At 44.6% G+C, this 288,358-nt stretch overlaps 1 protein-coding gene across 3 annotated transcripts; it reads left to right on the top strand.

Moving 5' to 3' along the window:
- Positions 1-106,714: 106,714 nt before the first annotated feature.
- LOC121285965 (apoptosis-inducing factor 3) lies at positions 106,715-242,866 on the top strand. 3 transcript variants are annotated; one of them, XM_041202954.1, is made up of 21 exons: positions 106,715-106,989; positions 139,915-140,188; positions 175,971-176,187; positions 177,633-177,742; positions 178,767-178,876; positions 180,983-181,027; positions 182,478-182,574; positions 190,776-190,888; positions 193,384-193,470; positions 194,895-194,986; positions 197,522-197,652; positions 200,404-200,519; positions 201,531-201,602; positions 202,296-202,359; positions 208,158-208,234; positions 209,587-209,704; positions 223,398-223,496; positions 228,120-228,195; positions 231,077-231,115; positions 237,134-237,238; positions 242,095-242,866. In XM_041202954.1, exons 2-21 carry the CDS (start codon positions 140,158-140,160, stop codon positions 242,132-242,134), a joined length of 1,839 nt encoding a protein of 612 aa, XP_041058888.1. In that variant the 5' UTR covers positions 106,715-106,989; positions 139,915-140,157; the 3' UTR covers positions 242,135-242,866. The 3 variants fall into 3 exon arrangements, with proteins under 3 accessions (XP_041058888.1, XP_041058889.1, XP_041058890.1); XM_041202955.1 differs by lacking the exon at positions 231,077-231,115; XM_041202956.1 differs by lacking the exons at positions 223,398-223,496; positions 228,120-228,195; positions 231,077-231,115; positions 237,134-237,238; positions 242,095-242,866 and adding an exon at positions 212,180-212,223.
- The last annotated feature ends 45,492 nt before the right edge of the window (positions 242,867-288,358 follow it).

Below are 288,358 nucleotides of genomic sequence, written 5' to 3'. Positions count from 1 at the left end.
CTATTAACCAAGTGACATGCTAGGAGTGTCTTACTAAGCTGCATGTCACTGTTTACACTGTCAGACAACAAAGCATTTGGAGGGTGAGATCTAATCTTGATAATGACACCCTCAGGACAGAGCACACACGATAAAACTGGAATATCTGGATCACTACAAACTGCAACTGTCATCACTATGTAAAATCTTCAAATAAGGAAAAATATGCATTGGTTCTTTCATTCAAGCCTGCTTTTATTGTCAATCTTGGGATTTTTTTTCACCCCTACTCTTTTGAACCTTAGTGATGTCTTACTGGAGAATTTCAGTTACAAACTTATTTCAAAAAAAGCTGTAAAGATAAGCCCAGCAACTATAGGCCAGTCAGTTTAACTTCGGTGGTGGGGAAACTTCTAGAAACAATAATTAGGGACAAAATTAATAGTCACATGGACAAATGTGGGATAATTAAGGAAAGCTAGCATGGACTTCTTAAAAGATAATTGTGTTCAACTTGCTGGAGATTTTTGAAGAGGTAACAGAGAGGGTTGAGGGGGGCAATGCTGTTGATATGGTAAACATTGACTTCAAAAAGGCATTTGATACAGTGCTACACAATTCACTTGTGAGCAAAGTTATAGCTCATGATATAAAAGGGAAAGTAGCAACATGGCTATGAAATTGGCTGAGTGACATGAAAGTGAGTAATGCTTGATAGAAGTTTAGCAGACTGGAGGAAGATTTGCATTGGCATTCCCCTGGAGTCAGTATATATTAATGAGCTGGATCTTGGTGTACAGGGCACCATTTCAAAATTTGTGGATCATATAAAACTTGGAAGCATTGCAAACTGTGTAGAGGATAATGTAGAAATTCAACAGACATTTGTTGAAATGGGCAGACAGATGGCTGATGAAGTTCAGAACGGAGAAGTGTGAAGTGATTCATTTTGGCAGGAAGAACATGGAGAGACAATGTATAATAAAGGGGGGAGCAGAAACAGAGGGATCTGGGTATATATGCGCATAAGTCACTGAAGGTGGCAGGACAAGTTGAGAGAGCAATTAACAAAGCATACAGTATCCCAGGCTTTATTAATAGGGGCATAGAATATAAGAGCAGGGGAACTATGTTGAACTTGCATAAGACACTAGCTCAACCTCAGCTGGAGTATTGTTTCGAGTTCTGGAAGCCGCACTTTAGGAAAGATGGGAAGGCATTGGAGAGAGTAAAGAAAAGATTCACAGTAATGGTTCAGGGATGAAGAACTTCAATTATGAAGATAGGTTAGAGAGTGTATAACTATTTTCCTTAGAGAAGTGAAGACTGAGAGGAGATTTGATGGAGGTATGCAAAATCATGAGAGGCCTGGGCAGAGTAGACAGAGAGAAACTGCAAAACAAAAATAGAATTACCTGGAAAAACTCAGCAGGTCTGGCAGCATCGGCGGAGAAGAAAAGAGTTGACGTTTCGAGTCCTCATGACCCTTCGACGGAACTTGAGTTCGAGTCCAAGAGAGAAATTGCTCCCACTTATGAAAGGATCAAGAGTGAGGGTGCACAGATTTAAAGCAATTGGCAAAAGAAGAAAAAGCAACATGAGAAAAAACTTTTTCACACAGGGAGTGGTTCAGGTCTGGAATGCACTGCCTGAGAATTTGGTGGAGGCAGGTTCAATCAAGGCATTCAAAAGGGAATTAGAGTGTTATTTGGAAAGGAAGAATGTGCAGAGCTATCAGGAAAAGGTGAGAGAATAGCATGAAGTAAATTGCTCATTCAGAGAGACGGTGCAGACATTATAGGCCGATTGGCCTCCTTCTAAACTGTAACAATCATGTGAAACGCTGTGAAAATGAAATGATTTTGTTTTTTCTTGATGATTGACCTAGCCTATTTTGATTCACACAAGCATTGCTCCAAAAGGATTTGTGTTTAAATAGAGCGATCCCTTTCCTCTCACTCCTCGTATGCAGAGATATGTCAGAAGGATTATTTTTCATCCACAATACTGTTATCTGACTACTTGGGTTAGGGGGAAATGTGGTTGAGATTATGACCACGCATAAACATATTTATTTGCAAATAGCCCCAAAACATGTGCTATAGTTACCTAAATGATAGATCTTTATGAAGGAGAGGAGCACCTTAGGATCTAACAGATCTGATGCATCACAGGGAAATGACAAAGTGATGTTTTTGCATCACAGTTACATTTTCATTCTGAATTTGGTGGCATGAAAAACATAAACTTTTCATAAAGTTCAACTGCTTTACTTAACTCAAAATTAACTGCCAGGACAAAGCAGCCCAGTTGATTGGCACCCCATCCACAAACATTCGCTCCCTCCAACACCGATGCTGAGTAGCAGCAGTGTGTATCATCTACATGATGCACTGCAGGAATTCACCAAGGCTCCTTAGACAGCAGCTTCCAAACCCACAACCACTGCCACCTAGAAGGACAAGGGCAGCAGATAGATGGGAACACCACCACCTGGAAGTTCCCCTCCAAGTCACTCACCATTCTGACTTGGAAATATATCACCATTCCTTCACTGTCGCTGGGTCAAAATCCTGGAACTCCCTTCCCAACAGCACTGTGGGTGTACCTGCAACACATGGACTGCAGTTGTTCAAGAAGGCAGTTCGCCACCACCTTCTTAAAGGTAATTAGGGATGGGCAATATGTGCTGGCCCAGCTAGTGAAGCCCACATCCTGCGAATGAATTTTAATAAAGCCCTTTCTCATTGCACTTTTTAACTTGTTCTTATGAGCCAAAAATGATCAGTGTTGAATTTCGAGACTTGAGTAATTGCAGATCACAGGTATTGCAATGTGTCTTTCAGCCCCTCAAGCATGTTACTCCATCCAGTTAAGTCATGTCTAATCTGTATTCTAACTCTGTCTATTTGCCTTGGTTCCATAATTCTTAGTCCCCTTGCCTAACTAAAACCCATGACTCTCAGTTTTGAAATTTTCAGTTGCAATTTGGTAAGTGGTAAACATCAGACTAAACATGAGACAAGAAAAAGGATATTATTGCCTTGCTTCCTGTGCTCCTATATTTATCATGTTTGATGCAAGAACTATCTCTGGCCATAAACTCACATTCATCCCACTAACTCTACATTTTAAACCAAGGCAAAATGTTTGTGGAACAGACTGAAATCATTTCTCCATCCACTATCATCTATCCCCAACTCCTGAAGCTTCATTATTAGTCATTATTTGCTTGCCCATGTCACGGTAAGCATTCAGCTCCTGCAGCAATTCTTACACTGTCATCAGATTTATAAATAAAGACTTGCACCTTTCATGACCTCAGAACATTTCAAAATGCTTTACAGTTAATGCAATACTTTTGTAATGTGGTAACCTTTGGAATCATCCATCACCATCAGTAAAATCTGATCCTGACTCATCAATAAGTGAGTTAAATCATCGGCACAAGCTTCGTATGTACTTCTGTTAATAAATGGCAATGGAGGGGGTTAAAATACTAACACACCCAGAGTTCAGATAAATTTGACAATGTTTGTTGTGGCCTGTCTCAGCCAGTCTGACATGTGGCCCTTTGCTTTAGTCCACCAGCGCTCTGGCTCATAGAAAAACTCATCACTATGTTTAAATGTCTCCAATTCAAACTACAAAGAAATTCATATAAGTTGAATGGTATGGAGACATCAACCAACAAAGCCCACTTATCTGAGTCCAGGCAACAGACAAGGTTCCCCTAACTGTGTTTAGTAACACAGCTAGAATTTTGCTAGCTAAAACCACCATTTGGTATTAGAAATCTTCCTGCATTTTGCCCAGAATGCAAAGCACATTAACAGGCTATTTGACCCAATTTGTCTGTATCGGTGTTTACACTTCATAGTAGCTTCCTCCCACTCTACTTCAGCTAACATTATCAGCATAACCTTTTACTGCTTTTCCCCCCATATACTTAACTTGCTTCTCCTTAACTGCACCTATGCTGTTCATCTCAACTATACCATGTGGTAGCAAGTTTCCCATTATAACCACTCTCCGGATAAAAGAGCTTTTCCTGCATTATCTATAGGATTTATTAGTGACTATCTTAAATTTATGACCCCCTAGATTTGGACTTGCAGGGCTATCCAACATTGATCAGGAAGAACCTCAACCCACCAAGCCTGGTCAAACAACAACAGCTCCCTGGTGTACTGCAGGTCGGCTTGGCTCAGTATCAGATTATTAAAACTGTCCTAGAGGTTCAATTCAGGCCCAGTCTCCCATGGCCAGGCATGTCATCGAGGAGCCAACTTGATTTAAAAGAACAGAAATGCAAAATAATCCAGATGCTGGAAATCTGAAATAAAAAAAGAAAATGCTGGAAATGTTCAGCAGGTCAGGCAGCATCCATGGAGAGAAACAGAGTTTAACATTTCAACTTGATGTCTTTTGTATTAGTATTTAATTCGCTGCCACTTCTTTTCTAGGAATGTCTACCTGAAGGAAGTTCTGCCCTTCTCTCTGATGGCATTTCTGTTTTTCTCTCCTATCTTGTTCACTTTCATTGTTTTCTATCCTCTTCTTCTGTTTAATCAGGTGTCCACCGAAACTCGCTTCCATCGGCACAGCTCTTTCCTTAGTAACTGTCTCGAATTCCAACTTATTCCACCTGAAATTCCACCCTTTGTGTTCCGAATCCACCCACAATTAAAGGTGTCTATGAGACATTCAGGATTCCTCAAATTACAGCAACAGAAGCTTATATTTATATAGCACCTTTAACACAATGAAATGACCCAAGGCGCTTCACAGGAGTATTATAAAGCAAAGTATGACACTGAGCCACATAAGGAGATATTAGGCCAAATGACCTAAAGCTTGGTCAAAGAGGAATGTTTTAAGGAGTGCCTCAAAGAAGGAAAGTGAGATAGGGAGGTGGAGAGCCGTGGGGAGGGAATTCCAGAGCTTGGGTCAAGGCAATTGAAGGCACCGGCACCAAGGTTGGAGTGATAATGATTGAAATTACGGCCAGAATTTTTACCTCTTCAGGCAGGCTCGACAGGGGAGTAGTCGGGAAGCCGATCGCTGCCCGCAATCGGGGCTGGACTGCGATTTCATGCTAGTGGCCAATTAAGGCCCGCCCAGTGTGAAACGCACATGGCAGTGCTCAGCACAGCCTGTGTGGGGGGAGCAGAGAGGAGGACTAGCATGCAAGTTCGCGCATGCACACAGCTGCACGCTGGAAAAACTCTCTGAGGCACGGAGCTGCTTCAGGGAGCTGAAGATATAAATATATATATAAAACTAAAGAATTATAAAATAGTAAAAATGCATATCTCTTCATGTGACTCTTTCACATGAGCAGGCACGCGATCTTAATGAAATGTTAACATTTTTATTTTATTTTTATTTGCTGTTGGAAGCCTCACCCTGCCTGTGGATGAGGTTTCCTAAAAAGTGCCATGGCCGCTTGGCATTTTCGCCTGCCCGCCAACTGTGAAAAATAACATTTAATTGGGACTTTGATGGCCTCAAGAGACTCGTTAATTGTTGTTGGGCGCGCTGACGACTCCCACTCTGTCTGAAATATCGTGCGAGTGCGCAATGACATCGACGTCATCCCGCGTCATTTTACGATCGTTCGGGTCAGGCACTCACCCACCCGACGAGCGTAATATTCTGGCCTATGATTAGTTAGGGAAAATAACAAGTGAATGCGTTATGGCATTGTTAAAGGTCATGAGTGAGCAACTAGCAAAATATTCTGCAACTATGCAAGCATAATGAAAGGCAAATGTTTTATTGAAGTTCAGACCTCGCACTGTGAACCCTACAGTAGAGTTTGAGTTACTGGGTGGTAGTAATTAGCAATGGTACCTGTAAGCTGTTTGGCTGCACAGAAACCCAGATGCTCCCATGCAGGCCAAGATCACATTGGGCCCTTGAAGTTACCATATGTGTGAAACTGCACAAAAAAATTAAAGGGCCAATGCAGTTACACAAAAAGGCTGCACACATTGCTGATTAGTACTGCAGCTTTCTGATTTGCATAGCTCATTGTTGCAGTAGCTATTGCTTGTGTAATGTGGTAGGGGAGTGTGGGATATGTGGTCGTGCTGAGGACATGGGCTGTGACAAGCACGACCTGCATCAGCAGGCTTACTGCAACAGAGTCAGCTACTAGGCACAAGAAGGCTCAGGATCACCAAGAAGATCCTGGCTGAGTTATGCCAGCTGGTGCCAACTAGGACCTTCAGAGTCAGTCAGCCATTTGCAACAGTTGTGAAGGTCACCATATTCTCAGCGGCAAAGCTCTAGGGAGTTGGAGGACAAGACACCTGAGCTCCAGAACATTGGAGACAATGAGGAAACCAGCGCATCCCAACTTTGCCCACAACCCGAAGAGACCAGCACACCCCAGCCCCAGGAATCTGGGAGCAGTGAAGCGCTCAGCGCACCCCAGCTCCGTGAAGCCGGGAGCAGCAACGCCCCTGAGGGGGAGAGGATTGGAGAAGCTTCTCCAACAGAGGACATTTCAAATCCCGTTCTCTGCACGAACCCCCAGATGCCACCTGAGCAGAACATTGTCAATGGGGAGGTTCTGGACAGTTTCCCCAGCCCATCCAAACTGAGGCAATTTGTGAACACTATGGGTATGCAGGAGCAGACCAAAGGTCTGGGACTCTCAGAGACAACAGGTTTGGTAAGAGACTAACTGCTTTAAAATGGGTGTAAAGATTGTATCCATAAATGTGCGTAGCATTAAATCTACTACGCGATGTGCTGTGACCTTGGATTACCTTGCCAAGGTCAAAGCTGACCTGTTGTTTCTGCAGGAGTGTGCGATACCGCATCTCAGCTCCTACAGGCAATGGTCACGATGGTGGTCCCATGGGCCATCGATCTGGTCGGGAGGAAATGACTCTCGTTCCTCCGGCCTGGGTATTCTGCTGCGGGGAGGCAGCTTCACCATCTCCCAGGTTAAGGAGGTGGTGGGTGGGCGCCTCCTCGTAGCAGACGTAATGTACAAGAATGCTCCACTCTGGTTAATTAACATGTATGCCCCGGCACAAAAGGGTGAGCGGCTGGTGGTTTTTCAGCAGCTCCCACTGCTGCTGGCGAACTCCAGGCCGCTCATTCTGGGCGGTGACTTCAACGGCATCATCAATGAGGCTGGACGATTCGGTACGGCTGAAAGCAGATTGGACGCTATGTCCAGATCCCTGATGGAAACAGTTAAGGATGCCAAGCTGCACAACATCTTCATCAACCCTGCAGACGGAGCACAGCGTAGATACACCTGGTCGCGACCAGACGGGTCCATCCGATCCAAGATAGACTTCCTGTTTGTGTCCTGTGTGTTCGCGGTCAGATTCACCGACGTCAAGCCTGTGTTCTTCTCTGACCACTACCTCCTACTGGCTGACTGTCACTTAGAGGATGACCAGAGGGTGGGCAGGGGGGCATGGAAGCTAAACGTGCAACTGCTGACCCCAGAGTACATTGAGGAGCTCAAGAGGGATCACAAAGGTTGGAGAACCATGAAGCCCCTCTTTGAGTCCCTGACACACTGGTGAGAAGCGATCAAGGGAAACATCAAGAGGTTTTTCATCCTCAAAGGCATCCAGAAAGCTAGAAAGGAACAGAGGGAAATGTCCCGACTCCAGAAAAACATGTAGAATCTGCTCTGGCTGCAGTCAATGGGGGTCGATGTCAAGGAGGAACTCTAAGAGGTGAAGAGCCAGCAAGCCTTGCTGTTTACCTCGGAGGCCTCCAAGATCATCTTCCGTTCCAGAGTCCGCTCCGTGGAGCAGGATGAGATGTGCTCACCTTTCTTCTTCTAAAAGGTACACAGAGAGAGCTCTGTGATCAGCAGCCTGAAGGAAGAAGACGGCTCAGTAAAGTCATCGCAGTCCGACATTTTGAGGATCAGCAAATCCTTTTATGCCAGATTTTATGACGTGAAGCCCACAGACAGCACGGCCTCCCAGTCCTTCCTGTCCTCTATCACGGAGGTCTTAGATGACAGTACACGGGAGAGTCAGGACAAACTGCTAACTCCTGACAAACTGACTAAAGCCTTTGAGTCCTTCAAGAAGACTAAAACTCCCGGAAGCGACGGCTTGCCAGCGGTGTTGTATTCAGCTCTGTGGGACTGGATTGGGGTCCTAGACCTGCTAGAAGTGTACGAGAGTATGCTTCTGGCCGGCAGCATGTCAGAATCCATGAGGAAAGGCATCATCACCCTGATCTACAAGCACAAGGGGGAAAGGGAGGAAATTAGAAATTAGCGGCCCATTTCACTGTTGAATGTGGACTATAAGATTCTGTCCAAGGTCATCGCCAATCGGGTCAAATCCGCTCTGGAATTGGTGATTCACCCTGACTAGACCTGCACTGTGCCGGGCAGGAAGATCTCTGACAGCCTTGTGCTGCTCAGGGATATGATTGCCTATGTGCAGGACAGGGGTGTGGATACCTGCTTCAGCAGCCTGGATCAGGAGAAGGTCTTTGACAGAATATCACACACCTACATGGTGGATATGCTCTCAAAATGGGGTTTGGGGAGGGAATTTGCAATTGGATCCAACTGCTCTGCACTAACATCAGTAGCGCAGTCTCAATCAATGGGTGGGAATCAAATAGCTTTCCTATTAAATCTGGAGTCAGGCAGGGCTGTCCTCTCTCCCCTGTCCTTTTTGTGTGTTGCATAGAACCCTTTGCTGAGCCTATCAGGAAGGATCTGGGCATAAGAGGATTGACAATCCTAGGCAGTAGAGGCACTCAGGTCAAAGCCAGTTCGATCTGGCCTTGGGAGCCAAGGTAAATCATGGGAAGAGCGAGGCCATGTTCTCTGGGAACTGGGCTGACCAATGCTTTGTCCCCTTCATCGTCAGCGCTGACGGCCTGAAGGTGCTGGGGATATGGTTTGGAGGGACCAGGGCATGTGTTAGAAACTGGAAGGAACGAGTGTCTATGGTGAAAAGAAAACTGGGCATGTGGGAGCGACGCTCCCTCTCCATTGCAGGTAAGAACCCGGTCATCAAGTGTGAGGCACTCTCGCTGTTGCTGTACGTGGCGCAGTTCTGGCCCATTCCAGAATCCTGCATGATGGCGATCCCCCGAGCCATCTTTTGCTTTATCTGGAGGTCGAAAATAGATCATGTCCGTAGGGACACGATGTACAAGCGTCTAGATAAAGGGGGAAAAAATGTGCCCAACATCGCCTTCATACTGATGGCCACCTTTTGTGTGGCTGCATCAAGCTGTGCGTAGACCCTCGGTACGCAAACACCAATTGTCACTACGTGCTGAGGTTCTACCTGTCCCCGATGTTGCGAAGGATGGGTCTGGCCATTCTGTTGTGGAACGCTCCAAGTAGTTGGACTGTGCCGTACCATCTGTCCCTCGTGGAAAATTTTATGCAGAGAAACACCTTTGACCACAAGTCAATCAGGCAGTGGTCAGCAAGTAACGTCTTAGAGGCCTTGCGGGAGAAGGAGAGGGTGGATCCTGTGGGATGGGTCCCCGAGCAGACTGTCAAAGTCATTTGGCAGAATGCTTTATCGTCAGAACTTTCCAACAAGCACCAAGACGTAGCTTGGCTGGTGGTGAGAAAGGTCCTCCCCGTCAGATCCTTCCAATACGCCAGTAGTCTCACCCCCTCTGCACATTGCCCTCAAGGTGGGGACGAGACCGTTGTTCACCTCCATGTGGATTGTACCTTTGCAAAGAAGGTCTGGAGAGAGATGCAATGGTTTCTGTCGCGGTTCATCCCGAGCAGTTCTGTGACACAGGGCTCTGTGTTCTACGGGCTGTTCCCAGGGACACAGACCGAGACAAACATCAACTGCAGTTGGAGGATCATCAACTAGGTGAAAGACGTTCTTTGGTCTGCCCGAAACTTGTTGGTCTTCCAGCGCAAAGAATTGTCCCCAACCGAGTGTTGCAGACTGGCACATTCCAAGGTCCAGGACTACGTGCTGAGGGACGCACTAAAGCTTGGGGCAGCCGCCGCAAAGGCGCAATGGGGAAAGGTCGCTGTCCAAGACCTTTCTGCCACAGTGCACCAAGGGGCTGGGAACTGTTGAGAGCCCCTCGGGCTGTACAGCTCAAAATGAATGCCTGCATTGAATACTAATGGTATTGTAAATGTATTGAAGCACCTCAGAGTGCAACATGATGTATGTTGATAACTCCAATACCATTGTCTGATTGTCTGCATTGACCATATTGAAATGATTGTAATATTCATTGATTGTATTGATGCACCTTGTGATACATGTGTAAAAGTTGAATCTGATTGTACTTTTGTGATGGTGATTTTGAAATGTTTTGGAATGGTCTTCCTGATATTTTATGAATAAAGTATATTTTTTAAAAAACCCCAAAAAAACCATATTCTCAACTTTCAATCTGCATGTTTGCCCTTAATGAGTTGTGAAACTTTCTCTCTTTGTTTTTGATGTGTCCTATTGTTAAATGCTCCATAGCTGAGGGAATAGGAATTTTGTGTGGATATAAAGCCAAATGAAGGGGATAAGGCGGACTTGATACATGTGACACTGGCTAGCCTTTAAACACACATATCAGTAGGATCCCATGTGCTGTGGGCATTGTGCTTTCTGAGGTTCCATTAATAAAAAGGCACCAAAGGGTTGCCAACTGTGATTAAATGTATTCCTGGAGGTTTCATCACATGACTTGCCCCCATGCCACAGCCATTAGTCGGCCAACACATCCATCCTTGTGAGGTACTGCCTTCCTACACCAATTGGAAAGTAAAAAAAAACACATTACCCAATTGGATGATGCTGACTGTCAGCCAATCAGCCATTTTTTTCCCGTTTTCAATACTACATCTGGTAAAGAGAAATGCTCAAAGAAAATGACAAAGCACAACAATCTTTTTAAATAAAAACAAAAAAACTGCGGATGCTGGAAATCCAAAACAAAAACAGAATTACCTGGAAAAACTCAGCAGGTCTGGCAGCATCGGTGGAGAAGAAAAGAGTTGACGCTTCGAGTCCTCATGACCCTTTGACAGAACTTGAGTTCGAGTCCAGGAAAGAGCTGAAATATAAGCTGGTTTAAGGTGTGTGTGTGGGGGACGGAGAGATAGAGAGACAGAGAGGTGGAGTGGGGGGGGGTGTGTGGTTGTAGGGACAAACAAGCAGTGATAGAAGCAGATCATCAAAAGATGTCAACGACAATAGTACAATAGAACACATAGGTGTTAAAGTTAAAGTTGGTGATATTATCTAAACGAATGTGCTAATTAAGAATGGATGGTAGGGCACTCAAGGTATAGCTCTAGTGGGGTTGTTTTTTATATAATGGAAATAGGTGGGAAAAGGAAAATCTTTTATAATTTATTGGAAAAAAAAAGGAAGGGGGAAACAGAAAGGGGGTGGGGATGGGGGAGGGAGCGCAAGACCTAAAGTTGTTGAATTCGATATTCAGTCCGGAAGGCTGTAAAGTCCCTAGTCGGAAGATGAGGTGTTGTACCTCCAGTTTGCGTTGGGCTTCACTGGAACAATGCATCAAGCCAAGGACAGACATGTGGGCAAGAGAGCAGGGTGGAGTGTTAAAATGGCAAGCGACAGGGAGGTTTGGGTCATTCTTGCGGACAGACCGCAGGTGTTCTGCAAAAGCGGTCGCCCAGTTTACGTTTGGTCTCTCCAATGTAGAGGAGACCACATTGGGAGCAACGAATGCAGTAGACTAAGTTGGGGGAAATGCAAGTGAAATGCTGCTTCACTTGAAAGGAGTGTTTGGGTCCTTGGACGGTGAGGAGAGAGGAAGTGAAGGGGCAGGTGTTGCATCTTTTGCGTGGGCATGGGGTTGTGCCATAGGAGGGGGTTGAGGAGTAGGGGGTGATGGAGGAGTGGACCAAGGTGTCCCGGAGGGAGCGATCCCTTAAATATCCTGATGATTTTTCTCCAGGATTGCACACAACAGTGTCCTGGAGATTGATCTTCATTTCCTGGAGACTCCAGGCCAATTTTTGGGGGCTTGGCAACCTTAAGGCATCAATGTTCAGCAGTGTCCTCACTGAAATGTGTGCTGTGCCATAATTGAAGCATAATCGATCAACATTATAGATTCTCTGACATTTAGAAACTTGCAGGTTAAGTCTTGCCTCTGTGCATCAGAAATGTGAACTTAACTTTATTGCAGATACATCACACTGGCTGTTGTAATGATTTTTGTGCAGTTCACCAATTCACAATTCACACAGTCTGCATGTAGAAATACATGTGTTACAGTAATTTTAGTGGTGTATCTGTGAAAAGCTCAAGAAACATGCCTTTCTTTTAAAAACTAAAACATATAAGCCCCTATGTGTCTTGCTATATCCCACTTTGTGTTGGTGTAGGTGAGAAGGTGATTATGTAGTGTTATTGTTGCTGGGCTAGTAATCCAGAGATCCAGGGTAATGCTCTGGGGACCTGGGTTTGAAGCCTGCCACAGCAGATGGTGGAATTTGAATTCAATAAAAAAGATCTGGAATTAAAAGTCTAATGATGACTGTGAAACATTTTTGTTGATTGTTGTAAAAACCCATCTGGTTTACTTAGGTCCTTTAGGGAAGGAAATCTGCCATCCTTACCTGGTCTGGCCTACATGTGACTCCAGACCCACAGCAATGTGGTTGACTCTTAAATGCCCTCTGATCAAGGGCAATTAGGGATGGATAATAAATGTTGGCCTAGCCGGTGATGCCCACATCTCATGAATGAATTTTTAAAAATTATGAACAATGGCTGTTGCTTTTGTACAGAATAGCAAGGATATTCCAGAAGGCTACTGAACTACTGCTCTTGATTCCCTACTCGAGTGCTTTGGATGGGGATACAAGGGTTAAGAGGATTTGAGCTCCAGGAACGTAGTAATTTTTTTCCTTCCAAAGCCACTGTTTCTGAACAAGATAAACTGGTCGATGAGGACAGTGTAATTGATACCCTGCATGCAATGGCACAACAAAACAGCCAATATTGTGTGGAATGTGACATTAACATAAGGGAACATTTATCAAAGGTTCAACAGGGCTGTTGCTCAATATAAAAATAGCAACAACTGTCAGCAGAATTTTATGATGCTGCAAAAAGAGTGATTGCCTATTAATATTTCTTCAGGTTGCTGAGTTCTTTAACCCTTATATCCAGGACCTCCTGTTTGACAGTCTTGTGGTGAAACAGTGTTGATTATAATAGCCAGGAGTATTGGACAATTCAATTAGGAGTAAATGAGAGTGGATATTATCTGTTATTCCAACGCTAGACAAGGGTGATTGTGAAAGTGTTGGATGGAGTGCTGTACAGTGGGAGAGAATTAAAAAGGGTTAGTTGAAATGCCACAGTGGGGGAGAGTAGGAAGTGACTGGGTAGAATTCTATGCTTTCATCAGAATCATATTCAAATTTGGAATGTTTTAAATTGAGACTCTACTGACAATTACTGGAAAGGATAACTTTGTCTCCATGTATCAGAAAAATAGGGGAGCTTGAAAAGCAAGCCGTCATAATAATTGCATTGTTATTCATTGCTTCATTTCATGCCCAATTGAAAAAAATCCACTCACAATTCCTCCCTATGATGTTAGGAAATCTTTTCTCAAGAAAAATATCCTTCCTTTTATGGAATGTACATTGTACGAGCATTGGATGTCCCAGAGACCTATTGAGATAATGAAGTACTTTTGAAGTGCGCTTACTATTATCCTGTAGGAAGCATAGCAACCAACTTGCGCACAGCAAGCTCTCACAAACAATAATGTGATAAAGGTCAAATAATCTGTTTTCGTGATGTTGGTTAAGGCATAAATATTAGCCATGACAATAATGGCCAATGATAACTTCCCTGTTCTTCTTCAAAATAGTGCAGTAGAATCTTTTATGTCTACCTGAGAAGGCAGACAAAAATGGCACCTCCAAAGGTTTAGCAGCCCCTCAGTGCTTCTCTGGAGTGCCAGTTTTGATTTTTGTTTGTAAGTGCTGAGGTAGGATTCAAACCTACAACCTTCATACCTCAAAAGCAAGAGCTCTAAATGAACTACAGCTGACCAAACTCCTTTGATCACGAGATGGAAAGGTATCTCCTGGACAAGTGGTGGCACACACTTTTGTACCGTAATACATTCTGGAATGCTTTGATGCAAATTATTTAAACTTTTATTTACAATAAATTAATACAATTAGCAGAAGAGTGCTTGCAGGTGTACCTGCTGTAGTATAAAGGTATCTGGCATAGCAAGAGTTAATGTAGGACTGTGAAACAGTTCCGCCCAGTGTGATGTGAAGATACACATGACCTGAGACTAGAGTCAGTTGTGGACTGGACAGACACCTGTGTAGAAGGAAGCATGGAGTTAGTCCATGACTTTGGGTACACCCTGTATGTATGAACACAGCTATGTGTTATCAATAAACACTTAATATTTAACCATACAAGATTCAGAAGTCTTCGTGAGACTTACTGAACATATGACACCTGCAAGAGATAGTTTCTTGAAAGAATTCAAATTGCTGAATAAGATATATATTCTCATTTGCATTATTTTCTTAAAGAATGAAAGACTTAGACTTACAGAGCACCTTTCACAATGTAAGAATGTCCCAAGATGTTTTACAGTCAATTAAGTGTTTTTGAAGTGTAGTCACAGTTGTAATGTAGTAAATGCAGCAGACAATTACGTGATCAGCAGGGTTCCACAAACTGCAGTGTGATAATGACCAGATGATCTGATTTTTGAGGTATTGTTTCAAGCCTAAATATTGGCCAGGACACCAGGGATAACTCCCCTGCTTTTCTTTAAAATAGTGCCTTGAGATCTTTTAGATCCACCTGAGAGGGAAGATGGGGCTTTGGTTTAACACCTCATCAGTGAATGTAGTACTCTCTCAGTACTAGTGTCAGCCTAGGTTTTGCATTCAAGTCCCTGGAGTGGGACCTTAACCCAAATTATCATTATGGCTGATTCTTGACAGAAACGGATACAACAGAAAAGTCCAAGATTGAAATATGTGTTCACAGGGAACTCTGACCACAAGAATACCAGTCAGCAAAGAAGATTAAACATGCCCGGCCCACCAATCATTTCTTGACATTTTGACATAATTGTAGCATAATTAAAATGACTAACACATCTCTTGTCTGATACTCAAACTTTTAGAAAACAATCACAGTTTACTTACAGTATTCTTACTCTCTCACTAATGTGCCCATGGCAACTATTTTGGAATTAATGATCAGGCTATCCCATCATGCATTTAGTTCACCATTGTATTAACCTGTGCTTCTATTTTAGAAATAATTAATATTTGTTAAAATGGCAGAATGGCAGACATGCTGTTGAAGCTTTTCATCTTTCACTCATCAGGACAGATGCAAGAATCCCAAATTTCAAAGGAAGCAACAATATATACTGCATGACAAAATGGTGCTGATTAGTTGGCATGTTGACTCTGATTGGTTGAGATGTTGCCATGGAGAATGCACCAGGGAACTATTATTTTCCCATGCTTTTGTTTAATTCAAAAAGGCGCAGTTGGCCTGGACATGTTCTTTCTGTTTGTAGAGGACAGGTCCCTGCATATGAATATATGTAGCATCTAGCAAGTGTAACTGAGCCACATTGTGAGCCTGAATGATAATCTTAAATTGATAGATTAGTAACTTTGTCATGTTTTTGTCTGTCTGCCCTCATCAAAATGAATAGTCAAGTTGAAAAAAATGAAACCTTTAGAAGCTGCGTAGTTAATGACATTTTTCAACATTCACAAATGGAAGGATCACCATAATTTTGCAGAGCAGTGCCTTTGATCCTCTATTCCCCTCATCTCCTGAGCTCACCTGACCCAAAGTCACTCAGCTGCCAACTTTACAATCGTTCATCTCTTCATTTCCCACAGATCCTTATCTTTTCAGATTTCCAGACCCGTACTCCAGTAATTTAAATCCCTGAATCCCTGAGTGCTCCACAGGGAACATATCGCCCAACATTTACAATGTCATAAATGAGCCACAGAAATGTATGAAGTCAAAAGGAAAAGGGCCACCATATTGTTCACGGTCTGTAAGTTGATCCACAAACATAAGGAAATATTTGTGTAAGCATTGATGCAGATCCTATGGATCAAAGGACCATCTCAGAGATGGTCACAATTCTCAGTGGGGAGGGCAGGGTGGGCATTGTGGGTGGGGGAGGTGGGAGAGATCTGATTTAAAAACAGAGAACTCTGGGAAAACTCAGCAGGTCTGGCAGCATCCATGGAGAGAGAAACAGAGTTAATGTTTCGAGTTAACATTTCGGGTCCAACATGACTCTTCTTCAGGACTGGAGTTCAGGGCTCTGAAGAAAAGACATACTGGACTCAAAACGTTAACTCTGTTGTTGCCACAGATGTTGTCAAGCCTGCTAAGTTTTTCCAGCATTTTCTGGTTTTATTTCAAAGCTAGATACAAATCGCTCATTGCCAGATGCTTGCCATTGCCATTATTGTGAGTTGAGATTTGCTGTGGCTTTGTGATCCATTGACTGTGACGGTTAAGTGAATGTTAATTCCCTGCACCCATATGCCCACATGTTGCCATCTCAGATGAGCTTATTCAAACTGCTGTCTGCATAAGATTTTAAGCATTCCTGAAAGCTGATATATCAATTGCATCAGAGGCAAACATTTATGTGAGTGTGAAGATCCGTTGTTTGGTAACAGCACCCAGCCTTGCCTGGCACAGCGCAGAGAGAAAACCACTCACACTCCATTTTTAAAGGCGGGGGAGGGGGGGTGGTGTGGGGTGAGGTATACTGTCATACCTGCATTGAAGATTTGTCATTGGATGCTTTATGGGAATGAAGAGCCTCAGCATGAGAACCTCTTGTAAAGGAAAATCCTCACCAGCACCCTTTGTAAAAATACAATGGGGTCCTGAAATCCTATAGGGTTTCCCAATCTTCTCCTGTCACCCACAGGGAACTGGTGATAATGGTTAAAAGTAATCACTTACACCAACCTACAGGTTTTGCCAGGGACTTGGGAGAACTGCCACATAATTTCATGCCTCACCATCAGCACCTTTTTTAAATCTTGAGTGAACGGGGAGGTGGGCGACATTAATGCTGGGGAGTGGAATCCTTCACACTTCATTCATTTTTGGCCAGCATTAAACATTCCCAACAACTGGCTTTGGAGAAAAGATATAGGCGGGCAGAAGAACGATAGGTGAAATTAAATGCCGACAAGTAAAGTGCGCTACCCATGGGATGGGAAATTACACAACATGCTTACTCCATGAATGGTATTGAAATAACTAAGAGTGGAAGTGAAGTAGATCTAGGAGTCTTAGTAGATCAACGAAAGTACATCCAACCAATGCAGAGCAAAGATCAACAAAGCTAATAGGATATTGAACTACACAGCCCAAACAGTACAATATAATTTAGAAGAGTTAATGATCAGAGTAGGTGGTGCTTTGGTCAGATTGCATCTTGAATATTACTTCCAGTTCTGGTCACCAAGAAGCAAAAGAGGCATGCAAGCACTTGGTTCAGTGCCAAGAAGAGCCAGGAGGCTGATCCCTAATCTCAGGGCTCTGGGTTGCAAGGAAAGACTGGAAAGGACTTGGGCTTGAATTCTACCCTCAAGGTGCACCCGAAGTCAGCACGGCCGGAAGCCGATGTAAAACCTGCTCCCGGCCAAATTCGTGCTATGAATGCGATCTTATTCTAGGTGGCCAATTAAGGCCCGCCCAGCGTGAGACACGACTGCCGGGTATGTTTTCTGTGCACACGACAGATGCCAGGTCCAATGGGGACCTTCCGGGCTGTTCAAAAACAGAAGAGGCCGCTCCCTGAAGGCTGCCAGGAGTTTTGCAGGAGGCTGAGGGAGCTGTTTTCAAGCTATCCAAGAAGTGTCCTGGTGTGCAGTCATGGCCTTAGCACCTGGTGGTCATGGGAGGGCAAGTCAGGTGGGCACACTGCGCCCACCCCTCCCCCCCCCCGTTTCTCAGGTGAGTGCCTGGGAATGCTGGTCGAGGAGGTCAGTGCCAGGCGGCTTATCTTAATGCCCAAGTACGGCAAGAGAAGGCCACCCCACCTGACCAAGAAGGCCTGGGCAGAGGTCGCTGCCACGGTCAGTGGGCATGACGTGGTGCGCTGCATGTGGCTTCAGTGGTGCAGAAGGTTCAATGATCTGCTGCGATCAGCAAGGATAAGTGCAGAGTTGGAATGGACCAGTGTGGAGAACTTTAGTTGGGTGCCCATTGCTCGGAATGTTTAGGGGTTTAAGAGTGTGTCTGTCAAATGGCACTGAAACCTGCCCTGCAAGGCTGGGATGTCAGCACAACTGACCTCAGTGCATAGCAGGGTGAGATGTGCCACAGTGATACTATTGCCAAATGGGAGGCCAGTGGTGGGGGAGGGGGCAGTGAACCAGGAAAGGACCTTCAGGGAGATGGAGCAATAATGAGGCTATTTTTCCCTGTCAGGAGAAGAGCTGTCGTAACACTGTGGAGCGCCGCAGAACAGGTGGAGGAGTGCCGAATCTGTGCATCCTAATGAAGCATGAAAGCGATGCACTGGGACCGGCCAGCTCGATCCTCCGGTAACAGTGAGGTGGGTGTCTCAGATGAAGGTAAGAGTGCAGGTGACAGATGTGTATGGAGTGGGTACTGGAAACATAATGGGCTCTGCTCATCAGAAACTGAACTGTCATAGCCAGAGAGCCCATTGAAGCTCCAATGCAGGTGACACCATGCAGCAGGTCTCCACTGTCTCCTCAGCCCACCCAGCAGGCAAAGTGACTTTGATGATTGAAGGTATTGATCATTTGCCTTCCCCCTCTCAGATGCACCATCCGCAGGAGATGCTGGTGACCATGAGGACCTCTCATTGAGCTCTGGGGAAAACAGCACACCTGCACCAGTGTCACACTGTCTCTCTGAACCAGGCACCAGTGCAGATACCCACACGTTGGTGGGCATTAGGTATTCGGCTCCGCGGGTAATGCACAGGGGTGAGAGCACATCACACTCACATGAGGAGGTGGCAGAGGCAGAGGGCTCTCAGAGAGCTGACAGTAGGATCACAGCTGGAGACCAGGACCATGCTGCATCCGAGGAAGATGACAAGTCTCTGGAGTCGTCCATCAGGCGGCAGATGTTGGAAGTCCAGCGGGATGAGCGGGAAGAACTGGCAGAGATCCATGAGGGTCTGCGTGCCATGGTCTCCATCATGGAGGTCTCCATGCGGAGCATGGGTTAACACCAAGCATGCAGCCTCCTCCATTGAGAGAGTAGCGACTCTCATCAAGTGGCAGCTTCAGGAGCAGATCCAGGGGTTCCTGGGGTTGCACTCGGACCTGCAAACCCTCACACAGGCAGCGAACTCTGGAGGTCACTGGCTGTGTGAGAAATGGACAAGGCATCTAGTCTCCCTGCTAGGCCCCCATCCATCATTGTTGAGCAGGGAGGTGCAAACATACCTCAGGCTGGCAGACGAGCTGCCTGTCGTCTCTATGGGCTTCTCTCCAGGTGCACTGGACGAGGGCACCAGCTCCTCTGCCCCTCTGCCAGTGTCTGCTGCATCTGATGATGCCACAATGACTGAGGAGTGCCAGCAGTGGGGCTGGATGCACCCTCCCAGGAGATGGGTGAGGGGGGTGGAGGGGGATGTTCTACCAGCGGAATACACTATACCCATTAGATGGGATACAGCAGACCATTGCCTTGAAAATGAAGGCATGCCATGCTGCAATACACAGGGGAACCTTCCAGGGAAGATGAGGACCTGAGATGCTGAAAGGCAAGCTTGACAATCAAACAAGATGTCAAGAAACTCTGGGACAGCTCTGTACTCACACGGCAAAGAACCAGCAATGACAGAGAAAGTGCTGCTGCTCCGGGGCTTTTTATCCCGCCAGTAGATCAGGAAATGATTAAAACGTGAATTCCACCCAGCCATTTTGCCTGTGCAACAAGCTAAAAATCGCATGAGTAATGTAGAATCACAGTCAATAGGCTTTTTAATGACCTGAATTGGCCCTTTAATTGTTGGCAGGTGCTGCTCTGACTCCTGCACACACCCACCGACCTCAATATTGCACACGTGCGCGTCATTTCACAGAATTACATGTGCGTTTGGGTTGGGCAAACACCCAACCTCGGAACACATGATTCAGCAAGAGTGTTCCTGCTGGAATGGAGGCATGGGAAGGGTGATCCTCTAGAGGTATCCAGCACTGTTCGGGTATCGAAAAAATATCACTTTGCATTCAAATGTAGAAGCTGAAGTATGAGATACTGGTTCAAGCTCGTAAAAGTTAGGGTCAGGGATGATATCAAGAAATTCTTCTCGTATTGAATGATCAGAATGTAGAATAATACAGAAAGAGTAGTGGAGGTAAAAACACTGGAATTATTTGGGATGTAATTGAATGGTACAATGGGGTTATGTTACAATCTCTCTGGATGGATGAATTAAAATGGGCTCAATTGCCTTCCTCATCTGTGGTTATACAGTGATCTTGATATTGGGTCAGTTGAAAGCATATGTTGACATCACATGGTATGCATTTTGCTTATTCAGGTGATCTCTGCTTACTATTAATCTTATGTCCCCTGCAGGAATTGGGTAATGCACAGGGACTTTGACATGAAGCTGCTGATAAGCCTTAAAGAGGAACTGATGATTATGTAGTAGGGTCAAACCATTCATCAGACAAGCATGGAAAAAGATGGCCATGTCTGAAGGTAATATAAATAGGAAGAGAGAAAATGGCTCATTTTACAGAGTGGGATTTGGAGGCATAACAAAGGAACGGTTATCAGCTGAGAGGCGGCCCTTTGGAAAAGACATACATGGGACAAGGTCACGGAATGTGTCAACATTAAAGAAGGTTAAAGAATAAAACAATATAGATGCAGAAGAAATTTTCCACCCTCAAGGAGTTTGCCAATGTGGGTGTACCCAACATTTAAGTGCTGGAATGGCACGCTTACACAATATATTTCCACCTCAAACAAGCGCACCATGTCTTTGTATGTATACATTGCTCACTTCGGAAAACCTTGCCATATTAGAGGCACAGCATGAATTTCGCTTCTGGGTTCATCCATTGCGGCCTTCGTACCATCCAGAGCGGTCCTCAATTGAATCCATGAACTTACACGGAATCAACATTCTTTTGTGTCCAGATGGCACCCATTCCCACAGGTTAGGGAGCAGTATAGCTGGTCCGACAGCTACCACCTCTTCTATTGCCGACAACTTCCAGGGAGATCTTGTACTCATCAAAACCTTAGGCAGACTAACGTTTCCAACATCAATGTTTATTGCATGCTTCTCAGCAACAGACACTCTGGGAGGCAGGATATCCTCATGCTTTGCTCTGTCAGGGCTCTTCAACCATGCAACACTTCATCAAATTGATTTCGATTGCAGGGGGGAAAAGAAGACCAGAGCAGATGAGAGATGCAAGTCCTGGGAGTGGTCCAATCAACCTGAAACTCCAAGTAGGCTCAAAGAAAATGACACTGAAATCAATGGGGCTAGGGTGTGTGGAGATAACAAGTGAAGATCATACAAGGAGAAATTGAATGCTTGCAAGTAATACCCTTTAATGACATTACATACGAACATATGTGTGGACATACAAATTAGGAGCAGGAGTAGGCCATTCAGCTTCTCAAGACTGCTCTGCCATTCAATAAGATCATGGCTGATCTGATTGTGGCCTCAACTCCACATTCTCCCTCCATCTGATAACCTTTGGCTCTCTTGTTAGTCAAGGATCTATCTACTTCTGCATTAAAAATATTCAATGACCCTGTCTCCACCGCTCTCCAGGGAAGGGAGTTCCAAAGACTCACAACCCCCTGAGAGAAAAAAAAATTCCCTACCTCCACCTTAAATGGGAGACCTCTTATTTTTAAGCTGTGTCCCCTAGTTCTAGTCTCTCCCACAAGGGGAAACATCCTTATAGCAGCCATTCTGTCAAGTCCCCTCTGGATCTTATATGTTCCGATAGTAATGCTACCTGCCCCTAATCGTTCACATACAGAGGCACTCTGCTGTTCACTAACTTGGCACGCATCCCAGCATCATGTGTTGATAAGTTACTTTTATTTCAATGACCGTGTTTCTGATTTTGTTGTAATATTTGTACCTCTTCTGTTTCATTAGATATCTACAAGGTTCCTGAAACAGTTGCCATTAAGAGACAGAGTCTCTTAGCACATAATGTTGCTCATGCCACCTGCAGCAGACACCAGCACTGGTAAGTGGTACATCCACTCCAGGAGAATAACACTGAGACTCTGGGAAACCACTGGAGAATGGAGCTCAAGTGAATACAAATATGTAGAGGCAGTAAGTATAAAGCCAACTAAAGTCCACCCTAATCTGTCGAAGTCTGGAATGGGTACCAGCCAGGTACAGAAGAATATTGCTCCATGGATTCCATTGAGAAGCATTTTGGATCGTGTAAAGGCCGTGATGGATGGACCCACTGGTGACATTTATGCTGTGATATTTGCCCCTCTTCTCAGAACTGCAATCCAAATATGGAGTGCATAGCACTTTGTAAACTGCAGCGGAGCATTCATTGACAGGCATCCAAAGCACAGTCTTAGCTGTTCTCAGAAATGTTCCAGCTGATGCTGGAGGCAGTTAAGGCTCTAACATTTCTCTCAGGATTGACCTCACTAGATTGGACATGACACATGACACAAAGCATTAACTACCTCGTTGAAGCCTCTGGGCTGCTGCCAGATGGATCACAAGACATGGCATAGAAGAACACGGCAGAAGTACAGAAACGTGATTGACTCTTAGAATTTACCCAACATCCTGCTGCCCTATAGTAACCTATGTTGAACCAGAGGACAGTGAGCTTAGGTGGCCACTGCCAACATCAACAATGGTACCAGCAGCTTCTGGGTCATCTTATGGTCCATCAGAAACAGGTAAAGAGCTACCTGGATTGTAGGAGCCATTGAGCCAAATCAGTTAGCCAACCACCTTTACTCCTTCCTGGCACTATTGTAGCATTTAGAAGGAGGACTAGATTAGTTAGCAAAAGACACCATGTGCAGTCACAAAGCACTGAGTGAGAAAATATTCATTTACAGTGCGATAATCACTGCTAGTTCACCTGCAATTCCACTTTGTTCTGAAAGCTTGGCTCTGAAATTCTCCAGGTAGAGTTCTCTCAGTTTCCTGCTTTGGGCAAAGGTCAGTAAAACCCCTATGGAAATGGAGTAAACAGCTAAAAATGGCAAATTTTATGCCATTTCTCTGGGGCATCCACTGAACTTTTGCCAATATAACAGTGCAGGATTATGAGAACCTCGCAGAGCATCAGGATCTTCATGTTTACTGGGGTAGATTTCTGCACAAGGAGATGGAAAGTTGGGTATGGTTACATGTGGCTAAATAAAGAATAATGAAGAACATGATGCTCAGAAGGTCACTTTGCTCGTACAGTTCTTCAGCAGTGTTCTGGGATGACTTTGAATTTGACCAAGATTTTATGGTTGAGATACGGTGAAACCAATAGCATTCGCCATTATGAGTCTGTAAAACTGGCAGCAACTTCTAGCATCGGCACATGTGCAGTTCAACTAGGAGATTCAGAAGTTGCTTTCAGCATTACCCTGCTCTTCCACAGGGAGCGCTTTCAGTCTTTGCAGATACAATCAGCACAGAAATCAGTGACAAAAACAGAATTACCTGGAAAAACTCAGCAGGTCTGGTAGCATCGGTGGAGAAGAAAAGAGTTGATGTTTCAAGTCCTCATGACCCTTCGACAGAACTTGAGTTCGAGTCCAAGAAAGAGTTGAAATATAAGCTGGTTTAAGGTGTGGGGGTGGGGTGGGGGGGAAAAGAGAGAGAGAGAGAGAGAGAGAAGTGGAGGGGGGGTGTGGTTGTAGGCAAAAGCAGTGATAGAAGCAGATCATCAAAAGATGTCACAAACAACAGGACAAAAGAACACATAGGTGTTAAAGTTGGTGATATTATCTAAACGAATGTGCTAATTAAGAATGGATGGTAGGACACTCAAGGTATAGCTCTAGTGGGGGTGGGGAGAGCATAAAAGATTTAAAATATTTAAAAATAATGGAAATAGGTGGGAAAAGAAAAATCTATATAATTTATTGGAAAAAAAACAAAAGGAAGGGGGAAACAGAAAGGGGGTGGGGATGGAGGGGGGAGCTCAAGACCTAAAGTTGTTGAATTCAATATTCAGTCCGGAAGGCTGTAAAGTGCCTAGTCGGAAGATGAGGTGTTGTTCCTCCAGTTTGCGTTGGGCTTCACTGGAACAATGCAGCAAGCCAAGGACAGACATGTGGGCAAGAGAGCAGGCTGGAGTGTTAAAATGGCAAGCAACAGGGAGGTTTGGGTCATTCTTGCGGACAGACCGCAGGTGTTCTGCAAAGCGGTTGCTCAGTTTACGTTTGGTCTCTCCAATGTAGAGGAGACCACATTGGGAGCAACGAATACAGTAGACTAAGTTGGGGGAAATGCAAGTGAAATACTGCTTCACTTGAAAGGAGCGTTTGGGTCCTTGGACGGTGAGGAGAGAGGAAGTGAAGGGGCAGGTGTTGCATCTTTTGCGTGGGCATGGTGTTGTGCCATAGGAGGGGATTGAGGAGTAGGGGGTGATGGAGGAGTGGACCAGGGTGTCCCGGAGGGAGCGATCCCTACGGAATGCCGATAGGGGGGGTGAAGGGAAGATGTGTTTGGTGGTGGCATCGTGCTGGAGTTGGCGGAAGTGGCGGAGGATGATCCTTTGAATGCGGAGGCGGTGGGGTGATAAGTGAGGACAAGGGGGACCCTCTCATGTTTCTGGGAGGGAGGAGAAGGCGTAAGGGCGGATGCGCAGGAGATGGGCCGGACACGGTTGAGGGCCCTGTCAACGACCGTGGGTGGAAAACCTCGGTTAAGGAAGAAGGAGGACATGTCAGAGGAACTGTTTTTGAAGGTAGCATCATCGGAACAGATGCGACGGAGGCGAAGGAACTGAGAGAATGGGATGCAGTCCTTACAGGAGGCGAGGTGTGAGGAGCTGTAGTCGAGGTAGCTGTGGGAGTCGGTGGGTTTGTAATGGATATTGGTGGACAGTCTATCACCAGAGATTGAGACAGAGAGGTCAAGGAAGGGAAGGGAAGTGTCAGAGATGGACCACGTGAAAATGATGGAGGGGTAGAGATTGGAAGCAAAATTAATAAATTTTTCCAAGTCCTGACGAGAGCATGAAGCTGCACCGAAGTAATCATCGATGTACCGGAGAAAGAGTTGTGAATTTGACGTGAACTTCCACTTTTTAATTGCTATTCTCCCTGCAAAACCACCGAAAACGATGTGTAACTGAGTTTTAACAGTCTACTGGGCCATAATTACCTTTGAACAACCTTGCTGGCCCTGAAAAACTAATTTTAGAATTCTGGAATGTCATTCCCTTGATTTCATGAAAGAAATTCAACAGATTTTTTAAATGAAGAAAATTAATTTTTATTTCATTGTCCTAGGAGTTTGTTCATAATATCTATGGTTCTACCTTAATTCTGTGATGATTTCCCAAACTTCATTTTGCTTTTCATTAAATGATTGAATGGTGAATGATAATCAATGCCTTTTTCCGGGTTTGTGATTTGTGAGAATTCTTCAATCTGATCAACCTGTTTGATGACACCACTCATTTTGGCTGCCAGAGATCCTCTAGTAATGGCGTTCAAATGAAATTGGCATCTTAGTATGGGGAAATTGATGCCGCACAGCTCACTAGGTCTTTGTCGACAGATTTCTTCCACGTCAACAGCAACAAATGTCCCTTTGCTGCAGATCTCAAAATCCGGGCCAGTTAATTGAAATTATCTGTAGGCATTTCAGTTGTAGGGTTAGCAGCATAACAGCACTAGAAGGGAAATATGTCATGTGATCCAGTCTTCGTTTCACTTTTGCTTTGAGCAGAGCGCACACACTCAGCTCTGATGTCTCTAAGCTTCATAGCTATGTAAAACTGTTCTCATGCGCCTAGTTTTAATGAATAAACCCACAACATATTTACCAAATCCCTTATGAGTGATTGGTGCCCATTATGTTATTATAATAACAAAGCAAGTTCTGATGAAAGATTATTTACCTGAAACGTCAACAGTTTCTCTCTCCACTGATGTTGCCTGACCTTCTAAGTATTTCCAGCATTTTTAAAAAACTTTCAGATCTGCATCACCTGCGGTAGTGCTTTTGCCCAATTGGTTTCAGTTCTGATGAAAGGTCACTGAGCTGAAACATTGCTGGAATTTTATTTTCACAGCGGGTGCCTTGACAAAGGGCTCAAAAGTTGAAGGTGATCCTGCCTCAGTCCTCTACGGGGCTTTGAGCCATATTTTAGGGGAGGGGGTAGGCAACTTATTGGTTGCCACCAGGGCTCTCATCCCTATTAAGGATGGCTTTAAGAACTCCCACCACTAGGAGTTGCCAGCCAATCAGAGGGCTAGTAGCTTAGCAGCCTCAGAAGCACCACCAAGAATGGTGGTCATTGTTGGGACTGCACTTGAAAGAAAAGGATGTAGTGGAAGGACACCACCCTCCCAACCAGGTAAGTGGGGTCTGGGGGTGCTGGGACCATCAGGCTGACCCCAGCATTGAGGAGGTGGTTGTTGAGGGAAGGCAGTGTGTCATTGCTGGGGCATCAATTGCTGTAGGGTGCTCCTCTTTGGGCCAAAGACTGCTCAAATAGGAGGGCACTCCCATGTCAAGTCAACTGGGAGGCTGCCAGAGTTTACCTCGGAGTCTGCCCATGCAGAAGAGGGTCCGCCCTCTGCTGGTAAAATCCCAGCGGTGGTGGAAAGAGGCCCTTAGTTGGCCATTTGGTGATACAATTGGTCCCTGGGTGAGAGCCATTTTCCACCTTCCCCATTGCTGACAAAATGTTGGCGTTGGGGAGGCGGTGGTGTGGTGGCATTGTTACTGGGCTGGTAATCCAGACACTCTGGGGACCTGGGTTCAAATCCCACTACAACAGATGGTGGAATTTTAATTTAAAAAAATCCGGAATTAAATGATGACCATGAAACTATCGTCGAAACCATCTGGTTCACTAATATCCTTTAGGGAAGGAAATGTGCCATCCTCACCTGGTCTACATGTGACTCCAGATCCACTGCAATGTGGTTGTCTCTTAAATGCACTCAGAAGTGGCCTCGCAATCTACTCAATTGTATAAAACTGCTAACATGTCAATAAAAAGGAATGAAACTGGACGGACCACCCGGCATCAATCTAGGCACTGGAAACGACAATGACCCTCCTTACTAATGGCTGGGGGCTTGCCTCACAGATGAGTCAAGCAACAGCCTGACATAGTCATACTCATGGACTCATATGTTACAAATCACCATCCCTGGGTATTTCCTGTCCCACCAGCAAGACAGACCCAGCAAAGGTGGTGGCACAGTGGTTTACATTTGGGAGGGGGTTGCCCTGGGAGACCACACCATCAACTCCAGCCCCCATGAAGTCTCATGGCATCAAACATGGGCAAAGAGACCTCTTGTTGATTATCACGTATGGCAGCCACACCTCCCCACGCATACCCCCACCCCACCCCCCTCCGCAGCAGATGAATCAGTGCTCCTCCATTTTGAACACCACCTTGAGGAAGCACTGAGGGTGCAAGGGCGCAGAATATACTCTGGATGGGGGCGTTCAATCTCCGTCAACAAAAGTGGATCCAAAGCACCACCACAGACCGAGCTGGCCAAGTCCTAAAGAACATAGCTGCTAGACTGGGTCTGTGGTAGGTGGTGATGGAACCAACAAGAGGGAAGAACATACTTAACCTCAGCCTCACCAACCTGCCTGCTGCAGATGCATCTGTCCATGACAGTATCGGTAGGAGTGACCATTGCACAGTCCTTGTGGAGACGAAGACCCATCTTCACATTGAGGATATCCTCTGTCATGTTGTGTGGCACTGCCACCATAATAAATGTGATAAATTTTGAACCAGATCTAGACTGGACATCCATGAGAAGCTGTGGGCCAACAGCAACAGCACTATTGTACTCGAACACAATCTGTAACCTCATGGCCTGGCATATCCCCCACTCTACCATTACCATTAAGCCAGGGATCAACCCTGGTTCAATGAAGAGTGCAGGAGGGCATGCCAGAAGCAGCACCAGGCATACCTAAAAATGAGGTGTCAACCTGGTGAAGCTGTAACACAGGACTACTTGCGTGCCAAACAGCATAAGTAGCAAGTGATAGAGCTAAATGATTCCACAACCAACAGATCAGAGTTAGGCTCTGCAGTCCTGCCACATCCAGTCATGAATGGTGGTGGACAATTAAACAACTCAATGGGGGAGGACTTTCCACAAATATCCCCATCCTCAATGATGGAGGAGCCCGGCACATCAGTGCAAACGATAAGGCTGAAGCATTCGCCGCAATCTTCAGCCAGAAGTGCCAAGTGGATGATCCATCTTGGATTCCTCCGGAGGTCCCCAGCATCACAGATGCCTGTCTCCAGCCAATTCGATTCACTACATGTGATACCAAGAAATGGCCGAAGGCACTGGATACTGCAAAGGCTATGGGCCCTGACAATATTCCAGCAATAGTACTGAAGGCATGTGCTCCAGAACATGCGCCCCTAGTCAAGCCAGTACAGCATAGCTACAACACTGGCATCTACCCGACATTCTGGAAAATTACCCATGTCCTGTACACAAAAATCAGGACAAATCCCAACCCAGCCAATTACCACCCCGAGTCTACTCTCGATCATCAGTAAAGTGATGGAAGTGGTCATCGACAATGTTATTAAATAGCACTTGCTCAGCAATACCCTGCTCACCAACGCTTAGTTTGGGCTCTGTCAGAGTCACTCAGCTTCTGAACTCAGTACAGACTTGGTTCAAACATGGACAAAAGAGCTGAACTCCTGAGGTGAGGTGAGAGTGACTGCTCTTGACATCAAAGCAGCATTTGACTGAGTGTGGCATCAAGGAGCCCTAGCAAAATTGGAGTCAATGGAAATCAGGGGGAAAACTCTCCACAGGCTGGAGTCATATTTAGCACAAAGGAAGATGGTTCTGGTTGTTAGAAATCAGTCATCTCAGCTCCAGGACATCACTGCAGGAGTTCCTCAGGGTACTGTCCTAGGCCCAACCATCTTCAGCTGCTTCATCAATGAGCTTCCTTCCATCATAAGGTCAGAGATGGGGATGTTCACTGATGATTGCACAATGTTCAGCACCATTCGTGGTTCCTCAGATACTGAAGCAGTCCATGTCCAAATTCAGCAGCCTTGGACAATATTTAGGATTGGGTTTACAAATGGCACATAACATGAAAGCCACACAAGTGCCAGGCAATGACCATCTCCAACAAAGGAGAATCTAATCATCACCCCTTGACATTCAAAGGCATTACCATTGCTGAATCCCCCACTATCAACATCCTGGAGGTTACCATTGACAAGAAACTGAACTGGACTAGCCATGTAAATACTGTGGCTACAAGAGCAGGCCAGAGACTAGAAATCCTGCAGTGAGTAACTCACCTCCTGACTCTCTAAAGCCTGTCCAATGCACAAGTCAGGAATGTGATGGAACATTCTCCACTTGCCTGAATGACTGCAGCTCCAACAATACTCAAGAAGGTGGATACAATCCAAGACAAAGTAGCCAGATTGATTGGCACCCCATCCACAAACATTCACTCCCTCCACCACCGACTCACATTGGCAGCAGTGTGTACCATCTACAAGATGTACTGCAGGAACTTTCTAAGGCTCCTTAGGCAGCACCTTCCAAAACCCATGACCACCTAGAAGGACAAGGGCAGCAGATAGATAGGAACTCTCCAAGTCACCTAACAATCTGACTTGGAAATATATCGCCGTTCCTTCACTGTCACTGGGTCAAAATCCTGAAACTCCCTCCCTAACAGCACTGTGGGTCACCTAGACAGCAGGGACTACAGCTGTTCAAGGAGGCAACTCGCCACCACATTCCCAAGGGCAATTAGAGATGGGCAATATATGCTGGCCTAGCCAGCAAAGCCATGTGAATGAATAAAAATGGCAACAGACACTCCATTCCCTTCCTTCCCTTGGCTGTTTACATACCCTCATCTCCCAGCCAAACTGTTATTCTCTCCACAGACACTGCATTTTCCATACCTCCTATATTTGCTGCATTTTCGGTTTTTATTTCAGATTTTCAGAAACAGCAGTATTTTGTTTTGTCCTGAATGGTCTTCCTGGCTGCTGCTTTAGTGTTTTAGACTGATGAGAATGTAAACTGGGACAACATAGACTGACATAGGATAGATAAATACACATTTACAAAAGGTAAGGTGCCTGGCATCCACCTGCAAATGCTTACCTAGAGCTTGTATTTTGATTGAAGGAAGTGCCTTCTTATTCATAACACTGGTGAAAAATTTGCTCTCATGGATTCCATCAATGAGGCCTTGAGGTTTTGAAAACTCTGTATGTTCCCAGAATGTCATCTGATCTTTCAGACTGTGTGATCCCAGCACTGAGTAATCGCTTGGGCCAGATTTTCACTTCCCGATACAGACGTGAATTGGATTGCGAAATGCTGAACTTAGTTTCTCTTTTACAACAAAAACAGAAAATGATGGAAAAACTCAGCAGGTCTACCAGCATCTGTGGAGAGAAAGACAGAGTTAATGTTTTGAATCCGTATGACTCTTCTTCAGAATAAGAAGGGACTTCCTTCAATAAAACTACAGGTTTTTTGCAACACTCCATGCAGGTGGATGCCAGGTACCTTGCCTTTTGCAAGTGTGCATTTACCTATCCTATCTCAGTCTATGTTGTCCCAGTCTACATTCTCATCAGTCTAAAACGCTAAAGCAGCTGCCAGGGAGTATTTCCAGCATCCGCAATATTTTGCTTTTATCTTAGTTTTTCTTTTGCTGGAAAAACAATTTTTCTCTACCTTCCTGTGCCCCATGCCATTTTTGTGTGGCATTTTCATGGACCGGGAAGGTCTTGAGTGCAAAATGCACACACACACCTCTCCTGAGGTCAGGGTCTCCATTATGAGGACCACAGGAAAATTGTATTCATTCCCACATACTATTTTCATGTACTGGTGCATGCAGGTTTTGGAAGCCCCAAATAACACACCTCTTTGGAGAGTGTGTGACCACTGGGAACGAGGAACATTTTGAAAGGTAAGTATAAGATGTTTCCACACCTTCAAATGTCAGTGTTAGATGCTGTATTGTAATGTAGATGTGTTTTTGATGCATAGATTCTCTGTCCTGCAAAGGTAAGCAATTCATTACATTGGCCACTATTGTGTAAGTGTTGACATTCATTATAGTACTTTTCCCAATGGAGAAAGTGCCATAATACATTCAAAAATGTAGAAAAATGTGTTGGTAAACTTTCCTTGTTATCCTTAGCACTGGAATTTAAATGTATAGACAGCTCTTCCTGCAATAAAACCCCCCGCTTTTGTAAGTTAAAAAAAATCTGAGCATTTGATTCCCTCCATTGATTTACAGGAAATCTGTTTTGAAATGCAGAAGACACTATTTGTTCCTTCAATTTCAGGCTCTGGTAGTTGCAGTAACATTCTGATAGCTGTGGCCATTATCGATGCTCAGCTGAGTTCTAAAAGCTACTGATCTGTTGACACAGCTGTTCAGGGGAATGACTGAAAGTTTTTCAAGCTTGAAATAACATACTCACTCACATATTTTAAGAATACATGGCTCTTTGTTTAAACTATTTAATGGCCACTTAAAGGATAAAATTTCTTTTCAAAGGAGAAATTTTTTTGCAATATCAATGACAGAGCTTTAAATGGGGGTTTTATTACATGGGCCCAGGTTTATTTTTTTAACACCTGCATTTAAAATCATTCTCATTACTATTGCATGACTCCTGTACATAGTACATACTGGGTGAGTGGCTATGGAGGATACATGAGGGCATGGAGGTGGCATGGGCATATGAGGGGCCATCGGGTAGCATGGGGGATCTGAGAGAGCATTGGATGGCATTGGGTTCTGAGGGGTCATGGGGTAGCATGGGGGTGGGTGGCGGGGTGAGGGGGGTTTAGGGGTCTTTAAACAATGCTGAGAACTGGGTTGCTACAGAATAGAGGTGGGCCTTTTAACAAGCCCATCTCTGCGCTCTCACTCCTCACACATTCAATCGCGACTCAAAAACTCCACAGCAAACCTTGCGTAAATAAACAAAAATCCCGGGCAAAGTCACACATGGGTTGGGTGCGCAGTTCGGAATCTTCAAAAGTGCAAACGTTGTGTTTTCCCGAATTGAAAATCCAGGCTGAGGATCACTATTAGGAATTTATGACGCTCCCCATTTCCCCTATCCAATTGTACACATGTGAAAGCAAAAAACAGTATTGCAAAAATGTCCCTAATATGCAGTCTCAGAAAACAGCGCTGATGGAGCAGGTCCCTGGATCCGTCATCCTTATGGAATCTCTTAATAAGGAAATGCTAGATACGGTTCCAAGTTGGCACAGTTTCATTCTGTGGACTCATGCCCAGTAAGAACTGGCACATTGACCTTTACAACCAACATAGAGAGCTTTCATAAATTTTTTTGATATCTCATTCAATGCAATTCTTCCAAAGGCCCCTTTAAAGAGAATATTCTGACAAAAGACTCTTTTGAAAGAGACAGAATTAATGTCCTTGTGCAGGATGCCAGCAGAGTAACCATTCGAGTTTTCGCTGTGTGATAGGAGTTTACTGCCGAGTCACAAGTGGCTGGAGAGGAGAGATTTAGAGCAGAGTTTCCAGACACTGTGCCCAACCTATTGAGTCAGCTGAGCCCAGCAAATACAGGAACATCAGAGGGGCTGAATGGCCTACTCCTGCTTATGTTTTTATGTTCTTAAATACTGGGACTTGGAGAACAAGAGGAAAACAGTGAGCAGTAAAGAACTTCAGAAATCATGAGTGGGTGAAGTAACAGGGAGTTCAGATAGCAGATTCAAGTCATTAGACAATAGATTGCTGACCTTAGATAATGTTAAAACATTGAATGATTTTTTATTTCATAGAATTGTTAATCTATATTATCCATTAATGTTTGGCCATTAGACTCATGAAAATAATCCAATTAATTCCTGCTATATTCCTGTGTATATTTACATGACTACATGACCTGCCAGGTAGGATAAAGAAATGGATGCCACTCTTCTGAATGCTCCCTTCTTTCTTCAAATACATATCTATTTTACAAAGAGGTTTTCCCCTACCTAGAACAGGGAAAGAACTTGCAATTAACAGCGCCTTATCACAACTTTATTATTACATAAAAGATCCCCTGACCTATTTGAATAGGAGGAAGGGAGATCCTCTTGGTATCCTGGCCAATATTTATCCCTTAACCAAAATCAGTAAAAGCAGATGATGTCATTATTCCATTGCTGTCTGTGGGATGTTGCTGTACGTAAATTGGTTGCCATGTTTTCTATATTTCAACAATGACTACACTTTAGAAGTACTTCATTGGCTATAAGGTGCCTTAGGTCTTCCTGAAGTTTAAAAAGGCACGAGATACATGGGAGTCTTTCCTTAACTTAGGATGCCCCGAAACCCTCCACAGCCAATGAAAGGGATGGCAGCAACAGATGTGGAGAGTGGTTTTTCACCCAAAGGGTTGTTTGTGTGTGGAATTCTCTTCTCCGGAAAGTAGTGGAGGCTGGATCTTTGAATTTATTCAAGACAGAGTTAGATGGATTTTTGATAGGCAAGGGAGTCAAGGGTTATGGGGGTGGGGGGGGGGTGGGGGTGTGGCGGGGGGAGGGCGGTGGGCAGACAGGAAAGTGGAGCTGAGGCCATAACCAGATGAGCCATGATCTTATCAAATGGTGGAGCAGGCTCAAAGGGTCAAAATGGCTACTCCAGCTCCAATCTTCCTATATTCCTATGGTGATTGTATTTTTATGCGCACCAGATTCAGGTGCATTGTCTTTAGTCTGCTCTGTGTATATAACTCTGAATTGATCTGGTTTAAGGTGATTCTGTCCCAAGAGGTTAACAGCCAATTGCACAGATGTTGTTTTCTTGAGTTTCTATATGACTGCAATATTTCTTCTATAAACCAAGTGTTAGAGCTATGCCTGTTTCATCCCAATGCACTGTTATCCACTTGGTTGGCAGTAGCTTGACACCACAGGTCAGATTTTTCTGTTCCTTTATCTCAGGCAATTGGATTGCCCAAATGCAGGAGAAATGAACACCCATAATGGAGCCCCACAATTTACCATCCATTTAAATCAATGGATATAAAATGAGGTAGGCTCTGTTAGGGTGCTCCTGCCCCTCTGATGTCCAAGTAATTGGAAGGAAAGCCAGCCGATAGTTGAATAACAAGATTGAGGTATATAACCACTGGTTCTTAAGTGAGTATTTGTTCCAGTGCAGTCACAGTTGTCAATGGGTGATGATGCAGCCAATGCAGCAGAAGGTAAGAGCATCAACTGTGGTGGACAATGATGGCAGAGGTCAGAAGAAAACAGCAGTTAGCCTGCAGGCAAATTCTAGGAGATTGACATGAGACTTCCATCATGAAATACATCAATTTACTGTCCTATGAGGGAAGGTTAAATAGACTCGGTCTTTATTCTCTGGAGTTTAAAAGAATGAAGAGTGCTGTCATCCAAACATACAAAATTCTTACAGGGTTCAACAGGGTAGATGCAGGAAGGATGTATCCCCTGGCTGGGTGGTCTAGAACCAGGGGGAACAGCCTCAGAATAAGGGCAGGCCATTTAGGACTGAGATGAGGAGGAATTTCTTCACTCAGAGGGCAGTGAATCTCTGCCCCAGAAGGCTGTGGAGGCTCAATGGTTGAGTATGTTCAAAACTAAGATCGATATATTCCTACATATTAAAAACATCAAGGGATATGGGGATGGTGCAGAAAAATGGTGTTGATCTTATTTAATGGTGCAGTGGGCTTGAAGGGCTGAATGGCCTACTCCTGCTCCTATTTCTTATGCACTTATGTTCTTAAATACTGGGACTTGGAGTACAAGAGGAAGACAGTAAGCAGTGAAGAACTCCAGAAATCATTAGTGGGCGAAGTAACAGGGAGCTCATATAGCAGATCCAAGTCGTTAGATGACAGATTACTGATCTTAGATAATATTAAAACATTGAATGAGCTTTTATTTCATAGAATTGTAAATCTATAACTCCATACATTTGTTAAAGAGTAAACTATCAGTGTGAGTGTGTAGCAATGCACAGGCCAGAATTTGACTGGGATGGGCTGGGAGGCTGGAAGGCTGGCAAGATGTAGTGGGAAGGGGTCAGCAGGGGTGCCCTGACCCCATTTAGCTCACTTAAAAGGTCATTGTGGTGCCCTTTCCATGCAATGCTATCTCAGCAGTGGCACTGCGAGTCGCTGAGGGTGCTCTGTTTCGATCTGTTTCAGCTGGCAGCCTGGGCCATTGGGCCTTCAGACAGAACATGAACTAGTCTAATTTACTGACCTTTGTTTTTATTCATTCATGGGATGTGGGCTTCACTGGCTGGGCCAGAAATTATTGCCCATCCCTAGCTGTCCTTGAGAAAGTGGCGGTGAGCTGCCCTCTTGAACCGCTGCAGTTCATGTGGTGTAGGTACACTCACAGTCCTGTTAGGAGGGGAGTTCCAGGATTTTGACCCAGTGACAGTGAAGGAATGGTGATATATTTCCAAATCAGGATGGTGACTGACTTGGAGGGGAATTTCTAGGTGGTGGTTTTCCCATCTATCTGCTGCCCTTGTCCTTCTTGGTGGTAGTGGTCGTGGGTTTGGAAGGTGCTGTCTAAGGAGCCTTGGGGAGTTCCTGCAGTGCATCTTGTAGATGGTACACACTGCTTGCTACTGTGCATTGGTGGTGGAGTGAGTGAATGTTTGTGGAATGTGATGCTAATCAAGTGGGCTGCTTTGTCCTGGACAGTTTCAAGCTTCTTGAGTGTTGTAGGAGCTTCATTCATCCAGGCAAGTGGGGAGTATTCCATCACACTTCTGACTTGTGCCTTGTAGATGATGGACAGGATTTGAGGAGTCAGGAGGTGAGTTATTCGTCACAAGAGTCCTAGTCTCTGACCTGCTCTTGTAGCCACAATGTTAATATGGTTAGTCAAGTTCAGTTTCTGGTCAATGGTAACCCCCAGGAGGTTGATAATGGGGGATTCAGTGATGGTAATGCCATTGAATGTCAAGGGGCAATAGATTCTCTCTTGTTAGAGATGGTCATTGCCTAGCACTTGTGTGGAGTGAATGCTACTTGTCACTTGTCAGCCCAAGCCTGGATATTGTTCAAGTCTTGCTGTATTTGGACATGGACTTCTTCAGTATCTGAGGAGTCGCAAATGGTACTGAACATTGTGCAATCATCAACAAACATCCATTGTTCTGACCTTATGATGGAAGGAAGGTCATTGATGAAGCAGCTGAAGATGGTTGGGCCTAGGACACTACCCTGAGGAACTCCTGTAGTGTATGTTCTGGAGTTGAGATGACTGACCTCCAACAACCACAACCATCTTCCTTTGTGCTAGGTATGAATCCAACCAGTGGAGACTTTTTCCCCCATTCCCATTGACTCCAGTTTTGCTAGGGCTCCTTGATGCTACACTCGGTCAAATGCAGCCTTGATGTCAAGGGCAGTTACTCTCACCTCACCTCGGGAGTTGAACTCTTTTGCCCATGTTTGAACCAAGGCTGTAATGAGGTCAGGAGCTGAGTGGCCCTGACAGAACCCAAACTGAGCATCAGTGAGCAGGTTATTGCTAAGCAAGTGCCGTCTGATAGCACTGTTGATGACCCCTTCCATTACTTTAATGATGATGGAGTGTAGACTGATGGGGTGGTAATTAGCCGGGTTGGATTTGTCCTGCTTTTTATGTACAGGACATACTTGGGCAATTTTCCACATAGCCAGGTAGATGCCAGTGATGTAGCTGTACTGGAACAGCTTGGCTCGGGGCTTGGCAAGTTCTGGAGGACAGTCTTCAGTACTATTGCCAGAATATTGTCAGGGCCCAAAGCCTTTGCAGTATCCAGTGCCTTCAGTTGTTTCTTAATATCACGTGGAGTGAATCAAATTGGCTGAAGACTGGCACCCGTGATGCTGGGGACCTCTGGAGGAAGCCAAGATGGATCATGTGCTTGGCACTTCTGGCTGAAGATTGTACCAAATGCTTCAGCCTTATCTTTTGCACTGATGTGTTGGGCTCCCCCATCATTGAGGATGGGGATATTTGTGGTGCATCCTCCTCCAGTTAGTTGTTTAAATGTTCACCACCATGCACGACTGGATGTGGCAGGACTGCAGGTCTGATCTGTTGGTTGTGGGATCGCTTAGCTCTGTTTATCACTTGCTGTTTATGCTGCTTGGCATGCAAGTAGTTCTGTGTTATAGCTTCACCAGGTTGACACCTCATTTTTAGGTATGCCTGATGCCGCTCTTGGCATGCCCTCCTGCACTCTTCATTGAACCAAGGTTGATCCCCTGGCTTGATGGTAATTGTAGAGTGGGGGATATGCCCGGCCATGAGATTAAGATTGTGCTCAAGTACAATTCTGCTGCTGCTGATGGCCCACAGCATCTCATGGATGCCCAGTCTTGAGTTGCTAGAGCTGTTCGAACTCTATCCCATTTAACACAGTGGTAGTGCCACACAACATGATATAGGGTATCCTCAATGTAATGGCAGGACTTCTCTCCACATTGACTGTGTGGTGGTCATTCCTACCGATACTGTCAAGGACAGATGCATCTGCGGCAGACAGGTTGGTGAGGCCGAGGTCAAGTATGTTTTTCCTTCTTGTTGGTTCCCTCACCACCTGCCACAGACCCAGTCTAGCAGCTATGCCCTTTAGGACTCAGCCGGCTCGGTCAGTAATAGTGTTACTGAGTCATTCTTGGTGATGGACATTGAAGTCCCCCACCCACAGCACATACTGCCACCCTCAGTGCTTCCTCCAGTTGGTGTCCAACATGGAGGAGTACTGATGCAGCTGAGGGAGGACAGTACGTGGTAATCAGCAGGAGGTTTCTTTGCCCGTGTTTGACCTGATGCCATGAGACTTCCATGGGTCCGGAGTTGATGTTAAGGATTCCCAGGGCAACTCCTGTGCCAGTAGGAGAGGACATTCCCAGGGATGGTGATGGTGGAGTCTGGACATTATCTATAAAGTATGATTCGGTGAGGATAACTATGTCAGGCTCTCCTAATCTTGGCACAAGCCCCCAGATTTTAGTAAGGAGGACTTTGCAGGGTTGGCAAGGCTGAATTTGCCTTTGTCGTTTCCAGTGCCGAGGTTGATATCAGGTGGTTTGCCCCATTTCATCCTTTTTATTTGATACAACTGAGTGGCTTGCTAGGCCTTTCTGAGGGCGTTTAAGTGTCAACCACATTGCTGTGGGTCTGGAGTCACATGTAGGCCAGACCAGATAAGGATGACAGATTTCCTTCCCTAAAAGGCATTAGTAGTTTAATTTCAGATTTTTTTTTACTGAATTCAAATTCCACCATCTGCCATGGTGGGATTCAAACCCAGGTTTCCTGGACCATTAGCCCTGGGTCTCAGGATTACTAGTCCAGCGACAATACCACTATGCCATCACCTCCCCGTGCTGCATTTAAGCTTCTACGTTGGTTTCTGCTTTTGCTTATTTTTTTATTCTTTCATGGGATGTGGGTTTGCTGGCAAAGCCAGCATTTGTTGCCCACCCCTAATTGCTTTTGAGGAGGTGGTGGTGAGTCGCCTTCTTGAACCTCTCAGTATATCAGTTGGTTCAACTTTTCTGTAGTGGTTTGGTACAATTGAGTGTCTTGCTCGGCCATTTCAGAGTACAGCTAAGAGTCAACCATATTGCTGTGGATCTGGAGTCACGTGTAGTCCAGACCAGGTAAGAAAGGCAGATTTCCTTCCCTAAAGGACATTGTTTGAGCCACTTTTCTCAGAGTTAAATGCTGGGAAAATCAAAGCCACTGTCTTTCATCCTTGCTACAAACTTTGTATCACTGCCACTGATTCCATCCCCTACATGGTCACTGTCTCAGGTAGATGCACACTGTTTGAAACCTTACTAGCCTATTCGATCCTGAACTCTGCGTCTAACCCCTTACTCCCTGCATTGCAAAGGCTGCTTACTTTCAACTTCATGCCAAATGCCACTCATCCATCATCTCTATTCTTTCTGACTTACATTGGTTCCTGCTCGCCAAAGCCTACAGCTTTAAATTCTCACTCTCATATTTAAATCCCTTCATGCATTGCCCTTCCCTATCTCTAAAAACCCTCCTCTCACCCAACATTCTCCCAGGACCCTCTGTTAATTTGACTGTGGCTCATTGTGCATTCTTTCCGCTCTTTGCCCCACCATTCCTGACTCTACCTTCAGCCACCTGGTCTCAACACATTGGAATTCCCTCACTAACCCTCTTCTCTTCCTTTAAGACTTGGGCTGGAATTTTCCAGCCCTGTTGGCATCGGGGGAGGGGGAACAATATGGCGAAAAGGCCAAAAATCGGTTTCACGCCAGCACAGCACATCTGATGGTGTCCGCTATAGAGGAATGTGAAGCCTGTTGGAGGCCAGTGTGAACCTGATTTGCATGCTGGTAGTGAGATTCAAAGTAAGGCCTGACCGGAATCATCCAGCCACACCAGATTTACTGTTATGACGGCAGGAAAACACATTGACCCAGAACATGTCTGGACAAGTGTGACGTTCAGAAGTCGGGACTTACCATTAGGGCCTTATCAGATAGCGGACATCCGAGGCGAAGAAGATGCTGGAGCCCAACAGCTACCGGACCCTGGAGGAACACGTGCATTGCATTCTGGGTGGATTCTCTTGGACATGGCTCCACCACGAAGCAGCTCATAAAACTTGGGAGGTCTCCGTTGATGTCTCCGGTCTGATTTGGAAAATCATGATCTTGGCCGTGGACTGTTACAGATGATCAGCAGGCCAGGGGTAGAAGAAGGTCCAGCTGTGAGTGGGGGAGGAAGTTGTACTGGTGGAGTGGGGGGGGGGGGGGTGGGTGGTGTGTGTGGAGCGGGGGGGATGGTGGCTGAGATTAAGAGTGGTGGACAAATGTGTCAGGGGATTGAGGTTGAGGGGGGGCCGAAGAAAGTGTTGGGGGGGATGAGGTTGGGAGGGGGGGAATGGAGGTATCGGAGGGGTTTTGGGGGGGGGAACGAAGGTGTCGTGGGAGTGAGGTTGGGGGGAACGAAGGTGTCGGGGGAGTGAGGTTTTGGGGAGCAAAGGTGTCGGGGGGGTGAGGTTGGGAGAAGGAGGAGGGAGTATGGGGGAGGAGGGTGTAACACGGAGAATGTGGACTGGGGAGGTAGGTGTAAGGGGGGAGAAAGGTGTAAGGGAGGGATTTCGGAGAGGGGAAGGAGTTCGGAGGCAGGAAGGAGTTTGGATGAAGGGAAGAAGTTTGGAGGGGGAAGATGTCCAGGGGGAGGAGGGAGTAATGGGTGGGGGATATCCAGGTGAATGTGCAAGGGAGTGGTCTGTGGAATCGATGATTGCCTCCTGGAGGGGGAACTAGGGGTGGGCATGGGTAGAAGGGAATGGTGAGAATGAGAGGGGGCAGAGGGAACTGGAAGGGTGGGAGGCTGAGGGTGCATCAGTAGTGATAGAATGGATGGCGAGGGTGGTTGATGGGGACTCGGAGGCAGACACGGACCCTGGGAGTGGAAAGGAGGAGGCGGGGAGGTCAATGTGGATGGGGGTGGGATTCTCAGGAAGGCAGGGAATGTGGACATTCACCTGGACATCCTGGAAAGACAAGGGTTCGTGTTGTTACTTGTGGTCCAGCTGCATGCAGCTAGTCGGGGGGGGTGGCGGTTGGGTGATGCAGTGGGAGGACTTGCAAAGCCCATCAATGAAACTGAAAAACAACATTGCACATTATTCAGCGAAAATGAACATATTTTCAAATTATACAGTTACAAAATGTGTTCACCCCTGCAACGACTTGAGATCAGGATTTCTTAACTTTTCTAGGCCTACCACTTCTTCTAGATGCTACCCTGACATCTGCAGCAGGGGTGGAGATAGCCTGTGCCATGGTTGACCCTATTGCCTCTGATGATTTTTGAGTGCGTCCTCTGGAGAGCCAAGGCCTTGAGGATCCCAGCTTGCTTTGGCTGTCCTTCTGCGGGCCAGCTGCTCCCTCTGCGATGCCAGAGGACAGGGTTGAGGAGGTCACAGGCAAAGGGGGCTCAGAGGGAGAGGACAGCCTCTGAGATTCCTGAGTGGATGACCTGGGGTGTCCAGCTTCCGCTTCTCCTCCCTTCATGGGCCCTAGCCTGACTCCTTGAGGGCAAGGAGCATCTGCAGAGATGTCAGAGTGCCCTGTTTCCTTCTTGCGTTGTCATTGCAGGAGCTTACCCATGGCTACAATGATGGAGTGCAGGTCTGCATGCATCCCACATTCTGCTGGACCTGGGTCTCCATGGTATCCGCCATCCTTCCCATGCAGAGCTCCATGCGCACACATGTGGGCACCATTTGATCAGAGAGCAGGCGGACACACTCCTCCAACTCACATACCACTCTACTGAGGGCTTCCAACAGTTCTGTGTAATGTTCCCACGCCTTCTGCTGACTCTGCACGATGAGTTGGAATGCTGAATCCAGAGACTCAGCATCTGACTCGGACCTCACAGATGCCTCTTCCCCAGCAATTCTCTGAGTGCTGGGGAGCTCTGTTGAACCTTCCTCCCCCTGCTGTGGACACGTGTCTGTGCAGTGACCACCAGATTGTGAACCTGAGCCTGCTCTAGATCTAGGTCCCACCAAGGTGTGTGTCTCTGCACTGGTGCAGGGTGTGGGTAAGCGCTGTTTTGGGTCGCTCAGACTGCTTATTTCCTTAGTTCTGTTGAAGAGTCATACAGACTCGAAACGTTAACTGTGTTCCTCTCCACAGATGCTTTCAGACCTGCTGAGTTTTTCCAGGTATTTTTGTTTTTGTTTTGGATTTCCAACATCCGCAGTTTTTTGCTTTTATTTTTGCTTATTTCCAACTCTTCAATGGAGGAGGTGTCCTCTTTGCTGCAGATGAGGACGTGGATGGAGCTGAGGGACTGGCTGGCTGAGAGTGTTGGTCCCTTGGCAGAGCTCCCTGTGAACCAAAGTAGCGATAATCAGTACATGGCAGCAGAGCCAAAGCACGAGAGAGGGGACTCACAGTTGCTTTGAGGGAGGGATGATGTGGTGCAGCATCCTCACGAGGGTGTTTGCCTCCGACCTCACAGTCACCACAGGCATGGTCGACATCCTCACCAGTCAGTGCGATGGCCGCTACTCAAAGTGAGTGAGGGGCCTAATGTGAGCCATTCCACTCCCAGTTTTGGACCTCTCCCTGCTGACCTGAGACAGCTTCTCCTGCATGAAAACAGATGGAGAGAGTGTGAGCAGGACACATGGCACTGCACTGCACAAAATGTTTGTGTGGTGAGTGGAGCCATGGATGGGATGAGGATGCAAGCTGGAGAGGATATGAGCCTGATGGAGATGCGAGGGTATGTGTGAGAGTTAGTGGTGTTGTCCCTTGAGGTGTGAGGTCCCTGTGGATGTGTGATAGGTTTGGGAGTGTGTGAGCTGAGAGTGCTGAGGTGGTTGCCTTACCCTTGTGGAACGAATGAGATCATTTATCCTCTTTCTTGGTTGACCTTCTCTGTGCTCTGTTGGCAGTGACTGCCATTGCCACCGCCTCCCAGGCTGGACTGGTGACTCTGGTGGACCTCGTGAGGCCAGAACATGGCTAGAGGGCATCGCCTTCCACTACTTCCAGCAGGTGCCCGGAGAGGCATCACTAAATTTGGGTCTGTCATCTTTCGGGGCCATCTATCACCTGGAGCAGTCCTGTAGACATGAAGTAGGTGCGCTTTAAATATGGCACCCAGAACAAGGAAGCACTGAGGTCATGGCATGGCGGGCAAATATGAGCCTGCCCACCAGTGATCCAGAGTGTTACCCATGAATGCATGATTAATGAGGCAGGACTTGCCGGGAATGGGACGATATGGCTCGAAAAACTGCCATTGCGGACAGCGGGTAAAATGACTTTATTCCCGCCTGGTATCACAATTAGTGCAAATCTGGGATGCTTCTGTCCTTAGCCTACATTTACCTGTCATTCATGGGGTGTTGGCATCGCTGGCTAGGCCAGCATTCTTTGGCCATCTCTAGTTGCCCTTGAGAAGGTGGTGGTGAGCTGCCTTCTTGAACCGCTGCAGTCCATGTCGTGTAGGTACACCCACAGTGCTGTTAGGGCAGGGCACTTCCAGGATTTTGACCAAGCGACAGTGAAGGAACGACGATGTATTTCCAAGTCAGGCGTGCCTGGGAGCCCCAGCCGTCCTTCTTCTTGAGGGTGCTGCTTCTCCCTCTGCCCAGTCAGACGCCTCTGCGCTGTCTTTTCTTCCAAGCCTGCATTGTTAGCTTGAGCCTTGGGGGAACTTGGTCTAAACTGGGATGCTGACATTGCAAAGGGCTGTGAGTGCCTCCACCAGTGACTGCTCCATGGCCGCTTTAGCAAGGAGTTTGTACAACTTGCCCAGTTGTGCAACTGTTCTGCAGTCCGCTAAAATGCTCATTAGTTTGCAGTCTGTGCCCAAGCTCCGGAGCACTTGTGGTATTTTGATGCCTCTGCTTTGCTCGAGTGGGCAGATAAGCTAGAGGCCCAACTCCAAGCATGTCACTGGTTGGCACCTAGCTAGATCCAGGGTTTATAGACGGCACTTATCATTCCTGCAGATGACCGACAACCAGTATCGCCAACGCCAAAGACTGCGCATGTCCAGGGAACTATTTGATCACATCTGCCGCCTGCTGCAGGATTTGGTGCCATGGGGACATGGAGGGCATCCACTGCCAGTGGCTGTGAAAGTGACCGTGGTGCTCAATTTCTAATCCAGTGGCTCCTTTCAGGGCTCCACAGGTGACCTCTGTGGGATATCACAAGCCTCTACCCACAATGCATCTATAAGGTCAGGACTCCACCTTCGCAAGGGCACACAACTTTCCGCATCTCGCTCGGGATCAGGAAAGCCAGGATACAAGAGCACTGGGATTTGCCCAGGTCTCAGGTTTCCCACAGATGCAGGGTGCCATCGACTGCACTCACATGGCATTCAGATCTCCGTGGCAGCAAGCGGTCAGCTATATCAACCACAAGGACTTTCACTCACTAAGTGTTCAGCTGGTGTACGACCACCACAGACACATCCTGCAGGTCTGCGCATGGTTCCCATGTAGTGTCCATTACTTCTACATTCTCAATAGGCCTCAGATTCTTGACATCTTCCAGGGCCCACAGAGGCCTCACGGTTGGCCTCTTGGGGACAACGGCTACTGCAGAGAACGTGGCTGATGACACCTGTGTGGCAGCCTCAGACAGCAGCAGAAAGAAGGTACAACAAGACTTATGCTGCAACTCGCACTTTGGTCCGATCTGTCTGCAAGCATGACCCAGACCTTCCTGTAACTTGCCATTTCAACACACTCTCCTGCTCTCGTGCCCACATGTCCGTCCATGGCCTGCTGCATTGTTCCAGTGAAGCCCAACGCAAACAGGAGGAACAGCACCTCATCTTCCGACTAGACGCTTTACAGCCTTCTGGACTTAACATTGAGTTCGACAACTTCAGACCATGAACTCTCCCCTCCATTCTCAACCCCTTTTTATCCCCTTGTTTTTACATTCATTTTTATCCTTTTATCCATTTTTATTTTCATTTTTATTCACTTATCAGTGGCCTTATCCCCTTCTATCCCCCCTTCTATCCCATTTTCTATCTTTTTTCCCCACCACTTCCCTCTCCCCCACCCCATCCCCTACAGAGCTGTTACTTGTTCCATGTTGTTCTTTCACACAACACTACCCTTGTTCTGCTACTATCACATTCTGCTTTCTTACCCTTATGCCATTATGAGCACCTTTTTTTAGCACTAACCATTTCCCTTAACACTCCCTTTGTCCTTCAGTTCATGACATCTTTGTCAATCCCTCCTTTGTCCCCACCTATCGCTGGCCTTCTATCCAGCTCCACCAGCCCCACTCCCCTTTAACAGTATAAATTTCATCACATTTCCACTTCTCTTCAGCTCTGAAGAAGGGTCATACAGACTCGAAACGTTAACTCTGTTTCTCTCTCCACAGATGCTGCCAGACCTGCTGAGTTTTTCCAGCATTTTCTGTTTTTGTTTCAGATTTCCAGCATCCGCAATATTTTGCTTTTATCTAAGGAAAATTTGAAGTTTCTTTAAAATGTCTGTAGAATCTGTAATTGTTTTTAAGAATGTTTGAATAGGACTTTTAAGAGTTTGCATCAATTGTAAAGGGATCAATTATCATTTTCTTGGATAATAAGAAATACCGGTCCATGTGACCTGGCATCCCCTGACCCGGAAGCAGTACCAACAGGAAGGAAGTTAAGATGGAAGCCATGTGGCCAGAGACAACAAAGCTGCAGCAGCGGAATAACAGAGGAGAGTTCCGTTTGGGGTCTAGATGGCGATTCTTTAGGGTTTTCATGTTATCCTAAGAATGCTACCAGAGGTTGTTATTTGTAAAAAAAAAATCATCTTTATTCACAGATCTATGTACATCTCAGTACCCTACATGAGGTTGTACTTCTGCTTCTCACCATATCTCAGTTATTTAATCATGCTACATTGCATCACAATTACATCACTATTAGGTGCTCCCTTTATTCTACATCTCTCCCCAAGTCTTTATCCCAACTATATACATCCCCCTACATTTCCCCATAAAGTGTCAGATTTCACAGGGTTAGTCTCTGTGGTGCCTTGGCCAATCTCCCTGATCTGGTCCTGATTCTTTTGTTCTTCTGTATGCAAACCTGAAACTGTTCTGTATCTGGAGAATCTCTTCCTCCAATTGTCCCAGCAGGGAGCCTGTTGTGAGCCTTCAGTGATTCGGAAAGGTTCTGGGAATGGCAATGTAGACTCAATGTTTGTCCTAAATTCTAGATCTTTTGCTGCTTCAGTAGTTTGACTTGTAGATTGTTATCTTTACTCACTGCTGTCTGGACTCCCAGTCTGTGTGTCTGCTTGTATCTGCTGCATTCACAATGCCCCATTATCAGGCAAGTCTTCAATCTTTTTCTTTTTATCTTTTTTCCAAGTGTTTGTAGGTTTTTCAGATGTACAGTCTTCACTTGGAGTTTTTCTTGGTCTTTTCCACTCTGTCCACCATGTTTTGTCTTGTGTTCAGGGTCTAGATGGGTTTTCTTTAGGGTTTGCCTGTTACCTTAAGAATGCTACCACAGACCGTTATTCATAAAAACCATTCTTGTTTATTTACAGTCCATGTACATCTCAGTGTTTTACATGAGGTTGTACTTCTGCTTCGCACCAGAGCTCAGTTATTTAATCATATAAAGTTATCTGATCATGTGACATTGCATCATAGATACATCAGTATCAGGTGCTTCTGTTGTTAACACTTTTACAAGGAGGGACTTTACAAGGAGATAAGGGACAGAAAGCTGAAGACAGCGTTAGAGCAAGGATTGTGAATTGGACAATTCCACTCTTATGCTTCAGTTTTGCCAGAGCCAACCAGACCATTTAGTGCGGTTTATTAAAGGAGTCAGATAAAGGAGCCTCGAGGGAGTCTGTGCCATCAAGACTGTCATGAGCCTAGCTGAGGAGACTCTGCAGGAGTGTTCTGTTTGGGTGATGATTGTCTCCAGGGAACTTGGAAGGAATGAAGCTACTGTTGCAGCTGACTAGTGTAATTTATAGTTCAGACTGGCCATAATTTACCTGTGAATTCAAGTTTAATTGACATTGATCTTGATTCATGTTAAAGTAAAAGTTACAAAAAGTGAAAGCTTGTTGGTAATTTCTTCATTTAGGGATCATTTAATAAATTTAGTTATTTTGGTTTACAGTTAACCCATGGGGTCATTGAAAGAATATTTTTTAAATAGTGAGAGCTGGGGAAATGTTAGTATTCAGAGGGATTTTGGTGTCTTTGTACATGAATCACAGAAAGATAACATGCAGGTACAGCAAGCAGTTAGAAAAGTAATAGGCATCCTAGCCCTTATTACAGTACAAGTGGAGTATTTGAGTAAATTAATCTTGCTGCAATTGTATAGGACCTTGGTGAAACCATACGTGGAGTTCTGTGCACAGTTTTAGTCTCCTTACCTGAGGGACGACATACTTGCCTTAGAGAGAATGCAACAAAACTTCACTCGACTGATTCCTGGGATGAGTGGACTGTCCAAGAAGAAAGATTGAGCACACTAGACGTATGTTCCCTAGAGTTTAGAAGAATGAAAGGGGTTCTCATTTCAACATATAAAATTCTTAAGGGGTTTGGCAAATTAGATGCTGGAAATGTATTTCTTCTGGCTGGGGATTTTAAAACTAGAGGGGAAAGAACTTGGAGCAGAATCATCCCAGATTTGCACTAAGTGAGAGCTGGGGAAATGTTAGTATTCAGAGAGTTTTTGGTGTCTTTGTACATGAATCACAGAAAAAAGGAGGTTTTACTTGCTGGCCACGGTGGCAGGTTTTTGCGCCGTATTGTCCCAATCCCACCTCATTAATCATGCATTCCTGGGAAACACGCCATTTTGCTGGCAGGCAGCCTCCGATTTGCCCACCATGCCATCACCTCACTGCTTCCTCACGCTCTGTACCATATTTAAGATGCAGCCACGTGCACACCTCTCAGCGCTTCCAGCCCAGTACTGCTCCACAGAAGACATGGCCCCGAAAGGCAAGAAAACTGCAGCCCCCTGATTCAGTGAAGCGTCCCTGGAATGCCTTTTAGATGCCATGGAGGCCCGCTGTGATGTCCTCTACCCTAACTCTGGCCGCAGGTGGGGCAGCAATCCGGCTTGGGAGGTAGAGGTGGTCAGTGCCAATGCTGCAAAAAAGACGTCGACCATTCAGTACAGAAAGAGGATGATTGATCTCATTTGTGCAGCCAGGGCAAGTCAGCCGTCTCATCACTCTAAACTCACACACTCACAAGGCCATCACACATTCACTGGCATCTCACTCACTGCCAGCTCAAGGGACATTACCACTCACTCTCTCACACACACCCTCACATGTCCACCAAGGTCGCTGGTGCTTATACGACTGCTGGAGGCAAGGGATCTGTTGAGTCCAAGTCAGATGATGAGCCTCTGGACTTGGTCCTCCATAAGTTGTTGGAGCTGTAGCGACAATCATGGTAACAGCAGGAAGCGACGACAGCTGCACTCCTCAGATTGCAAAGCATGATGGAGGAGTCTGTCCACCTTCAGTCTGAGGTGATGGCGCTGTCCTGCCAACTCACTGAGGTCAACATTGGCAGGATGGTGGCCACCATGGAGACCTTGGTTCAGGACATCGATCCCGCACTGCTGCGCAGGCTGAACTCCATCATAGTTAGCCTCCAACAGTGTCAATGCAAGAGGGATAATGGGCAGCTTGATTTCACTGCAGCTTCCCCTCCACCACAAGGAGTCAGCCAGGGATCCTCAGGCGCCCGTAGGGAGGAAGATCAGCAGGTGCACACCTCGGAGTCATCCACCCAGGTGACTCTGGGAGTGTGCGGCCCATCCAAATCCCCTCCTCCTGAGACTCCAGCAGCTCCAGTTCCACAGGCCGAGGTGGGTGCCACCACCACACAGAATGACCCTGAAAGCAGGTTGGAGCCCTCCAGGTCTTGGCCCTCCAGAGGATGCCCACCAAGTTCATCACAGGCAGGGCGTCACAGTCAGCAGGTTGCCTCCGCCTCCACTGTGGATGTTGGAGGAGCACCAAGATGTAGCAGCCATCTAGAAGGTTAAGAGGATATAGTTGCACAGCGTGGTACAGGTGTTAATAACTTGTACACAATGTTCACCATTATAAATAAACTCCCAAGAATGTCTCTCTGCCTGTGGCTCCTTGTTCTGATGAGCAGTGTTCATGTCACTCAGATGTGAAACCTTGGTTCCTGCACAAGATAAAGGCAGGTGCCTCAGTCCCTGTACTTTGTGTAACCTTCCCAGCACACTGATGGTGTGCCATCACTGTCACTGGACACATCAGTCATCCCTGAATCTTGATGGGGCTCATCATTGCTGCCAGAATGTCCTGGGCCTGCAGCACAGAGTTCCCTCATTCTCTCTATGCTCTCTGCAACCTTTGAGGTCCGGCTGGCCCCATCCTATCAGCCTCTGTGCCCAGTGACAGTGTGATCCTTAAGGGCTCGGCTCGCGAAGGATGCCACAGGATCAGGAGAAGTTAAAGTTTCCCCACCGCATCTCCATGATATGACCCTGTTCGCAGAGCGCAAGCAATCTGTCATCAGCCAGACAGGAGTCATACATCCACATAAGCTATGTGAGGATCTGTGAAGTGTCCTCACTGCATGTCATCGCCATCATCCTGGAATGTAGGGACTATGGGCATCCACTGTGTCTCCATGACAGTAGCCTTATCACAGAGGGTATGTGCACTGCCATCAGCCAGACAGGAGTCAAACACTCACAAATGTAATGTGAGGATCTATGGTGTCTCCTCACAGCATGTTGTCATCATTCTATATGAATCTAGCAGCTATGAGGGCCTCCCTAATATGCCTGCCTCATCTGGCCAGTGTGAGGGCCTCATCACTTTCATCTTCGCCTTTGAAGACCTCCTCACCCTCATTCCCATTGACGACCTCTTCATCGGAGGAGATGTGCAGCTCCTCCATCCCCTCCTCAGCCCGCTTCAGCACCTGGTTGTGAAGGGTGCATGATAATCTCTGTGAACTCTGGTCCATGGACCATGTGAAGGTGAGAGAGGGGTGGAAATTGGAAGGAAAATTGATAAAAATTTTCCATGTCAAGACGCGATGCTGAAGCAGCACCGAAGCAGTCATCGATGTACTAGAAAAATAGTTGTGGGAGGGGGCCTGAGTAGCACTGGAACAAGGAATGTTCCACATACTTCATGAAGAGACAGGTATTAGTGGGAACTATGCAGGTACCCATAACCACACCTGGTCCACACCTCCATGACCCCCAACACCTCATCCCCTTCCCACGGCACCTTCCCATGCAATCGCAGAAGGTGCAACATCTGCCCGTTTACCTCCTCCCTCTTCACCGTCCAAGGTGAAGCAGCACTTCACTTGCACCTCCTTCAATCTATTCTACTGCATTTGCTGCTCCCAATGCAGTCTCCTCTACATCAGGGAGACCAAACACAGACTGGGTGACCGCTTTGCGGAACACCTTTGCTCTGTCCGCAAGCATGACCCAGACCTCCCTGTCACTTGCCATTTCAGTATCACATCCTGCTCTCTTGCCCACATTTCCGTCCTTGGCCTGCTGCAATGTTCCAGTGAAGCCCAACACAAACTGGAGGAACAGCACCTCATCTTCTGACTAGGCACTTCACAGCCTTCCGGACTGAACATTGAGTTCAACAACTTCAGACCATGAACTCTCTCCTCCATCCCCACCCCCCTTTTTTAAATCCCTTTTCTGTACATTCACTTTTATTTTTTACCCATTTTTACTTTCATTTTTATTCATTTATCAGTGGTTTTATCCCCTTTTTTTATCCCCTTCTATCCCATTTTCTATCCTTTTTTTCCCCAACCACTTCCCCCTCCCCCCACCCCATCCCCTACAGGGCCATCTATTACTTGTTCCATGTTGTTCTTTCACACAATGCTACCATTGTTCTGCCATTATCACATTCTGCTTTCTTACCTTTATGTCATTATCAGCACCTTTTTTAGCCCTTACCACTACCATTAACATTCCCTTTGTCCTTTAGTTCATGACATCTTTGTAAATCTCTGCTTTGTCCCCACTTATCGCTGGCCTTCTATCCAGCTCCACCTGCCCCACCCTCCTATAACAGTATAAATATCATCACATTTCCACTTCTCTTCAGCTCTGAAGAAGGGTCATATGGACTCAAAATGTCAACTCTTTTCTCTCTCTCCACAGATGCTGCTTGGCCTGCTGAGATTTTCCAGCATTCTCCATTTTTGTTACAAATTTTCCTCGCTGTACCATTTGGAGTCAAAGGTCATCACATTCTGCTTTTTTTTCCTATTTTTTCTGCTGAAGTGGATAAGTTTGTATCTCTCTTCCACTGTCTCAAGCTTGTTTACTGATCTAACCTGCCTAAATCCTTCTGCAGCCTCTGTATCCTCCTCACAGTTTACTTTCCAGCTAGCTTTGTCAGCAAACTTGGATACATTATACTTCCTCTCTCGTCTAAGTCATTGATTGTAAATACATAAGGCCCAAGCACTGATCTCTGTGATACCCCACTGTCCATTTACCAGCACTCAATCCATGCTAACATACTGCCCCCAGTCCCATGAACCCTAATTTTGCGTAATACCCTATTGTGCAACACCTTATCTAATGCTTTTTGAAAATCCAAGTGCATGATGTCCACTGGTTCTCTCTTGTCAATCCTGCCAGTTACAACCTCAGAAACCTCTAACAGATTGGCAAACACAATTTCCCTTTCACAAATTGGTGTTGATTCTGCCCATTTGTATTGTGATTTTCTAAGTGCTCTGTTAACTCAGGCTCCTTGGTAGGGCCGATTGGCTCAGTTGGCTGGGTGGCTGGTGTGGATCAGATTGGCACCACCAGCCCGGGGCTTGAAGCCCATTCCAGCTGGGGTGGATTCAGGACCTGTCTCCTTGCCTTACTGCGATGGCAATCACAGGGCTGTGTTTCGGACCCTATGGCTTTGGGCACATAACTGAAGAAAGGGAAGTGACCCTGTTACCACATCCCTAATTATAGATTACAACTCTTTCCTGCCAACTGACTGGCTAACTGGTCTACAGATCCATGTTTTCTCTCTCCCTCCTTTCTGGAATAGTGGGGTTATGTTTTCTATCTTCCAATTTACAGAGACTGTTCTAGAATCTAGAGAACTCTGGAAGATCAAGCCCAATGCATCTGCAGTCTCTGTAGCTACCTTTTTTTAAAATCCTAGGCTGCAGTCCATCAGGTCCAGGGGAATTTGTCAATTTTTAATTAGATTAATTTCTCCAGTACTCTTTCTTAGTCAACAATAATATCCTTAAGCCCCTTATTTTCACTAGGCCTTTGGTCCCCAGGATTGTTTTGATTCTCCTACCATGAAGACAGATACAAAGTAATAGTTTCATATTTCTGCCAATTCCTTATTCTGAAGCATAGGGCAGAGTTTTCCCCTCGGTGTGCGGGATCTGCAGGGGTGGACGGGAAGCCGACTGCTGCCCATGATCAGCAGCGCTCTGCGATTTTATTTCAATTAAGGCCCACCCAGCATGATACGCGAGCAGCAGCGCTGAGCGCTGCCCCGTGCAGGCGAGAGGAGGAGTGCGAGCAGGCCTAGCGCGAACTTCTCACTTGTGTGTGAGAGAGCACAGAATATTCTCCCTGAGGCACAGAGCTGCCTCAGGGAGATGAAGAATTTTCAACAAAAAGAAATACAGAGCAGAGAAATGAAATGAAACATGTCCTGTTATGTGACTCTGTCACATGAGCAGGGACATGTTTTTAATTTAAAAATAAAGTTTTTATTTTATTTGTATTTGTATTACACCCACAGTGCTGTCAGGAGAGAGTTCCAGGATTTTGACCCAGCAACAGTGAAGGAATGGCGATATATTTCCAAGTCAGGATGGTGTGTGGTTTGGAGGGGAACTTGCAGGTGGTGGTGCTCCCATATATCTGCTGCCCCTATCCTGCTAAGTGGTAGAGGTTGCAGGTTTGGAAGGTTCTGTAGAAGGAGCCTCAGTGAGTTGCTCACTCACTCTCCTATTGCCTCTCTATCCTTCCCGTTAACAACAAGTGTGAAGAGTTCATGATTTCTTCCTCAACAAGATAGAGACCATTCAGCTGCCTCTGTTACTTTCCCTCTTCTACCTGCCCATGAAGTCAAACCACCCACAGCTTCGACCCTCCTGCCCCATCCTAGCTCCGAGTTCCCCAGTCTTTCTCTAGCCTCTGCATCTTCCTAATGTCCCTTCCAAGCTCATCGTGTTCATGGCACCGATTTCCTGCCCCCTCAACCCCATTCCCATCACCTAACTTCCTTTCCCAACTCATGTGGTGGTTGGGAATTCCAGTGAAGGAATGCTGTATAGGAACAGAACTTCAGAATATAATCTTCCACCTCTGCGATCTGGAACCAGACTAAACCCAAAGAGGAGAAATAAAGATTTCTTTTCTTTAACATATCATCATAAAATCTGCCAAACACCAAGTGTGACTTTCAGACAGATGTGATCAGAACATCAGGTTATAGTACCTGAAATGAACACAGGCAGATCCATTGGACATGAGTCCGCAACATAAAAGAGCCCTCAACGCTGATGTTAAAAACAGCATTTTGTCTCTTTAAATATTGATAGCGGAAAAAACCCACGGATTATTCAATGATGAAAACAGAGACTTCATTCTGCACCTGCTGTTATTTCACACTTCTCTGCTGTCATAGGTCGTGTTGGGTTATCTGAACAGAGGCTCAGCTCCCTAGTAATGGCCATTGCAGCTGTTGATCAGCACCTCAGAATACCCAGGTAAGTGTATGCTCATCAATCAGGCAGCAGTACAAGTAATTCTGTAATCCTAGTCTGTCTATTAAAGGCCTAATATTAAATTGGCTGATTCTATTATTAGCCCAGTTACTGATTGCATGGCCGGAGCCTTCCTATCAAATTCACCTGGAAAAGGAGAATCAGAAGTGCCTCTTACAAAGCAGCCACATTTCTAAGGATGTTCTTCTAGCCTCGCAGTCGTATGGATGAATCACAGCACTCATCCGAGTGCTTTCAAATCTAGCTCATTCAGCTAGATTATTTCCCCTTCCATTTTGAAGGTGCTGACTCGTGCCAGCCACACCCTGTACCTTGCTCAAGTGAGCTTTGTTCAAAAAGCACGACATTGACTCTCAACAGGCTACTCAACTACTGAGGACACTGTAGCCGAGTATGATATTGTCTTTGTCCACTGTCTACGCACATTAACAATCCCAACACTACACAGCACCCAAAAGCAGTGACCTTGGCTAAGCTGGTCCTTCCCTGGTTTAAGCACAATGATACTCATTAGAGCACCTTTTGCGCGGCTGCATCTGAGATCACCTAACTCCATACGGACCTGTTAAAACTGGGATTAAAGACAGAAAGTGCTGGAAAAACTCACCAGACCTGGCAGCGTCTACGGAGAGAGAAACAGAGATAACGTTTCCCTGTTAAAGCTGGGGCCTTTCTGGCTTCATGGTTCATTTCCACATTAGGCCATTCGGGGAGCTTCTAAGATAGATTTTATTAACCTACCCTATTTGAAAAGGGCATTTTCCTTGTATTCTGAAGGCCTCCGCATATCCATAAGGCACTGAAAGGGCTCGTATGTATTCCTAGAACAGTCATGGACAGCTTGTGTTAAAAAAAGAGATATCGAGGAAGGTGTCTTTGAGACATTTGTTGATTTTACTTTGTGTCAATAAGAGACACTGTACAAATTTATGGCTGTCAGCACTTCAATGACGAGAGACAACTCCTATTTATATAGAGTCTATCATAACCTCAGGACATCCCAAATTTTGAAGTATAGTTACTGTTGTAATGCAGGGATCACAGCAGGTCAATCAAAGCAAGACCCCACAAACTGCAATGGTGTAATAACCACATAATCTGATTTTTTTTCCTGATTTCAGTTGAAAGACAAATATTGGCCAGTACACTGTTGAGAACTCTAATGCTCTTCTTCAGAATAGTACCATGCAATTTTTTTATGTCCAGAAAGGAACTCTGATTAAAACCTCACCTCAAAGACTGCACCTCTGACAGTGCGATTACTCAATACTGTAGAATAAGGGGTTAATTCTAATTGTGTGATATGCTAACGATACACAGTATACAATTTCACAAGAAGTAATGCATGACCTTTCTCTCCCTTGCTGATCTCATGGCAAGGAAGACACAATAAGAGATGCTCCAATAAAGTTAATATTTTCCTTACCTCAGCAGACTCTGTAAATATTCTGTGTTAGCACAACAAGACCAAGAATAGTATATGGTGGCAGCGAGTAAAAGAACAAGCATAGAAAAGTCTCTGCCATTATCAGAGTGCTTCAAAAGGTCAGAGGCCTCAACCAAGAAGAAGTATGGCTGAACTGGCGCCAAAGATTTACCAGATATCGGGCCACATCAGGCCTTGTGGCGAAGCTGAGCAGCCAGTAGGTCAGTATGCTATTTTATGGGATAGGTGGCTGAGCAGACAATATTCTAGTCAGGCAATGACTCGACAAAGAAAAAACTACGTACAATGAAGTAATAAAAGCACTTGATGTCCACTTCAATCTGCAAAAGAATACCATTGTCCAGCAGGCTAAATTTAGCAAGCATACCCAATGACAAAGGGAGAGTATTGATACATTTATCAACGATCTGTAAATATTTTCAGATAACTGCGAATATGGCAGCTTAAAAGATGGACTAATAAAGGACAGAATTGTTGTTGAAGTCTTAGACAAAGCATTGTCTGACCACTTGCAGTTGAGAGATGATCTAACCTAAATAAAGTCTGTTCTACAGAGCAGACAAGCTGAGGTCAGGAGGCAAAATTGATCAGTGATTCAGAATGACAGGGAGAACCATATCCCAAATACGACTGACTCAGCGGAGTATGTTAAATTTAAAGGCAGAGAGGTGGCTGTACAAAAGCAAGGTAGGCAGGAAGATCATCCATCTAACACTCCAGTTAAATGTAATTGGTGTGGCTGGAAAAGTTGTCCTGTCAAAGAGGCCGAATGTCATTTTTGCAAAAAGAAGGGTCACTTCAGGCTGGTGTCAGAGGAAGAATCTTGTACAGATTGAGGAAAAAGAGAAGCCTTCAAAAGGTCGAAACATTGATGAAGTAGCGATATCGATGATGTTGAGGTGCCTTTTCTTGGAGAGATCCAGGGACCATGTGGAAACTAATAGAGTGCTGATATCCTAGTAGAGGGAAACAAGAGATGCTTTAAGTTAGGCACAAAGTGCAGCAGTTTTGGTCTTTCTGATGCTGAACTGAGGTTGAGAAAAATTCTCTTCAGCCATCATGTGGTAAACTACACAGGCGAGGAGGTATTGAACTCAAGGTCATAGGACTTTGGTCATATAGAGAGGTCATATTGAGAGAGAAAAATCACTAAAACCTTCTATGTGAGCCTGACCCAGAGTTATTCACTCTTAAGCAGGAAAGCCTGTACTGACTTACATCGGATTTGCAGAGTAGAGGATCTGGAAAGCCCAGAAGATCAGCCTAAAAAATTCAGAGCTGAATTTCCACAGCCATTCACAGGACTGGGAAAGCTGAAGACAGTGTACCACATCACTCTACATCCTGAAACAAAGCCAGTGTGTCCCAGAAAAATTCCTTATCCATTCTTACCAAAGGTAGAAAAGGAAATTGACTCTATGTTGAAGCAAGGGGTTATTTCGCCTGTGACAGAAAACAACAAGCTGGTGTTCGGGGATGGTCTCAGCGCCAAAATCCAACAGACCAATCAGGGTTTGTGTAGATCTTACACAGCTGAACAAAGCAGTTGAATGCAAATTCATCCTATGTCGCCTGTGGATGACAGCTTGGCAAAATTGGGAAAGAGTTCAAACTTCATGAAGCTACATGTAAATAGTGGTTTTAGACAACTACCCCTTGATGAAGAGTCTAAGTTACTGTGAGGGGAGTAAGACCTCACACTGTATTTTTATAAAATATATATAGATATCCTCATGGCTATTTCTAAAGTATTAAAACTGGACAAAGGCCTTTTAAAATGGCAGAATCTATATCTGTCTGTGACCCCCAAACTAAAGGAGCTACCTGGCAGTATCGAAGAAACTTGTACCTCATTATTCCCTGAAGATACACTAACAATCCCCCTGTGGGCTGCGCAGACCAAATTCAAAGAGAGCTATCCAAAGGCCATCCGCATTTCATAACCCAGATTGGCCAGCTGGAGTCTATTCATTTGCTAAGACAAAGACCTCCGGAACCTTCCTTTCAATTCTTAGTGGTTGAGACATTTAACCATCTCGGGGACCCAGATGAGAGATACATATCCTTTGCCAAAGACAGTCTGGAGAGTTGGGAATCATCTGACATGAATTGCTAAGTGGTGGAACCAGTAATATTGCTTTGCTGTATTTTAAACTCAGTCTGCCATTTACCATCTAAAGAGCACCATCACTGAGAAGGAGCTGTTTACACTCTGCTGGAACCACTGTACCATCATCTATAAAACTGATTCATCTCTGTGTGCCTATATCATCATGTGAAGTCAATACCAATGGAAAAGTGAATTATATAGCATTGGTTTTCAACCTGCTGACCTCTGGGAAGGAATACCTCATTGAACTTTGATTCTGGACAGTAGAATCTATGTGAAACAATATTTCTTTTCTCTGTGGCCTCTGTACTGTAAACCTTTTTTTTCTCTATCCCTCATTCACTCTATGAATGCAAAGGAGGAAATGTTCCGACCCTCCACCTGCGTTTGAGTGTGTGCAAATAAACTAACCCTTTCAGTCCATCCTGTCTCGAGTTTGCTGTGGGGTTATTAATAGAAATTGGATCACAACAAAACTGAGGGGTTGGGAAATATGCCACTGCTTGTAAAGGGAGAAGCAATTCAAAAACACCTTTCTGTTTACGGATGGATGGTGAGAGGAGAAATTAGTGCTGGTTAAATTAACACCCGCCCCCACCCCCCCCAACCTCCCCACCTCCCACTAATCTGTAACAGTTGCCCACAACTTTCTTTACACCATTTGGGAGGTTTTATTTCAACAGACTACCCTTAGGCATCACATCAGCACCAGAAATCTTCTGGAGGACAATGTCAAGTATCCTAGAAGGACTGAATGGAGTCGTATGTCACATAACACAGCTGGCTAACAAGTTCCTTGGGCATATTGTAGATGCATCCAGTGTCAGAGTTGATCCACAGAGGACAAGAGCAATCAAAGAGTTTCCTGCTCCTCAGAGCGTGACTGAGCTCCAGAGATTCATGGGTATGGTAAACCAAGTCGGCAAGTTCTTGTCCAGCCTAGATATGGTCAATGAGCCACTACATCAGCTGTTGTTACAGAGTAATACATGGCGCTGGGAGGATGCACAACAGAGGTCTTTTGTGAAAATAAAAAAGATGCTGATATCACTTGATATTTAAGCTCACTATGACCCAGAGCTACCCACTATCATTGCTGCAGATGCATCTTCTACAGGGCTGGGAACTGTACACTTTCATGTCCAAACAGGTGATGAGCGTAGACCAGATTACTAAATATCCTGTTCACTGACAAAGACTGAACAGAGATAAGCAGTGATAGAGAAAGAAGCATTAGCTGCAACATGGGCTTGTGAAAAGTTTGCAGAGTATTTTCTTCGTCTCCACTTCAAGATAGAGACAGACCACAAACCCTTAGTAGCTGTCTTAAGTTCTAAGAAGTTAGCAAAAATGCTTCTATGAGTACAACAATTCAGACTGAGATTGATAAAGTTGGAGTTGCTTCAGCTTGGAGTCACCTGAGTGGATGGGTTCGGGATGTTGAGCTGTTTGTCCTTCTCCCTATAGGTGTCCAATGGCCCCTGGCTGACTCCTCGAGGAGAAGGGGAAGCTGGTGTAAGATCGAGCTAGCCTGCACCCCTCTCCGGTTGACACTGTGGAGGCCAACTATGGTGTCAGCGATGGAGTTCAGCCTGTGCAGCTGTACAGGAGCAATGTCCTAGACAAGGAAGTCTGTGCTGGCACTGCCATCCCAAAATTGTTAAATAAAATTGTTGGCATGCCAATGTTATCACCTCAAACTGAAGGCAGACGGACTCCTCCATCATGCCTTGCAATCTGAGGAGTGCAGCGGACATCCCTTCCTGCTGTTCCCGAGCTTGCCTTTGCAGTTCCAGCAACTGAGACATGACCGAGTCCAGAGGCTCGTCACCTGACTCGGACTCAGCAGTCTGGGAAGTCCCAGCCACCACCCACTATGGATCAGACAGTACGATGTGCTCACCAACTTGTGATTCTGAGGCTACTCTAGAACTAGGTCCCACCGAAGTGTGTGTCTCTGCGCTGGTGGAGGATGTGGGTGAGCGTTGAGACAGGTCTCCAATGAGGGTGCCTTCAGATTCTTCTTCCAAGGTGTCTTTAGGGCTTGATTGGAGGCCCTGGATCATGGGCTCTGTCGGTTGTTTCCCAGCTATGCCTGCGAAAGCTAGGCAAGATAATTAGTGCATGGCTGTGGCCTGTGAAAGAGGACACATAACTCACAGTATCTTAGCCTGATGGATGTTGCACTGCTGTATCTTCACTTAGCGCCAACCTCACCGTCAGCACAGGACTGGTCCCAGTCATCACTAGCCAGCTGGATGACTATTTTCAAAGTCTTTGAGGACCTTGATGTCAGACATTCCTCCACCAGTCTGTGACCCCTCCCTTTTGTTATGTGCCAGCTTGTCCTGCATGAATACAGATGGAGATAATGTAAGCAGGACGCTTGCCAGGCCAGTTGAGAAAGATGCCTGGCACGTGTGGGTGGTGAGTGATGCCATGGACAGGATGAGTACACGATCTGCAGGGCAGATGCAAGTGTGTGTGAGAGAGTGAATGGTGATGTCCCTTGAACTGGCAGTGAGTGAGATCCCTGTGGATGTGTGATGGGTTTGTGAGTGTGTGAGTTCAGAGCGATGAGAAGAGTGACTTGCCCTGGCAGAATAGAGGAGATGATTCATCCTCTTTCGTTACTGGTTGGCTGTCCTATTTTGCAGGGCATTGGCTCTAACCACTGTCACCACTGCCTCCCATGCTGGATTGGTGGCCTCGCTTGCTGGTCTTCGCCCAGGCCGGGGGTAGAGGACTTCGCAGTGAGCCTCCACTGCATCCAGTAGGCACCCGAGGGAGGTGTTGTTAAATTTGGGGGCAGCATGTTTCCTCCCTTTGGCAGCCATGATTTTCCAGCAGTTTCTTATCCCTTAAAGAAAGCTAGCTCTGTGCAGCGGCGCCCTTTAAACATGGCGCCCGGATTATTGAAGGCCTGAAGTGATGGCAGGGTGGGCGAATCAGAGGCCGCCCTGCCAGCAATCCAGCGTGTTTCCCATGAATGCATTATTAATGAGGTGGGATTTGCCGGGAATAGGACGATATGGCGCCAAAGCCCACCATAGCAGCTGGAGGGTAAAATGACTTTTTCACACCCACTACCGCACTTAGTGCAAACCTGGGACGATTCCGCCCATAGTGTCTGATATTAGATGTGATTCTGCGATTACAACATTTGCTAAACAATCCTGAGTTTTCTAAGAATTACACTGACAACCAATTTAAATTATCTGTAGGGGTTGCAGTGTGGCTCACTTTACACATGCTAGAAGTTACATATCTTAATACACAAGGCTCTGTCCTTTGCAGACACAAAGAACATGTAAATACATTGCGCCTTTTTTAACTAAACAAAATAGGTGACAGCCATTCTCTGGTTTATTGCCATGACCAAGAATTATCCAAGAATTATCCTGCCTGGTTTGAATTTTAAACAAAGTTTGGCAGTTAATTGTCAGTCATCAGTTAACTGATGCATTCTCCATGGCAATGCCTCTATTAATCAGAGTCCACTTGCCAATCAATCAGCACTCTCTTCTCATGCAGTGTAAATTGTTGTTCTCTTTATATTTTGTATTCTTGTGAATTGTCCTGTGGAGTGCAAGATGAAAAGCTTCAACAACATGTATCTTTTCAGCAATACACAAGTTCTGTACAACCAAATGACTATTTCTGAGTTATTGTTTAACTCCACTCCAAAATGGTTTGGCACCATGTGAACTCCTAATGGGGAGAAGACTGAACACTCAACTTCCTACTCTCCTACACACACTCATGCTGTGTACACAAGCTGATGACTTGGACAATGTGAGGGAGAAAGAGGATGAGTATTATTCCAGCCAGAGGTAAACTATGACAAAAGTAACATGCGTCCCGAAGTCATTGCGCGTCATTTAGATATTTTGTTTGGCGGGCGTGTGCCGGAGGGGGCTGTGCACCCACTGAACTGTCGACGGCCTATTAAGGCCATTAAAAAACTAATTAGAGTTGTTACCGAGGCTGCCCATCCAACCTTAAGGTTGGCGGGCAGGAGAAGAGCCAAGCGGCCTTCGCATTTTTCAGGAAACCTCAGGATGGGGTTTCCTGAAGTTTTAATAAAATAATTAAATACATTTTGCCAACTGTACAAACATGTCCCAATTCATGTGACACTGTCACATGAGGGGACATGTTCAAATAATTTCTCAGATCCTTTATTGAAGATTTCCATTATCAACTTAATCTCCCTAAGGCACCGAGCTGCCTCAGGGAGATTTCTGCGCTCTTTCATGCGCATGTGCGAAAGAGAGCTGGCCCCGGCTCTCCGTCCTCCCCCCCCCGCCCGCACAGGTAGAGCACTACTGGCCATGTGTCATGCTGGGCTTGCCTTAATTGGCCCGCCCACGTAAAATGATGGTGCGCAGCTAATGGCGGGCAGCAATCGGCTCTTCACCCGGTTCCGCCCACTCCCTCCCAGCCCGCCCGTCATAGATAAGTTTCTGGCCATAGCATTAGGGGTTAATTCTAACTGTGTGATATGCCAGTGAGACACAGTATATGACATCGCAGGAAATGTTGCAACTCTCATGATCTTGTTCTTTCTTGTAGACCTCAAGGCAAAGACACAGTAAAGCTGTTCCAATAAAGTTAATGTTTTCCTTGCCCTAGCAGACCCTAAATATTCTGTGTTAGCACAATGAGACCAAGAGTATTATAAATACTACACAGGAATTATATATTATAAACACTACACTAGAATTATATAAATCCTACCCTGGAATTATACATTATAAACATTACACCGGAACTATATAAATACTACCATGGAATTATATAAATACGACACTGGAATTATATAAATACTACACTGGAATTATTTATTATAAACACTACACTGGAATTATATATTATAAATACTACACTGAAATTATATAACAACACACCGGAATTATACATTATAAACATTACACTGGAATTATATATTATAAATACTACACTGAAATTATATAAATACTACACAGGAATTATTTATTATAAACACTACACTGGAACTATATAAACAACACACTGGAATTACATATTATAAACACTACACTGGATCTATATAAACAACACACTGGAATTATATATATTATAAACACTACACTGGAATTATTTATTATAAACACTACACTAGAATTTAAGGTTAGACTTTGTACCTAAGTCAATGGAGGATGAGGGGATGGGTTATTGAAGAGGAGATAAAAACAAAAAACTGCAGATGCTGGAAATCCAAAACAAAAACAGAAATACCTGGAAAAACTCAGCAGGTCTGGCAGCATCGGAGGATTTTTGTGCAAGATAATCATTATTTTCACATTAAGATTTTACAAATAAAAAGCTGCAACATCTGAAGGTCACCCTACTCATCTTCTTACTTCATTAGGAAATAACTCTTAAGATTTTTAGATTTTCATGACCTAAATTTATTTACAGAACAATCAGGCTGAGTGGTAAATAAAGACATTTAATCAGCATTAATGTGAATCTCAATTGCTCAGTTAATTCCTGTCCTGGGGGTTTGACTGGATGAATGGTGGTTTGGACCACCAGAGATTAGTCACATATACAAAACATTCCTTTTTCCCCCTTTTTCTGTTCTTATTGTCCCAGGCACTAATCCCTCTCCTGCATGTTTAATTCAAACTGAAAATGAATGCAGAGTGAAACTTAGTTTCTGATATTAGTGCTATTGCCAAGCCAATAAATGTCACAATCAGTCAAGACGCTCCATGCTGCTTAGCTAATAGTACTATCAAGGCTTTTCCTTTGACTATTCATTGTGCGTGTCTACACCTCAGGCAGAAGGATCCTGATATGTTTCCTTACTCAGCAACAAGCGTAAAATATTTAAATGCTTTCATTATCATTTTCAATAGTTCTGCTGCATGCCTCGGGCTCCAATGGAGGAACACAATAGTTTTTGGCACACATTTCAGCAGCATCCTTATAAATTCTGTGCCCAGACGCACCTCTGAATTCCTTCAGTTCCACTTGGACCCAGGAAAGTAGAGAGAAAAGAATGGGAGCTATCAACCCCTTCCAAATGGCTGGCTTGCCACAGTTGTAAGGTGCGGTTGATATCATCTGTGTGACTATAAAGACATCAGCTGGAAGGTCCATCAGCTCCAGGAACAGAGGTTTAATTCCATCAGTGTTCAGATATTGAGTGATGCCAGTCACCTCGTTATGCATGTGACCTAGTTAGTAGACGTGATTGATTTATTCTCAGCCAATCCAGACCACCCACACAGCCACAGCATTGTGAGGTGTGGATGAATGGAGAGAAGAGACATCTGCTTATGCCTTGGTCTCTGGCACCTTTAAGAAATCCAAGGTTCAAGATCAAAAACATAGTGGTTCGGTGAAACCACATTCGGAGTACTGTGTACAGTGTTGGTCTCTGGTAGAGAAAATTGAATAGCAATAATAGTCAATCAGCTTACAGAGCAGACAATGCTGGGATATTTGACATATATATTTTAGCGGAGGAAAAGATCACTGCAAAACTTAAAATTGACCAGCTGAGGAGCCATTAGCAATGGCAGCAAAGCAGAAAGGTGAGAACTCAGCAGTCACCCTAACTTTGATAGGTATCAGTCAATAGAGCAGCTAATGCACAGTAAACAAGCCATTGTGATTCATGTGGCTTTGCTTTGCAGTAGCACCCGTAACTAACAGCAGGTAGAATATAAATTATTGGTGAAACTTGTACCGCTGGATCTTTGGCTCTGACTTGTGAAGGGTCACTGTCACTGATCTTCTGCATGTGCAGAAATAAAGATTCTTGAACGTAAGATGCAGACTCTGGATGTTGATTCCACTGAGCCATGGTTCCAGTATAGTATTTATACAATTCCAGTGCAGTACTTATAAAATATAATGCCAGTGTAGTGTTTATAATATATAATCCCAGTGTAGCATTTAGGATATATAGTTCCAATGTAGTGGTTATAATATATAATTCCAGTGTAGTATTTATAATATATAATTCCAGTGTATTGGTTATAATATATAATTCCAGTGTAGTATTTATATAATTCCAGTGTAGTGCTTATAATATATAATTTCAGTGTAGTTTTTATATAATTCCAATGTAGTGATTATAATATATAATTCCAGTGTAATATTTATATACTTCCAGTGTAGTGGTTATAATATATAATTCCAGTGTAGTTTTTATATAATTCCAGGGTAGTGGTTATAATATATAATTCCAGTGTAATATTTATATACTTCCAGTGTAGTGGTTATAATATATAATTCCAGTGTAGTTTTTATATAATTCCAGTGTAGTGGTTATAATGTATAACAGCACCCTCATTCTTTAAGGAAGGGTGTAAATGCATTGGAAGCAGTTCAGAAAAGATTTACTAGACTAATACCTGGAATGGGCGGGTTGTCTTATGAGGAAAGGTTGGACAGGTTAGGCTTGTATCCACTGGAGTTTAGAAGAGTAAGAGGCAACTTGATTGAAACATATAAGATCCCAAGGGGGCTTGACAGGGTCAATGTGGAAGTTACGTTTCCTCTTGTGGGAGAATCTGGCACTGGGGCTACGTTTGAAAATTAGTGGTTGGTTATTTAAGACAGATGAGGAGAAAATATTTCTCTCAGAGGATTGTGAGTCTTTGGAACTCTCTTCCTCAAAAGGCGGTGGAAGCAGAGTCTGAATATTTTTAAGGCAGAGGAAGATAGATTCTTGATATGCAATGGGTTGAAAGGTTATCAAGGGTAGGTGAGAATGTGGAGCTGAGGTTACAATCAGATTAGCCATGATCTTATTGAATGGCAGAGCTGACTCGAAGGGCTGAGTGACCTACTCCTGCTCCTAATTCCTATGTTCATATGTATTTTCTTCTGCCACCAGCAGAAAGCTTGAGTCGTTTCGCCACTGTTGCATGTTAGGTCCCTTAGGAAGTCTCCACCCGTGCGATATTTGGGTCAAGCCCCTTGAGAATGCCTCTGACAGTGAACTTAGTGTCAGGGACTTGGGCTTGAAGCGTAGAACTTGCCCCAGAAATTGACCCCAGAATACTCCCACTTGATCACAACATAGGACCTGGGTTGACAGCAGGAGCTGCGTCAGAAACTCTGAAAAATTTCTTTGAAACTAAACCTGAGCAACTAACTCTCATGCCCCCACCTACCCAGCCACCCACCAGCCTTCTCCACCCACATCCTCCATATCACCCACTCATCCACCAATCCACCCAGCACCCGATGCACCCAGCAGCCACGCCACCCATGCACCCTCCACTCATCCCATGCCCAAATCCCATCCACCCATACCCACACCCCAACCTCCCCACCCACCTACACCCAACCACCCACCCATCCTATTCACCCATCCTCCCAAGCCCTGCCAACCCATCCACACCCACACTCCCACACACAGCAACCCCATGCATATCCCACCCAGCCATCAAACACGCAGCAACCACCCATGTACCCAGCACCCACCTCACACACCCACCCCACCACCCACACCACAATTACCCTCTACCCACCCCACAGCCCCATCTATCCAATGCCCATCACCACCCTCCATCCACCCTCCAAACCACACCTCAGTCCTACCCACATTTACATCTGTTCAAACTCAAAACATATAAAAACAATCAAAAGCATTTGAAAATTTTGAAATTGTCACTTAGCACAAGTCCATAACAGCAATTAAAAGCCTTTGAAAGATTAAAAATAGTTTTTAAAAAAACACCCTTGAGAACCTGCATAAAATTCACCATAACATTGCAAGTCCTTAAGGGGGAGTCAATTGAGTTGGTGACATCAAAAAGGATGTGGCCTCCTTGTTCCTTCTCCTCGCTAATCCTCCAAGTGAATCTCTGTGTATATAGCTCGCTCCTCGCTCCAGGATAGGAAATCCCAGCTGAAACAGTAAGAAAACCCTAACCCTAACCCTAACCCTAACCCTAACCCTAACCCTAACCCTAACCCTCCTGACCAGAAGATCTGGGCCATTTATTTTCAGGCTTTAGATGTTACTTGGATCATTGGAGAGCGAACCAGTGTGACTCCCAAATCCTGTTTCCAGTTACCTGATAGGTTAGGGAAACACTGTAAAATAATCCTGTACGTTTTCCACATGCTTCAGAATTTTTATATTCACTCGTGGAATGTGGGCATCACTGACAATGCTGGCTTTCATTGCCCATCCCTAATTGCCCCTGAGAAGGTGGTGGTGAACCATCTTCTTGAACCAGTGCTGTCCATTTAGTATAGGGAGGGAGTTCCAGGCTTTCGATCCAGCAAAAATGAAAAAATGGCAATATAGTTCCAAGTCAGGATGGTGTGTGTCTTGGAAAGAAATTAGGAAGTGGTGATTTTAGAGATTTTAGAGAAAGCACTCAACCAACAGCCGTGTCTCCCGAAGAGCAGGTCGATCATCCATCTGCAGTTTTAAACCACCCCAATGGTGAAAACAGTAAGTCCACCACATTCAGCCTGAATAAAAACAAAAAAACTGGGAATGCTGGAAATCCAAAACAAAAACAGAATTACCTGGAAAAACTCAGCAGGTCTGGCAGCATCGGCAGAGAATAAAAGAGTTGATGTTTCGAGTCCTCATGACCCTTCAACAGAGTTCTGTTGAAGGGTCATGAGGACTCGTAACGTCAACTCTTTTCTTCTCCACCGATGCTGCCAGACCTGCTGAGTTTTTCCAGGTAATTCTGTTTTTGTTTTCATTCAGCCTGAAGCCAGCTGAGTTGCCAAACTAGACCGTGAAATCCTTTCCACTTCTATGGACTCTAATTTGACCAACCTATCCTTCCCCACACTGTAGTCTGTATTTGTGCATGTGGACTAAGTGTTTGTGTGTGCGTGTGTATGCACACAAATGTCGGTTTTACTTAGATCGGTTTACGTATAATAAGCTAACCTCTTTCTTTGTTAAACTCAAGAAAACTTGTCTGATTATACCTGTCCGTAATATAAACACACTGGGTTATGCTAAGATTTTATGGTGCATTTCTCAGATCACAGGCTGCATTGTGCTCCATTTGGGTCAAGACAGTAAGATAATACTCACACTAGGATGAATACAATAAAGAGCAACAGGATGGATACAGAACTGATTCCATGTGTGATGGCAATGACCCTTGAGCATAGATTAGCAAATTTAAGTTTTACAACCCAGAAGGAAGGGAGTTAAGGGAGGGCATCATCGAAATATTTAAAATATAAGTAGGATGGTTAAAAGTAACTCAGTTACTGTCAGGAAAGTAAGACAAGAGAGCATAAAATGGAAATTAGTGAAATGCAAATTCATTGGAAAACAACTTATGGGACAGAATATTTCGCTCGTTGCGTGGGCATACGCCTGACCCGAACAAGTGTAAAATGATGCGTGATGACATTGGGCGAGCATCCCAACGTTATCACACACTCATGTGATATTTCATTCGATGGGCGCATTTGGGACAGAATCACATGAGGGGACATGTTTTTTGACTTCTTACAATGCTTTATTTATAATTTTTTATAACTTCATCTCCCTGAGGCAGCTCTGTGCCTCAGGGAGCTTTTCCTGCGTGCACTTGCGCACATATGTGGAAGTTCGTGCTCGGCCTCCTCCCACTACCCCAAACAGGCAGCGCTGGGCGCTGCAGCACATGTTTCACACTGGGCGGGCCTTAATTGGCCACCAGCATGAATTTGAGGTCCGGCCCCGATCGTGGGCGGCTTTCCAACGACTCCCACCTGCTCCCGCTGAGCGCACCTGATAAGGGCAAAATTCTGCCCATAAAGTCAAAGAAAGAACTTGCATTTATTTTGCACCTTACTCATCCTTAGATCGGATCGGAAGAACAAAATGTGGAACCTATTTGGGTGGAGCTAAGAAACAGCAAGGGACAGCAAAATTGGTAGGCGTTGTTCATAGGCCATCAAAAAGTAGCGGTAGTGTGGGGCATGGTATTAATCAGGAGATTAGAGAAGCATGAAGCATGGGTAATACAGTAATCATGGGTGACTTCAATCTATATACAGACTGGGTGAACCTAATGAGCACTAATACTGTGGAGGAGAATTTCTGGAGTGTGTAAGTGATAGTTTCCTACAGCAGTATGTTGAGGAACCGACTAGAGAACAGGCTATTTTGGATCTACTATTATGTAACAAGAAAGGGCTAATTAATACCCTTGTTGTAAATGAACCTTTATGGAGGAGTGACCATGATATGATAAAATTTTGCATTATGTTTGAAAGTGAGGTCATTCAAGCTGAAGACAGGGTGTTAAATTTAAACAAAGGAAATTATGTAAGTATGAAGGGAAAATTGACTGAGGTGGATTGGGAAAATGCATTAAAAAGGTATGATGGTACATAGGCTATCTCTAAAGAATTATTACATAGTTTGCAGCAATTGTACATTCCTTCAAAGCGCAAAAACTCAAAAAGAAGTCAGTCAACTGTGGCTAACAAAGGAAGCTAAGGATTGTATAAGATTAAAAGAAAAGACTGATAAAGTTACCAGAGATAGTAGAAAACCTGAGGAGGACTTTAGAATGCAGCAAAGGAGGATCAAGAAACTGACATGAAAGGGAGAATAGAATATGAATGTAAACTAGCAAAAAATGTAAATACACTTTAAAAGCTTTTACAGGTACGTAAAAAGGAAATGTTTGGCTAAGACAAATATGGATTTGTTGCAGGCAGTGTCAGGAGAATTTATAATGGAAAATAAAGAAATGGCAGAGAAGCTAAATGATTACTTTGTGTCTGTCTTCACTAAGGAAAATACAAGAAATTTCCCAGAATTAGAGATCCAAGGGACTAGGGTGAACGAGGAATTGAAGGAAATTAGTATTAGTAAGAAGGTGTATTGGAGAAGTTAATGGGACTGAAAGTTCATATTCCTGGGACCTGATGATCTACATCCCAGAGTGTTGAGGAAGGTAGATATGGACAGTGGATACATTGGTGATCATCTTCCAAAATTCTATAGATTCTGGAATGGTTCCTGAAGATTGGAAGAATGCAAATGTCAGCCCACGATTTAAGAAGGGAGGGAGAGGGAAAACAGGGAACTACAGGCCTGTTAACCTTATATCAGTAGTAGGGAAAATGCTAGAATCTATTCTAAAGTATGTGACAAATGGACACTTGGTTAATAATGATCTAATTGGGCATAGTCAACATGGATTTATGAATGGGAAATCATGTATGACAAATTTGAGGATGCTACTAACAGGATTGATAAAGGGGAATCAGTGGACATAGTATATTTCGATTTTCAGAAGGCTTTTGACAAAGTGCCCCACAGGAGGTCGGTTAGCAAAATTAAAGCACATGGGATGGGAGGTAATATACTGGCCTGGATTAAGAATTAGTTAACAGGCAGAAAACAGAGAGTAGGAATAAATGGGTCATTCTCGTATTGTCAGGCTGTGGCTAGCATGGTATCACAAGGACTTGAACACCAGCTGTTCACAAAATATATCAATGATTTGGATGTGGAGACCAAATGTAATATTTCCAAGTTCACAATTGACACAAAGCTCGGTGGAAATATGTGTATGGGCAAGATCATGGCAGATGGAATATAATGTGGAAAAATGTGAGGTTATCCACTTTGGTAGAAGGAACAGATGTGCAGAGTATTTCTTAAATGGTAAGAGATTAGAAAGTGTAGATGTGCAAGTCAATAAGTCACTGAAAGCTAACATGCAGGTGCAGCAAGCAATTGGGAAGGCTAATGATATGTTAACTTTTATCACAAAAGGATTTGAGTACAGGAGTCTTGCTTTGGTTGTATAGAACCTTGTTTAGACTGCACCTGGATACTGTGTGTAGTTTTGGTCCTTTTACCTTAGGAAGGACATTATTGCCATTGAGGCAGTGCAACGAAGGTTCACCAGACTTGATGGTGAGACTGGAATGGTGGGACTGTCGTATGAAGAGAGATTAGGGAAATTGGGCCTGTATTTCTAGACTTTTGAAGAATGAGAGGTGATCTCATTGAAATCTACAAAATACTTCAAGGGATAGACAGTGTAGATGCAGGTAAGATGTTTCCCCTGGTTGGGGAGTCTAGGACCATTGGACTCAATTTTGAAATAAGGGGGAAGCCACTTAGGACCAAGATGAGGAGACATTTCTTTACTCAGAGGGTTGTGAATCTTTGGAATTCTGTACCCCAGAGGGCTGTGGAAACTCAGTCATTGACATGTTTAAAGCAGAAATTGACAGATTTCTAAATACCAATAACATAAAGGGATATGGGGATAGTGTGGGGAAAAAGACATTGAAGTGGATGATCAGCTATGATCGTATTAGACCTCCATGCCACCCCGGCCTCTCCTAAGCACCTCAATCGCCCACTTTCCATCTCCCCAGGCCTTCCCTGCCCTCCCCACCCTGGGACCCCCAAAACTTATCTTGCGTCCAGTCCAGGGATTTAGGCTCAGGGATGTTGAATTACTTCCACTTCTGTCCAATGCAGCTCCTGTCACCAAAGGGACTAGCAAGCTGCCGGCCAAACCAGAGTGAGGGGCACAAGTCCCACCTGCAGCCAATTAACATTCATTGGAGCGTGAAATGGCTGTGGGGCAGTCAGAGTCGCAGGGATGTGTTCTCCACTGGCTCTTCGGATGGCGGGATGGGAATCCCCGCCATTTGAAATATTCAGGCCTATGTTCCGAGAACATCCTAAGAGTGCTTCATGACCAAGAATTTGCTTTCGAAGCATATTTGTTATTTATTTAATAGCTGAACATGGCAACAATTAGCAGACAGCAGGATCCCACAGGCAACAATGGGATAAGTGACCAATGGCAGAAAGAATTGAGGTTAAATGCCTTGATGGTCAGATTAATTTATTAGTAGGCTAATTTTAATGGGCCAAGCAACCGTTTTCTCATTCCTGACTTTTAGCATATAGTAATTGTAATAAACTTGGGGTGCAAGGCAGGTTTCTTGTAAGCAACAGTAAACTTTATATACAGAGCGCATGATGAAACTACACGTTTGTTCTGAGACCAAGGCTAGAAAGTTCCACCCCTAAGATTATCCAAGCTTAGGGCTGATTCGTCTATATATCAAAGTCAAACCTTTGATCCCTGAGGTGCCGGATCAACATAGGACAGACACACCTGATGTCTCTGTTGAAGTAAATAATTCTGAACTAAGGATTGTCTAAGGATGTCCCTGGTGCTGCAGTTCCTGATCAAGTTGTTATGATTACCATAACAGTATGAAACATTTAACTTACAATTACTACATTCCTCCCCCTTTAATTTTGTTTTACCACTCTTATTTACAAAAATATCTTAACCCATATCGCATACTATTATATAAAGTTCATGCAATTTTAAATTAACTCTTTGAGGTGTAGATTTTCTGATTCAGGTAGAGTGACATAACGCTACTATTTGAGATTTTTTCCACTGGATCAACTTGATCAGGAACTGCAGCACCAGGGACATCCTTAGACAATCCTTAGTTCAGAATTATTTACTTAAACAGAGACATCAGGTGTGTCTCTCCTATGTTGATCCGGCACCTCAGGGATCAAAGGTTTGACTTTGATTTCAGGTGGAGTAACTGGTTGTTGGAATGTGTCCTGACTTCTGAGATGATCTATGTGTTTCATAACAATCCTGTTTTCCACTTCCACTTGATATGGTAAAGCTCCTGTTTCAGAGACAATTGTACCAGGAACCCATCTCGGTCCAGTTGCAAATTTTATACAAAAACTTTCTCCCCAACAGTAAATTCTTGACTTTTACTGTGAACATCATGATTCACTTTCTGTCTACTCTAGTTCTTTTCCACATTCCCCTCTAAATTAGGGAATGCTAGACTCAATCTTGTATGATGTCAATGCCCCATTAACAATTCAGAAAGTGTTGAATCCATGGTCGCATGAAGAGACGTGTGTTAGCTGAACAGAAATCTTGAAATTTGTGTTTCTAAAGTTCCCTTGGATAGTTTCTTCAAGTCTGTTTCAAAGGTTTGTACTGCTCTTTCTTCTAACCCATGGGATGAGAGATGATAAGGTGCTGCTCTGACATGTTTAATCCCATTTAGGTTCACGAATCTCTGGAATTCTGCACTAGTGAAAGGAGTACCATTATCCAACACAATGACTTCTGGTAGGTCATGTGCACTAAAACATTGGCTCAGCTTTTCAATAATTGCACATGAAGTAGGTGACCTAACTTCATACACGTCCATCCACTTAGAATGTGCATCGATGTTCACTAAAAGCATGATATCTAAACATGGACCTACATAGTCTATTTATGATCTAATCCAGGGTTGACCAGGCCACTCCAATGGATACAATAGAGCTGAAATGGGCAACTTCTGCTGTTGCTAACACTGGAGACAGTGTTTCACCATTTTTTCTATATCACTGTCTATACCTGGTCGCCAGATATAACTTTGTGCGAGTATCTTTATTTTCGAAATACCGGGATGCGCGCTATGAAACTCTGTCAATGGTGGTTCTCTTCCTTGCAAAGAGATGACAAAGAAGATACCATCTTGACAACTCACTTCAGATTTACAGTATGGAATGGTTTTAATGCTTCAGAGACTTGTGCATTTGACCATCCTTCCAATACCTGTTCTCTGACTCTTGATAAAATTGGATCCTGATTTGTTTACTTCTTTATCTGCTTCGCATAAACCAGTGAGGAGTCCAGGAAATTCAGCACAAGTAAAAACTCTTGTGGCACTGGAGCATGTGTAATGGGATCTGGTAAAGGAAGACGACTGAGGGTGTTTGTATTTGTTATATGCACACCTGGATGGTGCATAAAAGTGTACTCATATGCTGACAAAATCAAAGCCCATCGTTGAATTCTGGCAGAGGCTATGGGCAGAATTGTTTTATCTTCACTAAACAAACCCAGTAGTGGCTTGTAATCTGACTCTGTGATGAAATGTCGACCATGCAGATACGGATGGAACTTCTTTACTCCAAATATGACAGATAAGCCTTCTTTTCAATTTGTGAGTAACCTTTCTCAGCTGCAGAGAGTGTTCTGGAGACATATCCCATTGGTCTTTCAGATCCATCCTCCATGTTGTGTGACCAAATCGCACCAATTCTGTAAGGAGATGCATCACATGTGAGTATTAATTCCTTTGGTGGGTCATAGTGTAATAACAGAAATGACAAGTGGAAAAGCTTCTCGACTTTCAGGGAGGCTTCCTTTTGCTGCTCCTTTCAGAACCATCTGTGGCTCATTTTCAATAATAATTGTAAAGGTGTTAACACTGTCGATAAAAAAGGCAAAAAACGACTATAATAATTTACCATGCCCAAAAAACCTCAACGATGTTGGTAGGAGAGAGTGCTTCCTTGATTGCCCTGACTTTCTCCTCTACTGGATGCAACCCTTGGGCATCCACTCGATGATCCAAATAAGTGACTTCAGTCACTTGGAAAGTACACTTCTCTTTTTTCAAACGTACACCAGCCTCTAAAAATCTCCTTAAAACCTCTTCTAGGTTGGCCAAATGTTCGGCTTCCATTGATCCTGTGATCAGGATGTCATCCAGTTACACTACAACTCGGGGAAGTTCTTTTAGTAGGCTTCCCATGGTTCTTTGGAAAATCACACAGGTTGATGACACACCAAAGTGTAGGGGTGTATATTGGTACAGGTCCTTGTGCATGTTGATGGTTACATATCCTATGGGTGTGCTGTCCAGCTATATCTGTTGGTATGCACGGCTCATGTCCAGTTTGGTGTAGGATCTTCCTCCTGCAAGCTTGGCATACAGATCTTCAATCCTCAGGATTGGATATTTATCTAATTTAGCAGCCTTGTTCACAGTTAATTTGTAATCTCCGCAAATGCGAATGGTTTGATCTGATTTAATCACAGGGACTATTTTGGCGCTGGCCATTCTGAAAATTGGACTGGCTGGATTATTCCTAGCTTCTCTAAGTGGCACTCGTCTGAAAAACATGGGGCCGACCGCGCTGCCAACCTGTCCTCCCGCCTGGCGTGTCCAGCTGCTATGGTATCCATGCACAGACTTCCGAGCCCTTCAGTGGCAGCTGGGCAGTGTGAAGTGGTATTGTCACTGGACTGGTATTCCAGGGACCCAGAGTAATTCTCTGGGGACATGGGTTTGAATCTCACCACGGCAGATGGTGAAATTTGAATTCAATAAAAATCTGGAATTGAAATTCCAATGATGTCCATGAAACTGTTGCCGATTGTTTTAAAAACCCATCTGGTTCACTAATGTCCTTTAGGGAAGGAAATCTGGCCTACATGTGACTCCAGGCCCACAGCTATGTGGTTGACTCTTTAAAAAAATGCTGTCTGAACAAGGGTCTGATCAATAAATGCTGGTCTAGTCAGCTACGCCCACATCCCATGAGCCAATAAAAAAAAATCCTGCACCCACCTTCTCCTTTAGTGCGTAAGGCAGAGGTATTGCTTTAATAAGCTGGGATGTTGCTTCAGAATCCACATGTTTTTTGGTTTGTAGACCTTTTATTTTCCCCAACTCATCTTGGAATATGCTGTCATACTTTTTAACAGCTCAGGAACTCCTCCCTTTCTGAGTTGAAAAATTTCTAACCAGTTGAGTTTAATTTCTTTCAACCAATCACAGCCCAGAAGGCTATGTCTTTCACCTGTTATAAAAGTCACTGGAAGCTGGGCTGTCTGTTGCCTGTATGAAACGGGTATAGAGGTGATGACTTTTACCTGTATCACCTCTCCAGCGTATGTCTTCAGCTGAGCCATGGTTTGCTCTAGATTCAGGGGCTGGGTACCTTTGCTGAGGTATTTAAAGATGTGTTCTTCCATCACTGTACTCGATGCTCCTGTGTCAACTTCCATGACCAGAGGCTTCCCATTTACTTGAAGGATGACGGTGATTAGTTCAGTTTTCCTGATCTTCAGATTGTAAAGGGAATAGGTATCAGTATCAACAGCTTCTGGTTCATTTGTATTGTGCACGTTAACTTAACCTGCTGTCCGAATGGCTGTCTTGATCTTGTCCTGAATTGTTTTATAACATGCCCTTTTTTGTGACAGTAGTGGCATTCTGCCTCTTTAAATCTGCAGGTTTTGGTACTTGATTATCCCCACATCAGGAACACTTTACTTTCGGAATTACTAGTGAGCTGCTTCCAGTATTTCTTTTTGTTTTTCTAGTGGTAGGGACCGTGTCTCACTTCGCAGTTGTCTCCCTGGTTTTCATGCCATGCCTGGTAGTAGGCTCCTGCCCTAACAGCAGAACGAAGCCATGTTGCACACTCTGCAAAGCCTGTGAGTCCATCTCAGCACTCTCCATTACTAGTTCTACCCCCATAGCGTGCTTCAGGCCGATCTCAACTTCTGCAAGTAAATGGTGCTGAATAGCATCATCTTTTATGCCGCAAATTAAACAGTCTTGCAACATCACTTAGAGTATCACCGAAGTCACAGTGCTCTGTTATCTGTTTTAACTTCATAACGTACATTGCAATTGACTCACTGGGGGCCTTTACTCTAGAGTTGAACTTGAATCTTTACATGATCACCGATGGTTTGGGCTGAAAACGTGCCTTCATAAGGCCTACTAGCTTGGTGGAGGATCTGGAATTTGGCGGCTTTGGAGCCATCAGACTATGGATTATAAGTTTTACTCCCTCAGACACTTAAGAGAATTGCCTTATGTTTCTCCTCTGCCATTATTTCGATTGCCACAAAGCAGAAACCTCGGCGCTCTATGTACTGACTCCAGTTCTCAACGGATGAGTCGTATGGGTCAATTCTGCTAGAGAGTGGCATTGCTGGTGAGTATGCTTCCCTTTCTTCCCTTAAAAATCGAAATACTCACATTCAAGAGTCGAGGTGCAGTGTTGGAGCTTTTTATCCTCATTGCCAATTGTAATAAACTTAGAGTGCAGGGAAGGTTTCTTGCAAGAATCAATAAACTTTATTTACAGGGCTCCTGATGAAACTAAATGCTTGTACCAAGACCAAGGCTAGCAAGTTCCGGCCCTAAAATTACCCGCACTTAGTGCTAATTTGTCTGTAGTCACATGATCCCCATAACAGTACGAAAGGTTTAACTTTTAATTACTACAGTAATGATGCTGAGCAATGGTTACTGTCTCCTTTCGCCATCACAGTACTGACTTCCTAGATAACCATCTTGCTTAAAAGGCCACCTTTTTCATGACAAAGATAATATAAATCACATAACTCACATGTAAATCATTGCAGACAAGGTACACGACTCCGCTGAGCCTCCTCACTCAGAGGACGGGGCCAGAATTTTACCCTTGGCAGGGGTGCTTGGCGGGGGCAGTTGGGAAGCTGACCGCTTCCTGTGATTGGCAGCGCACTGCGATTTTACGTGGGCAGACCAATTAAGGCCTGCCCAGCGTGAGACGCGGCCTTTGAGTGAGCGTGAAGGGACAGGCAGGGGTGGACAGGGGCGGGGGCTTAATGTCCACAGGGTCCAATGGTGACCTGGCGGCCAATTCAAATGCGGCCTCAGCAGCTCCTGGAAGGCTGCCACCGAAGGAAGTGGAAGTCCTGTGCATGGACACGGCAGGCAAGAGGACAGGTCAGAGGGCAGTTGGCCCCATGTTTTTCAGAGGAGTGCCTCAGTGCCCTCCTGGAGGAGGTGGCAATGAGGAGAGAAATACTTGTCCCAGGGACAGGAGGAGGAGGACCTCTCACCTCACCAAAAAGGCCTGGGAGGAGGTCCATCCACGGTCAGCAGACATGATGTGGTGAGGCGCAAAGGGTCAAGTGCCGGAAGTGTTTTAATGACCTCCTGCGAGCGGGAAGGGTGATTTGGCATGGGTCACTTTGCAGAACAGGTAAGAGCTGCCCATCCCCCTGTGGACCTCGGAGGCGTTAAAGTGTGAGTGGCAAATGTCAATGATCTGGCCAAGGGGGCGAGCCCTGGCTACTTGGATTGAGTGCCTTGTCTCTCCAGGATCACAAATCGGCTGAGCCCTGCGAGGTGTTCCTCAGGTGGGGTTGGCCAGGCCGCAATGGTGCTGGGTGTTGAGGGTGGACTAATCAATGCTTCTCTGTCCTTTCAGGAGACAACATCCCATAATAATGCTGAGAGGCCACAGACTGGTGGGGGACCGCCACACCTCCTCATCCTCAGTGGATATGAGCAGGAGGTGCTGGAGCTGGGGAGGCACCATGCACCTCGGTCAAGCAGCCGCATTGAGGTTGGGTGTCAGAGAGAGGTTAGAGTGCAGTGCACTGAGGTGAGAATATCAGTATTGCAAACATTCCAGTGCAGTCTCTATATTGATGCGAGCCTTGAATCTGGAATCCCCATTGATAATCGAACAACGGGGCCACCATGATGCATATTTCTGTTTCACCAGGGTGCCAGGCCTACATACTGACAGTGTCATGACTTAAACTAATGACATGTCCTTCTTCTCCCTTTTAGGCTCACCAGCAGCCCCCTGTTGTGAGGAGCCTGATGGCCCACCCCTGGCCCCAGAGGACCAGCATGCTCAGCACGCACCAGCATCACACCCTCTCTGTCAAGCAGGCACCAGCACAGATACCAACACATCGGTGGGCATAAGATCGGTGTCTAGTATCCCAGTCCACATTGGTCAGGGCATTTCACACTCGCTTGAAGTGCAGACGGAGGCAGAGTGTTCCCAGGATGTTAGCAGTCAGAGAACTGCTGGGGACCAGTCACATGCTCAGTCGCTAGCTGATGATGGGCCTCTGGAGTTGTCCCTGAGGCAGCAGATGCTGGATGTCCAGCAGCGTGTGTGGGAGGATCTGGCGGAGATACACAAGGGTCTGCGTGCCATGGTCTCTGTTGTGAAGGAGTCCATGCGGAGCAGAAGCACTGCGTTGACCCTCATGGCTGAGTGCAATGCCTCCTCCATGGCGAGAATGGTGACTCTCATGGAATGGCTCCTCCAGGGACTCAATCAGGAGTTCCTGGGGATACGCTCGGACCTGCAAGCCCTCACACCACCAATGACCTTAGCTGGTCAGTGTCAGTGTAGGAGATGGATTGGGCACCCAGTATCCCAGCTAGGTGCCCGTCCATCAATGGTGAGCACCATTGGGAAGTCCAAAGCGACCTGACATTGGTGTCTGTCATCTCTGAGGGCTCCTCTCAGGGCACTCGGGATAACGGCAGCAGCTCCTCTGCCGCTCTGCCAGTGACCGTGGCATCTGGTAAGGCTGCGATGACTGGGGAAATGCCAGCCGTGGAACTGGCCGCTCCCTCCCAGGTGGGGCCAGCACAGGCTCTATAGGCCAGAGGACGCCCGCCAAGGTCATCGAGGCCAACAGGACAGCAGAGTCAGCAGGCTGCCTCCAATGCCGGTGCCAGCGAGGGGGAGCACCTGGACGTAGCACCCGCAAATGTAAATTTAAAGCACCTTAAACACAACATAGCCTGATCACGGGTGATATTGGTTTCCTCCATTTTTCTGGTTTTTTATAATGGTGTGATGTAAAACATTGGTGAATGTTAATTTTTGCAATGTTTGTCACTCGGCAGTAAATTAGATTTTTTTTTGAACTGGCACATAATGTATGTTGTTGACCAAGGAACTAGTCCTGTCAGGGATCGAATATGGAGTCTGCAGCCTGGCATATGGTGATGGCTCTTATTTGGTAGGCTAGCTGAAGGAGCGTTGGATCAAAGCTTCCTGGGTGTTCCTGCCTCCCTCCAGGTCTGCGTCTATGCTCTCAGCATTCTCCTGACCATGCTTGTCCTCGGACTCACTACTGGACTCATTGTCTGTGGCTTGTGCAGCTGTGCCAAGATCTTCTTCCTCCACTGCATCTCTCTTTCCAGTGCCAGATTGTGGAGAGTGCAGCATGTAACCACTATTAGTGATACACTGTCTGGGAGGTACTGGAGTTTGCCCCCTGAATGGTCCAAACATCGGAAGCGCAACTTGAGAAGACCGATGGTTCTCTCTACAACAGCCCTTGTGGGGGCATGGCTCCTATTGTACCGCTGCTCAGCTTCTGCTCTTAGGTGGCAGAGGGGCATCATGAGCCACCTTTTGAGGGGATAGCCCTGGTCATCCAGCAACCATCCATCCAGCCGCCCAATGCAGCTCTGCGGGGGGGGGGGGTACCTGTGGGAGGAGAGGCGCAAGCACAAGGGTTGCAGGGCCAACAGGTAGTCCAAGGCAGAAGGGGCTGCAGAGGACGCCACTATCCTGCTACCAGGATTTACAGGCAGCGATGCAGCTACCTCAATATGTCCGAGGTGCAATGCCAAAGGAGGCTCTGTCTCTCAAACAGTGACCTCCATCTGTCAGAGGATCGGCCCTGAGATCAGCTCCGACTGAAGAATCCCAGCACCTGGAAGTGTCTGAGGATGTAAGCGTCATGGGAGCTGCCTGGGTACCTTGCACAGACTTGTAGAATCACCATCCTGTGATCACACACTATCTGCACGTTCATGGAATGGAATCCCTTCCTGTTGATGAAGGCACCCGGTTGACCCACTGGCGCCTTGATAGCCACGTGTGCAGTCGATGGCACCCTGGATGCGGGGGATCCCAGTAATCGCTGCAAAGCCTCTCACTCTCTCTGGCTGGCCTCATCTGTACAGAAATAATTGAAAGTCAATGCACACCTGAACAGAGCTTCTGTCACCAGCTTGACACAACTGTGGACAGCTGATTTTGAGACTCCACACAGATCCCCCATTGAGCCCTGGAAAGAGCTGGAGGCATAGAAATTGAGGGCCACTGTGACCTTCAGAGCCACTGGCATGGGGTTTCCACCCACACAGTGCGGATTGATCTCAGGGCCAATGCTCTGACAGATGGAGGTCACTGTTTGAGAGACAGAGCCTCCTTTGACATTGCAGCTCAGACATATTGAGGTAGCTGCATCACCGCCTGTAAACCCTGGCAGCAGGATAGTGGCAGCTTCTGCAGCCCCTTCCGCCTTGGACTACCTGCTGGCCCTGCGTCCCTTGTGCCTGCACCTCTCCTCCCAAAGGTCACTCCCCTGGAAGCTGAATAGGGACACCTGGCCTCCCCCCAACTTCTGGCCCTCTCTTCCTCCTCAGCGGAGGTGCCTCCAGCGGAGACTACAATCCCCATTCCCAGGGTAAGGGAAGGCTGTCTGATACCTGGAAGACCCCAGGCATTGTGAATCCTGAGTCCTGAATTGAAGCCTCTAAATGCTCTGAATGCAGCTCTGAAGCAAAATGAAGCTGTCCTGTTCACAAAAGCAACCAGCAGCAAGTGATGCCCTGCACTCCTCAGTAATCGCTTTGTTAAGCCCACTGACCCCTCTTATCCAGCCCGTGGATGAGGTCTTGATAATTGTGGCCTGCCCACCTGCCCATTTCGCCTGTGCGATGGCCTGAAAATCGCACGGGCTACGTAAACTCAGTCAATTTGTCTCTCAAGGGCCTTAACTGGCCACTTAATTAATGGCGGGTGCACCTCTGTTTTCATTGCACGCCTGCCTAGCAAAATATCGTGAGAGTGCCTGTAGTTGTTGGGATGCTTGTCCGACGTCAATGTGCTTTATTTCACGCAAACCAAGGGTAAAATTCTGTCACATTTTGTCCAAATCCTGTACAATGTTACGTTTTTATACCTTTTCTACTCTCTTTGCAGTTTCTGCATTTTAGGTTATCCTGATAGTTGACTCTCAATTTCCTATGACCTTTTACAGTATGTCCACTAATCCTGATATCCAGGTATGTTTACACTAACATACCAAGGATAACATTCAGAAAAGCCTTTCTGACAATTATTTTAGTTACTGGATCAATTCTATGTCTCCATGGAGATCTACTCACGTCTCTGTGAGGTGATGGCGTAATATATCACATCCTTATTTTAGGCTTTTAACAATTAAAACTGAATTTATTGAATAAAAGATGAATGAGCAATGTAATGATGGTGATAAAACAGATATACTTACAGTAGACGTTATACTGTCAATGTCTTCAGAAGGAAAACAATAAACATTCGTGATTTTCATATTCAATTATTATTTTTTAAATTACGATTTTAATTGACATTTTCTCCTTTTGGCTCTCACTATTATGGAGATTACTGAGGTATGACCTAACCCTACAGAGTTCCAAATGGAATATCTCAGAATTGAACAATTCAGCTAACCTAAATGCCCCTGAAACTGTTGCTGAAGTTCCTTGGACTTAAACGACTGACAACATCAAAAAAAAAGGGCGCTGTCAGTTATACAAGTAACTGAACTGGACTTTTTATGTTCGAATTATAAGGTTCCTCAGCAAACCCCATAATCTTGGACACAACTGACTAAACCACATAACATTTGTACCGTCCAGGCCAGAGCCAAGCCAGAATATCAGCTGATGCACTGAAATGGTTCAACATGAGATTCCCTTGCATTATGAGTATAGACTGTCACAGGGCCAGCACAATTAAAGGAACTGTGAACACAAGGAGCAGTAAGTTTCTGGTTTGAGACTTAATTCAGGCTAGACAGGTTAATTGTGTAAAATGCTGGAAAGCAGCAAAAGTAGGTTAGTGTCAAAAGACTTCAACGTAGATATGGACAGCATCGTAAGTGGCATTGGTAGAGATCTGGGATCAGGTAGAACCATGGAGAAGTTACAGACCAACCATGATCTAATTGAATGCTGGAACAGGCTGGAGGGGCTGAATCACCCAATCCCTGCTCCCATGTTCTGGTATGTTCACTACTTGCTCACAGATGGTGTGTGTGAATCTGAGGAGACCAGGTGGCTGAGCAGAAATCTTACCATGAACTTCCAAAAAAATTACCTGAGCCAAGCTAGATTAAAACAATACATTTAGTTTTGCAATGAGAAAACTGCACATCTGACCTGATTCGATTGAAATTTAAAATAAGTCTATGCAGCCTGGTCTTTTTCTCTTTAGTACATAAACTTTTATAAGCCTTGCTGCAGCAATGAATAAAAGTGTAACTGGGCTGGTGAAGCATAGTAGCCAAGGAAAGCTGTGTGCCCTGCACTGTACGGGAACATTGCCCCTCAACAGAGAACACTGAGGGATAAGGGCGAGAGCTGCAGGTTGTTGGAATGTCGGAGCTATCACATTTCACGGGGGTGGGGGGGGGGGGGGGGGGGGGGGGGGGGGTGGTGGGGGTGGGGGTGGTGGTGGTGGTGGTGGTGGTGGTTGGTGGTGTCACCTCAAGTTATAGTTTTTCAAGGCAGACTCCCTTTTTTTGTCAGCCCATTTTGAACATGTTGCTGATACGCTGCTCTTCTGGCTGCAGTTACTGCCAAAGCAGAGGTCTTATCTGCCATGGTGCACACTTCTCAAGTCATGGTGACCTTCTGCACTGGAAAACCCTTTGGGGGATTCAGTTTCCAGTTGGCAGGGGATGACCAAAGCATTTTGGACAGATTTAGATAATTTCTGGAGGAAAGCTGCATCCAGCATCTCTCACGAGCATGTTCTGGTCTGGTCTCATATTACAAAAATAGATATAGAAGCACTGGGGAAAGAGCAAAAAATAGTGACAAGATTAATACCAGAACGGAGAGGTTGTAAATGGAAAGATTGAACTGGCTAGAACTCTTTTCTCTAGAAAAGTCAAGGTTAAAGGATAATAGAGGTCTTTAAAACGCTGAAGGGTTTTGACACAAGGAAGGTGTCGCCACCTGCCATGGAGACAATAAATATAAGGCAGTCCCCAACAAAGCCAATAGAAAATACAGGAAAATGTTCTCTACCCAAAGAGTGGTAAGAATGTGGAACTCTCTAAAAAGGGTAGTTGAGGCGAGTAGCATAGGTGCATTTAAGGAAAACCTTGATAAACACTTTGGCCTGAATTTTTCCCTTGTCAGGCGGGTGTGATCAGTGGGCCCAGGAGTGGTCAAGAAACTGACCCCCTGACTGCGATTTCATGTCAGCTGGTCAGTTAACGGGCAGCCAGCGTGCAACACGTGCTGAAAAGTTCAGCGCTGCCGGGGTGGGGGTAGGAAGAGGGCAGATGATGATGTCACTGTGGCGGTGCGGGTGAGCGCTTCGAGAGAGCTCCCTGAAGGCAGACAGCTGCCTCAGGGAGCTGCAGACCTGCAAATGGTAAAAGAAAGCACAAAAAAGCTGCAAAAATTGTCCATGCAGCACAATCAAGCACCTGAGAGCAGACCTCATAAAAATGCTGTCCCCAGATATTTCTTTTTATTTTATTTACTAACGGAGATTTCAGCCCACCTTTGGCTGAGGTTTGATGAAAAATGTATAGGCCGCCTGGCTGATTCGCCTGTCCACTAACCGTAAGGTTGGATGGACCCAAAAAATCGTGTTCAATTGCGCCAATAATGGGCTTAATTGCCCACTTAATTGTTGGCAAACCTGCTTTCGACTGCTGCAAATGCCCACCGAGCGATGACGCTCGCCCAACTTCACCTTGCGCGATTTTACACCCAATCAGGTTGGGCGCTTATCCGTCCATGGAACATAACATTCTGCCCTTGAAGAAGAAAGGAATAGAAGGATATACTTTTCCAAAGCCACTTTATCCAATTCAGGGTCACGGGGAGTCGGAGCCAATCCCACCAGAGGATGGGCTCTAGGCAGGATACACCCAGGACGGGACACCACTCCATCAAAGGACACACGCTCGCAGAAGGACAATTTTACTGTAGCCAATCCACCTAACCACATGGGAGAAAACCACAGCACCCGGTGGAAACCCACAGGTACACAGGGAAAAACATGCAAACTCCACACAGAAAGACACCCAAATCGAGCACAGGTCCCTGGAGCTATGAGGCAGTAGTGTGTACCATGTGTACCATGCACCCATAGATGGGTATACTGATTGGGTAAAATGAGGAAGGAGAGGAACCTCATGTGGAGCTTAACTGCCAAAAAGAGCTGGGCTGAATGTAAGACCAAAGCTGGAGCTCTGCTACAGCAAAAGCAAAAAACTGCTGATGCTGGAAATCTGAAATAAAAACAGAAATGATGGGAATGTTCAACTGAAATTCGTCCAGTTCTTACGGAAGGTCATCAACACTTCCCATTCTTATTATTGGAGTTATACTGCACACAGTACAAATTCAGGCCGATGGAGGACAGGCTGCTGGAGAGGGCTCCCCTCTCACAACTTCACTGCTCTTAGTAATTTCCTACATGCTACTGCCCATTTTGTATTGTTGTACAGACCAAAACCACACTAGTCGGGATTTTCCATGCCTGCTGGCTTCAGGCGTGTTCGGCCGTGTGAGAGGACAATATCGCAAGGTCAAAAATTGGTTTCACTATGTTGTGAGACCAGTTTGCAATCGTCTGCTCCGTCTGCCGATGGCAGGCCGCGTTTCCTTCCATCAGGTGTCCAGGAACCTCATTGTAATACATCTGCCTATCATTATAAGCCCAGCCCACCAGAATCGTCCCCCACTCCCTGCCAGTTGGGGTGATTGCATGCTGGCGTGTTTCAAAACGTCATATAAAAGGTGTGCATTTGATGGGCTGCTCTTCAAGGGGAACTCGGATGTGAGTGCACAGTAACATTGCGGAGCATTCGCCAGGTCACCTGTTGGATTTAAAGGTTGAGGTGCATGGGGGCGGTGGTGAAAGGTAGACAAGGGCTGCCCTGCAGTTGAGGCAAATTTGAGGGGGGCAATGGCTGCCTTGTGGTTGGAAGTAGTGCACAAACACATGCGGGGTGGGGGGGAGGGAAGCGGCCACGCATCAGGGAAACCTTGGAAAAAATGACTATTCCTCTGCAGCTGAGACAGTTCAGACACAGCCACATTGACATGTTTGGAGTCGGGCCTCTAGCTTATCTGCCCACTCAAGCAATGCAGAAGCATCAAAGTACTACCAGTGCTCCAGAGCTTTTCACCCCTCAGGCACAGACTGCAAACTAATGAGCATTTTAATGGACTGCAGAACAGTTGCACAACTGTGCATGTTGTACAATCTCCTCGCTAAAGCTGGCCATGGAGCAGTCACTGGTGGAGGCACTCACGGCCCTTTGCAATGTCAGCATCCTGGTTTGGACCAGACTTCCCCATAGTTCAAGCTAACAGTGCAGTCTTGCAGTGTGGGTTAGGAGAATGCCTGTGCCTGAGCTGAGAGCAGTCTAATTGGCAAAGCTGCCACCAATTGGTCAGGTGGAGTGGGGTGGAGGGGGGTGGGGTTTTGGGCAGCCATGCAGCGCTTTAAACTCTGGATATCCAAGTGGTGGCCAACACTCCATGGGATGTGTTAAAGGGCCTTCAGACTTAACCAAGTCAGGCTCTTAGTGCACACTTGCTAACCCACGTGTCTCTCTCTTTTGTTCTGCAGGAGGAATGCATCAGAGACATGAAGCCTCGTGACCTAGCTGTATGTTTCATGGCTTACAGAGAGTGAAGGTGACAGAGAAAAGAGCAACTGAGGCACTTGGCTGCACAGAGGGAGGAGCAGCACTCTCTGGAAGAAGGGGCGACTGTGGCTCCCACACACACTGCTGAAGAGCCACGGCGAGCCAAAGATGGACGGTGCCTAGTGACACCCAGGGTCTATAGCACCGCCTGTCATTCCTGCAGATGTCAGTGAACCAGTGTCACTGAAGACTGCACATGTCCAGGGAACTGGTCGGTTATATCTGCCAGCTACTGCAGGATTTGGTGCCACAGGGACATGGAAGGCATCCACTGCCAGCGGCTGTAAAAGTGACCGTGGTGCTCAATTTCTGTTCTAATGGCTCTTTTCAGGGCTCCACAGGTGACCTCTGTGGGGTTTCACAAGCCTCCACCCACAAATACATCCATGAGGTCACAGATGCCATCTTCACAAGGGCACACAACTTTGTGCATTTCACCCAGGGCCAGCACAGGGTGCAAAAGTGATTGGATTTGCCCAGATCTCAGGTTGCCCACAAGTGCAGGGTGCCCTTGCTGCACTCATGTGGCGCTCAGATCTCCATCGCAAAGCGCAGTCAACTACATCAACCACAAGGGATTCCATTTGCTGAATGTTCAGCTGGTGTGCAACCACCACAAACGCATCCTGCAGGTCTGCGCACAGTTTCCAGGGAGTGCATGACTCCTACATCCTCAGCAGGTCTTAGATCCCTGAAGTCTTCCAGGGTCCACAGAAACTGCAGGGTTGGCTCCTTGGGGGAAAAGGGCTACCCGCAGAGGAAGTGGCTGATGACACCCCTGTGGCAGCCTCAGACTGCAGCAGAGCGACACTATAATGAGACTCATGCTGCAACTCGCAACTTAGTGGAACAAACCATCGGGATGCTGAAAATGAGGTTCCGGTGCCTGGGCCGGTCTGATGGAGCCCTGCAATACAGTCCGCAGAGGGTGTCACGCATCGTTGTCATCTGCTGCACCCTTTACAACCTGGTGCTGCAATGAGGAGAGGAGCTGGCTGAGGAGGAGATGGAGGAGCTGGAGGTCTCCTCCAATGAGGAGGACGCTGATGGGGATGAGGGTGAGGAGATCCTCGAAAGCGACAATGACGGGAATGAGGCCCTCACACTGGCCAGTCGAGGCAGACATGTTCGGAAGGACTTCATAGCTGTTACATTTGTGGAGGATGATGATTACATGTGGTAAGGAGTCACCATAGATCCTCAAATTGCATCTATGAACGCTTGACTCCAGTCTGGCTTATAGTAGCACGCATACCCTCTGTGATAATGCTCTTGTCATGGGGATGCAGTAGAGGCCCTAATAGTCATTCGATTGCAGGAGGATGCTGATGACATGCAGTGAGGACACTCCATAGATCTTCACATAGCCTCTGACTCCTGTCTAGCCGAGGGAAGCTCACTTGCACTCTGTGATTAGGGTCATATCATAGAGAAGCAGCCATGAAACTTCAAATGCATCTGATCCTTTGTCAGCCTTCAGCACCTGACGCCTTGAGGAGCCCAGTGTTACCGGTCACAGATGCTGAAGAGCTGAACAGATAGGGGCCCAACACACCTTAAAGGTGCTGAGAGCACAAAGAAAGAATGACGGAACTCTGTGGCGCCTGCCCACTACATTCTGGCAGCAATAACAATCACTCTCAAGGTGCAGGCATCACTAATGTGTCCAGTGAGTGTGAGGCCAGACCATCACTGTGATCTGAAGGCTGGATGGAACACAGGGAAGAGGCCCTGGACTGAGACACCTGCCTTTTATCTTCTGCAGAAAGACTTCACACCTGAGTGACAAGAACACTGTTCATCAGAACAAGGAGCCATAGGCAGGGAGACATTCTTGGGAGTTTATTTACAATAGTGAACAGTATGTACAAGTGATTAACACCTGCGCCCAGGCTGTGCAACTACCCCTTCTTAACTTGCCTCTGCGTCTTGGTGCTCCCAGGCCATCCACAGCGGAGGCGGAGGCAGCCTGCTGACTGCAATGCCCTGTCTGCGATGACCTTGGCGAGCGTCCTCTGGAGGGTGAGACCTGGAGGCCCCTGGCCTGCTGTGTGGCAGTGGCATCCTCCTCGGTCTGTGGAGCTGGAGCATCGGAGGTCACAGGAAGAGGGGATCCGGATGGTATGTGTGACCTCTCTTCCCTAGACAGACTGTAGTCTTACTCTGGGGCTTGCTTTAAACTAGTTTATTAACAAAGTAGCTAGTTACAGGATAGGCATGTCTCTCCTGAGTACAGTGCATTCCAGCCTCTCTGTCTCAAGTCCAGCACAAGAAAGCTGTTGCCACTGATACATCATCATCTACATTACTCATTAGCATATCTATTCTATTAACCCATTACACTCAGATGGACTGCCAGCAGTTCAGGAAAGTGGCTCACCACCATATTCTCAAGGGCAATTAGGGATGGGCAATAAATGCTGGTCTTGTCAGCAATGCTCCATCAAATAAACAAAATGTCTAAGAATTGATGGGTATTCCTGCTGGACCTCTCTTCATTTGCAGTAATTCTGTTGATGCTCCAGACAAAAAGGCGTGTTCCTGTCTTTTGTTTTGGGGACATACAAACAGAAGTATGCCATTTAGCTCCTTGAGCCTGTTCCACCACCATCACCGAGATTGTGGCTGATCTATGACTGACCTAAGTCTTTGTCCATTTTTAAAAGTTCATTCATGCGATGTGGGTGTCACTAGCTAGGCCAACAATTATTGCTCATCCCTAATTGCCCTTGAGAAGGTGATTTAAGAGTCACCCTCATTGCTGTGGGCCTGGAGTCACAATTGACAATGGTTTCATGGTCATCATTAAATTTTTAATTCCTGATTTTTATTGGATTCAAACCCAGGTTCCCAGAGCATTACTTTGGGTCTCTGGGTTACTAGTTTAGTGACAATACCATTATGCCACCGCCTTCACTATATCACATGATACCTTTTGGTGAATAAAAATCTATCAATCTCAGATTTAACATTAACAACTAGAATCAGCTGCCATTTGTGAAAGAGAGTTCCAAACTGCTCCAGTGCCTTTGTGTGCGAAAAGGTATTTATAGCTCTGACACTGAAGTTAGGACAGACAAGCAGGAAAATCACACACAGACCCCATCCCAACAGGACAAACTGAATGGATTGGACTTTCATCCTCCGTCCCTATTATCTCATGGGACAGAACTCTTGACCTTCACTGAATGAAATGAAAACTAGGCAAATTCTGTCATGGTTGCACAATCTGTTAAATCAGGTTTACAACCAGTCAATAAGATGAAGATTGTCACCAAGGCTTTGTTGATGCACTGAAAGCATTTTCAAACACTTAATGAAAATTCAATGTTTATTCTGCTCCGAACAGGTTTACAAACCGTGCCTAAAAAAACGGGAACCAATGTCCCAATATTTATTTGGAGCTGGAAAGAGAGTGGCCGGGTGGGAGTGGGGGAGGGTTTCCCATATGAGCTGCTAATTTTAATAGCAGGACTTGTTCCGACCTGTTGGGTCGCAAGATGGCTGGGGTTGAGGGGGAGTATGATAGGTTAGCCTGGCACTCTTGGGCATGGTTGGTGATCAGAAGAGGGGTAGGTGGGGGGATTGGACATTGTCAGAGTTACGAACATCATAGGGAGGTGAAATGTAGTGACAGAAGGTTTTAAAACTTTAAAAAATTAGGAAAACACTGAACAACTTCGTTAAAATCGCAAAGAAAAAAAGGGGGAAGAGAAGAAAAGTTACTTCACAAATCAGCAACAGGACTCGCTCTCCCCGAGACTGAACCAGGCAGCTTAAAAATATGGAGAAGGCTATTGCAGTGGGTGCAGACATCATAGAACTTACAGACATCATAAGGGGTGTGGATATCACGATGGTTAGGCATAGTAGAAGATACAGATATCATTGGAAGTGTATGGACATTGTGTGTGGTACACACATCCTAATGGCTATATTCAACACTGGGAGGGCAGATGTCATCATGCTGATGTGCAAATCTTAAGGGGTATGGATATTGTGGGGTTCCGGACATCATGGGTACAGACATCAGGGATGCGGTCATTGTATCAGATGCGGGCATCACAGGGAGTGCAGACATTTTAGAATTTACAGACATCAGTATTTGGGAACATTGGTGGGGTTTATCGGCTATCAGAGGTGGATCTGACATGGGGAGGGGGGGTTTGGTTGCTTGGGGCAGAAATTTACCTTGGCATACAGGCTCCACGGGGGCACGTGGGGCACCACCGCCACCCACGATCGGACCCAGAAGGCAATTTCATGCTGCGGTGCCAATTAAGGACCGTCCAGCATGAAACGCGAGGCAGTGTTCAGCACTGTCTGTGTGGGTGGGGGGAAGAGGGGACATGAACTCATTTCAAAAAAATTTAACGATTTTATAAATGTTATGAAACATGTCCCCCCACATGACTCTGTCACATGAGCAGGGACATGTTATTAATGAAAAAATAAAGTTTTTCTTTGGTTTTTATTTGCTTTTGGAAACCTCATCCCATCCATGGATGAGGTTTCCAAAAAAAGTGCAAAGCCCGCTTGGCCTTTTCGCCTTCCCGCCAACTTGTAAGGTTGGACAGGCAGCAAAAAATTTCTTTTAATTAACTTTGTAATGGCCTTAATAGACCTTTTAATTGTTGGTGGGCGCGCACCGGAGTTGGTAGCACGCCCGCCGACCGAAATATCACATGAGTACGTGATGATATTGAGACACACACCCAACATCATTGTGCCTCATTTTACGCTAGGTCGGGTTGGGCACTTGGCCTCCCACCGAGCTCAAAATTTTACCCTGGGGAATCCATTCAAGTAGAGGTAAGCTTGTTGATACTTGGAAAGCTCTCCTGCTCCTCCTGGTCCACAAGCAGTGCAATAAAAATGTTTAACCTTTGGACCTATTTGCCTCCTTTTACCTGACAGATTTCCCACAGCCCAGGATGCTGAGCCTCCATGTATCAAGAATAAAAATTCAGTTAAAGATTTTAGTGGTAACTCACCTCCTGAGAGAAAGCTGCTCATCCTCCCAGCAATCCACCTCTCTTAAAATCAGAAGTGAAACTGGAGATGGGATTTGAAATTTTACATTTTTTCAACTTCTCACCCATCTGTGATCCAGCTGTCCTTGAGCATGAAAATCCAAAGGACCAAAAGCAATCTATCACAAGTTCAACAATTTTACAGAAAGAAAGAAGATCTTGTACTTGGGACAACCTGAGCACTGAAGAGCTAATGAAGTGCATTTTGCAGCGTAATCAATGTGATGAAGCCAATCCTCACACAGCAGGGTCCTACAAACAGCAATGTGATAACGGCCCAATAATCTTCTTTTGGTGATGCTGGCTGGTTGATTGTTACACGAGTGAGAGCTCTCCAATGCCCCCACCACAATGGCGAGCTCCTAAGTGCGAACACTAATACTGAAAGGAATTGGCAAAAAGCATTTAAATAAGAAGGAGCACAGAAATTTCACCAGCATTACTGGCAGATCCAATAGGGGGGTGGTGGGGTGGTGGTGGAAGTTCCCATCAAACTTGTGCTGGCAATTGCAAGGAAGAGAAAACTAGAAAAGGAAGATTTGTATTAACATAGCACCTTATGACAATGTAATCTATCTTAGAGATTTTGTTTGAAGGATAAACATTAGCCAGGACACCTGCTCAGCACTTTTTCAAATTTTGCCATGGATCTTCTAAATCTATTTGAGAGGGCAAACAAAGTCATGGTTTACCGCCTCGTCTGAAAGACACCACCTCAGATAGTGCAGCACACCCTCAGTGCTGTACTGGAATGTTAGCCTAGATTTTGTGCTCAAGTCTCTGGAGTGAGACTTGAATCCAAAATCTGCTGACTCAGAGAACAAGCATGCTACGCTGAACCACAATTGAGAGGAAATAGGGGATGAAGAATGGGGTGTTAATTTTCAGGGACAAAGGAGTCAAGGGTGAACAAAACTTTATATCATTGGTGCTCCCCAGTTCTGTAAGGTTTAAACTGATAATGAATTAACTCCTTGTCACCTGCCCTAAAGCTATTTTGTGGGCACGCTCTCAGATACATACAAGGTTTTCATGGGAAGTCCACCTGGAATATGTCAACTAGCCTGACCCTAGAACATTGACTGCTACATCTATCCCAGTTTCCCAGGGTTTATGCCAAAGCAGAATTTCCCAGCCACAATATACACTAACAAAAGAGAACAATACATTCCTTTTTGCTTCTTATCTATCACACCACATAATGTGTGTCAGAATCAAAATATTTTAAGAGCATTAAAATTATAAAGTTATCAGGCACTAGAGATTTGCAGAACAAATAGTGATGATTTTTTTTCCAGTGGGTTCAGGAGGATGTTTGCGTGGGGGTGATGGTTTCAAAGGCCAATTCTTCAGTGGAAACTCCATGAAAGATCTAACGTCTTTTCATTTGTCCAATAAGCCCATGTTTTCTCCATGTTGGGATAATGAAAATCTCCTGTTGATTTACCGACAAAAGGAGCCATATGTTGTTCCAATAGCATTAACTTTCTTCCCTATCATGATCTGTGAGACATGCCTTGGCAAATCTTGGGAAAGATGACATCGGAGAGTGCAGTGAACCTGAATATTTACAGGGGCTGTTAAGAGTGAATGGTTAACTCCCAACGCTGTAAAACAGTCTGTAATAATTAGGAAAGTACCTGAACTTCGCTCGAAGCTAAGAAAGTGGTTTGTATCTTTCTTCATTATCACAGCTGAATGAAGCCTATGCTGGTATGTGGTTCCATAAAGCAAAAAACTATATGTAAATATAATGACTCCTTGTGCCAACAATTATTGTTGTCTGTTGTACCAACTGGAGAGTGATGGATTCGAAGTGAGAATCAGAACTGGTTTCCTCATTGGCCACAGCGTAGGATGGTCTGATTGGAATTGATCCCTTGCTACACCCACTTTGTGGATTTCAGGTTGTCTTGCTGTCTGCTCCATTGGAACAGGTATTTGTTCTTAATGTACATTGTCACAGGACACATGGTTTTACTTTAACTTGCATGAACTGAGTGAAACAAACGTGATTGGAATAAATTGGAGTAGTTTAGATACACTGGAAAGGAAATTTGACTTAATTTAGATGAATTTGTGATTTCTATGCCCTGACCCCATGGGAAGACAAGTTATTGCACTGCATTCTGTTACCCATTCTGTTCACTTTCAATGCCACTTTATCTGAATGGATAAAAGGACAACATAAGTCGGGCGCTCGATCATGACATCAACTTTCTACGTTCAGCTGTAGACCATGTTGAAACTCAATGAACGTTGCAGCTGAATTCTTCATCCTGATTGGAGTTGTGGCACCAGTAATAGCAAGTCTCAGTGATGCTCCTGGTGGTCTCAGGCAGGCTCAGGGCTTCACCATCTTGTCCAGCTTGAACAAGCTGGGCGACTGAATGATCACAGGGATTCAATCAGATGCTAGGTATCCCACAGGCTACCCTCCTACAGATCTGCTGGGTTGCTGATCCTCAGTCTGGTAACAGGGGGTTGTACTGCAATGGGATAGAAGAATAGGTCATTGTCAGGATGACAGCCTGTCTATCATGCCTCATGTTACTTAGGATCAATGTCCACTCTGGCACTAGGAAGTGAGCTGGGCTAGCCTGTTCCAGCAGCCAGGCCCTTTTGGGATCAGCTCCTACAGTTCTCTGACCATGCGTATCTCAAAAACCTTTGAATGACCATATAGCAGCTTCCTTTCTCACATGCTGTAGCCATTGAGGGAGCACCTCATAATGATACCAGGTTAGGAAAGAGCTTATTTAAGAAAGGCTCAATGACCTGGGTAATAATTAAAGTGTAAGCATTTGAGTGAGCCATAAAAATTAGAATTCATTTTGAAATCTTTGCTTGCGAGAGTGTTCCTGTGGTAGATGATGATCCTGCAATATCAAGTGATATGAATATTAGTGTTGATCTTTGGGCAGGTATACTTTGTTTGAGGACAGAAGGATTGGGATTGATATTGGACGTGCACAGATAAGGCATGGGAGCCTGGATTGTTCAAGAGAAGTGCCCAAGAGCTGTTACTGAGAAGCTTTGGCTGCCGACTGGTGTTCAATTCCTTTGTTCTCCTCTATGAGATCAGTGTCCTTTCCCTCATCATGCTGAAGATCCATATCGAATGGTGGATCCATGTGTAGTCTCCAATGCAGAATGTTATGCAGCATACAGCAAAGCACTGTTATATGGGACAGCCCTTTTTGTTGTATTGCAGGAAGTCACCAGACCTATCCAGGCACTGGAATCATTGCTTAAACATGTGATAGTCCGATTGATGAGGGCTTAACTGACCCCCTAATCAGATTGCAGTGCAGTTCAGTTGACGTGTTCAGGTTCTTGAGACCTATCATGATCCCAGATTGCAAGGACTCCTACCCTCTAACACTGACAACACTTCAAAAGTACTTAATTGGCAATAAAACACTTTGTAACATCCAGAGGTTGTGACCGGTGCTAAATAAATGCAAGTTCTTCCTTTCTTCTTTTCAAAGATCCTGTACTTTTGCTTTTGCTGAGCCATGTTACCACCTCACAATGTTGAGAACATCCTTAATGGCATAAGCCACTTAACTAATGAATATTTTGCACTTCTCAAACATGAGTGAGGAGAAAATGAATGCTTTTGGAAGGAAACCGGAAATCAAATGTTGCTGTTGGCTTTTAGCAGCTACTTGGAGAGCAGGCAACCTCTGAAAATGGTCACAGCCATATAAAATGTGTCTTAGCAAATAGTACACCGGTTGTTCATAATGGAATGAGATATACAGGAATATACAGGGTAAAAGCAAAATACTGCGGATGCTGGAAATCTGAAACAAAAACAGAAAACGCTGGAAAAACTCAGCAGGTCTGACAGCATCTGTGGAGAGAGAAACAGAGTTAACGTTTTGAGTCGGTAGGACTTCTTCTGAACTAAAGAGAAGTAGAAAGTGATGGAATTTATACTGTTTAAGGGGGGATGGAGCAGGTGAAGCTGGATGGAAGGCCAGCAATAGGTGGAGGCAAAGAAGAGATTGACAAAGATGTCATGGACACAGTGACAAAGGGAGTGTTAATGGTAGTGGTACTGGCTAAAAAAGATGCTGATAGTGGCAAAGGTAAGAAAGCAGAATGTGATAATAGCAGAACAATGGTAACATTGTGTGAAAGAACAATATGGAACAAGTAACAGATGGCCCTGTAGGGGATGGGGTGGGGGGAGGGGGCAGTGGTGGGGGAAAAAAAGATAGAAAATAGGATAGGAGGTGGGATAAACAAGGGGCTCAAAGCAAACTGGAGGAACAGCGCCTCATCTTCTGATTAGGCACTTTACAGCCTTCCGGACTTAACAGCCTTCTGCACTAAAACAAAATGGTAGAGGCCTGGGGCTCAGAGGGAATAGGGAGGCTAAGATCTATTATTTTGGTAAAGGAATTAGCCTCATTTACTTTAAACTGATTAATGATGAAATGACAAATGATGGGATGCTCTGTGAAAGGGTTAATTGCTGTTCCGCCAATATTTTTGACAATAATTGCTGGTATGTAAGTTTGTTTTTGAGTTTTTGCTGACGGGGGATCTTCAGAAATGGATGGAAGATCAGAAACAGCGTGCCTGCAATTTCCCAGTATGTACCTCTCCACCATCTAACTTTGCATATGAAAAAAAGAGTTTGTATTAAGACAGTGTTTTCATGATCTCAGGACATCTCAAAACACCGAACAACCAATTGAGTACTTCTAACGTGTATTCACTGTTTAATGAAGGTATCATGGTAGCCAATTTATGCACAACAAGCTGCCACAAGTAGCAATGTCAATATGACCCGATAATCTGTTTCAGTGATATTAGTCAAGGGATAAAAATTGCCCAAGACACCGGGGAGCGCTCCCCTGCTTTACTTCAAGTAGTGTCACGGGATCTTAGGTTCATCTCAGAAGATAGAAGGTTTCACACCTCATTCAAAGGACAGTGCCTCTGAGTGTCAGGTTGCAATTTGCGCTCAAGTTTCTGATCTAGAGGTGAGAGTGCTATCAACTGAGCCGTAGCCGACTGCTGAAATCCCCCACAGATGTTGCATCATCTCAGATGCTCCCACCTGACCGCTGTGTGTATAGAATTCCTCAGATTCAAAGGAAACATTCCCAGCAGCTAAGCCCCTTCAACAAAAGGAAAATACAGCAGGATCTGCAAATCTGAAATTAAAACTGTCCAAGCTGGAAATACACAACGTGTCAGACAGCATCTATGCAGAGATGAAACAGAGTGAACATTTCTAGTGAATGATCTTTCATCAGAACTGGAAGAAGGTAGAGATTTGATACAGAACCAAGGAAAATGTGAGATGAAAGGTGTGTAATAGGGTCAAGGGCAGCTATGATTAAGTAACAAAACAGAATGATGGTGCAAGGTGGATGAAGAGGAGGTGCAAATAATTACAAAGTCCCTATAATGGCTGTTGGAGTCCTTAACCATTTCACAGTTAGTGTACTTGCATGGTCCTCACTTCTTGGGCTACAGGCTACAAAGGTTTCCTCTGAACAGCAAGGAGCCCAAGACAATGCTGCTGGGTGCACCAAACTCAAAAAATCTTGACTCAGTTTGAAAACTTTAATCAACTCCATCAAGGTGCACTGCAGAAATCATCTGCGATTGGGCCAGTTCTTTTTGCCAATGGAATCCCATTCCAGGTTAACAGGACTGAGCATGAAGTCCACCCCATAGCCTCAACATGAATGGTACAACCCAAAGCAACACTTGATCCCAGTTCCAGAAGTCAGTGCGCTTGACAGCACTTCACAAATCAAATCAACGCCAATACCCATCCCACCCAGCCTAACCAACTCAGACTACCTTAGGCTGGTTGCTGTTCTCAGGTTCAGAGCCTTGAGTGCAGCTGTATCATCAATTTGGCAAATTGCTCCCAATATTTACAATACTTTTCACAATCTCGTAGTTAACCAAATACCCTTCCAGAGGGTACCCTCTGGAACCCCTCCTAAAGCCACAGTAACAAGCACAGTTATCAACCCAATCATAAATTATCCCAAGATAAAGGCAGCTCTAAAGAAGAGTTATACGGACTCGAAACATTAACTCTGTTTCTCTCTCCACAGATGCTGCCAGACTTGCTGAGCTTTTCAAGCATTTTCTGTTCTTGTTTCATAATTTGCCCCAAGATGAGTTTTTGATCACATATCCACGCCACTGCTAAGACTGCCTATTTCAACCTCTGTAATATCACTTGGCTCAGCCCCTATCTCAGCTCATCTGCTGCTCAAACCCTCATCTATGCTTTTATTACCTCTGGACTTGATTATTTGAACACATTCCTGGCTGGTCTCCCACCTACTACCCTTCGTGAACATGGGGTCATCTAGTACTCTGCTGCCTGTGCCCTACCTTGCCCCAAGTTCCATTCATCCATCAGCCCTGTGCCCACTGACATCCATTGGCTCCTGGTGAAGCAATACCTCAATTTAAAAATTCTTATCCTTGTTTTCAAATCTCTCCATGGCCCCACCCCTCCCTATTTCAGTCACCACATCTTGTCCTATGACCTTCTGAGGTATCAGCGTTCCTCCAAATTTGGCCTCTTGTGATTTCCCGATTTTAATCACCCCAGTATTGGTGGCTGCCCCATACAACTGCCTCAGTCAGAAGTTCTGAAATTCCTTCAATAGACCGCTCCACACCACCCCCCACCCCCGCTCTCTTTTCTCCTTTAAGATGTTCCTTAAAACAAGCCTCTTTGACCAAGTTCGGCCCTAATAGCTCCTTATGCCGCTTGGTGTCATATTTTGTAGAAAATGCTCCAGTGAAGCACCTTGGGATGGTTCACCATGTTGAAGGTGCTATATAAATGCAAGTTGTTGTTGGTTCAGCTTAGCATTTTACTGTATGGATAAGCATTAGTCACTAGTTACAGAACTCTGGACATAGTGTATGGTTAATACACAGGCTGTTGCATATCGGACTGGAGAGAATGCATAACACACAAGCTGAAATCTGTTAAATGTAGTTTGTAATCAAGAGGTTGGAGTGTTATCACAAACTGCAGTGTTGTCCCAACTGTGAGATGCCTTGCAATTGCTCTATGCTATACAATATTTACAACTAAAATTTATGGGAGGGGGTTCATTCATCATGGGAGGTTTTGCAACAAACAAGTATCTGACAAGAAAGATCAAGATAAGCTTTTGTGGTTAAATCACATGATTTGATAAGGTTTATTTCAATGCAAGCTTTGGGACGCATTCTAATCCAAAAAGAGACAAGATGCTGAGAGGAGATTGAAACAATAGTATGGTTTGAGAGTGGGCTTTTTTGAATAATTCAAACATTCTGGGCTGTTTCTAAAACACAGCGTTGCTGAAGTGTGTGGGTGCCAAAGCACCTCTGATGCAGACAGAATTCTTAGCTCTCAGGGGGAAGAAGATGAAGAAAAGAAACTCTCTGAAGGTTTCAGCTGTATTTCCCAGGCTCTGTTTTGCCATTTCTGTCAGCTGCTTGTTGCTCTGCTCACCCTCTCTTTCTACAGTCTCAGTTTTATTCACTGTGTCTGGCTCAGTGGGTACCTCTCTCACCTCTGAGCCTGAAGGTTGTGGGTCCAAAGGACCACACCTAGGGCGGAATCATCCCAGATATGCACTACTTGCGCTGGCAGGCAGGAAAAAGAGCGTTTTACCCTTTGGCCGCAGCAGCGGCTTTTCACACCATATCATCCCAATCCCGCCTCATTAATCATGCATTCCTGGGAAACAAGCCGCTCAATGGCAGGTGGGCTCTTGTTTGCCCGCCAAGCCATCACTTCAACACTGCCTCACGCTGGGCACATTATTTAAAGTGCAGCCATGCGCACACCTCTCAGAGCTTCCAGCCCAGGACGGCTGCACAGAATGACATGGCCCCGAGAGGCAAGAAGACTGCAGTCCCCCACCGCCTCCCCAATTTAGTGACGTGTACCTGGAATGTCTTTTGGACACGGTGGAGGCCCGCCTTGATGTCCTCTACCCCGCTCCGGCTGCAGGAGGGGCAGCCACATCACCAATCCAGCTTGGGAGGTGGTGGCAGCGGTGGTCAGTGCCAATGCCCTGCCAAAGAGGACAGCCAGCCAGTGCTGAAAGTGGATGAATGATCTCCTCTATTCTGCCAGGGTAAGTCACTCTTCCTATCACTGGCAACTCACACACTCACAAATCCATCACACAACTATAGGGGTTTCACTCACTGCCAGTTCAAGGGACATCACCATTCACTCTCTCACACACACCTTCATTTGCCCTGCAGATCGTGTCCTCATCCTGTCCATGGCACCATACACCACCCACACATGTCAGGCATCCTTCTCACCTGGCCTGGCAGGCGTCCTGCTTACACTTTATCTTTATTCATGCAGGACAAGTTGGCACACAGCAAGAGGGAGAGTTCGCAGACTGATGGAGGAATGCTTGAACATCAAGGTTCTAACCTCGCGGAGGCTGAGCGTCAACTCGCAGACACTTCCTCCTACCTCTCCCTGGACCATGACCCCACCACTGAACATCAAGCCATTGTTTCCAGGACTGTCAGTGACCTCATCTTCTCTGGGGATCTCCCTCCCACAGCTTCCAACCTGATAGTCGCCCAACCTCGGACGGCCCGCTTCTATCTCCTACCCAAAATCCACAAACAGAACTGCCCCGGTAGACCGATCGTCTCAGCTTGCTCCTGCCCCACAGAACTCATTTCTCGTTATCTTGACTCCCTTCTCTCTCCCCTTGTCCAGTCCCTTCCCACCTACATCCGTGATTCCTCTGACACCTTACGTCACATCAACAATTTCCAGTTCCCTGGCCCCAACCGCTTACTCTTCACCATGGACGTCCAATCCCTCTACACCTCCATCCCCCACCAGGATGGTCTGAGGGCCCTTAGCTTCTTCCTCGAACAGAGGCCCGAACAATCCCCATCCACCACTACTCTCCTCCGTCTGGCTGAACTTGTTCTCACACTGAACAATTTCTCCTTCAACTCCTCTCACTTCCTCCAAATAAAAGGTGTGGCTATTGGTACCCGCATGGGCCCCAGCTATGCCTGTCTCTTTATGGGGTATGTGGAACATTCCTTGTTGCAGTGCTACTCCGGCCCCCTTCCACAACTCTTTCTCCGGTACATCGATGATTACTTCGGTGCCGCTTCATGCTCTCGTCAGGACTTGGAAAAATTTATTAATTTTGCTTCCAATCTCCACCCCTCCATCATTTTCACGTGGTCCATCTCTGACACTTCCCTTCCCTTCCTTGACCTCTCTGTCTCAATCTCTGGTGATAGACTGTCCACCAATATCCATTACAAACCCACCGACTCCCACAGCTATCTCGAATACAGCTCCTCACACCCCGCTTCCTGTAAGGACTCCATCCCATTCTCTCAGTTCCTTCGCCTCCGTCGCATCTGTTCCGATGATGCTACATTCAAAAACAGTTCCTCTGACATGTCCTCCTTCTTCCTTAACCGAGGTTTTCCACCCACGGTCGTTGACAGGGCCCTCAACCGTGTCCGGCCCATCTCCCGCGCATCCGCCCTCACGCCTTCTCCTCCCTCCCAGAAACATGATAGGGTCCCCCTTGTCCTCACTTATCACCCCACCAGCCTCCACATTCAAAGGATCATCCTCCGCCATTTCCGCCAACTCCAGCATGATGCCACCACCAAACACATCTTCCCTTCACCCCCCTTATCGGCATTCCGTAGGGATCAGTCCCTCCGGGACACCCTGGTCCACTCCTCCATCACCCCCTACTCCTCAACCCCCTCCTATGGCACCACCCCATGCCCACGCAAAAAATGCAACACCTGCCCCTTCACTTCCTCTCTCCTCACCGTCCAAGGACCCAAACACTCCTTTCAAGTGAAGCAGCATTTCATTTGCATTTCCCCCAACTTAGTCTACTGCATCCGTTGCTCCCAATGTGATCTCCTCTGCATTGGAGAGACCAAACGTAAACTGGGCGACCGCTTTGCAGAACACCTGTGGTCTGTCCGCAAAAATGACCCAAACCTCCCTGTCGCTTGCCATTTCAACACTCCACCCTGCTCTCTTGCCCACATGTCTGTCCTTGGCTTGCTGCATTGTTCCAGTCAAGCCCAATGCAAACTGGAGGAACAACACCTCATCTTCCGACTAGGGACTGTACAGCCTTCTGGACTGAATATTGAATTCAACAACTTTAGGTCGTAAGCTCCCTCCCCCATCCCCACCCCCTTTCTGTTTCCCCCTTACCTTTTTTTTTCCAATAAATTATAAAGATTTTCCTTTTCCCACCTATTTCCATTATATAATAAAAAAAAACCCACTAGAGCTATACCTTGAGTGCCCTACCATCCATTCTTAATTAGTACATTCGTTTAGATAATATCACCAACTTTAATTTTAACACCTATGTGTTCTATTGTACTATTGTCGTTGACATCTTTTGATGATCTGCTTCTATCACTGCTTGTTTGTCCCTACAACCACACCCCCCCTCCCCCCTCTCCACCTCTTTGTCTCTCTATCTCTCCGCCCCCCACACACACACCTTAAACCAGCTTATATTTCAACTCTTTCTTGGACTCGAACGCAAGTTCTGTCGAAGGGTCATGAGGACTCGAAACGTCAACTCTTTTCTTCTCCGCCGATGCTGCCAGACCTGCTGAGTTTTTCCAGGTAATTCTGTTTTTGTTAAGGTTCTAACATACTTTGAAAATAGAGTCATACAACTGGCCGGCGATAATCTGGACCAGTCCTGTGCTGACAGTGAGGTTGGTTCTGCTCTGCCAAATGAGATCCAGCAGTGCAACATCCATCAGATAACCATGCTCTGAGTGATGTGTCCTGTTTCACAGGCCACTGCCATGTACAAATTATCTCCCCTTGCTTCCAAAGGCACATCTAGGGAACTGTTGCGGGGGTCTGTGACCCAGGGCCTCAACTCAAGCCCCAGACACCTTGGAAGAGGAATCTGCTGAAACCCAAACTGAAGACCCATCACAGTGCTCACCTACACCCTCCATCAGTGCAGAGACACACGCCTCGGTGGGACCTACTTCTCGAGTAGCCTCAGGCTCACAATCTGGTGAGCACATCGCACTGTCTGATCCACAGCAGGCGGTGGCAGGGACCTCCCAGGTTTCTGGGACTCAGAGGACTGCAGGAGGCTAGAAATCTGCTGAATCCGAGTCAGATAAGGAGCCTCTGGACTCAATCAAACCTCAGTTGCTGCAGCTGCAAAGGTAAGCTCAGGAACATCTGGTAGGGATCTCCACTGCATTCCTCAGATTGCTAGGCACAACGGAGGAATCCGTCTGCCTTCAGTCCCAGGTGATAGTGCCGGTATGCCAATGCACTGCGGTCAACGCTGGTAGGATGGCAGCCGCCATGGAGATCTTGGTCCAGGACATCGGTCCTGCATTGCCATGCGGGCTCAGCCCCATCACTGATGCCATAGTTGTCAACGTGAGAGGGGTACGGGGAAGATCAATCTCACTCCAGCTTTTCCTTCTCCTCAGGGGCCCCCGGGCACCCATAGGGAAGAGGGTCAGCAAGTGCACACCCTGGGGCCATTAACCCAGGTGACTCCGGGAGTGTCTGGCCCATCGAAATCCCCTCTTCCTGTGACCCCAGCAGCTCCAGCTCCACAGGCCGAGGAGGGTGCCACTGCCACACAGCAGGACCCTAAAAGCAGCTCATAGCCTTCCAGGTCTTGGCCCTCCCGAAGACGTCCATCAAAGTCATCATAGACAGAGAGTAGCAGTCAGCAGGCTGCCTCCACCTCCACTGCGGATGTCAGGGGTGCATCAAGATGCAGAGGCAGGATTAGGAATGTTAAGAAAGCATAGTTTTATAGACTGGGCACGGGTGTTAGTCACATGCACATAATGTTCACTGTTGTAAATAAAGTCCCAATAATGTCTCCTTGCCTTTGGATCCTTGTTCTGATAAGCAGTGTTTGTGTCACTCAGATGTGAAGCCTTTCTGCACAAGACAAAGGTGGGTGTCTTAGTCCAGGGCCTCTTCTCTATGCTTTGTGAAGCCTTCAGACCAAAGTGATGGTCCAGCCTCACATTCACTGGATACATTACTGATGCTTGCACCTTGATGGTGCTTGTCATTGTTGCCAGAATGTTGTGGGCAGGCACCACAGAGTTCCATCATTCTCTCTGTGTGTTCTCAGCACCTTTGAGATGGGGCTGGCCCCTCATCTCTTCAGCATCTGTGACCAGTGACAGTGAAGGGGACAGGTGCTGAGGGCTGACAATGGGTCAGGTGCATTTAAAGTTTCACAGTCTCCATGATATGACCCTGATCACAGAGCACAAGCGAGCTGTTATCACTCAGACAGGAGTCAGACATTCAGGGGCAATGTGAAGATCTATGGAGTGTCCTCACTGCATGTCATCATCATCCTCCTGGAATCTAGCGAGTATTAGGGCCTCTGCTGCGTCTCCATGACATGAACCTGAGCACTGAGGGCATGTGCACTTCCCTCAGCCAGACAGGAGTCAAACATTCACAGATATGATGTGAGGATCTATAGTGTCTCCTTGCTGCATGTTGTCATCATCTTCCATAAATCTAGCAGCCATCAGGGCCTCCTGAAAGGAGGCCAGTGCGAGGGCCTCATCTCCAATATCTTTGCCTTCGAGGACCTCCTCACCCTCACCCTCAACCCCGTTGATGTCTTCCTCACTGGAGGAGATGTCCATCTCCTCCGCAGCCAGCTCCTCTCCCTGTTGCAGAGCCAGGTTGTAAAGGGCACAGCAGATGCGTGTGAACTGTATTGCTGGGCTCCACCAGAATGGTCCAGGCACTGGAACCTCATTTTCAACACTCCGATGGTTTGCTCCACCAAAGTCTGGGTTGCTGCATGAGCCTCGTTATACCTTCTCTCTGCTGCAGTCTGAGGCCGCTGCATGGGTGTCATCAGCCACATCCTCTGCTAATAGCTCTGGTCGCCACAGATCCAACTCTGCAGCCTCTCTGCTCCCTGGAAGATGTCAGGGGTCTGAGACCCCCTAAGGATGTCGAAGTTGTGGACGCTTCCTGGGGACTGTGCACAGACCTGTAGGATGCATTTGTAGCAGTTGCACACCAGCTGAATATTCAGCAAGTGGAAGCCCTTGTGGTTGATGCAGTTGATTGCTTGTTGCCATGGAGATCTGAGCACCACGTGAGTGCAGTCGATAGCACCCTGCACCTGTGGGAAACCTGAGATCTGGGCAAATCCCAGCGATTTTGTATCCTGGCTTTCCTGATCCCAGGCGAAATACACAAAGTTGTGTGCCCTTACGTAGATGGCATCTGTGACCTCCTCGGTACATTTGTGGGTGGAGGTTTGCGAGATCCCTCACAGGTCGCCTGTGGAGCCCTGGAAGGAGCTACTGACATAATATTTGAGCGCCATGGTCACTTTCATGGCCACTGGCAGTGGATACCCTCCATGTCCTGGTGGCACCAAATCCTGCAGCAGGTGGCAAATGTGACTGACCAGTTCCCTGGACATGTGCAGTCTTCAGCAACACTGGTTCTCGGTCATCTTCAGGAATGAAAAGCAGCGTCTATAGACCCTGGATGTCACTAGGTGTTGACCAGTGCTGCCTCACTGTGGCTCTTCAGTGGCATGTGTGGGAGCCCCAGCCGCCCATTCTTCCTGAAGGTGCTGCTCCTCCCTCTGCCCAGCCAGGCGCCTCTGTTGCTCTCTTCTCCTTTGTCTTCAGTCTCTGTACGCCACAAGGCTTACAGCTAGTTCACCAGGCTCCATGCTTCTGATGTACTCCTCCTACAGGGTGAAAGAGAGAGATGCGTGGGTTAGCTTGGGTGTACTAAGAACCTCTCATGGTTAAGTCTGAAGGCTGCTTACTGGATCCAAGAGAGTGTTGGCCACCCCTTGGATGGTCAGAGTTTGGTGCGCTGCATGGCTGCCCGAAACCCCACCCACCTCCACACCACTCCACCTGACCGATTGGTGGCAGCTTTGCCCATTGGACTGCATGCTGTGCTCTCAGCTTAGGAATAGGCATTCTCCTAACCCACACTCAAGGCTGCACCGTTAGCTTGAACAATGGGGGAGACTGATCCAAACCAGGATGATGACATTGCAAGGAGCTGTGAGCGCCTCCATCAGTGATTGCTACATGGCCAGGTTTAGCAAGGAAATTGTACAATGTGTCCAGCCGTCCAACTATTCTGCAGTCCACTAAAACGCTCATTAGTTTGCAGTCTGTGCCCAAGGGGTGAAAAGCTCTGGAGCACTTGGTGGTACTTTAAGGCCTCTGCATTGCTTGAATGAGCAGATAAGCTTGGGGCCCAAGTCCAAGCATGTCAATGTGGCTGCTTCTGAACTGTATCCGCAGTAAAGCAATGGTCTCTTTACACAAGGTTTCCCTAATGTGTGGCTGCTTCTCTCATCCACTCCCCCACATGTGCTTGTGCACTACCATCAACCGGAGGGCTGCCCTGGCACACCCCCACCTCAACACGCCTCAACTGGAGTGCTGCCTTGGCACACCCCCACCACCCACCTTTCCTAAACTGCAGGGCAGCAATTACCCCGGGCACCACACTGCCAGTCAGTCAGGAAAAAGCGACTTGCCTGTCCCCTCGCTTGAATGTGTGGCGCCTCAACCTTGAGGCCCAGCAGGTGACCCTCACTAGCGCTGTGCAATGTTACTGTGCATTCACCTCCGAGTTGCCCTTGAAGTGCAGCTTGCCAGGTGCACCCCTTATAAATGCTGTTGTGATGGCACGCCGATGTGCTCAGATGATCCAGCACAGGGGATGATTCCGACATGCTGAACTTCTAATGATATGCTGACACTGCCCAACGTACAGCTATGGGAAATGAGGCCAGTCATTGACGGGTGGAGCGGAAGGTCGCAAACGACAATGTGAAACAGATTTTTGGCCTTCCCGCCATATTGTCAACTCAGGCTCACCATGACACCCACCACCAACAGGAAAGGACAATTCCATCCCTGGACTTGAGCACAAAAATGTGGGCTGACACTCCAGTATGATACTGAAGGAGTGTTGCACCACTGAAGCTGAGAGGTTAAACCCAAGGTCTGCCCACTGTAGGGGGACAGGGTGGCATAGTGGTCATGTTGCTGGACTTCTAATCCAGAGGCTCAGGCTAATGCTCTGGGTACCTAAGTTCAAATCTCACCACAGCTGGTGGAATTTGAATTCAGTTAATAAATCTGGAATATAAAGATAGTCTCTGTAATGGTGACCATGAAACTATCATTGATTGTCATTAAAAAAAAAACCATCTGGTTTACTAATGCCCTTTAGGGAAGGAAATCTGCCGACCTTACCTGGTTTGACTTACATGTGACTCCAGACCCACAGCAATATGGTTGACTCTTAACTGCCCTCTGAAATGACCTAGCAAGGGCAATTAGGGATAGTCAACAAATGCTGGCTTTTCTATGAAAGAATAAAGAAAGGTGGGGGTAATAGATACCATGGTGCTATTTGAAGAAGAACAGGGGAGTTCTGCCTGGTGTCCTGGTCACAGCTGCCAGGCCATCATTGTGGAGTGTAGGAGGGAGGAAGCCGTTCCACAGGTACAACCCTCTGGCACCCATGGCTCTGTGTCAGGGGAATTAAAGGAGATGCCCTGCTTGGCCTTGGCAGGGTGCCCATTCTGGTGGCATCAGCAATTTGCCTCTAAATGGAGACTTACTTGGTAACTACCTGCATGCCACTGTCATTATTGTAAAATTCTTAGAACCACAAGCAGTCAGAAACTCCTCTTTAACTGCAAGTCTGATCACAAATCTGTATGGAAACAGGCAGGCAGAGTGATTGACAGCTCTCAAAGATTGTTTCAACCCTTTCCCTCACTGATACTGCACTTTTGTTGCTAATTGTTCCACACTGCAGTATACTTTCCAACACCCCTCCTCCCCCTCCACCCTCATTTCCCATTCCCCACAGTCCTTGATGAGAAGTAGTGAAGGGACTGTAAAGATAAGAGCTTCCCACCTCGAGAGGCAGCCTTCGATATCACAAAGGCATTTACTCGGTAGCTTAATGAAGGTCGTGCCTCAGGCTGGAAGGGAGAAACTATGCGTCAGCCTTCCTGGGGACAGTGTTCAGCTGCCAGGATCTTGGAAAAGAGGGAGGGGAGGGGCAGGGAAGAGAGGAGGACTGCTTCTCGATTCGTGCTGCGCTAGCATCCTGCTACTTCATCAATGCTGCATGCTGCTGAGGGCTGGCTGGCAGAGCTCCCTGCTGCATTCCACTTGCTGGTCTTTCAGTTCGCCTCTGCTGCGGAGACTTCAGTCTCATGTGATTATCATTCAGGAAATTCCTTGGCAAATGTTTTTACTACCAGAGTGCCCACAAGCAGAGGAAGACAGAGAGCCTTTTTTTAAACAGCAAAGATAAAGGAATTCTGCACCTTGGATCCATTTAAGAAAAACATTGGGAAGTATTTTATAAACCACTCTGCATTGTTGCTTCAACACAGGTAAGTATCACTGCACTTGTATCCCTATAGATATCAGGTGTCGGTCCTCAGTTGTGTTTAACCCAGTCCCTGTTAGGCAAGCAATGCCTCAAAACTGGCTTTTCAAAATTCTCCTTGCTGGTCTCTATATTCATGTGGCTGGCAACAAGAAAGAGCTTGAATTTCAGAAATATTTGTAGCCTTGCAACCTCAAAACCGAGAAGGTTCCCCTGACTGTACTGTGCATGCCAGCAGTCTGCTTTAGGATATAGGTTTTGTCTTGTAGTCGAAGCACTGTAGCTCTGTGTCAGCAATATTGGAAGGTACAAAGCAGAATATATCAGGCTGTGTTTATGTGGACATGACTGTCCAGTGAGCTGAGATTTTATTTGACCTCTTTGCACTCAACACTTAACTGCTGCTCGGATTTTGTGGTGAATAGGATCATATGGGCAATTCCTTGATTATATGGACCTATTTAGTTGTATTTTTAGATTGTTTATGTTCCAGCTCTGGGCTGCACGGAGCTGGTTTGCATTTTCAAAGAGGTGCATTAACCGTTTGGCTGCTGAAAAGCTTTTCAACACTCAACGTAGAGGATAACTAGGCAGCTTGCATGAGTCACATAGAAGGTAAGAGTTAGTGGGTCGTGGATTACACAGATGATAGTACATAGCCAACACTGTTATAATGGTTAGCCAATCTGTTTTTTAGTCAATGTTGGTGAGGAATAGATACTGGCCAGGACACAGGGGTAACTCTACTCCTCTTTGAATAATGCAGTGTAATCTTTTATGTCCACCTGAGAGGGCCTCAAGTTAACAAGTTACCCGCATGGGCCCCAGCTATGCCTGTCTCTTTATGGGGTATGTGGAACATTCCTTGCTCCAGTCCTACTCCGGCCCCCTTCCACAACTCTTTCTCCGGTACATCGATGATTACTTCGGTGCCGCTTCATTCTCTTGTCGGGACTTGGAAAAATTTATTAATTTTGCTTCCAATCTCCACCCCTCCATCATTTTCACGTGGTCCATCTCTGACACTTCCCTTCCCTTCCTTGACCTCTCTGTCTCAATCTCTGGTGATAGACTGTCCACCAATATCCATTACAAACCCACCGACTCCCACAGCTATCTCGACTACAGCTCCTCACACCCCGCTTCCTGGAAGGACTCCATCCCATTCTCTCAGTTTCTTCGCCTCCGTCGCATCTGTTCCGATGATGCTACCTTCAAAAACAGTTCCTCTGACATGTCCTCCTTCTTCCTTAACCGAGGTTTTCCACCCACGGTCGTGGACAGGGCCCTCAACCGTGTCCGGCCCATCTCCCGCGCATCTGCCCTCACGCCTTCTCCTCCCTCCCAGAAACATGATAGGGTCCCCCTTGTCCTCACTTATCACCCCACCAGCCTCCGCATTCAAAGGATCATCCTCCGCCATTTCCGCCAACTCCAGCATGATGCCACCACCAAACACATCTTCCCTTCACCCCCCCATCGGCATTCCGTAGGGATCGCTCCCTCCGGGACACTCTGGTCCACTCCTCCATTACCCCCTACTCCTCAACCCCCTCCTATGGCACCACCCCATGCCCACGCAAAAGATGCAACACCTGCCCCTTCACTTCCTCTCTCCTCACCGTCCAAGGACCCAAACACTCCTTTCAAGTGAAGCAGCATTTCACTTGCATTTCCCCCAACTTAGTCTACTGCATTCGTTGCTCCCAATGTGGTCTCCTCTACATTGGAGAGACCAAACGTAAACTGGGCGACCGCTTTGCAGAACACCTGCGGTCTGTCCGCAAGAATGACCCAAACCTCCCTGTCGCTTGCCATTTTAACACTCCACCCTGCTCTCTTGCCCATATGTCTGTCCTTGGCTTGCTGCATTGTTCCAGTGAAGCCCAACACAAACTGGAGGAACAACACCTCATCTTCCAACTAGGCACTTTACAGCCATCCGGACTGAATATTGAATTCAACAACTTCAGGTCGTGAGCCCCCTCCCCCATCCCCACCCCCTTTCTGTTTCCCCCTTCCTTTTCTTTTTTTTCCAATAAATTATATAGATTTTCCTTTTCCCACCTATTTCCATTATATAAAAAAAAATTATTTTTTTTTACATCTTTTATGCTCTCCCTACCCCCACTAGAGCTATACCTTGAGTGCCCTACCATCCATTCTTAATTAGCACATTCGTTTAGATAATATCACCAACTTTAACTTTAACACCTATGTGTTCTTTTGTACTATTGTTGTTGACATCTTTTGATGATCTGCTTCTATCACTGCTTGTTTGTCCCTACAACCACACCCCTACTCCACCTCTCTCTCTCTCTCTCTCCGCCCCCACACACACACCTTAAACCAGCTTATATTTCAACTCTTTCTTGGACTTGAACTCAAGTTCTGTCGAAGGGTCATGAGGACTCGAAACGTCAACTCTTTTCTTCTCCGCCGATGCTGCCAGACCTGCTGAGATTTTCCAGGTAACTTTGTTTTTGTTTTTCCTCAAGTTAACATCCCATCCAAAAGAACTGATGACTGGAGATCAGAAGGACGCCAGTGGAATTTCAGGGCTAGTAGGGAATGAATTACATAGGAAATAACCCACAAGCAGCAGTGAAGAACTGCAATAATAGCTGGAAGATTATATAGAACACAGCCAGTAGTTGAATCCTGAGATTGAAAGATGACTGGCGGGAAGTTATAGGGTATAGGGCAGGGAGACATGGGAAGAGTAATAGACATTTGGCAGTGAGTTACAGATAGGTAATAATCAATTAATTACATGAAGGACAATAGACAATGAGCTGCATGAAGAAGGAGCTGCTGTCAACTGTACAGAGTACATGCTCCACAGTCAGTTCCTTGAACAGTAATAGACAGCTGGCAAAGTTATCTGAGGGGAAAAGACACCTGGAAATGGGTCACAGAAATAATAATAAACATTTGGCAGCGAGCTGAATTGAGGGCAATAAATGCCTGGCAGTGAGATAAATACACGGTAACAGTAGGCACCTGGCAGTGAGTAACAGAGAGGATAACAGACAGCTGACAGTGCATATTGGAGCAGTGGCTGAGGGCTGGAGGATTGCAAGTTCACAAAAGGGCAAGGGGATAAACCTGCTGACTACAGGTAGGTCAATTGTGGGAAGACTACTAGAGACCATTGTCAAGGACACAATTACTTTTCACTTGAATAGATGGGACAGTGAAGTAGAGATTAATGAACATCTGGCAACGAGTCACACAGAAGCTGATAGGCATCTTGCAGTGAGTTACACAAAGGGTAATAGACAGCTAGCTAACAGTTACAATACAGTAACTCAGTGCAGTGATATTGGTGATTTAAGTGCTGAACCTTGCTTGGGTCTGAGAGAGTGATTCGTATTTTCCAGCAGAGATGTGTTATTATTCAATAGATATACCAAAGTTTCTTTAATGTGTTGGTGTTGAGGCATATTGGTGCCTGCCCACTATTGTAGGTACTGTACTTTCTTAGTAACAGCCAATTGAAGCAAGAGTTGGCCAGGAAACAGGCCATCTCAAATGTAAACTCATTTTTTCTTTATCCAACAAAATTAGTTGCTACAAATTTCTAGTGAAAATCACATTTTTGTCCCATCTGAATTGGATAATTTGAACACATTTCCCATAGTAAAATTGACAGTGTGACCCATTGTCAGCCTCCTCGTATACCCAGCTTCATTTGAAACAATTTAACTTATCCTGCTAAAGCTGTGAATTCGTATAATTCTGTCTCTGTAAAATTAGTCACCAGAGACATGCTACAAACTACTGTTTATGATGTTAGCCTTTATTTCAAAAGGGTTAAAATAGCTGAAAGTCATCCAACTGGTTTTAAAATAGCAGAGTCATCTAGCCAGTTTTCAACCAGAGAGAGATGAAATTGTAGAATCGCTAAATATTTCCAATTAGGAACAGCTCCCTCTGATGGCTTAGTGGGTAAATACATAAAGGGACATAAACACTGAACCACACAGATCAATCTGTCACTGGTATGTGCTGAGTTAGATCATAGGAAGAGTCAGCATGTAGCACCTTTCTTGATCAAAGTTCTTGCTAAGTTGTGCGACTGCGCGGCCATACAGCAGGTTGGAAGGCATCATGTCGGCCTGGCTCTGTGTCTGCATGGCCACACAAAATAATTTAATGGAACCGCACATTGGAAATACAGGCCCCGTGCAACAACTATGGCCGGGATTTTCCTTGCCCGCCGATGTCGGGCATGCTCAGTGGCGTGAGCAGACAATATGGCGTGATCAGTTTCACGATGGTGTGAAAGCAGTTTGCGATCGTCCGCTCAGCCTGCCAATGGCGGGCCCTGTTTCTTGCCATCGGACATCGGGAACCTCGCTGTAATACATCAGCATATCATTATTAGGCTTGCCCGCAAGAATTGTCCCTCACCCCTCCCCCAGTGGATCGTCCACCCATGTCGGCAGGGAAGCATGATGGTGTAGAACACATCGTGACAACTGTGATGTGCAGAAGTCAGGACTTGCCCGCCAGGGCCTTGCTCACATCGCGGACATCCGAGGAGCCCGACACCAACGACACACTGGAGGAACGTCAATGGCATGCTGAGGGGGGAAAGGGTGCAGAGGGGGGAAGGGGTTTTGGGGGGGAAGGGGTGTGGAGGGGGGAAGGAGTACTGAGGGGTAAAAGGGGGAAGGGGTTCTGGTGGTGAAGGGGTTCTGGGGCGAAGGGTGTGGAGGGGGTAGGGGTGTGGAGGGGGAAGGGTTGCAGGGGGGGAAGTGGTGTGGAGGGGTTAAGGGTTGTGAAGGGGGGAAGGGGTGCGGAGGGTTGGCTGTGCAGGCGAATGTGCATGAGATGGGGTCGGACAGGTCCATGTCTGCCTCCTGGAGAGTGAACTGAGGGTGGACGTGGTGTGGAGGAAGGTTGAGAATGACCAAGGGCAGAGTGAGGTGTTAGGGTGGGAGGGTGAGGGTGCGACACTAGCCATAGAAGGGTGGTTGGTGGGGACCCAGAGGCGGACATGGACCCTGGGGGTAGGAGGAGGAGGTCAGGAGGTGAATGTGGATGGGGGTGGGATTTTTGAGAAGGAAGGGAACGTGCACATTCACCTGGACATCCCCGAAGGGAAAGGGTTGTGGCTGGTAGGTCATGGAGTGGGAGGCGGAAGGTGATGCCGGTGGGGGGGTTAAACTGTCATGGGGGAAAGGAAATGGGTGACTGGAGGAGGGGAAAGGACACAGGAGTGAATGAAAAACCAAATCAATACCATGCTTGCTAAATCGAAAGTGAAACGAGAGTCGTGGTGGGCGAGAGCAGGTGCTGCATGGGAGTGAGGTCAGTGGGTGGGCGGAGGTGCAGGTCAGCTCAGATGGACAACTGAAAGTGAACCCCAGCAGGCAGCATAGAAAATGCTCAGGACAGTGAGATGATTGTGAAATGGGAAGGATCCGCTTGCACAAGGCTCCAAAATGCCCTGCCACACACACACTTTTCCCTCCAGGATCACTCGTGGGCCGGCTGCTCCCTCTGCAGTGACGGGTCTTCTGGGCTGCTTATTTCCAGCTCTCCAATGGAGGGGGAGACCTCTTGGCTGCAGATGAGGGTATGGATGGAGCTGAAGGACTGGCTAGCTGAGGGTGTTAGTCCCTTGGCAGAGCTCTCTGTGAACTGAAGTCGAAATAATTAGTGCATGGCAGCAGAGTCAAAAACAGGAGAGAGGGCACTCACAGTTGCGTTGAGAGAGAGATGATGCGGTACAGGATCCTCATGTGGATGTTTGCCACCGACCTCGCTGTCACCATAGGCACAGTCCACATCCTCACCAGTCAGCACGATGGCACACTCCTCAAAGTGAGTGAGGGGCCTAATGTGAGCCACTTCACCCCTGGTCTGGGACCTCTCCCTGCTGACCTAAGACAGCTTCTCCTGCATGAAAACAGACGGAGAGAGTGTGAGCAGGACACATGGCCCTGTGAGGAATGTTTGTGTGGTGAGCGGAGCCATAGACAGGATGAGGATGTGAGCTCAAGAGGATATGAGCCTGATGGAGATGTGAGGGTGTGTGTGAAAGTTAGTGGTGTTGCCCCTTGAGGTGTGAGATCCCTGTGGATGTGTGATGGGTTCGTGAGTGTGTGAATTGAGAGTGATGAGATGAGTGACTTAACCTGGCGGAACAGATGAGACCATTCATCCTGTTGTGGCATTGGATGGCTGTCCTGTTTTGCAGTGCATTGGCACTGACCACCGCCCCCCAAGCCTGCGGCCAGAGCGGGGTTAGAGGGCATTGCAGCAGGTCTCCACAGCATCCAAAATGCGTTCCAGTGACACGTCGCTGAACCTGGGGGGCCTACAGTCTTTTTGCCTTTCATGGGCATGTTCCCTGCAGCAGTCATGGGCTGGAAGCACTGAGATGTGTGCGCATGGCTGGAATTTAAATATTGCGCCCGGCGTGATGATGTGGCGAGGTGATGGCGGGCAAGCGAATCGGAGCCCACCCATCATGGAAACTACGTGTTTCCCGGGAACGCGCAAATAAAATGGTGGGTTTGGGATGGTACACTTGGGATGGCCTGCACTTAGTGAAAATCTGGGATGATTCTGCCCTATATTTTAAAGGGAATATTGTTCATGACCCTATAATGTTCCAAAGCACCTCACAGCCAAAGGAGTATTTTAAAGAGCAGTCACCTTTGTGTTCAAATTCCTCCAATGGCCTCATCCTTCACTACCTCTAGCCTCCCCCTGCCCTGCAGTCCTCTGAGGTTTCTGCGCTTCTTCAATTTTGACGTCTTACACATCCCTGATTCCCATCACCCCACTATTAGCAGCTGTCCTTTCATCTTTAGTCGATCTCTCATGATGCTGTTCAATAGCCTGCGGTCTGGACTGCTGCTGTGATGTGAAGTTGCTAACTTGTCCTGTCCCTTAGGTTAGGAGGAGAATTTTTACGTCAGCATGTGAGGGCGGGCCCCACACGCTGACGCGTTAAATGACACGCGGTGACGTTGGGTGTGCGTCTGGACGCGTCATTACGATCTCTTATTCTTGGGGGTGGTGCACGCCAAAGGCGGCTGTGTGCCCACCGAACTATCAAAGGCCTGTTAAGGCCATTAATAAACTAATTTAGGTAATTGACAGAGCTGCCCATCCAACCTTAAGGTAGGCGGGCAAACGAAGAGACCAAGCGGCCTTCGCATTTTTCAGGAAACTTCGCCCACGGGCGGGATGAGGTTTCCTGAAGATTTTATAAATAAATAAATAAAAGTTTTCACAATTCATAAACATGTCCCAGCTCAAACTGTCACATGAGGGGACATGTCTAAATAATTTTAATCTTTCTTTTTTTCAGTCTTTCAATCTAAACTTAATCTCCCTGATGCAGCTCCATGCCTCAGGAAGATTTCTGCGCTCTTTCACGTGTATGTGCGAAAAAGCACAGGTCCCAACCCTCCCTCCTCCTCCCGTCCGCACAGGTAGTGCTCAGTGTTACTGGGTGTGCGTCACACTGGGCGAGCCTTAATTGGCCAGCCCGGTAAAATGGCGGCACGCAGCCAACTGCGGGCAGCGACCGATAGGCAGAAGGTTCTGCCCTTCCAATGGGCAAAGCCAGGTCATTGTAGCTGGCTGTAAATTTCTGAGGTCATTGGCAGCACAGTTGTAACTGATTGGAGATTTGAGGCTCTAGAACAATGATTCATTTTCCTTCTCATTGTTCCTAAGGTTATACTTCATCCATTAAAAAGTCAGAAATGTGATGTGGAAAAATGGTTTCTCTGAGTGGTTTCAATTTTAGAAATTTCCAGACTGTTACCTCAATACCCTGAGCCTTGTGTACTGACAGTGTTGATCATGGGAACCTTCGGGGACACAAGACTTGAATCTCTCACACAGGAAATCATCGTTAAAGACATTTCATTTGCAGAAAATACAAGCGCAGTGGTACATCTAATTATTTTCCCGTGGGCCTTGTATTTTTAATGACCTTATAATTTTGCAAAACTCATTTCCACTAGCAGATCTCTCATGATGCTGCTCATAACTAGTCTGCGGTCTGGACTCCTGTTGTGACGTGACGTTGCTAACTTAGCCTATCCCTTGGTGGGAAACCCAATAAGATAGCCAAGAACAATTGCGGAAATATCTGAATTTGATTGGTTTAGCTTCTGCTCTTCTGGGCGGGTTTCACAGGCTGCTCATACTTGATTCGTTGCTTTCAGAGTTCTTGACGTGCTCCTATCTTTTCCACTGACTTCCTTTGCATTTGATTTAAAAGCTCGCTGTCAATTCAGTTGTGATTTTCTCCTACTTGCGGCATTTGTATTTGTACAAAGTGTAACACGCAAAGAGTGACACCAAAACTGTATTGTGACGGGCAAGTTTTAGGGCTTGATTTTTAGCCCTGCCAAAACCAGGATCAGAGGCAGGTGGGTGCTAAAAATAATGCATGCCAGTTCCCTAGACAGTTTACTAGATTGATACCTGGAATGAGTGGGGTGTCTTATAAGGAAATGTTGGACAGACTGGGCTTGTTTCCACTGGCGTTTAGAAGAGTGAGAGGTGATTTGATTGAGGTATACAAGACCTGAACGGCCTTGACAAGGTGGACGTAGAAAGGATGTTTCCTCTTGAGGGTAAGTCCACAACTAGGGGGCACTGTTTTAAAATTGGGGATCGCCCTTTTAGGACAGAGATGAGGAGAAATGTTTTCTCTCAGAGGGTTGTGCGACTTTGGAATTCTCTGCCTCATAACGTGGTGGAGGCAGAGCCATTGAATATTTTTAAGGCAGAGGTAGATAGATTCTTGTTAGGCAAGGGAATTAAAGTTATCGGGGTTAGATGGGAATGTGGAAATCGTAACACAAACAGATCAACCATGATCTTATTGAATGACGGAGCAGGCTCGAGGGGCCCAATGGTCTGCTCCTGTTTCTATTTCTTATGTTTTTATGTTCTTTAACATCTCCTCATACAATGCACCCCTCCTATATTCACCTAAAGCAAATCCCAAGTATTTAGATGGGATTTTTTTTTCACATTTGAGATTTCTACCCAGACTAATCCTTAATCTAGCTTGCACCCTTCCTACAGAATCAAACTTCGTTTTATTTCCAGTTGGCCCTCACAAAACTGGCAGCACTAATTCATATTCTCTCCCTTTTGCCTATTAACCTGGATGAATCTCCATCCTCTGGGTTTCTGATACTCCCACCAAATTGTTCACCCCTACAACAGTCATTTTTAAGCATTTTAGAGAAAAATGTCTTCCCCGTGTGACACCAACATCTACCAGGCTGCTGTCCCTTTTGGTCATTGTGTCCATACTCAGCTCCCTACCACTTTCTACCCTACCGTCTAACCCATTTGGAATGCTATTGTAATCTTGCCCTCCCCTCCCCACACCACCTATCTCCTTAAATTATTTTCAACTGCTGCCTCAATATTCCTTGCAAATCTCTTTCTTCTGGTTTAATTTAAGTGCAGCTCATCTACCCCTGCACCATTCCTTTTTATTTGGATGATGTCACTGCAGAGTGCTTATGACACTGGCCCCTGAAATCCTATGGGTGATAGTTCTCCCGTCGGAACATTCTGCACAGGACCAGCAGAACCTGTGTGGAAATGGTCTAACTCGTTGAAGACATAGAGAAGGTGTTTTCAATAGAGGATGCACCCAAAACTAGAGACCAAAAATAAAAATGATAATCATTAACAAATCCAATGAGGAATTCGGGAGAAACTCCTGTGGTGGAACTCGCTACCATGTGGAATTATTGAGGCAAGTAGCATACAGACATTTAAGGGGGAGCTAGATAAGTACATGAGAGAGAAATGAATACAAGACTATACTGATAGGGTTAGATGAAGAAGAGTGAGAGGAGACTCATGTGGCACAATCATGGGCACAGACCATTTGAGACAAATGGCTTTTTCTGTGCTGAAGGTTCTAAATAAAAACGTTTGCTTTATTCCATTTCTCTGGGTAATTCTGCCAGTTTCCCACTGAAGTTATGACAGGAGAATGGGAGACTGAGGACCTGAAAGACAACACTTTCGCTTTTTCACAAAGGCTATGCGGTAATCATTCCTACCGCTCTTGCTGCAAGAGGTAGGCTTGACAAGGGGAAGGATCAAGTAGCTCACTCCCTCACATTGATTTCTTCACCCCATGATGCAGGCCCAATTTGCCAGCTATGAATAGAAAGATAGATTTGGATTTATATGGTGCCTTTCTCAACCTCAGGATCCCAAAGTGCTTTTCAGCCAATGATGTACTATTTGAAATGTAGTCACTGTTGTAATATGGGGAAAACAGCGAGCAATTTGCACAGAGCAAGGCCCTACGATAAACAATGAAATAATGGCCAGATCATCTGCTTTAGATGGTGGTTGAGCGATAATTGTTGACCAGGATAACTCCATATTTTTCTTTGAATAGCAATGTGAGATCTTTCACATTCATCTCAGATAATGCAGCACTGCCTCAGCTCTGCAGTGAAGGCTCGAGTCCCTGGAGCAGGGCTTGAATCTACAACCTTACAACTATAGTGACAAGTGCCAGGATTTTCTGGTTCTGCCTGCCGCGGGATTGGAAATTCCCGCCCGGAGTCAACAGACTTGTAGCCAGCCCATCAAATTTTCTGTCCCTCCCACGACGATTAGGCCACGGGAAGGACTGGAAAATCCCGGCCAAGAGTGCTACGACTGAGCTACCACTAACATCTTTATTTGCAATCAGCCGGCTCAGTCAGTGGTAGAAAAGCAAAACACTACAGTTGCTGGAAATCTGAAATAATACAAAAAACAAAATGTTGGAAACACTCAACAGGTCAGGCAGCATCTATGGAGAGAGAAATAGAGTTAACATTTCAGGTTGAGATGACTTTTTATCAGAACATAATTTATCAAACAACTGTGGAACTAAACCATCTGCATAAAGACACAAAAATAAAGATGCAACACAAAATATATATGTGTGTGCATGTAGTTATCAATATACATAGATACAGAGATACAGTTCCTTGTGAATATTACAAATATATAAGCATAATCCCTGAGTATATAATACAAACACAGGAAAAATTGTGTTGTTATAATCTGTCTAATAGAGTAGATAAAAATATCTTGGGTAGAATTTCTGTCAGGAATCTTCTGACCTCCTGCAGCAACCTGGGTGGAAGATTAGCAGAAACCCCAGAGAAGCAGCCATTACAGTGGGGAGGATTGAGAATTCCCATGGAAAGTAATGCCCCTTGCTGCAGGATAGAGCACCATGGTCAGTACTGGTACGAGTGGACATTCCTTGGTGGTGAATATTGAAGTACACCAGAGGACTTTACATGCACTTGCTTACTTCAGTGATTCATTCAAGTGGTGTTCACTTGAGGAAACCTAATTTGTCAATTGAAGGAGCCCTTGGTGAGCAGGATGCTTCCTTAACCTTGATTGTCCTGAAGAAATGAAACTTCATGGGGCAGAATTTTCCCATTGGCATGCAGGGGCAGGCCCCACACACCAACACATAAAATGATGCGCGGTGACATCAGGCAAGCGTCCCGACATCACCCCGCGCCATCACGATATTTCGGTGGGTGGGCGCGCGATGATCTCTGATGTGCGCCCGCCATTAATTGACAGGTCACTTCAGGCCCTTGAAGCGCCAATTGATGGCGATTTTTCGGTGCCCGTGTGATCTTCGGGTCATCGCACGAGTGCAATGGGCAGGTGGGTAGGAGACATTTGTATAAACCTCATCCACGGGCAGGATAAGAGGGGTCAGTGGGGTCGTGAGTGTGCTCTGTCAAATTATTAATTTGCAAAGTTACTGATACTTGCCCGTGTGATCTGCAATACTTCAAAACACATACCAGCTTTTTGGACTGGACTCACAACCTTCAGGTCAGCACTCTGCAATGAAGAACAATTTTTGGGCCTTCAGGTTTCAGGAAGCCTTCCCTTAGCCTGGGAATGGGAGTTGAACTCTCCACTGGAGGCACCTTCTCTGAGGAGGAAGGGAGGGCCAGAAGGAGGAGGAGGCCAGGAATGTACTGGGGACCTCCAGGGGACCACCTTTGGCAGGAGAGGCGCAGCCACAAGGGGCACAGGGCCAAGAGGTAGTCCAAGGTGGAAGGGGCCGCAGAAGACGCCACTATCCTGCTGCCAGGGCATGCAGGTGGCGAAGCAGCTACTTCAATATGTCTGAGGTGCAGTGCCAAAGGAGGCTCAGTCTCTCAAGGGAGACAGTCAACTATATCTGTCAGATGATTGGGCCTGAGATTTCCGCTAACTGTGTGGGTGGGCACCCCATGCCAGTGGCTGCCCTCAACTTCTATGCCTCTGGCTCCTTCCAGGGCTTGGTGGGTGATCTTTGCAGTGTCTCCCCATCAGCTGTCTACATTTGTGTCAAGAAGGTTACAGACGCTCTGTTCAAGCGTGCATTGACCTTCATCCAGTTCCACTGGGACCAGGCAATCCAGACACAGTGAGCCAGAGGCTTCGTGGCCATTGCTGGCTTGCCCCGCATCCACGGTGCAATAGACTGCACACATGTGGCCATCAAGGCACCAGCGGGTGAGCCCGGTGCCTTCGTCAACAGGAAGGGCTTCCATGAACGTGCAGATAATGTGTGATCACAGGATGCTGATTTTACAAGCCTGTGCAAGATACCCAGGCAGCTCCCATGACATCTACATCCTCAGACACTCCCAGGTGCCGGGGCTCTTCAGTGCTCCAGCCCCGGCTTGATGGATGGCTGCTGGGTGACAAGGGCTATCCCCTCAGAAGGTGGCTCATGACGCCTCTCCGCCATCCAAGAACAAAAGCTGAGCAATGGGTACAACAGGAGCCAAGCCTCCACAAGGGCTGTGGTGGAGAGAACTATCGGTCTTGTCAGGATGCACTTCCAATGCCTGGACCGCTCAGGGGGTGCACTCCAATACCTCCCAGATCATGTGTCACTGATAGTAGTTGCATGCTGTGCTCTCCACAATCTTGCGCTGGGGAGGGGGGACGCTGTGGACAATGAAGATGTAGACGCAGTGGCTGCAGCTGCACACGGTGAGTCCAGCAGTGAGTCTGAGGATGAGCACGCACAGGGAAATTCTGAGGGGGTAAACACTGACCCGGGCATACTGCAGGGAGGCAGGGACACCCGAGAGGCTTTAATCCAACAAATCTTCAGCTAAAGCACCACATATGGACCTCCAGGACAAGCCTGGGAGCAGGCTCCATACTCGATATCTAAGTGCAAAATCTGCCTGGATAGAAACATTAACTAAGGGCCTTGTCAATGAAGCTGAATGTCCCACAAAACACTCATAACATTATTGGTAACCATCCACCTGCAGAAGAAAAGAGGCACCCTCAGCCATGGTCACATGTCTGAATTTAATGGCATAATAAAAGGAGCTTAAGAGAACAAAATGACAATGGTGTTCAACATCACACCAACTCATAAAGACCTCATTGCAGGCCAAAATCACCAGTGAGAAACCTGTGGTGTGCATAAGGTGCCTTATGTTTACACTTACGGGTGCTACATCTTGGTACTGCCCCCTCTCTGGCATTGGCATCTGAGGCAGCCTGCCCACTGTGCTGTCCTGTTGGCCTCGATGACCTTGGTGGGCATCCTCTGGCCTGTGGAGCCTGTGCTGGCCCTACCTGGGACAGAGCTGCCAGTTCCACAGCTGGCATCTCCCCAGTCGTCGCAGCCTCATTGGGTGCTACTGTCACTGGCAGAGGGGCAGAGGAGCTGCTGCCCTCATCTGGAGCACCCTGAGAGGAGCCCACAGAGACAACAGGCAGCTGCTGCGCCGACATGAGGTCACTTTGGACCTCCCTGCTCACTGTGGATGGATGGGCACCGAGCTGGGAAACTTGGTGCCCAGACCATCTCCCACACTGGCACTGACCAGCTGAGGTCAATGCCAATGTGAGGGCTTGCTGGTCCGAGCACATCCCCAGGAAGCCCTGATTGGTCTTTTGGAGGAGTCTCTCCATGAGAGTCGCCACTCTCTCCATGGAGGGTGCATGGCGCTCGGCCATGAGGCTCATTGCATTGGCGATGGTCCACATAGACTCCTCCACCATTGACACCAAGCCAAGCATAGCCTTATGTATCTCCCCCAGATGCTCCTGCACACCTGGCCGCATTTCTTGCATTTGCTGTGTCGCAGACGACTCCAGAGGCACATCATCAGCCACCGACTGAGCATGTGCCTGGTCCCCTGCAGTCCTCTGACCGCTGGCGCCATGGGCTCTCTATGTCTCCGCCAGCTCCTCCAGTGACTGTGATGTGCCCTCACTGCTGTGCCCCAGGACACTAGCCGATGATCTAATTCCTACCGAGGTGCTAGTATCTGCGCTGGTGCCTGCCTGGCAGAGATGGTGTGATGCTGGTGAGTCCGAGACTTCAGGGCCCTCAGATGTGAGAAGGGGGCCCTCAGGTGTGAGAGGGGGCCCTCAGGTATGAGAGGGGGCCCCTGTTGCTCCTCCTCCCGGCCCTGATCAGCTGATGCCGAAAGGAAGAACAAGGACATTTGATTAGTTAACGTGGAGACAATGTCAATGTGCATCCCTGACCTCCGGATCATTATGCGCTCATCCTTCCATAAGTAATGGTCAAGACATGTTGCAAACTTCAATCACTGAACATTCAGCAGTGCCATGGCTGCTGGGACACTAATGGTGACCTCAGTGCTGGGTAAACATACCTGCCCGTGGATCCCCAGCCTCTCCGACACTGGTGGACTTGGGCGCATGGCGCCTCTCCAGATCTAAGGCCTCCTGCTCGAACCGGCTAAGCATCACCACCTGGGCCAGCCCTCTGCCAGTCCTTACCCGCTCGGTGGCATTATGAGCATTCTTCTCCTGAAAAGGAGAGAAAAGCATTGATTAGTGCAACTTGTACCTGGACTCTCTTTGCGGACAGCCCACCCAACCAGAGTGGAACATTGCAGGGCTCCAGTGCCTCCTCACCCAGCAGCTGCCGAACACTCACACAAAGATGCCAGGCCTGTCCCCAACCCCCAACCCCTTGGCCAAAAGCTGCCTACATCACATTTGACATCACACAGTCTAACCTGCCATAGCAAGGAGGTGTAAGCACATGGAACGCAAAGGACAGCAGATCGATCGGTGCCCCCGCACCTTGAAGCCCCCCTCCCAGCCTGTCATCACCCTGACTCTGACATGTTTTGCAGCTCCAGTGCTGCGCCCAGGTGCAGCTCCTCCAGGTTGTCCCTAAAACAGTAATGTGAGTCTCAGTGTACCACATGCTGCGGGTGCAGAACCCATCTCATCACCACCCTCTCAGGGTGACCTCCGCATAGGCAATACCTGCTGGTCCACCCAGCAAAGGACACATGTCATCAATGATTCAATGCAGTCACTACACTCAGACTTGGGGGAGGAGAGGGGCCAGGGGGGAAAGCCTACCTGCTTGGTTAAGTGACCAATGCCAACATGGTACTCACCCTTCCCGAGCTCAACAAGTCACTGAAGCGCTTGCATCACTGGATCCAGGTGCGCTGCACCATGTCATGGGAGCTCACCATCTCCGCCACCTCCTCCCAGACACGTTCAGTTATATGGCGGGGGGGGGCCTCCTCCTGCCATCCTGGGGTCCGAGGACCTCCCACCACGCTGCCACCTCCTCGAGGAGGGCAGCAAGGCGATCATTCGAAAAATAAAGGGCACAGTGCCCCCCTGTCCTACCCTCCTGCCTGGCCTGCTCACCAGCAGTGCTCTGGGGAGTCCTTCCACTGGCCATGTTTGACAGCCTTTGAAAGGCTGCAGCAGCTTTTAAAAACAGGCCGCCAGGTCACCATCGGACCCAGCGGTCAGTGCAGTCCAGCTGCCGCCAGCCCACTCCCACTGCCCTCGGGAGCTGCAATTCACACTGGGTGGGCTTTAATTGGCCTGCCCGCGTAAAATGGCGGCTTGGATCCAATCGAGGGTGGCGATCGGATCTGCGGCCACCCGTGCCCACTCCGCCCGCCTGTCAACCAGAAAATCCTGGTGTCAGGTGTCAATATTGTTACAGTTCTGTCCCTTATCATGGCTACAGATTTTACACGGTTTTGTATCCCTGCATGCTGAACATATGCTCTATCCTGCAGCAAGTGGCATTACTTTCCATGGGAATTCTCAATCCTCCCAACGTAATGGCTGCTTCTCTGGGGTTTTTGCTAATCTTCCACCCAGGTTGCTGAAGGAGGTTAGAAGATTCCTGGCAGAAATCCTACCCAAGATATTTTTATCCACTCTATTAGACAGATTATAACAACACAATTTTTCCTGCGTTTGTATTATATACTCAGGGATTATGTTTAATTTTTACAATATTCACAAGGAACTGCATCTCTCTATATATGTATATTGATAACTCCATGCAAACACGTATATATTTTGAGTTGCATCTTTATTTAATTGATGCAGATGGGTTAGTTCCACAATTATTTGATAAATTATGTTTCGAGATGCAAACTGTTTTTTCTCTTGTGATATTCTCTTTCATTCTTTACAGCACCGAGTATTGTTTCTGGTAATTGATATCCGCTGCCCTGTGTAGCTCCATCACCTGATCAGTGACAGCTGCACTTGACAAATATGAACATGCAAAATGAAAGGCAGTTTGTGTTACACCAAATAATGATTTTCCTGGGAGGAATTACAGATGTACTCAGTGATGAGTGCTCAGTTTGTACTGGCATGAGGTTCACAAGCTTTCAAGCCCAGTACAGCCTCATAATTATTATGATAATTTACCCGCAGGCACATCCACTGTAAGGTTTGTATTTTATTATCCTATCTTCTCCAAAGCTGGTGCAATATATTTGTCTATTTTTTTTCTCCCTCAGTCTTTGAGACTCAGAAATTTTCCAATCTTGCTCCTGTTCCTGCAGTCCAACTGGACTGCCTCCCCAGTGACATTAGTTGGAGATATCATGGGGTCCATTTTTACCTTCACCACCTGGGTGGTAATCTGGGAAGCTCGTTGATTTTAATGGGATGTAAATAGAATGGGTTCTAGAATAGACGGGTGGTGGGCGGAGAAATTGAAAATGACCACTCCCACCTCTGTTATCTTTCAAATATAATTGTTAAAGCCTAGCAAAAGGCAGCTGGGGGAATGTTGTGGGGATGGATGTGGGGGTGGGGATGGGAGGTGGGGGTGTGATCAGGCAGAGTTCTCCATCTTATAATGCTAACATATTTGGGGCAGTTGTACATTAGTCGCTGGCCTTTCACGCCAGGACTTTGCTTCTAGTCAGACCCAGGCTCACAGACTGAGAGGCTCTTCTATATTGGAACATAGGGACAGGAGGAGGCTATTCAGCCCCTCAAGCCTATTCCACCTTTGAATGAGGTCATGACTAATCTGTGATGTAACTCCATATACCTGCCTTTGCCCCATATCCCTTAATACTTCTGGATAACAGAAATCTATCAATCTCAGACTTAAAACTAACAGTTGATCTGACATCAAATGCTATTTGCAGATGAGAGTTCCAAGCTTCCTAATGTATTTTGTATTTTCACTTGCCAGAAGTCTCATTTTTATACCATGTCCCATGGCCCTGGCTGAGTTTACAGACAATGGGCAGAATTTTCTGGCTGGCATGCGGGTAGCGAGGTTCACGCCAGCGCTTAAAATGTCGCGCGCTGACATAGCGCAAGCGGCCTGATGTCAGCGTGCGGCATCACGATATTTCGGTCGGCGGGCGTGCTATGCAGCGGGAGGCGTGCCCACCATTAATTAAAGGCCTTGTTAAAGCCATTAACTCTCCAATCGACCGGGATTTTGAGGGGCCCATGCGAACTTCGGGTCGGCGCACGGGCCCAACGGGCAAGCAGATAAGTGATTTTTTTTACAAACCTCATCCAGTGGCAGGATGAGGTTTGATATCGGAATTAAAAAATTGTTATAAAGTTTCTGTGTATTTCATTAAACATGTCCCATCTCGTGTGACATTTTCACATGAGGGGGACATGTTAATGATTTTTTCATTTTTCTGTTTTTAAAGTTTCACTGGTTTTCAGCGATCTCCCTGAGGCAGCACATTGCCTCAGGGAGATGTGCGGTCTTTTGTGCGCATGCGTGAAAGAGCGCACTCTAGCAGTTGGGGAATTCCACCCCCCACCTGCACAGGAAGCACATAGTGCTTCCCATCATGCATCACACTGGCCGGGCCTTAATTGGCCTCCCACTTGAAATGGTGGCAGGGCCCGTTTCAGTGGCGGCGATCAGCTGCCCACCCGCTGCCAAGTCAGTGTCTGAATTTCTGTAGCAGGGTGAGGAAGCCCGAATAAGATAGTCACTAATGTCAAAAATGCTCTGTTGGTATTTGCAACTTTGCTGAATCAGGGAAGGACTTCAACAATTTGTTCCCACACAAATGTCAAAGATCATTTGGGGGAGCAGAATGATGTAAGGACGCAGTGCTCAACAAGGAGATGTCTTGCACCAACACAATCATTTTGCATCCGATGAGGAGCACAAATGAAAATTTACTGAGGTAGTGTAATGAGTTTGGTTGTCATTTATTGTTAATGATAACTGTTTCTCATAAGCCCACTGCTCCTGCTTAAATTACTTCCATCACTGTTAGATAGAATTGTTAGAAGGAAGAATGATGACTTTCCAGCTGAACATAGGCCCCTGAGAGAATGAGGCTGGGGAAATAATAATGAGGAACCAGGAAATGGCAGAGGTGTTGAATAAATACTTTGCATTAGTTGTCACAGTAAAAGACATTATTAGCATTCCAAAAATACTAAATAATCAAGGAGCAAAACAGAGGAAGGAAATAAATACAATAACTATCACGCTAGATAAAGTACTAGGGAAACTAATGGGGCTAAAGGCCAATAAGACCCCTGCACCTGATGGGTTGCATTCTAGGGTATTAAAGGACGTAGCTGCACAGATAGTGGATGCACTGGTAGTAATCTTCCAAGAATCCTTAGATTCTGGAAAGGTCCCAGAGGAATGCCAATGTTGTTACACCCTTATTCAAAAAAGGAGGGAGACAAAAAACAGGTAACTGTAGGCCAGTTAGCTTAACATCTGTCATTGGGAAAATGTTGGAGTCTATTATAAAGGATGTAATAACAGAGCATTTAAAATACGTAATATAATCAAGCAGAGTCAACATGGCTTCATGAAGGGGAAATCATGCCTGACAAATGTATTAGAATTCTTTGAGGAGGTAACAAGCAGGATAGATATTGGGGAACCGGTAGATGTAATTGTTGGAGTTCCAAAAGGCGTTTGACAAGGTTTCATACGTAAGGCTACATAATAAGATAAGAGCCCATGGTTTTGGAGGTAGTATATTAGCATTGATACAGGATTGGCTAACTAATAGAAGACAGGGAGTTGGGATAAGGGGGGCATTTTCAGGAGAGCAACCTGTAACTAGTGGAGTGCCACAAGGATCACTGCTGGGGCCACAACTACTTACAATATATATTAATGACATGGATAAGGGAAATGAATGTACTATCACCAAGTTCGTGGATGACACAAAAATAGGTGGGAAGGAAAGTGGTGAGGATGACACAAGGAGTCTACAGAGGGATATAGACAGGTTAAGTGAGTGGAAAAAAACTTGGCAGATGGAATATAATGTGGGAAAATATGACGTTATGCACTTTGGCAGGAAGAATAGAGGAGCTGAATATTATTTAAATGGAGAAAGGTTGCAGAAAGCTGCAGCACAGAGGGATTTGGGAGTCCTCGTGCATGAATCCCAAAAAGCTAACATACAAGTTCAGCAAGTAATAGGGAAGGCAAATGGAATGTTGGCCTTTATTTCAAAGGGAATGGAGTATAAAAATAAGGAAGTCTTGCTAAAGCTGTGCAAGAAGCTAGTTAGACCACACCTAAAATACTGTGAACAGTTTTGGTTCCCTTATCTAAGGAAAGATATACTGGCATTGGAGGCAGTCCAGAGAACGTTCACTAGGTTGATCCTGGGGATGGAGGGATTTTCTTATGAGGAGAGGTTGAGTAGGTTGGGCCTGTACTCATTGGAGTTTAGAGGAATGAGAGGCGACCTTATTGAAACATATAAGATTCTTCGGGGGCTTGACAAGGTAGATGCTGAGAGGTTGTTTCCCCTTGTGGGAGAGTCTAGGACCAGACGGTATAATCTCAGAATAAGGGGTAGCCTGTTTAAAACAGAGGTGAGGAGGAATTTCTTCTCTCAGAGGGTAGTCAATTTATAGAATTCTTTACCGCAGCATGCTGTAGAGGCTGGGTTGTTAAGTATATTCAAGGCTGAGATAGACAGATTTTTAATCTGTAAGGGAATCAAGGATTATGGGGAAAAAGGAGGAAAGTGAGGTTGACTGTTATCAGGTCAGCCACGATCTCATTGAATCATTGAATGGCAGAGCAGATTCGATAGGCTGAATGGCCTACTTCTGCTCCTACATCTTATGATCTTATTTAGTACCTGCTGTGGTTTCCCTTCTCTTCATTTATATTGAAAACATAAATTGAGGTTGAAAGCAAAGAGAAGCAACTGAATAGAGAGAAGAAGAACATGAGTAGAGAATGCAAGGCTGATTGCTCACTCCCCTCACTGTTTCTCAATTTTGCTGAGTGCAGACTAGTTGCTAATTCTGTGTATAAAGACAATAGTCATCACACTTCTTTAAACTGCATTGACTGTATAGTGTTTTGTGATGTCCTAAGGACAGGAAAGGTGCCATTTTGCAAGGGCTAGATTTTCTATTTGTCACCTCCCCGTGAAACCGGTGTCACAGATCAAGAACCTGTTACAGAAAGCATCCGATCCTCACTTGATTTCAATGAACTTGAGCATCTGATGGGTTCGATAAATATTCAGGCAACCTCCTTCACCCATTTACAGCCCAGGGTGAAAATTACTCCCAAATTCATTCTTTCTTCTTTCCTCCTCCCAGTTTCTGCAGATTTTTCCTTCAGTAGCTCATGGTGATGCTCTCCACCTGTTCCCCATTCCACCACCACCACCCCCCACCGCACCCCCCCCCCACCCCCACCCCCACCACCCCTAACCCCAACTCTGTGCTTCGACTCTGTGTTCTTCAATGTCCATCCTGTCTCCTGCTGCCACTACTGCCCCAGGGAATGACATTGCACTGTGGATGGGAGTTCTCCCAGTATTTTAGCCTGAATTTGAGTGGCAGGTGAGGGAGGGGGATGAACAAACAAGAGAATGGAGGTTTATAAGAGTTCAGTGAAGAAATTATGTTTTTGAGTTCTGTTGCCTTCTTTAGGTACTTTTACCTTACATGTTCCATATTGTTACTGTGGGTGAGACCAGCAGCTCATGCCCTTGGAAATGCTTTTATTTGGGCAGGCAGTTGGATATAATCGGAGTGTGCCCTGCTTAATGCCAAGAGATTATGTCACCCACTAATTCCATTCTCTTCATTTTCAAAAGTGGCAAAGTTACACAAACACCAGACTGAGGTTTAGGCCTTCAGTGCCAAACAAATTTCTTAAACAGGGGGAAAAACAGGCAAATAATAGCAGAAACAGTAATTTATTCATCATGTTAGATCCTTAATAATTACATGAAATATACAGCCCACAATAGTATAAATATACATATATGTAAGTATATGTAAAATAGAATATGTATATATAATATAGTCTATGCATAAGCTTGAAAAGGAAAATTCTGGGGATAGAGCAGGGGAGTGAGACTAATTGGATAGCTCTCTCAAAGAGGCAGCACAGATACAATAGGCTGAATGTCTAATTTATGTGCTGTAATACTCTATGATTGTATAAATTACTATATAATCCATAACTCTACTCCCGATTGGGCTGTTAATTTTCTGTACATAACAACAGAGGACAATATCATGGGCGACTAGCACTGTTTAAAGCTAGCCTGCCTCTCTGAAAGGGGAGGTGAATTGTGGCTGGAGCAGGTGTTGTCAGTAATGCCGGAAGTGACAGATACTTGGAAACATGAAGAAATGTGCCACATTGAGTGGGCCCCAAGCTTTTAGGACACTGGAGCTAACCAAAGGGGGAGCAGCCATTCCAGTATGTCCCAACCCCTGTGGGGGTGAAGGCAAAGTGTGGGATTGTTGGCAAATGGAAAATTGAAGTTGAGGCCAATGTTGTTACTGAAATGAGTTCTTCATAGACAGCCCAGGCAGAAAGGGGCTATCTTGATGCCTATGCAAGATTTAAAAATAAATCAAAATTTATTAATCTGTGGACTATACCTAGACAGGAACCTTTAAGCACTGTGCCTGTCACTTGTGTGAGAACCAGCAGACAGGCCTGAGTGTTGTGATACATATCAGGAAATAGATCTAAAATTATGCAAGGGTTAGAGATAAAAGTAGTAACTGTGGCACAAAATAATCCACTTAATCACTTGTTTCTCACGTGCTTGAGGTCATGTGATCAGCTATCAGTAGACCATTTAGCGTATCCCCAAAGCTGTTCATTGTACATTTACCTATCCATTGTACATTGTACCAGGGTTGGACAGGTTATCATATGAGAAAAGATTGGACCGGCTAGGCTTGTATTCACTGGAGTTTTGAAGAGTAAGAGGCGACTTGATTGAAACTAAGATCCTGAGGAGACTTGACAGGGTGGATGTGGAGAGGATGTTTCCTCTTGTGGGAGAATCTAGATTTAGGGGCCACTGTTTAAAAATAAGGGATCTCCGCATTTAAGACCGAAATGAGAAGAAATGTTTTCTCTCAGAGGGGTGTGGGTCTTTGGAACTCCTTTCCTCAAAAGGCAGTGGAAGCAGAGTCTTCAAATGTTTTCAAGGCAGAGCTAGATAGATTTTTGATTAACATGGGGGGTGAGGGCTGGGGACATAGGTGGGAGGTTGCAGTCAGATCAGCCATGTTCTTATTAAATGGCAGAGCAGGCTTGAAGGGCTGAGGGCCTATTCCTAGCTTGTATGCACCTATCCATTGTACATGTACCTTTTTACTCACTTGATTTAATGATTGCCCTTGCTCAGAGGGTATTGTAAGAGTCAACCACTGGGTCTGTAGTTACATGTAGGCAAGACCAGGTGAGGACAGCAGATTCCCTTCAGGTCATTAGTGAACCAGATTGGTTTTTACAACAATCAACAATGGTTCCTTGGTAATCATATTTCCAGATTTTTTATTGAATTCAAATTTCACCATCTGCCATTGTGGGATTTGAACCAAGGTACCGAAAGCATTACCCTGGGCCTCTAGTGACAATACCACTACACCACTGCCTCCCCTATTGACTGCACAATGTACATTGTACATGTACCTATCGAATGTACATTGTTCTTTGTACATGTACCTATCCATTGTACATTGTACATGTGCCTATCCATTGTTCATTGTAGATGCACCTATCCATTACCTTCCTTCTCCTCATGTTCCTGTTCCTCAGCTGCTCGCTGTTTAACTGGTGACAAGGGCTGTCAATGACATGCAGCTTGTAGTTGATCACCATGAATTTTGACACACACTTTGCTGAGTACAGTAGAGCTGCTTCAGAATGGTCCAGGCAGTGGAAACTTTGTTTCAACAAACCAATGGTCTGCACTATCACATTTCACATGGCTTTCGCATTGTATGCATGCTGCACATCAGTGAGTGGGTTGCACACTGGTGTCATCAGCCATGTCAAAGCCCTTATCCTTCAGTAGCTACCCTTTGGTTTGTTTTGGTGATTTAAGCATAGCTGACACACTACATTGCCACAGAATGAAGGCATCATGACCTCTGTGAGAGTACCAGACACAGTGCTGCACGAGGGTTTACCCTACATGATGAGCTGCCTATGGTCACACACCAACTGGATGTTGAGCGAGTTGAATCCCTTTTGGTTCCAGTATAGGGTAGAGTTAACATGTGACTGCAGTTGGGGAAGCCTGCAATTCTAGCAAAGCCAATGTTCACTCCGCCTGGTTCCTTCTGGCAAGAGAGAATGAAATATGGTTGACTCTCAATGTGTAGAGATTCACAGTGACCTCCCTGACACAACAGTGAGCAACAAACTGTGAGATGTTGGAAATAACTCCAGCTCCAGTCTGCTGGCAGCCAAATACAAAAATGTTCATCACCACAGTCACCTTCACAGTCACTGACACTTGCTCTGCTCTAAGGTTGTAATTGTGGCTTCGTAGATGGCAGATTTCATTGAGGATGTCCATACTGAAGTGCAGGCATCTCACACATTGTTCCTCAGAGGTTCAGGTGAGAGAACTGTTCCCTGAACACCCTGGGAAGATATGGCCTCCTGGGGCTCTTCTGACCCTCCTCCTCCACATTCTTCCAGCAGCTTGTCCTGCTCTGTGTGTCCTCTGATCATTCTCCCAGGCACGTTGTATTCCAGGAAGCCTATTAGTTGCACCCAAGCAACTGGTTCGTGCAGAAACCTTGAAGTCAGTAAAAACTCTTTCAGCATTTGTCAGGCTATTGCAACTTTAAACAAGAAAGCACCAAACACTAGAGTTGAAATTAACTTGTAGAGAAGAAATTAACCCACAGCTAACTTGTAAGTAGCTGATGATCCTTTTGGGCAACCCTCTTGGAGAGGATCCTTCTTGCTGCTGAACGTGTGTTCAGCTATGCGTGATTAAGGTAGAGCATTAGCTGGAGCAATAAGCTGCAAAATGGCACTGCTAGTGTCAAATAATCACTACAAGCTGATCAACACCATGATCTGCCTGTTCTGCATAATTCCAGTATATCTTCACTGCGTGGGCACAATCTAACGCTCTCACCAATATGGCATCCAATGTGAGTCACCACACAAGGTTGGGTTTGGCCATGGACAATATATTGGATGTATAAGGGTTCCCTCATCACCTAGGAAACAGATGTAAATGATCCATATTTCTCACCTATGATGTAGTTTTTAACAATTCTTAACTTTTGATCTCCCATCATAACTTTTGGCAGGAAACCATTCAGAGAGAGAGATGACATAAGCAACCATTTTCATCCTTTTTGCACCATTTCTCCGGGACTTCTGCTTATTGTGGTCAGAAATCAGGACAACTTGACGTTCCAAGTTATAGTAGTTATGGACTAATAATCTGGAAGACATTAATTTAAATCCCACTGTGGCAAGTTGTGAATTGAATTCAATAATCCTGTTAATTTGCAGGCTGGAGCCAAAAAAAGAAAGCCACATTGAAAGTTGTTTGGCTGTTGTAAAAATCCAACTGGTTCACAAACGTGCTTCAGGGAAGGGAACCTATCACTTCTGCCTGGTCTGTCCAATAAGCATCTCCAGGTTTTCTTCTTTATTCTTTCAAACAAAGTGGACATCACTGGCAAGGCCAGCATTTGTTGCTTATCTCTTAAACTGAGTGGCTTGCAAGGCACTGAGCAGTTAAGAGTCAAACACAGTTGTGTGGCTCTGGAGTCACATATAGGCCAGGATTTCCTTCCCTAAGGAACATAAATGAACTAGATGTGTTGTTACAACAATCAATGATAGTTTCATGGTCATCATTACTTAGACTTTCAATTCCAGATTTATTAATTGAATTTAAATTCCACCAACTACCATGGTGGGATTTGAACCCATGACCCCAAAGCTTTAGCCTGGGACTCTGGATTACTAGTCCAGTGATATTACTGTTACACCGCCATTGCCCACAATACCATGTGATTGAGTCTCATTCTCCTGGGAGGCATCTCAGGATGGATAATAAATGCTGCTTTGCCACCTTCACTCAAAGCTCAAAAATAAATATAAAAATAATTCCAGGCCCACAGTAAAGTGCAAATTAATATTTTATGCAGCCATTGTACATTTTGATTGTGTTGTGTTTGCAGAGTGTGCTGACACCATAGCACAACAGCTTTTTTAACAGTTTTCCTCACCAACCATGGAAGCTGTGGCTTAGTTGATTGCCTTAAGGGCGTTCAGTTAGATAACATTCCCCAAGACTTAAAATATTTATTTACATAATTTCCAGTTTAGCTGTCAAGGAGACAAGAAACTGGACAAATCATGCAGCACATTTGCATCAGAATGGGTTGCTTGGCTCTTTTCACATTCACACTGCTGATGACCAGTTGAACAGTCAGAATATTGTATGTATTTCAGCTGGACCATGGGACGTGAAATCTTCAGGAAGCTCTCTCAATCTCCTATCCCAAATTCAGCGGGAATCCAATCCTTCACGCACTAGAGTAACAGTGTAAACAGACATCTTCCCTAGTGACTCTACTGAGGTAACAATGGGAGTTTTGGAGAATCCCCATGGAATTTCAAGATCATCTAATTGAAACTGGCTTTTAATTACGTAAGCACTATAACAGAATTAAATAATCCAACAACCAAGTTGGGTTCTCGTGGGAAATGCTTCCATTTGTCACCCATTCACTGTCGAATTTGAATGGAAAATAAATAGTTTCCCCAGACGGAATTCTAAATCAACAGTATTTAACAGGAAAGAGAACTCTGGTGATAACTTTTAACTGAATCATTTAAATAATTGTTTGGTAGTACAGAACTTGAGTATTGCTGCTGAAAAAAGAGACATGCTAGCAAAGTTTTTTGTCTTGCACTCATTAGGATAGCTCACAAGAAATTACCAATTGTAACAGGGGAACAACAATTTATACTGCATGAGAAGAGAGTGCTGATTGCTTGGAAAGTGGACTCTGATTGATGGAGGTGTTGCCATGGAGATTGCAGCATGGAACTGTTAACTGCCCAGCTTTGTTCAAATTCAAACCATGCAGGTCGACTCTGATCAAGGCATTTCCCTGGGGAATGAATCATTTAGTGGAGCATAACTAATGATTTGTATGCTGAATACCCTCTTATACCAGTTCTACAGGCGAGAATCTTACTTCATCATTTCCCACTCAGAAAATCTTCTAGAAATCCACCTTTCTGACATTACCCTTGACCAATTTCCCAATGCCTCTCTCTTACTCCTGAGTTCAATATCCCACTTTAGAGAATTTTGCCAGGTTAACAGATGATGTACAAGTGAAAGTCATTGTCTAGTTGATACTCCAAAAGTTATTAACTCAACGTGCTCGATAAGTTAGTATCTTTATTGCAATGGAGCATTGCACTTTGAGTTTAAAAGACAACCTGTACTGGCATTTAAACTCAACAGTCCTCAGTGTTACTCAATGACCTAGAAATTCCACAGGGGTTCCCTTTGATCTCCTGCCAGTACTTGGGTTGGAAATCAGTGGAACATCAAGAGAAATGGCATCACTGGCTCTTTTCAGGGAGTAAGAAGAATCCCTCATAGAATTTCAGGGCCTGTGTATTTAAGGCAGTGTGTAGAAAATCGCGGGTGCAAGGAGAACAAATGAAGCTGATGTTGTGTTAATGACAGACAGCTCTGGTGATCTACACTAATTTCATTGCAAATGAGCAATAATGGTGGATACTCTGTCCAAGAGAGCATCTCAAAGGTACTGATTGTGAGATACAAGAGTGTCTGTCCCAATTGTTGATTCATATCAGTATGTAGGAGTTCAAATAGATGCCAATGTCTGCTTGGACATAATCCTTCAAGACCACATTGAAATGATACCATGGTCTTTCTCATCACTCTTCAATGACTAAGTGCCAAAGTTGATCATGTTGGCATATGTGTTCAAACAGTTCTACCTCATGATTACAAGCTCTTAGGCATGGAATGGAAGACTTCCTTTTTTCCATGCTAGGTGATTAACCTATGTGAAAAGGAGCAAATGGTTGTAGGGAGATGTTGACCAAAATCCTAGGTGGAATCAGTTTCATCAAGGTCCTTCATAAAAAGACCTGAATTAAGCAGTACATGATAAGTAACAGGCTTTTTAAAGATAAAAAGAAACATGCAATTGCTTTAAATCAGAAATAAAAACAAAATTACTAGAAATGTGCACCAAATCTGTTCGCATCTAAAAGAGACAAAAAGACAGTTTGAGGTTTTGGGTGAAGATGTCTGGAAAATCTCATTAGATGATACCTTAAAAACTGTCCTATATAGGTCACTGCAGTACATTGAAATTTGACCCTATGACTTGACTGCCTGTTGACTGCAGTATTTGGAAATGTCCTAAATTATGTCAATGACTACACTTCAAAAGTACTTAATTGGCTGTAAGCACTTTGGGACGTGCTACTGGTTTCCAAATACATATTCTTTTCTTTCTTTATAATCCAGCCATTCAGAAAATTCAGACATTTGCACAGCATTATCAGGAGGCTGGCTTTGCAGACATGTGATCTTATAGCTTTGTTTGATATCTGACTTGATTGGGCTGCAGAGGGAACAGGTTGTTGCTGAAATTCTGAACCTTCAGCTTGTGAAGCCCCTTGTTAATGTGATGTGTGTCCATGCTGCAGTGAAGTTGATAGCATACACTCACTTGTTTCATGGTGAGTTGTACAGCTCACCATGCCACGGAAGAGGATTTCCATTAAGCAAGGTTAAGCATAGTGAAGTGCGTTGTATGAGACAAACTACAACAACAAACTTTGGACAATATCATCTGATCTCTTAAGTACATAACTATTTACAGCCTATGCTGTTACTTACAAAAATCACAGGTTGTATTGCTAGAGATGTCTCTTTGGGGTAATATTTAGTGTTCTTGCTGAAAAAAGAGACATGCTGTTGAAACTTTTTGTCATGCACTCATTAGGACGGATTCGCAAGAATACCAATTCTGAAGGGAGCAACAATTTATAGTGCATAAGTAGAGAGCGCTGATTGGTTGGCAAGTGGACTCTGATTGGTAGAGGTGTTATCATGGAGAATGCACCAGGGAACGGTTAACCGCTACGCTTTTTTAAAAATTCAAAGTAGGCAGGTCGACTCTGATTGCTCCAGGCATTGACATGAGGAATGAACTAGAGAATGGCTGTTCCCTAAGATTTTGTTTAGTTGAAAAAGGTACAATGTATGGCATGCCCTTTCTGTTTGCAAAGGACAGGGTCCTACGTGTGAATATATGTAGCTTCTAGCATACAATACTCAAGTGTTGTGCTACCAAATGACTGTTTAGTATTCTGCCGGTGTTCATGTCACACCACTGTGACAGAAGCTGCAGTCAATGGCTGATGTCAGCAATAGAGCTCTAAGGATACTGAATGTTGGTGAGATTATAACAGCTGAGTGAGAATGATGGTAACAGTTAGTGACAGTGGATTGGGGAAGGATTTGACTTTGTTCCGTGATCATTTTACTTGGTTCAACCTTCACCCAATACAGCAAAATGTTAACACGAAGAGAAGAGTAACTCTGATTTTGTCTTAAGTGATATTTTGTTTAATGTTTACTGATTTGTTGCATCAAGAGTTGCAGTGATCTTGGTGCTGAACTCGTCTTCTTGAATTATGACAACAACTTAAATTTATATAGCATCTTTAACATAACAGGAGCATTATAAAGCATAATAAGAAAGCCAGCCGCAGAAGTTGACATCAGGTCAGATGCCCAAAGCTTGGTCAAAGAAGTAGGTTTTAAGTAGTATCTTAAATGAAGAAAGAAAGATAGAAGGAAAGAGGTTTTGGGGGTGAATTCAGAGCTTAGGTCTCAATAACTGAATGCATGGCCACTAATGGAGGGTAAAATTGAGAATACACAAGAGACCAGAATTGGTGGAGCACAGGTGTTACAGAGGTAAGGCGGGGTGAAGGATTTAAATTTTAAAATGAAGCATGGCCTGACAAGGAGCCAAAGTAGGACAGTAAACACTGAGGTAATAGATAATGGTACTTTGTGAGTAAGGGAACAGGCAGCAGAGTTTTGGATGATCTCAAGTTTATGTTGGGTAGAATGTAAAAGCAGATGAGCTGAGGCAGAGCTGAAATCTTATTAAATTTCTACAAACATTTATTCCTCCACATTTTAACTAGATAATGCCAAGCAGCCATTTTACTGAAATTTAACTTGGGGGTTCAAGGTTCAGATGAGATTTCTGAAGAACACTTTGGATTGCTGAAGTTTATTGAAGCCAAAAATTTGCAAGTTGTATGAGGAACTGCAAAAATGTCTTACAATCAAGTACCTTAGCTTTAGAACGTAAACTGTAGTACACACACACTATTTACAGTATTCTGTAATCACCAATGTTAACTGGTAAACTGTGTGATGGAGGGACAAATAGGTAATCTTAGTGATGGTGTAGATATCTGGCCAGAAGTTCATCTCGGGGTCAAATATAACACCAAGGTTGCAGACAGAATGGTTTAGCCTCAGACTGTTGGAGGAGGATGGAGTTGATAACTAGAAGTTGAGTGGGGACCGAAGACAATGGCTTCAGTCTTCCCAATGTTTAATTGAAACTGTTAGAACTATTTGGCTTCTTGTACCCATTGCTTTCACAGTGCATTTGCCAAAAATGTGCCTAAATTCTCTGTGCTTTGGCAAAACCAAAACAATATTAAAAGGAACAATTAACCCAACAATCTAATCATTGCTATCATTTTCTAGTTGCTTTTGAGTTCTGTCAAACTGAAATTGTTCACGAAATGAACTTTGTCTCTTTCCGGCCTTGACTGTGTTTCCAGTCCTTGAACTTGAATTTCAGACCTTTTAATAATGCATGTTTCTTGGAGTTGGTAAGATGTGTATGTGTGCTTGTGTGCACGTGAGAGAAGGGCAAGTTGAGTCCTGGTATCTCATTTACACATAGTAATACTTCTCAAGATTTAAGAAATGAAAAAGATATCAGAAATATTAACACAGGAAGTGCTGGAAACATACAGTCGATCTGACAGCATCTGTGGGGAGATGATGGCATAGTAATCCCAGAGGCCCAGGCTAATGCTCTGGGGAGAGGGGTTCAAATCCCACCATGGCAGCTGATGGAATTTAAATTCAATTAATAAATCTGGAATATAAAGCTATTCTCAGTAATGCTGACCATGAAACTCTCATCAATGGTAAAAATCCATTTGGTTCATTGATGCCCTCTAGGGAAAGAAATCTGACATCCTTACCTGGTCTAGCCTACATGTGACTCCAGACCCACAGCAATGATGTTGACTCTTAACTGCCATCTGAAATGGCACTCAGGTCAAGGACAATTAGGGATGGGTAACATACTGGCCTTGCCACATCCCGTGAAAGAGAAAAAAAATTCTAAATGTGAAAGTACAGACTTGGGTGGAAATCCTTAATCAAACTGGTGCATTACATGAAGTAGAAAGAGATGACCGTGACCCCATTGCTTTCCTTCACCTATATGATATTTCCTGCAGCAACCACCCTCTAGCATCAATAAGTGTTCAGTTAACCTATGGTCACCTGGAATTGGATTGAGAATGTCCAAACTCGTTTCACCAGGGTTGCAAACTCTGGTTGATGGCATTCCTGGAGGTTTTATCACATGATCTGCAGCCTCCAACTGCGCACCATCACCACACCAACTTCCCCCCTCCCCTCCCAACATCGCCCCACCACATTGCCACCATTGGGTGTCCAATGTGTACATCTTCATGATTCACTGTCTTCTGAGGCTAATTGGAAACCACAAAAAAGCTTTTCATTGCCCAATGGATGATTCTTGACTGTCAATCAAACAGCCTTTTGCCCCAATACTATATTTTTATAATTAATAAACAAGTGTTCAAATAAAATGATGAAAATAATCCTCTTATTACCACTGTAACTTTTCTGTAGGGCTTCTTGCAACAGTTTCCTGGAGATTGATTTTCCACACCAAGGGACTCCAGGCCAGTCCTGGAGATTTGGCAATCCCATGCGGAAGCCTTGAAACCTGCAGACAGACAAGGCTGGGTTTGAACCTAGTCCCCAAAAGTTAAAGCCTCGTGTCTAATGTAAAGTTATGCCCATCACCTCCCCTCCCCCCACCCTCCTTATCTAGACACATGGTGGTGGCAACTCCACATCTCAGAATGAGTACAGTGGTGACAAGTACAAATACATCATAGCCACAACCCCACACACCATGCTGCAGACTTAATCCATGCCATGGTGGGAATCTCACCCATCCTATGGCACCAGCATTATATAACACCAGGGTATCATTCTCCATACACATTATGGTCGCACTCATCCCGCATTTACCATGGTACCAAACCTATGTACAACATGATGCCAATGTCATGCTCCTCAAGAAAGAAAGAAGAAAGACTTCCATTTATATAGCACTTTTCATGAACGCAGACATCTCAAAGTGCTTTACAGCTAATGAAGTACTTCTTTTTGAAGTGTAGTCACTGTTGTCACCTAAGAAACACGACAACCAATTTGCACTCAGCAAACTCCCACAACAGCAATGTGTTAATAACCAAATAATGGTCAAATGGATCTGTGCTTACAGTGATTTCCAGACATCAATTATGCCCATGGGAAACCAGGCTTTTCAAGTAGAAGAGAAAGAAAAATAAAACCAATGGTTCTATTTAATACAAAAGCAAAACGCTGGACATTTGAACTAAAAACAGAAAATGCTGGAAATATGCAGCAGATCAGGCAGCATCAATGGAGAGAGAAACGGAGTTAACGTTTCAGGCCAATGACCTTTTGGCATCTCAGTCAGTATCCCAAAATGAAGCAGGATGTGATTGCTTGTGGAGCAATCAGTTCTCCATGAGTCAAAGGTAGAGAGGAAGGGACTGGTCTGCAAATGTTCCTTGAACCATATCAACTGTGGCTCCATAGTAGCATTCTCATTCCTGAATCAGAAGGTTGTGTTAATTGTGGTTCATTGTCCCACTCCCAAGACTTGAGCACAAAATCCAGTCTGACACTCCAGTGCGTTACTGTACTGTTGGAAATGCTATCCTTCTCCAGCTATCTGTTATAAATGCAACTGATCTATGCAATAATGTATTATAAAGCAATGTGGGAAGTTGAGTACAAGCTTTATTGGGATGAGGGGTGAGTGATTACACCTTGGTTTCATTTTGGTTATTGTGCATTGTGGTTTAAAAGAACAGATAAAGGATATGAATATTTCCCCTTTGTTCTTAATTGTTTAGATTTTGAAGATTGGATATTCATTGAGCCAACATGGATTGGTCCTCATTATCGTGGATTTCCCTACGCAGTGACAGTTAACAAGCACCTGCTCAACAAACATGGCCTTCATATAACTGCCTTCCCTCTGAAGTAGACAAGACTTTGTGGTTTGAAACAGCTGCTCATCAGCCACATTAAGACACTGTGGTCCTTGGCTCTTTGGTTTCTATAGCAACACGCCAACCTTTTAGCTTTGCCTAGTCATGGGAGGATGTTTCTCGAAGCCAAAACCAGGTGACTACTCCTTCAAATGCTTCACTAATTACTCCTTATAATTGAGGAGGTTTCAATATGCTTTGAATAATTCTGACTGAAGTAGGTCAGCATACTGAGTAAGGGGGGAGCTCTGAGGAATTTTAAATCTCTTTCATCCACGCTCATTGCAGCTTAGGGAGCCTTTGAAAATTTGTTTATCCCTGAGAGTACCAAATTTCCACAACAGCTTCCAACACAATCCTATTAAAAAAAACATTTCTCTCCCTGGTGGAGAGAGCTCTCAATTCCCCAGTGGCTTTAAAGGTGCAGTGTTCCATTGATTTTACTCCCATCATTTATTAAGGTTGATTCTCCACATGAACAAATACCTCTTGTAAAGATTAAGGTTGATTTGGGCATCTGTTTATTTCCCTTTATTTCTGTGGTTACTTGCTTCCTTTATGCTTAAATAGTAAACACTGATGACATAATTGGGAGAAATGCGTTGGTGGGGTTACTAATCTCGAAAGTACAAGGGTGAAGAAAGAAATCAAGAAATTATTTTTGCCAATATTACCGAATGAATGTTTAATGTGGTTGTATAACCTTTCTTGGTGCTAACTCATTTAAAGTAAATAGTTTACTGTCTCTGTTAAAATGGGGGATAGAAGAATGCCTTGTGAGCAGATAAAGGCTGCAGATATTAATACAGTGTGCAGTATGGTGGAGTAGGATTACATCAGTAGAGCACAAGGTGCTCAGCTTCCTCATGCATAGTGGGTAAATGCATCAAATGATGTATTGAGTCACACAGATCAAAAACGTCAAAGGGCATCATTTAGCTGCAAGGAGCAGCAGGTGGTACAATTGGCCTCGGTGCTCATGGGCTAGGTATCCTGCTCCTGGCTGATCTAAATAACACTTTACTATAGGCGTATATCTGGACATGCTGGTTCACATGTAAGGAAAAGCCAGTGGGGCGATGTATCCAAAGGTTGACGTCAGGACACTCTGTAGTTGGCACTGTTTCTCCAGAGTTTCTGTTGGTCTCCCGGCAGGAGATTGGGAAAACCTCAGTTTTGGGGGAGAGAAGGGTGGGTCCAAGACTATTATTTTAAATTTAAATAAGGGCAATTATGAGGTCATGAAAGCAGAGCTAGCTAAAGTGAACTGGCAAATGAGGTTAAGGCATAGGTCAATAGAGATGCAGTGGCAGACATTTAAAGGGATATTTCAGAAAACACAGAACAGATACATTCCAATGAAAAATAAAAATTCCAAGGGTAAGACCCACAATCTGTGGTTAACGAAAAACGTTAAAGATAATATCAAATTTAAAGAAACAGCATATAATTTCGCAAAGTCAGGTGGCAGGTCAGAAGATTGGACAGAATATAAGGAACAGCAAAGAATGACTAAAAGGAGGGAAAATTAGAGTATGAGAGAAGTCTAGCTAAAAGTATAAGAACAGATAGTAAGAGCTTCTATAGATATTTAAATAAGAAAACAGTTAACAAAGTGAACATTGATCCTCTTGAAAGCAAGTCTGGGGAATTAATAATGAAAAATAAGGAGATGGCAGATGGATTGAACAGGTATTTTGCATCGGTCTTCACTATAGAGGATACAAATAACATTCCAGAAATAACTGTAAATCAGGAAATGGAAGGGAGGAACTCAGAAAAATTACAATCACCAGGGAAGTGTTGCTTAGCAAATTGATGGAGATGCGGGCTGACAAGTCCCCAGGTTCTGATGTACTTCATCCTAGGGTGTTAAAAGAAGTGGCTAGTGAGATAGTTGATGCATTGGTTTTAAATTTTCCAAAATTCCCTAGATTCGGGGAAGGTTCCATTAGATTGGAAAATAATGAATGTAACATTTTTATTCAAAAAGGGAGGGAGACAGAAAGCAGGAAACTACAGACTAGTTAGCTTAACATCTGTCATAGGGAAAATGTTAGAAGCTATTATTAAAGACGTTATAGCAGGGTATTTGGAGAAATTCAGAGTAATCAGGCAGAGTCAACATGGTTTCGTGAAAGGGAAATCATGTTTAACAATTTATTGATTTCTTTGATAAAGGGTGCTGTGGATAAAGGGGAACCGGTGGATGTACTCTACTTAGATGTCCAAAAGGCATTTGATAAGGTGCCATATCAAAGGTTATTGCAAAAAATAAAAGCTCATGGGGTAGGGGATAACATATTGGCATGGATAGAAGATTGACTGGCTAGTATGAAACATAAAGTAGGTATAGGTGGGTCTTTTTCTGGTTTGCAGGATATGACAAGCGATGTGCTACAGGGATCAGTGCTGGGACCTGAACTCTTTACAGTTTATATAAATGACTTGGATGAAAGGATGGATGAGATGGTTTCTAAATTTGCTGATGACACAAAGATAGGTAGGAAAGTAAGTTGTGAAGAGGACATAAGGAGGCTACAAAGGGATATACATAGGTTAAAGCAAAATACTGTGGATGCTGGAAATCTGAAACAAAAACAGAAGATACTTGAAAAACTCAGCAGTTCTAGCACATCTTTGGAGAGAGAAACAGAGTTAGCGTTTCGAGTCCATATGACCCTCCTTCAGATAGGTTAAGTAAGTGGGAAAAGATCTGTCAAATGGGGTATAATGTGGGAAAATGCAAAATTGCACATTTTGGCAGGAAGCATAAAAAAGAAGCATACTATCTAAATGGTGAGGGATTACAGAGCTCTGAAATGCAGAGGGGTCTGGGTGTCCTAGTGCATGAATAGCAAAAGGCTAGTATGCAGGTGCAGCAAGTAATTAGGAAAGCTAATAGGATGTTATTGTTTATTGCAAGGGGAATTGAATCCAAAGTTGGGAGGTTATGCTTCAGTTGTGCAGGGCACTGGTGAGACTACATCTGGAGTACTGTGTACAGTATTGGTCACCTTATTTATGGAAGGATGTAAATGCATAAGAAGCAATTCAGAGAAGGTCTATGAAACTAATACCTGGAATGGGTGGATTATCTTATGAGGAAAGGTTGGACAGGCTGGGCTTGTATCCACTGGATTTAGAAGACTAAGAGGTGACTTGATTGAAACATATAAGGTCCTGAGGGGTCACGACAGGGTAGATGTGGAGAGGATGTTTTCTCTTGTGAGGGAATCTAGAACTAGGGGTCACTGTTTAAAAATAAGGTATTGCCCATTTAAGACAGAGATGAGGAGATTTTTTTTCTCTCAGCGAGTAGTGGGGCTTGGAACTCCCTTCCTCAAAAGGCAGTGGAAGCAGAGTCTTTGAATATTTTTAAGGCAAAGGTAAATAAACAAGGGGGTGAAAGGTTATCGGGGATAAGCGGGAGGTTACAATCAGATCAACCGTGAGCTTATTGAATGGTGGAGCAGGCTCGAGGGACCGAGCAGCCTACTTCTACTCCTAATTCGTATGTTCGTAAAATCCCCCACAGAATTTCAAGACTATTGCATATCAAAACAAATTGGCCCATTTGAAACCTGTATATGACATGATGGAACAAACCTAATACGTTAATGCACCCTAAACAACCTTGCTCTTCTTCATTTATGCACTGTGACCCACGTGGCACTATCTCCTCAGTCTCACTGACCAAATCCTCCCAGCATACAGTTTGGGACCAGGTCAGTTTGAACGCCAATGGGGTGGTCATATGAGGAGATGATTGGTCCACTAATTGTGTTGCCTCAGCATCCAAAAGCCTAAGCAAACTGCAGCTAGAGCCACTCATCCATTATATAGGTTCCTATTAAAGTGCAAAGGGAGGAGAGCTGTTAGGCAAAAGCAGAGAGCCTCTAAAGTGAGGCTTTGAAGAGTCAAAAACTGCAAAGATAGAATGCACAAAGTCATCTGGGCCATTAGGAAAATGAAGCAGCAAAAAAATCCTGCAATGTTTTACCTTTGACTAAATTCCATCAAATGTTTTGGATTGGGGAGAGTGGATTTTGGTAAAATAAGGCAGGATCTGGCCAAGGTAGACTGGGAACAGCTGCTTGTGGGGAAATCTACAGAGGCGCAGTGGGAGGCGTTCAAAAAGAAAATGCGGAGGGTACAGGCTCAACATGTTCCCTCTAGGGTGATAGGAAGGAGTAACAAGCCCAGAGAACCATGGATGACCAGAGATATTCAGGATACGATGAGGAGGAAAAGAGAGGCTTTTAGCAGCTACAAGGGGAACAAATCAGTGCAGGCATTAGTGGAGTACAGAAAGTGTAGGGTGGAGCTTAAGAAAGCAATTAGGAGAGCAAAGAGGGGATATGAGAAAGTTCTGGCTGGTAAAGTAGAGAAAATCCAAGATATTCTATAAATATATCAATGGCAAGAGGAGAACCAAGGAAAGAGTAGGGCCCATTAGAGACCAAGGGGGCAATCTATGGGTGGAGCCAGAGGACATCAGTAGAGTGTTGAACGAGTACTTCACATCCCTCTTCACCCAAGAGAATGAGGATAAAGGTATCGAACTCGGGGAGAGAGACTGCAAGGTTCTTGAGCAAATTGATATAGGGAGTGACAAGGTATTGGAGGTATTGGCAGGCAGAAAAGTAGATAAATCTCCAGGCCCGGATGATTTGTGTCCCAGTCTGCTGAGGGAGGCGAGGGAGGAGATCTGACCCAAATTTTTAATTCCTCTCTGGTCAAGGGGGAGGTGCCAGAGGATTGGAGAACAGCTAATGTGGTTCTGCTATTTAAGAAAGGTTGTAGAGATAAGCCAGGGAACTATAGGCCAGTGAGTCTCACGTCAGTGGTAGGGAAACTATTGGAGAAAATTCTGAAGGAGAGAATCTATCTCCACTTGGAGAGGCAAGGTTTGATCAGGGATAGTCAGCATGGCTTTGTCAGAGGGAGGTCATACCTAACAAATCTGATTGAACTTTTTGAGGAGGTGACCAGGTGTGTAGATGAGGGTAGTGCAGTTGATGTAGTTTATATGGATTTCAGCAAAGCCTTTGACAAGGCCTCACATGGGAGACTTATAAAGAAGGCAAATTCACATGGGATAAATGTCATAGATGACTACGTGGGGGGTAGGATTAGTAAGTTTGCGGATGACACAAAGGTTGGCCAGGTGGTTAACAGTGAGGTTGACTGTCTTGGGCTACAAGAAGATATAGACAGGATGGTCAAATTGGCAGATAAGTGGCAGATGGAATTTAACCCTGAAAAGTGTGAGATGATACACTTTGGAAGGAGTAATTTGACAAGGAAGTATTCAATGAACAGCATGACACTAGCAAGTTCTGAGGAACAAAGGGACCTTGGCGTGTGTGTCCATAGATCTCTGAAGGTGGAGGGGCATGTTAGTGGAGTGGTGAAAAAGGCATATGGGATACTTGCCTTTATCAATCGAGGCATAGATTACAAAAGTAGGGAGGTCATATTGGAGTTGTATAGAACCTTGGTGAGGCCACAGCTGGAGTATTGTGCGCAGTTCTGGCCACCATATTATAGAAAAGATGTGATTGCACTGGAGGGGGTGTAGAGGAGATTCACCAGGATGTTGCCTGGGATGAAACAGTTAAGTTATGAAGAGAGGTTGGATAGACTTGGGTTGTTTACGTTGGAGCAGAGAAGATTGAGGGACGACCTGATCGAGGTGTACAAGGTTATGAGGGGCATGGACAGTGTGGATAGAAAGCAGCTGTTCGCCTTAGTTGAAGGGTCAGTCACAAGGGGGCATAAGTTCAAAATGAGGGGCAAGAGGTTTAGGGGGGATGTGAGGAAAAACTTTTTTACCCAGAGGGTGGTGACAGTCTGGAATGTGCTGCCAGGGAGGATGGTGGAGGTGGGTTGCCTCACATCCTTTAAAAAGTACCTGGATGAGCACTTGGCATGTCATAACATTCAAGGCTATGAGCCAAGTGCTGGTAAATCAGATTAGGTAGGTAGGTCATGTGTTTCTCATGCATCGGTGCAGACTCAATGGGCCGAAGGGCCTCTTCTGCACTGTGATTCTGTGAAATAAAATGGTCAAGAGAGATCCTCTGGTCTAATTCCAATGATTAACAGATCTGGTGCTCTCCACCAAATCCATGAGGTTAACCTTGGATCTGGAGAGAATATTACATCAAGTAATTATCTGACCCAACTGGTGGTTTTAGGGTAACCCTCCCTCTCTCCTACTGGCACATGAATAATAAACAGGCAGTAAGAGACGGGGGTTTGGTGGGTCTTATTCAGGACAAAGGAAGTGATATACACTGAGAGGCACAGGGCAAAGATAGAATGCTTAATGAGTACTTGTAAAGGCGTTTACTAAGGGAGACAATGCTGACAAAATATTGGAAGAAGCAGAGATGGCCAAGATAACAGATGCGGGGGCGGTTTGCAGTGGGGAATTGATAGGAAGGATGTACTGGAAAGGCTGGTGATGCTTAGGATGGAAAAGTTGCCTGGCCTGGATGGTTTGAATTCCACGTTGCTGAAGGAAGTGGGAGTGGACATAATCTTCCAAAATTCCCTAGAGACGGGGGGAGGTGCCAGGGGAATGGAGAATGGCAAACGTAAATTATTCAAGAAAAGTTGCAAGGACAGTCCTAGCAACAGCAGGCCAGAAAGTTTAACATCAGTAAGGTTTTACAAACAATAATCAGGGAAAAATATCAACGGGCACTTGGAGAGGGTTGAGTTAATTAAGAAGAGCCAGCACGATTTGTACAACAGAGATGTTGCTTTACTAATCTAACTGAAATTTTTGATCAAGTAACAAAGATGGTTGATGAAGCGAATGCAGTATTTGGATTTTTAAGAAAGCATTTGTTAAAATTTCCATCTCAAAGACTGATTAACCAAACAGAGGCACATGGAATAGAAGGATCAATGTCAGCCATGGACAAAAACATTGGCTCAGGGAATGAAAATGGCAATTTATGGTAAACAGCTGTATTTCAGATTGGAGGATGGTAAACAGTGATGTTCCCCAAAGTTGAGCGCTAGGAATGTATATACCATATATATAAATATATGGCAAGATTTATTGTTTGGCGGATGCCCGCGATTGGCAGGCGCGGGAGCGGCTGGGGAACAGACCTCCAACCGTGATCGGCCCCCGACCGCAATTTCACGCTGACTGCCCAATTAACAGCCAGCCAAAGTGAAAGGCGCGCTGGAAGGCTCAGCGCTGCCGGGGTGGGGGAGGGAGGAGGGTGAGCGCTGAAGTCAGCGCGGGTGCGGGGGAACGATTACAAAAAGCGCCCTGAAGGCAGAGAACTGCCTCAGGGAGCGGAAGAATTTAAATGTCAAAAATAAAGATTGTAAAAACCGGGAAAAAGTGCCCACGCATCAGAATCAGTCGTCGGAACATATATCAGGTAAAAATTCTGCGCAAACATATATTTAAAATTAATATCGGAAACCTCATCCCGCCCTTGGCCGCCCTCGGCCGCCTGGCCGATTTGCCTGCCTGCCAAGCATAACATTGGATGGGCAGCAAAAAAATCAGGTTTGATTAATACGATAATGACCTTAATAGGCCTCTTAATTATTGACGATTGCGCTGCTGACCATTGTGCACGCCTGCTGACCAAAATATCACACTAGTGCATGGTGACGCTGGGACACTCACCCGACTTCATCACACACTATAACATGCTCAAGCGTGTCAGGCGCGCGCCCACACGCCGAGTGAAGAATTCTGCCCATACTTATATACTGTTTTTTAATGTATAAAAATGACTTGAATATTGGATACAGAGTAAAATTTCAAAATTTGCTGACATTTGCTGGGTTGGCAGACAGAGAGAATGATACCAGTCGACTGGAATAGGACATGGGCAGGCTGGAAGAATGGGCAGAGATGTAGCAAATAGGATTTAATGAAGAGAAGTGTGAGGCGATGCATTTTGGCAGAAGGGATAGAGAGAGGCAATATATACTTAATGGCACAGATCTAAAGAGTGCACAGGGACAGAGGGACCTGGCGTTCGTGTGGGTAGATCTTTGAAAGTGGCAGGGTATATTGAGAGAGTAGTTCAAAAAGCAAATGCATTGGCTTCAAAAATAAAAATATTGAGTACAAAGCAGTGAAGTTGTGGTGGGCCTTAATAAAGCTGTGGTTAGGCCACAACTCAAGTAATGTGTCCAATTCTGATCACCACACTTTCGGAAGGATGTGAGGGTCTTTAAGAGGGTGCAGGAGATTTACTAGCATGGTTCCAGGGAGAGGGATTTTAGCTACAAGGTTCGGTTGGAGAAGGGCATGTTGTTTACCTTGGAGCACAGGAGGTTGAGAGGAGATTTGATGGAAGTGCACAAGATTATGGCGGGATTTTCCACACCCACCTGCCACTGGGATCTTCCAGTCCCGTCGCAAGTCAATAGACTTCTGGCTGGGGCACTGCCTTGACCACAGTGGGTCCCGCCTGCAACACGGCCAGAAAATCCCGGCCTATGCCGGCTTTAGATAAAGTTTTTCAAATTAATTTACAGGATGTAGATGTTGCTGGCTAGGCCAGCATTTATTGCCCATCCCTAGTTGTCCTTGAGAAGGTGGTGATGAGCTGCCTTCTTGAACCTTTGCAGTCTATGTGGTGTAGGTACACCCACAGTGCTGTTAGGGAGGAAGTTCCAGGATTTTGACCCAGCGACAGTGGAGGAACGGCGATATAATTCCAAGTCAGAATGGTGAGTGGCTTGGAGGGGAACTTCCAGATGGTGGTGTTCCCATATATCAGCTGCCGTTGTCCTTCTAGATGGTACTGCTCATGGGCATGGAAGATGCTGCCTAAGGAGCCTTGGTGAATTTCTGCAGTGCAACTTGTAGATGGCACACACTGCAGCTACTGTGCATCGGTGGTGGAGGGAGTGAATATTTGTAGATGTGGTGCCAAATCAAGTGGGCTGCTTTGTCCTGGATGGTGTCAAGCTCCTTGAGTGTTGTGGGAGCTGTACTCATCTAGGCAAGTGGGGAGTATTCCATCACACTCCTGAATTGTGCCTTGTAGATGGTAGACAGGCTTTGGGGAATCAGGAGGTGAGTTACTTGTTGCAGGATTCCCAGCTTCTGACCTGCTCTTGTAGCCACAGTATTTATATGGCTAGTCTGGTTCTGTTCCTGGCCAATGGTAACACCCAGAATGTTGATCATGGGGGATTCAGCAATGGTAATGCCATTGAGTCAAGGGGCGATGGTCAGGTTCTCTCTTGTTGGAGATGGTCATTGCCTGGTACTTGTGTGGCGCAAATGTTACTTACCCCTTGTAAGCCCAAGCCTGGATATTGTCCAGGTCTTGCTGCATTTGGACATGGACTGCTTCCGTGTCTGAAGAGTCATGAATGGTGCTGAACATTGTGCAATCATCAGCGAGCATCCCCACTTTTTGACCTTATGATGGAAGGAAAGTCATTGATGGAGCAGCTGAAAATGGTTGGGCCTAGGACACTACCCTGAGGAACTCCAGCAGTGATGTCCAGGAACTGAGATGATTGACCTCCAACAACCACGACCATCTTCCTTTGTGCTAGGTATGACTCCAACCAGCAGAGAGTTTTCCCCTGATTCCCATTGACTCCAGTTTTGCTCAGGCTCCTCAATACCACACTCGGTCAAACGCTGCCTTGATGTCAAGGACAGTCACTCTCACCTTACCTCTGAAGTTCAGCTCTTTTGTCCATGTTTGAACCAAGGCTGTAATGAGGTCAGGAGCTGAGTGGCCCTGGCAGAACCCAAACTGAGCATCAGTAAGCAGATTATTGCTAAGTAAGTGCTGTTTGATAGCATTGTTGATGACCCCTTCCATTACCTTACTGATGATCGAGAGTAGACTAATGAGGCGCTAATTGGCCAGGTTGGATTTGTCCTGCTTTTTGTGTACAGGATATACCTGAGCAATTTTTGACAAAGTAGACAAAGAAAAAATGTTCCCATTAGCTGAAGGTACAAGGACAAAGGGACACAAATTGAAGGTTTTAGGCAAGAGATGCAGGAGTGTGTGAGGAAGAGCTTTGTTAGGCAGCAAGTTGTAATGACTTGGAACTTGTCATCTAAAAGGATGATGGAAACGGAGTTGATCAATGATTTCAAAAGGAAATTCGAAGGGCACTTGAAGGAAGTAAACTTACAGAGCTTCAAGGTACAGAGGGAGAATGCGAGTGACTGGATTGCTCCATAGAGAACTGGCATAGACTCAATTGGCTGAAAGACCTCCTTCTGTGCAATAATGCCTCTATGGGCAGGATTTTCCCTGGGAGCTTCTGAACGCTTCCATCAAGCTGAAATGTGGGTCAGCAGCCAGCACTGTGTGGGAAACAGTCACTCACTGTGATTTTCCCCAGGGCGGCCAAGTAATGGTTAGAGGGCTGGCTCAATGTCCAAATAAGGACGTTGGACAGGATCTCAAAGCTGGAGGGCCAACCAAAGGCTTTCCAACTTGAAAGGAGTGGTTGGCTGTGATAGCAGGTAGGTAGGTAGTGAGAGCTTCAAAATGGAGATGCCTTCACTCCAATTTAAACTTAAACTAAAAAATGAGATTTGCAACCAGGCCACCACTGTGGAGATTGTGTGGGGGGCTGGCATCCCCTCTACTGGAGGACCTGCAGCCACTGCACTACTTAGGCAGGCAGGGGGCGTCTAGGCCTGCCTGGAGTGCTGCCCCCTCCCCACTACTCCCCGCACCCCTTCCCCACCCACCCCCCACCAGGAGGCCGCCTCCAGGCATCGAAACTAGCCCTGGCTGCTTGCCGGAATTGGAGGCTGACTGGAAGATCCCTGTGGGCCTCATTTAATTGGACTTAAGTGGCCCTTAGTGAGCCTGCTGACTGCCCACCACATGTGGGCAGGTAGCCCTGGCGCTTCTCAATCCCGCCTGCATGAAAGTGGCCTGGGGGGAGGGATGGACCCTGGCTGATGGAACTATTTTTAGTTTTTGCCCACGACCAACACTGGCCTTGGCGATGCCTAAAAATCTAGCCCTGTGGCTCTAAAATCTCCATGGTTATGCAGGAAATATTAACCAAATTACATTTCCAAGAATAGACTGACAATCTTATGACACAAAAGTAACCGGAGCTGTTTATATATTTAGGTATTCGAATGAATACGTCATCCAATGTATTTTCCTGGGCAAGGCCGTTGTGCTCTTGATGCCCAGTGTTGTAAAAGGGAATGGGTTGGCAATACATAGTGGATTTGATTCAGAATGTTAACTAAAGTGAGAAATTTTAATTAAAAAGCAAAATGTTTTGGCTGCCGGCCATCTGAAATAAAAGCGGAAAATACTGGAAACACTCAGCCGGGTTCTCATGAAAGGTCATCAACCTGAAACGGTAATTCTGTTTCTCTCTCCACAGATACTGCCCGACCTGCTGAATACTTTCAGCATTTTATTTGAGAAATTTTAATTGTATTTTTTTCAAAATTAAACACTTGCTTTCCTCAATCACATTGCACTGACTCCCCTCTTCCCACTCAAATCGGGCAACCTGGCAGAGCTGAAGATTGTGCCAGTGGCCATCCTACTGACATCCTGCAGGATCATAAAACCCAGACAGGTGTGTTGTTCAATAATGTATCCTCTAATGTGGTCTCGTCACTGTTAGCTACATCACTAACTCCCCCACTGAGGAACTATTTGCATTTTCTGGAAGGATTTGACAAATCCATTAACCTCAAACTTTAAATTCCCTCAAAGAGATTTCATTCTCTTTACTCATAGTTATTAGCTGGATTTCGAAATCAAAAATTCTTTTCCCTTATGACCTATGGATCTAGCTGCAGCCACTTTGAGCCAAATGCATTCTTAATAGTAAAGCAGTGATATGGTCCAAAGCAGTAGCTGTGTCTTAGCCCTTCAGTATGGTGCTATTAAGGGAGAAATTGTTTTAAATCATATTTTTTTTTACCTATTCTTCTCAATCTATCGCTCAATATATTAATAAGGGTGGAATTCTGGTCAATGTTGTGTTGAAAGGGCAGCGTTCCGCTGAAAATGATAAATCACTTGACTTTGGTGCCTGTAGTTTCTTGCTTGTCATTGCTTTCTTCACTGATTGTTTTGACATCAGGATGTCCCAGCCGGACAGTTTAGTAGTTTGATAGTACATGTACTCTACCTGTGAACTGACCTGATCACTCTCAATTAACAATCCATGAGAAATTACTATTAACTCAATGTGGATTATAGACCACAAGGCAGATTTTCCAAGTCCTTGTTCATTATTAGTGTACAACACAAGATCACAGGCATTCTCATACGCACTAGCAGGTACCTCACTATGGGCAAGGATTCTGAAATCCTCCCCATATATCTCAAGGTTCCTTGTCACGTATATGGATTAGGTAAATAACTAACATTAAAGTAATTGCACCAGGTGTAAATTTTAGTTTGTTTTTTATTCATTCACAGGATGTGGGCATTGTTGATTAGGCCAGCATTTAATGCCAACCCTAATTGCCTTTGAGAAGTTGGTGGTGAGCTGCCTTCTTGAGCTGCTGCATTTCATGTGGTGTAGGTACACCCCCAGTGCTATTAGGGAGGGAGATCCAGGATTTTGACCCAGTGACAGTGAAGGAATGGCGATATATTTCCAAGTTAGGATGGTGTGTGACTTGGGGCGGGAGGGGGGGGGATCCTCCAGGTGGTGGTGTTCCCATATATCTGCTGCCTTTGTCCTTCGAGGTGGTAGAGGTCACAGGTTGGGAAGGTGCTGTTGAAGGATAGTTCACGCAATACATAGAAATAGACAGTGAAATGTTCCCTCCTGATATGTTCCTGAGCTGCAGAGATTCATCTTCATCAACTTGAACCATCAAAGTTCATTTCAGAATTTCTGATGAAGATTCTGAAGGAAGATGATTCTGTGAAAAGTCTTGAGCACACATTCCTTCAACTCATTATTCAAGATATTGTGAAGAAGCAATCTCCAGATTATATGCCCTGCCCCAATACTGTCAGGAGGTGGGCAGTTTGATTGCTGCAACTGAAGCTGGGGTTCCTTTATCTGAATATCAGTCTGTTTAATGCCCTGGACAGTCTGGTAGAACTTTTACTGCTACATTTGGTTATCATTCTGAAAAGTCCCACTTTGGACTGGGGGCAAGGAATATTCAATGGGATTCCCTCTTATTTCTTTGTTGTGAAGAAGACCAAATAGGAGGCAGAAGAGAGTTGGTTTGAAGTCTTTTAGATTCTGGCATTACAGTGGCAAACAACAACAACTTGCATTTATATAGCACCTTTAATGTTATAAAACATCCCAAGACACTTCACTGGAGTATTATCAAACATTGCCTGGTGTGAATGTTATTTGCTGCATATCAGCCTATGCCGGAGTGTCATCCAGGTCTCTGTGCATGCAGGCATGAGCTGCTTCAATATCAGAGGAGTTTCCCAGTCACTTCATGTGAATGAAGACAACTCCCAAACATTGCAAGCAAAGACAATAATAAACTCAGCAATCTGTGCCTGAGTCATTAAAACAAAAAAACTGCGGATGCTGGAAATCCAAAACAAAAACAGAATTACCCGGAAAAACTCAGCAGGTCTGGCAGCATCGGCGGAGAAGAAAAGAGTTGACGTTTCGAGTCCTCATGACCCTTCGACAGAACTGAGGACTCGAAACAGTCAACAGTCACAGTCACAGTCACAGAAACAGTCAGTCATGAGGACTCGAAATGTCAACTCTTTTCTTCTCCGCCGATGCTGCCAGACCTGCTGAGTTTTTCCAGGTAATTCTGTTTTTGTTTTGTGCCTGAGTCATGTTTACTTTGCATACACCTTTCACCCAAGGGTGCATAAAATCTACTCACCCTACCTACAGCAGCTCTTAACATTGTGTCTATCCTACGTGCCAGCTATCTTACTTAGTACTATAGTTACTTTCTAAACAAGATGAGCTGCAGCGATGCATGGCTGGGCTGGCTCCCTTGCTGCCCTATTAACCTGGGAAAACTTTTGTCTTAGGAAAATAACTGCCCCAGTGGAAATGTCTTCCGACAGCTTTCCTCTGGTAGGCAGGTGTGTGTGTGAACCTCCCTCTTATGTATTTATGTCCCTATTATGTATTATAACAGGCGACCTCAAGGAAGCAGCATCAGTGCCATTCTCCAGAGGAACGGTGACATTTATATTCAAAGCTGGCTGACTCCTGCCACTGGACACAAAGCTCAAAGATGCTATTGGTTGATATCATTGTAAACCACAATTAGGTCCTGGAAGCCCTGTGAATGCTTTTTGTTGCAAGTAACCATGGCAGCACTGGTAGATGCCACTCCAAAGGCAACAATGTCCATTGGCATCTTGATGACGCCAAAATTTCCAATGCTGTCAGTCTCCAGGGTGTTCTGCCCAATTTGTGGGCAACTTTCTTCAGGTATGGTCAGTGTACTCCTTCCACTTCTCCATCATTTCAAACATAATCATGGAAGCATTTTCAATTCTTGCACATGGGATTGATGCTGCTTCTTTTGAATATTGGTTCAGCAAGATCTGGGTCCCTCAATTCCTCAGCTGAGGGCAATTATTTCTCCTGCTCCATGGAGGAACGGTACTGTTTGTCTCTTGCACTCCCAGGACTTTATCCTCAATAGTGATCAGTGCTTCATACAATGAAAACCCTACTGATTCACTAAGAGCTTCACCCTGAAAGGGTACCTGGGCTGGTGTTGTGTGATGCTATGCTAGAGTATGTGATAAAGGGCAATAATTGAGGATCTGGACAAGCCAGCAGATTCTGTTCAGAAAGTGCCTGAGTGGTCATTGGAGTGACTGGCCTCTTCCTGCTACCACCTTCTTTCTGTGCAAAACACTGAAGAGCTCAGATGCTGATACAAAGATTTTCCCTTGGCTGTTGAGGCATTAAACCTGGAAAAAGCACATAAAGTCTCCAAAACTAATGTTTATGAGCCAACTATTGCTTTAGAAGGAGAGAGGGCTATTGTTCAAGGCATTGGGTGCTATGGGTATTTTCCCATATGAGCACTAGAGTCTCATGATGATGAGAGAAGAGGTGCTTTGGGGTAAATTTTCATCTTCACTGCATTACTGGAATGAAAATCAAGTGAATCCTACAATGGTTGGGCAATCCGATCCCTCGGATAAACCCTTTGTAGTAAAAACAAAAATTGCTTCTTGTCTCCACTGTCTCTTGAAATGCGAGTTACCAGAATGGCTTTTAGTGTTACCTTTTTGCATAAATGGGTTCCCATGACACCCAGGTGCAGAGTGAGAAAGAATTTGATATGTGGGGATGTGAGTGAAGGTTCTGCCAAGGAAAGCAGATACACCTTGGCATTTATTGGACACCCTTGAGATGTCATTGAACCTATGGCCATTCTTGGAGTGGAGGCATTCAGAGTTTCCACCACATTCCCCCAGAAACATAAATAACCCTCATACCGGCTTCCTGTCTTCTGAAGTCTCTCACACTTGACCCTGACTTTGACCTGCAAAAGCTCCACAGATGGATATGAAAAGCTAGCTGCCTTTCTTATGGCTGATTCCCTGGCCCAAACCATCCCCTTTGGCTGCTGCACCTTGAAACATCCGGGACTGACTGCTGTTGGAGAAGCGGAAAGCACCGTACAGCTGGCTGAAGCTTTTAAAGGCCGCACCAGTCCTGAAACCCTTTCCCTCCCAGTGGCAGCATTATTGCTCCAATCTCTCCTGTATAGCAAATGAAAACCAAAGAAGAAAATTCAGTGGGCAACCCACCAAATGCAAGGAAATCCAGCCCTATAGTGTTATTATCATCTCAGCCAGGCTGAATGTTAAAAGAGGCCATAAAGGGACACATTTTAGGCACTGGCAGGAGGGGTGGAGAGCAGTGAGTGCTTAATGGGCAGGATTGCCAGTTGTTGGATTGCCAGATTTGCATGACTGGATCTTGCGAACTTTACTGGGAACTTCAATATTTATTATTCCCCTTGAGGCTACCTGGCCCTTTAAGTTGTTGCAGGTGTTTGACTCCTGTAGCAGTTGCCATTTACTGACTCCTGTGCCGCACCACCATAACCCCCAACAGTGGGAAGCTCCAAAGTGCAGACCAGAATGTTGGCAGGAAGTTGCCAAAAAAATTTCAATGAGGATGCCCACAGAAATTTCACTAGCATTGGCAGCAAATCCATTGGGAGGAGGTAGAAATTTTGTCCCGGCATATTTCTTCTGGTGATCGCAAAGAAGAGCAAAACAAAAAAGGAAGATTTGCATTAATGTAGCATCATATGGCCACATCATCTGCCTCAGTGATGTTCATTTAAGGAGACATATTGCCCAGGACACTGGGAAGATCTGTCCTGCTCTTCCTCTAAGTAGTGCCATGGGATTTTTTAATGTCTATCCGACAGGGCAGACAGTGGGCGGAATCGTCCCAGATTTGCACTAAATGCAGTAGCAAGTGGGAAGAAGAATGTTTTACCTGTTGGCCGCAATGGCAGCTTTTCACACCGTACTGTCCCAAACCCTCCACATTAATCATGCGTTCCCAGGAAACATGCCATTTCGATGGCGGGAGGGCTCTCATTCATGCCACACCATTACCTTGCCGCTTCCTCATATCGGGCACCATATTTAAAGTGCAGCCATGTTCACACCCCTCAGTGCTTCCAGCCCAGGACAGCTGCACAGAAGACATGGCCCCAAAAGACCAGAAGACTGCAGCGCCCCAATTCAGTGACGTGTCCCTGCAATGCATCTTGGATACCGTGGAGATCCATGGTGTTGTCCTCTACTCCTGCTCTGGCCGCAGGAGGTCCAGCAATCTCACCGCTCTGGCTTGATAGGCAGTGGCAGTGTTGGTCAGTGCCAACGCTGCACAGAAGTGGTTGGTGATCCAGTGCAGAAAGAGGATGAATGATCTCATCTGTGCCGCCAGGTAAGGCAGCCATCTCGACACTCTAAACTCACTCTCAAGCCCATCACACAGTCACTGGCATCTCACTCACTGCCAGCTCAAGGGACATCACAACTCACTCTCATACACCCTCACATCTCCATCTGGCCTCATCTCCTCTGGAAACTGCCTCCTCAGCCCTCACCATCAGACCATTTGCACAGACCAATTTGTGTCCCCACACACATCCTGGGATACCCCGCTTCCTGAGTACAGCCCTCGTCCTGCAGCTTCTTCCCTTGCCTGGGGCCACTTCTCCCCTTCCCCAAGCAAGGCCTTGTCCTATAGCCATTGAAAAGCCAACCCTGCCTTATGGCTGGTCTGGTAGGTAGTGAGCTGCCCATGAGCCTACCTAAAAGTGATGAGGTGCTGTCTGAGAACCCTGGTGTTGATGACCACGAGTACTGCCCGAAGCAATGTACGTAAATAAACCTCAAAGTCCTGAGTGAAGTGCAGCTCATCAGGCGCAGGTCGCTTATGTACAGTTGTGAAACAGGTCAGCGTGCAATCATACCGACCTGCTCGGATGATCCAGCGTGGGGGGGAGATGATTCTGGTGAGCTGAGCTTATAATGACATGCAGATTTATTACAATGAAGATCCCAACGTCCAATGACAGGAAATGCGGCCCACCATTGATGGGCAGAGTGGACAATTGCAAATGGGTTTCATGACGTCATTTTTGGCCTTCTCACTATATTGCCCGCTCATCTCGCCAAACATGTCCGCCACCAACAGGCACGGGAAATTCCGTCCAGTGTCTCGGTTTAACATTTCATCCTAAAGACAAAACGTCTGAGAGGGCAGCACTCCCTCAGTGCCATATTGGAACGTCAGCCTAGATTTCTGTGTCAAAGTCTCTGGAGTGGGACTTGAATCCACCACCGTCAGAGGTGACAGTGTTACCAACTGGACCAGTGCTAAGAGAAAAAGGAGGAATTCTAGATGGAAGCATGTGGATGGGAAGTGAATTATAGGAATAGTCGGAGCACAGGACAGCTCCTGGTCAGCAACTGAAGGTGAACTAATCAGCAGCTGAAAAGTTTGGCACTTGAAGGATTACAGAGAGGGATTATCAAACGCAGTATGGCTCAGGAAGTCAGAACAAAGTTACCACTGTATGCTTTAATTTCAACCTTCTTAGCTGCAGAGGCATCCGGGAATGGGCTGTAAGAATCTCCTTTGTGTTTATTCAGAGAATAAAGGCAAGGAATAACTTTCCACAGCACCCCAAACCATTAAAGGGACAGGCTCTTCATCAAAATCAACAAGCTAACAAGATCCTCAGAGCCTCCTCTCTATCTCGCTCTGACTTCTTTCTCGTGTTTTGATTTTGTACTCGTCATGGGCCAGGATTTTTCCTTCATCGGGTGGGGGGGCTCAGTAGGGGTGGGTGGGAGCGGTTGGGAAGCTGACCCCCGCCTGCAATCATGGCCAGACCACAACTTCATGCTGGCAGGACAATTAAGGCCCGCCCAGCATGAAATGCACGTGGCAGCGCTCAGCACTGCTTGTGTGGGAGGGTGGGAGGAGGGCAAACACACAACTTCACATATGTGCACGGGTGCACACTGGATAAAGCTGCCTCAGGGAGATGAAGAGTTTAAGAATTAAAAATAAACTATTTTAAATTGTTGAAAAGCATGCCCCCCTCATGTGACTCTGTCAGATGAGCAGGGACATGTTGTTAATGAAATGTTAATATTTATATTTTATTTTTATTTGTTGTTGGAAACCTCATCCTGCCCGTGGATGAGGTTTCCTAAAAAGAGCAAAGGCTGCTTGGCCTTTTCACCTGCCCGTCAACTGTAAGGCTGCCAACTCTCTCACCCCCACCGCCAACTGAAAATCGCACAAGTGCACACTGACGTCAGGACGCTTGCCTGACATCATCGCGCATCATTTTACGCTCAAGCAGGTCGGGCGTGTGCCCACCTGCTCAGCGAAAAATCCTGCCCATGGAAACAGGAACCAACCTGGGTCAGAAAGCTTTGGATTCAAATCAAACACCAGAGACTTGAGCACAAAATCTAGGCCGACATTCCTGTATAATTTTCAGTAAGTGCTGCACAGTCGGCAGTGTCATCATTCAGGTGAGATGTTAAACTGGTGTTCTGTTTGTCGTTTCAGATGAATGTTGTCATGTCCAGTAAAGGAATGTCCGATCCATAGCTTTTAAAACATGAAGAGTAATCAGTGTGGAATCTTTTGACACTAACTTTTCTTTTAAAAATGAACAATAAAATGCTGCACAAGACGGCTGCTGAGTGTCACCTGATTTGATCTGTGGATTTGTTTTTATTCGTTCACGGGATGTGGGGGTCACTGGCTGGGCCAGCATTTATTACCCATCCCTAATTGCCCTTGAGAAAGTGGTGGTGAGCTCCCTTCTTGAGCTGCTGTAGTTCCTGTGGTGTAGGTACACCCACAGTGCTGTTAGGGGGGGGAGTGCCAGGATTTTGACCTGGCGACAGTGAAGGAACAGTGATATATTTCCAAGTCAGGATAGTAAGTGACTTGGAGGGGGACTTGCAAGTGGTGGTGTTCCTATCTATCTGCTACTCTTGTCCTTCTAGGTGGTAGTGGTCATGGGTTTGGAAGGTGCTGTCTAAGGAGCCTTGGTGAATTCCCGCAGTGCATCTTGTAGATGGTACACACTGCTGCTACTGTTTATCAGTGGTGGAGGGAATAAATGTTTGTGGATGGGATGTCAATCAAGCGGGTTGCTTTGTCCTGGATGGTGGCAAATTTCTTGAGTGTTGTTGGAGCTGCAGTCTTCCAGGCAAGCAGAGAGTATTCCATCACACTCCTGACTGGCACCTTGTAGATGGTGGACAGGCTTTGGGGAGTCAGGAAGTGAGTAACTCACCACAGGATTCCCAGCCTCTGACCTGCTTTTGTGACCACAGTATTTATATGGCTGGTCCAGTTCAGTTTCTGGTCAATGGTAACACCCGGGATGTTGATTGTGGGGGATTCAGTGATGGTAATGCCATTGAATGTCAAGGGGTGGTGTTCAGATTCTGTCTTGTTGGAGATGGTCATTGCCTGCAACTTATGTATATGAACTGCTTCAGTATCTGAAGAGTCACGAATGGTGCTGAACATTGTGCAATCATCAGTGAACATCCCCACTTCTGACCTTATGATGGAAAGAAGGTCATCGATGAAGCAGCTGAAGATGGTTGGGCTTAGGACACTACCTTGAGGAACTCCTGCAGTGATGTCCAGGAACTGAGATAATTGGCTTCCAACAACCACGACCATCTTCCTTTGTGTTAGGAATGACTCCAGCCAGTGGAGAGTTTTCCCTCTGATTCCCATTGATTCCAGTTTTGCTCAGGCTCCTTGATGCCACACTCGGTCAAATGCAGCCTTGATGTCAAGGACAGTCACTCTCACATCGGGAGTTCAACTCTTTTGTCCATGTTTGAACCAAACCTGTAATGAGGTCAGAAGCTGAATGACTCTGGCAGAACTCAAACTGAGCATCAGTGAGCAGGGTATTGCTAAGCAAGTGTCGCTTGATAGCACTGTTGATGACCCTTTCAATAATGTTACTGATGATGGAGAGTAGACCGATGGGGCAGAAATTAGCCAGATTGGATTTGTCCTGCTTTTTGTGTACAGGAAATACCTGGGCAATTTTTCACATTGCCATATAGTTGCCTGTGTTGTAGCTACACTGAAACAGTTTAGTTAGAGGTGCAGAAAGTTCTTGATATCACGTGGATTGAATTGAATTGGCTAAAGACTGGCATCTCTGTTGCTGGGGACCTCAGGAGGAGGCCGAGATGGATCATCCACATGGCACTTCTGACTGAAGATTGTTGCGAATGCTTCAGTCTTATCTTTTGCACTGATATGCTGGGCTCCTCCATCATTGAGGATAGGGATATTTATGGAACCTCCTCCTCCAATGAGTTGTTTAATTTCCACCACTATTCACGACTGGATGTGGCAGGACTGCAGAGCTTAGATCTGATCCAATGAATCACAGAATTGTTACAGTTCAGAAGGAGGCCATTCGGCCCATTGTGTCTGCACCGGTTCTCTGAGTATTTTAACTTAGTGCCAATCTCCTGCCTTTTCCCCGTAACCCTGCATGTTATTTCTATTTAAATAATCAACCAAAGCCCTCTTGAATGCCTCAATTGAACCTGCCTCCACCATAGTTTCAGGCAGTGCATTCCAAATGCTAACTATTCGGCATGTGAAAATGTTTTTTCTCACCCTGCATTTGCTTCTTTTGCAAAACACTTTAAAACTGTGCCCTCTGGTTCTTGATCCATTTACAAGCAGGAACAGTTTCTCCCTAAGTACTCTGTCCAAACACCTCATGATTTTGAAAACTTCTATCAAGTCTCCTCTGAGCCTTCTCTCCAAGAATCACATTCCCTACTTCTCCAATTTTTCCTCATAACTGAAGTGTCTCATCCCTGGAACCATTCTCGTTAACTTCTTCTGCACTCTCTCCAATGCGTTCACATCCTTCCTATAGCGTGACGCCTATAACTGTACACAATACTCCAGCTGAGGTCTAATCAGTATATTATATAAGTTCATCATAACCTCTCTGCTCTTGAAATCTATACCCCTATTAATGAAGTTTAGAATACTGTATGCTTTAGAAGCAGCTCTCTCTACCGGTCCTGCCACCTTTAATGACTTATGTACATATACACCCAGGTCTCTCTGCTTTTGCACACACATTGGTTGTGGAATCGCTTAGCTCTATTTGCTGCTTATGCTGTTTGGCACACAAGTAGTCCTGTTTTATAGTTTCACCAGGTTGACACCTCATTTTTAGGTGCTGCTCCTGGCATGCCCTCTTGCACTCTTCATTGAACCAGGGTTGATCCCTTGGTTTTGTGGTAATGATAAAGTGGTGGATATAATGGGCCATGAGGTTACAGATTGTGTTTGAGTACAGTTCTGCTGCTGCTGATGGCCCACAGGATTCCCAGTCTTGAGTTGCTAGATCTGTTTGAAATCTATCCCATTTAGTATGGGGATAGTGCCACATAACACAATGGAGGGTATCCTCAATGTGTAGTTGGGACTTCCACAAGGACTGTGCTGTGGTCACTCCTACCGATACTGTCATAGATAGATGCATCTGCGGCAGACAGGTTGGTGAGGATGAGGTCAAGTATGTTTTTCCCTCTTGTTGGTTCCCTCACCACCTGCCGCAGACCTAGTCTAGCAGCTATGCCCTTTAGGACTCAGCCAGCTCGGTCAGTAGTGGAGCTACGGAGCCACTCTTGGACATTGAAGTCCCCCACCCAGAGTACATTCTGCGCCCTTGCCACCCTCAGTGCTTCCTCCAAGTGATGTTCAACATGGAGGAGCACTGATTCATCAGCTGACAGAGGGCAGTACGTGGTAATCAGCAGGAGGTTTCCTTGCCCGTGTTTGACCTGATGCCATGAGACTTCATGGGGTCCGGAGTCGATGTTGAGGACTCCCAGGGCAACTCCCTCCCGACTATATACCACTGTACTACCACCTCTGCTGGGTCTGTCCAGCTGGTGGGACAGGACATATCCAGGAATGGTGATGTATGGAACATGATCTATAAGGCGAGTATGACTATGTCAGGCTGTTGCTTGATGAGTCTGTGAAACAGAACTTCCAATTTTGGCACTAGCCCCCAGGTGTTAGGAAGGAGGGCTTTGCAGGGTCGACAGGGCTGAGTTTGCCATTGTCATTTCCGGTGCCTAGGTCGATGCTAGGTGATCCATCTGGTTCCATTCCTTTTAGACTTAGTAGCAGTTTGATACAACTGTGGGGTTTGCTAAAGGGCATTTAAGAATCAACCACATTGCTGTGGGTCTGGAGTCACTTGTTGGCCAGACCAGGTGAGGACAGTAGATTTCCTTCCCTAAAGGATATTAGTGAACCAGATGGGTTTTTTATGACAATCGACAATGGTTTTATCGTCAAAATTAGACTTTTAATTCCAGATTTTTATTGAATTCAAATTCCACCCTCTGCCATGGTGGGATTCAAACCTGGAACTCCTGAGCATTACCCTGGGTGTCTGGATTACCAGTCCAGTGACAATTCCACTGTGCCACTGCCTCCTTTACCTCAAACTATCACACTGTCTCGAAGGATGAAATAAGACATCCCATACTAAGAGCTATCAATGTCCGCATCCTGAAACCACCCAGAACAGCTTTCCTGACTTGAATGGGTCTTTTCCGAAACAAAAGCAGTGATTGCCTCAGACCTCAGAGTGAATGTCTGCACACAAAGACCCAGGTTATAATTAATCAACTAAGCTCAACACCATAATTAGAGAATGAAACGTGGAAAAATCACATGGTAAGGCAGCCATGTTGGCCTCCTTGGTAAAAATCTTTAAGTGCTGTCTGCAAGAGAAACCATAGCAACAGCAAAAAGGCAGCAGCATTGACACCTAAAGCTGGAGGTTGTAACATCATAAGGAAACCAAGCCTATTCCTTTTCAAGTCCACCAATACAGCAAACCGACCTCCTGGTACAAGACCGCAAGTAACTAACTTTGTCACCTGCTGAAAATCCACCTGTTGGAGAGAATCTTGCAATGACTCTGATATACGACTTTGGCTACTGAGTTCAACTAACTACTCTTCAGGAGTGAAAAACCTCTTCTTCATCAGGCCTCCACTGTGTGTTTTTTTCCAAGATGAGCTAGCCATGTGAGTTACAAACTAGTCTTTTGTTTATAACAGGTAAAAATGCACTATTCTCTTTCACTGCATTTTCCTCAAATGTGTGTGTGTGAGTGACTAAGTGAGTGCCAGAGAGTTAGACTATCTGGGTGAACACATGAATAAATAATCCTCTTTACTTAAACCTACTGAGAGCTTGCTGCTGGTTATTCAAAATGACCACACACTCAAGGGTTAGGAAGCACACACATCTTCCTTTTCAAAAACACACTGATTATGGACAGATGGGGAACAGGGCTTTCAGTTGTCTCTCATCCCTGCATAGCAACAATGTAACATCGGTAACAAATGGTCCCACGACACTATTTGTAGAAGAGCAGGGGAGTTCTCATCAGTGTCCTGGCCAATATTTATTCCTCCAGTAGCATCACTAAAAACAAAATGATCTGGCCATTATCTCATAGCTGTTTGCGGGAGCTTGCTGTGTGCAAATTGGCTCCTGTACTCCCTGAATTACAAATATCACTGCACTTCAAAAGTCCTTCATTAGCTATAAAGTGCTTAGTGACAACCTGAGGCCATGATAGGTGCCATATAAATTCAAATTGTTCTTTCTTTCTTAGTGCTGGGGAATGCATTACTTTCTGGTGTCAGCGCCAAGCATTCCTCTGCCAGATATGCCACAGGAGAGATACAGAGTGAAGTTCCTACTCTACTCCATCAATTACCCTGAGCTGAGAAGATTACCCCCAGTGGCAGCAGTGATGCATTTTCATTGCACAGTCAGGATTTCCCGAGTGAGGCTGACAATTTAGTTGTTGCTGGTGTGGTATTGTGACTCATTGTACTGGACTCTGCTGAGAAATGCCTTGAGCTAATTTCATTCTAGGGATCTTACATCATTCAGTGAGATGACATTCATCTCATCAACTATAACTTACATTTATATTGTACATTTAATGTGGAATAAAACATACCACAACATTTCTCAGGAGTGCAATCAAATAGAAATAGATACTTGGCCAAAGAAGGAGATATTTGGACAGGTGATCAAAAGTATTGGAAGTTTTAACAACTGTCTTAAAGATGGAGAGAGAGTTGGAGAGGCAGAGAGGTTTCTAGGGGGAATTCCAGAGCTCAGGGCAAAGGAAGAGAGAAATACACAGGAGACAAGAGTCTGAAGAATGGAGAGTTCTGGGGAAGCGTTATGGGGCTGGAGGAGATTATAAAGAAAGGCAGAGATGAGACCATGATGGGATTTTTTTTTTAATTCATTCATGGAATGAGGGTGTTGCTGGCTGGGCCAGCATTTATTGCCCACCCCTCATTGCCCATGAGAAGGTGGTGGTGAGCAGCCTTTCTTGAACACCCACAGTGCTGTTAGGAAGGGAGTTCCAGGATCTTGACCTGCGACAGTGAAAGAACGGCAATATATTTCCAAGTCAGGATGGTGAGTGGCTTGGAGGGGAACTTGCAGGTGGTGATGTTCCCATCAATCTGCTGCCCTTGTCCTTCTAGATGGTAGTGATCATGGGTTTGGAAAGTGCTGTCCAAAGAACCTGATTTAAACAGGAGGACGAATACTTTAAATCAGAGGTTTTGAGGGACAGTGAGGCCTGAGGTGATTGAGCAAGACTTGGTGTAGGATAGATCACAAGTAACAGAGGTTTGGATGATCTGAAGTTTATGGAGGGTGGATGGCTGAAGAGCAGCCGGAATATCATTGGAACAGTCAGGTCTGAAGGTGGGAATTTCAGGCAGCAGATAGGCTGAGGTAGAGGCGGGCAATGAAACAAAGCTCGGACTGTAATTAGATGGTAAGAGTGGATCTAAGTTAGGGGAGTCTCACTGATGTGGATAATGGAGAAGAAGCTTTGGAAGAGATCAGTTGATCAATGTCTCCAACAGTGCAGAAAGGTCAAGGAGGGAATATGCCCCACGGTTTCAGAGGATGCTGTTCATGACCTTGTGTAAGACCATTTCAGTACTGTGGCAGGGACAGAGACCTGGGGCAGGATTTTCCGGTCGGCGAACAGGAGGGGGGGCCCACTTGCTGACGCGTAAAATGACGTCACCCCGCCTCATTTCAATTTTCAGGTCAGCAAATCAGCTGTGCACCCGCCAACCTGTCAATGGCCTATTAAGGCCATTGGCAAATTCATTAACATTAATGGACCTGCCTGTCCAACCTTAACCTGGCGGGCTTCAGAGAAAGCATGAAACCACATCCACGGGTGGGATGAGGTTTCATGTAGGTTTTTAAAAATTTAATAAAAGTTTAACGAAAAGTGATGGACATGTCCCTACTCATGTGACAGTGTCACATGAGGGGACACGTCAGGGAAATTTTATTTTTCTATTTTTAGCATTTTTACATTCGAAGCTGATCTCCCTGAGGCAGCACTTAGCCTCAGGGAAATGAATACACTCTTTCGCACGCATACACAAAAGAGCTCACTCACAGCTCAGGGAATACCCCCCCACCTGCACAGGGAGCGCATAGTGCTTCCTGGCAGACATCATGCTGGGCGGGCCTTAACTGGCCCACCCACGTAAAATGGCGGTGCGTCGCCAATTGGGGGCACCGATTTGAGGCGCGCCTTCACGCATCCGCTCCTGAACATCCCTCCCCGGGGAGGGGGGGTGGGGTGGAATTCTGCCCCTGGAGATATTCAAAGATAGAGTTGCAGAAAGATGGGCATTAATTTGAGAGGCCACAGCATGTTCATGATTGGACTGCTCAAAACCCTGGACCCAGAGGTGAAAGGCCAATATGGAGCATAGGACCAGGAATAAGCCAGTCAGTCCCCCGACACACCTTGCTTCCATATTCCTTAATAACCTTACCTCACAAAAATCAGACTTCTTTCTGAATTTTTTCCTTCACTTGCTGCCCTAACCTCAACAGCTTGTTGGCAGAGAATTCCAGATTCCCACTACATTTTATGAGCAAAAAAGTGCTTCCTGAATTCACCTCTGAAAGGGCCTAGCTCTAATTTTAAGGTTATGTCCCTGGTTCTGGACTATCCCACCAGAGGAAAGTTTCTCCCTTTCTATCCTACCGAAACCTTTAACCATCTCAAACAACTCAACTAGATCCCCTTTAGTCTTCTATACTCCAGAGAATACAAGCACAATCTATGCAACCTGTCCTCTCAATTTAACCCTTTTCCCCAGTACCATTCTGGTGCATCCGTATTGCATGCCCCCCCAAGGCCAATATATTCTTCCTGAAATGGATGCACCAAAACTTCATACAACAGGCCCTTCTGGCCCTTTGTATTCCAGCCCATTTGAGATAAAAGTCAACATTCCAGCTGACAAATTGAGGTCAGGTCTGGGAGGCAATGGTAGGCCTCAGCAACCAATCCTACACCATTATCCACCATTATCCAATTCGATTTAGGTTTGGGATCATGACGGAAAATCCTACTTAATTTCTCGTTTATTCTGCTTCACTAGGACAGGGGAAAAGTTGGTGCAGCCACTCTGGATTGTGATGATTATAATGTCAGTTATCTCCCATTAGGGTGGAACTGATAGCAACGTGCAAAGGAGTTCATGAATTGAAGCAAAGACAAGTTATCCACTTGAGAGATGTAACTACCCCATACATTGTGCAAAGGCTCTTTTTCATACCGAACAGCCTAGCCAAGAAAAAAACCAGGTTGTAATGCGACTGCAGTCTAGCTCTGCAAGATGAGGCCTTCATGCCCTGTGACTTTGTTCTGCCATCAAATTTCCTAATTAAAATTTGCACAGTAGGTAAAATCCTGAACAGCAGATTGCAGCAGCCTCATTTCTGATGGTCAGCACATTTACTGGTCTGAGGCTCAGCGGGCTCCTGTCTGCATCAACCTTAAAGCTGAACTACATAGTTTCAAATCAAGATCCTCACAGGAAAACATTGCTACCTCACAGTTCAGTGGAGGGCTTTATCAACACGTTGATCAATGTCACTTTCGGACGTTACGTAGGATGTAAAACAGGACATGTTGGCCTTTAGCCTTCACATGAGCAAAACAAGAAACACAGTTAATGGGCCTGATTTTTAAGCCCGACCAGGAAGGGAGGCAGGCAGGAACTGAGAAGATGTGCAGACGACCTCATGCCATATCCCCAGCTCCACATCAGCCTGGGCCATTTTCCTATGAACAGGCCACTGAAGGCCAATAGAGGCCAGCTGGGACTTTCCAGTCAGCTTCTTGTCCTAGCAGGCAGTGGGACTCAGCTTAACTGTCTAGAGGTGCCTTCCCGGGGTCAAACCAGTGGGTCAGTGCCTCAGGCGGGCCTAGAGATCCTCCTTACCTGCCTGGATGAGGCAGCAATCACAGGCTACTCTGCAGAGGGGCTTGATCCCAAGTGGTGGCCAGGCTGTCTGCACTTCATCCCATCCCCACAGCGGTGGCCAGGCTGCAAAAGCCATTCTTTAAAGAAACTGTAGAGAGGGAGCCTCCATTTTGAGGTGCCGTCTCCCTCACTTTGCTGCAGCTTTCATCTAATTGGCCCTCCATCTTCGAGAGCCGGCCCACAGGTCTTAATTGGATGGTGAACCCGCCCTTTGGCCATTTTTGGCCACTCCAGGGAAAATCACAGTGAGGATTGTTTCCCGCTCAGTGCCGGCTTCTGAGCCACATTGCAGCCTGACAGCAGGGTTCAGCCCGCTGTTTCTGGTTGATCACCATTCAGCGAACAGCATCCTGATGATTGGTCATCGGCCTGAAACACTAACGCTGTTTCTCCCTCCACAAACACTGCCAGACCCGCTGAGCATTTTCAGCATTTCCTGTTTTTATTTCAGATTTCCAGCACCACAGTGTTTTTCTTTTGTGTTGTTGGTCTTAATCTGATGTGTCTGCTCTGTTCCATTGTCCCTTTATTCCCTCTCCTTCCAGCACCTAACGTAAGCTATTCTTAAATGTTGACATGCTCTCTGCTTCAATCACTAACTCTAGTCGTGTATCTCACAGCCTCACAAGACTCAGTGTAAAAAAAGATTCTCCTACTCCCTGTCCTAAATCCTTTCATAATTTTAAGCACCTCTATCAAATCACTTCACAAACTCTGTTCTAATAAAAAAGCACTCAATTTTTCTGGGTCTCTGTTCATATTTGTATTTCTTCAAATCAGGCAACATCCTATTTAATCTGTGCTGTAAACTATCTATTGCCTCAACGTCCTTCCTATAATGTTGAACCTTAATCTATATAATAAGAACATAAGAAAAAGGAACAGGAGTAGGCCATTCGGCCCCTCGAGTCTGCTCTGCCATTCAATAAGATGATGGCTGACCTTACGCTTCGATTTCCACATTCCCAATGCAGTGCTCTAACTCTGTTCTGATATAGAATTATCAATACGGCCTGAATTTTCATCCTCGAGATGGGTAGCAGGAGTCAGGAAAATTCCTGGCTATGCCCAGCCCCCTTGGGAGAAAGTGTCTGCAAAGGTGTGGTCTTTAATGCCAGAGAGGCGAGTGCTGGCTAAAGTCAAACCAGCCGACCCGGGAAAGAGGTCGGAGGCAGCCACAGGGGCTCCGGGTGCCCAGGCAGGCTGTTTAAAAGGTCCACCTCGGTATTCCAGGACTTCATCCCAAATAGTCATTTGGTTGTACAGACCTTGAGTCTTGCTGAAATAAGAGACATCTTTTGTCGAAGTTTTGCATTGGCATTTTCGCACCAATTGCCCTGATGAGTGTAAGATGAAAAACTTTGACAAAAAAGTCTCCTTTTTTCAGCAAGACTTCACCCCAGTTAATATAAAACACAAAGGCCCTCCAGCCCTCACCCCTCATACCCTCTCACTCTCCACATACTCCCTTTGCCACATCCATGCCACTTCATGACACCTGCCCACCCCACCTAGGCCCCTTATATCCCCAATGCCAACATATGACACTTCCATGTCCAGTAACCCATAACACGCTGTATAGAACTAATGGACCCTGTAGTCACAATAAGATTTGTCAAGAACAAAGCTTTTAAAAAAGAGTAATTCATTCATAACTTTCTACTATATTAAAAACAATGTCATTTTGCTACAAAGCAATATAAGTGTCAATCATCCAAACCCATCAATGTATCAATAACAATAACCACAGCCCTTGAAACCACTTAACCATGTGTAAATAAATATTGGCCTGAATTTTACGCTCCCCCACCAATAGGTTTTCAGTGCGGGGTGGTGGGAGCGTGAAATTGAAGGGACAAGATTCCCTCTGGGTTCCTGCCCACCCCGGCCACACAGCGATTTTATACTGGGGCGGACAAGGCCCCAGATGGGAAGCCTACCTTTGCCCCAACTGAGGCCATTAAGTGGCCAATTAATGGCCACCCAAGATCCAATTCCCACCCAGCCTCAATTTTTAGGCTGGTGGGAAGATTGAACCTTCATGAGGGGAGGCCTGAATACATCAAAGTTACATCCTGGACAGGGGGTGGGGGGACACCTCCATCTGATGTCGGGTGCCACCCCCACCATAAGGTCCAGTGGCCTCGGCACTCCTACCCCCTGGCCTCTCTTTCAAGAACCCAATCATCCCCCTTGTGCCTCCCCTGGCCTTCCCTACCCTCCCCATCCTTGGACCCCTGAACTTACCAGGGCTTCCGGCTCCTGGACTTAGTCTCTGATGTCTTGTTGAGTTTCATTTTCTGGGGACCAGAGAGCTGCCAGCCAACCAGATTGGCCAGCAGCTCTCGAAGGCGAGACTTCCTCCTGAGTGAAGAATGGAGCATAAATTGGCTGTGAGGCAATCGGAGTTGGCGGGGATGTGTTCCCCGTCCAATCTTCGGATGGCAGGATCAAGGCCCCACCATCCAAAAAATTCAGGCCATTGTGAAATTGACAGCAGAGATCAGACAGCCTGAACTGTCAAACAAACAATATTTTCCCTGGGGTGCAGCTTTTTCAACAAGAGTAATGGCCATCTGCAATGTGTCAAATGTAATTCTTCCAGTGATCATAAAAGGTAACTTGATCACTCTTGGCGTTGGGCTGCTCTTTATGGTGAAACTGTTAACGAATGGCAAGACAGTCAGCATGTGGAAGAGGAAGATAAGTTATTGGTTTGGATTGGACACAATACCGATGATAGGATCTGTCAGTCGAGCTTGCCCAATCACCTTAAGGTAGTCACTGATGTGGTGTTAATGTGGGCTGCTCAGCTTCAGTGGTAAATACCCATTAACAAAGATTTCAACTCATTATTGGGGTTGCAAGTTTACTTGGTGTTGCAGACTGTACATGTGAAGATAGGATTACAGGGTTGGAGTTGGCCATTCAGGCATTCGAGCCTGCTCCTCCATTCAATGAGATCATGGCTGAACTGTACCATAACTTCATTATATCCATATTCTTTGATAGCGTTAACTAATAAGAATCTTTCAATCTCTCAATCCCAGTCTTGAAAGCTTGAATTGTCCCAGCACCTGCAGCTTTTTGGGGGAGATAATTCTAGCTTTCTCTTACCCTTTATGTCAAAAAGGCCTCCCTCATTTCCCCTCTGATTGACCCAGTTCTAATTTGAGGATTATATCTCCCTGTTCTTTATTCTCCCACCAGAGGAAATATCTACTCTACAAAATCCTTTCAGCACAGGGACACAGGGAATAGGAGCAGGAGCAGGCCATTCAGCAGCCCCCCATGCCTGCTCTGCCATTCTCAACCTTTCAGATACTGGGATCAGATCACCCCTCAATTGTCTACAGTAGTACAAGCCAGCAACCTGTCTTCATAATTTATCTCGCTAGGCCTGGTATCATTCTGGTGAATCTACGTTGCACCATCAACAGGCAAATAGATCCTTCCTGACGTGCGGTGCTGAACTGTGAATGCTGGATTCTAAATGAAGTCTGACTAAGGCCCTGTACCAACTGAAGTATAACTTCCTTCCCTTTGTAACCAAGCTTCTTTGAAATGATGTTCAACTGCAGCAAGAGAAAGTGAACTCATTAAGAATATAATATATATCAAATATATTTAATAATATATAAACAAAAACAGAAAATGCTGGCAAAACTCAGCACATCTAACAGCATCTGTGAAGAGAAAAACAGAGTTAACATTCGAGCCTGTATAACTTATCTTCAAAGCCCACAGAAGCTGTTAGACCTGCTGTGTTTTTCCAGCATTTTCTGTTTTTGTTTCAGATTTCCAGCATCCGCAGTATTTTGCTTTTATAATAATATATAAACTTACACACCCAGCAAACACAGTTTATCATTACAAAAACAGAATTACCTGGAAAAACTCAGCAGGTCTGGCAGCATCGGCGGAGAAGAAAAGAGTTGACGTTTCGAGTCCTCATGACCCTTCGACAGAACTTGAGTTCGAGTCCAAGAAAGAGTTGAAATATAAGCTGGTTTAAGGTGTGTGTGTGGGGGGCGGAGAGAGAGAGAGAGAGAGAGAAGTGGAGGGGGGTGTGGTTGTAGGAACAAACAAGCAGTGATAGAAGCAGATCATCAAAAGATGTCAACAACAATAGAACAAAAGAACACATAGGTGTTAAAGTTGGTGATATTATCTAAACGAATGTGCTAATTAAGAATGGATGGTAGGGGACTCAAGGTATAGCTCTAGTGGGGGTGGGGAGAGCATAAAATATTTTAAAATATTTAAAAATAATGGAAATAGGTGGGAAAAGAAAAATCTATATAATTTATTGGAAAAAAAAGGAAGGGGGAAACAGAAAGGGGGTGGGGATGGGGGAGGGAGCTCACGACCTAAAGTTGTTGAATTCAATATTCAGTCCGGAAGGCTGTAAAGTGCCTAGTCGGAAGATGAGGTGTTGTTCCTCCAGTTTGCGCTGGGCTTCACTGGAACAATGCAGCAAGCCAAGGACAGACATGTGGGCAAGAGAGCAGGGTGGAGGGTTAAAATCGCAAGCGACAGGGAGGTTTGGGTCATTCTTGCGGACAGACCGCAGGTGACCTGCAAAGCGGTCGCCCAGTTTATGTTTGGTCTCTCCAATGTAGAGTAGACCACATTGGGAGCAATGAATGCAGTAGACTAAGTTGGGGGAAATGCAAGTGAAATGCTGCTTCACTTGAAAGGAGTGTTTGGGTCCTTGGACGGTGAGGAGAGAGGAAGTGAAGGGGCAGGTGTTGCATCTTTTGCGTGGGCATGGGGTGGTGCCATAGGAGGGGGTTGAGGAGTAGGGGGTGATGGAGGACTGGACCAGGGTGTCCCGGAGGGAGCGATCCCTACGGAATGCCGATAGGGGGGGTGAAGGGAAGATGTGTTTGGTGGTGGCATCATACTGGAGTTGGCGGAAGTGGCGGAGGATGATCCTTTGAATGCGGAGGCTGGTGGGGTGATAAGTGAGGACAAGGGGGACCCTATCATGTTTCTGGGAGGGAGGAGAAGGCGTGAGGGTGGATGCGTGGGAGATGGGCCAGACACGGTTGAGGGCCCTGTCAACGACCGTGGGTGGAAAACCTCGGTTAAGGAAGAAGGAGGACATGTCAGAGGAACGGTTTTTGAAGGTAGCATCATCGGAACAGATGCGACGGAGGCGAAGGAACTGAGAGAATGGGATGGAGTCCTTACAGGAAGCGGGGTGTGAGGAGCTGTAGTCGAGGTAGCTGTGGGAGTCGGTGGATTTGTAATGGATATTGGTGGACAGTCTATCACCAGAGATTGAGACAGAGAGGTCAAGGAAGGGAACGGAAGTGTCAGAGATGGACCACGTGAAAATGATGGAGGGGTGGAGATTGGAAGCAAAATTAATAAATTTTTCCAAGTCCCGACGAGAGCGTGAAGCGGCACCGAAGTAATCATCGATGTACCGGAGAAAGAGTTGTGGAAGGGGGCCGGAGTAGGACTGGAACAAGGAATGTTCCACATACCCCATAAAGAGACAGGCATAGCTGGGGCCCATGCGGGTACCCATAGCCACACCTTTTATTTGGAGGAAGTGAGAGGAGTTGAAGGAGAAATTGTTCAGTGTGAGAACAAGTTCAGCCAGTCGAAGGAGAGTAGTGGTGGATGGGGATTGTTTGGGCCTCTGTTCGAGGAAGAAGCTGAGAGCCCTCAGACCATCCTGGTGGGGGATGGAGGTGTAGAGGGATTGGATGTCCATGGTGAAGAGGAAGCGGTTGGGGCCAGGGAACTAGAAATTGTTGATGTGACGTAAGGTGTCAGAGGAATCACGGATGTAGGTGGGAAGGGACTGGACAAGGGGAGAGAGAAGGGAGTCAAGATAACGAGAAATGAGTTCCGTGGGGCAGGAGCAAGCTGAGACGATCGGTCTACCGGGGCAGTTCTGTTTGTGGATTTTGGGTAGGAGATAGAAGCGGGCCATCCGAGGTTGGGCGACTATCAGGTTGGAAGCTGTGGGAGGAAGATCCCCAGAGGAGATGAGGTCAGTGACAGTCCTGGAAACAATGGCTTGATGTTCAGTGGTGGGGTCATGGTCCAGGGAGAGGTAGGAGGAACTGTCTGCGAGTTGACGCTCAGCCTCCGCGAGGTAGAGGTCAGTGCGCCAGACAACAACAGCACCACCCTTGTCAGCGGGTTTGATGACAATGTCAGGGTTGGACCTGAGAGAATGGAGTGCAGTAAGTTCAGAGAGAGACAGGTTAGAATGGATGAGAGGAGCAGAGAAATTGAGACGACTAATGTCGCGCTGACAGTTCTCAATGAAAAGATTGAGAGAAGGTAAGAATCCAGAGGGAGGGGTCCAGGTGGAGGGAGAATATTGGAGATGGGTAAGAGGATCCGTTGAACTGGGAGAGGACTCCTGCCCAAAGAAGTGAGCCCGGAGACGAAGACAGCTGAAGAAGAGTTCAGCATCATGCCGAGCCCGAAATTCATTGAGGTGAGGGCGTAAGGGTATGAAACTAAGTCCTTTGCTGAGCACTGAATGTTCAGCATCGGAGAGGGGAAGGTCAGGGTGTATAGTGAATACACGGCTGGAGTTGAGATTGGAAGATGAGGTGGGGACGGAGGGACGGGCAGGGCTGGAGGGTCCTAGATGGGTGTTAGTGTCGATGAGTTGTTGGAGCTTGCGTTCCTTAGCACCTGAGAGAAAGAGAAAAAGTTTCTTGTTGAGGTGTCGGATGAGCCGAAGAATAAAATGAAACTGGGGGCACGCGAAGATTTGAAAAAGGTTACAGCGGTGCTGCTGGAGGGAGAGGTCGAGTGTGTTCATATGGCGGCGCATGGCACTGAGTGTGGATTTCAGAATGTGACGGGAACAGCAGTCCGAGAAACGTTTTATGTCCCGGAGATACCTGTAATCCTGGGTGGGTTCGAAACATGAGGGGTGGAATTTCAGTTGTAATCCACTTGGGGTAAGTCGGAGACGGAGACAGTCACTGAGAAAGGAGATATGGCTGTGAAAGCGGGTTTTAGTAAACACCTTGTCAAACACCAGGAGGGAAATGGAAAGCAATGAAGGTGAGCAAGGCAAAAGAGAGGAACGGAAATCTTGTCGCAGAAAAGAACAGAACTTCTTCAAGGTTTTAGGCATTTCTTGAAGAGCAGTGGCAGTCAATTAAACACAGAGATAAAAACAAAAAAACTGCAGATGCTGGAAATCCAAAACAAAAACAGAATTACCTGGAAAAACTCAGCAGGTCTGGCAGCATCGGCGGAGAAGAAAAGAGTTGACGTTTCAAGTCCTCATGACCCTTCGACAGAACTTGAGTTCGAGTCCAAGAAAGAGTTGAAATATAAACTGGTTTCAGGTGTGTGTGTGGGGGGCGGAGAGAGAGAGAGAGAGAGAAGTGGAGGGGGGGGTGTGGTTGTAGGAACAAACAAGCAGTGATAGAAGCAGATCATCAAAAGATGTCAACAACAATAGAACAAAAGAACACATAGGTGTTAAAGTTGGTGATATTATCTAAACGAATGTGCTAATTAAGAATGGATGGTAGGGGACTCAAGGTATAGCTCTAGTGGGGGTGGGAAGAGCATAAAATATTTTAAAATATTTAAAAATAATGGAAATAGGTGGGAAAAGAAAAATCTATATAATTTATTGGAAAAAAAAGGAAGGGGGAAACAGAAAGGGGGTGGGGATGGGGGAGGGAGCTCACGACCTAAAGTTGTTGAATTCAATATTCAGTCCGGAAGGCTGTAAAGTGCCTAGTTTATCATTGAATGTTTTAAAGAATATGTCAGCTTTTGGCAAATATTCCAACTTTATCTTATTCCTTAAACATGCTTAGTTATTTTTTTTTTACAAATTTTTGGAATAAGTTGAAGTTCCAGGAGTGTATATTGAATTATTACCAAGATAGGTTAACCTTATGGCTGGTATATGCTACAACTGTTTTGATGTTTAGGAATGCACTGGTTGAAACCTCCTTGTGGTCACTGTCTATCTTTCAGTTGAAGTCAAAGTTGAAGTGATGGCCCCTGACAAGGAGAAGGAGAGAGAGAAGGAAAGCCTTTCACCCAACGGCAAAGTCAGCCCTATGTCCCCATGTAAGGCCAACGGGAGCACAAAGCACGTAGAGGAGCGGCCCATTACTATCGACCTCTATCAGAACCCAAAGGACATGGTAGAGATGGCAGTGTGCCATGTGAATGAGCTCCAAGATGGACAGTAAGTATCAGTATCAGAGTATGGGCAGCCACCAACATAACAATGAGACATCACTTATATTGTGCCAGGGGAGTCAACTCAAAGGGTGAGATTGCAGTTGGAGTCCTCATTTTGGACAATTCTTATCAAGACCCCACTGCTGTAGAGACAGAGTCCATTATTACTGTTTGTTCACAGTTATTAACTACAACTGAGGCCTTACCTTGTTTCCTTATTCATTTTCCATTTCATAAATCAGTGCTCAAAAATCAGAGAGTGAGTTGCCAACTGTGATTAAATGCATCCCTGGAGGTTTCAATACATGACTTGTGTCCATGTTCCAGCCTTTAGTCGGCCACCATATCCATCTTTGTGACATACTGCCTTCCTATGCCAATTGGAAAGCAAAAGGATTCATTATCCAAGTGGATGATGCTTGGCTGTCAGCCAAACAGCCTTTATTTTGCATTTTCAATATTTTTATAGCTGATGAAGAGAAATGCTCAAAGAAAATGACAAAAAAAGAAAACAATCCTTTTAAATATCCGGATGATTTTTCTCCAGGGTTGGCACACAGCAGTGTCCTTGAGATTGATCTTCAATTCCTGGAGACTCCAGGCCAATCCTGGAGGGTTAACTCTGTCAGAGAGAAGTAACGAGATTTCCTCTGCCACTAGTACAGTGATTGGGGTTGTACATGTTAAAGAGATGGTCTCAGTCAGAATTTCAGGGGTTAATCTGTTTGTTGGATTCTCACTAAGCTGCTTGTTTTGACACTTAATGAAAACACACAAAATAGAATCCCCATAAATGTCTTGTTTGGGCCAATTTGATGGCCTCTGCATTAAATAAATATTCAGAAGGAAATGGGGTGAAACGCTGAGTGCAACAACTTATCCTCCCCATATGATCCACCCAGCATATCATGTCACTGGAATAAAGTGGGGGAATGGGGCTGCAGCTCCACTTGACTTTCCAATGGCCATCAGCAAAATGGCATCAGCAAGCCAGCAATGCCACCTGCAGGAATGCAGTGGTACTGCAACTCCATCTCCACTTGTTCCAGGGATGTCGAATCCCCACCACCAGATCCAAGGGTTCGCTGAACTGAGCCAGGCAGAGTGGAAAGGCTTCAGGGGCAGGGTACACACAACGGGCCAAAGTTGGAAGACCATGGCAGTCTCAGAGGTTGGGGGACGTTATGGCGATGTGGAGGGCCGAGACCATGGAGGGATTTGAAACTCAAAGATGAGAATTTAAAAATGAGACAACTTGCATATTGTGAGGGCCGCAGGAGCCTGTTCAGCAGTGCTCCTCCTCCATTGGGTCTCCAAACGAAAGAGTATGGGGTCAGGCAGGTTGCTCATCCTGCGAAGAGTTCCCAATCATGGGGGGAGGTGGAGGTGGGGTTGGATAGAGCCTAACAAAAATGGATTGTGGATGAACCATATGCTTTGCACCCACAGGATGCGAGAGGTGGATGTGGCATATGGCAAGGCCCTGCTGATTAAAGAGAGAGGAGAATACTGTGCAATAGGACATAAATGTCCCCATTATGGAGCGCCCCTGGTGAAAGGTCAGTGCACAGTCACGTGGACAAGGTTCAGGGTTATGAGGAATACTGAAAAAACTGATCCAGTAAATTGTTGGCTGACAGAGGCTCAAGTACCAGAGGACAATGGTTAAAAAAGCAAAGGGTGTGAGGAACAAGGCAATATGAAGCAGGCCCCAAACGCACAATCTCTATTTACGGATACTGGATGGCCAAACACATTGCAGCCTATCCTTTCCAGGAATGGCCACTCCCAGTTTAGTGAAGCTGCATTGCTGACAAGCACTTCAATAAGGGAGGCAGCACTGAGTCATACGTAAGATGTGACAGTGATGTGTGGGACAGGAGAAAACTGCTGTGCAGCCTTCAATTTTCTGCTAATTAAATTTGCTGAAGATTGAAGGCACCACATCTCCCTGTCACTTGATAAACTTGAAAGATTGGCCCATATGTATGCATCAGCCAAACAAGAGGGTGCAGTGTGTACCTTCTACAAGAATTACTGCAGCAACTCACCAAGGTTTCTAAAGCAGCACCTCTCAAACCTGCAACCTCTACCACCCAGAAGGATAAGGGCAGCAAGTGCATGGGAACACCACCACCTACAAGGTCCCAAGCATCACAGCATCCTGACTTGGATATATAGTCACCATTCCTTTACTGTTGCTCGGTCAAAATCTTTCCCAAACAGGACTGTGGATGTACCTGCACCACATGGTTCTGGAAGGTGGCTCAACACCACCTTCTCAAGGGCTGTTAGAGATGGGAAATAAATGCCGGCTACCTCCAGAGTATGAATAATTAGAAAAAAAGTGAGGCACACACAGGATTGGATGGGAGTGAATTGCCCATATTATCCCAGTGTCCAGAGTACATGTACAAAGCTGACACTAGAACACCCACCAGCTGGACTGTGGCAGACAGGAGCAATACACTGTTGTTGTAAAGCACTTTCATATTGTTGACTAATATAAATTATAAACAGAACAAAGCCACTACTTAGTGACTGTACCGTCTCGGTATAAGAGGTATCAATTTCTATCCTCAGGTGTTTTGACCAATGGGCGAATTCGGTGCCCCTGGCATGGAGCCTGTTTTAATGTTGCAACGGGGGATATTGAAGACTTTCCCGGATTGGACAGTTTACCCAAGTTTCAGGTAACACTTGCGCTGTCCCCTTGTGCTACAACACTTCCCCACCCCAGCTCCATACATCATTCCTCTGTTCACTTTTGTGTCAGCCATGACTCAGTTGGTGACACTCTCGCCTCTGAGTCAGGAGATTATGGGTTCAATTTTCACTCCGGAATCTTGAGCACAACAATCTCGGCTGACACTCCTGTGCAGTACTGAAGTAATGCTGCACTGTTGCATCTTTCCAATGAGATGTTAAGCCGAGGTTTTGTGGGATGATGTAATGAATCCCATGGCACTATTTCAAAGAAGAGCAGGAGAGTTCTCCCTGGCATCCTGGTCAATATTTATCCCTCAACCAATGTCACTAAAATAGAAATTATCTGATAGTTAATGCATTACTGTCAGATGAATCTTGCTGTGCGTAAATTGGTTGCCACATCCCCTCCGTTACAACAAACCGTTTTGAAAAGTCCTGAGGTTGTGAAAGGTGCTATATAAATGCAAGTCCATCTTTTCTTTCTTTCTCAGAAGTATGTCACCAATTATTTGACCTCCATAATGTTGCTTCCCCTGTAGATCAGTTTGGGTAAATTACCCTCACAGTGTGGGCCTGGCTGTTAGTCAGGAATCTGTTGTGTGGGGAATTGCAGCCTCACACCCACTTCCTGTCACCATGGAGATCAACAGCCTCATTCATAAGTGTGCCAAGCCATTTATTCTGAGAATGTTTCTTCATTTCTTTCTTCTCTCCTTCAGGTGCTAAATCTTCGGCCTGACATTTATATAGAAATATTTAGAAACCATAACACAGAAAGAGACCATTCAGCCCATCCGATCCTTGCTGGAGATCATACTCCACATGAGCAGTAGTCATTGGCCTGAATGATACTAATAATCAGGAGAGATGTAAAACAAGTTGCTGATTTGCTGTCATCACAGAATCAAAATTAACCCGATTCAACGATGATGTTCAGCTAATTGTAAACTGCTAACCACTAGTTTGACAAAACTGTAAAAATTAAAATGTTTAAGCAAAATAACAGCCTCTGTCTGATGATTAGAAGCTCCAACGGTCACAAAGAAGCAGCTGGTGAGACACAGGGCGAAATCTTGTTGAGGCGTTTAGGGGTCTTGCTTGCCAGCTGGAGAGCCAGCGACAGACCCGTGCTATCTCTTTTCAGGAAGGCCCGGCTGAGCCACACGCCAGTCAGGCAGTGGCGAGGCCAGCGGCGGGCCTTCCCCCCTCCCCTGAAATCAGGACCCCGGGGGCATAAGTCTCATCTACCAAGAGCTGCCAGCCAATCAGAGGCTGGCAGCTTTTGTGCTCAGCAACGTCATTGGGAAGGCTGTGGCTGCTGCCAGAATGACAGGCACCAGAGTCCTAGATTTGCAGAGTGACCCAGGCCACAGGTAAGAAATGTAGAAGTGGGGTTTTCATGAGTGGGGATTGGATAGAGATTTTCAACCTTTGTTTTGGTTAAGAAACCCTTTAATATATTGCGAAATGATGTGGAACTCTAATCCTCTCTCCCTCCTTCCCCCTCACCCCTCACTGTATGTATATCACAATCTCTCACTTTTCCAGAGCCGCTTTATCCAATTCAGAGTTGCAGCAAGTCGGAGCCTATCCTGACAGGGAATGGGCATCAGGCAGTGTTCACCCAGTGCACGGCACCAGTCCATCACAGGGCACACACTCACACACACACTCGGGGTCAATTTTACCGCAGCCAGTCCACCTAAACCAATGAGGCTTTGGACAGTGGGGGGAAACCAAGCACCTGGCGGAAACTTGGGGAGAACGTGCAAACTCAAGACACCCAAGACACTCGAGACAGACACCCGAGGATCAAACCTCAGTCCCTGGATCTGTGAGGGAGCAGCGCTAATTGTATGTGTATTACAAAACAAAAATAAAAACAAGGTAAAATCTTATTGATCGAATGAATGGAAATGCAAAAAGTGTTAATGATTATTTTCCATTAAAGGTAAGAATAACATATCCAAAAGAATTGAAAAATTTGGTACAATTTTCAAATGACCTGAACATTGCACAGAACCCATGAGGGATGCAGGCGGAACCCTGGCTGAAAAACACACTCTAATCAACTTTCTTCATCTTCGCAGGTCAGAATAGAAAAAGAGAAAGTGATAGTCCGAGCAAGTAAACAGGTAACACAAAATCCTTGTGAAATTTGTTCTTTAATCTGTATGTACTGGGAGTGAATCCAGCTCCAGACCAATGGGACGACGATTTCATCTCATTGACGGTCTGCAATAATGATGTATAAACTGGGTTTGAGCAGGCTCAACTCACATTGAGTGTCCCCGAGCCCTCAAGCAAAAACCTATCCCCCTATTAAAGCCAACTTGCAGTTAGTGGCGGCATCACACCGGGAAAGTCTGATCATCAGATAACACAGCACAGACCAAGGCCATTTGGTCCATTGTCCCCACGCTGACTCCTTGAAAGAGCTATTCCCCACCTCACTCTTTCTGCATACCCCAGCAAACATTTCCTTTTTAAGCACTTACCCAATCCCCACCATTGAACCTGCTTCCATCACCCTTCCAGGCAGCCCATTCCAGATCATAACTCACAAAAAAAAAATCTCCTCATCACCCTCCCTGGCTTTTTGCCAGCTGAGGTGGGACCTGGTGAAGGGGGCATTGCTATTTTGAGTTAAGCCTGATTGTTGGGACAGTGCCGCAACTAACTTGCACCTGCAACTAACCTGACCTGAGAGTTTTTGACAATGGGTCAAAATGTGTCACCTATCTTTACCCCCTGGACTAAGCGTCTTCATTTTGAAATGGGTGAAAACAAACACTTCAAAAAAGCAGTGATTTGTTCTTGGTGGGTGTTGATGTTCTGTTTGCAAAGCACTTCCTTCCACCACTGTGCTGCACTTGAGTGAAGCTCCAGCCCTTAGCCTGCACTCCTGCTGGCTTCAGTCGGGCTGAGATGCCCTGGCCTGTTTATACAGTGAGACTCCCGCTAGTGGCTGTGCTATGTTACTGCCTCTCAAGAATGGCACACCCTCTTTTCCAAAGCAAAATACGTACAGCAGATGCTGGAAATCTGAATTTCAGAACAGAAAGTGCTGGAAAAAGTTGTGATGAAAGGTCATCAGCTTGAAAGGGTAACTCTCTTTCCCTCTCCGTACTTGCTGAGCACTTGCAGCGTTTTCTGTTTTGATGACATGCCCTAAGTGGTGCTTTTAAACAGGACTTTCACTCTGATGGGTTTGCTGTATTCTGAATACTGATTAGTGAGGCTGGGATCTCAGTAAAAATCCAGATCTATCAGAAGTATTTGTTTTAAATATTGTTCCAAGTTTCAACATTCGGCCCGAAATGCACTGACGCCAGCTGTGTTTACGGTGGTGTTTTTTGTTCTGTGCAAGTCGATGAGTGCAGAGAAAGAAAGGAGCATTTGTTCAGAACACAGACATCAGACTGCTTCTGGTGGGATTGTTCTATTCCCTGGGTCTATACGCCTCACTGTGACGTGCAGCGCTGATGGTGTGCCAAGCCCAATGGAGTCCTCCATTCCCTCCCAACCCCACCCGCCCCAGAATTGTTGCCATTGTGATTTCACCATCCACCCTTTTGTTCCCAGGCTCTCCAGTCACAGAAGAGGGTGAAATGGATGGCTAGATGTGCTACTCTAAGTGATAGCAGCTTCAGCAACACCAGCGTGCTCATCATTGGGTCAGGTAAGTGTGCAAACCCATTAAAATGGATAATAGGCAGCTGGAAGTGAGCCTATTGGAGAAAAAAAACAGATTGGGAACTTCGGTTTAACAGAAAGAAAGCATTTGCATTTATATGTGCCTTTCATGACCTGAGAATGTTTCAAAGAGCTTTACAGTCCATTAAGCATTTTTTGAAGTTCTGTACTAGAATAATTTCGGCAGCCAGTTTATACACAGCAAGGTTCCACAAGCAGCAATGTAATAATGACAAGATAATCTAGGTGTTGGTCGATGGATAAATATCAGCCTGCTTTCCTTCAAAATTGTGTCACCGGATCTTTTACATCCACTTGAGAGGCCACACAGGGCCTTGGTTTAACATCTCACCTGAAAGACAGCTCCTACAACAGTGCAGCACCCCCTCAGTATGGCACTGGAGCATCAGACTAGATTTTAATGCTCAAATCTCTAGAGTGAGACTTGAACCCACCACTTCCTGGCACTGGTGTGGTGCAACTGAGCTCCAGCAGGTACTGCGACAAAGGGCGAGCTACAGCATGAAGCTACAGGCTTCATATTGATGAGCTAAAGTGTCTCTCTCCATGAGAATAATGAAATGGGGAACGCACCTATCCACATGCGGGGCATCAGTGAGATAGATTTAACAATGTTTCCAGTATTGAATCAAGAGATGAGAACCATAGAGTAAGGGATGACAAGGGAAACCATCTGGTAAATGTAATTCAAGGCGTAACATTATTACATTCAGGCTGGTTGGTTTATGAAATATGCCACAGTCAGTGCAATGAATGCAGGCTCTATTAAAACAAACTGAGAGTCAACATAAAACTGGGGACTGGGAGAGATATAAAGAACAGCAAATAAATTAAAAGAAGAGAGGAGATCAACGTGGAAAGTCAAAAATAAACTTATGGAGGTTAACACAAATTTGCAATTATATTAGAAGAAAAAGTGTAGCCAGGGAATTGTGGAGTTAATATTGCAAATGGAAATAAGGAAATGGCAGACTTTTTGAATAATTACGTTGTGTCAGTCTTCGCTGTAGATGAAGATGATAATATACCTGACCTCCCAGGGAAATGAATAATGAATCAAGAACTGGAACTCTCTAAAGTTAATGTAAACAAGAAAATAGTATTGGGAAAAGTACTGGCACCACAGATTGACATTTTCAGGACTGGATACTTTCCATCCCAAGGTTTTAAAGGAAGTAAGTGAGGAAATTACAGGTGTTTTAGCCATAGTCTTCCAAAGTGTGCTCAGGATTTGTTCCTTTATGTTGGAAAATTGCAAATGTATGCTCCTTATTTAGAAAGGTGAGAGATAGCAACCAGAAAATTATAGACCCACTAATCCAACACTGTTGGAATCTATAATTAAGGACAGAGCACTTTGAGAAATTTGATCTAATTAGAGGGAGTCAACATGTATTTGTGAAAGGTAGGTCATGCCTAATGAACCTAATTGAATGTTTTGAAGTAACTAAAGTGGTAGGATGTAGTTTATGTGGGCTTCCAGAGGCATTCAGTAAGGTTCCACATAAAGGCTGATAGCTAAGACTAAAGCTCATCGAGTTGAAAGAATGCTATTGGCCTGGTTGGGAGATTGTTTAGATGGTAGAAGTCAGAGGACCAAATTTAGTCCAGATGATGGGGTCTGGTCCAGTGGCTCGAGCCCTGCATTACCTCCTTCTGTATTAAGGCCTGCAGTATTAAGTATCAGTCAGGCACTTAAGTGGCCAACGATGGGCCTTCTCCAGGATCAAGGACCCTGGGGATGGAAATCCTGCACCTACTCCCACCCCACCTAGAGCTGCCAGCCAATCAGAGGCCAGCAATGTTTCATTGCAGGCAGAGCCACTGGAAGGGCGGTGGTAACTGTTGGCAATGCACCCACTAGAGGCCCAGGATCAATGAGGGACCCAGGCCACAGATGAGTTTTTTTTATTCATCCATGGGATGTGGGCTTCGCTGGCTGGGCCAGCATTTATTACTCATCCTTAGTTGCCCTTGAGAAGGTGGTGGTAAACTGCCTTCTTGAACTGCTGCAGTGGTGTAGGTACACCCACAATGCTGTTAGAAAGGGAGTTCCAGGACTTTGACCCAGCGACAGTGAAGGAACGGCGATATATTTCCATGTCAGGATGGTCAGTGACTTGGCGGGGAACTTCCAGATGATGGTGTTCCCATCTATCTGCTGCCCTTGTCCTTCTAGATGGTAGTGGTCGTAGGTTTGGAAGATGCCATTGAAGAAGCCGTAATGAATTCCTGCAGTGCATCTTGTAAATGGTACACATTGCTGCTACTGTGCATCAGTGGTGGAGAGAGTGAATGTTTGTGGATGGGGTGCCAATCAAGTGGCCGCTTTGTCCTGGATGGTGTCAAGCTTCTTCATAACAGAATCACAGAGTGCAGAAGAGGCCCTTCAGCCCATTGAGTCTGCACCAACATGTGAGAAACACCTGACCTACCTACCTAATCCCATATACTAGCATTTGGCCCATAGCCTTGAATGTTATGATGTGCCAAGTGCTCATCCAGGTACTTTTTAAAGAATGTGAGGCAACCCGCCTCCACCACCCTCCCAGGCAGTGCATTCCAGACCGTCACCACCCTCTGGGTAAAAAAGTTTTTCCTCACATCCCCCCTAAACCTCCTGCCCCTCACCTTGAACTTATATCCCCTTGTAACTGACCCTTCAACTAAGAGGAACAGCTGCTCCCTATCCACCCTGTCCATGCCCCTTGAGTGTTGTGAGAGCTGCATTCATCCAGGCAAGTGGGGAGTATTCCATCACACTCCTGAATTGTCCCTTGCAGATGGTGGACAGGCTTTAGGGAGTCAGGAGTTGAGTTGTTCATCACATGATTCCTAGCCTCTGACCTGCTCTTGTAGCCACAGTATTTATATGGCTAGTCCAGTTTAGTTTCTGGTTAATGGTAAACCCCTGGATGTTGATAGTGGGGGATTTAGTGATGGTAATGCCATCAAGGGGTGATGGTTGGATTCTCTCTTTTTGGAGATGGTCATTGCCTGGCACTTGTGTGGGGCTAATGTTACTTGCCACTTGTAAGCCCAAGCCAGGTCTTGCTGCATTTGGACATGGTCAGCTTCAGTATCTGAGGAGTTGCGAATGGTGCTGAACATTGTGCAATCATCAGCGAACACCCCCACTTCTGACCTTATGATGGAAGGAAGGTCATTGATGAAGCAGCTGAAGATGGTTGGGCCGAGAACACTACTCTGAGGAACTCCTGCGGTGATAACCTGGAGCTGAGATGACTGACTTCCAACAACCACAACCATCTTCCTTTGTGCTAGGTATGACTCCAACCAGCGGAGAGTTTTCCCCTATTCCCATTGACTCCAGTTTTGCTAGGGCTCCTTGATGCCACATTCGGTCAAATGCTGCCTCGATGTCAGGGGCGATCACTCTCACCTCACCTCTGGAGTTCAGCTCATTTGTCCATCTTTGAACCAAGGTTATAATGAGGTCAGGAGCTGAGTGGCCCTAGCGGAATCCAAACTAGATGTTAGTGAGCTGGTTATTGGTAAGCAAGTACCGCTTGATAGCACTGTTGATGACCCCTTCCATTACTTTAATGATGATCAAGAGTAGATTGATGGGCGGTAATTGGCTGGGTTGGACTTGTCCTGCTTTTTGTGTACAGGACATACTTGGGCAATTTTTGACATAGCCAGGTAGATGCCAGTGATGTAGCTGTACTGGAACAGCTTGACTAGGGGCACAGCAAGTTCTGGAGCACAAGTCTTCAGCACTATTGCTGGAATGTTGTCAGGGCCCATAGCCTTTGCAGTATCTAGTGCCTTTAGCCATTTCTTGACATCACGTGGAGTGAATTGAATTGGCTAAAGACTGGCAAATGTGATGCTGGGGACCTCTGGAGGAGACTGAGATGGATCATCCACTCGGCACTTCTGGCTGAAGATTGTACCAAATGCTTCAGCCTTATCTTTTGCACTGATGTGCTGGGCTCCTCCATCACTGAGGATGGGGATATTATTGGAGCCTCTTCCTCCAGTGAGTTGTTTAATTTCTCACCACCATTCACGATTGGATGTGGCAGGGCTGCAGAGCTTAGATCTGATCCATTGGTTGTGGGATCACTTAGCTCTGTCTATCACTTGCTGCTTATGCTGTTTGGCACGCAAGTAGTCCTGTTTTATAGCTTCACCAGGTTGACATCTCATTTTTAGGTATGTCTGGTGTTGTTCCTGGCATGTCCCACCTGTGCTCTTCGTTGAACCAGGGTTGATCCCCTGGCTTGGACTAATGGTAGAATGGGGGATATGCCGGGCTATGAGGTTACAGATTGTGCGCAAGTACAATTCTGCTACAGCTAATGCCCCACAGCACCTCATGGATGCCCAGTCTTAAATTGCTAGATCTGTTCAAAATCTATCCCATTTGGCACGATGGTAGTGCCACACAACACGATGGAGGGTATCCTCAATGTGAAGATAGGACCTCATCTCCACAATGACTGTGCGGTGGTCACTCCTACCGATACTGTCATGGACAGTTGCACCTGCGACAGGCAGGTTGGTGAGGATGAGGTCAAGTATGTATCTCCCTTTTGTTGGTTCCCTCACCACCTGCCACAGACCCAGTTTAGCAGCTATATCATTTAGGACTCAGCCAGCTCAGTCAGTAGTGGTGCTACAGAGCCACTCTTGGTGATGGACATTGAAGCCCTCCACCCAGAGTACATTCTGCACCCTTGCCACCCTCCGTGCTTCCTCCAAGCGATGGAGGAGCACTGATTCATCAGCTGAGGGAGGGTGGTACATGGTAATCAGCAGGAGGGTTCCTTGCCCATGTTTGGCCTGATGCCATGAGACTTCATGGGGTCTGGAGTTGATGTTGAGGACTCCCAGGGCAACTCCCTCCCAGGCAACTCCCTCCTGACTTTATACCACTGTGCCGTCACCTCTGCTGGGCCTGTCCTGCTGGTGGGACAGGACATACCCAGGGATGGTGATGGGAGTAATTGGCTTGGGCTCAAGGGAGGTGTAGGGGGCAAGCGGGTCAGGAGGAAGGGCAGGTGGCTGCCCTCAGTGGGCTTCCTGCTTTCCAATGCCATGTCCCTCAATCAGGCACTGAATGCCTTTGAACAAGAGGATCCACCCGCTATCTGCACCCCCCCCCCGCCCCACTCCCGGGACCTTGCCTGTTTGCTTTTTGGCCTTCTGTGTGGCAACTGCCCTGCCGGAGGCTGGTTGATTACCAGTGGTGGTGGGATGAGGCCCTTATGCAGGCATTGGTTGTCCACTAAAGGGCCTCAATTGGCGGCAGGCTGGGAAGGCCATCCATGAGCCTTCAAACCCCAGATTTCATCAGGCTAGAGGTGGGAAGGCAGCAGGGTGCCCACCTAGTACAAAAAACATTGATAGATGAAATGAGTGGGATAAAAACTGTGGCAGACAGATTTCAGTCCAGGTAAGGGTGAGTTCATTTGTAGTTAACCAAAGAAGATTGATACAAGTATTACTTAAATGATGAGAAGAGTGGAGGTCCAAAGAGATTTAAGGATCCACGTACACAGATCACTACAGTGTAGTAATCAGGTACAAAAAATAAACAAAAACTCATGGAATCATAGCCTTTATAATTAGAATATAAAGGGGAGGCAGTTTTGTTACAGCGATACAAATCCAGGGCTGGACCAATTCTGGAGCATTGTGTACAGTACTGGGCTCTGCACCTTAGAAAATACATATTTGGCTTGGAAGGAGTGCAGTCCAGATTTAGCAGAATGTTTCTCTGGCTCCAAAGCTTAAATTATGAGGAATAATTTACATAATCTAGGCTTGGATTCCCTAGAATTAAAAAAAAGTTGTTTTATTTCATGGGGTGTGGGCATCACTGGCAAAGTCAGCATTTGTTGCCCATCCCTAATTGCCCTTGAACTGAGTGGCTTGCTCAGCCATTTCAGAGGGCATTTAATAGTCAACCACATTGTTGTGGGTCTGGAGTCACATGTAGGCCAGCGCTGATAAGGATGGTGGATTTACTTCCCTAAAGGACGTTATCAAACCAGGCAATCAATGAGAGTTTCATGGTCAGCATTACTAAGATGAGCTTTCAATTCCAGATTTATTGATTGAATTTAAATTCTACCAGTTACCATGGTGGGATTTGAACCCGTGTCTCCAAAGCATTAACTGGGGTCTTTGAATTACCAGTCCAATTACACCGTCATCACCCCACCACTAGACTGAGGTTTTCAGGATTTGATAGGGTAGGTAGAAACTTTATTCTGCTGTTGGGAGAGTCATGGATTAGGGGACATATCCTTACAATCAGAGCCAGACCATTCAAGAGTGTGACGACCATTGATCTGGAAGCAGTACAGAAAGGAAAAGTTGTAATTTCTTTCAAATATCTATGGAATCTGTAACTTTTATTAAGAATGTGTGGAAAGGACTTCTAAGAGTTTTGCATCAATTGTAATGGGATCAATTGAAATTTTCTTGGATAAGAAGAAAAAGTCGTCTATGTGACATGGTGACCCTTGATCTGAAAGCTGTACCAACAGGAAGAAAGTTAAAATACAACAGCCGCGTGTCCAGACACAGAGAAAACAAAGAAGCTACTGCTTAAGATAGGAGAGCTGGAGGGAGAAGGCAATCAGCACACAGATGTAGATGCAAAGAGAAATCAAACCAAGGAACGGAGAAATTTTGTGAGAAGAAGCAAATCTGTCTCAGGAAGATATCAGGTTTTTTTTTTTCAGTTTGGCAGTAAAGGAGACAGGAACTCTTGCAGGCACTGTGCGAGCTGGCTAAAAAGCTCCAAAACCTGGAAGGTTTTGTGAATAGCTCAGAGATGCTAAAGAACTGGGTATTTTTCTAGAAGTGATCAAACCATGAACCAGGGGACTTTTGGGTGGTCAGCTGAAAAGGAACTTTGGAAAACTACACCGTCAGGACTGTCATGACCCGGGGAGAGAGTGTTCATAGAAATGTGCCTTGCTGATGATAATCATGACCGTGAAAGGCTGAGGTGAAAGCTGCTGTCAGCTAGGACTCCTGACCTACCCTGCATGAATAAAGAACAGCATTTTGTGGAAATATCTTTGTTGTATCGAATATTCAAAGTGAAATTTACTTATTTATTTGAAGTATCATTTGCCTGTAAATTGATGTTTAATTTACATTATTTCTGATTTGTGTTAAAGTAAAAATTACAAAAAATGAAATCTTATTGATAATTTCTTCATCTGGGATCATTTAATAAATTTGGTTATTTTAATTTTGATTCCCCCTCAGGGATTGTAACAAGAGAAAAGTGAACAGGCATTTCTTCATAGAAAAGATAGTAGAGATATAGAACTCTCCCACAAAAAGCAGCACATGCTAGCTCAATTAATAACTTTGAATCTGAGATTGATAGGTTTTTTCTAAGCATGGGTATAAAAGGATTAGTGGAGCTAAGGTATAGATCAGCCATGATCTCATTGAATGGCACAACAGATTTGGCGGAGGGGGGGGTGGGGGGGTGGGAGGTGGAATGGTCTAATCCTATTCTCATGTTCCTGTGTCCCTATGGTTGGCCATTTCCTACTGATATCTTCTAATGTTCTTGCCCAGTTTAACAAAATAATATTTCTTCTTCCATAAAAGTTCAAAACTGCTGCCTGCATCCTAATTTGTACCAAGCCCCATTCATCACGTGCTCGCTGATCTACATTGGGATCCCTTCATGGTGTCACCCATTCTTACCACTGTAGACTTCTCAAACCCTAAAGCTCTTTGAAAGCTGCGTTCCTCCAATTTTGACATCTTTCACTTCCAATGCCCCAACAAGGCGACTGGGCCTTCAGGTGTCTTGCTCACAAACTCTGGAATTTCTTCCCTAAATCTCACCACCTCTCCACCTCTCTCTTTCTCTCTCTCCTCCTTTAAAATGTCCCTTAAGATCTATCTCTTTAGCAACTTTTTGTCACCTGTCTAAAGTCTCCTTCATTGGCTTGGTGCCAATTTTGTCTGAACTTTTGTGAAGCATCTCAGCACCCAGAAGGAAGAAAACAGTTCGGACCAGTATTCTTATTTCCCAGTTTTTACTGATTTTTTCTTCTTGGGGATATTTTACTAAGTTAAAAGTGCTATGTAAATGCAAGTTGTTGTTGATAGTACCTCATTCACAGCAGTGGAGCTGATGGTTTGTTTCTCCCCCAGGCCCTGCAGGAATGGTCTGTGCAGAAACACTGAGACAGGAGGGCTTCACTGAACGCATTGTAATGTGCACCATGGAGATGCACCTGCCTTATGACAGACCTAAACTAAGTAAGGTTTGTATCTGTATCTAAAACCGACCCAACCTCCCTCACCCTCACCCAATGTGATGCACAAGCGACAGACACAGACAAGTCCAGTATTCTTGTTTGAGAATACTGACACTGCTGGGCAGCCAGTGTTTCGAAACAACAGCCTGTGATGGATTTAGAGAAGAAAGTGTAGGCCTTGGATGGAGTGCAGTGAGGTTTCATAAGAATGATACTGGGGCTAAAAGGGGTAAATTATATGAACAGATTGTGTAAACTTGGTTTGCATTCCTCTGAACATGGGAGATTGGGGGCTGGTCTAATCAAGGTTTTAAAATTCTATACTGATTTGATAAGATTGTTAGGAACAAACTATTTTGTCTGGTGAGGGGTGGGGGGGGGGTGGGTGGTGCGATCCAGAATGAGGGAGTAAGACCTTAAAATTAGAGCTAGGCCATATAGGAGTGGAATCCGCAAGCACTATTGTACACAGTTTTTGTTAATGGGCATCTGAAATTCTCTTCCATCAAAAGGCTTTGGATTCTGAGACACTCGGAGCTTTCAAGACTAAGATTAATAGCATTGTGTTGGATAAGCATTCCTAGCGATTGGGAGCAAAGATGTGTCAGTGGGGTTGAGATACAGATAAGCTATGATCTCATTGAATGGGGGAGTGGGCCCGAGGCCCTGCCCAATCCTGTTCCTATATTCCAAGCAGTTTGTTGACAGTGGCCCACACAAAACAGGGACAGGTTTCTGGTTGCGTCCAGTGATAATTGAGGTATTTACAGAGGTTGTAATTGCTTTTATCCTTATTCCATTTTGTTGTCTTTATTCTTTTGTATGAGCACAGTGCTTGCTCTTATATTTATTTCTTCCTCTCTTGACGCAGCAGAGTTTTGGTGAGTAGAGTTTCACAGCCGTGAGCCACTCACATTATCAAGGAGCCATTCTTCACGCCTAAACCCACAGAGTGAATCCCAGCAGGTTAAGAAAATGAGAACATAGGAAATGAGAGCAGGAGTAGGCCAATCAGCCACTTGGGCCTGCTCCACCATTCAATAAGATCATGGCTGATCTGATCTTGGCCCCAAACCCACTTTTCTGCCTGTTCCCATAGCCTTGGACTCCCTTGTGGATCAAAAATCTAACTCAACTTTGAATGCATTCTTTGACTCAGCCTCCAAAACTGTCTCGGGTAGAGGCACTGCACTCTGAGAGAAGAAATTCCTCTTAATCTCCATCTTAAATGGGCGACGGCTTATTCCCAAAGATCTAGATTTCCCCACGAGGGGAAGCATCCTCTCAGCATCTACTCTGTCAAGCCACCTTGGCTGCTATAACCATGGGATGCACCGTAATCCTGTTCTCACCTGAAGTTCACACCATGGGAGTCATTTTAACTGTGGGCCATGGTGTTAAATGGGCAATGTTGAATTAGCCACAAGTTAAATACCGTGTCCCAAGCTTAATTTCAATTGAAATTAATGCAAAGGAAAATAGCGTAGGAAGGAAATTGGGCAGACAGCTTAACATTGTCCATCTTATTGCCCTGATGAGGGGAAGCAGGAACCCCAGCTGATTTTATTCCCGTGTTGATCCTGGGTTGCTGGGGCCAAGGCCACATCCCTCCTACATCATGCCAGCTGAGGTGAGCTTTTAGTCAAGGCTCAGAAGTGGAGGTCAGGTGGATTGGAACAGGAACTACCTGTGGGGCTAAAACCAATTAGTTTTCTCAGCTCAAATTCCAAGATGAAACATGCCGGAGATTTGAAGGCAGAGCTGATGCTGAAACTGGCTGGAGACTATTTGCCGCGTGCACTCAATGGTGGCCATTTTGATTCTCGGTGCTCGTTCTGATATTTTGCTTCAGTGGAACAGGGCAGAATCACTCAGGGTCTATAACAGGGTCTATAACCATTACAGGGGCTAGTTACCATTTTCCACCACAACTAAAAGTTACAAAATCCTGCAAGTATCGTGGCCTGACCATCCCTCTATCCAAGCAGTAACTACAACCCTTCCAATACCTGAGGCTATTTAAAAAAAGACATTCTCAGGATATGGACATCACTGAAAAACCCAAAATTTATTGTCCACCCTGCTGCCCTTGGTGTTGGGTTTCCTTCCTGAAGTACTGCACTCTGTAGGGAGTTCCAGGACTCTGACCCAGTGTCAATAATGGGGCATTGCTATATCTCTAAGTCAGGATGGTGTGTGACTTGAAGGAGAATTGGAGCTGGTGGTGTTCCCATGCATCTGCTGGCCTTGTCCTTCTGGGTGGTGGAGGTCACGGGTTTGAGAGGTGTTCGAAAGTCAACATAAGTGTATGGTGTTACTTTGTAACTGTGCTTCCCTTTTTAGATCTTGTCATCGCAAAACACATCAACTTTGTATATGTGCAATTCTGTGTGTTCTGGAGAGCTAGGTTGACATGTTTGTGAGGAGAGCTGAGCTGTGCATGACTGGGATCAGATCCATGTTTCTGTCACAGTGTTCATAGACATTTCTTGTGTTTTCAGTCCCTCGAGTGCCAGGCCGAGCAAATAACCCTGCGCTCCAAGGAATTCTTATCTCAGTACAACATTGAAGTGCAAACGGAGAGGGAGGTGAGAGTGCAACAGAGCTATTCAAACAGCTGTAGCATTTTCTCTGTTAACATAGTCCCCACCCTCAGTACAACTGTCAGTAATATCCTCTACCCTCATTACAACTCTCAGTAACATCCCCCACGCTCATTACAACTCTCAGTAATATCCCCTACGCTCATTACAACTCTCAGTAATATCCCTTACCTTCAATACAACTCTCAGTAATATTCCCTACCTTCATTATAAGTCTCAGTAATATCCCCTACCTTCATTACAGCTCTCAGCGATATCCTCTACCTTCATTACAACTCTCAGTAATATCCCCTACCCTCATTACATCTCTCAGTAATAACCTCTATCCTCATTACAACTCTCAGTAATATCCTTCCCCTCCTTACAACTCTCAGATATATTCTCTACCTTCATTACAATTCTAGTAATATCCTGCACTCTCAGTAAAATTCCCAGTAAAATCCCCCACCCTCATTACAACTCCCGGTAATATTCTCAATCCATACTACCACTCTCAGTCATATCTTCCATTCTCATTACAACTCTCAGTAATACTCTCTGCCCTCATTGTAGCTCCCAGTAACATTCTTCATCCTCGTTATAATCCCAATATTACTCCTCACTCTCATAATATCCCCAGAAATACCCCACTTTTAATAATCCCCAATAACCCCTCAGCCATCATGGTATCACCATCTTGATTTTAATCTTCAAGAACAAGAACACATCCACCCTCATTATAATAACCATGATAATCGTAATATGCTCCAAGCCTGAATTTAACATGCATTCATAGCCCACCTCAGTATAACCAAATATCCTGTTATTCTCAAAATACTCTCATTTTTATTATGCCTCTCCAATATAACACCCAGCCTCAATGATAATCCCATGTTAGGTGCCCACAAATGCCCCTTCCTGCATTATAACCTCAAACAACCACATCCTCTTATAGCCCTGAATGCCTGCACCCCTGTAATACTCACCCACTCTCACTATCAGCTATTAATTGTAACACTCAATCAGTAACTGTCTCCCTTGAGCAACTATCCTGATCTTCCTTATGAGGAAACCCCTTCTGCTCCAGTGTTTTCACTCTTCCTCTTGCTTTCTCCACCTCTTTCCTGAAGAGTGTCGCTCCACAGGTACTGGCGTCCTCTTTGCTTCACCTGAATGGCCACTCTTCCCATCTGAGCCTAGACAGTGAGTGTTGACAGGCTATTTGGCTGCAGCGATATCACAACCATGCCAGGTCCTGTCCCGACTCACACTTTTGTACAGGGATCTGTGGAGCTGCACTCCAGTCTTGGTTCAGCACTCACAGGAGGAGCAGGTGGGAAACTGTGGAACTGATCCTTGTTATACATGAGGGTATAATTCCCTCTGTAATGCTGTGTGCCCAACTGACCTTCAGCTCTCCTTTGTTACAGGTGCTATCAGTGGATGTAAAGGGTAAGGTAGTCCACTTTAAGAATGGATTCAGGATGGAGTACAACAAATTACTGATCGCAACCGGGAGCAGGTGACTAGCTGTTGGTTTTGTGACACTTTGTTTTTCCTGTTAACCTCACCTGATGGGGAGGAGTGGGGTGCAGAGACCGAGCACAAATTGACCCAACAATGTCAACTTGACTCTTGTGAAAACACTTTGGCCTCTGAGGCAAATTGTCTGGCATCAAACTCTAACACCAGGACCTGACACCCTGATCTAAAGCAGGATGTTGCATCATTGGAGTCAAACTGGATGGATGATTTATTTAAAAAGCTTGTCTGTCCAGGTGAATGTTAAAGATCCTGTTGTGGCAATAAAAGAGGAACAGGGCGTCCTCCTACCTCCACCAACATCACTTAATATCAGTGAACAGGACACTTGTCCCATTGTTTTTTTCTTTAATCTTTCAAGGGATGTGGGTGTCCCTGGAAACACCAGCACTTGTTGCCCATCCCTAGTTGCCCCTGAACTGAGTGGCTTGCTAGACCAGTTCAGAGTTAAGAGTCAACCACATCATTGTGGGTCTAGAGTCACATATAGGTAAGAACAGCAGATTTCCTTCCCTAAAGGACACCAGTGATTTTACAACATTCAGTGATAGTTGTCATGGTCACCATTACTGAGGCTAGCTTTATATTCCAGATCTATTAACTGAATTTAAATTCCACCAGCTGCTGTAGTGGGATTTGAACCCTTGCCCTCAGTGTGTTAGCTGGGACCACTGGATTACTAGTCTTCATTTCCACCACACCACTGCCTCCCCACTGGGTTGCTGGTGCTGCAGGATGGCTGCAAAAAGCCATTATTCTATTTAAAATGCTTTAGGGTATTTCAATGTGGTGATGTGTGACATATGTAAGTATTTTCAGCCTCTACTTTCTATCCCCTTCAGTAAATTTGCTGCAAATTCAACTGGTAAGAGGCAGGAGATAGGGGAGGGGCAGGAGAAGCAGGGTAATTCCTTCCTCCATTGATTGAGCCCTCGATCTGTACACAGGGCAGCCAGGGGGAATGCTCAATATCAATTGACTACCCAATTACACACCTCTACCTTTAGTTCAGCGTCTCCTCTTCTATCTGTATAACCTGAGCTTTGCAGCAGTTGGACATGAGACAAGATGGAATGAGAATTAGATTCTGTTTCCAATCCATGTGACACTCAGCAGGGTGCTGAGAGTGGGAGCATTGTGATTACCACAGACTGTGTGCCCTCATACCAGAGCATTATACCAGTATTAGGCTCAAATCACTAATGTCTCATTTAAACAGGACTGTCCACTCTCATAGCTGAAACATAATTCACACAAACGTTACACAAGCACCTCGACATTTGCTGGGGTGGGGTTTTGGAGCGGGATCGTTGAGTTATGCTCAGGAATCCTGGAAGTGCCAGTTTTCCTAAAAGTTGGGAGTTTTAACTTCGGGTGTATGTAATTTATTTTACTGAGATTTCCCCACTTGAGTGCCTCTGGTACAAGACCATTAGGTGGGGAGAGAGATTGTGGGTAGGGTGTGAATAGAGCGTTGATTAGAGGGTTTTCTGATAGTGAAGGGGGGAGCTGACAGATCGCAATGAAGTGAAATGGAGGGTGGGGCCAGAGAAGTTCGGTGAGGTCAATGATCACAGAGAGTGGTTCGGGGAGATCGAGGCAGATGGGGGAAGTTGTGCAGTTGTAGGGGTTGGAGTTACATGGTAGCTTATAGTGCCTGGAAAAAACACTCTGCTCCTCCTGGCCCACAAGCACTGCTTTAAAATTATGATCTTATGGATCAGGACCAACATTCCCTCTATTTTCCCTTTGAAGTTTGTAGCTGTTTGTTGCACTGAGGTTCCTTTAAGATTGTTGTGCAGCTGCACTTGTGTACATCTTAAAGTTACTGCTTCTTTTTCCCTGTTTGTTCCCTGCACAGTACACTCTGGGCTTATGTCTAACCATGGTGTCCCTGTCAACTCTTGGAGCTAGCCAATTAGCCTCAATCCTCCTATTCTTACCCCATATCCAGGCAACTTTCTCCTTATCAAGTATTTCTCTAGTTTTTCTTTGAATGTTATTAGTGAATCTGTTTCCATTGCTCTTTCTGACAGGGCATTCCACATCATAATGACTTGCTGTGTCAAAAAATTCTCCTCATCTCCCCTTTGGTCCTTTTTCTTTCGAAGACTGTAACATCCTGGGCAGGATTGGACACAGTCCTGCAGCTGAGGCCTAACCAATGATTCTAAAACCTACAATCTGACTGTCTTCTCTTGGAGGAGGGATGCATGTGGTAGATGTTTTGCATCCTTTCTCAGGGGTGAATGTATTAAAGGGAGGATAGTCTGTCCTGCTTGATTTCTGGGTGACTTTGAGTCTTTGACCTGAGGGGGTGGAGTCGGCACCAGACAGAAATGTCACTGGACATTATAGAAATCCTAGAAAATTTCAGGACTAGAAGGGGCCATTTGGCCCATTGTGTCTGTGCCAATTAATGAAGAGCCAGCCAGCGTAACCCCACCTTCCTGCACTAATCTTGCCTCACAGTGGCTTCATCACCAGAGTCACAGCTTCACCCGTTGCATTTCAGGCCTAAATCACTTCAGTGCCAAGGGGCAGACCTGGAGAACGTGTATCAGCTCAGGACACCTGAGGATGCAAACTGCATTGCAAAACTGGCCAACGACAGGAACGCTGTTATAGTGGGAGCTTCCTTCATAGGTAAAACTTTCTTAAATGTCTTACCATGCAGCCAGTCAGTACCAGCCTTATCAGAATTCCTAGAAAGTATTTAAGTCCATGATTGAACTTTCTCACTATTGGAGTGACCTTTTCAAATTCAGTACTTGCAAAGTTATAACACAGCCCGTTCACTTCTGACACTAACGTTTTGAGTTGTAATATTAGGTTAATAATATGAGAGACTCACCATGTTAAAAGATATATTTGGTTATCATCAAGGCTGGAAGCAGAGCAATATTCAATACTTCAGCTCAGGGAGAACAGGGTTTAACTTACAGATCAAACCTCCAATTGCACTGGCCCATCAACACTCCCAGCTTAAAATCAGTAAAGCTCACTTCACTCTGCTCCAACCATCACTCCCAGTTTAAGTACAATTTAGTGAAATAAAAGCAAGAAATGCTGGAAATACTCAGCAGGTCTGCCAGCATCTTTGGAGAGTTAATGTTTCAAGCTGATTATGGCTTCTTCAGAACTGAAGGAGGGCAGAACTGTGATGGGTTTTATGCCATTGAAAGGGAGGAAGGAAGGAAGAACAAAAGGGAAGGCCTGGGTTAGGTTAGAGGGCGGGAGAGATTAAGTGACAAAGATATAATGGAACAAAAGGCAAAGCATGATTTACTTGTACTTCTTTCATTTTAGTATACTGTGTTCACTGCTCACAATGCAGTCTCCTTGACACTGGGGAGACCAAACACAGGCTGGGTGACTACAATGCAAAACACCTCCACTTACTCCACAAGGACAAGCCCGAGCTTCCGATATTTTGTGCTCACATTTCTGTCCTCGGCCGGCTGCAGTGTTCCATTGAAGCTCACTACAAGCTCAAGGAACAGCACCACTTCTTCCCATTAGGCACTTTACAGCCTTCTGGACTCAACATTGATTTCAACAGCTTCAGACCATGAACTCCGTCTCCCATTTTAATTCTTTATTTTGCCATGTGCCAGCCTCTTAATCTTGTTTTTAGTGTTTCATGTTTTCTCTTTGAGACAGAGTTATATCCATTATTCTGGCATTCACTAACTCTGGACAAATGCGTTGCCTCTTTATTTACAACCATTACCACTGCCTTTGTCTTTTGTTCCATGGCACCTTTGTCATTTAATCTATCCCGCCCTCTACCCTATCCCAGACCTTCCTCCCCTCGCTTCATTGGCACAAAACCCATCACATTACTACCTTCCTTGACTTCTGAAGAAGAGTCATATTCAGCTCAAAACCTTAACTCTGTTTCTCTCTCCTCAGGTGCTGTCAGACCTGCTGAGTATTTCCAGCACTTCCTGTTTTTATTTCAGATTTCCAGCATCCGCAGCATTTTGCTTTCACAGTATGGTGAAGTTCCCAAGTCAGGCATACCATTGATTCATTACAGGATGGATCTCAGTCTGTTTTGCTCAACAACTAGTTGACTATTGACAAAGAAAAGCTGTTCCTATCAGCTGTTGGTACAAGGGCTAAGGGAAGCATACTTCAAGGCCAGAATCTTCCATTCGGTGTGCAGGGGCGGGCCCCGCATGCCGACGTGTTAAAATGACGCACGGTAACATTGGGCGTGCGTCCCGACATCACCGCGCGTCATTCAGATCCTAAGTTTGGTGGGCACGCAGCGGAGTCGGCTGCGCACCCGCCGAACTTTCAAAGGCCTGTTAAGGCCATTAATTACCTAATTAAAGTGATTGTCAGGGCTGCCCGTCCACCCTTAAGGTTGGGGGGCAGGTGAAGAGCCCAAGCGGCCTTCACACTTTTCATGAAACCTCATCCACGGGCGGGATGAGGTTTCATGAAGGGTTCATAAATTAAACAAAACTTTTTATTAAAATTCATAGACATGTCCCAGCTCATTTGATACTGTCACATGAGGGGACATGTCTGAATAATTTTTTTATTCTTTTTATCAATTTTTCATAATCAAATTAATCTCCCTGAGGCACAGAGCTGCCTCAGGGAGATTTCTGTGCACTTCCACACGCATGCGTGAAAGAGCGCAGGCCCTGACTCTCCCTCCTCCCTCTGCCTGCACAAGTACAGCTGAGCACTTCCGGGTGCATGTCATGCTGGGCGGCCTTAGTTGGCCCGCCCGTGCCCGCTCTCGACTGGCCCACCCAACCAGGAGAAAATTCTCCCCCACGTTTTAGGCAGGAGATACAGAGGGATGAGAGGAAGGATTTACGCAGTGAATGGTAATGAACATGCAGAAGCAAAGACAATCAGTGATTTCAAAAGGAAATTGGATAGATACTTGAAGGCAACAAACTTTCAGGGTTGTGGGAATAGAGTAGGGGAATGGGACTGATTAGTTTGCTCTACAGAGAGCCAGCATGGACTTGATGGGCTTAATGGCTTCCTTTTGTGCCATTATGACTATGGTACCAGTGTGACATTTTTATATCCCATTCAAACCATGATTGCCACCTTTCTGCCAATTTATGCTGAATGATGTTTACTTTTGTGTTGTGATCTTGCAACCAATGCTGATTCTCACAGGATCTTTACAACCAGCAGTGTAAAGACCTCCATTGTGTCAGTGGTGACTTGATTCAATCCCAAGTCCGCAGTACACAGTGTGAATCCACATTAATCATAGCAATAGGAACAGCTGAAACCTGGTTAATTAAAAATTGCTCAGCTTTAGAATTCAAAAGTAATCTTCAGCAGAGTACAAGAGGTTAAAGGTTATCCTCGAGGATGGGAGCAGTTCTGGATTACAGAATGATTTATTTTCTTCAGGGATGGAAGTAGCTGCCTACCTCACCGATAAAGCCCATTCAGTGTCTGTCATCGGGATTGAAAACATTCCTTTCAGGAAGGTGCTGGGAGAGAAGGTTGGACGATCAGTCATGAAAGTAAGTGAGAGTAGGCAACGGAGAAGTAACTGGCCGATGAGTGCATGTCGAATGTACTGCTGGAGTTTGTTTGTTGGAGTGGGGCCTTCATATGAACTGAGCCGGATCCAGTCAGAAATAGGCCGAGAACAGACTTCAGTGGGATAATCTTCAGTAATGGTTTTGCTATTAATTGATTCACCGTTGATCTGTTTATCCCTTAAGTGAATTAGAGTGGTGCCATCACTGGCATCAGCATGAATCTATGATAGCACTCTTGCTTCAGAATCAAAACCTTGTAAGGTCAAGCCCCATCCTGATATTCAAGCACTTCAGTGCAATACTGAAGTAGTGCTGTGTTGTCAGAGGTGCTGTCTTTCGGATGAGATGTTAAATTGAGGCAGAGCCAGCGCTCCGAGGTGGATGTAAAGGGTCTCATGACATTCTTTCTCCCTGGTGCCCTGGGCCAAAATTTATCCTTCAACCAACATCACTAAAACAGGTCATCTTGTCATTATCACATTGCTGTTTGTGGGATCTTGCTGTGCACACACTGGCTACTGTGTTTCCTAGATTAGAACAGTGACTACATTAGAACAGTGACTCCATTGGGTGTAACGTGCATTGGAATATTCCGAGGTCAGGAAAAGTGCTATGTAGGTGCAAGTTTTTTCTTTCTTTTGGTCTTGTAAAGAAAAATGCTTTCCAGAAATGTAAAGACAGTAATGTTTAACAATGCACATAGTCACACAGATATGTCATCAATTCTGTTATTAAAGCTAACTTTTGTAGAAGCCATTCTGTACGGAATATAAATTCTGCTGCTTTGGTAGACATCAAACCGGAAATGGTTGAAGTTGAAAGTCATTTTTCGAACAGAATGTTCTAGAATTTTCCAGCAAATGAATGAAGTAAATACTCGGCTTTGATGGCAGATTATGGTCCTACAGTGAGTGTGACTGGGTTGTAATTTCAGTGGTGTTCGTATCAGATTGATCCTACTCATTGGTCACTTTCTTTTCAATGTCACAGATGTTTGAGACCAACCGGGTGAAGTTCTATCTACAAAATGAGGTCTCAGAGCTGCGGGGGCAGAATGGAAAGGTACTGAAACATGACATTAAGAAGTTCTTGAAGCATTGTCCTCTTTCTTCAGATATATTCACAGTTATAATTAGCACTGTCATGTTTCAAGCACCGTGTGCTGGAATCATAAGTCAGGCTGTTTGGTGGGAGGGAGGTGTCTCATGGAGCACTTACACTTTGACGGGGAGGACATAGGCCTACACTCCTCATCTCGGCTGGGCACTGATCATGTAAGCTCAACACCGTGGAGAAGCAATGGGGAAGGTGAATCCAGCATTTATAAGTCAGGTGCTTTGGGGTGAGATATTAGACTTAATCTGAGGATTGTGGGATGCACCCAGTGTGATTTGCGTCTATGGAAGGGCACAAAGTGGGAATGAGCGTGTATAATGTGGTACCCAGTGTAGCTATATAAGTACAGGGAGGCAACACGCTTAGGCCATAGAAAAGAGAGTGACTAAAGTTAGTTACACATCAGCTTTGGCAGAAGACTGAGAATGGTTCATCCTCTCACTCGACACTCTCTTGACTGAGGTTGGGGGTGGGGTGCAGGGAGCTGGTGAAGGGCCTTGCTGAAGAAGACTCAGGAAATTGAATAAGGAGAAAAAATATCAGATTCTGAGACTTTCAAAGAAACCAACTTCTCCCTGAAGGAGTTTTCACTCACAGAATCATCCAACAACAGATACTTTCTGTTTTATCTTAATGAAGGTGAAAGAAGTTGTTCTGAAAAGCGGGAAAATCCTCCGGGCAGATGTTTGTGTGGTTGGAATTGGTAAGTGTGAGCTCCACAATCAGTAAGTGTGAGCTCCACAATCGGTAAGTGTGAGGTCCACAATCTGTAAGTGTGAGCTTCACAATCGGTAAGTGTGAGCTCCAGAGTTACAGCGGGTTCTAACTGAACAGTTTAGATTTTCTCCTTAGCCTTGGCTGAGGGTGAGCACAATGACTCTGTCTGATTGAGCCTCCTCCTCTGTGGCTGTCCTATCAGCTATGTGTAGTCCTGAGTGTGGTATCTCCCCAGGTTCATCTCCTCTCACTTCCTCCAAATAAAAGGTGTGGCTATGGGTACCCGCATGGGCCCCAGCTATGCCTGTCTCGTTATGGGGTATGTGGAACATTCCTTGTTCCAGTCCTACTCTGGCCCCCTCCCACAACTCTTTCTCTGGTACATCGATGATTACTTCAGTGTTGCTTCATGCTCTCGTCGGGACTTGGAAAAATTTATTAATTTTGCTTCCAATCTCCACCCCTCCATCATTTTCACATGGTCCATCTCTGACACTTCCCTTCCCTTCCTTGACCTCTCTGTCTCAATCTCTGGTGATACACTTTCCACCAATATCCATTACGAGCCTACTGACTCCCACAGCTACCTCAACTACAGCTCCTCACACCCCGCTTCCTGTAAGTTCTCCATCCCATTCTCTCAGTTCCTTCACCTCCGTCGCATCTGTTCTGATGAAGCTACCTTCAAAAACAGTTCCTCTGACATGTCCTCCTTCTTCCTTAACCGAGATTTTCCACCCACGGTCGTTGACAGGGCCCTCAACCGTGTCCGGCCCATCTCCCGCGCATCCACCCTCACACCTTCTCCTCCCTCCCAGAAACATGATAGGGTCCATCTTGTCCTCACTTATCACCCCACCAGCCTCCACATTCAAAGGATCATCCTCCGCCATTTCCGCCAACTCCAGCATGATGCCACCACCAAACACATCTTCCCTTCACCCCCCCCGACGGCATTCTGTAGGGATCGTTCCCTCCGGGACACCTGGTCCACTCCTCCATCACCCCCTACTCCTCAACCCCCACCTATGGCACCTCCCCATGCATACGCAAAATATGCAACACCTGCTCCTTCACTTCCTCTCTCCTCACCGTCCAAGGGCCCAAACATTCCTTTCAAGTGAAGCAGCATTTCACTTGCATTTCCCCCAACTTAGTCTACTGAATTCGTTTCTCCCAATGCAGTCTCCTCTATATTGGAGAGACCAAACGCAGACTGGGCGACCGCTTTGCAGAACACCTTCGGTCTGTCCGCAAGAATGACCCAGACCTCCCTGTCGCTTGCCATTTTAACATTCCACCCTGCTCTCTTGTCCACATGTCTGTCCTCGGCTTGCTGCATTGTTCCAGTGAAGCTCAACGCAAACTGGAGGAACAGCACCTTATCTTCCGACTAGGCACTTTACAGCCTTCCGGACTGAATGTTGAGTTCAACAACTTTAGATCTTGAACTCCCGCCTCCATCCTCACCCCCTTTCCGTTTCTTCCCCCTCCCTTTTGTTTTTTCCAATAATTTATATAGATTTTTCTTTTCCCACCTATTTCCATTATTTTTAAATCTATACCTTTTATGCCCTTTTAGTCTTATTTCACCCCACCCCCAATAGAGCTATCTGTACCTTGCGTGTCCCTGCTATCCATTCTTAATTAGCACATCCTTTTAGATAATATCACCACCCTCAACACCTCTTTGTTCTTTTGTCTGTGACATCTTTTGATTATCTGCTCCTATCACTGCTTGCTTGTCCCTATAACCACCCCGCCCCCACTTCTCTCCCCCCACCTTAAACCAGCTTATATTTCACCCCTCTCCTATTTTTACTTAGTTCCATTGAAGGGTCATGAGGACTCAAAACGTCAACTTTGTTCTTCTCCGCCGTTGCTGCTAGACCTGCTGAGTTTTTCCAGGTAATTCTGTTTTTGTTTTGGATTTCCAGCATCCGCAGTTTTTTGTTTTTATCTCTGTGTTTAATTGACTGCCACTGCTCTTCAAGAAATGCCTACCTCGAAGAAGTATTGCTCTTCTCTCCGACAGGATTTCTGTATCCCTCTTTTGCCTTGTTCACCTTCGTTCCTTTCCATTTCTCTCTTGGTGTTTGACAAGGTGTTTACTATAACCCGCTTTCACAGCCATATCTCCTTTCTCAGTGACTGTCTCCGTCTCCAGCTTACCCCACTTGGATTTCAACAGAAATTCTATCCCTCATGTTTCGAACCCACCCAGGATTACAGGTATCTCCAGGACATAAAACGTTTCTCGGACTGCTGTTCCCATCGCATTCTGAGATCCACACTCAGTGCCATGCGCTGCCATATGAACACACTCGACCTCTCCCTCCAGCAGCACTGCCGTACCTTTTTTCAAAGCTGCGCGTGCCCCCAGTTTCATTTTATTCTTCATCTCATCCAACATCTCAACAAGAAACTTTTTCTCTTTCTCTCAAGTGCTAAGGAACGCAAGTTCCAACAACTCATCGACACCAACACCCATCTAGGACCCTCCACCCCTGCCTGTCCCTCCGTCCCCACCCCATCTTCCAATCCCAGGCTCGGCCGTGTATTCACTATACCCCCCTGACCTTCTACTCTCCGACACTGAACGTTCAGTGCTCAGCAAAGGACTTAATTTCATACCCTTACACCCTCATCTCAATGAATTTCGGGCTCGGCATGATGCTGAACTCTTCTTCCGCTGCCTTAATCTCTGTGCTAACTTCTTTGGGCAGGAGTCCTCTCCCTGTTCAATGGATCCTTTTACCCACATCCAATATTCTCCCTCCACCTGAACCCCTCCCTCTGGATTCTTACCTTCTCTTGATCTTTTCATTGAGAACTGCCAGCGTGACATTAGTCGTCTCAATTTCTCTGCTCCTCTCACCCATTCTAACCTGTCTCTCTCTCAACTTACTGCACTCCATTCTCTCAGGTCCAACCCCAACATTGTCATCAAACCCACTGACAAGGGTGGTGCTGTTGTTGTCTGGCGCATTTACCTCTACCTCACAGAGGCTGAGCGTCAACTCACAGACAGTTCCTCCTACCTCTCCCTGGACCATGACCCCACCACTGAACATCAAGCCATTGTTTCCAGGACTGTCACTGACCTCATCTCCTCTGGAGATCTTCCTCCCACAGCTTCCAAGCTGATAGTCGCCCAACCTCGGACGGCCCGCTTCTATCTCCTACCCAAAATCCACAAACAGGACTGTCCCAGCAGACCGATCGTGTCAGCCCGTTCCTGCCCCACGGAACTCACTTCTCGTTATCTTGACTCCCTTCTCTCTCCATTTGTCCAGTCCCTTCCCACCTACATCCGTGATTCCTCTGACACCTTACGTCACATCAACAATTTCCAGTTCCCTGGCCCCAGCCGCTTCCTCTTCACCATGGACGTCCAATCCCTCTACACCTCCATCCCCCACCAGGATGGTCTGAGGGCTCTCAGCTTCTTCCTCGAACAGAGGCCCAAACAATCCCCATCCACCACTACTCTCCTTCGACTGGCTGAACTTGTTCTCACACTGAACAATTTCTCCTTCAACTCCTCTCACTTCCGCCAAATAAAAGGTGTGGCTATGGGTACCCACATGGGCCCCAGCTATGCCTGTCTCTTTATGGGGTATGTGGAACATTCCTTGTTCCAGTCCTACTCCGGCCCCCTTCCACAACTCTTTCTCTGGTACATCGATGATTACTTCGGTGCTGCTTCATGCTCTCGTCGGGACTTGGAAAAATTTATTAATTTTGCTTCCAATCTCCCCCCTCCATCATTTTCACATGGTCCATCTCTGACACTTCCCTTCCCATCCTTGACCTCTCTGTCTCAATCTCTGGTGATACACTCTCCACCAATATCCATTACAAGCCTACCGACTCCCACAGCTACCTCAACTACAGTTCCTCACACCCCACTTCCTGTAAGGACTCCATCCCATTCTCTCAGTTCCTTCGCCTCCGCTGCATCTGTTCCGATGATGCTACCTTCAAAAACAATTCCTCTGACATGTCCTCCTTCTTCCTTAACCGAGGTTTTCCACCCATGGTCGTTGACAGGGCCCTCAACCATGTCCGGGCCATCTCCCGCGCATCCACCCTCACACCTTCTCCTCCCTCCCAGAAACATGATAGGGTCCCCATTGTCCTCACTTATCACCCCACCAGCCTCCGCATTCAAAGGATCATCCTCCATCATTTCCGCCAACTCCAGCATGATGCCACCACCAAACACATCTTCCCTTCACCCCCCCAGTGGCATTCCGTAGGGATTGTTCCCTCCGGGACACCCTGGTCCACTCCTCCATCACCCCCTACTCCTCAACCCCCACCTATGGCACCTCCCCATGCATACGCAAAATATGCAACACCTGCTCCTTCCTCTCTCCTCACCGTCCAAGGGCGCAAACATTCCTTTCAAGTGAAGCAGCATTTCACTTGCATTTCCCCCAACTTAGTCTACTGCATTCGTTTCTCCCAATGCAGTCTCCTCTATATTGGAAAGACCAAACGCAGACTGGGCGACCGCTTTGCAGAACACCTTCGGTCTGTCCGCAAGAATGACCCAGACCTCCCTGTCGCTTGCCATTTTAACATTCCACCCTGCTCTCTTGTCCACATGTCTGTCCGTGGCCTGCTGCATTGTTCCAGTGAAGCTCAACGCAAACTGGAGGAACAGCACCTTATCTTCCAACTAGGCACTTTACAGCCTTCTGGACTGAATGTTGAGTTCAACAACTTTAGATCTTGAACTCCCGCCTCCATCCCCACCCCCTTTCCATTTCTTCCCCCTCCCTTTTGTTTTTTCCAATAATTTATATAGATTTTTCTTTTCCCACCTATTTCCATTATTTTTAAATCTATACCTTTTATGCCCTTTTAGTCTTATTTCACCCCACCCCCAATAGAGCTATCTGTACCTTGCGTGTCCCTGCTATCCATTCTTAATTAGCACATCCTTTTAGACAATATCATCACCTTCAACACCTCCTTGTTCTTTTGTCTGTGACATCTTTTGATTATCTGCTCCTATCATTGCTTGCTTGTCCCCATAACCACCCCGCCCCCACGTCTCCCCCCCACCCACCTTAAACCAGCTTATATTTCACCCCTCTCCTATTTTTACTTAGTTCTGTTGAAGGGTCATGAGGACTCGAAACGTCAACTTTGTTCTTCTCCGCCGATGCTGCCAGACCTGCTGAGTTTTTCCAGGTATTTCTGTTTTTGTTTTCATCTCCTTTAATGGTGTGAATGCACTGAGACATACCCAGGGCATTTGGCGAGGGAGAGCACTCCAACTAGAACTTTGAGGTTGCGGGGATAGGGTCGTGGTGTTTATTCTAACCTGCCCAGTGACAAACTAACAGCTTCAGATTTTACTCTCCATTCCCTTCAATGAAAGTAAAACAAGCAACTCGCCTAGCTTCCACATAGGGCAGGCGATGGTGAAATGAACCATGTGAAATGATGAGGGTGGGCAGGATAAATTTCATGCTGACTGAAGGAGGCAATGAAGGGAATGGTATCCCAATGACCAAGACCCAGTGAACAGATTGCACTGCCTGGCAGATGCTTGTGTAAAGCCCTTGGCAATGCACACTGTGATCTCCAATGTGCCCTGTCTTTCTTTTTGGATGCTGTAAAATTAGTTGAAGGTATGAAATGGCCAGGCATTTGAAGTAAAGTTCATCAAATTCTCTCCATTGGGGTGTGGGCGCTTCCAACGAATATTGCTGCATCATCTTATCCAATGGCTCCTCATGGATCATGCTTCTTAATCTTCCTCTGTAGGGGTTGTGCCAGCTACATCATTCCTAAAACAGAGTGGCATCAACATGGATTCTAAAGGCTTTCTTCCTGTCAATAAGGTAATATGCATAGGAGGCCTAAGCCATAAAAAGGGTCTTGTAAGTTAGCAATGAGGGGTCTTTGTCTGTAGTAGTGTAGTTGCTATGGTATTAAATAGCAACATAGAGGTCATAAGCTCCAATTTCACCATCACTAGGTGTGAAATGGAATTCAATAAATCAAGTGATTTGCAGACTAACATCAGAAATAAATTCATCATCAATGTTGTCATTAAAACCTAACTGGTTCATTAATGTACTTCAGGGAAGTGAACTCTAGTCTACACTACATGGTTAACTATTAATATTCTTCGGTTGTGGTCCAGCAATCCCTCAGTTGCTATCACCATCATGGGAGCTATATCATCAACAGTTTGAGAAGGCCAATCACCACCCTGTTAGCAAAAGTAAGGATGGCTATAAATGTTGCCCATCCTATCTCACCAACATCCCAAGAACAAATATATTTAAAAGAAAAATCAAGTTAGCCCTTGTGTGTTTTCTGTGATTCATCATTCACTAGGGGTCCTTCCTGATACTTTTGCCATGAGGCTATGGGTTACATAGTCCTGGTGTGTTCATTCTGTAGCTCATACTTTACATAATCTGAACACACCCATCCTTCCAGCTAGTGGGTCATATCCATATGACACATCAATGTCCTGAATTGGGGCAATTGTTTCCTACAATCCAATGCCCCACTAATAGGGTAGATGGAGACAAACTATTTCCTCTGAATTGGGGTCCAGAACAAAGGGGCATAGACTTAACATTCAAGCTGGGCCATTCAGGACTGGTGTCCAGATACACGTTTTCATGTAAAGGGTAGTGCAAATGTGGAATTCTCTTCCCCAAAAGCTGTTACGGCTGGAGTTCAATTGAAAATATCAAACTGTGATTGAAGGATTTTCATTAGGAGAGAGTATTAAGGTTACAAAAACAAGACACATAGATAGAGTTAAGAAACGGATCATCCACAATCAAATTGAATGGCAAAACATGCTTAGTGGGCTAAATGGCCTACTTCTGTTGCTATGTTCCTAACTCTAGAATTATTCCAATATGGCAACTGTTAATATTTCCACTCTTACAATCCAATATTTATCATGCTGGGCGACCTGATTTTGATTCTTAGCTGCACTCTGAAGTGGTCTAACTAGCCACTCAAACTGTCTCTCACTGTTTCCGTTTGAGAAGACGGCTGACCACCTTCTCTTGGCAACTGACGATGGGAAATAAATGCCAGCCTTATAATTAACACCCATATCCCAAGAAATAGTTTATTAAAAAAAACTAACTCTGCAAGTTAGTACCGCACTTGGGAAACTGGGAAAGAAGATGATGAGTTTCCATATTTTCTCTCGTCCCTCCAGCTCATGCAGACTAATGTGCCTGGGGTCTTTGCTGCTGGTGACGTTGTTACTTTCCCACTGGCCTTTCGCAACAATAAGAAGGTGAATGTGGGTCACTGGCAGATGGCACATATGCACGGTAAGTGGCACTTCCTGATAGCACTATTGGGCAAGGGGCAGGGAGACTCTGCTGCATATTAACGTGGTGGATGACAGCAAGTCTACATTTCCCAGCTGTGAGGTTCAAACTCAGCGCACCTTAACCAGAGCTCTCAAAAAAGGGTTAATAACACAGTTGAAAGATTGTGTGAATGAAGGTCTTATAAAGCGTTATTATTTGGATACCCTTGTGAAATTCCAATTGTTAAAAGGCTGAAGAGGATGACAAACTATTTCCTCTGAACTGGGGATCCAGAACAAAGGGACACAGGAGCCCTCCTCCCATTTCCTGCCAAAATCTTGGCAGAAGGTTGGCAGGACTTCGGAAAACTGGCTGAAATGACCATCAACACTGTTTCTTTGGGAATCTTGTTGATGTCCAGCCAAGGTTAGAGTGGGAGATAGGAAAAGAATTTCAGAGCTGATGAGATATGGAGCTAGAGAATGGACTGAATTGAGGTGGCAGTGGAGAGGAGGCTAAATTTTATCTTCACTGCCTGCCACTAACCTGGTGGAGTGGGTTGTCCACTATAGAACCCATCCAATTTTCATGCTATTCATCCCCTTCTGGTTTGGCTTCTGTATGTGTCATTGTCATTGCTAAACAAGCAATAGATTGCAGTAGGATGCAAGATTACACAGGACCACACAACCGATCATGAACAAGGGAAGATTATCATGTCCAGTCACATACCTCTCTTAGTGATGCTAGTCCCTGCTCGTCTCCTCAGCCAGGTCAAATAGGGAGATCAGGAAGAGATAAAATGAATGAAACAGTGTTAGGAAATGGATGTTCTTACTTCAAGGTTTTCTGTTATTCCACAAAATAACTGCAGTTATTGGTTTTAGAAGTAAATATGTATATAATAACCATTATTGCCAACAATTACACATAAATAATGATAACCATTACTAATAATAATTACACATATACACAGGGTCACACTTACGGTACAATGTACAGGAGAACCTAATGCATCACAGGTTTCAAAAGAACATAAGCAATAGGAGCAGGAGTAGACCACATGTCCCCTTGAGCCTGCTCCGCCATTCAATACGATCATGCTTGATCTGCTACATCAACTCCATTTTCCCACCTGATCCTCATATCCCTTGATTCCCCAAGTGACCAAAAATCTGTGTATCTCAGCCTTGAATATATTCAATTATGGAACAACCACAACCCTAGGGTAGAGAATTCCAAAGTTCACAACCCTCTGAGTGAGGAAATTTCTCCTCAACTCAGTCCTAAATTGCTAACCCTTACCTGGTGACTGTGCCCTCGTGTTTTAGATTCCCCAGCTGGGGGAAGAACCTCTCAGTGTCTACCCTGTCAAACCATTTCAAAATCTTGTATGTTTCAATAAGATCATCTCTCAACTCCAGAGCACATAGGCTTATTTTACTCAGTTTCTCCTTATAAGGCAACCCTCTTATCCCAGGAACCAACCTTGTGAACCTTTGCTGTACTGTCTCCAGTGCAACTATAACTTTCCTAAGATATGGAGGCCAAAACTGCGTACGGAAGTCCAGGTGTTGTCTCACCAAAGCCCTGTACAGCTGAAGCAAGATTTTCTTATTCTTGTATGCCATTGTCTTCTTTGCTGTACCTGCATGCCAACTTGCTATGTTCCTGGTATGATATACCCAAGTCTTTTTGAGCACCAGCATTTAGAAGTTTTATGCTTTTTAAAAAATAAACTGCTCTTCTATTCCCAAAGTGAATAATCTCACACTTTCCCACATTATACTTCATTTGCCACCTTGACAGCCAGTAGGTTAATCTGGCTCCATCTTTTTCAGCCTCTTTGTGACCTCCTCACAGCTTACATTCCCACCTAACTTTGTATCATCAGCAAACCTGGATTAATTGCTCTCAGTCTCTTTGTCTAAATCAAGAATATAGATTGTAAATACCTAGGCCCCAGCATTGATCCTTGCAGTATCCTTGCAGGTTACAGTCTGCCAACTTGAAAATGCCCCATTTACCCCTACTGTTTGCTTTCTGTTCATTAACCAACCATCCATCCATACTAATATATCATCCAACTCCATTAGTCCTTATCTTGCATATTAACCTTTTGTGTGGCACATTATCAATTGCCTTTTGGAAAACTAATTGTACTGCATCTAATGGTTCTCCTTTATCAACCCTCCTAGTTACTTCCTCATAAAAAATCTAATAAATTTGTCAAACAATATTTCTCTTCCATAAAATCACATTAATTCTGTCAGATCATACTATGATTTTCAAAGTGCATTGCTAAGATTTCCTTAACAAAAGATTCAAGCATTTATCCAATGACTGGTGGCAGACCAACTAGTCTGTAATTCTGTCTCCTCTCTTCCTCCTTTCTTGAATCGCGGTGTTACATTTGCTAACTTTCAATCTGCTAGGATTATTCTACAATCTAGGGAATTTGGTAAAGTCATAACCAGTGCATTTACTGTACAGTCCTTTTATAGAGTCATTACAACACAGGAGGAGTCCATTTGGCCCATCGAGTCCATGCCAGCTCTCTGTAGAGCAATCCAAACAGTCCCACTCGCCTGCTGCAGCTACCTCTTTTAGAACCCTAGGATATAGACAATAAGGTACTTGGGATTTGTTGGTTTTTCATCCCTTAAGTTTATCTACTATTTTTTCTTTGTAAGTGTTAATTACTTTAAGTTCATCATTCTCATTAGCCCCTTTGTTACCCTCTACTTCTGGTTTGTACTTTGTTTCTTTTATTGTGATAATTTCTCCTACGTCTGCTTCTAAGGGACTAATGCTTACTTTAGCAACTCTCCCCTTTTTTATATACATTTAAAGTGTTTACAATCTCTTTTTATATTCCTGGCTAGTTTGCTCTGGCTTTTCCCTCTTTAAAATTTTGGTCGCACTAAGGCTTGGATTTTACCACAGCAGAGAGACTCCTCATCATGGCAAAAATCCCAGAAATGTCTGAAAATTCTAAATCCCATCCCTGAACCTGGCATTTTCCATCTTCATGGAGGCGGAACTAGAGTCGGGTTAGGGTGCCTAATTCACAGAGGCTGCTGGCCATTTAAATCATGATCTGCCTCCACTGACGTGCGATTTTGGAAGAACAGGAGTGTGGAATCCTAAGTATGCAGATTAGAACAGGTAAGAGGAGGTCTGACCTTGGTGGATTAATTTGAATAGCCAGGGTACCCCTTTGGATAGGGTCCTGAGACATTTTGGGAGAGGTAAGGCACCCTTTGACATTGTTAAAAGTGAACATGATTGTCCACTTTTTACACAAAAAATCATCGGAACAATGCAGCTCTCAAAGAGTTGTCCAATGTCAAGGAACTGCTCAGCTATCAGGGAACTGCTGAGCTGCCAAAGAACCGTTAAGGAATTGACCAGCTGTCAAGGAAATGTTAAAGAGCTGTCCAGCTTTCAAAGCTATCCAGGAAGTGCCAAAGCGGTCAAACCAGTTAAAGCTATCCAGGAAGTGTCAAAGCTGCCAAAGGATACTAGGTAAATAAGCATGGAGGGGTAAGGGCAAGGAGTGGGCATGAGTTGGCAGTATGGGGACAGTAGAGGTGGGTAGAGGGGCACTAAGTTGGCATAGAGGATATGGGGGTCATGTGGGATGGGTGGGGGCACTAGGTTGACATGGGGTATGCGGCAATGGGGCTGCGTAGATGGGCACTAAGTTGGCATAGAGGGTATGGGGACCATGGGGGTGGCTGGGGATAACAAATTGGCATAGATTGACATGGATGTGGCATGGGGGCCATGTCTGGGGGTGGGGATGAGGGTTGAGGGCTGGAGGAATGTTTTTTGTTTTATTATTATTTTTTATTTATCTAAACACAGTGGTGGGGCACAGAGGCAGGTCTTGCACGCAGCCCTCCTTTGCACCTGGCAGCCTGTGCATTTGTTCCAGGGTTGCCCATCCCAACTCCTGTTTCAGCCCACCACCCCCCAGCCCTGACCAAAAATCCAATCTGCGAACAGGCACTTTTAAAGGTAGGGTTCGGCAAGTCAGGAAGTCTCCTGACCCTATGAACCCAATCCAGGGACAAACGTCTGGGCCTAAATCTCTCCCAATCCTAGGCTTACTGCTATTCTTTGCAACATTATAAGCCTCTTCTTTTAATCTAATACTATCTTTAAACTTTCCTAGTAAGCCACAAATAGATCTTTCTCGCTGAGTTTTTGTTTTGACATTGAGGAAATTGGCTTGCCAAGCCTTTTTGAATTCTGAAGACAGGCTTCTCATCACTCACCTTTCAACCTTTCTTTCACTCTGATTATGCGTAAGTCCACATGTTTCTGCATTACTTCATCCAATTAGTTGTCATTACTCCTGTTTTCACTTAAACCATTCCCCAAAACTTGACCACGGATATAACTTGACTGACCTGTTAAACATATCATCCAACTCTGGGCAGTTATTTAAATACAAGGCTCTCCTACAGATGAATTATCACTTGCCTTGTGCAGATGTATCCTTGGAGGAGTTAATCCCCAGGAGGAGAGCTAAGAAACCCAGGTGGCTGGAACAACGAGAGCTTGCAAGAAAATAACAAAACTGGCTGTTAAATATTGTAGGACAGAACATATTTAGGAAAGATAAGGAAGGAAGACAGGGGCAGTGTGGGAAGGGTAGCTGTACTGACAAGAAACAACATAATGGTAAATAAGAAAAAGGAACTTAACCAACTATTAAAAAGATACAGAATCCATATGAATTTAAATGCAGGACAAGAAGAGATTGATGGGGTATTCTACAGACCATCTAATAGTGGAAGGGAAGTGGAGGAAGAAATAGTGAGATGAATCTATAATATGTGTAAAAATAGTACCAAATTATTGGGAGATTAATAGTGGGAGATTTCAATTATGTGCAAATAATCTGTCCCATAGTAGGCAAAGAGGAAAAGAGAATGGAGATTTTACAGTATGTTCAGGATTCCTTTCTAAACCAGTATGTAAGAAGCCCAACAAGGAAAGATTCACAAATGAAAACAGAAAATGCTGGAGCTACTCAGCAGATCTGGCAGCAACTGAATTAACAGGGTTAACAATTCTGGCTATTCATCAGGACTAGAAAAAAATTTGAGATGTAACAGGTTTGAGCAAGTACAGAGGCAGGGGAAGGGGAATGTTAGAAAAAGCAAAGGGGATGGAGGAAGGCAGGAGTGGTTAAATGACAAAAGGGATAATGATGCAAAGCAAAAGAGGTCATAATGAGACAATTAAAGAAACAAAAGTTGGGTCTAGAGGAGGTGTAAAGGGAATAGCAGAATCATCACCAACAGCTGCTGTCTGAAAAACCTGGAGCAGCAGTTGCAATCTGAAATTGTTGAACTCAAATGTTGAATTCAGAAGGCTGTAAAGCACAAAAAGTATTCTTTGAGCTTCAATTCAGTTTCATTAGAATAGTGTGGCTGAAGACAGAGAGGTCAGAGTGGGAGTGGAGTAGAGAATTAAAGTAACGAGTGACTGGAAGTTTGGGGTCATACTTGTGAACTGAATGGAGCTATTCTGCAAAGCTATCACCCAATCTGCATTTGATCTTCCCGATGTAGGGGAGATTACATTGTGAGAAGTGAATACGGTATACTAAGTTGAAAGAAGTTGAAACAAGTCAATCACTGTTTCACCTGGAAGGATTGCTTGAGACCCTGGATTGTGGGAAGGGAGGAAGAAAAAGGGCAGGTGTTACATCTCCTGTGCTTGCATGGGAAGATTCCATTGGTAAGGGAAGGGGCGTTGCAGGCGATGGGAGAGTGGGTAGGGTGTTGCAGAGGAAACCGTTCCTTCAAAATGCTGAAGGGGCAGGGGAAGATATTTTTGCTGATGGCATCATGCTGGAGGTGGCAGAAATTCCAAAGGATGTTCCATTGCATGTGTAAGACTGTGGAGACTGATGATATGGAAGGTGAGGGCAAGAAGAACTCTATTGTGATTTTAGGAGGGGACAGAAAGGGCGGGAAATGTGGTGCGGGAAATGGAATGGACTTTTTAAAAAATATATTCATTCATGGGATGTGGGCATCACTGCCTAGGTCAGCATTTATTGCCATCCCCAAATGTCCTTGTTCAGAGGGCATTTAAGAGCCAACAAAATTACTGTGGATCTTGAGTCACATGGAAGCCAGATCAGGTAAGGACAGCAGATTTCCTTCCCTAAAGGACATTAGTGAACCAGATATGTTTTTATAACAATCGACAATGGTTTCATGGTCATCATCAGAATTTTAATTCCAGATTTTTACTGAATTCAAATTTCACCATTGAACCCGGGTCCCCAGAGCATTACCCTGGGTCTCTGGAGTACAAGTCCAGTGACAATACCACTATGCCACCCACCTCCCCTGTTGAGGGCTCTGTCAATCATGTGGGATACAATCCTCAGTTGAGGAAAAAGAAAGACTTTTTGGAAGTACTGACATGGAAACAGTAATTTTGGATCTAGTAGTGGGAAATGAACCAGAGCAAATAAGAGAAGGAGCCATAGGGGAACATCTTGGCAATAGCATTCATGACATAATAAGGTTTAAAGTAAGGATTGAGAAAGACATAAGTAAGCCAAAGACAAAAGTAATAGAGTAGAAATGAAGCTAATTGTGAGCAGATGTGAATGGAACTTGGGAAGATAAATTGAAAAATTGATAAAAGATATAGAAAATTTGAAAACAGTGATTTATAGAGTTCAGGAGAAATATATTCTGCTAAAAGAAACAAGAACAAACTAGTTAATAATGAAAGCCATGGATGAATAAAGAGATAAGGGGAAAATTGAAACAAAAGAAGGCGGCATTTACTAAGTACATAGACAATAAAGGAGAAGATGACAAAGTGGTTAGAAATGAAGTCTATAAGTAATTGAGAAAGCAAAGTGGAACTGGAAAATGTAATATTAAGGACTTTAAAAGAAATAGTAGCTAGTAGTTATAAAAATAAATAGTAAAATATTTATAAGCATGTGACTACTGTGCAAAAACTAGAGCCCAGAGAATGAGGCTCCATACAAACATTACCTTTATTAAAATCAACATTAGCAGTATTAGGAAGATAACAATAAGCAATTATACAACCTGACTACTCTGGAATTGCAAGCTGATCAGACTCTAAGTCCCAGTGGTAAGGTGCATGATCCAGACACTCAAGAGTTCTAAAAATCACCAACTATAGCCAATATGCCTGGGTCTAATTACGTACATGGTGGCCTTGTCCCTGAACAGTGTTCAGTTGCTAACTATCTGTAATCTGTTAAGTGTCTGGTTCTTGCAGTTACAAGCTCAGCTTGTTCCCAAACAGTAAGCTGCAAGTTCAGCTGTATATCACAAGGGCACTTTAACTTGCAGCAAGCAGGCAGGGCATGATGGGAAAATTGTCAACCAGTAATGGTCAACTTTTTAACAGTGTTGAACAGACATACAAATAACAAAAGAAAAATCAGGATATGGGTATGGCCACTGAGGGATACACAAGCTAAATTCACAAGTAATTACAACAAAATGGCAGAAACTTTAAATGGTTGCTTTGCCTCACTATTTACCAGAGAGACTAATAAGGCGGATATAATATTGGAAGAAAAGGCATAAAGACATTTAAGATAAAAAGAGGGGAGATAATTGATAAATCAAATCAAACTTAGAGAGGATAAAAACCCTGATCCAGATAGACTGCATCCATGCACATTAAAATAAGCTAGGGAAGCGATAGTGGAAGCACTATTATCCATATATATTAATTCATTAGAAAAAGGAATAGTACCAGACAACTGGCAGGTAATTAAAATTATTTATTTACTTAAAAAAGAGATAGAACACTGTCCTTCACTGTTGCTGGTGCAAAATCCTGGAACCCCCTCCCTAACAGCACTATGGGTGTACCTACACCACAGGGACTACAGCAGTTCAAGAAGGCAACTGACCACCACCTTCTCAAGGGCAGTTAGGGATAGGCAATAAATGCTGGTCTAGCAAACTTGAAAAAAAGTTGAGGAACCATAGGCCAATTAATTGAATAGCAGAGCAGGCTCGATGGGCTTAATGGCCTTTTCCTGTTCCTATGTTCCTAAAATGATGAAATAAAAAATAACTAGAAACCAAAAACATGATGAAGTGTGATTTTCAAAAGGAAAGATCATGCTTGATCAACCTTATTGAATTCTTTGAAGGAGTAACAGAAGGAGTAGACTAGATCGAGAACCAGAGGACACATGTAAGGTAATTGACAAAAGAAGCAATGGAGACACGAGGAGAAACTATTTCAGGCAGTGAGTGATTAAGATCTGGAACGCACTGCCAGAGAGTGTGGTGGAGGCAGATTCAATCGAGGCATTCAAGAGGGAAGTGGATTATTATCTGAAAAGGAAGCATGTGCAAGGCTATGGGGGATGGCACTAGGTGAATTGTTCATTTGGAAAGGTGGCAGAGACACAAAAAATGTAGTAGATGTGATACATTTGTATTTTCGATTACGTACCATATGGTAGACACATGACTGAGGTCAGAGCATGTGGAATCAGGGGATAAAAAGCAGACTAGATAGCAAGCTGTTTACAAAAGAGAGTAGGAATTAAAGGCAGCTACTCAGTCTGAGAAAAGATGGGAAATAGTGTTCCAGAAAGATTAATACTACCACCATGTCTGGTCACAATTTACATTAACAACTTGGACCTCGGGCATCTGCAGTACGTTTCCTAAATTTGCAGATGTTACACCAAATTGGGAGATATAGTTAAAATACAAAGGAAGAAGGAAGCAACTTACCAGAAGGGATTAATAAACTTGCAGAATGTGTATCTAATTGGCAAATTAATTTTAGTATATATGTGTGAGGTGGAACTTTTTTACCCAGAGGGTGGTGACAGTCTGGAATGCGCTGCCTGGGAGGATGGTGGAGGTGGGTTGCCTCACATCCTTTAAAATGTACCTGGATGAGTACTTGGCACGTCATAACATTCAAGGCTATGGGCCAAGTGCTGGTAAATGGGATTGGGTGGGTAGGTCAGGTGTTTCTCATGTGTCGGTGCAGACTCGACTTGCCGAAGGGCCTCTTCTGCACTCTGTGATTATGTGATTCTGGTGCATTTCGGTAGGAAGAATAAAGAGGCAACATATTGTTGGGTAATAAGGGTCTGAATGGAGTAAGGAACACAGGAATTTAGTGATAAAGATATATTAGTCATTAAAATTAGCAATGGGGGTAATAAGTCCAAAATGAAGCAAACCAAGCACTGGGGTTAATTTCTAGAGGGACGGAATTGAAAAGCATGAAAATCATGTTAAACTGATATTAGCACCTTGGTTAGCAGACACTTGGGCCCGGAGTTTCGCTCCTATTTGGGACAATTCCAAGTTCCACAAATCTGACCCAGGAAAATGTGCCCTGGAAGTTGGGATTTTCATTCCAGGGTGGTGGGGTGTTTTGGGAGTCAGGCTTGCTGGCCCCAGAATGAGTGCAGAAGCTGCCGGGTGTGGAGGTGGGCTGGACAGAAGGCCTGTCTCAGTGCTCCAGCACTAAGTCTAAGATTTTTAAAAAAGCAATAAAACTCCAGCCCTGATCATACACCTACACTCTCCATGCCCTATCCATGCCAACCCATGTCACTTTATGCCCCTACACCCAGCCTCCATGGCCCTTCATGCCCCCCATACTCACTTATGCTTTTTTACCCCACCTCCAGGGCCCAATATAACCCCATGCCAACCTATGCTCCTCTACCCAACTCCTATGGCCCTTTATAGTCCCTATGTCAACCGCGTGCCAACATGCCAACAAATGCCCCCCACCCATCACCCTTCTCCCTTCACCTACCATGCCAATTTACACAGTATCCACCATGGGACCTCAGGACCCATGCTGAGATTAAATAAAATAAAGTTCTAAGCGCATATTGCTAACTTTATCTTTTTTAAAAAGGAATCTCATTCATAAAAATTCATTCACTACATATACAGTCCTTCAACCACATCCTTATAAAAACAGTTAATTCAAGTGCTTAATCCTTTATAAAAATAAAGATTGGAATTCATAGTTTCACTTCAAAGAATCGCTAACCACTTGGAACTGTCAATCAAACTTTGAAATATAAGGCACTCTACTGTGATAAGGGAAGGTCGTGAAATCAGTCATGCAGCACTAATCCAGTAATGGTAACCTTCAGGCCTATGTCAACAGACAGAGTGAAATAGCAAGCAATAATTTTTATAAACGCTCCAGACATTTTTTTTCAAAGATTTAAAGGGAAGAAGTTTTAAATGCCTTTTCAGCTTGACAGTGCCTTTGTCAGTTTATTTTCACAGTTTTGACAGTTGCCTTTGACAGTTCATTTTGACAATTTTGACAGTTAATGAGTTCATGCACTTTTTATGCACACCCATGCTTACTTTTAACAATCCCAAGGGGCACCTGACCCTTCCCAAAGGTACCTAAGCTCCCCCAAAAGTATCACGGACCATATCCAAAGGGGTACCCTACTTCTCCAAAAGGGTAGCCCAGCTCTCCAGGAATTCTGCAAAGCTTAGACCTGTTCCTACCAGGTCTAATCTGTACACATCATGTTTCCCATTCCTACGTAATGAAAATAAAACATGACTATAGACAGCTGCTGTTTTATATGGGCAATTGCGTCCACAAAACTCGCATGTGCAAATCCCAATTCGGGCCTGTTCCCACCCCTGCAGAAATGGTAGGGTCCGGGGTTTCAGTCTCTTCCACCATTTTCGCAATAATGGAGAAGCTCTCCATCATTGCAAAAATCAAGGCCTTGGAGTACTGTGAAAGTTTCTGGCCTCCATATTATGAAAAGGATTTAGAGGCATTAGTGAAGGTGCAAAAAGATTCATCATGATGATGCTAAAACTGAGAGGTTGTGTGTATCACGAAAGATTGAAGAAGCTGGGGGGTTTTTTCTCTGGAAAAGCGAAGGCTTAGTGGATGACCTAACAGAGGTGTTTAAGATAATGAAAGAGCTTGATAGGGTAGATGTAGAGGAGGGAGAGCAAATTCTATAGCCAAAATTATAAGATAGTCATCCATAAATCCAATAGGGAATTAGGAGAAATTTCATTACCGAGGGATTGGTGGGAATGTGAATGTACTGCCACAAGGAGCAGTTAAGGCAAAAAGCATAGTTGTATTTAAGGGGAATCTAGAAAAGCACATGAAGGAGAAAGGAATGGGAGTATTAGAGAGGTGGGAAGAGGCTATTTGAAGCAAACAGCAGTTGGACTGAATGTCCTATTTCTGTGCTATAGGTTCTGTGTAACTCAGTGCAACTGAATACTTATCAACTAAAGTTTCTGGTAACTTTACTTCCCACTGAACATTTCACAGGAAATGAAACTCATATTTACAGCTTCCTGACAGAAACTCAATTAAAAGCTAAAGTTAAGATAAGTTAATGTCCTTACAATACAGAATATGTTTTAGGTAGTGCAGTACAGGGTAGGAGTGATTCAAATCAATGGACTGAGTAAGTTACAACAGCTAATCATCCTTCAGTTTCCTTTGTCCAAGTTGTTTTCCCCAGTTTAACCATTTACTGCTCTATTTCCTTATCGTCACTGATCACTGCAATGTTCTGCAACAGGACAGGAAATGAATTAAAACAGAAAACATTTTTATTCACAAACCTGAGCCCTGATACCATTCATTGCCTTTATAGTGCTGACACTGACACATCCATTAGCCAAGTAGAATTGTTCCCTTTTATCCACTGTATTTAGTCCATTAATGAGGCTGACACTGAGATACACATTGGCTGTGTAATACTAACAAGATCCAATACAGGCATTATGGTTTCTACATGCATGCCTTCATCTCTGGCCCATTATATACAGACAAAAGCTGTCAGTTAGTTATAACCCAACGGTCTAGAGGCTAGAGTATTGGCCCCCTAACCATTGGCTTCAGGCTTGCAGTTGGCCTATCTCTCAAACCCAACTGCCACAGTGGAGGTGACCATAACTAGGACAAGCCTGCGCCCCAGTACTGGAAGTAGTAGTAAAGATTTGTGCTTAGATTGTACCTTTCTGACCTTAGCCCATCACCCAAAGCACTTCAAAGGCAACAAAGTATTTTTGAAGCGCACTCACTGTCATAATATAGGAAACATAGCAACCAATTTGAACACAGCTAGATCCCACAACAGAAATGAGATAATGACCAGATAAGCTGTTTGTTAATCTGAGATCAATAGCATAGAATCCCTTAACTGGCATCTTGATCAGTTGATCAGTGCTTGAAATTAATAGGGCACTAGTGGGATAGAAGAAGGAATTATAGGAGATTGGACATGAGCCAAAGGTCTATTAAATATCTGAACACAATGGGCAGAATTTTGCCATCAGTGAGCAGGGGATGGGGTCTGCTCGCCGAAGCGTTAAATGACACAGGATGACATTGGGTGGAACCCCCAACGTCATCTCGCCCCATTTAAATTTTCAGGAAGGCGGGGGCGCAGCAAAATCAGCTGCAGGCCCGCCAACCTGTCAATGGCCAATTGAGGACATTGACAGGATCATTTAAACAATTAAAGGACCGGCCTGTCCAACCTTAAGGTTGGCGGACAAGCCAGGAGCCCCACAGGCAAACAGAGAAAACATGAAACCTCATCCAGCGGCGGAATGAGGTTTCATGCAAGGTTTTAAAAATTTTAATAAAGTTAATCTGTAAATTATGAACATGTCCTATCTCATGTGACATTATCAAATGAGGGGGACATGTTAGGGAATTTTTTTTTTCTATTTTTAATATTTTTCAAAGTGTAAGCAATCTCCCTGAAGCAACACTTAGCCTCAGGGAGATGTACACTCTTTCGTGTGCATGCGCGTAAAAGTGCAATCTCCCTTTTGGGGAATCACCCCATCAGCACAGGAAGCACATAGCACTTCTGCCAGACATCATGCTGGGCGGACCTTAATTGGCCCGCCCACATAAAATGGCGACGGGGCTCGCTTCTCCGGCAGCGATCAGCGCCCACCGGAGATTGGGTCAGGGCCGCCCAACAGGCAGAAAATCCTGCCCTATGTTTGGAACTGCCACGTAACAGGGTGTAAGCAAAGCAAGAGTCAGAGCTCAGAAGCCAATAGGTAGAGATTCTTTTCCTGCCTCAAAACTCCTAATATATCAATTTTGATAACATAGAAACAGTATGCTCTTGAAGAAAGCTGTTTTTTGAAATAAACTGGAGCACACTGGCAGAAACAGAACACTTCAGTTAACAGATTGTCACCAGCCTCTGAATGTGTGAGCAGCAGGCTTGCGTTGCAGAGCCGTTGGATTGCAAAGCCTTCCAAACTTGTTCCTCTAGCCATTGGAGTGAGTGTATCAATGTTGATTGTTGACACTTTAAAGCCTCGAACCTATTTTCAAAAGATTGTGCATTTGTTTTACTAACATTGCAAATATTTTGTATCATGCGGTAAGTGTGATGACCTGATTGCCACAAGGTTGGCAAGTATTGAAATCCTTTTGGACAACACTGGTCTAGATAAATACACAAGGGGGAAAGAAATACAAGGTTGATAAGGTGAGATGAAAAAAGATATGTGAAGCATGGACCAGTTGTCCTTCTTTGCTGTCTGGTTCTTTGACTTTGTATAGTAAGATTGATGCATGACAGAAACTCACTTGTTGCAGGTATCAGTCTAATATACTACCTGGTTGTTCCTTTGTTTATGCCCTTCCCCAGGTCGAATAGTTGCTCTCAACATCCTGGGCAAAGGAATAGAGATTAACACTGTGCCGTACTTCTGGACAGCAATGTTTGGGAAAAGCATTCGTTATGCAGGTAATACTGTCCTAGAACATGAGCTTACTCTCTCTTCTTTCAGGGTTAGAGCCTGTGGTATTGTCATACTCTCCTCTCCTGAATCCCAAGCAATTCAGGGGTCATTTTTGTTTTCACGATCCACTCAATGAATCTGTTACTAATAACTCCATGTTCATCTATTTTAGCAAATAATTGACAAAAAAACTGATCAAATGTGTAGCTCCCAATTAGTCTGCAGTTGTTTCCTCCTCTGAGGAAAGATAAGAAGCCCACCTCATCAAATACAGAGTGGATGGTATTAAACCCGATCTCTCGTTACCTAAAGGAAATGTTTACAACTGGGCCCTAAGGAATTCAGAATCCCACCGCACCAAAACCAGAACGCAATTCCAACAACCATAAATCAAACTCCACTTCCTGTAAATCAAGAATAATAATTAACAAGCAAAAGTAGAACATGCTGGAAGCACATGATAGATTCAGCCACAATGGAGAGAGAAGATAAGTAAGTGGCTTGGATTTTGCAGTCAACAGTGAAGGAATGATACTAGCTATTCACTATGATGAGAACTACCCATAGGGCTGAATTTCCCCCCTGTCGGGGGGGGAGTTAAAGGGTGGGCGTGCACAGGCGCTCTTCCGATTGGCGCCCCCGATTGGAGGCGTGGTGCCATTTTACCTGGGTGGGCCAATTAAGGCCTGCCCAGCATGACATCTGCACAGAAGCACTATGCGTTCCCTGTGCGGGTGAGGGGGGTAATCCCAAAATCGAGCGTGCACTCTCTCGTGCATGCACACGAAAGAGTGCACTCATCTCCCTAAGGCTAAGTGCTGCCTCAGGGAGATCAGTTCAAAATATACAAAACCTAAAAATAGAAAAGTCAAGTTTCCCTAAAATGTCCCCATCATGTGACAATGTCACATGAGTTGGGACATGTCTATAATTGTCACAAACTTTATTGACATTTTTTAAACCCTATAAGTTTTTTAAACAGTCCGTTGATGAGGTTTCATGCTTTTTCTAATTCCTACCGGGGCTCCTGGCCTGCCTACCTACCTTAAGGTTGGATGGGCAGGTCCTTAACATTATATAATTGACTTTGTCAATGGCCTCAATTAGCCATTGACAAGTTGGTAGGTGCGCAGCTGATTTCGCTGCGCCCCCACCTTCCTGAAAATTTAAATGAGGCGCGGTGATGTCGGGAGTTCTCCCCAATGTCACCTTGCGTCATTTTACACGTCAGCAAGCGGACCCCGCCCCCGCTCGCCGACATGTAAAATCCTGCCCATAGAGTTTTCACTGGTTTTTGAGCAACAGCCTACTGTCTTTTGGTACCTGCACCAGTGTGGAGACCTGTACAACAGGGGAAAAACTTCTCCCCCGATGTGCAATGTGGATGAAGAGAAAGCAACCACTAGGTTCTGCAACCAATCAGATTGAAGAATGCCACTGAGGCAAGCAGAGTTTAAATTATGGAGTACAACCAGATTTAAATCAGGCACAGAAAGCAAAATAGAAAGATAGAAAGAAAATTGGGATTAAGAGAGACAGAAAGAAACAGTACAGAAAAATAATTTTTATTTTTTAAACAATTTCCAATACTAACTAAATTCTGATGGAATGAGACTTCACATTTGTCAACTAAAATATTTTCAGGGCTAGAGAGGTAATTAGGGATGGGCGATAAATGCTGGCCAAAGCCAACAATGCCCACATCCCATGAACAAATAAAAAAAACTTATTATGACTAACCATGCTATTAAAAACTCACTTGCATCTGAATGTACCAGCCCTAACTTAATCAGTTGTGTTTAGTGGGTAAATATAGCAACTTCATGCCATTACAATCATTTCATTGTCAAGTTTACAAACTAAGTACTGTTACTGTGTAGCCTGTGGAGGAGCAGGATAACTAGGGCTGCAAGTTCCAGATTTGCATGATGAATTATGCATGTGTAGTCACTGGAAGTTGTCTGATTTACTCTGCAATAATGGTGAGCAATGTTAGCCTCACTGTTATTCTCAATGCAAAATCCAGACCAATGTTTCAGACCATCTCTGCCTGTACATAAAGGATAAAGCTGTTGGATAAATCTCTGAGCTGGAAAGATGGACACCATTCAAATAGGAATAGAACCAAGTGAAGAGGGAGGAATTTTTTTTTAAAAGAGGAGGCATGAGAAGATTGACCTTAAAAGAAAAACAGGAGATGGCTGAGATGATATTTCAGTCCAGCCGTGGAGACTGAAGGTATGCCAGAAATCATCAATAAATGCTTTGCAACTTTGCAATGGTTTTTACAGTGGTGGAAGTGAGATGGGTGGTGGACTAAAGGAGGGTGCACCATAATTGATAGAGACAACTATGAGAGAAGAATTGGTTCTTAAACAATTAGCAGAACTCAAGTTACATAAATCACTCAAGCATATACCCTAGGCTGCTGAAGGAAGCCAGAGAGAAGGTAGCAGTGGGTCTGACCACAATTTTTCAATTCTTCTTAAATATGCAAATTGTGCCGTGGTCTGGAGGGTGGCCAGTATAACATCTCTGTTCGAAAAGGGAGATTAGGATAAACCAGGTAATTGTAGATCAGTTATTGTAATGTCCACTGTGGGCAATTACTTAGAATTTACAATTCAGATCAAGTTACTTTGAAGAGTGTGTGGGATTATCAAGGAGATTCAGCTTGGAATTGTTCAACACTGATTATGTTTAACAAGTTGTTTTTGAAGAGCTGACCGATTGGATAATTAAAAGGCAAATCAGTGGACATGCAGTATCAGATTTTCAAGTTTTTGATAAGGTATCTCAAAGGATGACTGTTTTCAAGCATTTGAGAAGTGATTTTACCCCTCCAAGACTAGTGGGCGTGGGTTTGAGGGCAAAGTTACAGTGTTAAAAATTTCAAACCCAAACCCAACCTGCCTTCAACCCACCAACTTTTGTTTTGACTGAAGCAGAACAACAGGCAGGTGGCTAATAGGCCCTCATTTTTACAAGCTTTCTATTTTTAACTCAAGTCAGATGGGTTTCCTGGGCCTCAGGAAACCTGGCAGGTAAAAGGAGGCAGGAAGGGCTGTATCCAGAAGGTAAATTCCTCCAGACCCAACATACTATCTTGTAATAAAAACTGAAAATTCAGGAAATACTCAGCAGGTCTGTCAGCACCTATGGAGAAAGAAACAGAGTTTCGGGTTGATACCGTTTCATCAAAACTGGGAAAAGTTAGAAATGTAACTGGTTTTAAGCAAGTGAATGGGAAAAAGAACAAAGAAAAGGTATACGGCAGGGTGGAAGGCAGGAGAGATTAAATGACAAAAGAGTTGGTGTTACAAGGGCAAAGGGAATGGTAATGGGACAAGTAAAGAAACAAAGGATATGTCTAGCGAAGGTGTGAATGACAGATGACAGATGAACAGCTGCCATTTAAAAAAGCAACAAAACCCCAAGAAATTAAAACCAGGAAACAAAATGGGGACATCTGAAATTTCTGAACTCAACATGAAGTCTGGAAGGCTGCGAAGAAAGAAGAGTTGCAGTTCCTCAACTTACATTGAGCTTCTTCATTGGGACACTGCAGGCGACCGGGACAGAGATCAGCCTGGGTCCAAGGTGGAGAATTAGGGAAATGTCAGGCGATGGAAGTTCAGGGTCACATTTTCAGACTGAATGGGGTGTTCTGCAAAATGGTCACCCAATCTGTGTTTCACCTTCCCAGTGCAGAGAAGACAATATCATGAGCAGCAGATATAGTACACTCAACATAAAGAAGTACTAGTAAATCACTGTTCCATCTGGACAGAGTGATTAGGGTCTTGAACAGTGAACTGTTCATGATTGCGCCATTCACACCTACTCAAGACACACCTTTTATTTCTTTACTTGCCTCCATTATCACTCCTTTTGGCCTTGAACTGTGAATTCTTGCGGCATTTAATCTCTCCTGCCCTTCATTCTCTCGCTGACCTTCCCTTTGTTATTTTTTCCCTGCCCTCCCCACTCTCATTTGCTGAAACTCTATTTCATTTCTAACTTTCCCTGTTTCTGATGAAAGGCCACAGACCTGAAACATTAACTATTTCTCTCCACAGATGCTGCCAGGCCTGCTGAGTATTCCCAGAATTTTCTGTTTTTATTTCATTTTTCCAATGTCAACAGTGTTTAGCTCTTGTATGAAGTTTATTTGTAAACATCCCCATGAACAAGTGTAAAAAAGATATCAAACTAAGAGATACAGCAAATGAGCAATGGTTGGATTGGAGAAGGATTGGAAGGGGTGTTCCCCAGGCGTCAGTGCTGGATCCATTTCTGTTTGATTTGGGCATAAGAAGCACATGCTCAAAATTTGCAGTTAACACAAAAATGGAGATGGTTCAGCATGAAGGGCTATGAAAGAATTCAGGAGGATGTAGACAGGTTAATAGAATGTGCAGACAAGTGGCACATGCATTTCAATGCGGTAAAGAATGAGGTAATGCATTTCACGGGGAGAAACAAGAAATCATTAAGCTGCTTATCAAATCGGTCGGTATCTTCAGTGATTGGGGAACATGACGGTGAACAATGTCATTTATCAACATATCTCTTAATTTCTCTGAGGTATCAAACATTTCAGTCATTACAATTCATTGGCTTTGCAGGTCATGGGGAAGGGTTCGACGATGTCATCATCCAAGGCGACCTGGACGAGCGGAAGTTTGTGGCTTTCTACACCAAGTAGGTGATTCTCATATTTGTTGGCCATTTCCCCTTTGATCCTGGTGTCCAGGAATTCTCACAGGTGTATAAATGTAGAGTAAGATTACAGCAATAATTCTGACCATATCAATGATAGGAGAGATGTTATAAGACCTGACTGGTAGAATAGGAAAGCCAAATTGGTCCACCACCAAATACCAGGGAGTGGGAAGACACATATTCATATTTGTGATTCCACATATGATGAATTTCTAATTGTAGGCATGGCAGAGACAGGCAGTGCAAACTCTCAGTGCCCACACCCAATTCCCTCTCCAACCCCTTCCCCTCCTCGATGAAAGAGGAAGAGGCAAGAAATCAATGGCTTTTACACATCTGCCATTAGCAGAGAAATAGGTGCAGGAGAACTGCTCACTTACCATCCTCACTAAAATTTGTGTTTTAAATTACTCTATGACACTCAACAATACAGATTGGGAAGGTAGCAGATTGTTGTCTGGAGTTTCTGACTTTGACCCCATTATGAACAATTGACCCATTCAAAGCCTGGAGTTCAGTATCTCTGCCAATCTCCTGGTCGTGTTGGCATAACCCTACAGGGGAAGTCTAACTCATTAAACTAGAATACCCGAAGCCATGGCCTACTACTCTTGATGGGATCAACTGAAGTTCCTTTGATGAACAAGGTAAGTTTTAGGGTATCTGCGCTTGCCGAGAAGTGTTCAATGAGACAGGGTAGAAAGGGTTTTGCCCTACATTATATCCAAACTGTATCTGAAAAAAAACAGAAATTTTGGAAGTACACAGTAGTTAGCCTGATTCTGTAGAGGCAGCTAATAACAGGTGTAAGTATTGACATATTCCATTCCTAAGCATTTACATCTTAATATTGGAGAGTGCAAAAATTAACCAAAAGTGTTTATTTATAGGAATGATTATTTTCTATTTTTCAATGAAAAACCCAGCCCCTTGAAACTGGTGATATTCACCCCCAAGGCTCCCTTCTCCATACTGTACCACTGTACATTTTCAACACCGGGGGACAGAGCTTTACTTTCTCCCTTTCTTTCTCCCCTTAGTATGTTATGACTATAAATAACTGATAAACAGACTTAAAACATGTTTACTTTTCGTGGATGGGAATGATGTCATAAGTTTTGCATATGGCCGACCAGTGATGTCACCCTACCCAGACCGCACTACAGTTCACAGTGATATTGACCCTCCTCCAATTCGCAATGTTGTGAGCTAGCACTCTGTGTCAAATAGTTAAGGATTGAGGATTATCTTTGTGAAGGGCTTCAATTCATTGTTTTGTTGTATAAAGTAAAGCTGATAACTGTGAATAAATTGAAAGGTCATTCACAGTTTTAACAAACAAAGCAGTAGCTCGGGTAATTTTCCAATGTATGGCTGCAGAGTTGGCAAATTTTTCACTACAGTATCATTAAAGGCTTCATTTTTTTCTTGGACAACTTGATGCACTCATTCAAATAAAGGACATTTTACAATGAGTGGCTGTTTTGTCCTTGGTAAAGGAGGAGCAGTGGGTAATATTTCCGTCCTTCAGTAATTATTATTCCATTTCAAAAGAATTATAATTTAATGACTCCACTGTGGAACATGGTTGAGATGGGTGTAGGGCTAGGGGGCTGGGTGTGGGAAACCTCTGATGATCCATTCTGTATCTGCTGTTGAGAGGGAATACCTGGCCCCTGATCATTACTTCCCCCTGGACCGTTGACCTCAGAATGCAGGAAATGTGGGCACATAACAATATCCAAACACAGCATGGTTCCAAGTCCTCACAATCTGTTATATTTTTGATAATGATTATATTCAATAATAATCACAAACCTCCTCGGACATCTTGTTATCTGCAATAATTCTATCATTGATAACACCGATAAACAAAGCCTTGTCAGGGACTTCCAGTAATCACACTTCAACATTTTCCTGTTAAAGATCATTATGTCTTTGCATAATAGTGTAAAGCCAGTGTTATCATCACCCTTATTGAGTGCACACTCCCATTCCTTGCTTCCCTTCCATGGTGTATTATCTCAGACGTATCCACATTAAATTTCAGTTCACAATAACCTGTCTGCACATTCCACTAACCTGCCCACGTCTTCCTGATTTTCTTTTTAAGGTCCTCTTTGCTATTTGCCAAGCCACTATCGTGTCATCAAAAAATTTCTACCTTGTGCCAAAGCCAAATCATCTATTTATACTCAGAGCAAAAGTGGAGCCAAAGCTGAAGTACATAATTTCTGGCAACACCCATTTACCCTAACCCTGTGTTTCCCACTCAACGAGCAACTGTTAATCCAGGCTTCCACATTAGCTCTTTTACCATATGCCTGAAATTTTCATCATAAAATTGTTAATTGACTCACTCACGTGCTTTCACTCAGATTAAGAGATTTCCTACACACACCTGGCTATTCATCTGCATTCTCATCGTCAATCTGCTGGCCCTGCTTCCCCCAACACCCATCAAACTAATTCTTTAACCCTGGGCTCAAGGGAATCTCACTGGGACTGGATGCCATGAATGGGTTTGAATGGAGGCAGACAACCAAAAAAACCCCTTTATTTTTGGTGTACGTTTAAACAGGAAATTCCAGGGAAATTATGGGAAATGATGTGCAGAAACTTCTTGGACACTGGCCCCTGAAGAGAATAGCAGGAAAGTAATTACAAAATGGGCCTTGATAATTCCTCTTGGTAAATGATAATGAGAGGACCTTTATCACCCATAGTCCCAAGCAGGATGGACCCATCTAATGCTTAATACTGACATATTTGACTCTTTTTAAAATAAATGTTTCTTTCTATATGAAATAGTGCTTATTTGTGTGTTCAGTGTTAAAACTTAAATTATTTTACAATTTAGGAAAGCTACTGGAATGAACAACTGCATACAGGCCAGGAGGTAATACCAGAGCGTGTGGCTCACTGGGTGGTGTAACCATCCCTACAACAGTTTTTCTCTGTCTCTCTCCCAATCATGGTATTAACAGCTACTCCTATTGACATATGCATAGCCCAGTTTAACCTCTTCCCTACCTTGGCACTTGGCATAGCCCAAATGCCTTCCAATAGCAGTGGATAAGGAATCTGCTCTTCAGCTGAGTTCAAAAGCCAGCTGAGTGTCAACTATCAGGGGAAAAGCTGATGATCCCATTTGTGTTACTCTAGTCACAATATTATTATTTTCTAGGTCAGTTAGAAAGGAAGATGTTGCATTAATACAGCGCTTTTCACAACCTTAGTATGTCCCAAAGCACTTCACAGCCAATGAAGCACTTTTGAAGTAAAGTCACTGTTTTAAATGATGCAGCAGCCAATTTGCACACAGTAAAGTCTCATGAAAAGTAACATGATAATGTCTAGGTAATCTATTTTTAGTGATGATGGTTAAGGGATAAATGTTGGCCAGGACACTAGGAGAATTTTCTTTCTTTGTTTGAGAAGTTCCATGGGATCTCTTACGTTCATCTGAGAGGGCAAATGGAAGTGAACTGCAGCTGAAAGTCTCATCCAAAGGGCAGCACCTCCAGCCGTGCAACATTCCCTCAGTAGTGCACTGGAATGCTAGCCTATATTATATGCCTATGACGTGGGGTGGGACTTAAACTCACAATGTTCTGATTTAGAGGTGAGAGTGTTACCACTGAGCCACAGTCGACAAATGTTTGAAACTTAGGCTGTGCAGTCACTAAACAGGGGCCGAACTAAATTTCTTCAATTTAAATTAGGGATTGTGTACTCCTTTCTTCCCCAGTTTTCTATATCTGGTGATACAATTGCTTCAGGCACAGGGAGCAGAAAATCTTTCTCTTTGATTTTCAGGATGTAAATATATATTTATGGAAGGGCAGTGTGTGGGAATGTTTCTCAGATCCACCAGTCTGGTCTCATATTCCCAGGAAGTTGAGATGAAAAAGCTGGGAAAGGCTCCCGCGTTTCATTTCCATTCAGCCTTCAAAGCTCTAGGAAATTAAGGGCAGCATAAAGGGAGCAGGAGATCCAAAGGGAATATCTCTGCTCCCTTTTTCCTGACCTTTCCATCTGGGGAATGGGTGCTCATATGAGGAAAGAGCAGGAAAATTGATGTGATAGAATTATAGGGAAATGGTAGTAGCTATCAAACATTATAAGAATGTAGGTCTAGATGTACCAAACTTAGAGTACCATGCACAGTTCTGGTCTCCATATTACAAAAAGGATATTGTTATGGTTTGGCTGATGGTAAATGCCAAGCTGCCCAAATCCCAAAGGGAAACTTGAAACGGCTGTCAAAACGATTTTTTGCAATTTGTACAGTATGAGAGGTTCTGAAATCAGGAAGTGATGTCTCTAACTACTTATGATGATTTTATAGTAGAGTAAATGTTTATTAAGAGAAAATAGAGAAAAAAAACACAGTTACACTTAAACACAAGAATGGCTTCTCACAGTAAACATTACTTTAAAACAGTTCCATGATATCTTAACTTAACTACCCTCAGAGCTAACCACCTCCTTTTCTGTTCAGCAACCATCCTTATAGATTTTCAACATCTATAGAGTTCCAGTATTTTTTACCACACAGTGCCATTTGTCCTTGGGGTGTCCTCTGAGGCTGACAGCAACTGTTTCTCCCTGTCTGGTCTTGTTCACACTGTCTTGAGATCTGACCAGCTATCGTGCTATCTTCTGGGAGATCTAAATAGATACCCCCTCGCATAGGCTTCAGTATTTCCTTAACTGCGTTCCTTCCCTTTGATCTCTCTATTGTCTCAACCAGTCTCTTTAGAAATGCTTTCTTCCCAGCCTTCATTAGATTCTTCATTACGTTAGAGTCATAAAGTCATAAAGGTCTTCAGCACAGAAAAAGGTCCTTCGGCCCATCGAGTTTGCGCCAATCAAACAAGTACCTAACTATTCTAATCCCATTTTCCAGCACTAGGCCCATAGCTTTGTATGCCATGCCATTGCAAGTGCATATCCAAATATGCCTTAAATGTTATGAGGGTTTCTGCCTCTACCATCCTTTCAGGCAGTGAGTTCCAGATTCCCACCACCCTCTGGGTGTAAAAATTCTTTCTCACATCCCCTCTAAACCTCCTGCCCCTTACCTTAAACCTATGCCCCCTGTTTATTGATCCCTCCACCAAGGGGAAAAGTGCCTTTCTATCTACCCTATCTATGTCCCTCATAATCTTATATACCTCAATCATGTCCCCCCTCAATCTCCTCTGCTCCGGGGAAAATTACCCCAGTCTATCCAATCTCTCCTCATTAGCTCTTAGGCTTAAAAAAAAGTAACCTTACCCTATCTTTACCTTATTTTCTTACACCATTTTACAACCTGCATATTCCCCCCTTTGAAATAAAACAACTCAATTCAAAACTACTCATGTTATTGCTTTATGTAAAACTCTGATTGAAGTTCCTCTTGGTTTATTAACACATCAATACCCCTTCTTACTGTTGCCAAAGACTCTTGCAGTCACTCTGGCTCTTACTCCAATTACCGTATTTAAACCCCCAACAGAATGTCTTCCAGTACATAAGAAATATGACAATTATTAACAGAAGAAAAATATTATAATTTCTTGTTTTTTCGACATATAGAAGGACTGGAGAAAAGATTTACATGGATGATGCCAGAACTGAGGGTTATAACTAGCAGGAATATTAGGAACAGACTGGAGCTTTTTTCTCTGGAAAAGGGCAGGCTGAGATGTGACCTGATGGTGGTCTTTAAAATGATGACAATAGACATAGAGAAGACATTTCCACTTTTTGTGGAGTGCAAAATTAGCAGCCATAAATATAAGATAGTCACTAATAAATTCAAAAGGGCATTCAGGAGAAACTCCTGTCCCCAGCCAGCGGTTAGAATGTGGAATTTGTCATCACAAGGAGTAGCTGAGGTGAATAAGAAAGATGGCTTTTAACGTAAGCTAGATAAACACATAAAGGGGAATTGAAGAATGTTCTGATAGGATGAGGTAATGCGAAGGAGACTCATTTGGGTGATAAATGCCAGGATAGATTAGTTGAGAAGAATGGTCTATTCTATGCACATAGTTATAAAAGCACAGGAGTGGATACATTGGGTCACAGGAGGTGAGTTTACATGGGGCCTTTCTGAATTAGTTTGTAAGCGCTGAGTTGTTGTGATCTGGAATGAACTGCCTGAAAGGGCGGTGGAAGCAGATTCAACACTAACTTTCAAAAGTGTATAGGATAAATGCTTGAAAGGAAAAAAAAAAGGACTATGGGGTGAGGGCAGGGGAGTGGGACTGAAATGAGTAAAATTGAGTATAGGTGCAGATGTATAGAATAATAGAACTGTGTTTTCATTGTATAGAGTTACAGAAGCAAGACTATAAACATATAGAGGTATAGGAGCATGGGCGTAGTGTGTAGAGTATACGCACAGGGATAAATGTGTAGAGTTATAGGAGCAGTTGTAAATATAATTAGAATTATAATAACATGAACATAGAGGTATGGGAGGAGGTGGGGAGAGGGTCAGGAGCCTATATATGCATAAAATGTAGTACCATGTGTGTAGAACTAAAGAAGCATATATGTATACATACACCCACACACACACACATACACAGACACACATATATAAAGTAAGCAAGCAAGAGAGTTGTAGCAGCATGAATATAGATGTTTGAGGTATATGAGCACAGGTATAGAGGTATCAGGGCTTGGGCATTGATGCAAAGAGGTATGATGCACAGATATAAAGGCATAGGGCACGGGTATGAAGGTATAAGGAATGGGTATTGAGGTCTAGACATATTGGGGCTTGGGTATTGATGCAACAGGAATGATGCAAATATAAAGATTTACATAGGTATTGTTGTCTGGAGGTACAGGGGCACAGGTGTATAAGTATTGGTGTCTTTCTGGGGTTTACTTAATTTGCCACACCTTGATCTCCTCCCTTACAAAACACATTACTTTTCTGAAGTGGAACTTAGTGAATCACTGAGCTTCCTGTGTGTGGCCAAGTACACTGGCAGTGAAAAGGTTAAGCCACTTTGTCTTGGAATTAGAAAACCAGTAATGAAAATTGAACTGATCCCCAAATCCTTAAATGCCCTGATTACTGCTTCCCAGTAGAAAAGACTCACTGCTTCACAATAGTTGGTAGTCTGGAGTCAGTGACTATACAGCTCAACTTTCATTTGAGAGCTGGTAGTCCTCTGTATCCTCTACATAACACACTTCATTGTTCATTAACACACTCCTAAAAATGGAAACCCTGGAGTGAGAAAAGAGCATTAGGCCTTCCAAGTCCATTTAGATGCTCCGTGTCTGAATATAGAGTCATAGAGGATCAATTTAATCTAATTTGCCCAGTGGGAAATGGACAGGATCAGATCAGCCACCCACTTTCAGTGGAGCTGAAGCCCAAGATCAGGCATGATCATTTCGAATGGTGAAGCAGGCCTTGACAGGCCATATGGTCTACTCCTGCTCCTATTTCTTGTGTACTCATGTTCACTTTGCACTTTAATCAATTTAACTTTCCAAAGAAGTCTCCCGCCAACTGTAAAACTGGTGATGTGGATCTGCACCTCTTAGAGGATTATAGGAAGATTAGGAACAGGACCAGACTATTCAGTTCCCTTGAGCTTGCTCTGCAATTCAATTAGATCAAGGCTGATCTGCACTTTAACTCTGCCGTTGGTTCCTATTCCTTGATACCCTTACTTAATAAAAATGAATTGAACTCAGTTTTTAAAACTTAAATTGTTGATTTCCTTGCTATTGATTTCCTAGCAGATTCTAAACGGGGGGAAGTTGGGCAATCAGTTTACATTCGGACATTGATGATGAAAATTACAAACCTCCTTTGTCTAAACTGATGTGAAGAATCAATTAACTATTTTTTTTATTCATTCATGGGATGGGGGCGTCACTAGCTGGACCAGCGTTTATTGCCCATCCCTAATTGCCCTTGAGAACTGAATGGCTTGCTAGGCTATTTCAGAGGGCATTTAAGAGTCAACCACATTGCTGTGGGTCTGGAGTCACATATAGGCCAGACCAGGTGAGGATGGCAGATTTCCTTCCCTTAAGGGCATTAGTGAACCAGGTGGGATTTTACAATAATCGATTCATGGTCGTAATTAGACATTTTTAATTCCATATCCTTTGATGGGAAGAGCAGTGACACTGCTGTACCAACATTTGATGCACAAGAGCAACTATTACTTGGCTGAATGCCTTTAATCGATGATTGCCCACCACATCTCCAAAACGGTGACATTTATACTGCCTCAGCTTTCGGCAAAAATAATTTCACTGGGTGCTGGCTTCCCTCCCTCTATGGAAGTTGAAATTCTAGAACTGAAAGCTTCTACAAGCTGGGAGCTTGAGCTGATTCCTGGTGCCAGTGACGCCAAATGTTTCAGAATTCTTTCCTGTTCTTTTCCAAATCAATAGCCCTCAGTACTTTTGGATCTGCCTGCATCCAAGTGACCACAAAAAAGGTCAGGATGAAAACAAAAATCAATGCAGTAGTGATATCTGCCTCTAGGCATCTTTAGTATGATTAATATGTGCTAGATATGTGTTTACAGAGCATACTAAGGACATCTAGGGATACAACCTTCTTGATTGCTTGAGTAGCAAAATCTTGAAATCAGACACTGGCGTCTGATCAGACTTGCAGTTTCATAGTACAAAATTTAACCATTTCCCTCAGGGGCAAAGACCAAACTTAATGAGTTCACATTCAGCTGGCTGAATTTCAAAATTAACTCTGCTGCTTTGATCTTTTTTCTTCTTTGAAGTTAATCGATGTAGATGGAGCTACTGGTGGTGGCTCTTGTTTCTTCTTTAGTCGTATTTTTGATCTTTCCTCTAAGATCCCACAAAATAAAATATTTATTGTGAAAAGAACAATATCTTAATTTGTGATCATGTTTTCCAGGAGCGATGAAGTAATTGCTGTGTCGAGCATGAACTATGACCCCATTGTGTCCAAAGTAGCCGAGGTCATGGCATCTGGAAGGACAATCAAGAAGAGGGATGTTGAGTAAGTGTTATTACTAGGCTGCTGGGTAGGTGGGGGGAACACATAACGAGATGCTGCCTTCACTGCAATTGGGATATGAACAGGAGACTTCAGTATTGTAAGGAAGCCTGCACATGCTGACATCTAGTTTCATTAGGAAACCAGGTGACCACCCATCCCATTTTGAACCTAATAGCGGGCTATGCAGGGCACCCTACGGTTTAAAAGAGGTCAGCAAGGAATCAGTTGGGAAGTTAAAAAGTGCAGGACCAAAATATTTCAATTATTCTTTGTCCTGAGCACTCTCTGTACTGCTGGAGTAGGTTGTGGCAGCCCATGAAATATCACATTAGGGCAGGCGCCCTTTAAGGAGACACCATCCACATTCATTTCTAAACCCTGTTCCCAGACTGTCTGCTGCCTGAGTTTCAACTGGGTGTTATTTTGCAATTTCAATTGTGACAAGTCAAACAGACTCCACTTTTTTTTAATGCTTCAAGGAATTCACTTTTATTTTCCCACTTTCATCTCTAATAATGCATTCCTGGCCAGGAGAGAGAAGCAAATAACCTGGTCTGAGGGATTTTCCAGTGTCACCCCTTCCTACTGTGGAAGTATACCATCTCTGCTCAGTGCAGAACGATTAGGAGTGTTGAGGAAGAAATTTCTTGACGTTTTTTTCAACCAAATTAGTCTTGGGGTTTTTAATCTGCTTTATTTCCTGCCTGTACCAGCGGGATATATGGACCCTGGTGATTCGAGTATCTGAATTGTGATGCATCAGGCACCATGATTGTAAGGGGAAGGCAGGATGGACTAGCTGGGGTTTCTAGTTCAACAATATTGTAAGCCCATATGTTTGCTACAATGTGAAGGATCAAATAGCTCATTCACCACAAGAAGTAGAATTACAGGCATCAAACTGCTCAACCTACCCTTTCCTAAAATAGTCCTGGTTTTTAATATAATAGTATCCATGTAGCAAATTACCTTCTTTCACCATACTTTCTGAAGTCTCAAAACAATTAGCCCAATTTGGAGATGGTCCCTAAGCATTAAGGTTCTTCTGAGTTGCCTTATGCAGAGTATTGTAAAGGTGGTTCATTGTGCACTAAAACCCATTAAGTCCTGCAGGTATTGTCAGTCACTCCCACTGCAATACCTATACCAGGAAGGCAAGAGGTGATGGTTTACTGCAACTATTCAAAATAAATAAATAATGTGTTGCACTGGCCACGTCTAGTGATCTTAGACTGTGCACATGGGACAAAATAAGTGATTTAAGTAGTCTCACAATGTTCGCCTAAGGATGTCTCTCTCTTTTCCTCTTTTGCTCTCGATTTCAAGGATGTTTGTATATCATGGACGGTAGGTAGTTGGGAATTTTGTTCTCCATTAGTCATTTTCTCATTAACATAAGTATAGTCAATGTGGTCTCCTGAACTGGTTTCAAACATCTGAGGGGGTTGAAGAGGAACGCTCTAGATTATTCCCCCTTTATTGGCTCTGGGTTTTTTTTCTAGAGTTTTGCCTTTCCCAACAACAACCAACCACAACCTGTGATAATTTAGCATCATTAACACAATAAAAATTCCCAAGGCACTTCACAGGAATAAAATTTGACACCAAGGCACATAAGGAGATGTTAGGAGAGATGTGTTCAAAGAGGAATGCCTCAAAGGGGGAAACAAGAGGTAGAAAGATTCAAGACAGGGAGAGGATTCCAGAGCCTAGGCCCAGGCAGCTGAAGGCACTGCCATCTATGGTGGGTTGATTAAAATTGGGGATGCTCCAGAGGCCAGTATTAGAGAAGCACAGAGATCCCATGGAGTTGTAGGGTTGGAGTAGGTTACAGAGATAGAGAGGGTCGAGGCCAAGGGTGGATTTGATAACAAGGATTTTAAATTTTAAGATTGAGGCCTTTCTTAACCAGGAGCCAGTGAAAGTCAGTGAGCACAGATGTGGTAGGTAAACATGACTCAGTGTGAGGGACATGGGCAGCAGAGTTTTGGTTGGCTTTAATTTTGTGGTGAATAGAATGTGGGAAGCTGGCCAGGAGCACACTGGAATAGTCAATGTTAGAGGCAGCGAAGGCATTGGTGAGGGTCTCAGCAGCTGAGACAGGGGCAAGGTTGGAGCAATGTTGTAGAAGTGAAAATTAGCAACTTTATTGGTGGCCTGAATATGTGGTCATCTTGGGGACACCAAGGTGTGAACAATCTGGTTTAATTTCAGACAGTTGCCCGGGAGGGGGTTGGAGTTGGTGACTTGGGAACAGAGTTTGTAGCAGGGACTAGCAATAGCTTTGGTCTTCTCAATATTTAGTTGGAAGAAATTTCTCCTCATCCAGAGCTGTATGTCAAATAAGCAGCTTGACAACTTAGAGACAGTGGAGGAGTGGAGAGAGGGGGCGATGAGGTAAAGCGGGGCATTGTCAGCGTTTCTTTGGGAACTGACACTGATTTTTTGGATTAATTCACTTAAAGGCAGCATGTAGACGAGGAATAGGAGGGGCCAAGGATCAATCCTTGGGGGCCACCAGAGGTAACATCCTGTGTGTAGCAAGAGAAGTCTTTGCAGGCGGATAGACAAGAATGGAACCAGGTGAGCACAGTCCTATGCCTGGATAATGACGGAAAGATTTTGAAGGAGGATTGGGTTATCTATTATGTCAAAGGCTGCTGACAGCTCGAGAAGGACGAGGAGGGATAGTTCAGCTTTGTCACTGTCACATAGGATGTCATTTGTAACTTGGATAAGAGTCACTTTGGTATGGTGGCAGGACAGAAACCTAATTGGAGGGATTCAAGTATGGAGTTCCAGGAAAGATAGGCACAAATTTGGGAGGTTACAACACATTCAAGGACTTTGGAAAGAAAAGGGAGGTCAGAGATAGAGCAGCAGCTTGCAAGGAAGATGGCATGAGTGGTTTGTTTTCTGAGGGGAGTGATGATGACAGATTTAAAGAAAAGAAGGACAATACCTGACTAGAGAAAAATGTTAACAATATCAGCTAACATGGGGACTAGGAAGGGAAATTTAGTGGGAATGGATTTGAGGTTTAAGATTGTGGGATTCGGGGTCAAAATGAGCTCAGTAAAGGGCATGTGGAGAGAAGCTAGAGAAAGATAGAAATTCAGAACTAAAGCAGCAGGGCACCTTACAGAAGATTACATGGGGCTGGGGTTTGGAGTCACAATGCTCTGGCGATCATGAATGTGGGACAGTCTTGATGGACTAGCTGGTCTTTCTCTGTTTGTAATTTTTGTAAGTTTGTAAATATTTTATTTGTATTGATAATCATTGACAAATATTTCCCTTTCAAGTAATAATTGACCATCTAGGTATCAATAGTTGGTGTGTTTTTTGACTAGACAGTTCAGCTTTTCCACAGGCTGTTCATTTTGAAGAATATGTTTATAATGTCTGGTTTTCCTTTGGTTTTTTTTGTTGTCTGAATTCTAGCAGGCGTCGTTCGTTTGGGAATTGAAGGGTTTTGCATTGAAATATCAGAACTAGATCAGTTTGAACTGTTGCTACAGCAACAAAACCCACCAGCATCCCTGAAAGTAAAGTTCAGGGTCTTCAGCCATGAGAAGGGCAGCACTTGAGTGAATGTCCCCCTCCAACCACCACACCAGCTGAATAACAAGCCTGCACAACACTTAAAAATAATTAGCTTTATTACAATTGTTTAAAAATGTTTCTTTCTTAAACCCATGCCCCTCTGCCCTAGAAATGGAGAATGGCTACCCCAGCCAGCAGTGGTTGTGTTGATAGCTTTGGTCTGTGACCTGGATACTAGTGGTAGTTTATTGTCACAAAGCAGATGTCAACCCACCATTTGAAACAAAGAAAATTGAGACAGAAAGGTTTGGGATTAAACCCAGTTTCGTATGAATAGATAATGGCGTAGACAACAATCAGCGTAAGGCACCCAGGATTCAAAAGCCAAACTTCTTGGCCAAGGCAATTCCAACCCTTATGGGTTATGATTGCACAGGCTCAGGTTTAGTTCATGTTCAGTGTGTCCAGGTATAGAAGCTCTCACTCAGCCATACTATCAGGGAGTGAAGGGTTCTCCCCTGACCCCGATTATTCTTCACTTGGTCAGTTTTCATGTCTTTCATTGTGCTGCAAGGAAGTCCTGAGGAAGAGCCCATGAACCAGAGTCACATGCCTCCTAGTGACAGCTTCAGAACAGAAACAATGGGGAGGGGGGGTGGGTGTGGGTGGAACAGTGCGTGGTGTGGGGGTCAGAGAATAGATTTCAATATAACCCACCCTCCTCCAGTACAGTTGATGTGGAGCACAAATCAGAAGAAAATTAATAGGGGGAAGGATAGTTTGTCAATTTATAAAAATGAAAGATTTGCATTTATATAGCACCCTTCATGACCTCAGGTCCTCCCAAAGTGCTTTTTAGCCAAGGAAATGCTTTTTGAAGTCTTATCACTGTTCTAATGTAGAAAACTCAGCAGCCAATTTATACACAGGACATCTCCGCTTGCTCTTCTTCACATAGTGCCATGGAGTCTTTTATGTCCACCTGAGTGAGGAGATGGGACATGGCTTTGATATCCCAAAGACAGCACCCCTGACAGTGCAGCACACCCTCAGTACTACACTGGAGTATGAGCATAGATTATGGGGTTTGAACCCGGAAAATTCTGCCACTGAGATGAGAGTACGACAATTCGATCCAGGATGATGCCAAACACTCGTAGAATCTCAGCCAAATCATTATTCCTTCCTGAACCCTGATGTGTTATGAAGTATTCCGCCCATTAAGCTCTGGTTGGGTTTAAGACAGTAACTCAATGACTATGCTGGGCAAAAACTGTACAATGACTTGCGCGGTTTCTTTTGTCTTTCAGGACGGGCGATATGTCCTGGCTCTTTGGCAAAGGTACATAGTGGAGGCTGGGCCATGGGCATAGCCGTGGTTCAGAGCAGATCTCAGCGGCTCAGTCGGGCAGTCCTTTCTGAGGCACAAGGTCACCGGCAGTAGGTCGTGCTGAGGGGGATGGTGGGGTGGGGTGTGGGGAGGCTGTGACCTTTAGTGCAAAGCAGCAATCCCCTCGGCGCCTGCTGCCGTGCCAACCGAAGGCGCTTGGCTCCCATTTTAAACGGCAGGAATGCCCCCAGTGAATGGAGGGGCTGCCTTGCAGCTCCTCATAGTTTCACTGCACGCGAGGCCCTAAAAAAAAACTCCACCTTTCAGTCGTAAGAAAGCGAAGCACTCGTTACGCAAATGTGCCAACCAAAGTGAAGGACGGCAGGCTTCCTTACCAGCACACGCTGCCCAAACCTGGATGCCACACCTGCTGCATGTTTCACCCTGACAGCGCACCAACAGGAACAACTGACTCTGGGCATCACCCTGCGTCTCACATTAATCGTCAATGCGGTTTATTTCCGTATGGAGTTAGGGGTGGTCAGAGAATGCGCCAGAAAAGACTCTTGCATTGATCGCCTAAAAAGGCTAGTGTGGCTTCTGTTAAGCTTGTTAAGCTGTAATGAGAAAATGTACTTTAAAAAAAAAGAACAAAATCCTCTCTGTGGTTCTATCAGATGACTGTTTTGGCACTTTGGCTGTACCTCTGGTGGTCCTGTATGCATGTTTCACCATCAGCTACAATAAAAAGAACTGGCCAAGGCATGGGTGATCTGCGATTTTGTAATGATTTAAAATCTATGCAATCACCCGGAGCATTTAGATTTCTGCTAAAATTGAAGAAGGAACCTTTCATGACCTCAGGACATCTCAAAGCACTTTACAGCCAATGAAGTACAGTCACTGTTGTGTTGTAGGAAACACAGTAGCCAATTGGCATGCAACATGATGATAATGACCAGGTAATTTGTTTTAGTTGGCCATTGAAGGTGGTGAAGGAGAGCTGGGGTGGCTTAGCGGGTAGCTGTCCTGCCTCTGAGCTGGAAGGCCCAGGGTTTGAGACCCACTCCAGGACTTGTTGGCTATAAAAGAATCCAGTCACTGGTACAGGTGAATCAGTGTTGGCCTGAACAAATGGGGAGGGTTAGTGGCAGGAAGGTCATCTGGCTGTAAAACCACCCACCAAGTACAAAGGAAATGAACCAGCATTGTGGTGGGGTGGCCCCATGTAATGTGGGAAAAGCTAAAAGAGGAAGGAAGGATTGAAGGCAGTCAGTACTGCAGTGCTAAAATCCTTGCACAGGGTCTTGAACACATGACCTTTCGGTTCAAAGGCAAGTACTGAGCTACAGCTAACACCTAAATTAAGTAGGAGGTTAGGGTGTAAAAAGCCTGACTCTACTGGTGCACTTGGTCACTGTATCCACCTTTCTGCTTGTCCATGGAGAGGGATTGCTTGAACTTCAGTGTGAGACTGCAGGAATCCCTGGAGACCTGGTGTAAACATTGAAGTAAGTCATTGGTTTATTTCCTACCCTGAGGAAATTCAGGCCCAGACTGTCCCGACTCCAACCCTTCCTAGGCACTGTGCGGCATGCTGGTCAAACCGTTACTCAGAGTCTCGCTGCAAAATTACACTGGTTCCATCCTCGTTGCTAAGCTACCACAGTGATGGATCATTATAAAGACATTGTCGCTGGCCACTCAGAATTTGATTTATGAATTGACCTTTTTGACATGTTTGAGCCAGTGACTATTTTCAAACATGAGATGTGCAGCTTTCAATGATAAAGCTCAAATTCCATGGCATTTCCAAATTTGGTTTGGCATAGGTTTACAATACATCAGGTCCACAATGATTCAAACTGTTCCTGTCACTGCAAAACCAATAAGGCCTCAAAATCAATTTGTTGGCTCCTGTTGAGAGGCTAGTCCAAGAATTCTGAGGGTGTCACTCAGTTTTGCACAGAGTTTATTACGGTGTGGATCAATGCTTACTACTGTCCCCCACTATGTTTGTGTTATTGATATGTCTTTGGTATATCAAGTACCAGGGACAGGGTTTCCCGAGAACCTTACTATGCACTGGCATCGATGGTTTTACAAGATGCTGTTTAAAGAGTACGGAATTATAGGTGAGCTAGTCTCAGACCAGTCTGCACCCCCAAACAACAGAAGTAACTGAGAGTAACTGGAAGGTCACCTGAACAAGAAGGTGTTCTCTTAGCCACTCTTTAAAAATTTTAATTAAAAAATGCAAAAAGCAGCCAGGCCACAGCTGTGGGGAGAGCCCCTCAAAAGGTAGGCTTTAGCTGTACCACTACCTGGGTGGGCAAAGAGCAGGGTAGACCTGCTAGGAGTGCTGGCACCCAGCCTGCCAAATCCCAGTTTGCCTCTATTACCTACCTTTAACAAGGCTCTTAATGAGATTACTTGCCTGTCCACCTTGTAGGAACAGGCACTCTTACCAGGCCCCGAACCAAAATGGTTGACGTTGGGAACAGAGTCAAGAAGCTGGCACACCGGCTGATCTCTAACTTTTGGGCCTCGCCCACCTCTGTTTCTGATGTTGGCAGACCTAAAAAATTCAGCCCCATGTTTCTTCTATTTCTCCTTATGCCGTCTCTCAACTCATTTTGCCCAAGAGACTATTTCTTGCTTCCTTGACCCCATTCCCATCAAACTGTTGACTCCAGCATCCCCCTATGGCACCATGTTAGCTGATATTGTAAATGGGTGCTGTCTTCTTAGGTGCTGTCCACCTTGCTTTCAAAATCCACCCAATGCCCCCACCCCACCCCATCCCCCTTTTCTCTCCAACATCCTTGAGTGTGTTGCCTCTAAAATCTCTGCCCAGCACCCCTGTAATTCCCTATGTGAACCTCTGCCCCTGCCACCTCACTGTAACAGCTTTAACCAGGTTCACAAATGACTATCTCTGCCACTGTGCTCACAATGCATAATCTGCCTTAATCCTACTTGTGGCCTTTGACCTAGTCGACCACACCATCCACCTCCAACATCTTTCTTCCATTGTCCAACTGAATGGGACTTCTTTCTTTTGGTATCATTCTTACCCATCCATCTATAGTCAGGGCATGACCAGCAACAGCTCCTCCACCTGCCCTGTTACGTCCAGAATCTCTCCAAAATCTATCTTTGGAACTCTCCTCTTTCTCTTCTGTCTGCTGCCCTTGGTGACACCATCTGAAGGAATGGGGTCAGCTTCTACATGTATGTTGATAATATCTAGCTCTACCTTACCAACACTTATCACTACTCTTCCATTGCCTTTGTGTTGTTAGATAGATGGTCTAACATCCAGTCAATGATATACTACAATTTCCAAACACTAGGCTAACCAAAGTCACCAGCGGTTTAAGAAGACAGCTCACCACTACCCCTTAAGGGCAATTAGCAACTCTCACATTACAGGAATGAATATCTTCGACTCCTAGAACAAATTCTCTTCCTTCGTCACTAATTCCATTTTCTTCCCAGCCATTGCCTAATATTGAACCAGAACCAGACTCACAAGCTGAGTTTCCAACACTATAGCTTCTGCATCAAAAAGATCGCTTGCTTCCAATGCATGATATCTGAAACCTCTACCTGAGTCCATCTACTGCTGAAATTTTAATCCGTGCTTTTTTTATTCCAGTGCCTTCTTGGCGTTTCTGCCCAATTCACTTTCAATTATCTCCCAAGGCTGACTCCCTTCCTCCAAACCCTGTTCAGACATAAGAACAGAATCTGTAGAATGTCAGTTATGAAAGTTGATGGCAGTAGCCATGTTCTTGATTTCAGATTTTGAGCCACCAATATTAAAGCTGTCTCAAGGCCTTTACTCCTCTAATATATGTAGAATCAAAGCACTCAGGTGGTCCCTCACCATCGCCATCTATCCGGACCTCTGATATGACCCTAGGGACAGACACAACTACAAAGCATACAGATGAGGAATCTCATGCAACACAAAACTAGTTACTCTGAATGTTGTAAAGCGACCCATCCAAACACAGCTCAGAAAAGTGGAAAGGGAAAGACAGGAAGCTTATCCCAAATCCTATGCATGGATAGCTTCTAAGTTGATCACTGACTGTTGCTTTTAGCATCAGAGCCACACCTCTATTTCAAAGTTGCCCATGTTAGAAGGTGCACATTTTGGGAACTTTGTTACTTAAGTCTGAAATCAGTTCCACTGAAGTACTCAAGATACAGGAAGTTGCAGGCAGTTTGTCTTTCATTCTCTATTGAGTTATTTGATGGCGACTGATCATGATAACTTCCGGTCACATTCATAGGATGGGGGTATCATTGGCTAGGCCAGCATTTATTGCCCACGAGAAGGGAGTAGTTTGCTAGGCCATTTCAGAGTCAACCACATTGCTGTGAATCTGGAGCCACATGTAGACCAGACCAGACAAGGGCAGCAGATTTCCTTCCCTAAAGGACATTAGTGAATCAGATGGGTTTTTGGTTTCATCATTAGACTTTTAATTCAGATTTAATTTTTTAATTGAGTTCTGCCATGCTGGGATGCAAACTCAGGTCCTCAGAGCATTAGCCTGGGTCTCTGAATTTCTAGTCTGGTGACAATATGACTACACCACCACCTCCTTTAATTGAACAGCGCTAACATTTCTGTCATAAATAGTATCAAAAGAACAGAATAGTTATTGAAGTGGAAAGATTGTAAGCTTAACTGCTCTTAAACAAAAATATAACCTTATAATATTTAATTGGAGAGCTTTAGATTTTGGTTAGGGTTTGGATCCCATCCTTTTATCCTGGAGAGTTTGTTGGTAATCCTATTTCTTCATAGATTATACATGACCAACACCTTGAGCTATGGAGTGATGATGTGTGAGTTCACACAGGCAATCTTCCGCACATTATTACAGATCTCAACTGTGCCACATGGACAATAGTGAGCTGGAGAGGATGAAGTCAAAAGTGAAGTGCACTGGGTAGCTCTCTACACCTCCTGGTGGCTGGTTGCATCATGGTATCGATGGAGGACTTGGGAAGAGGTTATCTGCCTGCTCTTAATGCAGATACTGTTGGAGACCAAAAGGAGCTGGGAATAAAAAATCTTTTTTATAACTGTGAGATGAATAGGTCTGTGGACGATGGTTGGTGTCATTACTTATGAAATAGATTTTAAAGCTTTGTTGTATAAAATGCACTACTTATTGCAAGAATAGATCAGCTATGTATAACGTACACCAAGCACATTTTATTACATGACCATTTAAATCAAGATCTATTCCATATATTCTGCAGCAAAGTGAGGCTTTTAAACAGAAACTGAAGATAAGGCTGTTGCGTTCATGTCAGGCTGAATCCACTGAGAAAATCTGAACCTACATCTAAGCGACAAAACAAAAGGATTTGCACTTATGCAGTGCCTCAAGATCTCAGGATATCCCAGAGTGCTTTCCAGACACTGAATCGCAGTTGAAATGTATTCACTGCTGTAATGTAGGAAAGGCAGCAAGTTGCACACAGCAAGATCCCACAAACAGCAATGACATAAATAGCCATTTTTGTTCTAGGTGTAGGTTAAGAGATTAACGTTGACCAGAATACTGAGGATAGCTCCCTTCCTCTTTGTTAAAATAGTATTGTGGAATCTTTTATGTCTACCTGAGAGGGCTCAACATCTCATCCAAAAGACAGCACACCCCAACAATACTGTACTGAAACACCAGTTTGAATTATGTGTTCAAGTTAGGGAAGTAGGGCTTGAACCATGATTTTCTGACTCAGAGGCAAGAGCATCACCATTAGAGACATGGCTGACACCTTGACACTAATGCTCAGCGGAATCAATGGAAATGTTTGGCCAGTGTGATCCAAACAGGAGATCATTCCACCAAACACAAAATCCAAAATCGAAAGATAAGGATGCACTCTGACGACCTTGGACAGGTTGAACTCTTGAGATCACCAGTGAGAATTCTTAAAACTAAAGGATGGCTCTCTAGCTGTAAATGTCTAGACAAGCCAACTGGGGTGGGGGAGAGAGGTCAGGAGAACAGAGCGCACTGGCTGACAGCCCAAGGACAGAAAGTTACTGTCAACAAAAAAAATTACAAAATTAATCTAAAAATTCTCCAGGCACACTCCCATGAGATATAGAGAGACACCAAGAATGCCAGACGAAAACTGAAAGCAAAAAGCTAACCAGTCTTCAGTGTTTCAAATGTTGATAACCCTGCTTTGTATTTCTAGTAAAATCCCCTTTAGTTCACTGCATTTATAAAAAATAATCGATGTTGAAAAGCAGAACTCAGCTATTTGTTGGAGAATTCTTTTTCAGTTTTAGGAAATCACTGCTGCCTTCATTTACTTTTCACCATCAGGGACCTATTATTTTAGAAATAAATCTTACAAACTCCTTGGTTGGATTCTAGCCTGTTAAATCATGCAGGTATCCATCATCCTGTCACTAAAACATCCAAATCCCCTGAACAGGTTCTCCCTCAAAACTCACTCCCAGGCATCCATCATTTTACATGAAATCATCCAAAATCTGGAATCCGTTGCCAACACTTGGGGGGAGGTGATGGCATAGTGGTAATGTCACTGACTAGTATTCCAGAGACCCAGGGTAATGCTCTAGTGGACCTAGGTTCAAATCCCACCAAGGCAGATGGTGAAATTTAAATTCAATAAAAGTCTGATAAAATGATTGTTACAGGGACCCATCTGGTTCACTAATGCCCTTTGGGGAAAGAAACCTGCTGTTTGCATATGACTCTAGACCCAAAGCAATGTAGTTGACTCTTAAATGCCCCCTGAACAAGGGCAGTTAGGAATGGCCTAGTCAGTGAAGCCCATGTCCAATGAATAATAAAAAAAATCCCTTTACAAATCTACATCCCCTTCCTCCTGAAATTGTGGAGACCTTGTCACAATGGGGGGGGGGGGGTAGGGTTTCAATAGTATCAGTTACTTTTTTCAATATCTCCCCTCTGCTCCCATTATTCAACTAAATGGTCAACACACACAAACACAGTGCTGTTTCCACCTAACTTTCACACACATGCACTTTCACCGAAAGGGGGGAGGGTTCATCAAGCATCGTTTGAATTAGATGGAAATTGTTGTAGGCTGTTGTATACCATTTGGTAGGTCTTAATGAAGTCTTCATAATCTAAGTAGGTTAACAGCATATATTTATTAACTACAAGAACTAGGTACGTGTATACAGTACAGAATTAAAGTTAGGCTGTCTCCATGGTAGCTTGTGCACATGGCTCTGTCCAACATTAGACTGACCCCTAGGTGTGGGACATGTGTTCTCTTACATCACTGTGTGGGCGGTACTGTACTCAGTCCCACATTAACCCTATATGTCCCAGACCCAATACTACAGAAATCAGCCAGCTCACACAATCATTTAAATCAAGATCAAAGATGGGGCATCCTGAATTTAACTACATGGTAAACCTGCCATCCATTATTCTTATCACAAACAATCCAAAATTCATAAATCATAGAGTCATTATGACACAGAAGGAGGCCATTCAGTCCAAGTCCATGCCAGCTTTTTGTAGAGTAATTTAATCAGTTCCGTTTCCCCACTCTAGCCCTGTAAATTAATTTTCACTCAAGTACCCATCCAATTTCCTTTTGAAATCATTCAATGCCTTCACTTCCACTACTCTTACAGGCAGCAAGTTCCAATTCATTACCACTTGCTGCGTAAAAAAAGTTCTTCCAAACATTCTTTCTGCATCTCTTGCCCAAAACCTTAAATCTGTGTCTCCTGGTTCTTGTACAATCAGCTAATGGGAACAGCTTTTCTTTGTCTACCTTATCTAAACCTGTCATAATCTTGTGCAATCCATCGAATCTAAATTAATTCCTCCAGTAGTCATTACTCTTTCTGACATCTTCCAGATTTGTTGTAGGTTTTTTGACAGATTCTGAATGCAGTCAGTTATAATACGAGTGACAAACACACAATATCTGTTGAAAAGCATTTATTCATAAAACTGTTGTACAAGCTCGGTTGAGTTGTTGAAAAAAAATCAACAGAGGAACTGAAGGGAAGAAATTCACTTCACAGTTTGAGTGAGTATTTACACTAGTCATTGATCCAGTAATCCAGTAATGAGGGGATCAGCCTTTAATTAGCTTGGGGTGGGGGGTATTGGGTTGTTGGAATCAAGTGTTCAGTGGTAATTTCCCTGCCTGCAGGATTGGTAGTCCTGAGCTGGGTTGGATATTCCAAAATTAATTAAAAGGAGATCAGCCTGAATTGCTGCGGTTAAACTCACATTTTGCCTGTTCTTGTGTCCCTAATTCACATTGTACTGCTTAAAGGTTGTGAACGTTCAGTGTAAACGTGAGCAGCTGTCTTATTATCAATTTTTGATTTAAAATAAAATCCTATTAAAAATGTTTTAGGGTCGCTGAGAGTCTGAATCTCAAATCGTTAAGCTTTTCACTAGTTCAGCGTCATGATTTATTTTCCCCACAGTGCTGGCATTTGCTTGGTCACACAAACTCTTTCAGTACCTCACATAAAGTGGCCATTATTTTATGTACAAACCTAGACAGTGAGGGTGGGGGGACAGATCACAGTCAAAAGCCATCCTTTCCTTCCACTATGGTTTCCAGTTGAACTTAGCAAATCGTGATCATGAGCCTTGACTGAAGCTAGACTACCCTAGCCCAATGGTGACTGACTGCCGCATCTTATTTCAACCCAGCTGAGATGGGCTAAAGCAGACCAAATAACAAACAGGGACTTTTCCAGTCAGTGCGCCTCATCATGATGATAATTGTCAAAAAAAAGAGGGAGAGAGGAGCAGAATGTATTTTTGATGCAGCGATTTATGATCTGAAATGCATGGCCTGAAAAAGGGGTGGAAGGAGATTCAATAATAATTTTCAAAAGGGAATTGGATAAATACTTTAAAAGAACCATGAGGATTGAGCAGGAGAGCGGGACTAATTGGAAAGCTCTTTCAAAGAGCACAGATATGATGGGTCGAATGATCTCCTGTGCTGTATGATTCTACAATTGTACCGAGCAATGTTATTTACTGACTGGAGTAATCAACTTCCTTCAACCTTGTATTTATTTTCAATCACCTTTTTGAGTCTGCTGCCCTGCACACGTCTCACTGAGCTATAGGTATGGTCTACCCCTGCTCTCCCTTCCAGTTCCTCTTCCAATGCTGCCCCTGAATTAGTTTCTGAGGAAATTTTCCCAAAGATCAAAGGAGATGCTTGCCTCCAGCCTGTGTTTTCTTTTGATATCACTGCTGATTATCAATCCTACTGCTGTGTGGAAATCACCTCATGAAACTCTCACCTGTTTTTCAGTGGTGTGCATCATGTTATAGCTTTGATGTGCTGTGTTGCCATGCCAACCTCAGAGAGAGAGGAAGAGAGAGAGAGAGAGATTTCAGGGGAAGTGGCACATTGATGACTTAAGAGAGCAGTCAGGAGGCATCATGGCCTAGAAAACATAATACAAAGACCATTGTTTCCCAACTCCCTCTCGCAAATTGATCCAGGTGATGAAAATAGTGAGCAATAGCTTATTGTGGTTCTTGGGAAGGAGATCTGACTGTTTAATTATAGTAAACAAAAATGGTGTTCATTGGCTTCCAGTAGAATTGGGTGTACAAGTCACCCTCCTGAATGAAGATCATAAATACTCAAAACATTCCATCATTAACATGTGACACATTTTTAAAAGTGCAAATAGTTAAAAAAAATAAACTGTGAGGCTCCCCTCATATGCCAGCTGAATGTGTTTGTGGTTTGTTTTCTTTTGGGGGAGTCAATGGGGAAAAGATATGGTGATCGTCAAATGATGGCGTTTATTGACCATTCAATAATCCAGTCATAGGAACATAAATCTGCAGTAGGCCATTCAGCCCCTCAGACTTGTTCTGCCATTCAATTACATCATGGCTGATATGTATTAACTCCATTTACTCACCTTGGCTCTGTAGCCTTCAAAAGCTTTGCCTAACAAATTCTATCCATCTCAGCAAAGCTTCCATCAAAGAATACCAAAATTTACTGTAGATTCAAAGCTCAGGAATGGCCACTGATGGTGTGCCAGCAAATCATATAAATAGAGCTGTTGAGAGAGTTTTAAACTAACTAGTGGAGGGCGGGGGAGGGTTCACGTGAGGAGAGATTTAGGAATTTAATGACAAAGGACAAGACAATACTGCAGGGTAACGATGCAGGTGGTAAAGATAACCAGAGTGTGACACCAAGGAACAGGATGTACAATCATAAGGGTGCACTAGCAAATAAGGTCAGAGAAGGGAAAATGGTAAAAAGACAGAAGTAAAGGCTCTTTATCTGAATGCACGCAACAGTCATAGAACTATAGATCCATAGGAAAGTTACAGCACAGAAAGAGGCCATTCATCTCATCATGTTTGCACTGGCCAAAAAAGAAAAAATATAAAAAACTAACTGCCCATTTTAATCCCACCTACTAGCACCTGGTCAGTAGGCTTGCAGGTTACAACACTTTAGGTGCAGATCCAGGTGCTTTTTAAATGAGTTGAGGGTTTCAGCCTCCACCACCAAACCAGGCAGCAAATTCCAGACACTCACCACCCTCTGGGTGAAGATTTTTTTCCTCATGTCCCCTCTCATCCTTCTACCAATTAACTGGTAATTGACCTCTCTGCTAGAGGAAACAGGGCATCCCTGTCTACTCTGTCGAGGCCCCTCATAATCTTGTACACCTCAATCAGGTCACCCCTCAGCCTCCTCAATTCCAAGGAAAACAATTCCAGCCGATCCAATCTTTCCTCATAACTGCAATTTTCAAGCCCTGGCAATATTCTTGTAAATCTCCCCTGCACTCTCTGCAGGGCAATTATGTAGTTCCTGTAATGTGGCAACCAGAACTGTACACAAAATTTCAGCTATGACCTAACCAGTGTTTTATACAGTTCCATCATTACAAGCCTGCTTCTGTATTCTAAACCCTGCCCAATAAAGGAAAGTATTCCATATGCTTTCTTTAACCACCTTATCCATCTGTCCTGCCACCTTCAGGGACATCTGGACATGTGCACCAAGGTCTCTCACTTCCTTTACCCCCTCCAAAATCATCCCATTTATTGAGTATTCCATTGTATTGTTTGCCCTCCCCAAATGCATTACCTCACACTTCTCTGGATTGAGTTCCATTTGCCACTTCTCTGCCCACTCAACCAAACCATTGATATCATTCTGGAGACAGCAACTGTCCTTTTCACCATCAACTACATGGCCAATTTTTGTGTCATCTGCAAATTTCCCAATCATGCCTCTCACATTTAAGTCCAAGTCATTAGTATATACAACAAACAACAAGGGCCCCAACACTGAGCCCTGTGGAATGCCACTGGAAACCACTCTCCATTTGCAAAAACATCCATCAACCATTACCCTTTGTTTCCTGTTGCTGAGCTAATTTTGAATCCAACTCGCCACATTCCCCTGTATTTCATGGGCTTTTACTTTTCTGATCAGTCTGCCATGTGGGACCTTGTCAGATGCCTTACTAAAATCCATGTAGCCAACATCCACCGCACTACCCTTATCAATCCTCCTGGTTACTTGCTCAAAAAAATCAATTAAATTAGTAAGACATGATCTTCCTCTAACAAAGCCATGCTGACTATCCCTGATTAATCTGTTCCTTTCTAACTGACAGTTTATCCTGTCTCTCAGAATTAATTCTAATAATTTGCCCACCACAGACATCAGATTGACCAGCCTATAATTATTTGGTCTAACCCTTGAACCCTTTTTAAGTAATGGCACAACCAGTTCGCAGACCTCTAATCCTCTGGTACCTTGTCTGTATCTAGTGAAGATTGGAAAATGATCCTCAGTGCATCTGCTATTTCCTCCCTGTCTTCCTTTAACAACCTGGGATACAATTCATCTGGCCCTGGTGGCTTATTGACCTTCAAGAATGCCAGTGCCTCCAGTACATCTTCTCTTGCTATGCTTATTGTCTGTAACAGTTCACACTCTTCTTTAACTAGAATATCTGCTTCACTCCTCCCCTTAGTGAAGACAGAGCCAAAGTGCTCATTGAGAACCTTGCCTACATCTTCAGCATCAGAGCACAAATTACCATGTACATCTCTGATCGGCCCTATCCTTTCCTCAGTCATTTGTAACAAGTTGGATGAATTGATACCACAAATACAAATAAATGACTATGATATGATAGCATTACAGAGATATGGTTGCAAAGTGATCATGATTGGGATCTAAACAAGGGTATTTGACATTAGGAAGGAAAAGAAGAAGGGAAAAGGAGGTGAGGCAGCTCTGTTAATCAAAGACAAAATATAGAGTCAGTTTGGTGGAGATAAGAAACAGAAAAGGAAAGAAATCGCTGGCAGAAGTGGTTTATAATACCAATAGCTAACAATTGCTACACTGTAGAACAGAGTATAAATCAAAAAATAATGGGGGCTTGTAAGGAAGATACTGCAATAATCGTGGGCGATTTTAATCTTCATATTAAGTTGGGGTGTCTATAATCATAAGGTACTTAAAGAGAGTTGAAGGGTGGCATAGCCGGATGCTAATGAAAGGACACCAAGAAATCTCATACCTTAGAGAATAGCAGGAATACTGGGGAGAATCAGGGTGAATTCCTGAGAGCTGTGGCACACCTAGCTTTGGTCCCAGGAGAAGTGAAGGAACCCTCAAGATCCTACAAAGTGCTGGGAAACTCTTGGGTGGAAGTAACAGTGGAATAAGGGCGGGATTTTCCACACCTGCCTGTCGCCGCAATATTCTGGTACCTACGCAAGTCAATGGACTTCTGGCTGAGGCATCGCCTCGCCCGCGGCGGGTCCCACCCATGACAGAGCTGGAAAATCCTGGCCTAAGCAGTATACTGTTGAGATTTTCAGGCTGAAAAAATAAGTGTTTATGAAATATACAATGTTAAGTTGGTAGTACTATTTGCTTTGTTTAACTCGTGCACAGTAAAAGTTTTTGTTTGAAGTGTGAAACCTTGAGACATAATTCTTTCAGTTAAAACTGGAAATTAGAATTCCTTTAAAAAGTTAATGGTCTCCCATGAGATCATAACAAAAAAGTTCAGATGGGGAAGGAAGTTCTGACTGGGAAACCTGTTGGTTGCAAAAAAACAGAGATTTATCACACAGCACAGAACAAAGCCATTCAGCCCATCATGCCCGGGTAGGCTCTTTGAAAGAGTGATCAAATTAGTCTCACACCCATGTTCTTTCCCCATTGCCTTGCAATGTGCATGACTTACAAAGGTGTCCCAAAAAATGCACATGAACTTGCAAGAAAGATGCAGGGAACAACGGGTGCCTCATCTGTGGAAACAATACTAAGAGAATCTTTGATCAATGACAAATTAAAACTTTGTCCTGAACAGCTAAGTCAATGGGAAATGGATTTGAAACCATCGTAAATTAATTTACATAAGGCCTTAACTGTCAAAAAGTAGGCAATATGGATTTGGGCTTGACTGCAACTTTGATCCTCGATAAAAGGTGAACATGCCAGCCGCTGAACCATTTCACCCTTCCTGATAAGGCTATTGTACCTTCTCCACATAAAATTAAGCAATCCCGAACCAACATTTGGATATTTTGGTATGGTAATGTAGAGCAATGTTTCTAAACTGGTAATTCGGAGTTGTAAACTCAATCCCATCACAGCAGTTTGAGAATTCTAATTCAGCTTTAAAAAATCTATAATATAGATCCTGTGTCTGTAAAACAACCATGAAGCTTAAAAAAACCTAACAGGCTCACTGATGTCCTTTAAGGAAGGAAATCAGCTGTCCTTACCCGTCTTTACATGTGATTCCAGACCCCCTTCAATGAGGCTGACTCTTTATTGTCCTCTGAAAAGCCTTAGCAGCTACTCAATTGGAAACTGTGACAGAAGAAGACACAACATGCTTTTCCCTGGGGAACATGGAATGGGTAATAAATGCCAGCCTTGCCAGTGACGTCCACACCCCTAGAATGAATATAAGAAAAGAAAATCCTTTATTTTATTCTACACAATTTATCTTATTGTTTGTTTTCACAACATCTTCCATAAAAGTTCTCCATTCTCTCATCTTTCACCTCTCCTTTCTCGACAGGGTTAATCACATCCAAGGAAAGGAGCACGTAGAAATTGTTCAGGCATTCAAAGACATTCAGCTCATCGCCCCCAACCACCTTCATTGCTCTAAGAGCTTCTCTCACAGCTGGCCGATGTTACCTTACTGTAAAACTGTGAATGTGTAAAGAGTTCTGACCAGTGGAGATTTGAGCAGTATTCACATTCCCATTTGAGAGCAAACAAATTGCTATGCATTGTATAGTGAACATTTCTGATTCTGACTGTTGCTCAATTTGATTTGAAGGGGAAATTTACAGGTATACTTGTGTATTGGTCCCAAGCAAAAATGGCTGGACTTGGCTGTAATGCAACTCTGGTCTTCAATAACATGAGCAACAGATAAGGTTGAGGGCTGCTGGAACTCACAGAACTGGCAAACAGATAGCAGAGAGAGGCGTAACTTTAAAATTAAAGCTAATATATTCAGCAGGATACATCAAGAAGCACTTATTCACACAAGGGTTAGCGGAAATCATCACGACTCACTGGGGATAGTGCACTGCAATATCAAGCCCCACTGCTCCTGAGCCACGACAAATGTGAAATGTTTGATCAAACCACCAGATTGCCCCAATTCTACTTAACTGTTTAATTTAGGTGAACAGAATATGAGCACCAGTTTTGTAAACTTAATAAGTAAATAACTATTTATTGAACAAACTGTCGTTAACCAGGTTCAAAAGAAATATGAAGTGCTAATTTCTAACTCTATAACTTAAACTCCACTCCTTCTTAAATCCCTATACACACACATTCAAGACACATAAGTAACACAAAAACATGGATTTTAAGGGTGGGCTAAAACAATAGCTCAATAGCACCAATTCCAGAGTACAGGATTTGATGGGTTGATTTTGATCGATGTCTTCCAAATTCCTTTTGGTTCTTGTTGATGACAGAATGGGGGTCTTTCAGAACTTTCAGTATTTAGCTCACTGGTTGAGCACTTGCCTTTCAATGTCTCTAACAGTGATTTTCCCCTTTGCCTCTTGACAGGGGTTTTGAGAGAGAGAGTAGGTTTTAGAAGTATGAGAAGAAAAGCCAGCTAGCTGTTACTGTGGAATTACTGGAATCTTCCACACACAGGAGAAAGAGGTTTTGGGTCTTGTTCCTTTCAGGCTAGGAGCTATTCAGCTGTACTGCTCTTCACACAATCCCTGGTCACCTGGTCAGGAGCCAATTAAAATGCTGTTGTCAGGCAGCTTCCTTGGTACAAGACTTTTTTCCAGCACCATCCTGTCTTTCATGGTACACACTGTTCCAGGACTGCAACATTGTATATATCTCTCATCCTGTTCCAGTTGACATGTCTTTCAACCTGCAGCCATTGTAATTTTAATCCCCAGCCCAACAGAAATAAGAAGATATGTCCTTCACTCCAACAGAAATTAAAAAAGTTCCTTGACAAAATCTAGAATATTCTTCCCCAAAAGGCTGTTGCTGCTGGGATGGTGCGGGGGGGGGGGGGGGGGGGGGGGGGGGGGGGTGGTGGTTGGGTGGTGGTGAGGGCAGGGTGTAGGGTTCAATAAAAAATTTCAAGATTGATAGCTTTTTGTTGGGTAAGGGTATTAAGGGATATGGAACCAGAATGGGTAAATGGAATTAAGGTACAGATCATTCATGATCTAATTGAATGGCCTCCTCCAGTTCCTTTTTTCCTGGTGAAAAATGAGATAAAGAGAAATTGTCAGAGATCGTGAATTCGTCTATCTCACACGCCAATGTCTGGGAAATAGCGTGAGATGGACGAGTTGTTCTAATAGAAGCATCAGCATCACTTTCATCCTTGGACACTGTCCTGAGCTGTCATTTACTCGATAGTCTGTACTAAATCAAATATATAGCCTACACCCTGTAAATCCACATGGACATGGATGCTAATATGCAATTTTGGCAAATTGTACATGAACCTTCCCACTGCAGTAATTCATCAATGACTTTTTGTACATATTGCTACAAATATCAATGCTTCAACTGAGAAGTTAGTCTGCAAGCTGGAGTTTCTAAGTTAGATGAATGGTGCTTTATGAAAAGTTGTCTCAATCCATAATAAATCAAGTTGGCATTCCTTTTTTGCTTGATACTGGATTATTAAGAGCCTTAAATACAAAAAACAGCAAAAGAATGACCCTCTCCAATGATCAGACAATCACACACATTTAGCTATATGATCTGCTGAGAAGCAGCTGCATCGCACGGTGGACGATGCACTCTGATACCGCAAAAGGGATTTAGACTGCAGAATAAACAGGGCAGATTCCTGCACATAACAAGCAGCATGTTGAAATGCATTTCTTCTGGCATCCAGTTCCGCACGGCCACCACAACATCCTGTGAAGAGATGAACAAGTTCATCAATGGAGGTTCTGCAGAATCGCGCACAGGGTTTTAAACGGGAATGCTCGTTTGATCTCCAAAAGGCTTATAGAGAAAAGGCCCTGCTTGCTATAAGGCAGGGGTATCCTAGTTTGGTGGAGCAGTTAGGTGTGTAACGCAGAGACTCTCTGGCAAGCAATAAAGGCTTAAAAGACTATTACGGAGTATGTTTCAAGTGTTAACACGGCCCGTGTACAGTGCTTAAATGGGTTTAGTTATGCCAAATCTGATAGACAACAGGGAAGTGAGTAGAAACATTGGAACCGCAGAATTTCACCAGTATGGAATCGGAAGTCAGGGTGGAGCCCAACTAGTTAGCATCTGAATCATCAGTAATAGTACGCTCTATCATCATCTGACTGTATAAAGTTTTAAAAATAAACCAGTAAAAAAATAAATTTTATTGTTAACATTTTAAAAGAGATTATTAAACTACTTACAAATTTAAAATATTAAATCAGCTTCATAACGAGATAAAAAATTAATGAAGTAAAATTGTAATAAGATCAAAAGAATAGAAATATCTAAAATTAACTTAAAAGACTAAAAGGCATGTGATAGTTAACACTTTTATGTGTCCATGAAGATCTGTAAAATCTCCAAATTTCGCAGCATCACGAGCCTGACATTCGGCTGACAGATGTCTGGTATTTGTTCAGTATGTAAAAATCTCATCAGAGATGGAACTGAGTTGGAACCATTTTCCACCTGCTCAAATCACAGAGCCGAAGAACCTAATGTTTTGCATATGTTTATTGATCTTTTCTGTGCAGGTGTGTTCCAGAGATTTGTTACTATCCTCAAGCTGGCAGTATCATCCACCACAGCGACATCCCTGTCTCTTATGAATATTAAGTTAGGTTTCCAAAGAGTACTATCAGAAGTTATAGATCCGGGCTCTATGTTCACTGCCCATCCATGTCTGGCCAATTTCTCCTTTAGAAGATCGAATAGTTTATTATGCTTTTGAATCCTTGCATTCTTAACATATGCACAATTGCCAGCAATATGAGATATCATTTCATGAGGAGGGTCACACTTTCTACAATTATTGGCATCTTATTGTCTACCTTGAGATAGTGAGTATCTAGTCAGATAAATATTCGATCTAACAGCCTTAAAAAAAACTGTTTAAAAGAGTTAAAATGGAGCTAGCTGTTAGAAATATCATTATAGAATGATACCCCTATATCTTGAAAACTTAGTCTAGATCATTTATAAATTCCAGATCCCGCCACCTGGAATATATGTCTATCGCTGTCTTTAGATGGAATTGAACATTGTTCCGATGCAATCTCTACCATTTCTGCTTCATTTAAAACAGGATTGTTGCAACAGGTTTTTGAGATTTTTTAGTATAATACTGAATCTTCTTTAAGTTATTCAGATCTTTAAAATATTAAATCCTTTGCTGTATGTTAATACCACTGTACAGAAGTGATGCCTTGATAACTTGGTCTGAGAATGTTACAAGAGCCTTTAATTTTCTTATGTGTTGTGGGTATTTGTACTTCTAGTTTTGGGAGACCCAGACTATTATTTGTAGCTCTGGCATACAAAACTCCATCTACAATATCGGCAGGATGGTGTAAGATATTCTTAACTGGCTTTTTGATAATATTATTGAGTTTGTTAAAATGTTCTGCAATGCCTCTGTTAAAATCAAATGGTAGAGGAATTATATTTATTTTTAAAATCTCATACCGTTGGGTAGTTTTAATAGGGTTAACATGGGGATGTCTATCCAACTCTGCATTTTGTCTTCTGTAATTGCTGCCCTTGGAGCTACTCGAGCTCCAAGATATTTTGCAAAATCTCCAGGTGTAATAAATTTGAGCTTATCAGCATTTAATCGCCAACATTTTTCATTACTATAAGAATGTGTTTTATTCTTGGAGGTCATATAAAAACTGCTGTTTTTCTGATGTTGATTTCCAGGCTGGTTTTCTTGCAGACATTCTTTAAAATCCTCAAGTTTTAGCCATACCCACATATTAGTTGCTAAGTCAGGCCAAATCATTAGGAAATGCTAATACTTTGGATTGTATTGGCCTTACGTTATTGTTAAGTTTGATGCTCGCACCTTTTTCCACCAACGTACATAGGAGGGTGGGGAGGCAGTGGCATTGTCACTGGATTAGTATTCCAGCATTACCCAGGGTAATGCTCTGGGGACTCAGGTTCGAAAGTTCAACTCAATAAAAATCTGGAATTAAAAGTCTAATGATGACCATGAAACCATTGTTGGTTGTTGTAAAAGCCCATCTGGTTCACTAATGTCCTTTAGGGAAGGAAATCTGCTGTCCTCACCTGGTCTGGCCTATATGTGACTCCAGACCTACAGCAATGTGGTTGGCTATTAAATGCCCTCTGAACAGGGCAATTAGGGATAGACAATAAATGCGGGCCTAGCCAGTGATGCTCACATCCCATGAATGAATATGAGAAAATAAACAGGGGACAGGGGATCACCTTGTTCAGCTCCCTTATTTACTAAAGTTGGCCTCGATTACAGTGGTTACATCTGTATACAAATTTTCAATCCAATGTACAAATTTGTTACAGAAACCTAGATGCTGTAAACTTTTGAAGATCAATTTATGACCAATTGAATCAAAAGCTTTTGCAAGATGGATGAACACTACAGCTAGATTCTTCTTTCTTCTTTTTGCCCCCATAGAGCAATTATGGTAATATTTTTGTTACATCCAGCTGCTCCTGCAATAATTTCTTTCTGCCTATGATTTATGTAGATAGCATTAACCAATCTTTTTGCGATAGTTTTGGGTAAAGATATGTCTGACAGCTTCCAGATCTTCTGTTTTAGGAATTAAAACAGTTCTACATTCTTAAGCATCAGCGATCATACAATCCTTTAACCATTGGGTAAATGTTCTGGGTAGTTGGTCTAGTATTGGTCAAATCTGGTAAATCTTCAAATATCAATTTATCGGAGCCTGGCACTGTATCTTTTTTAAATTCGTCAACTGCTTCCTTAATTTCCTTTTCACCTACTGCTTCCCATAGTTGAGCATTATTGGCTCGCTTTTAACACAGTGTACATTTGCCTATGCCCACCTTATTATTCAGTGGATAACTTATTCCAAAAATAATTTTTGAGTTCTTTTATATCGAGTGGGCACTTATCTGGCCCATTATCCTACTAATGAGATGTTTTCTGTTTTTGCTAAACAATGTCTGGACTTGTTTAAATAGGGATTTCTTCTTAGCGTAACTCTTACACCACTATTCTTGAACCGATCTTTGAACCGAATTAGATCTCGTCACGTGATAATTTCTCCCTATATTAATTTTCTTGTCCGTTATGCAAGACCCTTCATTCAGGGTGTAATAATGTTTTTCCATAATTTGTCCCTTAAGCTTTAATATGCATTTTACTGTCTGTTCATTTTGCTTTATCAATGAGTCGTTCAGTAGGTTGATCAAGTTTAACAGATTGGTCATACTGTTAATAGTCTCCTTAATTTCCGACATAGGTGGGATTGCACTACTTGCGACACCGTCAGTCGAATCAACTCTTTATACTGTCCTTTCATCTTTCAAACCTGTTTCTGAGATGATCCTACTGGACATTGAGTTTGAAGGGGGATCCATATCACTTCTAAGCTTCACGATTTCATTAGATCTACGTATATCTGAAACCTATTTAGAGCCTGAATTTTTCGCTCATCGGGCGTGCACAAGAGCGGATGGGAAATGGGTCCCCGATTGCAATTTCACACTGCCGGGCCAATTAACGGCCAGCCGGCATGAAACGTGCCCTGAGAAAGGCTCAGCACTGCTGGTGGGGGTGGGGAGAGGGCAGGCGCTGGTGAGCACTTCCACTGAGATCCCTGGTGGCAGACAAGCTGCCCCAAGGAGCTGCAGACCTCCACAGAATAAATGTAAGAACAAAAATGCTGCAAAATATGCCCATGCAACACAATCAAGCACCGGAAAGTATACCTCATAAAAACAGTCCCCAGCTATCTCTTTTTATTCTATTTCCCCACGGAGATTTCATCCCAACCTGGATGGAGGTTTGAGCAAAAATGTAAAGGCTGCCTGGCCGATTGTCCCGTCCACCAACCATGAAAGTGGATGGGCCAGGAAAAATTGCTTTCAATTGCCTCCTTAACAGGTTTAATTGCCCGCTTAATTGTCAGCAGGCACACTTCCGACTGCTGCGCGCGCCTGCCAAATGAGTGCACGATGACATCGGGACATTTGCCCTACATCATCTCACGCTATTTTGCGGCGGGTTGGGTCAGGCGCGTGCCCACCGCGGGATGTAAAATTCTGGCCTATTAGTTTTTGTTGTTAACATCTTAGCAATCATCACGTTTATATCCCTAAAGCCACTATACTTTTTTTCAAGCTGTAGAAGCAATGTAACTTCTTCCTTTGAGCAGGTTGATTTTTTTTAATGGTGACCTTCTGAAGTTGACTAATTGTTGGGATCCTTTTGCTATTCTTAACCTCTGCACGTATGCTCAAACCATTCTGGGCCTTGAACCTTTTGTTGCAGATAGTACATGGAATAACACCCTCGGTGGCAACGTCCAGATTCTTACCAGAACACTTAGCACAGCGGTACACTGCGGAGTGATAGTCATCCTCCTTCTCACATTTGTTACAGACAGTTAAAATTCTATTAGTGGGAATGTTTACTTTTAAGACATTTCCAGAGAGAAGTGATTGAATTAAAAATCTCATTACACGATACACAGGTAAAGCGGTTACTGAGATAGTGAATTCTGGCCCTATTATTTGCGTCCAAAACTGGTGCTGACTTGGAAGGATCCACAATGCCTTTATTATAAAGGCCATCCTCTTATTCAAAACCAGAGTGAATAAGATTAAAACTATCAGTATTGTTAAAATATTAAAATTATTAGTAGTACTAAAATTAATTATTCCTGACAAAATTCTCAGGCTTGAGTCATAAAATGTCAAATTAAAATTATCTAATCACCACAATAGTTTTCCAATCTTATGAGTCATATCCTTGGGATTATTCAAGAATCACAGTACTGAAGAGGCCCTTCAGCCCATCGAGCCTGTACCGACACATGAAAAACACCTGACCTACCTACCTAATCCAGATATACATTATCTACACTGCTAGATGATTGCTAGGTCTCAGTTTCTTCCAAACCTTCCCTGTCAATAATGGGCTTTTAAAAGGTCGTATAAAGTCATCCACCTTAGTTTTGAGTACAGGAGGACACTAGAGCTGGCACAGTTCAAGTGGCAGGTGCAGCTTCAACTTCCACCTGACAGGAGCATTTAAAACATTTGTCGTTCATAGCCGTTGAGGGAAAATTTACTAGAACAAGGTTGTTGTTTAACTGGTTTACATCCCAACCAGAGCAGATCAGGGCTGAGGGGCTGTCCATTTTATTTCTTAATACTCCCTAAAATCCTCCACTCTGCAAGGAATAGGTTTCTGCAAACCAGCCCAATGGAACTGATTTTGCATTTATCCATTGTTTTGCTGGAACGACAGTATCTGCCCAGGTCTGTCTAAACTAAGCAAAATTGAGATGTACTCCTGATAAAATCCAGTTTAAATCATGATCCAGGGCTAAGATCTGCCATGATGTTACCACTGGGTACAACTGGGAGGTACAATCCACCATGAATCAGAAATCATAACATTTGTGACTATTCCCACCATATACTACCTAAATCTATACAGCTTAAAGCTGATAGCCCACATCTATGGAACTGCACTCAGCTTCTGGCACCGCACTTCAGGAAGGACATACTGACATTGGAGTACAGATTTACAACAATGATATTGAGGTTAAAAGGGTTCAATTATGAGGACAGCCTGAATAGATTGAGTAGGTGTTCCCTTGAGTACGGAAGATTAAGGGGTGATCTAATTTGGGTGTTAAGGTGATTAAACACATTGATAGCATAGAGACCGTTTTCCTCTAGTGGGGGAGTCCAGGATAAGAGGGAATAACTTTAAAAGAAAAACAAAAATACCTGGAAAAACTCAGCAGGTCTGGCAGCATCTGCGGAGAGGAACACAGTTAACGTTTCGGGTCTGGATGACGCTTCAACAGAACTAAGTAAAAATAGAAGAGAGGTTCCTCTCCGCAGATGCTGCCAGACTTGCTGAGTTTTTCCAGGTATTTTTGTTTTTGTCTGGATTTCTAGCATCTGCAGTTTTTTGTTTTTATAACGTTAAAAGAGTTTGACTGTTCAGGAGCGTTGTCAGGAAGCACTTCTTCACACAAAGTGCATCAGACGTCTGGAATTTGCCGCCAAAAAGTTGTGGAAGCTGAGTCAATTGAAAAATTCAAAATTGAGACAGATTTTTTATTTGGTAAGGCTTTTAGAAATATAGAGCAAAGGAGGGCAAACAGGCTTGAGTGCTTGAATGGTTGACTTCTTATCTCAAATTGTTGATACTTAACAGACTTATGTGTTCTGATGCAAGATTCATCTACTAATAAGCAAACAGTTTTGAAAGAAACCCTTGGACCCGCAACAAGTATGCAGTATGAGTGCATACAGAGAGGAATTGAGTAGTTTTGTGCCCAAGAGCAGAACATTCAGATGTCTTGAAACCCACTGTTGGGAAAATGACAATATTTGCATACAATGTGTGTTTGGAGATTGATTGCTATAAGTAGTAAACAGTTTCAACATCGTTGGATCATGTGACTACTAGGATAGTAATCTTTTCTCATCCAGCAATTCCAATGTTCCTATGAGGTATGTGATTCATCCCTTCAGGGAATCAAGCAGGAACCCAGTAACCTAATGTTCTGTAGCTTGTTTGAAATTACTTTATAGTAGGATGCACGTTATCATTGTGCCTTCACATTTTCCTACCATGGGGTGGGGTTTGGGTTTGGTTAACGTCTTGGCATTCTGTTACGTAAGTTGAAAGTGAGGTTGCAAAATGGTGTGGGTAGGTGGTTGAGGTAGGTAAATGGATAAATGAATAGGTGGGTAGGTTAAGTAAGTGTATAGTTGGGTAAGTGGGCAGGTGGTGAGGTGGGTATGTGGGTGAGTCTGTAGGTGGGTAGGTGGATAAGTAGGAAGGTGGGTGAGGTGGTAAACAGATAGTCGGGTCAGGGGGGTAGTCAGGTCAGGAGGGTAGTTGGGAGAATCATCAGGTCAGGGAGATAGTCAGGTTTGGTCAGGGGAGTAGTTGGGTGACCGGGAACGGTAATTAGGTTGAGGTGGGGGGGGAGGGTGAAGATTGGGTTAGGTCATGGGTTGATTGAGTGGTCAGTTGTGGAGTTACCCAAATGTTAGACTAGGTTTTAATGTGTCTAAGGTTTCCTAGTTAACTAACCAGGTAAGTACTGCAGATCTGTCCAAAGCCTCCGACTCTAACTCAGCCGGCGGAGCAGGGGAATTGCCCGTTAGAGGTTTAAACTTCCTGGACAAATCCCACATACAGGGTCCTGCCATGCATCTTCAGTCATATGCCGGGTGTCCAATGATCCGGAAGCTGGAAGATTTGGCCCAATGTTATAAAATTGATGCTTTTGATATGAGCCTGTTAATCACTACTGTCTCACTGCAAAAGGATGGAAATTAATGCTGTAGAAATGATAGATATTTTGTCTTTTCCCACCCTCACTCCAATTTGCTCCCTTTTTGCACTGTTCTAAGGGTTGCCAACTCTGGATGGATGTGTTCTAGGAGGTTTCATCACGTGACCTCCAATCGCCTGCATTCACTCTACCAGTATTAGCTGCCCATTCTGATTGACAGTTCTGCTATCCATTAGCAGCACAGAGGGTGGAGCTCAAGTGATGGACAGTGAATGTAACTAACCAGGATTCAGCCTCTTGCCTGTCAGTGGACCAATCAGTTTTTGGGGTACAGCCTTTAGTTCTAATTCATTGCGATGGTCCGCAGTTATTACCAATGGAGAGTTGTGCTTGTGTCACTTGGCTAGTGAAGAGGGGTGTGAGTTGGACCAATCATTACTGTCTATGTTATTGGACACAGGATGGAACCAACTGGAAAATACACACACAGCGAAAGAGAGGAAGACAATGTCCCCCTATGATTTCTCTCCTGGGTTCCTTGCAGAAATATCCAGGAGACTACTCTTTTATTTCAGGGGACTCCAGGATCAGGACAGATTTGCCATTCTACCTGTTATCTTCTGAAAGCTAAGATTCACAATGAGACATAGTTCCATGGACAGTGGCAGGTCTCCGCTATCTCATCGAAATGTTCAATTGGATGGGACATCAAAACCAATGCTGTCTTCATTCAATATCCACTTTTTCACAGGGGTCATTAGGTAGTGATTAGGAATGAGTGCTCTGGTTGAATTTTTTCATCTCCCTGACATTGAGATCAGCTAACAGAGACTGGTGGTTGAACCTGCAATCTTCTTGGTTCTGTACAGCTTCATTGCTCATCAGTCTGTTCACGTACCCACAACTATCAAGAAGCAAGTCAAACAATGAACTTCACTCATCTGGGGACAGGGGGAGGTGGAAGGAGAGGGAGATCCTTTAATCGGTACATGTTAATGACACTTTAAAGATACCAATCAGAGAAAATGTTCCAGCTCATCCTAGGTGAATGTTTCACAATAAAAGCAGAGGTTGCAGCAGTGTTGCAACTCTGCCATGCTGTGCCATGCTAGGATGTGGGTTGGCTTCTTTTATTTCCCTAACCATCATGGTCATGTTGGGGGTCAGGATGGTGGTAGAAACAACGAGAAGACCGGCCTCACTTTACAAGGCAGGCAAGATAATGCAGTCAACATTGAACATGACCTAACAATGGTCCAAGAATAGCCCTGGCAGAGGTATAACAGCAGGCAGACTATGCACTCAGCCTCAAGATTGGAGCCCAGCATAGAAAAACTTAAAAGGAGTGACAATTTTTATCGAAATTCTTTATTGCCTAAATGCATTTGTGAACACCACCCAATACAACAATCTTGATTCTCCACGTTGGCTAGGACACATATTTTATTTGGATATGCTGTTCCAATTGAAGAAGGGATGTAACAGATGGGTGGATTATTTTGATCAATAGATGCCAAAGAAAAACGTTCTGTAGCAAGTGAGCAATGGGCAATGCCTGGTGACTATAGCGGACTAACAAAGAGAAGACCGGAGTGCCCGTGTGCAATGAAATTTCAAGCATCAGACAGGCAAATGTTGAAAGCAATTATGAGAACAGCTGCTCACTGAATACTTGGCAGTTTCAGGCACTGGAATGTTTCTTTTTTCTATTATACATGCCAGCAGATTGGGAGCCTACACTAACATCCCTGAATCTTGATTAGACTGTGAATGTCAATGGTCTAGATTTGGATGAAATATGGGTGTTGCCTCTGCGCATTTATTTTGGGGAGCTGGCTAACCTCCTAGGCAGATAATAGGGAAAGGGGTTTTGCTGCATAAAATTGTTTAAGCAGGCTCCAAATTAAATAGCAACAGGTGGGAGATGGTTATTTTGCTATAATATGAAAAAACGATTAGTTGCTTTAAAAAAATTTAGTTCTCGCTCATAGTTTTCCCACAAATGATCCCAGTCGCTAAGTGGCATTGCCTCCAAACATGGCACGAACAATGCTGTCACCATGCACTCATCATTTTGGAGTAAGTGGTTTTCTTGGGGTTTTATTTTTAAAGCTGACTTAAACTATTTCAAGTAGCATTGTGATTCATTGACCATAGTCAATGCTTCCTAAACTTGGGCATATTTCTCCTTCATTTTTATGAAGTACAAACTCTCGTTTGCATTGTGTCAGCACTGTAAGTCGTCATATTTTAACATCCAAGATCGTTCAATGCTAGCTGAAGAAGTTTTCTTCAATCTTGTACTTATATCCTTTTCTTTTCTTCTTGTTTTCTTATCAGTTTGCTTCTGTTTACTGTTCATCTTCCGACAGCATACGCCCTTGCTAGGATACAGTTTCACAGGAACATTCACTTAAATGATCAGCTTTTGTGTAGGTGTTACAGACTATTCTACCATAGTGAGGGATGGGTGTTCCAAGTAATGGATAAAATGGCTTCTGCTCTCAAGCCTTTATACACCAAGGATGACAGAGGTCACATGACCATGGCAAGCCACAGTCCACAGAGGCGCTTCTCCAAATATCCCCCTTTCCACAAAAAGAAAAAAACAACCTGCATACACTGTCATTTGCAGTCACAAGTCACGCACATATGTTGTCTACAATGAAAATCATCACACATGTACAGAAAACTGGTCATTCTAGTCTATCCCAACTTCGTGCATCCCGACACACGCATTGCACACATAATCTTAAAGCATTCAGGTCTGTTAATGATATGTGTGTGGGTTGTTATTGGCTGTTCATCTGGTGTCTGCTCCTTCCTGGGTGATGTTGCCTCTCTAGGGAATTTCACTGCCGTGGCAAGTGTTGCTGCTGTGGTAATTGTTGCTGCTGATCCGTTGTCTTTGTTGGGGAATGGTTGAACTCTGGGAGTGATGATTGTTGAGCTTCTTGCGCAGCTGCTGAACTCACGTCTTCCTCATCAGCTGTCTTCTGTGAAGGAGCAACTTCTCCACTTCCACGTATATGTCTGCGGTTAGGACGATATACCTAGCTGTTCATTTTTACTGTGTACGACTGAAGTAACAACTTCTCTGCACGGTTCCCAAGTGGATTGACTTTTGATGAGAATGTTGAATATCTGCATTCTGATTGATTCTCTGTTTCTCAGCTCAGACAATGATTTGGCAGCTTTATCAAAGTGAAATTTGGTTTTCTGTTGTTTCACTTTGGATTTTGCCAGTCATTCCTGTTACCACTTCTGGATTCAGTAGTTTTTCTTTAGCTAGTGGAATGATAGTTTGAGTGAGGTGTGACATTAGTTGCTGAACTGGACTACTTTCCATGCCTTCAGTTGCTGTGTTCCTCCACTCTAGGATTGCCTTGTACACATCTGTGCTGGATTTACTCTATTTTTTGATGGTCCTTTTGGCAATTTTCATTGGTGCCTCAGCCTTTCCATTTGACTGGGGATAGTGTGGAGACAATGGGTAGTGCTGAATTTTCCAATCATTTATGAAGTGCCTGAGTTTTTCATTCATGAGCAGAGGGCAACTGTCGCTCATCAAAATGTCAGGAATGCCATAACAACTGAAGTGTGCTTTCAGGCATTCTACGATCTCACTGGTGGTTGTTTACATCAGCTTGTCTAACTCTCAGTAGTCGGAACAGCAGTCGAAGATTATGAGATAATTACTTCTAAAGAGAGTGAAGAGGTCTACTCCAAGCTTCATCCATGATCAGCCTGGGATGTTATGAGCAATGAGCTGCTCTTTAGCATGCTTGCTTGATGTTCATTACAAGCATTGCACTGGCTGATATGGCCCTTGACCTCATTGCTTATGTCTGGCCAGTAGAGTATTTGACTTCCTCAGACTAGACTCGATTTCTTGATGGCTTCCATGGATGCACTTCAGTATCTCTTTCCTCATCTCCTTAGGGGTGGTGACACTAGTTCAGGGTGATGACACCAGTTTGTATAAGATACCATCTTGGGCAATCACTTAATCTCTGTATGCTCAATCTTCCTTATAGCAATAGGTGTTTCCTTCATGGTCACGGGCCATACTTTCATCACTACTGCCTGCAGCACTTAGAGAGTTGCATCTTGTTGCACAGTTTGCTTGATCTGAGCAAGACGCTTGTCTGTCAAATTCAATGTCTCTGCTGGGTTGATGACTTCTAGAGCATCACACTGCAGGGTGACTTCATCGTTAACATGGTAGTACCTCAGCACTGTTGTTGTCACCAGTTGTTTGATGCGAGTGAAAGCTGCCTCTTGTTCTGTGCCACAAAACCATTGAGCATCCTTTGCAGTGAGCTCGAGTAGGAGTTCACATTCCGATGACAAATTGGTTAAGAACTTTGTTAGGTAGCTCATAAATCCAACAAATCATTGCACTGCCTTCACACCTGATGGTTGCTGCATCTCTGCTACCCTCTGACTGGGGTGGCTCCAGATATTGGGTTTCTGAAATGAAAAAGGGAAAAGGGTTGGATTGTGATGAGAGCAAGAGGAGAAAGTAAGAAGTGCATATTTACACCATCTGCAGCTTTTAAGTCAGAAAGGATTGTGTGGTGAGGGGGAAGAGAAAGAGAGGAGGAGGATTAGGTGTGCGAATAACCTCATCTTCAATTCCTTCAGCCCTGCCATGGCAGCCTCAGTGATGCCCCTTCTGTGTGGATTAGAACATAATGGTACATTTGTCCTCCTTCTGCTCTTTCTTATTGTCTCCTGTCATGCACCTCCTCCTGCGAGAAAGAGGGAAATATGATAGTGAGTGTCCTGCAATATGTTTGAGGGATATGCCTGTCATGGTTGAATAGCTGCCAGTGTGTCTGAGTTATGAGTTGTGAATGCAAGACTTGCAATAGTGCCAATCGTGTGAGTGATGTAAAGCATATAAATTGAAGGGTTGAGCATGGATTTATTACAATTATTAGTACATGGGTGATACGGTGTAGTGAATTGGGTAGTGGATAAGGCTAGAGGTACAGTTGGTAGAATATGCCATTTGAAAATTGAAATCACTCACCTTGATAACTTGTGTTAGTTTGCTAAACTTCTTCCTTCACTGCATCCATGTTCTTGGAACTACACTCCTGGCATTGACCTCCGCCACTATTTCTCCCCATTGCCTCCTGAACATATTTCTGGAGAACTTTCTGCCTTTGTGCAAATACAGGATATATCTCCGTCTCTCCAAGCTTTTCACCAAGACCTCCAGTGTCTGAGAATCTCAGTGTGTGCTCTTACATAATCTGCCACTTCTCAAAGTATCACAGCGTAGATTCACTTTTCAAAGGATGTACCTCTTACTTTTTTTGGGAGTGCACAGACGAGTTAAGTGTGTGGCTCCATTAAATTTTTTTGCACTGCAGCTTAAAAGGGGCCAACTTGCGCCTGGTGTGTGCGGGATAGGAACATAGAAAATAGGAGCAGGAGTAGGTCATTCGGCCCTTCCACCCTGCTCCACCATTCAACATGATCGTGGCTGATCCTCTATCTCAATGCCATGATCCCGCTCTTTCCCCATACCCCTTGATGCCTTTAGTGTCTAGAAATCTATCTATTCCTTCTTAAATGTATTCAGTGACTTGACTTCCACAGCCTTCTGTGGTAGAGAATTCCACAGGTTCATCACCCTCTGACTGAAGACGTTTCTCCTCATCTCAGTCCTAAATGGACTACCTCATATCCTCAGACTATGACCCCTTGTTCTGGACCCCCCAGCCAGAGGAAACATCATCCCTGCATCTAGTCTCTCCAACCCTGTCAGAATTTTATACGTTTCAATCAAATCCCCTCTCATTCTTCTAAACTCCAGTGAATACAGGCCTAGTTGACCCAATCTCTCCTCATATGACAATCCTGCCATCCCATGAATCAGTCTGGTGAACCTTTGCTGCACTCCCTCTATGACAAGTATATCCTCTCTTAGGTAAGGAGACTAAAACTGCACACAATACTCCAGGTATGGTCTCACCAAGGCCCTGTACAGCTGCAGTAAGACATTCTTGCTCCTGTCCTCTTGCAATGAAGGCCAGCATGACATTTGCCTTCCTAACTGCTTGCTGCATCTGCGTGTTTGCTTTCAGTGATTGGTATAGAAGGACACCCATGTCCCTTTGTACATCAACATTTCCCAATCTATCACCATTTAAATAATACTCTGCCATTCTGTTTTTCCAATCAAAGTGAATAACTTCACAGCTATCCACGTTACACTGCACCTGCCATGTATTTGCTCACTCACTCACCTAAATCGCCTTGAAGCCTCTTAACATCCTCCTCACAGCTCACATTCCCACCTAGTTTTGTGTTGTCAATAAACTTGGAAATATTACATTTGGTTCCCTCGTCCAAATCATTGATATATATTGTGAATAGCTGGGGCCCGAGCACTGATCCCTGTGGTGCCCCACTAGTCACCGCCTGCCATTCCGAAAAAGACCCATTTATTCTTGCTCTCTGTTTCCTGTCTGCTAACCAATCCTTTGGGTCTGCACAGCCTCATGGCCACACAGCTCGGAGGGAATAATTATTGCTCCCACCACTCGCAGCCACAATGCACCGCTCCTTTTAGAGATGCAGGCTGTCTTTTTGGAGTGTTATCCATTCATTACATTGGATCCTTGCTGATGTGCGCAGACAATGAACAGTGTGGGTAGCGCTGGCTGCTTGCAGCAATCATTCAAAACAGCATGCAACGTTAATTTAACAAAAAGCAATAAACAGGTACAGATAATTCATGTACCATGATCCCCATGCCTGTTTTCAGGAGTTATCCCATTAAACCCCCCTGAACTCTGCAACTGAATGCTGCAATTATGGCATGCTTCACTTCCTCCTTCCTAATCCAGTCACAATAAGCACCAAGTTGTTGTATTTCATTCACTTTCCTTTACTTCAATAATTAATTGAACACAGAGAACACAGAGCCTGACCTTGTAACTTTTGTCTTGTTCCTCATAAAAAGAATTGGCACATAACAAAGACTGACAGAATTGAAAGAAATGAAATTTCAGAAGATGCCAATTGATACCAGTGAGAGCTGTGGAACATCAAGTGGGAGAAAGATACCTTTCTTGTGTGAGTTTGTTAGTAATAGTTTCTGTGATCAAGCTGCAGTCCTTCTCCAGCTGGTTCAGGGTATTCTGTACAGCTATCTCAATGGTTTTGCACACCTCACCAACCTGATTCATGCCATGAATGACCAAGCAGTAGAGGAATAGAAAAGACCAATGAAGGCTTGGCATTACATAGAATGTACAGTGCACAAACAGGCCACTCACCCCAATAATTCTATGTCAGTGTATTTGCTCCACATGAACCTCCTCCCATCTCTCTTCATCTAACCCTTTTGGCTTAACCTGCTATTCCTTTCTTTATCGTGTATTTCTCTAGCTTCCCTTTAAATTAATCTATGTGATTCACCTCGACTACTCCTTGTGGTGGTGAATTCCACGTTCTATCCATTCTTGAGGTGAAGAAGTTTTTCCTAAATTTCCTATTGAATTTATTAGTGACCATCTTGTATTAATGGCCCATTAATCTGAAACATCTCCACCAATTACAGTCTTCACTGCCAAAGCACAACTATACCTCATGTAAATGCTCCAGGAATTACCTTTTTGCCCAGAGTTGCTTTTCCCACTTTGGGTGAAAGCAGGTTAATTATCAATACAGTACAACTGCAAGCACTTTGACTTTGACCTGAAAGGGATTCTGGTAAATCCAACAGATAGTGTAAAACTGCTCAGGTCATCCATTAGCAGCTTTGTGCTTCTGACTTCTGGAAATATCGTGCCCGTAAAATTTCAGATAAAAACATTTCTATGTCTAACTCTTACATGCAGTGTCAAGTTTTTGAGACAAAACAATTCACAAGTCCTGGCCTGATTCATTGTACCAAAGTATTAAGTACAAAATACAAAGAGTCCATAACACACTAACTTGTGTTTTCCAAACACAAGCACTAAAGTTAAGGATCATCTCTTAGAATGCTAGCAAGTCTTTGAAAAGTGAGTCTGAACAATCTGGGCTGGAACGTAGTCCAGACTGATGGGATTAATCTCTTTTCTCAGACATCTACAAGAGTCCTGGATAAAATGAGTATGGGGTAACCTTGGCCCAGTTACAAATCCATGACACTAAAAGTGCATTGATTCAGCTCAATCCTTGGGTAATCTCACTCAGGGAGGAATTAGGGACAGTGAGAGAACAGAAGTTAATCCTAAGAGAATTAAAGAAGCTATATAAAAAGATGACTAATTATAGCTTTGAACGATGATGCAGAGGAGTAAACACAAGCATACTGAAAATGGTCAGCCATAACTTCCATATGTAGAGAGGGAAAGATGAAGAAACAGAAGACAACATTCTTAAATTGCTCTCATCGTTCATTTTCTAACAAATCGCAAGTATCAGCAAGATGTAAGTAAATAACATATCTTTAACATATCACCATTAAATATCTGATACCCCATCTTACATCTAGGTTTACGGGGGGCAGTAGTCAGTGAGAGATATGGTTCATGTTTATATTAATTTTAAGATGCACTATAATTTACTCACAAACATAAAACAGTTTCTGAGTCTGAATAATCTGTGTGTAACAGAAACTCAGCCTTTAATATTAATTTCTCATCATCATTGTGCCTTCTTTTCTGCAGTGCATTCTTGGTAGAATAAAGGTGTTGTTGGCAATGCCACCAAGTGGCACCTACACAGCGATAACCTACTCACCGATGCTCAGTTTGGGTTCTGTCAGGGTCACTCGGTTCCTGATTTCATTATTGCCATGGTCCAAACATGGGAAAAAGAGCCGAACACAATGAGTGGGGTGAGATTAGCTACTCTTGATATCAAGGCAGCATTTGACTGAGTGTGGCATCAAGGAACCCTAGGAAAATTGAAGTCAATGGGAATCAGGGGGAAAACTCTACACCAGTTGGAGTCACACCTGGCACAAAAGAAGATGGTTGTCTTGTTCAAGGAAAATCATCTCAGTCCCAGGACGTTGCTGCAGGAGTTTCCCAGGGTAGCGCCCTTGGCCCAAACATCTTCAGCTAGTTCATTAATGACCCTCCTACCATTATAAGATCAGAAGTGGGGATGTTAAGTACTATTCATAAATCCTCAGATACTAGAGCAGTCTACGTCCATATGCAGCAAGACCAGGACAGCATTCAGGCTTGGGCTGATAAGTGGCAAGTAATATTCACACAAGTGCCAAGTAATGACCATCACCAACAAGACAGAATCTAACAATCTTCCCTTGATGACATTACCATCACTGCATCCCCCACCATCGACATCCTGTTGGGGGGGGTTTACCATTGACCAGAAACTGAACTGGACCAGCCATATAAATACTGTGGCTACAAGAGCAGGTTAGAGACTGGGAATCCTGTGCTGAGTAACTGACTTCCGGGCTCTCTAAAACCTGTCCACCAACTAAACAGCACAGTTCAGGAGTGTGTTGGAATACACTGCACTTGCTTAGGCGAGTGCAGCTCCAACAACCTTCGAGAAGCTAGACACCAGACAGGGCAAAGCAGCCTGTTTGATTACCACCCCACCTTAAACATTCACTCCCTCTATCATTAGCGCACAGTGGCAGCAATGTGCACTGTATACAAGATGCACTGCAGCAATTCGCCAAGGCTTCTTTGACAGCAACTTCCAAACCCCTGATCTCTACCACATAAAAGGAAGAGGGCAACAGATTTATGGGAACACCACCATGTTCCAACACCTGCATGTTCCCCTATAAGCCACACTCATATTCTAACTTGGAACTATGTCGCCATCCCTTCACTGTCACTGAGTCAAAATCTTGGGACTCCCTTCTTAACAGCATTGGGGGTGTTCCTACACTAGATGGACTGCAATGGCTCAAGAAGGCCATTTCCTTCTCAACAGCAACTAGGAATGGGCAACAAATGCTGGCCTTGTCAGCAACACTCACACCCCATGAAAGGATAAACAAAATGACTTTGCTGTAGCCATCTTATGCTATGTGACTAAACTACATAACCTTTGCTAGGATTTTGGCTCGCAAACATCATTTTTTAACATTTTCCCAAGCAGTCCTAGTTCAAATAGATATCGCTAGAATGTTGAACGAATACTTCACATCCGTCTTCACCCAAGAGAATGAAGAGGAAGGTATTGAACACGGGGAGAGAGACTGCGAGTTCTTACGCAAATTGACATAGCAAGTGACAAGGTATTGGAGGTGTTGGCAGGCTTAAAAGTGACAAATCTCCATGTCCAGATGATTTGTGTCCCAGACTGCTGAGGGAGGCAAGGGAGGAGATCACAGGGGCTCTGATTCAAATTTTTAATTCCTCTCTGGCATGGGGGAGGCGCCAGCGGACTGGAAAACAGCTAATGTGGTTCCGCTATTTAAGAAGGGTTGTAGAGATAAGCCAGGGAACTACCGGCCAGTGAGTCTCACATCAGTGGTAGGGAAACTACTGGAGAAAATTCTGAAGGAGAGAATCTTTCTCCACATGGCGAGATAAGGTTTGATCTGGCACAGTCAGCATGGCTTTGTCAGACAGAGGTCATGCCTAACAAATTTGATTGAAGTTTTTGAGGAGGTGGTCAGGTGTGTAGATGAGGGTAGTGCAGTTGATGTAGTTTATATGGATTTCAGCAAAGCCTTTGACAAGATCCCACATGGGAGACTTATAAAGAAGGCAAATGCACATGGGATACAAGGTAATTTGATAAGCTGGATTCAAAATTGCTTAGTTGTAGGAGACAGAGGGTGATGACAGAAGGATGCTTTAGTGACTGGAAGCCACTGTCCAGTGATGTACCACTGGGATCTGTGCTGGGTCCCCTATTATTAGTCATTTATATAAACGACATAGATAACTATGTGGGGGGTAGGATTAGTAAGTTTGCGGATGACACAAAGATTGGCCGGGTGGTTAACAGTGAGGTTGAGTGTCTTGGGCTACAGGAAGATATAGATGGGATGGTCAAATGGGCAGATAACTGGCAGATGGAATTTAAACCTGAAAAGTGTGAGGTGATGCACTTTGGAAGGAGTAATTTGACAAGGAAGTATTCAATGAATGGCATAACACTAGGAAGTTCTGAGGAACAAAGGGACCTTGACGTGTGTGTCCATAGATCTCTGAAGGCGGAGGGGCATGTTAGTGGGATGGTAAAAAAGGCATATGGGACACTTGCCTTTATCAATCGAGGCATAGATTACAAAAGTAGGGAGGTCATGTTGGAGTTGCATAGAACCTTGGTGAGGCCACAGCTGGAGTACTATGTGTAGTTCTGGTCGCCACATTATAGACAGGATGTGATTGCACTGGAGGGTGTGTAGAGGAGATTCACCAGGATGTTGCCTGGGATGAAACATTTAAGTTATGAAGAGAGGTTGGATAGACTTGGGTTGTTTTCATTGGAGCAGAGGAGACTGAGGGGCAACCTGATCGAGGTTTACAAGATTATGAGGAGCATGGACAGGGTGGATAGGGAGCAGCTGTTCCCCTTAGTTGAAGGGTCAGTCACGAGGGGACACAAGTTCAAGGTGAGGGGCAGGAGGTTTAGGGGGGATGTGAGGAAAAACTTTTTTGCCCAGCGGGTGGTGACAGTCTGGAATGCGTTGCCTGGGAAGGTGGTGGAGGCGGGTTGCCTCACATCCTTTAAAAAGTACCTAGATGAGCACTTGGCACATCATAACATTCAAGGCTATGGGCCAAGTGCTGGTAAATAGGATTAGGTAGGTAGGTCAGGTGTTTCTCACATGTCGGTGCAGACTTGGTGGGCCAAAGCACCTCTTCTGCACTGTGTGATTCTCTGATTCTGTGAAATCACTTGAATAAAGGGTATGTTTATCAGTAGTTCTGAAACCTCTCTCCCTTTCGGCAATTGGCTAACATTCCTATTGCGCATTTAGGCGTTATTAAGTTTGACTGTTTCTCTGTGTAGATACTTTAGTGATGAATACATTATAAGTAACTAAAATAAATAAGTCTGAAATATATTGAAAACAGCAAATCATACTAAGACAGGTAGAAAGCATCTTATTTCTTTTAATAGGTCTGTACTAATTGTTTGCTTATTAAAGGAAAACACAGCTATTCCCCTTTAAGAGCCCTGAACTTTAGAATGAATGCACTGACATAAATGAGCTGGGTAGGATTTGAAATTAGATCCAGTGTGAAAGGGCAAAAATACTACTTTGGGCAACGTTACATATGAACCTAATGATTGCAAACTTCTCTTTTTTTAAATATAAATGTATTTAATGGCATGGAGTTACTGTGGAAGTTATCCAATCACCTGCTGTAACTTCAGTGGCAGAACACCTGGACCCACCCGTCACCCATCTTCCCACCAAAAAAAACACTGTATTGGTGGCTGTTTGCAACCAATTCCAAGGGATTTCTGTCAGTCTCCTCCCCAAATTTTAGGGCTGATCTTTTCTTCTTGCTTCCTAAATTGAAAGGTGTTGAGTGCTGTGGAACATCAACAAGGTCAGTACGTCATGGATTAGCACAGGGTTAATCCTATACTGCATCATCAAGCAGGTTCCCAGACTAGGTGCAGCACGGCTTAGATTTAAAGTCTTTCTACCTGGCTCATTTGTGTCAGTGAAATCATTCTGGCAAATGGGGTTCCTAAAGGAGAACAGCTGTGTTTGCCATAAATTGACAATTAATTAATGCAGAGATATTTAAAATAAGATGGTTGTAATCTATTTTAGTATCATTTGCTACTTTCAATGTATATCAGTTTGACTTAGTTTAGCTATTTATAAAGTACTTCAAAGCTTTAGCTTCAACCTAATTGCACTTTCTTTGACCAAAACCCAAGAAGTTATGCTAACCTTATATAAAACACTACTTCAGTCCCAGCAGGAATACTGTGTCCAATTCTGAGCACCAAACTTTAGGAAGAATGAAATGGCTTTGGAGAGGGTGCAGAAGAGATATACTAAAATGGCTCCAAGGGTGAGGGATTACTGTTGCGTAGATGGAGTGGAGAAGCTGGGGTTGCTTTCATTTAAGCAGCGAGGGCCAAGAGCAAATTTGATAGAGATGTTTAAAATCATGAAGGGCTCAGATAAGTGTAAATAAAGCAAAACTATTTCCAATGGGTGAAAAGGTGATAACCTAATGACAAAGATTTAAGGTGATTGGCAAAAGAACAAAAGGCAATGTGAGGAAAAACATTTTCATGCCACCAATAATTAGGATTTGGAATGCACTGTGTGACAGGGTGGTGGATGCAGATTCAATAGCAGTCTTAAAAAGGGAATCAAATAAATATTTGAAGTTGCAGAGAAGGAGACTATCTGAATTGCTCCTTGAAAGAGCTGACACAGACTTGAATAGTCTCCTTCTGTGGTGTAGACGTATGGGAACACCACACTTGTATGTTTCCCTCCAAGTCACTCACTGTCCTGACATGGAACTTGACACTCCTTCATTGTCGCTGGGTCAAAATCCTGGAACTTCCTCCCTAAAAACACAGTAGGTGGTCAAGAAGGCGGCTCATCATCATTTCTCAATGGCAATCAGGGCAATAAATGTTGGCTATATGAGATGCCCACATCTCATGAATGTATCAGAACACAATTCCATTAATATGAAATCAGAGAGCTTGGTGAGACAGTACAGAGGGAGCTTCAAGCTCTGGTTGAGAAATGTATATTTCCCAGCACTTGGTGACAGCAAAAATGCCAAGGGAAAGTAAAGTTGATTTTGAAAATGCGCACTGCAGCTTTAAATCTCAACTTGCCTTACATTGCAGTTTCTTTCATCAACGACTTGTGAGGTGACATGATTAACAACCTTCCAACCTTGTGCTGCCATCACTATAAGAGGTAGGAGATATAGTTAGGCTCCCATAGAGTTATTGCCCATGCAACAGGAGTGTCCAAGAGATCGAAGCCAATATTAAATCTAGGCTACGAGATGTCACCACAAAAAGATTAATTGGTGGAAAGCAGACTGATTTGAAGCCAGTTACCTGACAGATTTATGTGGGCTGCCCTGAGTCTCTGTCTCATTCTGCTGATTAGATCTGGGAGTGACACTGCGGCAAAGCAAGATATTGTAGGAATTTTCAAAGAGCGAATCTCAATATCATAAGGTACCTTGCTTACAAAATGAATGTCATCACTGGGGATCTCTTTTACAATGTGAATCCCAAGAACCCTCTGTTAAAGAAGGAGCTTCAATATCCAGGTCCCTAATATTAAATGGCGATCTTATCACAGGGTTCCATTTTAAAATAGGAATATTTTATCTTGGCATCAGGACACGATGCTTAGGGAAGGAATTTTACTATCAGGATTATTTTAAAGGTCGGTTGCCAAAATCTGATTAATATTAATGATCTGCCATTTTCTCCAATTCACTTCAATCAATAATTGAATACTTCAGTTTAAATAGTGAACACTGGGACATTTTTCGGGTGTGTTGCAGTCTGGAAGGTGTTATTGACCTTGAAAGAGAGCTGAATTGGTACACATAGCTGATGCTGAATTATCTAAATTAATGGCTGCACCTCCAGTAACATTACTCAACTACATGTGATTCAGTAATTCCTTCAGGTCAGTATCCCATTACATTTTGGGATTGTATGGGATATTATCCTAGCTGCCTGGGGTAATACATAGGAACAGAAGTAGGCCATTCAGCCCCACAAGCCTATTCTGCCATTTTATTAGATCATAGCTGATCGACACAATTCCATTTACTCTCCTGTGCTCTGTGTCCCTTTAGACCCTTTACTGACAAAAATCTATCAATCTCAGAGTAAAGAGGAAAGAAATTGGAGGGAACATTGTCATCACACAATTCTGAAGCATTTCTTCGTGACTGGCTCAAGAATGGGATTAGCAAAGGGCTGGAAGAACATCATACATTCACACTCAGCCTCAGATGGTGCATTGCTGATAGGCAAAAACTACATTCAATGAGAAGTACAGGCATTCTTCGAAAAGAGCTAAAATCTAACAGGGACATTTAAAAAGATGTTATTAATTGTAATCCTTTGCAACTGAATTTTTTAAAGAGAGGTCTTGATAGTGACACTGCCCATCCGCTCAGCCCCTCCCCGCACCATCCTCCCACCAATTCTATTCAACAAGCACATTAGTGTTACTTTTACACATGTCAAACACACAGCTTGATACAGCACTCTTGCCTCACAGTCTAAGCTCCACTCCAGGGGCTGGATTTTACCTTCTCCCGGCAGTGGACTTGAGGGGGGGCAGGGGGTGCATGGGTACATCAAATCCAGCGGGTGATCTTCCTGCTGCTATACCATGCCTGTCTGAAATTTTTTAGGGGATGGGGAAGCATTGTGCAGCCCACCCACCCATGGGCCTAGTGAGGCCCTTAAATGGCCTTTAATTGGTCACTTAAGGACTTCATCCCACTGCCAGTATTTCACCAGTGGCATGGGGAGGCCCACGCCGTGCGGGAAGCCTGGCAACTTTAGCTGAGCAGGCCGGTGGCAGGCAAGTGGGGGTGCCCTTGGCACTCCCCATAAATGTCCTCCCATCCTCTTTAATCTCCGACCCTTTGCTGAGACCCCCGGCCCTCGACTTATCCGACCTCCTTGGTATGGTGCATTTGCCACAGCGCTGCTGGAACTACAGAGCTGCTGGCCAATCTGATTGGCCAAAACTCTGTTAGGTGGAGTTTCATCCTGAGATAGGGGTGGAAATCTTGCTTTAAAGCATTTAACGCTGTTCCCGGTGTTATATTGCAGCCGTTGGGATCATGGACAGCTTAGCCTGTAAGTGGGGGTTGAAAACTTTGGCACCGCTTAAATCCAGCCCCAGGAGAATAATCTGGGTCAACATTCCTGCACAACATTGAGGGAGACTGCACTGCCAAAAATTGACTCTGGTGGGGCATTAAACTGAGGTCCTACCTGCATGATTTATTGAAGTAATTATCAAAAATCCTGTGGTAGCTTTCCATCAGGAAAGGTAGCTTAATGTTTAATTCCCTTTTATACTCTTCTCTCATCCCACAAACTTGACGTCAGTTTGCCCATCTGGGTTATATGGGCAAACACTTTCACCAAGAGAGGAAAGACAGAAGAGGTTCAACTCTCAGATAGCAAACCCCTGCCCAGAGTAATAAGTCATTCTGGTGTGCCTGCTTGTCCAGGCGATCACAAAGTTATTCCTTTATTCGCCCAAAGGCCACATCAGAAACTCATCTCCAAAGGCAAGCTCAGGTGAAATCTCAATGACCTTGCTCCTGATTGGCTGAAAAATGGTCTTTGGTAACTTCTCTAGCCAATCGGAGTCTGATTATAATGATCCAGGTCAAGGGACAATGGACAATTACTGTACAATACAATAGGCATGTTTAAATAATTAGACTCCATAATACAAAGTAAATACAGTATAAAAGAATGTACTAAAATAAATAAAATTAAAATGAAGAATACTAAAGACAGGAACACCTAAGTGGCAGGTAGAAATAATCATTTCATAAGATTTTTTTAAATGCACATTTTAGTATTACAGAAACAAAACCACCTTTGTCATTTCAGTAACATCACTACTTGCATTATTGTGGGCATTATAACGTGAGCTGAGATTTTATATCAGTTTGTGGGGTAGGGGGAGGGGTTGTTAAGAAGGACAGAACACCCTGAAGCTGCTGACACTGTAGGGGTTAGACTTGTTTGTCTATTTAGTGTTAGTCTCGTGCAGCTGACTGCAACCAGATCAGGAGTGGCAAGGGTGATTTTGACATCAACAAGGGAACGGTGAACTGTCAGCCTGTGCAGTCAGTGGCTCTTTGGCAGCACAGAAGGGCTGATAAGGAGTGGTGAAAAATATTTGCCAAGTGAAGTTAAAGGAAAATTCAGTACCTCTTCAGTGTTTGGGAGGATGCACAAGCATCTCAGCAAATATCAAAAATATTTCTCCCTCCCAACCAACACTAACACAATGAACCTTGTCAGCATGTGAACTGATAGAAGACTGTGTAACACACTAAAACCCAGCAAGCATTTAATCCACTATCTACTTGTGCAAATCATGTCTCATCAAATCCTCTGAGAACTGAACAGCAAACAATCTCAAATCTGATTACCAGTTTCCTGTAATTGGTAACTTTCTCCTCATTACAGGAACAGTCCTATTTATTTCACCGCCATAGTATCCCAAGATATATAAGTATGTAAAATTCCCACCGTGTCCCAGTGGACTGGTTTTACTGGTCTGAACACTAAATTAGGTTGAGAATGCAGATGGTTGCTGAGGCACTTACCTCTTGTGGGTTTGGGTATGTGGGTGGTGGGAATTTCAACTGAGTGTTTACCTTCTGCGGTTAATGGTTGATACATTGACTGAGTGCTTCTTGAGTGGGACTGTAGATATTTGGAATTCTGAGAACGGCCAAATTCTTTAAATAAGGAATGTAGATGGTTGAGATGTCGAAAGCACTAACGATGTTTGATATGGAGATGTAGGTGGTCTGCAGTTCAAAGCCACATTTGTTGAGCCCAGGTTGTCACCATAACTCGAACTATCGGCAATAACACTTCCTAAAAATCAACCAATTAAAACCATCAGATAATGGAAACATAAATTTAATGTTCAACATGCATATAGATCCGGTTCCTACTTTGCATCATTAATCTGAACAGGATAATGTTGAAATGGAATATGTTGCTTTCTTTTCATTATGATCATCCAACAGGCAAATTAAGTTAAACAGAAATGGGAATAAACTTGACAGAACATGGAAAATTATGATGTAAAGTCACATGATAGGCAACTGTGCTAAAAAGAATTATGTATATTTAGATGCATCTGTGACCTAAAATGAGTGAGACATTCTGATTTCACTGTCACAGGCACAAGCTGTGAAACTAGAACTGGAAATGGCTGTCACACTAGCCTCACACACTGTTTATTCAAGGAATTCAAGCAGGACAACACGGTCATTGTGATGTTCAAATTTATTTAAATTGAACACAGCATTCCTCACCATCCCTACCACCACCACTCCCCTCAACATTCATTATAATGCAACATTAGATTGGAGATTCATCCCTTCCCCACCATTTTGATATTCGAGAATGCAGCTATTACTTTCTCTTTCCCATTTTTTTTTGTCTAGCAGACGCAACACTTCCTACCCCACCTTCTCTGAATCCTCAGACAGCCTGATGTGCAGTGCTGATTCCACAGCAATGAGCCTAAACTGCTGTTGGTCTCATTTACAGAGAGCAATAAATTTTACTTTCCTCTCAGCTCAGTGGGAAATCGAGTAAAATTAACCAGCTCATATGGCAATCAGTCCTTGAAGTGATTATACTGCTCAGCATGCCTCACACAACAGGTAAACCTCAACCTCACTGCACTAATTGAAAACAAAATTGGTGTTCTTACTCTGATCAGAATATTATAATAGGACCCTAAACCAGTTAAAATGTTAGCTTCACTCACGTTCCTTCTTTTTCAATATTCCTTTTCCCTCCTACTCTTCTGAAGGCACAAGGTAGATCCACAGTTGATGACCACCCTCTGTTATTTCATACAATTAGCCACTCTTCGTTGGCAAACCCAAATAATGGACCACTGGCAGGCTATTTGGCCACGGAAGGCATCACAGTAGATCCAGCCCTCATCCAACATTCCCACACATGCATTTCCAGCTGCAGTCAATGGATGGTAATCAGGGCTGTTGGCCACGTTTCCCTCTCCCAAGACCAAGGGATGCTGAGGCATAATTTTACTGCTGCTCTGCCAGTCTGCCCAGGGTTAGCTAACTCATCAGGATGTAGGAATTGTGGCCTTCCTGCACACCTAGTATTTGCTGACCTATACTGGCTTCTGATTAAGCAACACCTCAGCCTTAAAATTCACACCGTTGAGTTCAAATCCCTCCATGGAATTACCCCTCCCTACCTCTGTAACCTCTTCTAGCCTCACAACCCTCAAGATATCTGCTCTCTTCCGACTCTGACCTCTTGTGCATCACCGATTTTCCTTGTTCCACCATTGGCAGTTGCGTCTTTAGCAGCCTTGGGCCTGAGATCTGAGGGCAGAATTTTCCCATCCTGCCCGCAGCAGGTTTCGTGGTTGGCGGGAGCAGGGAACCTAGTGGGAGCCAAAAAGTCGAAAGCTGCCAGTGTAAGAATAGTTTGCAATTCTCCTGATGGCGGGTTAATGGTGGCTCGGGTATCCCGCTGAGTAGTGGCGTGGATACCATTTCCATTCATTATCATCTCATGAATAGTTATTAAATTAGCTTGACCTTGAATCATGTGTGGCCTTCCAGTCTTGCATCATGGCAGCAGCAAATTACGTTGGTCTGAATCTCGTTTGAAAAACAGCAGCATGCACTGGTCAGACCTCACTCCGCTCATGACTTTGAGGTAAATGCAACATATACAGCCTGCCTGTCACAGTGCTGCGCCAGTCTCTTTGCGGTGCCAGTGCAATGCCACACTGCTGGGGGTGTAGGGTTGGTCTGCTCCTGATAGGTGCCCCTGTAGCCACAAGGACATCACTGCACAGCAGTACTCAGACAGGGCTCAACATTCAGACAGCGACCAGCATTGCTACCTGGGTGGGGGCGATTGAGGGGTTGGTCTGCTCCAGGTGGATGCCACCGTTGTCCTGAAGGAGACTACTGTGTAGCAGTACTCAGTCAGGGAATAGAGTTCAGAGACCAGCATTTTGAGGTAGGGCCAGGGGGGAGTAGGCTGGAAGGATAACATGCAAATGGAGGGCAAAGGGGCAGGAAGGCTGTGCAGGGAGCTGCAGGGGAGGGGGAACACAATGGGGTCAAAGGGGCAGGTGGGGAGTGTTCTCCTCAGTAGGTGACTGTGCACACAGTCTCTAAGTGGGGAGGGTAGAGGTCCACATGGGGCATGGGCACATCAGTAGTGATGGGCTCAGCGGGGAGGGAAGGAGTGTTGACCACAACAATAATGGAATCCAGTGTTACTGTGGAAGGCCGGAGAATAACAAGAGGGAGCTCCATCTTCACATCGTGAGGTTCCAGGTAGATTTCTGACATGCAGACAGTGAGAGAGGGAGCATTGAAGCTGGTCTCGAGATAATAGTGCAGAACCACCATCTTGCACTATCAAAGTTATAAATCAAAAGTGGAAGCGAATCTGAATAGGAGGGTTCTTAGTCAGTGCAGGAGGAGCGCACTGCTAGACTAATGGGCCCTTTGTGGGGGTGCCCTCTAACTTGTTGGTGTCACAAGGGTAAGCTGGAGTCTGAGCTGAGAGAAAGGAGGAAGACCTCCTTGAGGAGATAACCACTGGAACCCATGTCTTTCTCAACACTGTTACAGGGAAATGTAGGAGTCAATGGCTTAACATCACAGTCACTGCATTTCAACATTAACACACAAGAATGTGAAATTTGAGAATGCAGGCAACTGTTAAGGAGCCACAAGTGCTGCATATATGGCATCCCACCAATGGAGGACTGTCATGTGCTTTCCAGGGTTGGCATTCATAACTGGTCAAAGGGCATCCAGTGATTAATCACAAGCAACTTAATGTTCATTAGAATGCCAGTTCAGAGATTGGAGCACTGAGCTAGGTCAGGCCACGCATGTCATTCAAACCTTCTCCAATCTCTGTGGGATTCAGACGTTAAGTCTCAGTGATGTCACCTTGGTCACCTCAATGTGTCTGTTAGCGCCTCAGATACAAGACCACATCAGCAGCAAAGTTCACAGGGCAGAAACCACTAAGGCCATTGCAGTTGCTAATGGTTACAGATGGTAAGCTTCATTATGTTCACGTTAATCATTAATCTGTTCAATCTTTTCATTTCAGAGAGAAGGATAATGCAATTATGGATGCAGGGCTCAGTGCTACCTTTTTGAGGGTCCTAATTCAATGGAAGAAGAGAAGGAGGGAGAGGCAACGCCGAGCACAGCTTCAGGAGGAGGACCCTCCTGAGGTCCAGGATCAATGCGAGCCACAGCATCAACATGAGATAGACCCAGACAATGGCAGCCAGACCTAGGGTATACCAAAGAAGACTTTCCTATTTACAGATGAGTGAGAGACAATGATGCACACATCTGCACTTGTCCTGAGCTCTGATAGATCACATTTGCCACATTCTTTGTGAAGACCTAATGCCCCGTGGAGTGGGAGGCTATCCCCTGCCAGTGGCTTTAAAGGTGACCGCAGTGCTCAACTTCTTTGCCTGCTTGGGTCATCCCAGGGATCCACATGGTATATGTGCAGCATCTCACAGTATGCCATGCATCAAGGAGGTCACAGATGCCCCCTACAGCAAGGCACATCACTATGTGAGGTTTGCTCTCGATGAAGATGGCCAGGCTAGGAGATTCAACAGCTTTGAAGCTATTTCAGGCTTCCCAAGGAGCAGGGTGCAATCAATTGTACCCATGTGGCTTTAAGGGCTCCAAGGCAGCAGCCGTTAATGTTTATAAACTGCAAAAGCTATCATTCTTTCAATGTTCAACTGGTGCAAGATCATCGTAGGCACATAATGCATGTTTGTGCCAGGTTCCCTGGGAGTTGCCATGGCTCATACATCCTGAGTCTCTCTCAGGTGCCTGAGATTTTCGAAGGGCCTGAGCGTCTGCAGGGATGGCTGCTTGTGGATAAGGAGAACCCACTGAAACGCTGGTTTATGACACCAGTGCGTCGGCCTCAGAGGTTTGGAAAAGAGGTCCACACGGTCCCTAATCGAGCAGACCATTGGCATTCTGAAGATGCACTTCGGATGTTTGGACCGCTCAGGTGGTGCACTACAATACACTCCCAACAGGGTATCCTGCATCATTGCTGTTGCACCCTTCACAACATGGCACTGCAAAGAGGTGATCCCTTCCCAGAGGGTGAAATGGAGGGGGATGAGAGACCCTCAGAGGATGAAGATCAGGAGGTTCTGAGACCCTGGAATGAGGGTCAGTTTGAACGTGATGATGCCACAAAGGAAGCAAGATGTGGGAGACACGCCCATGACACTTTAATTGCTACCAGATTCCAGGAGTGAAGTGAAGGCCAGGGGAGATGGCCACAGTCTTCCTGGCTCTGAATGCCATTCCATTTCATTGAATGGGATGTCCAACTTAAAATATGGAGAGCTGGTTCAGCATTCACACTTCCACCTTCTAGTCTCATGATTCACCAGGCCATGATCTCTAAGAA

Source organism: Carcharodon carcharias, chromosome 13 (assembly GCF_017639515.1).
Source record: "Carcharodon carcharias isolate sCarCar2 chromosome 13, sCarCar2.pri, whole genome shotgun sequence".
NCBI lineage: Eukaryota > Metazoa > Chordata > Chondrichthyes > Lamniformes > Lamnidae > Carcharodon > Carcharodon carcharias.
The sequence above is the reverse complement of the archived record's forward strand: the minus strand, read 5'-3'. Positions and strand labels throughout refer to the sequence as shown.

Excerpts from the sequence above, each read along its gene's own strand:
- LOC121285965 (XM_041202954.1), top strand. The coding sequence starts at position 140,158 with ATGGGAGGATGTTTCTCGAAGCCAAAACCAG. Across the intron at positions 194,987-197,521 it reads CTGATCGCAACCGGGAGCAG|GCCTAAATCACTTCAGTGCC; the intron begins GTGACTAGCTGT and ends GTTGCATTTCAG. Across the intron at positions 201,603-202,295 it reads TGCGGGGGCAGAATGGAAAG|GTGAAAGAAGTTGTTCTGAA; the intron begins GTACTGAAACAT and ends ATCTTAATGAAG.